This window comes from Triticum dicoccoides, chromosome 5B (genome assembly GCF_002162155.2).
Source record: "Triticum dicoccoides isolate Atlit2015 ecotype Zavitan chromosome 5B, WEW_v2.0, whole genome shotgun sequence".
Classification (NCBI taxonomy): Eukaryota; Viridiplantae; Streptophyta; class Magnoliopsida; order Poales; family Poaceae; genus Triticum; species Triticum dicoccoides.
The window spans coordinates 282,980,284-283,268,641 of NC_041389.1; positions in this window are offsets into that span (position 1 = coordinate 282,980,284).

The following is a 288,358-nucleotide window of genomic DNA, read 5'->3' on the forward strand; positions in this document are numbered from 1 at the left end:
CCGAGTGATACGTCTTCAACGTATCAACTTTTCCAAACACTTTTGCCCTTGTTTTGGACTCTAACTTGCATGATTTGAATGAAACTAACCCAGACTGACGCTGTTTTCAGCAGAACTGCCATGGTGTTGTTTATTGTGCAGAAAACGAAAGTTCTTGGGATGACCTAAAAATCCCCGGAGATAACTTTTGTAAAATATAAAAAATACTGGCGAAAGAATCAAGGCCAGGGGCCCCACACCCTATCCACGAGGGTGGGGGGCGCCCCCCCCCTCCCCCTGGGCGTGCCCCACTGTCTCGTAGCCCCCCTGATGTTCCACCGACCTCAACTCCAACTCTATATATTCCGTTTCATAGAGAAAAAATCAGAGAGAAAGTTTCATCACGTTTTACGATACGGAGCCGCCGCCAAACCCTAATCTCTCTCGAGAGGGCTGATCTGGAGTCCATTCGGGGCTCCGGAGAGGGGGATTCATCGCCTTCGTCATCATCAACCATCCTCCATCACCAATTTCATGATGCTCACCGCCGTGCGTGAGTAATTCCATCGTAGGCTTGCTAGAAGGTGATGGGTTGGATGAGATTTACCATGTAATCAAGTTAGTTTTGTTAGGGTTTGATCGCTATTATCCACTGTGTTCTGAGATTGATGTTGCTATGACTTTGCTATGCTTAATGCTTGTCATTAGGGCCCGAGTGCCATGATTTCAGATGTGAACCTATTATGTTTTCATGAATATATGTGAGTTCTTGATCCTATCTTGCAAGTCTATAGTCTCCTATTATGGGTTATGATCCGACAACCCCGAAGTGAGAATAATCGGGATACTTCTCGATGATGACCGAAGTTTGAGGAGTTCATGTATTCACTATGTGTTAATGCTTTGGTCCGGTACTAGTTTCCACTAGGACCCCGCTGCCACGGGAGGGTAGGACAAAAGATGTCATGCAAGTTCTTTTCCATAAGCACGTATGACTATATTCGGAATACATGCCTACATTACATTGATGAACTGGAGCTAGTTCTATGTCACCCTATGTTATAGCTATTACATGAGGAATCGCATCCGACATAATTATCCATCACTGATCCAATGCCTACGGGCTTTTCACATATTGTGCTTCGCTTATTTACTTTTCTATTGCTGCTGTTACAACTACTACAACTGCTATCTTTACTTTTGCCACTGTTACCATTACTATCATACTACTTTGCTACTAAATACTTTGCTGCAGATACTAAGTTATCCAGGTGTGGTTGAATTGACAACTCAACTGCTAGTACTTAAGAATATTCTTTGGCTCCCCTTGTGTCGAATCAATAAATTTGGGTTGAATACTCTACCCTCGAAAGCTGTTGCGATCCCCTACACTTGTGGGTTATCAAGACTAATTTCTGGCGCCATTGCCGGGGAGCATAGCTCTATTCTTTGAGTCACTTGGGATTTATATCTGCTGATCACTATGAGGAACTTGAAAGACGAAAGAACTAAGATTTTTCCCTCAACTACGAGGGGAGGTAAGGAGCTGCCATCTAGCTCTACACTAGATTCTCCTTCTGTTTTGAGCAAGCTTGCGACACCTAAACCTGCTACTGCTTTGAATTTTGATAAGTCGCATGTTATTGATGATGCCACTTCTGCTATGCATGATACTTATGATGAAACTACATTTGTGCGTGATACTACTTTGCTATTAGGTGAATTTCTTGATGAACAACTTGCTAGGGTTAGAGAGAATGAAATTATTAATGATGATAGTGATGATGAAAGTTCTCCTCCTGATTATGAATTACCTGTTGTTCCTGAGGGTTATGTTATGGATGAAGAAGCTGCTAGAGCTATTTTTCCTTGCAAAGATAGATATGATCTAAAGAAGTTATTAGCTAAATGGAAGCAGCAATCCCTTAATACTAGAATGAAACCTGACCCCGCTTTTTCTACTTCACCTATCTGTGTTACTGATAAGGATTATGAATTCTCTGTTGATCCTGAGATAATTACTTTGGTTGAATCTGATCCTTTTTATGGCTATGAACTAAAACTGTTGTGGCACATCTTACCAAGTTAAATGATATAGCCACCCTGTTTACAAATGTTGAGAAGTCTCGCTATTATTATATCCTTAAGATATTTCCGTTCTCATTAAAGGGTGATACTAAAACTTGGTTTAATTCTCTTGATCCTGGTTGTGTGCGTAGTCCCCAAGATATGATTTACTACTTCTCTGCTAAATATTTCCCTGCTCATAAGAAACAAGATGCCTTGCGGGAAATATATAATTTTGTGCAAATCAAAGAAGAGAGTCGCCCACAAGCTTGGGGGAGGCTTCTCCGATTCCTTAATGCTTTGCCTGATCATCCTGTCAAGAAAAATGAAATACTTGATATCTTTTATAATGGACTAACTGATGCTTCCAGGGACTACTTGGATAGTTGCGCTGGTCGTGTTTTCAGGGAAAGAACAGTCGACCAAGCTGAATTACTATTGAATAATATGTTGACTAATGAAAATATTTGGACTCTTCATGAGCCAATTCTTGAGCCAATTGAGCCAACTCCTGAGCCTATTCCTAAACCAACTCCGAAGAAGAGGGGTGTTCTATTTCTCAGTCCTGAAGATATGCAAGAGGTAAAGAAATCTATGAAAGAAAAAGGTATTAAAGCTGAAGATGTTAAGAATTTACCTCCTATTGAAGAAATACATGGTCTTAATTTACCGCCTGTCGAAGAAACACATTGTCTTGATAACCCGACACAGGTAGTAAAGGTAAATTCTCTCTATAGATATGATAAAGTTGAAATCCCGTCTACTAAATTTCATAGCCCATGCTTAGATGAATTCGATGACTTTATGGTTAGACAAGAAAGTTTTAATGCTTATGTTGGTAGAGAATTAAAGAATAATGCTTTCGAGATAGGATGCTTGAGTGATTATACGGCTAGCGTCTACTAGAACTGGTAGAATGACTCAGGAACCTTTGTATCCTAAAGGCCACCCTAAGAGAATTGAGCAGGATTCTCAGAGAAATAATTTAGAAGCACCTAGTTCTTCCAAAAAGAAGAAAAAGAAAAACGATAGGACTTTGCATCCTTCTAGTGAACCTGTTGTAGACACACCTGAGAATCCCAATGATATTTCTATTTCTGATGCTAAAACACAATCAGGTGATGAACATGAACCTAGTTATAATGCTAATGATAATGTTCATGTTGATGCTCAACCGAGCAAAAATAATGATGTAGAGATTGAACCTGCTGTTGATCTTGATAACCCACAATCAAAGAATCAATTTGATGATAAGAGAGATTTTGTTGCTAGGAAGCACGGTAGAGAAAGAGAACCATGGGTTAAGAAACCCATGCCCTTTCCTCCTAAACCATCGAAGACAAAGGATGATGAGGATTTTGAGCGCTTTGCTGAAATGATTAGACCTATCTTCATACGTATGCGCTTAACTGATATGCTTAAATTAAATCCTTATGCTAAATATATGAAGGATATCATTACAAATAAAAGAAAGATACTGGAAGCGGAAATTTCCACCATGCTTGCCAATTATACGTTTAAGGGTGGAATACTAAAGAAACTTGGAGACCCCGGGGTACCAACTATACCATGCTCCATTAAAAGAAACTATGTTAAAACTACTTTGTGTGATCTTGGAGCCGGTGTTAGTCTTATGCCTCTCTCTTTATATCGTAGACTTGAATTGAATAAGTTGACACCTACTGAAATATCTTTGCAAATGGATGATAAATCAACTGCTATACCTGTCGGTATTTGTGAGGATGTGCCTGTTGTGGTTGCAAATGTCACTATCTTAATGGACTTTGTTATTCTTGATATTCCCGAGGACGATAGTATATCGAGATCCTTGGTAGACCCTTTTTGAATACTGAAGGGGCTGTTATTGATTGCAATAAAGGCAATGTCACTTTTCATGTTAATGGTAATGAGCATACGGTACACTTTCCGAGGAAACAACCTCAAGTTCATAGCATCAATTCTATTGGAAAAGTTCCAACTATCATTATTGGAGGTTTTGAGTTTCTTCTTCCTACTGTCAAGAAAAAGTATGATATTCTTATTGTTGGGGATGTGCATATCCCCGTTGAGGAAACCTAGTGTTATTCGAAATTCCTCCGGTTCCATGTTATTCAGAATGAGTTTGTTAACAATACTTGATCAACCTTGTTAGTGGATTCATTTTGATGATCATGAGATGGATGAAACTAGAAGGCACAACCTTCTGTAACCTCTTTTTACTTTCTGTTATTTACAATAAATAAAGAAAAAATAGTATTATCTGTCTGTTTTCTGAATTATCCGTGCAATAAAAAAATATCCTGAAAATAAAATTGCTCCAAATGCCCTGCAAATTTAGTATGATTTTTTATGGAATATTTGAGGATTTTAGGCACTGAAAACACTTCAGGGGGGGCAAGCACCTGGCCATGAGGGTGGAGGGCACGCCTACACCCCCTGGGCGCGCCCCCTGTCTCGTGGGCCCATGGTGGCCCCCCTCCAGTTATTCCTGCACCCACACACTCCATCTTCCTCCCAAAAAAAATCCAAATCTAGCTCAAGCACGAGTTCTAGCTCATTTTGCTACGATTTTCGATCTCCTTGCTCAGAACTGCTTTGGGAGATTGTTGCTTGGTATGTGACTCCTCCATTGGTCCAATTAGTTTTTGTTCTAGTGCTTTATTCTTTGCAAATTTTTGCTGCATAGGTGACCCTGTTCTTGAGCTTGCATGTCAAATTTGTGAGGTCCCAAGTAATTCTAATGCATGATATAGGCTCTAGGAACTTGTAGGAGTAGTTCCCACCAATCTTGTTTAGTTTTATTCACTTTTATTTTGAAGTTACTAAAAATTTCAGAAATTTTCAGAAAACGATAAGGAGATTTTTGAGGGGCTCTTCTAGCCAAGGCTCTCAGGATAAACAAGCTAAAGAGAAGGAAAATGCCAAGTATAATCTTCCTCGTGTAGCGGAAGTACGGCCGTGTGAATGGCCTTGTGATAATTTCTTGAGAGAAGCCGGGATTTATGAAGACTTTTATTCTTTGATTGAAAATGCGGGCCTAACCGACTTCCTCCATGACCGAATCGATCAGTATCTCTTACTCACCAATACTTTCGTGCAAAACTTCTATTATCATCTCAAGAATTCACCTCCATCAGTATCATTTCATTTATATGATGAATTCAAGGAAATGTCTTTACGTGATTTTTGTGCGGTATGTAGAATACCCTTTGAGGGCAGATTAGATGAACCACATCGAAAAGATGTGGATGGTTTTGTTAACACCATTACTGTAGGGGATCCGAAGAAGGGTTCCGATGCGAGAATCACTAGCATACACTTTCCTATTTTACGCTACTTTGCCATATTTGCTAGTAGATGCTTGATTGGTTGTGGAAATAGTGGAAACTTCAGTGTTCCTGATACTATTATTCTGGTCCATGCCTTGTTTGGTGATAATAGTTTTAGTATGAGTGTCGTTATTGCTAAACGGCTAAGCCTGAACCATACAGAAGGCCCCATCTTTGGAGGTATCTATGCCGCACGCCTTGCTAAACATTTTGAGATACCTATTAGGCACCATGAGAAAGAGGAGACAAAGTTGCCTCTTTCCCTTTTAGATTACAGGAGCATGGTAGCACATGAGTTTATTGTTCACAATGATGATAAGATACTCCTATATAACCCGAGATTTAATAAGAAACACAATGAGATTATTACTCTGCCTGCGCCTCTGTTGTTTGATTTGACTGCATTTAATTATCTTGTCTCGCCGGAAGCGGTGTATGTTCATCGAGGCCAGGCATATGCTCCCGAGCCTGAGTCGGAACCTCCACTGGACCCTTAACGTCGATCATCTTACCAGTGGGATCCTGAGGAGATGGCTAGTCAATGGTATCCTGATGACACCCCTCAGTACACCGGGGAGAGTAGCCGCGGTCCTTGGCAATAGACCACCCTAGGACAAAAGCCTAAGCTTTGTGGAGTACGTATTTCTCACCGACTTTACATTCATGTTCACATACTATTCTAGTTGTCGGTGCTCATACTCTTTCATTGTATTATCCATGCTAGTTTAATTTTTTTTCTAGCTTTCTTCTTGTGTGTTTGATAAACCTTAAGAAAAACCAACAAAATTAGTTAGTTTAATTTCCATGCTTGTAGTAGTATTTAAAATGAAAAAACCCAAAAATATTTATTGTTCTTCTTTTGTTTGTTGGGAGCTTTCCTGTGTAAATAGTTTTATTTCTTTTCTTTCCTTTGGGGGTCGATAGTAGAAGACCATATTGAAAATGTTTAGTGGCTCTCATTTGCATGATTGTTGATTTAACTTAGAGCCCATATTACTTTGTCTTCTCTCTTGAGTTGAATGCTTGTAGATTCCTGCTTAGTCCAATGTATGTGCACTATTATTATTATACACACCGTTCGGTCGTGCAAGTGAAAGTCAATAATGATGATATATGATGGACTGATTGAGATGAGAGAAGCTGGTATGAACTCGACCTCTTTTGTATTTGTAAATATGATGAGTTCATCGTTCCTGATTCAGCCTATTATGAAGTAAACATATTTGCAATGACATTTAGAGATTATAGTTGCTTGTGCCATGCTTAATTAGCTATGAGTTTATAATGGTTTACCTTGCGCGCCAACATGCTATTCAAATGATTATGATGTGGTATGATGGGATGGTATCCTCCAATGAATTGAGTGACTCGACTTGGCACATGTTCACGCATGCAGTTGAAACAAATCAGCATAGCCTTCACGATATTTATGTTCATGGTGGATTATATCCTACTCATGCTTGTACTTGATGCAAATTAATTATAATGCATGTTCATGACTGTTGTCGCTCTCTTAGTTGGTCGCTTCCCAGTCTTTTGCTAGCCTTCAGCTGTACTAAGCGGGAATACTTCTTGTGCATCCAAACTCCATAAACCCCAAAGTCGTTCCATATGAGTCCACCATACCTTCCTCTATGCGGTATTTACCTGCCGTTCCAAGTAAATTTGTATGTGCCAAACTCCAAACCTTCAAATGAAATTCTGTTTTGTATGCTCGAACAGCTCATGTTTCAACTAGGGATGTCTGTATCTTCCATGCTAGGTGGGTTATTCTCAAGAGGAGTGGACTTCGCCCCTCATTCACGAGAAAATGGCTGGTAACCGGGATGCCCAGTCCCATGATCAAAAAGATCAAAGCAAATTGAAATAATTAAACAAAACTCCCCCAGGGCTATTGTTAGTTGGAGGCACTCGTTGTTTCGAGCAAGCCATGGATTGATGCTTGCTGGTGGTGGGGGAGTATAATCTTTTACCATTCTGTTTCGGAATCGCTTATAATGTATGTAGCATGGAATATATCACCATCTCATAGTTGTTGCATTGATAGTGAAAGTATGCCGCTCAAAATGATATTTATCTCTATTTTAAAATTGAGCTCTGGCACCTCTACAAATCCCTGCTTCCATCTGCGAAGGGCCTATCTATTTACTTTTATGTTGAGTCATCATCCCTCTTATTAAAATGCACCCGCTGGAGAGCACACTGTCATTTGCATTCATTACTATTAGTTTATATTGGGTATGACTTGACTGGATCTCTTTTATCATGAATTACAATGTTTAGTCAGTCCTTGGTCTTTAAAGGTACTCTGCATTTATGTTTTGCGGTCTCAGAAAGGGCTAGCGAGATACCATCTTGTTATATCATATTATGATTGTTTTGAGAAAGTGTTGTCATCCGAGTTTTATTATTATTGCTAGCTAGCTGATTATGCCATTGATATGAATAAATATGAGACCTCAGTGTTATTGTGAATATGGTTAGTTCATAATCTTTGCTGAAAACTTGAATGCTGGCTTTACATATTTACAACAACAAGAGCAAACAGAGTTTGTAAAAGTTTATCTTTGTCACTTTCAGTTTATCAACTAAATTGCTTGAGGACAAGCAAAGGTTTAAGCTTGGGGGAGTTGATACGTCTCCAACATATCTACTTTTCCAAACACTTTTGCCCTTGTTTTGGACTTTAACTTGCATGATTTGAATGAAACTAACCCGCACTGACGCTGTTTTCAGTAGAACTGCCATGGTGTTGTTTATTGTGCAGAAAACGAAAGTTCTCGGAATGACCTGAAAATCCACGGAGATAACTTTTGGAAAATATAAAAAATACTGGCGAAAGAATCAAAGCCAGGGGGCCCACACCCTGTTCACGAGGGTGGGGGTGCGCCCCCTCCCCCTGGGCGCGCCCCCTGTCTCGTGGGCCCCATGATGCTGCACCGACCTCAACTCCAACTCTATATATTCCGTTTCGCAGAGAAAAAATTAGAGAGAAAGTTTCATCGCGTTTTATGATAAGTAGCCGTCGCCAAGCCCTAATCTCTCTCGGGAGGGCTGATCTGGAGTCCATTCGGGGCTCCAGAGAGGGGGATTCGTCGCCATCGTCATCATCAACCATCCGCCATCACCAATTTCATGATGCTCACCGCCATGCGTGAGTAATTCGATCATAGACTTGGTGGACGGTGATGGGTTGGATGAGATTTACCATGTAATAAAGTTAGTTTTGTTAGGGTTTGATCCCTAGTATCCACTATGTTCTGAGATTGATGTTGCTATGACTTTGCTATGTTTAATTCTTGTCACTAGGGCCCGAGTGCCATGATTTCAGATCTGAACCTATTATGTTTTCATGAATATATGTGAGTTCTTGATCCTATCTTGCAAGTCTATAGTCACGTATTATGTGTTATGATCCGACAACCCCGAAGTGACAATAATCAGGATACTTCTCGGTGATGACCGTAGTTTGAGGAGTTCATGTATTCACTATGTGTTAATGCTTTGGTCCAGTACTCTATTAAAAGGAGGCCTTAATATCCCTTAGTTTCCACTAGGACCCCGCTGCCACGGGAGGGTAGGACAAAAGATGTCATGCAAGTTCTTTTTCAAAACCACGTATGACTATATTCGGAATACATGCCTACATTACATTGATGAACTGGAGCTAGTTCTGTGTCACCCTATGTTATAGCTATTACATGAGGAATCGCATCCGACATAATTATCCATCACTGATCCAATGCCTACGAGCTTTTCACATATTGTGCTTCGCTTATTTACTTTTCTATTGCTACTGTTACAACTACTACAACCGCTATCTTTACTTTTGCCACTGTTACCATTACTATCATACTACTTTGCTACTAAATACTTTGCTGCAGATAGTAAGTTATCCAGGTGTGGTTGAATTGACAACTCAACTGCTAATACTTAAGAATATTCTTTGGCTCCCCTTGTGTCGAATCAATAAATTTGGGTTGAATACTCTACCCTCGAAAGCTGTTGCGATCCCCTACACTTGTGGGTTAGACAGACTAATTTTTGGCGCTGTTGCAGGGGAGCTTAGCTCTATTCTTTGAGTCACTTGGGATTTATATCTGCTGATCACTATGAGGAACTTGAAAGACGAAAGAACTAAAGATTTTTCCCTCAACTACGGGGGGAGGTAAGGAACTACCATCTAGCTCTGCACTAGATTCTCCTTCTGTTTTGAGCAAGCTTGCAACACCTAAACCTGCTACTGCTTTGAATTCTGATATGCCGCATGTTATTGATGATGCCACTTCTGCTATGCATGATACTTATGATGAAACTACTTCTGTGCATGATACTAGTTTGCCATTAGGTGAATTTCTTGATGAACAACTTTCTAGGGTTAGAGAGAATGAAATTATTAATGATGATAGTGATGATGAAAGTTCTCCCCTTGATTATGAATTGCCTGTTGTTCCTGAGGGTTATGTTATGGATGAAGAAGCTGCTAGAGCTATTTTTGCTTGCAAAGATAGATATGATCTTAAGAAGTTATTAGCTAAATGGAAGCAGCAATCCCTTAATACTAGAATGAAACCTGACCCCACTTTTGCTACTTCACCTATCTGTGTTACTGATAAGGATTATGAATTCTCTGTTGATCCTGAGATAATTACTTTGGTTGAATCTGATCCTTTTTATGGCTATGAATCTGAAGTTGTTGTGGCACATCTTACCAAGTTAAATTATATAGCCACCCTGTTTACTAATGATGAGAAGTATTTCTATTATTATATCCTTAAGATATTTATGTTCTCATTAAAGGGTGATAATAAAACTTGGTTTAATTCTCTTGATCCTGGTTGTGTGTATAGTCCCCAGGATATGATTTATTACTTCTCTGCTAAATATTTCCCTGCTCATAAGAAACAAGCTGCCTTGCGGGAAATATATAATTTTATGCAAATCAAAGAAGAGAGTCTCCCACAAGATTGGGGGAGGCTTCTCCTATTACTTAATGCTTTGCCTGATCATCCTTTTAAGAAAAATGAAATACTTGGTATCTTTTATAATGGACTAACCGATGTTTCCTGGGACTACTTGGATAGTTGTGCTGGTTGTGTTTTCAGGGAAAGAATAGTCGACCAAGCCGAATTACTATTGAATAATATGTTGACTAATGAAAATAATTGGACTCTTCCTGAGCCAATTCCTGAGCCAATTGAGCCAACTCCTGAGCCTATTCCTAAACCAACTCCGAAGAAGAGGGGAGTTCTGTTTCTCACTCTTGAAGATATGCAAGAGGTAAAGAAATCTATGAAAGAAAAAGGTATTAAAGCTGAAGATGTTAAGAATTACCACCTATTGAAAAAATACATGGTCTTACTTTACCGCCTATCGAAGAAACACATTGTCTTGATAACCCGACACAGGTAGTAAAGCTAAATTATCTCTATAGATATGATAAAGTTGAAATCCCGCCTACTAAATTTCATAGCCCATGCTTAGATGAATTCAATAAACTGTGGGGGTGTAATTGATTTTTCGTCTTGATTTGAATTAAATAATGGGGTCACAGCGGCCATGGACGATGCTTGAATTGGTAGACCTTTTATCTATAGTGATCATAAAAGAATTGGAATTATTCAGGGCTCGTTTGGACATTTTTATGCATTAAGTGAGTTTTCAATGAATTTATGTGCATAAATCAAATTTGAACTACATGCACATGCTCTAGTGCATATAAATTGGTTGAAAAATCAAATTTTTGTCCTTGGGTGCATGCTTATGTCACATGCAAGAAACTGGAATGAATTTCAAACACTAGGGCACTATTGATTGCCGACAAAACATTGATATGCCTGGTTTTTAAATTCAAGTAAATCCAAAACTCATCTAAAATTCATGAAACTTGGCATGCTATCATGGAGCGGCTTCAACATGTTGTGGTACAAATTTTGTCCCATTTGGGAAGGTTTGCGCATATGCTTCTCACAAACCGGAGCTTCTCACAATAAGCATGATGGTTTTTGGTAGTGAACGTCCCACCTTTGGGGACGAAATGATATACATTGCCTCTTATTGCTTTCAAGTTTTTTTCTCGTGTCAACATAGAACAACAGGTGTTTTGTGTCAATTTTTGTGATTTTTTGGGGTTCATTCGGACATTTTTATGCTTTAACTGAGTTTTCAATGCATTTATGTGCATAATTCAAATTTGAACTACATGCGTATGCTCAAGTGCATATAAATTGGTTGAAAAATCAAATCTTTGTCCTTGGGTGCATGCTTAGGTATCATGCAAGAATTGGGAATGAATTTCAAACACCAGGGCACCGTTGATTGCCGACAAAACATTGAGATGCCTGGTTTTAAAATTCTAGTAAATCCAAAACTCGTTCCTCAGATCTCGACCGTCGTCAGATATCTGCCGAGATGATTCTGAACTCCCCGGAGCCATCATCTCCTCCCACGAGGGCTCCGTTCAATGCATCTGCATCCCGGCATGCTACTTGCTAGACATACCCTGCATGGTGGCCGACTGGCTCACATCCCCTCAATTCGATAAACTCCAGCAACTTGAGTTCTACCATGACTATGTATGTAACATACCACGAACCGATGTATCTATTCCCTCACCACTGATGTCCATCACGTGGTTTTCCTCCTATCTCCAAACCGCCACCTTTGCCCGATGCCATCTAGCAGACGATTTGTTACAAATGCTTCAACTCCCACTGCTAAAAAAACTTGCACTTGTGGTGGTTGATCTGTCGGAGGCCGCACTGCACAACATCATGCACTCCAGCTGCCCTGCCCTGGAGCGCTTGCTGCTTGTTTTTGCAATGGAAATTCATATCCATTGTCTCAAAATAAAGTCGCCCCACCTTGTAAGCATGGGAGTTTGTTTTTTTGTACATGATCTCATCATCGAAGATGCCCCTTCACTTCAACGGTTGCTCCTTGATTCTGGTATAGTACCTTCACAAATAACTATAGTCTCTGCGCCTAAACTGGAGACCTTGGGTGCAATTCGTGATCCTTTTAGATGGTTCAAAATGGTGTTTGGCTCCACACCTATTGAGGTACTGTATATTATTCACATAAACTTTTGTAATCTGCCTCTTTCATTTGTGCGCATAAGTTAAGTATCATCTTGGAGTACACTTTTGGTACTAATATTATGTTCTATGCTCAATGAAGAGCTTGTCAATCCTATCAGTGGTGGTGGATTCTCTCAAGACCTTACATATCAGTATGTGGTGTTTTGATCTGAACACGATTATTGGCTTGCTGCAATTCTTTCCATGTCTGGAGAATTTGTATATAAAGGTGATGATTTCACGCACATTGAAAGCCCATATATAATGTACTATAATTAATCATTCGGCTATCACTCTTTCAACATAATATTTTTTTAGACATTAAATGTTTTCAATCTTCATCTCTATTTAGGCACTAACACATGGAGAAAAAGGTATAACCAATCGATGATTCAAGAAGCACCGGGATTTTCTCAGATCTCATGACATTCGTTTAAAGACAGTAACACTAGAAGGATATGCATCCAACAATGCAAACACTAGCTTTGTCACATTCTTCATGTTGAATGCGAGAGCACTATTGTCCGTGAGGATTAAGTTTTTCGACAAGAAATTTCTTACAACTACAAGTGTTGAACAACATAAAAAGAAGTTTCAGGTGGACCTAAGAACTTCTGATCATGCTCGGCTTCTATTTACAACAGCTTGTCATCATGTACCAGTAGAATTTCTAGCCGGGGATCTAGATTTTATGGATGAGACCGATCCATTTGATTGTGACTGCCGAAAACTTTGGTTGAGTTAGATGTCATTGTCCTGTTCAATCTTGATTTTGTCTAAACCTGATGAGCAATTAATCCTCGTGCTTTTATACTATTTGTAAGCTGGAGTTAGATATTGTTTCCCTTTTCAACTCGGTTTTGACCGATATTTTCTTTCATACTGGTCCAATAGCTTGCCATTTCTTTCATTAAGACTTAAATATTATACACATTCACAACATAGGGAAAGAACATCACTGTTACTGTTAGTCCAATTTGTGACAAGTTTTGGTACAAACTTCTTACAAACTAGAGCTTCTCTCAAAAAGGCTCATGGTTTCGAGAGGGACCTTGTCACCTATGTGTGTGAAATGACATACGTTGTCTCTTCCCGCCTTGATTTATTTTACAGAGGCAACATGCAACTATATATAGTAGTGTCGTCCTAAAAATATGAAATTATTCATGGTTCATTTTGCCTTTTTATACATTATTTGAGTGTCCTAGGCATTTGGAAAATACTTTTGTGTGTACAAAGGTCATGTGTGTACTAGCCACATATGTAATTTGATGTTCAATCTGTTTACGGAATCTAGTCCTTATAAGGTATAAGTACATATGTTGTTGTTCTGTCTGCAATGACATCGCACACGGAGCCTCCTGGGGAACCCGTCGGTGATGATTTAATCAATCGCTGACAATTGTATACCACCAAGCGTTTGCCCACAACACACATGGCTTATTAGTAGCAATCGTCTGTGTTATTATGGATCTTCGCACACATTTCTGATTACAGACCTGTTTGCCGCGTAGTACACACATCTTGTTATATTGAACCGTTTATATTCTCTTGGCTCAAAGCAAAAAGTTCATCCGAGTGATCCGCATGATGTATATCGCACACACCTTCATATGGTCAACCGTTTCTTTTGCGTTGCCTAATCACAAACAGTTCATCCGAGTGAACCTTATGATGTATATCGCACACACCTTCATTTGGCTGCCCGCTTCTTTTGTTCCTCATCATCACAAACAGTTCATTGAACTGAACCGTATGCCATGCATCGCACATGCAACTAAAATCTAAACCGTGTTTGATGCATCCTCCATCGCAAACGTTTTGCACCTTTTTTGACGGTTTTTTACATCCCCGTTTGCGATTAGTGCATCACACATAGTTTCGTGAAAGGGTCTCTGGTCGTAGTGTCGCGTTAGTAGCATCCTGCAGTAGTGCATGTTTACGTGATCGTGTTTTCTCATTTCATGTCTCATGCAAAGAGGTTGGCTTTTTCAGCTTGCATCAATGCAATCATGTATGCCCCCAATATAAGTGTCATTTTCATCTCTGGGTCATGGAGGGCCTGATTGGTCTAAGGAGTTTAGATCATGGCAAAGTGAATGCAATGATGAATGGATCCTGGTTAGCCCGTCTAAGCGTAGGGCAGGTCTAGGTCTAGCTGCAATGATGCATGCCCGTGCAAAATCTTCTTTGCGTTCCAAGGGTGGTTATCATCCTTGCAAGAGTTTGCGTTTTGCTATTTTTCTTAATTATGATGCATGCAAAGGATATCTTTACAATGTGTCGAATTTCGGGGCCCGGCAACCCGTGAGAGGTTCGAACACTAGGGTGCGTGCGGAGATCTCAACCTGCCCAGCATGCCTACTCGCGATCCTCCCTAGCCTAGCGCAAAGAGCTCACAGAGACACAAAGACACAGAGATTTATACTGGTTCGGGCCACCGTTGTAGTGTAATACCCTACTACAGTGTGGTGTGGTGGATTGCCTCTAGGGGCTATGGATGAACTAGTTACAAGGATGAACATGCCTCAGGAGGTGAGGTGTTCTTGAGCTGGTGTGATGCTCGGGGTGGAATTGGTCTCTGTCCCTTTCTATGGTGGTGGCTAAGTCCTACATATAGTCGCCTTGGTCCTCTTCCCAAATATGAGCGGGAAGGGATTCCACAATGGCAGGACTTGGAAGGGGACAAGTAGTACAGTCTATCCTAACAAAAGTAGTATTCGCCTGTGAAAAGCCTCTGGTCGTGACGCTGCGGTGGGCTCGGTGATGACCTCCATATTTCCGTCCTTGCGGTCTTGGTCTTGTTGCACCAGAATGGAAGCCTTTGGCTGATTCCTCGAGACTCTGTGCCATTGGCTTGCGTCCCTTGCATCGAAGAGCAAAACTGCGCTCTGCACCCGCCTGGCGCCCACCTGGCCTTGGTTGTCATGGCTCACCTTAGCTGAGCCTCATGAGGAAGCCGCATAGAACTCTTCGCCCCTCAGGAGCCCTCCTGAGGAGGGCAACTCCTTCATTGGTCTTGGCGTCGCCGCCTCGCGAGGGTCTTGTGGTGTTGTAGTTGAAGTTGGGTCGTACCAGGCTGTCGATGGAGCCACGTGGTGGGTCGCAGGCAGGCAAGACTGGATACCCCCAAGTCCAGGACGCCGACACTAGCCCTCGGTCCCAAGGTGCACTCGGACTTGGCTTCCAGGCAAAGCCAAAGGGCAGGGACGGAACACCGCGGGCCCTAACAGCCTGTGGCCCTGGTGACACATGGCGGTTGATGGGACGTGGGCGTCTCCACTTCCCCATGCTGCCTTGATACCCGATAGACCCAGCAGCCGCTCGTTCTCAAAGCAACTCGCCATTCGTGGTGTACCGTGCCCACTCCTATTTCTTCTTCCCCAATCTCGCTGTTGCGCCTGTGGATCTGGTGTCGGCGCCTTGCTCTTCCTTGGTATCCGTCATGGCCCCCAAGCCAAGGAAGTAGAAGGTGAAGCCGCGCGCGCCGGCCTGTCCTCCACTGGACTTGCAGCCGGCCCTTTAGCAGTCGATGTTGATCAATAAGGAAGGGCTGGACAAGGTTCGCCATGCGCTCGCCGCCAGCTCCAATGAGGGGGGAGGGGGGCGACGGTTGCCCGCCCCGCGTCTTGGCGAACCAGAGAGATAAGCGCCACTGAGATTCCCATCCACCTCCATGCTCTTCTTGCTGGGTTGATTCCTCCCTTCTCCCCCTTCTTCAACGCTATGATGTCGCATTACCAGATCCATCTGCTGCATCTGGATCCCCGCTCCGTCATCCTCATTGCCGCCTTTGCCTTCCTCTGCGAGGCCATGGTGGGCATCACTCCCTCTGTGGCCTTGTTTCGGCATTTCTTCATGCTCCGGCTGGTGGATGCTCACTAGCGCTCTGGGTGTGTGACCTTCGAAGCCGTGACCGCGACCGCTGGCTCGGGGATCAACTTCGAGTTCTCGCCCATTCACTACTAGAAAAAGGGCTATAGATGGGATTGACACTAATGGTGCACAAGACAAGGGGTGCGCCATTAGTATATACTAATGGCGCACCACCTTCTGATACGCCATTAGAGTTGAAACTACTAATGGCGCACCTGGCCCAAGGTGCGCCATTAGTATCCAATTTTTTTTGAACTAGTGCGCCTGTCCAAACATACTAATGGCGCATCCAGACACAGTGCGTCATTACTAGTTGTAACTAGTAATGGCGCACCCGTCGGAAAGTGCGCCACTAATGTTGTTTTTTTATTATATTTTTTATTCCTTTTTTTGCAATACTACTAATGGCGCACTGTTCAACCGTGCGCCATTACTAGTTTAAACTAGTAATGGCGCACTGTAGAACAGTGCGCCATTAGTATGTTTTTTTTGCAAAACTACTAATGGCGCACCGCCAGAAGGTGCGCCATTAGTAACCTGGATTACTAATGGCGCATTTAGTGCTGGTGCGCCATTAGTAAGTGGGCAGCAACAAGATATTTTGGACAGCCTCTCCTACCCACACTCACTTTCTCCCCACTTCATTCTCTCCACCTCCTCCTTGTCTCGGGTGCCTCCTCTTTTTCACCTCATTTCCACCATAGATTCATTCAAATTAAGTGGTTAAATTACCTTGTTTTGATAGGTAAGTAAGGGGGGAAGCTATATTTATGTTGTTCTCCCTACAACAATGTGCACATGCACTTTTTATGGCCTAGCTAGATCTATGTATGTTCGTGGTGTTGCATATGTTTGTGGTGTTGCATATGTGTTTGTGTTTGGAGGTGTACCGGTATTTGAAATGCGATAGTTGCCAATATTTTGCCGGAATGTTGATTCATTTCTGTTTCGGCGAGAATTTTGGCATTAAGCATTCTTTTTTGGGCCTATTTTTAGGGAAAGTCATGCCAAATTTTTTCTTGGTTCTAAAATATCGTTTTGCTCTACCCCGCAGGTGACCATGGTCCGCACGATGACCGAAGGCATCGTGAATAGGTTTTTGAGGTCCGCAAAGGCCGAGATGCTTCAAAAGAACGAGACGGAGATAAGATGTCCGTGTCGAAGATGCAAGCTGAAGAGCCTTATTGCGGACCCGGATTCCGGGCAGGTGCGGGACCACCTGCTCTTGCGTGGTTTCATGGATGGCTATCAGTGGCAAGGTGATGAAGATGACTACGAAGTCATCCATGGGGGCCGGGCAAGAAATGAGGAAGGGCAGCAAGACAACCACTGCGGCTCGGGCGGGCGAGAAGACGAAGAATCCCCAGGAGATGATCACGACGGTGATGCTGTACACAGTCATCATGTAGAAGATGCAGGACATGATGATGAGGAAGATGCCGGAGCAGACGACGGGCATGATCATGAAGATGATGATGCCGGCGGAGCAGACGACGCTGTACCATCGATGGGCTGGGTGCAGGACCCTCATATTCAAGAGCTGCTTCTCAAGCAGATGGATAACGCAAGAGCTGCCGCCCGAGATAAAGCCAAGATGGATCAACTTGAGTTAGATGCGGTTACTCAATTGTATGAAGGATGCAGGCCCGAGGATACCCGCCTGAAAGTAACGCTCATGGCTCTGGAGATGAAGGTAAAACACAAAATGACCGACGCATGTTTCGACGAGAACATGTCATTCTGGCACGAACGTCTTCCCAAGGGGAACAAGTGCCCGACCAGTTTGGAGGAGGCGAAGAAAATCGTGTGTCCTCTGGATTTACCGCACGTGAAATACCATGTGTGCATGAACAATTGCATCATTTATCGGGACAAGCACGCGGAGTCTACCATATGTTCGGTGTGCGGCGTCACTCGATAAAAGAAGAGGAAGAAAGCTCCTCGAAAAGTGGTGTGGTACTTTCCGATCAATCCTCGTCTGCAGCGGTATTTCGCGGACCCTAAGGTAGCAAAGCTCCTGCGTTGGCACGCGGATAGGGAGGAGAAGAAGCGAGAAGATGACGCAAATGATCCGGAGATAGATAAAAAAGACAAGATGCTGAGTCACCCTAAGGATGCGAGCCAATGGCAAGCGTTGAACTTTAAAGACTCAGAATTTGGGAACGATCCAAGGAACATCGTGCTGGGCGCGAGCACCGATGGAGTCAATCCGTTTGGCAGCCAGAGAAGCACACATAGCACCTGGCCTGTGTTTGTGTGGATGTACAACCTTCCCCCCTGGTTGTGCATGAAGAGGAAGTACATTCACATGAGTATGCTAATTGAAGGGCAGAAACAACCAGGGAACGACATCAATCTGTATCTGGGGCTGCTGAAAGAGGAGCTTGACACGCTGTGGAAAACGCCAACCAATACGTGGGACGCCGCAGAGAAAGAATATTTCCCTATGAGAGCCGCACTGCTCACGACGGTGCACGACTATCTCGGTTATGGATATCTCGCGGGGCAGGTAGTCCATGGATTTTCTGGATGCGTAAGGTGCATGGATGACACAATGTATTGCCAGCTAGATAGAGATCCCGGGTCTTCGAAAACTGTGTTCATGGGACATCGAAGGTGGCTTCGCGATGATGACCCGTGGAGGAAACGCAAGGATCTGTTCGATGGTGAAACCGAACCCCGAAAACGCCCGTGTATGAGGAGCGGCGAGGAAATAGACAAGCTGTTGAAAAATTGGAAAGACTGCCCACTGTCGGGAAAGAAGCAAAAGGCGCCAGAGCCGGGAAAGAAGCGAAAGGCGCCAGAGCCGCTGCTGAAGGTATTGAAAACGAGGTCTGTTTTCTGGGACTTGCCGTACTGGAAGATCCACCGTGTGCCTCACAGCCTTGATGTCATGCATATCACGAAGAACGTGTGCGAGAGTCTGCTTGGTACCCTGCTCAACATGCAAGAGAGGACCAAAGATGGGCCGAAAGCAAGGGCAGACTTGAAATCAATGGGCATCAGGCAGGAGCTTCACGCTAATGATGATGATGATGATGATGATGATGATGAGGCGAAGCAGGACACAAAAAGTCGTCGCAAAGGCAAAAAGGCCAAGAAGACCGGAAATGACTACCCTCCCGCGTGCTTCACTCTAAGTCAGGAGGAGATCGAGCAGTTTTTCACCTGCCTCCTAGGAGTAAAACTTCCTTACGGTTACGCGGGGAAGATAAGCAGATACCTAGACCCAGCGAAGCAAAAGTTCAGCGGGATGAAGTCTCACGACTGTCACGTGCTGATGACGCAGATACTTCCAGTTGCAATCCGTGGGATCATGGACGCGCACGTCGGTGAAATGCTATTTGGCCTATGCAACTTTTTCGACGTCATCTCTCGGAAGTCGATTGGCGTGAGGCAACTCAGAAGGCTACAGGAAGAGATCGTGCTGATACTATGCGAGCTTGAAATGTACTTCCCGCCTGCATTCTTCGACGTTATGGTGCATCTGCTGGTCCATATCATGGAGGATATCATCCAACTCGGGCCGACGTTCCTGCACAGCATGATGCCGTTCGAAAGGATGAATGGTGTCATCAAAGGATACGTTCGGAACATGTCACGTCCAGAGGGAAGTATAGCCAGGGGCTTTCTGACCGAAGAGTGCATCTCCTACTGCACGAATTATCTAGGCATCGAGAACCCCATTGGTCTGCCCGTCAACAGGCACCTCGGCAGGCTCGCTGGATGGGGTCACCGTGAGGGTCGCCGCGAAATGCATGTCGACTTCGAGGGTTGACTCGCCGACTTTGAAAGAGCAAACCTAGTCGCGCTACAACACATAGACGTGGTCGATCCTTGGGTGGTAGAGCACAAAACCTTTATTGAGAAGACGTACAATGACCGAGGCCAACAGAGGACGGACGGAGATATACTCAAAGAGCACAACTCATGTTTCACGCGTTGGTTCAAGCAGAAGCCGTCCCTGTTCATCGGCCGCGCCTGCGCCGCCCGCTCGCCGGTCGTCGCCCGCCCTGGCCGGAGCTGTCCCATCCCCATATGGGCGCGCCCTGCTGTGCCTGACGCCGTCCGCGCCCGCCGCTGCCTGGCGCGACTGTCCCCGAGCTCGGCCATGTTGGCGCCGTGATGCGCGTGCGTTTGCTCGGCTGCTGCTTTGCGGTTGCTGATGCACTGCCGCTGCTCGTCCTGCTGCTTGTTGCTTAGCTGCTGCTCCGCTACTAACTGCTACTGCTGCTGCCGAGCCATGCTGTTGCATTCTTGCTACTACTGTTTCTTGCTACTACTGCCGCTGCATAGCTACTGCCGTCGCTGCTGTTTCCTTAACAGCTGCCGCTGCTGTTGCCGCTGCTATTTGCTGGTCGCTCTGGCTCGTAGCTGCAAGGTTGTTTGCTGAAGAAACAACTGACGAAACTGAACCATGAAGAAACCCACGAGACTACCAGAGAGCTTGCCCCGTCCAATCTTGGTTATCTGCTATGTGTGCGTTTGTGTGCACACCCGTGAGGCTGGCCGTGCAACCAGGACGGCCCTTGTTGATTAGAGCTAGGTGGTGCTAAATTAGTCTGGTAACAGATGACATTTGGTCCCCCATTAATTAGGTTTGTTTTATTTATATGTTTATAGGTATAGCATATGACATGTGGACCCACATGCACTGTTCACTTTTTGACCCATTCAACTTTGACTTGTTGAGTCACTGATAATCTGGTGTATTAGTTGGATGGATCCCTTGCAATGTAGTGTTTCTGTTTTCGGATTGATGTACGTAGGTGACAGATACATCAGTAGCAGCAATGTAGGGAGATGTAGGTGCATCACATTGACATGGGCTAAGAACATTAATCAGGATATGTAGTAGCTCATGTGCTTAATAACCTCCATCGTTAGAGGGTTAGTAGGGGTATATCATGAACATTTACCTATGCCAAGTTGGTTGATCAAAGTTATGATCTGACGAAAGCCAAGTAGTGCACTTGCACACAACTTGGTTGTAATTCCTATCGATGAGTTACTTGATTGTTTTGATATGGTCTAATTTTGCATGCATGGTTTTGGAAAAACCGTGTTGCCAAACTAGGCCTTAGCAGTTAAGTCTTAACGTGGTTTGCATTCATTTGCAATTACACTTGTTTTTGCCTCCACTTGATGGAGCCGACAGCTTCCGTTTACCTGAAACGAGTCTTCTTGTTTTGCGGTGCTCATTTTTTTCTAAGTGCACTGCAGTACTTGTTCCTTTGTGCACCATAAGTAAAACTAGCTAATTTTATGAAAATGTATCATGTCACTGTCCGTGACTTTCTCTTTTTAAGTCCACATTCTGTTGGTGGCTCGGTTAACCCCTAGGGTTTTAGCAGTTATGTATAAAAGCATTCCGATCCAGTATTGCTTGTAGTGGTTTGTCCAAAATGTTGAATGATACTGCTTGGAGATGCATATATTGTTTCACCTCTTCACATGCCAATGTATTTTCCATGTTGTGATGAAGGCCTTTTTTGCCTTGTCCACCCGAGAGGCCCTTGAGTTTGCTGGAATGTCGATTAACTTCCGTTCCAGCAAATTCGGGTACTCCATATGTCCTATTTTCAGCAAAGGTCATGCTGAAAATTTCTGTGAATTTTAGCATGACTTTGCTAAAAATAGGACATATGGGGTACTTGTGACTAATGCATGGGCCGGGGTACTTGTGACTAATGATGAAAGCTTAGGCTTTTAGGGTGCCTCGGCATCGAAAAACCCTCAATGATAAAAGCTTAGCTTTTAGGATGCCTCGGTGTCGACAAACCCTAAATGATGAGACCATGATCTTGTTCCTTGACAATAACCAACTTTTTGACCAAACTTTGTTCCTATTTAGTGAGAAACATGGCCAACAACGATGAGGCTGGGGGTTCGGGCGGCAAGGCATTCTGGGAGCTGTCCCAGGAGATGGAGGAACAACCTCACTTGTATGAGGACGCCGCCTTCCCCACCGATCCTGAGACCACTGATGGTACCGCCGAGGATGACCCCACTGATGCCACCACTGATGGTGCCGCCGAGGATGCCACCACTGATGATGGCGGCGCACGCACAGATGGCAGCCAACCGAAGAGGCAACGGAAGGATCGGCGCCCGACCGTGCTCCGCACCCTTAAGGGGAACACAAACTCGGTCCCGGCGGTTACAGAGTGGCGGAGCCTATATGGGACAAGGAGGACACGTAGCGTGCCGAGCAAGGCCTACCGCCCCGCTTCGAGAAATACAACGGTAACAAGTAGACCAGGAACTATGTCAGGGCCCGGTACAAGGAGGACCCGATAACAAAGGAGCTTACCACGGATCTGAAGACCAGGGCGCTTGAGCTTGTTCTGGTAAGGAATACACCCCCGCGTAATTAGCTCCATATGGTTGCATTCTAATTAATGAAGCCAAATTTCTAAATGGTTCACATTCCTTCCGCAGGCGACTAAAAGCAGTATCGCGGGGTCGACTAAGAGCAACCCTTGGGACACCACTCTAAATAGGGCGTTGAATGTAATGAAGAACAAGGATAAGCTCAGTAAGCCGACGTCAGCTGGTCGTGTGGCCGGCATAGGCTTGTCCACAAAATGGGGGTCATACTATACCGCTGGTGTGCGGAAGGAGAAAAAGACCAGCTCGGAAAGCCAGGCGCGCGAGGTTCAAGAACTCAAGGCACAGGTGGCGCGGATTCCGGAGATTGTCCAAGAGAAAGTGCAACAACAACTCGGAGCGACGATCACCGCCATTGTGCCTACCTTGATCCAGGGGTTGAGTGCGTGGATTGCGGGCGGCCAACAGGGGCCGCCCCCGATTCCTAGCTTCACGGCCAGTAACTCGCAGAATGCGATGGCGGGGCCATTGGTGTCTCCGGCGGAGGCGGCATTGGTGTCTCCGACGCTGGCACGGGAGCTTAATGCACCCGGGTGTATGCCGGCCGGCACCTCTGCAGCAAGAGGCCCCTCCGTCAACTGCACGCCCACCGTTGGCGGTGCCTCGACATTATCCGAGCTCGACCCATCATCAAGGTAACTAATTAAGCCTCTCTCGGTCGAGGACTTCATCTCCTTGCCTTTGACTGGGCATCCCTGACGCCCTACATGTTTTCGCAGGGCGCCGCCGACGTTCCGTGCACTCTCCTGCACTTCATGAGCAATGAGTTGGTCGATGTCGCCAAGGGCAAAATCATTCAACCGGGCAACCCCTTGTTCCACGGTACCCAGATGCCACCCAGCTTGTTTAGGGTTGAACTGGTTCGGGTGTTGCCAGGCTGCGACGAGTTGTTACCTCCGATTCGACCCGTCGAGGACGACGATGATGACGTGATGACCCTCAGCGCCTGCCTAAGCTGGCCCCTGCTTTGGCCGAAGAGCCAGATTCGTTTGGGGGCGGGGGACACCACCCCAAAGACAACACCGCCAGTCGTGCCGGCCCCATGGCAAGACCGCCGCAACGGTGCCGGACATCCCTATGCCACTGGATCCAAACATGCATATGGCACAGGATCAGAACGACGACGACGACGATACATTTGGCAACGTCGATCAGTACTTTGTCGAACATAGGTACGATGGCGACTTCATGGGGGCTCCTTCTCAAGAACCCAACCCAACAAAAGACGTGTGCGATCTAGCTGGTACCACGGAGAAGCCAAGTTGCAACAGGCGTCGTCTGCCGTTCAGCTCTCAGGAGACGCCTCCAGCTCCCGACTTCACCGAGCCTCAGATAGGCGAGGTGCAAAATATTATCAGCCCAAACACACTCAAGAAGGCGGTCTGTGAGCAGAACTCGGTCCCATTACAGGAGAAGAAGAAGGCACGCAAAAGAAAGACTAACAAGGGTGCGAGCCAGCTGGCACCGAGTACGATCCATGCTCAGGTTGGGCCACCTTCACCTGAGGATATCTCGAGGAGGGTGCATGTGGCGGGTAGGGCAATGCTACCGACAAATATGCTCAATGCTGCAACTGGTGCTATGCGGAGTCTGCATGACAGTGTTCTTTCTTTGGAGAAGCGGCGTCTCAGAGAGAAGGATGTGGCATACCCAGTTTTCACAGCCAAGGTGCCAGAGGGCAAGAGCTTTGTGGATAACTCCATCGGGCGTACGATCGTCCTGCGGTTTGATGACATCCACGCTATGATGAACCTTCATCCGCTGCACTACACCTTCGTTCGGCTATTTTCGCTGAGTATGGAGATGCGGATCATTCGCGACAAGACCCCGGACATCGTGATAGTCGAACCCTTCTACATGCGTGCCAAGATCTTGGGCAGCGCTGGGGACCGGCAAGTCACGAGTTCTTACCTCGAAGGCGTCATTCTGGCAAACCAAGATAAGGATAACTTCCTCGTGCCTTACTTTCCTGAGTAAGTCCTCCCCTCAACCGGCCCGTAACATATGAATTCTTAGATTTCGATCGTTTTTCTTTTAACATTCCGTGTTTTCTGCAGTGACACACATTGCACGCTCATCCTCCTAAGCCCCAAATATTCCATGGCCACGTATTTCGACCCGGACCGTCAGTCGAACGTAGACTACACAAATGTCAAGAAGGTTCTTGATGATGTTCTCCCCGGCGACGCCAAATCTGGAGGCACCTTCACCAGGCCTATTCATAAGTACGGCAAGCACGTGTTCTCCCACAATACGATGTTCTGCTGCGTCAAGCAGCCGCCTGGCGGTCAGAAGGGTGCCTACTACGCCATCCATCACATGCGGGCGATCGTACGGGACCATCATCAACTTCTGCTACCGAGTAAACTCAAAGATTGGGCCGCGAGCGTGTCAACAATCCAGGACGCGGACATCAGACAAGAATTCTTTCGCATCCAGTCGGAGTTTGCGGAAATCATCCATCAAGATGTCCTTCATACCTCGGGGCAGTTCTACCTCAGAAATCAACCGTCCAATAGTGACATCGACACAATGCTACAAATGCAGGCTGACAACGCCCGTTCTTTCATGACTCCCACGATAGATGGCGGCTTCATCCACACTCCGGTCCCTTGAGTCGAGTCGAAAGCAGTGATGCTGTGTCTAGTTCTGAAACATCGATTGGCTCATGTTGTAATTAAACTTTAATGAACTTGTAGTATGTCTCTTTGGTTTCGAGAGTCGTTCAACTTAGATGTAATCGATGCTATTAATGTCTTGCTTTTCTCTTCCGATCGTTCTGTTGCATACTTATATATTGCTTATGTATTGTCTGTGAATTGGTACTAACGTTTCGTTTGGCTAGTGCATAGCGATGCCGTCGTATGTCGTGTACAAGGGTAAGTTTCCCGGAGTCTACGACGACTGGGAGGAGTGTCAGAGACAGGTTCACCGATTCAGCGGTAACAGTTACAAAGGGTACACCACTAGGGCCGAGGCTGAATCTAGATACGCTGTTATCTAGCGGGAGAGAGGAGGGAGCGTTGGAGGAACCGGATGAAGACGAGTTTCATCGTGATGATGCTCATCGTGATGACCGCAGCTCTCTTCTATGTGATGGTAGTTTAGATGATCGATATCGACTTGTAATGTGAAGACAAACTCGCTACTCGCGGTCTCGAGACTTGTAATATAATGTTCTATCTTTGTTTGGTCTTTTCAATTCGGAGACTAATATGATGAATTGTATTCAAAGACTAATATGATGAATTGTATTCAGAGACTAATCTTCTATTGTATTCGATGAATCTGTTGTTGATGTGTGCTGTCTATATTTTGTCCAATTATACATTTTGTAACCTGTGCAAAAAACAGAAAATAAAAAAACAAAAAAACCTAATATTCATACTAATGGCGCATCACATCACAGTGCGCCATTAGTATGCCAAAGGATACTAATGGCACATCATTAAACAGTGCGCCATTAGTATGCCGAAGTTACTAATGGCGCATCTTGCTGTTGTGCGCCATTAGTATGCCAAAGCACCTGGGTATACATGGCCCCCCTGGGAGGCATACTAATGGCGCACTGTTGTATATACTAATGGCGCATCCAGTGGTGCGCCATTAGTATACCAGATACTAATGGCGTACCAGTGGTGCGCCATTAGTAAAATATACTAATGGCATGGCACTAATGGCGCACCACTAATGCGCCATTAATGGCCAAATTAGGTGCGCCATTAGTAGGCCTTTTCCTAGTAGTGATTGCGAAGGGATTCCGGAAGCAGTGGCTTCTGATAGACGCCCGCGCGTTCAGCCCCCTGCTCACGATTCCCGGGTTGCCGGCTTTGCCAAGCTCTGGCTGGTGCCATGTGAAGCTCACTGACTGGCGTCTTGCTTTTGTCTGGAAGAGGTTGGCGAGACTCCAGGAACTGGGGGTGACGGCGCCAATGGTGGTGAAGGAATTGGTGAAGCAGCGCCTTGCTCCCCTCCAGCGCCATTCCCGCCCGACGTGGGCCTTCACCGGCGCCGAGGATCCGATGAGGCTGCAGAAGCCGCCGCTTGCCGCCGATACCTTGAGCGTGCTGCTCAAGCTCCTGACCGGCGAGCCTGAGCCTGATGACCTCCCAGGGGGTGGCTGCCTCCTTTATCTATGCTCAAACAAGGAGGCCTTCGCGGGTCAGATGCCCCTGTTTGATGAGTGGGGTTGCTTCCCGAGGGCATTGAGGGGCCCCGTGAGAATCCAGTCTTCGTGGCTCCTCTCCTGCTCGGTCCTTCTGCACGCGCCCCAAGTGTGGAGGAAGGGGGACGTGCGCCTCCGTCAGCCGTCGAGAACTCCTCCGGAGGCTCAGCCTCGCTAGAGGCTTAGGAGCCTCAGGCTTTTGGGGTTCCGGCAGGGGCTGCTGCAGAGCCTGCGCTTCACCAAGCTCCGAAGGCAGAAGCCTCTGACATCCGCGACGGTGGCTCCAGAGCTGCTGCTGGCAACGAGGAGCCCACTAACGGCCCTAGAGCTATGAGCCAGGACGCCACGCCGGGCGCCCCTGCCCTCTGGACCCCTGCCCCAGGTATCACGTCGGACGCTCCCCCTCCTGAGGATCGCCCGTCGGGACCAGGTCGGCGCCGCCCGTGCCTTGAGTCGCTCCTAAAGAGGAAGAGGTCCCCGTGCCGCGACGATGGCACCCGCCGGCCGCTGAAGCCAAGGAGATATGTGGCCGCCGACGAGTAAGTATCTTCGCTCCTAATCTCGAAGCGCACTGCATTTTCTCATGGTTGGGGTTTTGCAGGATCCTCATGAAGGCAAAACCTCAGGAGGCGGGTGCCCCCAAGAGCTCCAGCACGGCGCAGGCGCGCAGTCCCGAGCGCTCTGAGCCTGCACAGGGCGTGAATCCAGCTCTCTCCATCACGGTGTCGCGCGGATGCACCGGAACCGAGCCCCATGTTCTCTCCCCCTCCGACTCTGTCCGTGAGGGGAAGGGTGCGCCGGTAATCCTTCCTCTTGTCCTTGCCGGCAGGGGGGCACCCTCTGGGCAGCCTTCGTCTTCAAGCTGCGGGGCCCCACCGGCCAGCCCCCATGTAATGCCCCAGATCCGATACGCGAGGTGTCTTCCAGTCATTCGTCGTTGTTGCCATGTCATTTGCTTGCGTGTTGCATTTTGCCATGTCATCATCTGCATTTCATCTGCATGTTTTTCAAAACTTGCATCCATTCGGGTTCCCCCGGTTCTATCCATTTTCCATTCTGAGCCCAACCACACTCGCACACGCCCGCGACACCTCTGAAATATTATTTTTATAAGTGGCATAAAAATGTTCTCGGAATGGGATGAAACTTGTCGAGCGGTTTTATTAGAGTGTAGATAGACCGCCGACCAAATTTTGTTGCGTTCGGAGTCCATTTGATAGCCCAAGCGTTAAACATACAACTGCAATATAGCCGGTGTAATCGTCGGATGTTTCGGTCTCCGAAATAGTTGCCGGGCTGCCCTTCACTTCTCTCTTCTCAGTCCAGCCCATCTAAACACACCCACCTAGCCCATAAAAAAACCTCCGACCGGAGCCATAGATCATCATCGAAGGGTCCGGAATGCCCCTAAACCCTCAAACCCTAGCCCTTTTGCTATATATGGACACCCCACGTCCATTTCAGGCAACCTAGCCTCCCCCTACCCTTAGCCGCCACCTCCCACCTCGTTCTCCGTGGCGGCTGCCCCTTCTCTGCTACTTGGCGCCTCACCACGGGTCAGCGCCTCTGCTTCAGCCAACTGCAAGGCACCACGCGTCATCCCGGCTCCTCCCCACCCGCACGGCCCGTTGCAGCCCGCAACTGGCCCGCTCTGGCCAGAACTCCGCCATCGCCGGGCCCGAGTGTGCCTAGGCCCCGCACCTCCCCGCTCTGGATCAGGGTAGGAGCCCGATCTCATAGCTCCTCCTCGTCTCCCACCCACCACCACCGACGCGCGGCCACAGGAGGTCGCCAGAGCAGCGTCTAGCTCGTCGGAGCCCCGATCTGCCACCCCTCTCCCTCTCTTTTCCTCCTTGCCCCACTGTCTCTTCTCACCGCGCCCTCTCCCCTTCCTCTGCAGGACCTTGCCGCCGCGGCTTGCGGATATTGTCGCCGGCACCGCCCAACACCGGGAATGGTCACCCCACACCCGGATTTGGTCTCCAACCCCGCGGATCCACCTCCACGGCCTCCCTGCGCGCAACCTCCTCGCCGGGATCGCGCCTCTGCCTGTGTCGCCGCCATGGCCCTGCTCGGGTCGAGCAGGGAGCTCACCCTCGCCAGCTTTGCGCGCCCGGGCCGGCCCAGCAGCCCCAGTGCCACCCAAGCCCAACCACTCCACCGATCGGGCCTCGGCCCAGCAAGGTGAGCCCTGGATCCAGTCCTAACCCTCGCCTTGGGCTCCTCGTAGCTGTTCGACGCTCACCCATTTTTTTCTGTAAAATTCGCCTAAGTCCCTGAAAATTGACATTATGTGTGCATGTTTGCATAGCCATAACTTGATACATGTTGCTCCGATTTGTGTGTATAATATGTCAAAATGTTCATCTGAGAGTGCTCTTCATGATGGAGTAGTTCGCCTACATGTTACTTTTAATATTGATGTCTTAATCTTTGTTACAAAACTGCTATGTGATATGAACTGCTGGAATCTGCTGATTGTTAACATCATTTGTGCATATTGTGAGTGCTACAACTTTGTTCCTGTTGATGCTATGATGACAATCGTGATATGCACATGTTCTGCTCTTGATGCTCTACACGTTGGTGTGCTTTTCATTCATGTTAGGGTGCATCTTGATATCTTAATCTCTGTTGCAAAAGTGCATGTTGCTGTTAACTGCTGAAAACTGTTGTAACTTGCTGATTTGTCATTTTTGTTGCATTTTTTTGTGCATCCTATGAGCATGATGTCTACATGTTTTAGGAGCCTAATAATGCCATATTTACAGGGGTGCAATTCATGTATTTTTATATTCCCTGTAGTGAGTGCATAAGGCTTGTGAAGTGGGTAACTTGCTGTTAATTTTCTATCAATGCTGAGACTGCTATATCATGTTGCCATGTTTGCTTGATGCTACCAGTTCATCCATGCATATTCTGGAGATGCTTTGTTGACATGTTTTGTTGTATATGTTATTATCTATCATGCCAAGTCTTTTGATGCCTTATATATGTCATGTAGCATATGTTTTCGTTGCCATGAACATGCTTACATAATCCAGATTTCTGTTAACTTCATGATGCTATGTTGTGAGCTTTATAGTAACTATTGTATGCCTCTTATGGAGATGCTCCAATTATATTTTTGGTAGTATCCTATGAGTATTTTGTTCACATGCCATGGTTTTTTATTTTGGATGTCATATGCCTCTGTTCCATGCTTGCAAACATGCTATCATAATGTTGTTGTTTTACACTTGCTGAAGATGTTTCAACGTTCAATCTTGTCATGTTGGTTCCTATTAATCCATGAGCCATATGTATATGATGCCATGATTTTATCTGCTATTTGTTATGTGTACTTTGATGCCATGCACTTGGTTGCTATGTTTACTTGCTGTAGCTTGTCTCTTTATTGCTCTCAAGGTGCCATCATATTAACTCTGCTCATGCATATGTTCCTGTGTTATAAAGTTGCTTTTTGCATTGATCATATTGGTTTAATCTTGATACGTATGAACCTAAAACTTAATTACATTTAAAGTATGTTATGTTTACATGAAGCACATGTCAAGTTTGTGCTCATATGATTCCTGTAGCATGTTGTTTTGATGTTTGCAAAGTGCCTACTTGCTGTTTTGGGCAGATTGTTTTTTTTTTGGACTGTATGTGTTGCACCGTTGCTCCGTTTTGAAAATGCTCTATATGAAACTTGCTTAGAATTGCATGTAGTTTCATATTATCATGTTGCATCCTTGTGTTGAGAGTGTTTCCTTGATGTTTGATTGCATTTTGCATCAATGCCATGTTTAACTTGTTTTGCTCATATCTTCTAGGCCGTAGCTCTGAACTAAATGAACTTTATATGGAACTTGACTAGAATTTCATGTAGATCATCTTGGTGCATCTTAACTTTCTGTTTAACAACTTGAACATAAGGGTTATTCAGTTCTGGACCAATTTCGAAATTTGCATATGAGGACTTACCGGATTTGTTATATGTTATTTCCGGCCTCATTTAAACATGCTTTGATGTGATATTCTTGTATGCATCATCCCTTGACATGAGTAGCATCATATATCCTTGTAATGCATCGTACCTTGGTTGAGCATCATGTCATGTCTATGTGTTGTGTGTTTACCTTGTTGTTTGCTTCTTTCCGGTTGTGCTTCTTCTCGATAGTTCCTGTTTTGTTGCAATCGTCAGGATTCGTTCGTCTACGCTTGGTTCGTCTTCGCCCGTTCGTCTTCTTCATGGACTCGTTCTTCTTCCTTGCGGGATTTCAGGCAAGATGACCGTTACCCTGGATCTCACTACTATCATTGCTATGCTAGTTGCTTCGTCCTATCGCTATGTTGCGCTACCTATCACTGTTTGTCAAGCCTCCCAAATTGCCATGTCAGCCTCTAACCTTTTCACCCTTCCTAGCAAACCGTTGTTTGGCTAAGTTACGGCTTTTGCTCAGCCCCTCTTATAGTGTTGTTAGTTGCAGGTGAAGTTGAAGATTGCTCCATGTTGGAACAGGATTATTTTGGGATATCACAATATCTCTTATTTAATTAATGCATCTATATACTTGGTGAAGGGTGGAAGGCTCGGCCTTATGCCTGGTGTTTTGTTCCACTCTTGCTTCCTTAGTTTCCAACATACCGGGGTTATGTTCCTTGATTCTGCCTTCCTTACGCGGCCAGGTGTATGGGAACCCCTTGACAGTTCGCTTTGAATAAAACTCCTCCAGCAAGGCCCAACTTTGGTTTACATTTGCCTAACAACCTATAACCTTTCCCTTGGGAGTAATTAACCTGAGGGTCATCTTTATTTTAAACCCCCCCGGGCCAGTGCTTCTCTAAGTGTTGGTCCGAACCGAGCAGCCCGCGGGGCCACCTCGGGGAAACTTGAGGGCTGGTTTTACTCGTAGCTTGACTCATCCAGTGTGCCCTGAGAACGAGATATGTGCAGCTCCTATCGGGATTTGTCGGCACATTCGGGCGGTCTTGCTGGTCTTGTTTTACCATTGTCGAAATGTCTTGTAACCAGGATTCCGAGACTGATTGGGTCTTCCCGGGAGAAGGAATATCCTTCGTTGGTCGTGAGAGATTATAATGGTCTAAGTCGGGACACCCTTGCAGGGTTTAAACTTTCGAAAGCCGTGCCCATGGTTATGTGGCAGATGGGAATTTGTTAATGTCCAGTTGTAGAGAACTTGACACTTGACTTCATTAAAATGCATCAACCGCGTGTGTAGCCGTGATGGTCTCTTTTCGTCGGAGTCCGGGAAGTGAACACGGTTTGGGTTATGTATGAACGTAAGTAGTTTCAGGATCACTTCTTGATCACTTATAGCTTCTCGACGGTTGCGTTACTTCTCTCCTCGCTCTTATTTGCGTATGTTAGCCACCATATATGCTTAGTCGCTGATGCAACCTCACCACTTATCCTTTCCATACCCATTAAGCTTTTGCTAGTCTTGATGCCCATTGTAATGGGATTGCTGAGTCCTCGTGGCTCATAGATTACTACAACAACAGTTGCAGGTACAGGCAATGCGAGGATCATGACGTGAGAGTGATGTTCACTTGTTTGGAGTTCTTCTTCTACTTCTTCTTCGATCAGGGGATAGGTTCCAGGTCGGCAGCTTAGGCTAGCAGGGTGGATGTCGTTTGAGCTTCTGTTTGTGTTTCATCCGTAGTCGGATGTTGCTCTTATGTATGGTGATGTTGTATTCGTGTGGCATTGTATGCCTCTTGTATGTATCCCCAACTATTATGTAATGGTATGATGTAATGATATCCACCTTCCAAAAGCATCGCCAATATGCACTTCTATCCTTGGTGGGACCTTCGAGTTCCTTTAGGATAGGGTCGCATATTGAGCATGACACCCTAGCACCTCCCGAGCGACCTCCGAAGCCGGTGAAGATTGGCGACGAGCTCGCGCTTGCTCGCGAGCGCAGTGCGGTGTGCTTCGGGTTCTTCGGTGAAGCGATGCATGCGATGGTCCATCTTGGTGGGGAGCTCGCCAACGTCAACACCAGGCTTGAAGCAGAGAACCGCCGCCTGGAAGGTGAGTGGCAGCGGCTGAAGATGGCCATCAACCTTAGGAAGCTTCAGCGAGACGAGGCTGAGGCGCGCGCGGAGGCCTTGCTCGCGCCATGGAAGAGGCTGAGGCAGCCAACCGCCATCGCGAGGTGGCTGAGGAGCGGGAGAGGGATCTTGTGTCTTCGAGTGCTGCCCTTCTACGTGAAATCGAGGAGCGTCATGCCCTGCTGGCCTCCTCGCCAGGTGAGGTGGCCCTTGCCGAGGCGGAGCTCCTGAGGCGCCATGAGGACTTGACACTATAGGCCGTGGATCATAGCTTGGCGCTGGAGAGACTGGAGCTGAGGGAGTGACAAGCCGTCATGGCTGAGGATGCTGTCGCCGCCCGAGAAGCTCAGGTTCAGGCGGAGGTGGAGGAGAAGGTGGTGAAGGCACGTGCTGAGCTAGCTGAGGGGCACCGCCTGGACCTGGAGCTGCTCAAGGCTGAGTTTGAGGGCCGGACCTCCGTCCTGAGGACCGAGCTGCAGGCGGTGAAGCAGCGCGAGGGCGCTGCCCGGGAGGCCCTGGCTTCTTCTCAATTCGCCCTGGATTCTGCTCGCGCCGAGATATCCTCTCTCCGGAAGCAGGCTGAGGACGCCGCCCCCCTCCTGGAGAAGGCTTTGGGTGAAAAGTGCCGCCGCCGGATGCTGGAGCGTGAACACGGCCCCATGCTCCAGGTTCTGCGCATCAGAGCCAACAACGCCTTGGGTGTCGTTTGCGATGAGAGCGCTCCTCACCCACACAAGAGCGATTATGCCAGCCATCTCCGCTTCTTCACTAATGTCGTGACCCGCCTGGAGGATCAGGCCGCAAAAGCCCGCCAGCTCATTGAGGAGAGGAGCCGGGGCCTCCTCGGGCGTGCGGTCTCGTGCATCTTCAGCAACCTCCTGAACCTCGACTCCCACTTCGACTTCAGCACCGTACTAGCCCCCGTGCCTGCGGCCACCCAAGACAAGCTTGCCAAGTGGGTGGATGGTTGCTACGTCTTGAGCTTGTGTTGGTTTTCCTTGAAGAGGAAAGGGTGATGCAGCAATAGTAGCATAAGTATTTCCCTCAGTTTTTGAGAACCAAGGTATCAATCCAGTAGGAGGCTCCTCAAAAGTCCCACGCACCTACACAAACAAACAAAGAACTCGCAACCAACACAATAAAGGGGTTGTCAATCCCTTCACGACCACTTGCGAAAGTGAGATCTGATAGAGATAGTATGATAAGATAAATATATTTTTGGTATTTTGTAATATAGATGCAAAAAGTAAAGATGCAAATAAAAGTAGATTGAACGCTTATATGATAAAAGATAGACCCGGGGGCCATAGGTTTCACTAGTGTCTTCTCTCAAGATAGCATAAGTATTACGGTGGGTGAACAAATTACTGTCGAGCAATTGATAGAAAAGCGAATAGTTATGAGATTATCTAGGCATGATCATGTATATAGGCATCACGTCTGTCACAAGTAGACCGACTCCTGCCTGCATCTACTACTATTACTCCACACATCAACCGCTATCCAGCATGCATCTAGAGTATTAAGTTCATAAGAACAGAGTAACACATTAAGAAAGATGACATGATGTAGAGGGATAAACTCAAGCAATATGATATAAACCCCATCTTTTTATCCTCGATGGCAACAATACAATACGTGCCTTGCAACCCCTGCTGTCACTGGGTAAGGACACCGCAAGATTGAACCCAAACTAAACACTTCTCCCATGGCAAGAAAGATCAATCTAGTAGGCCAAACCAAACTGCTAATTCGAAGAGACTTGCAAAGATAACTCAATCATACATAAAAGAATTCAGAGAAGATTCAAATATTTCTCATAGATAAACTTGATGATAAACCAACAATTCATCGGATCTCGACAAACACACCGCAAAAAGAGTTTACATCGAATAGATCTCCACAAGAGAGGGGGAGAACATTGTATTGAGATCCAAAAAGAGAGAAGAAGCCATCTAGCTAATAACTATGGACCCGAAGGTTTGTGGTAAACTACTCACAACTCATCGGAGGGGCTATGGTGTTGATGTAGAAGCCCTCCGTGGTCGATTCCCCCTTCGGTGGAGCGCCGACGAAGGCTCCGAGATGGGATCTCGCGGATACAGAAGGTTGCGGCGGTGGAAATTGTTTTTCATTGGCTCCCTGGATATTTTCAGGGTACGTGGGTATATATAGGAGGAAGAAGTATGTCGGTGGCCGCTCATGGGGCCCAGGAGACAGGGGGCGCGCCCAATAGGGGTGGGCGCGCCTTGCTATCTCCTGGTCGCCTCGTTCGCTTCTTGACTTGCACTCCAAGTTCTCCGGATCACGTTCATTCCAAAAATCACGCTCCCGAAGGTTTCATTCCGTTTGGATTCCGTTTGATATTCCTTTTCTTCAAAATACTTAAATAGGCAAAAAAATAGCAATACGGCTTGGGCCTCCGGTTAGTAGGTTAGTCCCAAAAATGATATAAATATGTAAAATAAAGCCCATAAAGATCCAAAAGGGGTAATATAATAGCATGGAACAATCAAAAATTGATACGTTGGAGACGTATCAAGCATCCCCAAGCTTAATTCCTGCTCGTCCTCGAGTAGGTAAATGATAAAAACAAATTTTTTGATGTGGAATGCTACCTAGCATAATTGTCTATGTAATTTTCTTCATTGTGGCATGAATGTTTAGATCCAAATGATTCAAAATAAAAGTTCATATTGATAAAAGAAATAGTGACACTTCAAGCATACTAATCAAAGTAATCATGTCTTCTCAAAATAACATGGCTAAAGAAAGTTCATCCCTACAAAATCATATAGTTAGGCTATTCTTCATTTTCGTCACACAAAGATGTTCCCAAATTCTACACCCCCGATGACAAGCCAAGCAATTGTTTCGTACTTAAATAATCTCAAACTTTTTCAACCTTCACGCAATACTTGAGCGTGAGCCATGGATATAGCACTCTGGGTGGAATAGAATATGATGATGGGGATTGTGTGGAGAAGACAAAAAGGAGAAGGTCTCATATTGACGAGGATAATCAACGGGCTATGGAGATGGCCATCAATTGATGTCAACATGAGGAGTAGGGATTGCCATGCAACGGATGCACTAGAGCTATAAATGAATGCTCAACAAAAGAAAACTAGTGGGTGTGCATCCAACTTGCTTGCTCATAAAGACCTATTGTATTTGAGGAAGCCCATTGTAGGAATATACAAGCCAAGTTCTATAATGAAAAATTCCCACTAGTATATGAAAGTGACAACATATGAGACTCACTATATGAAAAACATGGTGCTACTTTGAAGCACACTATATGAGACTCACTACATGAAGAATAAGGTGCTACTTTGAAGCACAAGTGTGGAAAAAGAGATAGTAACATTGCCCCTTTTATTTATTTTCTTTTTCCCCTTTTCTTTTATTTTTTTTCTTTGGCCTTTCTTTTTTTCTTCTTTTTTTGGGAAATGCTCTAATAATGATGATCATCATACTTTTATTGATTACAACACATGAATTACAACTCAAAACTAGAACAAGATATGACTCTATATGAATGCCTCCGGTGGTGTACCGGGATGGTGCAATGAATCAAGAGTGACATGTATAAAAAAATTATGCATGGTGGCTTTGCCACAAATACAATGTCAACTACATGATCATGCAATGGCAATATGACAAAAGTAATGTATGTCATGATGATGATGAATGGAACGGTGGAAAGTTGCATGGCAATATATCTCAGAATGGCTATGGAAATGCCATAATAGGTAGGTATGGTGGCTGTTTTGAGGAAGATATAAGGAGGTTTATGTGTGATAGAGCGTATCGTATCATGGGGTTTGGATGCACCGGTGAAGTTTGCACCAACTCTCAAGGTGAGAAAGGGCAATGCACGGTACCGAAGAGGCTAGCAATGATGGAAAGGTAAAAGTGCGTATAATCCATGGACTCAACATTAGTCAAAAGAACTCATATACTTATTGCAAAAATTTAGAAGTCATCAAAAATCAAGCACTACGCGCATGCTCCTAGAGCGATAGATTGGTAGGAAAAGACCATCGCTCGTCCCCGACCGCCACTCATAAGGATGCACAAGCCAGGTACACTTCATGTTTCAAATTTGTTACACAACTTTAACCATACGTGCATGCTACGGGACTTGCTAACTTCAATACAAGCATTCTTTAAATTCATAATCACCCAACTAGCATGAATTTAATACCACTACCTCCATATATCAAAACAATTATCAAGTATCAAAATGATCATAGCATCCAATTCACTTCCTATGATAGTTTTTATTATACCCAACTTGGATGCCTACCATTCTAGGACCAATTTTATAACCATAGAAAATACCATGCTGTTCTAAAAGACTCTCAAAATAATATAAGTGAAGCACGAGAGACTAGCAATTTCTACAAAATTAAGCCACCGCCGTGCTCTAAAAGATAAAGTGAAGCACTAGAGCAAAAACTATCAAGCTCAAAAGATATAAGTGAAGCACATAGCATATTCTAGCAAATTCTAATCAAGTAGGCTTCTCCCAAAAGGTGTGTACATCAAGTATGATTGTCGTAAACTAAAAATCAAAGACTAATATAATACACGATGCTCTAAGCAAAACACATATCATGTGGCGAATAAAAATATAGCTCCCAGTAAAGTTACCAATGAACGAAGACGAAAGAGGGGATGCCTTCCCGGGGCATCCCCAAGCTTAGGCTTTTGGCTATTCTTGAATATCTTGGGGTGCCTTGGGCATCCCCAAGCTTAGGCTCTTGCCACTCCTTATTCCATAGTCCATCAAAGCTTTACCCAAAACATGAAAACTTCACAACACAAAACTCAACAGGAAATCTTATAAGCTTCGTTAGTGAAAGAAAACAAAACCACAACATAAGGTACTGTAATGAACTCATTATTTATTTATTTTGGTGTTAAACCTACTGTATTCCGAGTTCTCTATGGTTCATACCACTTAATACTAGCCATAGATGCATCAAAATAAGCAAACAACACACGAAAAACAGAATCTGTCAAAAACAGAACAGTCTGTACCAATCTGTAACTAACGCAAACTTCTGTAACTCTAAAAATCCTAACAACATAGGAAGTCCTGGAAAATTTGTCTATTGATCATCAGCAAAAAGAATCAACGCAAAAGCACGTTTCTGTGATTTAACAAAACTAATTTCGTGCGCGCAAAGTTTCTGTTTTTCAGCAGAATCAAATCAACTATCATCATAGGTTACCCTATAGGTTCTACTTGGCACAAACACTAATTAAAACATAAAAACACATCTAAACATAAGGTAGAAGAATTTTTTTTACTAAACAGGACTAAAAACAAAAAACACAAATAAAATTGGGTTGCCTCCCAACTAGCGCTATCGTTTAACGCCCTAGCTAGGCATAACAGCGAAGATAGATCTAAGTAGTGCCATCTTTGGCACTCAATTCATAAGTATCTCGCATGATAGATTCATAAGGAAATTTGACTTTCTTTCTTGGAAAGTGTTCCATGCCTTTCTTTAATGGAAATTGGAATCTAATATTCCCTTCCTTCATAGCAATAATCGCACTAATCGTTCTAAGGAAAGGTCTACCAAGAATAATAGGGCAAGAAAGATTGCGATCTATATCAAGAACGATAAAATCTACGGGCACCAAATTTCTATTTGCAACAATGAGAACATAATTGATCCTTCCCATTGGCTTTTTAATGGTGGAATCCGCAATGTGCAAATTTAAAGAGCAATCATCAAGATCATGGAAACCTAGAATATCACATCAAGTTTTCGGAATCGTGGAAACACTAGCACCCAAATCACACAAAGCAAAACACTCATGATCTTTAATTTTAATCTTTATAGTAGGTTCCCACTCATCATTAAGTTTTCTAGGTATAGAAACTTCCAAATTAAGGTTTTCATCATAAGATTGCATCAAGGCATCAACGATATGTTTGGTAAAAGCTTTATTTTGACTATAAGCATGAGGAGAATTAACAACGGATTGCAACAAGGAAATAAACTTTCTAAAGAACAATTATCATAATCAAATTCCTTGAAATCCAAGATTGTGGGTTCAATACTATTTAAAGTCATGACCTCTCCAATACCACTTTTACCAAATTTAGCATAAATATCTAAAAACTCCGAATTCTTGGGACGCCTTCTAACTAAAGTTGACTCATCTCGAGTCCCATTATTATCAAGATTCATATTGTAAAACAAAGATCTAATAGGAGACACATCAATAACTTTAAGATCTTCATCATTATTTTCACCTAACTTTTCTAGTTTGGCAGCCATCATATTGACTAAGGTAGCTTGCTTATTAGAAATTTTGGCTATAGAATTTTCAAGCCGGGTAATTTGAGAGTTCACACCATAAAATTCTTTATTCATATCATCAAGCTCCTTATTCATAAACCCCCAAAAACGTTTTTGTTCTTTAAGCTCTTTTCTGAAGAAATTATTATGCCCAAATTGCAAATTCATCAAGCTTCTAATATTTGATTCAATCTCTTCCAACCTTCTAAGAAGGAGGTCGGTAATCTTAGGCAAAGCCATAAGGACAAACAGGCACACAAGCAAACAGAAAAAGGCAAGCGAAAAAGAATGGAGAAGATTGGGAAAGAGTGGGCAAATAAAACGGCAAGGGTGAAGTGGGGGAGAGGAAAACGAAAGGCAAATGGCAAATAATGTAAATGCGAGGGAGATGAGTTTGTGATGGGTACTTGGTATGTCTTGACTTGAGCGAAGACCTCCCCGGCAACGGCGCCAGAAATCCTTCTTGCTACGTCTTGAGCTTGCGTTGGTTTTCCTTGAAGAGGAAAGGGTGATGTAGCAATAGTAGCATAAGTATTTCCCTCAGTTTTTGAGAACCAAGGTATCAATCCAGTAGGAGGCTCCTCAAAAGTCCCACGCACCTACACAAACAAACAAAGAACTCGCAACCAACGCAATAAAGGCGTTGTCAATCCCTTCACGGCCACTTGCGAAAGTGAGATCTGATAGAGATAGTATGATAAGACAAATATATTTTTGGTATTTTATAATATAGATGCAAAAAGTAAAGATGCAAATAAAAGTAGATTGAAAGCTTTTATGATAAAAGATAGACCCGGGGGCCATAGGTTTCACTAGTGGCTTCTCTCAAGATAGCATAAGTATTATGGTGGGTGAACAAATTACTGTCGAGCAATTGATATAAAAGCGAATAATTATGAGATTATCTAGGCATGATCATGTATATAGGCATCACGTCCGTCACAAGTAGACCGACTCCTGCCTGCATCTACTACTATTACTCCATGCATCAACTGCTATCCAGCATGCATCTAGAGTATTATGTTCATAAGAACAGAGTAACGCATTAAGAAAGATGACATGATGTAGAGGGATAAACTCAAGCAATATGATATAAACCCCATCTTTTTATCCTCGATGGCAACAATACAATACGTGCCTTGCAACCTCTACTATCACTGGGTAAGGACACCGCAAGAATTAACCCAAAGCTAAGCACTTTTCCCATGGCAAGAAGGATCAATCTAGTAGGCCAAACCAAACTGATAATTCAAAGAGACTTGCAAAGATAACTCAATCATACATAAAAGAATTCAGAGAAGATTCAAATATTTCTCATAGATAAACTTGAAGATAAACCCACAATTCATCGGATCTCGACAAACACACCACAAATAGAGTTTACATCAAATAGATCTCCACAAGAGTGGGGGAGAACATTATATTGACATCCAAAAAGAGAGAAGAAGCCATCTAGCTAATAACTATGAACCCGAAGGTCTGTGGTAAACTACTCACAACTCATCGGAGGGGTTATGGTGTTGATGTAGAAGCCCTCCATGGTCGATTCCCCCTCCGGCGGAGAGCCAGCGAAGGCTCCAAGATGGGATCTCGCGGATATAGAAGGTTACGGTGGTGGAAATTGTTTTTCGTTGGCTCTTTGGATGTTTTCAGGGTACGTGGGTATATATAGGAGGAAGAAGTACATCGGTGGCCGCTCGTGGGGCCGAGGAGACAGGGGGCGCACCCTGCTATCTCCTGGCCGCCTCGTTCGCTTCATGACTTGCACTCCAAGTTCTCTGGATCACGTTCTTTCCAAAAATGACGCTCCCGAAGGTTTCATTCCGTTTGGACTCCATTTGATATTCCTTTTCCTCGAAATACTGAAATAGGCAAAAAAACAGCAATACGGGCTGGGCCTCCAGTTAGTTGGTTAGTCCAAAAAATGATATAAATATGTAAAATAAAGTCCATTAACATCCAAAAGGGGTAATATAATAGCATGGAACAATCAAAAATTATAGATACGTTGGAGACGTATCAATGGTCATGTGGATGCTCTGGTGAAGGAGCTGACTCCTGAGGATGACTCGGTCATGCTTGCAGCCAAAGGAGCTGGCGCGGGTGGAGATGACGAGGAGGGTGGCAGCTTCAGCACAAGCAGTATGGACGGGAGTGACGAAGAAGGCGCGTCCAGCTAGGCCCGTATTTCTTTTGCTTTAACATGTATAAGAGAACTCAAACATATCCTTGTGAGAGCATTTTGGGAAGGGGTGCCCCTTATGACATATGAGATTGCTAAATGATTTTGAAGTAGCACCCGGAGGGGGGCCCAGCAGCACAGCGGGCCGATGAACAGCATAGTTTTTTTTAATTATCTTGGGTTTCGTGGGTCCTGAGTGAGACCTGGCGCCGCAGCACCGCCCCTTCTTCAGAGGAGAGCCTGCTGCTGGCTCGCGAGGCCCTGTGCCTCTCGAGGGGCCTGCTGGCCCGCCGTGGAGTGCCTCGTGAGGATCCAACTACCAGATTATGGCAAGGTGGGCATGCGGAGCGGCCGCACCTTCGAGCCCCCGAGGGGAGCGATCAGCGCCAGCGCATACACCGTACTCAGTCCCCGCTCACGAGGTGCTAGAGGGCATGGTAACCGTCACGAGCTCCAAGAAAAGAACACAAGAACTGAAGGCAAGAAATCAACACGATAAAAAGAAAACTCCCCCCGTTTTATAAACGCACAGAAAACGAACTGCTCCAAAAATTCAGCAAGCGAGTATAAAAAAGAGAGGCAAAAAGTAGGCGCCGCGTCCAGCGCCTAACAGGTCTTCAATCTTCAATCTTCGGTCTTCTCACCAGCGCGGAGCTAAGTGCTTCCACAGGCTGGGCATAGTCATTGGGGACAGTGTCGACGACCAGCGCGGAGCATGGTGATTCCACTAAGACGTGGGTGGGAGCCCCTGTGAGGCCCCAGGGCGGCACTCAGGAGACTCCGGGGCGTGTACAGCCCCACTCCTTATTACGTGAGAGTGTCACGAGCAGAGATCTTCACAGGCCGGAGCGTTACTTCATGTCGCCCGACGAGGACCCCGCCGTGCACTGCCCCTGACCACCGTTGGGGAGACCGGAAACCAGGACAAGACCAAGGGGCCAAGGGGATGCTGGCGGCGTCCTCGGCGACCGTAGGCAACCTGCCGAGGGGAAGGCCTCGTCGGCGCCTTCCCCGGCAGGGAACCTACCTCCAGGCTGGATCCTGCTCCGCGCAGCGTGAGGAGGGCCCTGCCGCAGGGCTCCCCCCGCGCTGCTCCCAACGTCCTTCGTGCTCCTGAGGAGGGTCCACCGTCCTGAGGGTCCTGGTGGTCGCCGCGTCTTTGTTTACCTGCGATCCATGGTCAGTGTAAGCGTGCCCCTGTGGCGTTAACTATACCCAGAGGCTGCCGCTGTTGGGGATGTCGGCAGGCCTTGGTGGTGGTTTGAAGGAGAGCTCGGCCTCGTGTATGTCCAGCGCCCAGCCTGGCGTGGGGGATTGGCTAGGGCCCTCTCCTAGCGCGTGCCTTGGATCCATCGCTACGGGAACGTAGGCTTCCGGGACGTTTGCACCAGGGGCGCCGCTCGGCCGCCTAACGTTCCCGCCCTCTTCTGCCATCCTATGGTCCTGGTGGTCAGGGGCCGGCACTCAAACGTGGCCCTTGGTGGTGTCGTCTGAAGCAGCCCCGTGCCGAGGGGCGCATTTGGGTCGGCGCGGGCTGCTCCACGAGGTTGGTTGGCGTCGAGAGGCTCTCTGTGGCCCCTGGGAGATGGCGCGCGACTGTGTCGGGGATGAGCGCGTGCCTGATACGTCTCCAACGTATATATAATTTTTTATTGTTCCATGCTATTATATTACCCCTTTTGAATGTTTATGGGCTTTATTTTACACATTTATATAATTTTTGGGACTAACCTACTAACCGGAGGACCAGCCCATATTGCTATTTTCTTGCCTATTTCAGTATTTCGAAGAAAAGGAATATCAAACGGAGTCCAAACGGAATGAAACCTTCGGGAGCGTGATTTTTGGAACAAACATGATCCAGAGGACTTGGAGTGCAAACCAAGAAGCTGCCGAGGCTCCAACGAGATAGGAGGGCGTGCCCCCCTATAGGGCGGGCCCCCTATCTCGTGGGCCCCTCGGGCGGCCACCGACGTACTTCTTCCTCCTATATATACCTACGTACCCCGAAAACATCCAGGAGAAACACGAAACACAATTTCCACCACCGCAACCTTCTGTATCCGTGAGATCCCATCTTGGAGCCTTCGCCGGCGTTCTGCCGGAGGGGGAATCGACCACGGAGGACTTCTACATCAACATACTTGCCCCTCCGATGAGTTGTGAGTAGTTTACCACAGACCTATGGGTCCATAGTTATTAGCTAGATGGCTTCTTCTCTCTTTTTGGATCTCAATACAATGTTCTCCCCCTCTCTTGTGGAGATCTATTCGATGTAAACTCTTTTTGCGGTGTGTTTGTCGAGATCCGATGAATTGTGGGTTTATGATCAAGTTTATCTATGAATAATATTTGAATCTTCTGTGAATTCTTTTATGTATGATTGAGTTATCTTTGCAAGTCTCTTCGAATTAGCAGTTTGGTTTGGCCTACTAGATTGATCTTTCTTGCCATCGGAGAAGTGCTTAGCTTTGGGTTCAATCTTGCTGTGTCCTTACGCAGTGACAGAAAGGGTTGCAAGGCAAGTATTGTATTGTTGCCATCGAGGATAAAAAGATGGGGTTTATATCATATTGCTTGAGTTTATCCCTCTACATCATGTCATCTTGCTTAATGCGTTACTCTGTTCTTATGAACTTAATACTCTAGATGCAGGCAGGAGTCGGTCGATGTGTGGAGTAATAGTAGTAGATGCAGGTAGGAGTCGGTCTACTTGTTATGGACGTGATGCCTATATACATGATCATGCCTAGATAATCTCATAACTATGCGCTTTTCTATCAATTGCTCGACAGTAATTTGTTCACCCATCGTAATACTTATGCTATCTTGAGAGAAGCCTCTAGTGAAACCTCTGGTCCCCGGGTCTATCTCTTATCATATTTGCTTCCAATCTACTTTTATTTGCATCTTTACTTTTTGCATATATATTATAAAATACCAAAAAAATATTTATCTTATCTTGCTATCTTTATTAGATCTCACTTTTGCAAGTGGCCGTGAAGGGATTGACAACCCCTTTATTGCGTTGGTTGCGAGTTATTTGTTTGTTTGTCTAGGTGCGTGGGACTTTTGAGGAGCCTCCTACTGGATTGATACCTTGGTTCTCAAAAACTGAGGGAAATACTTACGCTACTATTGTTGCATCACCCTCTCCTCTACGAGGAAAACCAACGCAAGCTCAAGACGTAGCAAGAAAGATTTCTGGTGCCGTTGCCGGGGAGGTCTTCGCTCAAGTCAAGACATACCAAGTACCCATCACAAACCCATCTCCCTCGCATTTACATTATTTGCCATTTGCCTCTCGTTTTCCTCTCCCCCACTTCACCCTTACCGTTTTATTCGCCCTCTCTTTCCCAATCTCCTCCTCTCTTTTTCGCTTTCCTTTTTTCCGCTTGTCGTGTGTTAGTTCGTTTACCTTTTCGTTATGGCTAGTCCTCCTATCTTTATTCTCACCCCCGAACAAGAAATTCTCAATTTTAAGCAGAGGGAGAGAGAAAGTTTAAAAGATGCTTGGCATAGAATTTGCAATGCCCAATATAAAGCTACTAGGAAGCTTGCTACTTCCGTTCTTCTCTACAATTTTATGTAGGAATTACCCCTTGGAATAGATGTGTTCTTGATATTGCTACCGAGGTGACTTTATGAGTAGCCATACGTTTGATGCTTATAATGCTATGTTAGATTTGTTTGGCCCACCACCTCTTTTGGTTAATGGAATGGTTTTAACTTTAGAACATATCATGCAACGACTTGATATTATTGAAAATAAAATTGCCACTATTGAGTTGATTGAAAATTTGGATAAAAAGATTTATAATCACATTACCCAATTTGGATCTAGGGTTGGAGTTACTTTGAAAAATCTTAAAGAAAAAGAACCTATAGTCTTGAAAAAATAGATCTAGACTCTGCTAGAATCGGTAAGCTTGAGGATATCATTACAAACTTAGGATCCGCGTTTTCCCCCATGAAAAACACTCCAAAACCCCCTACTAAAACTGCCAAGTTTATTTATGTTCCTAAAAATAAGGGTGAATCTTCTAGTAAGGGAGACGCGGATCTCAAATCCATAAGTGTTCTTCCCAATTGTTTTTCTATCGTTAAGGAACCTTTTGCTGCCATTGAATTTCTTGATTTTTTGCCAAAAAATTTAGCCATTGCTAAAAGGGGAGAAATCCCTAGAGATCACAAGTGCTCTATTGATGAATTTAGTGCCAAAGATGGCACTCCTTAGATCTATCTTTGCTTTTATGCCTAGATAGGGCCGTTAAATGATAGCGCTAGTTGGGAGGCAACCCAATTTTCTTTATGTTTTCTGTTTTTGCTCCTGTTTAGTAATAAATATTGCATCTACCTTATGTTTAGATGTGTTTTTAACTTTTAATTAGTGTTTGCGCCAAGTAGGACCTATAGGATAACCTACGATGATAGTTGATTTGATTCTGCTGAAAAACAGAAACTTTGCGCGCATGAATATAATTTTGTTAAATCACAGGAAAGTGATTTTGGGTTGATTCTTTTTAATTCTGTTCAATAAAAAAATTGTCCAGGACTTCCTATTTTGGTAGGATTTTTCGAGTTCCAGAAGTTTGCGTTAGTTACAGATTGCTACAGACTGTTCTGTTATTGACAGATTCTGTTTTTCGTGTGTTGTTTGCTTATTTTGATGCATCTATGGCTAGTAAAATAGTTTATAAACCATAGAGAAGTTGGAATACAGTAGGTTTAACACCAAAATAAATAAAGAATGAGTTCATTACAGTACCTTATGTGCTGGTTTTTTTTTCTTTCAATAACGGAGCTTATAAGATTTCCTGTTGAGTTTTGTGTTGTGAAGTTTTCAAGTTTTGGGTAAAGCTTTTATGGACTATGGAATAAAGGGTGGCAAGAGCCTAAGCTTGGGGATGCCCATGGCACCCCAAGATATTCCAGGATAGCCAAAAGCCTAAGCTTGGAGATGCCCCGGGAAGGCATCCCCTCTTTCATCTTCGTTCATTGGTAACTTTACTTGGAGCTATATTTTTATTCGCTACAAGTATGTGTTTTGCTTGGAGCGTCGTGTATTATATTAGTCTTTGCTTTTTAGTCTACCACAATCCTCCTTGTTGTACACACCTTTTGGGAGAAGCCTACTTGATTAGAATTTGCTAGAATACTCTATGTGCTTCACTTATATCTTTTGAGCTCGATAGTTTTTGCTCTAGTGCTTCGCTTATATCTTTTAGAGCATGGCGGTGTCTTAATTTTGAAGAAATTTCAAGTCTCTCATGCTTCACTTATATTATTTTGAGAGCCTTTTAGAACAGCATGGTATTTGCTATGGTTACAAAGTTGGTCCTAGAATGATTAGCATCCAAGTTGGGTATAATAAAAACTATCATAGAAAGTGAATTGGATGCTATGATCAATTCGATGCTTGATAATTGTGTTGAGATATGGAGGTAGTGATATTAAAGTCATGCTAGTTGGGTGATTATGAATTTAAAGAATGCTTGTGTTGAAGTTTGTGATTCTGGTAGCATGCACGTATGGTGAACCGCTTTGTGATGAAGTTGGAGAACAATTGTATTTATTGAGTGTCTTCCTTATGAGTGGCGGTCGGGGACGAGCGATGGTTTTTTCCTACCAATCTATCCCCCTAGGAGCATGCGCGTAGTGCTTTGGTTTTTGATGACTTCTAATTTTTTGCAATAAGTATATGAGTTCTTTTGACTAATGTTGAGTCCATGAATTATATGCACCCTTTCACCCTTCCATCATTGCTAGCCTCTCTTGTACCGTGCAACTTTCGCCGGTACCATACACCCACCATATAACTTCTTCAAAACAGCCACCATACCTACCTATTATGGCATTTCGATGGCCATTCTGAGATATATTGACATGCAACTTTCCACCGTTCCGTTCATATGACACGCATTACTTTTGTCATATTGCTCTTTGCATGATCATGTAGTTGACATTGTATTTGTGGCAAGCCACCTTCATAACTTTTATACATGTCACTCTTGATTCATTGCATATCCCGGTACACCGCCTGAGGCATTCATATAGAGTCATATCTTGTTCTAGCTTTGAGTTGTAATTCTTGAGTTGTAAATCCATAAAAGTGTGATGATCTTCATTATTAGAGCATTGTCCTAGTGAGGAAAGGATGATGAAGACTATGATTCCCCCATAAGTCGGGATGAGACTTCGGACTTTACAAAAAGAAGAAAAGGGAAGAAAAAAATAATAGAAAGGCCAAAAAGGAAAAAAAGAAGGCCAAAGAAAAAAAAGAAAATGAGCGAAAAAGAGAGAAGGGACAATGCTACTATCACCTTTTCCACACTTGTGCTTCAAAGTAGCACCATGATCTTCACGATAGAGAGTCTCATATGTTGTCACTTTCATATTCTAGTGGGAATTTTTCATTATAGAACTTGGCTTGTATATTCCAATGATGGGCTTCCTCAAAAACGCCCTAGGTCTTCGTGAGCAAGCGAGTTGGATGCACACCCACTTAGTTTCTTTTGTTGAGCTTTCATATATTTATAGCTCTAGTGCATCCGTTGCATGGCAATCCCTACTCACTCACATTGATATCTATTAATGGGCATCTCCATAGCCCGTTTATACGCCTAGTTGATGTGAGACTATATTCTCCTTTTTTGTCTTCTCCACAACCACCATTCTATTCCACATATAGTGCTATGTCCATGGCTCACTCTCATGTATTGCGTGAAAGTTGAAAGAGTTTGAGATTATTAAAGTATGAAATAATTTCTTGGCTTGTCATCGGGGTTGTGCATGATTAAATACTTTGTGTGATGAAGATAGAGCAACAACCAGACTATATGATTTTGTAGGGATAACTTTCTTTGGCCATGTTATTTTGAGAAGACATGATTACTTTGCTTAGTATGCTTGAAGTATTACTATTTCTTATGTCAATATGAACTTTTATTTTGTATCATTTGGATCTGAACATTCATACCACAATAAAGAAAATTACATTATGAATTATGCTAGGTAGCATTCCACATCAAAAATTCTCTTTTTATCATTTACCTACTCGAGGACGAGCAGGAATTAATCTTGGGGATGCTTGATACATCTCCAACGTATCTGTAATTTTTGTTTGTTCCATGCTATTATATTACCCCTTTTGGATGTTTATGGGCTTTATTTTACACATTTATATCATTTTTGGGACTAACCAACTAACCGAAGGCCCAGCCCATATTGCTGCGATTTTTGGAACTAACCTACTAACCGAATGCCCAGACCATTTATATCATTTATGGACTATCATTTTTGGGACTAACATTTATATCATTTATATCAGTATTTCAAAGAAAAGTTATATCAAAAGGAGTCCAAACGGAATGAAACCTTCGGGAGCGTGATTTTTGGAACGAACGTGATCCAGAGGACTTGGAGTGCAAGCCAAGAAGCTGCCTAGGCTCCCATGAGATAGGAGGGTGCCCCCCCTATAGGGCGCGCCCCCTGTCTTGTGGGCCCCTCGGGCGGCCACCGACGTACTTCTTCCTCCTATATATACCTACGTACCCCGAAGACATCCAGGAGAAACACGAAGCACAATTTCCACCACCGTAACCTTCTGTATCCGCGAGATCCCATCTTGGAGCCTTCGCCGGCGTTCTACCGGAGGGGGAATCAACCACGGAGGGCTTATACATCAACATCGTTGCCCCTCCGATGAGTTGTGAGTAGTTTACCACAGACCTACTTCTCCATATTTATTATCTAGATGGCTTCTTATCTCTTTTTGGATCTCAATACAATGTTCTCCCCCTCTCTTGTGGAGATCTATTCGATGTAAACTCTTTTTTGCGGTGTGTTTGTCGAGATCCGATGAATTGTGGGTTTATGATCAAGTTTATCTATGAACAATATTTGAATCTTCTCTGAATTCTTTTATGTATGATTGAGTTATCTTTGCAAGTCTCTTAGAATTATCAGTTTGGTTTGGCCTACTAGATTGATCTTTCTTGCCATGGGAGAAGTGCTTAGCTTTGGGTTCAATCTTGCGGTGTCCTTACCCAGTCACAGAAAGGGTTGCAAGGCAAGTATTGTATTGTTGCCATCGAGGATAACAAGATGGGGTTTATATCATATTGGTTGAGTTTATCCCTCTACATCATTTCATCTTGCTTAATGCGTTACTCTGTTCTTATGAACTTAATACTGTAGATGCAGGCAGGAGTCGGTCGATGTGTGGAGTAATAGTAGTAGATGCAGGCAGGAGTCGGTCTACTTGTTATGGACGTGATGCCTATATACATGATCATGCCTAGATAATCTCATAACTATGCGCTTTTCTATCAATTGGTCGACAGTAATTTGTTCACCCACCATAATACTTATGCTATCTTGAGAGAAGCCTCTAGTGAAACCTATGGTCTCCGGGTCTATCTCTTATCATATTTGCTTCCAATCTACTTTTATTTGCATCTTTACTTTTTGCATCTATATTATAAAATGCCAAAAATATATTTATCTTATCTTACTATCTTTATTAGATCTCACTTTCGCAAGTGGCCGTGAAGGGATTGACAACCCCTTTATTGCGTTGGTTGCGAGTTCTTTGTTTGTTTGTATAGGTGTGTGGGACTTTTGAGGAGCCCCCTACTGGATTGATACCTTGGTTCTGAAAAACTGAGGGAAATACTTACGCTACTATCGCTGCATCACCCTCTCCTCTTCGAGGAAAACCAACGAAAGCTCAAGACGTAGCAGTGCCTCCACCATCGCATGCGACGTGGTGAGGGCGTAGAACGGCGCCGCCGCCCCTGCATGCTGCATCCAGCAGCTCAGCGACCCGTTCCCGCAAGGCTTCGCGGCCGCTCTCAAGCAGCCTGCACCGCAGAAGCTCACGGGCTACGATGACCGCCGCCCGCATGTTTGCTTGTTCCCTGCGCGAGTGCGGAGCAGGAGCTACAACGTAGTTCGCAGATCACGCAATTGCGCGGCTGCGTTGCGGCGCCAGAGGAGAAGGCTGCAGCGCGCACGCCTCGCGGCCAGTCGCCCCCGGCAGAATGCGCGCCGCGAGTAGGGCAGAGTGGAGGTCTTCTTCGCCGGTGGGTGCTGCCGAGGAGGTATGGACGACCCAATGCTCGACGTGGGCTCTCGGGCGTCGGCCATCGAGATGTCGACGTGTCAAACGACGGAAGAGAGGATCCGACGCACCACTACCTGGCGCGCCAACTATCGGATTTCGGGGTCCGGCAACCCGTTAGAGGTTCGAACACTAGGGTGCGTGCAGAGATCTCAACCTGCCCAGCCTGCCTACTCGCGATCCTCCCTAGCCTAGCATGAAGATCTCACAAAGACACGAAGACATAGAGATTTATACTGGTTCGGTCCACTGTTGTGGTGTAATACCCTACTCCAGTGTGGTGTGGTGGGTTGCCTCGAGGGGCTATGGATGAACTAGTTACAAGGATGAACAAGCCTCAGGAGGTGAGGTGTTCTTGAGCTGGTGTGATGCTCGGGGTGGAATTGGTCTCTGTCCCTTTCTATGGTGGTGGCTAAGTCCTATATATAGTCTCCTTGGTCCTCTTCCCAAATATGAGTGGGAAGGGATTCCACAACAGTGGGATTTGAAAGGGGACAAGTAGTATAGTCTTTCCTGACAAAAGTAGTCTTCGCTTGTGAAAAGCCTCTCGTCGTGACGCTGCGGTGGGTCGGTGATGACCTCCGTCTTGCCATCCTGGCTGTCTTGGTCTTGTTGCACCAGAATGGAAACCTTTGGCTGATTCCTTGGGACTCTGCGCCTGTGGCTTGCCTCCCTTGCACCAAAGAGGAAACCTGCACTCTGCACCCGCCTGGTGCCTGCCTGGCCTTGGTCGTCATGGCTCATGTCAGCTGAGCCTCATGAGGTAGCTGCATAGAACTCTCCGCCCCTCAGGAGCCCTCCTGAGGAGGCCAATCCTTCATGGGTCTTGATGTCGCCCGCCTCACAAGGCTTGGCCCCTCGCGAGGGTCTTGTGGTGTTGATGTTGAAGCTGGGCCATACCATGCCGTTGATGTAGCCACGTGGTGGGTCGCAGGCAGGCAGGACTGGATACCCCCAAGTACAGGATGCCGACACAATGCTTCTGCTGAGGACATCTCTATAGTTCAACAAGATGCGGGTTATACTCTGGATCCTCAAGAATTGATAGTTTCAAATGGCAGTTTATCATCCCAAGAGCATGTATCACAAGTTGATAGCTCACGTTGGAGGCCTCCTCATCGGATACGGTGTTGGGATTACAGTTTGGATCTGTTTTGCCACCTGTCCGTCTTTCTCGGGATATGGTTTCTAATAATAACCGTTGGTGTTCTACCCCTCCTAGTACATTATTGGGCCCTGGTACCTCAGTCATCCCGGTTCAATCGCCAAGCAAGTCACCTTCGGAAATTGTTCATGATTTGCAAGTTTAGATGAAGTTGTTGCACAAGTTTGGAACTATACACGTTGCCTGGGTATGGGGCCTACCTTGGATAGGTGCATAAACAAAATCCGTTGTCATCGTTATTACCAGCTGGGTCACGTTAAAAAGGGTTGCACACGGTCACCTCCTAATTTAAAGGTTTGGGTTCCCAAACGTAGCAGCCCAACTACCAACCTCGAGTCCCGTGCCTTCAAGTATACCCCGGACCCTTGGTGCTCCCAAATAGTGCAAAGATACCCTACCAAAAACCCTACCTCCCCTGCTCTGTAGCCTGGTTATTCCACACCTCCATCATCAAGCCGCATGTCACCCAATATCTATGGACCGCCTCCACCATAACCGTCCATGGTGAACTACAAGCTCGATCCGCGATGCTTTTTGCCGGCAGATCACGACATTGTGGATGCTGGTCCGCAACGGCTGCTGTCGATGTCAAAACTGGCAGTTATCGGGTAGGGGGTCCCGAACTGTGTGTCTGAGGATCAATGATAACAAGGGACGACGGGGACGGAATGTTTACCCAGGTTCGGTCCCTCTTAAAGGAGGTAAAACCCTACCTCCTGCTTGATTGTATTCAATGAGTATAGGGGTTACAAGAGTTGATCTACCTCGAGATCGTAATGGCTAAACCCTAGTTGTCTAGCCTATGAGAATTATGATAGCCACTACGGACTAAACCCTCCGGTTTATATACCCACCGGAGGGGCCTAAGGTTGTACAGAGTCGGTTTGGAGGGGAAGGAAATAACATATCCGGACATCAAACTTGCCATCCCCACATATAGGAGTCCTACCCGGACACGGGGAAAAAGTATTCTACTTTTATCTTCACGACCCATCAGTCTGGCCTATATCAAATAGTCCGAATGCTGGATGACCCCCAAATCCAGGACTCCCTCAGCTATCACGCACGTTCTACACTCCGGCCCGCTCCCCTCCCTGGCGCCATGAGTCCTACATGGTGAGGATTGTTGAGCCCATCCCGCAGCCTGAGGATGTGCCTCTCCTCCGCTAGAAGGTTAGAGATTTCATCACTGATGAACAATAGTTGCCAGTTTTATCCTCTGAGACTTGGTTCCAAGGTGTTGGGCTGTATCAGATGCAAGACCCAGTTATTTGTAGTGCTTTGGTTAATCATGCGCCCTGGCCGCTCGGTTAGATCAGCATGAAGAAGAGTTTTTTGTTAGATTCATTAACCATGATGATGGTGAGGGTTTTCGAGCTTTACAGGGACATAGAACTAGTTGGCTCATGCTTATTGGTGTTTCCCTTGATTACCGCAATGAAGAGATCTTTTCTGAGGTTGTGGATACTTCGGGCAATTTCACTATTGGAATCATGAGGATGATCGATTGGTCCGTTCTTTGGTCTGTGCTTCCTTCCCTGATAATCTGCTTGTGCCAAGAGATGTTGTTTTTCGTAAGTTTGCCAATGTTGGAGGCATTGTTGTTTCATGGACCGCCTCTTGTCACATCTTAACGGCTGCCTTTGCTGAACAATTACCTCAAGATGAGGATATGATGCCCATAGATGGTAATCCTCATCCAATGTCGGTTCAGCCTCAGCCTAATGAGATCTTCTGGGCAGTGCCACCCTACCCCGCGCTTGGCTAGAATGATATTCCGCAACCTTGGCACCATGATCAGCCACAACAACAATAGGATGAGCAACAAGATGGGTGGGGTCAGCCTTGGGATGCACCAGCTGAGGAGCCAGCTAAGGAGCAAGCACAGGTGCAATAGGATCAAGCTTCCATGATTTTAAATCTTTCAATGGGCTCCAATGACTCCTCCCAACAAGACAACCAGTTTGTGGTTGATGGGCCTCCAGTGGACCAGCCTCATATGCCTAAGCTAGTACAGGTGGGAGATGGTCCAGTTGGCCCAATTCTTCAGAACCTTGAGGAAGGGGTAGTTGCCGTGGATGACCCCTTTGCTCCAATACAACCACTCATTTTACTTGTTGCACATAATTTTGTTGAGAATCTTCAGAATGACCAAGTTGTTGAAGGCTATATGGATGAGAAACAGCTACTGGAAGACCCTATAGTGCCTGATCACAATAACAATCTTGTCATTGTTCCATACTGGCCACCCTTACAGCCACCTCTATTTGTTGGAGCTGCTAGGATTGTGCATGGCCCGGTCTTACCACGTGAGATGATATGGCAGAGAACTTTTGAGTCGTTGTTGCCTACTTTTTTGACTTCAACTTTACCTAGAGAGATGCCAATTATGGTTGATAGTTTCTCACTGAAGAGAACTTGGCTGAAAGCTTTTCCTGAAGAAATGCACTTTTCTTGGCCCCCTGTTCAGTTGTAGAGTCAGCATCAGTCCTTGCCTTTGTTGCCCTCCCCTTCTAGGTCGGTGGCACGCATGTTGACTTTTGGAGATGAGTCAAGCAACCTTCTTGTGCAATCTGTCTCTGTTGATAATGTGCAAGTTACACTCCCTTTTGTGAGTCTTCCTACTGCTGCAAAGAAGAGAGCCAAAAAGCCTAAAGCTCTGGTGGCTCCTCGACCTGACTTCTCTGATAGAAGAATGACTCGCACGCTACAAAATTGTAGGGTTACAAGACCACTTCTACAATTCTAGTTAACCCTTGACCACCAAGAAATGCACGTGCAAAGAAGCCCAAGATTCAAGAGGCAAATGATCAGCAGCCTAGTCCCAAGGTATCAGAAGCTGGCCCTGCTCCCATTCCTATCAATGTTATGCAGAACCTTGGTGCTTCCTTGGGCATCTCACCTGAAAAACTGACAGTGGAGCAGCTTATGGCTGAGCCCAAGAAGACTCAACATATTGATGTGCCCAATGACAAGTGAACTACGTTGCTTTAATTCAGGGAGGCATACCCTTTGCCCTATCATTTATTTTCTTTTGGGTTTATTCTGTGTCCTATCAGACTTGTGTGAGTGCTCAGTGGGTCCTGAGGATGATCTGAACTATCTTTTGCAGTGTTCTAGTTATGATCTGTGCTAGTATTATTATGTGATACTATGTTTGGCTCCTTATCTTTCAATATTTTATAATGTGTGCATCTGTTAATAAGGATTGGAAAGTACTCTGCTGGAATGCTAGAGGACTGAATTCTAAATTTAGACAGAGGGCTGTAAGAGCCAAAATTGAGGAAAGCCAATGTTCTGTTGTTTGCTTACAGGAAACAAAGTGTGATTTCTTTGATCAGAGATCTATCATGAAATTTTTCCCAAAAGATTTGATAAATTTCTATACTCTGCTTTTGTGGGTGCTTCTGGAGGAATTATTATGTTATGGTGTTTTTCTGCTTTAACTGGTACCCTGGTTGAAATCCAAAGTTTTGGCATTACCATAAATTTCACCTCAACTCATAATAACCAAAAATGGACTTTGGTCAATATTTATGGACCTTTCCAGGGAGAGCTAAGAGATTCTTTTGTGCACTAGATGTATCACATTCAAATCCCACAAGATAATCTCTGGTTATTTTTAGGAGATTTTAATTTTATCAGATATGTGGATAATAGAAATATGCCAGGAGGTGACATCAATGATATGTTCATTTTTAATGAAATTATTGGCCACTTGAGTCTTATTGAGTCGCCTCTAAAGGGAAGATCATGCACATGGTCAAATATGCAGGAAACACCTCTACTGGAATAGCTTGATTGCTTTTTTAGCACACCAACATGGACTGGGGAATACCCTAATACAATGGTGTAACCTCTAGCTAAGACTAGCTCTAATCATGTGCCCTGTGTGGTCTCCATCTCCACCTCCATACCCAAAGCAAGGATTTTTCATTTTGAAAATTACTGGGTGGACATGCCTGGGTTTATGGAATGTGTTCAGCTTTCTTGGTCTGCCCCCACAAAAAGGACAAATTTTGCTTCCATTCTCACTGAAAAATTCAAAAGGCTAAGGACGGATCTTAAGAAATGGCATACAGGTTTATCCAGATTAAAACTTCTGATGAATGCTTGTAATGCAGTTATCCTAGCTTTTGATAATTTGGAGGAACAAAGACCTCTATCTAGGCCAGAATTCAATTTCAAAAAGATTGTCAAGTTGCATCTTGAAGAGCTTTTACACCTTCAGTACATTTATTGGAAACAAAGATGCACTATCAAATGGATTAAAATGGGGGAAGAGAACTCCAAGTTCTTTCAAGTAATGGCAACTGAGAGATTTGGAAGGAATATTATCTCCGGTCAAATTAATGATGATGGTTTGTCTTTGTCCTCCCACAATGCTATGGTTGGACTTCTTTGGTCTTTGTATAAAGATAGAATGGGAGTTTCATGTGGGATTGACATGTTGTTTGATTTGGAGGATTTGATCCAGCCTGTCCCTGGGTTTGAGAGTTTGTCAGAGCCTTTCTCAGATGAAGAGATAAATGAGGTATTGAAGCACCTACCTCAAGCCAGAGGACCAGGACCAGATGGGTTTACTGGGTTGTTTGTAAAGAGATGTTCGCATATAATCAAGGATGATTTCCTCAAGTTAATTTCTGACTTCTATGAAGGAAGAATTTCTCTACAGAGTATAAATGGGTCCCTACTCACACTCATCCATAAAATTTTATCTCCTGAGGGACCAAATGATTATAGGCCAATCTCTCTAACAAACACTTGCCTCAAGTTCCTCACTAAACTCCTTGCAAATAGGCTGCAGAAAGTTATTCTCACATGCATCTATAAAAATCAATATGGTTTTCTTAAATCAAGGTCTATCCAAGACTGCATTGCATGGAGTTTGGAATATATTCAACAGTGCCATCAATCTAAGAGACCAATTCTCATCCTTAAGCCTGATTTTGCTAAAGCTTTTGACACTGTTTAGCATGAACTGATCTTGCTTATGTTAAAATACACGGGTTTTGATGCAAAATGGATTGGTTGGACTAAAAAACTCCTTTCTTCTGGATCTTCTTCCATCCTCCTCAATGGTGTACCAGGCAAGCCGTTTAATTGGAAAAAAGGTGTAAGGCAAGGAGATCCTTTGTCACCTCTTCTCTTTGTTATTGTTGTTGATCTGCTGCAATCTGTGGTTAATAAAATGCTCCAGCAAGGTCTACTTTCACTCCCAATACCATCTAATGACCCAGATTTCCCAATTGTTCAGCATGCAGATGATACCTTGTTAATTGTTCAAGCTGATGAGCCCCAATCTCTAGCTCTCAAGAACATGTTGACTGCTTTCTCTAAATCAACTGGATTAAAGGTCAACTTCCATAAGTCTTGCATTAGTTTGCCCATCAATGTTGCACATGATGAAGCAATCAAATTGGCTACATTTTTTGGCTGCCGAGTTGGAACTCTTCCTTTCACTTACCTGGGTTTGCCTGTGGGTACTACAAAGACCAGAGTACAAGATCTGGTACCTATTGTTGACGGAGTTGAAAGGAAACTCTCTACTAGTTCCTCACTGATTTCCCAAGGTGCCAGATTACAGCCTTTACAGTCAGTTCTCTCCTCTATGCCCATTTATTTCCTTTGTAGTCTTAGTCTAGCAGCTGCTATTGTTAAACAACTGTAAAGAATAATGAGGCAATGCTTATGGAGAGGAAATTCTGATACCCCAAAGCAGATTTTAGCAGCCTGGCCAATGGTCTGTAAACCAAAAGATAAAGGAGGCATGGGTATTATCAACCTTGATGTTCAGAATAAGGCCTTGCTCACTAACCATCTACACAAGTTTTACAACAAGGAAGATATACCTTGGGTCTCTTTGATTTGGGACACTTACTATAATGGAGTGGTTCCCCATGCAACAGTCCAGTGTGGCTCTTCATGGTGGAGGGACATCATGAAGTTAAATGAGGTTTATAGATCACATTTTTTTCATCACAATCAATGATGGAAATAGCTCTCTGTTCTGGCATGATACTTGGATCTTGGGTGGATGTCATCTTCCTATAAAGGAGAGATTCCCAAGACTTTTCTCTTTTACACTTGGTGACAGGATTTCAGTCAGGGATTTTATTGAAGATTTTGACATTGCCACATTTTTTTCAACTGCCTCTATCCCATGAAGCAATGGATGAGCTTGTATCTCTTAATATTGCCTTACATGGATTGCAGAGAAATCCCCATGAACCCGATTCCTGGTCATGGAAACCTGGTAAAGGTTCTTACTATGCTAAAAGTTATTATACAGTGGCACATGCACATCTACCAGATGATGACCCCTGTAAATGGATTTGGAAAAGTAAGTGCGCTATGAAAATTAAGGTTTTTGCATGGTTATTGTTGAATGATAGGCTCAACACGAGAGACATGCTTCTTAGAAGGCATTGGAGGTCTAAGGAGGATGACAATTTATGTCCCATGTGTTTGGCTCAATTGCATGAAGACATAGATCATCTCTTCTTCAAGTGCACTTTCAGTAACAGAGTCTGGAACTATCTGTAGATTAATTGGTATGCAGGGCTATCTCCTAGAGAATGTATTTTGGCTGCTAAGAGGATTTTTAGCACCCTTTTTTCTTTGAGGTAGTTTACCTTGCTTCTTGGAGCATCTGGATTATGAGAAATGATAAAATTTTCAGGCATATCAGACCTACTTTTGGGGGATGGAAGGCCAAGTTCATCCACGGCATCACCCTGCACTCCCAAAGGATGAAGGATTCAATCAAACCTCTGCTCCTTCAATGGATCAATGCCCTGCCAAGATCTAGGTGACATGGCCAATTCTTGCACATTTGTATATAACACTGATACAACGAGGTGCTATACAAACGGTTTTTAACCCCTTTCCGCGACGGCATTTGGAACCGTCACCTAGTGAGTGACTGCGATAGGGGGTCCTTCCTACACGACCCAGAAACTGTTAGGGATATGCCCTCCTGGCACACACGCTTGGCAAAATGAGGTCGTGTGCGACCGACGAGCAACCAAATAGGGTTATACGTGCAGTAGTGCTAAAAAATATAATTATACAGGAAAAACCGTTTCCGGTCGTAAGTACATCCCACACAGTCAGTCCCCGCTAAATGTTTCCATTCGTATATATATCCCACATAGTCGTTCCATGGAAAACATTTGTGCAAGGTGGCCTAACACAAACAATTTTCAAGAGAATGTCGTGTGTGGTTGTTCATTGATCCAACATGGTTTATTCGTAGAAACTGTGTGCATTGCCTGAGGTCATCGCCCATGTTGTTTTCTCAATAACCGTTTGCAATAGGAAAACCCAATTATCAGGCTAATTGCCCTATTATTAATAATACATTTATTAATCTAATTGACATTCATATTAAGCACATAATATATTTCATTTCCATATTAAGGAATCAGGATTTAATAATTGAAATACATTCGAGACAACATGATATAGCTTCAGCACTCAGCTACCCCCATTACATAGCTGCACTAGCACCAAGTTTCACATGCAACATCTAGAACCTTTCAGAATTAGCATCATAGACGGTGCATAGACATATGCATCTCATCTGGAAAATTGCTGAAGCGGTAGGCGAATATTGAGCCTTCATTCATGTTGAAGGTCTTTGCAACTTTAGGCCAGTGCCTGTGGATGATTGACCATCCATCATTCGTCCTCTTTAGCAACACTACAATATTAAACCATGGGTGTTGTATGAAAACTTTCCTCGCCTCGTGACCATAGAGGTGGTTTGAGAGGTAATCATTAGTGAACTGCTTTGGAAAGGCCTAAAAACAAGGATGTGCATAAATATCTTCCTATATTGTAAATGGGGCAAAGTAATAAAAAAGGCAAGGTATAATAGTTAGTACCATCTTGTAGTGAACTGATGTCTTCTTCATTGTGCAGACAAATATTTTGTCATTTTTTGCCGCTAATTTCTTTATCCTAACAATCTTTCTGAGTTTCTTGACTTGATTGATATTCATGGACAACTCATTTCCCCATATGCAAAAAGGGTCGAACAGTGGGTCAAAACCTCTAGCAGGGACCTACATGTGCAAGACCAAATTGTTAAAAACCTAAATATTAGAATGGTTCCTGCAATTGCACAATAATGTTCTATTAGACAACGGACCATGTACGTGCTAACCTCGACTGTAAACCTTAGTGCTTCCCATTATTTACCTGCAACACATATAAGGTAGTTAGTCATCAGGTTAAGTAAGGGTTCACATGCTATCAGTATAATATGTTAATGAAAAACACGCACATTGCAGATTCATCAGATTAATTCAAGCCACATGGAAAACCCATTTATCCAAAGCATGATTAAGAACTAGGAAATATAGCACTTGTATATGTTTCTCATGTCTTAAGTGCAGCCAAATTCGACTTATCCCTCACATGCACAACAATACAAAATTCTACCACAACAATTGGACATTGCATTGCAGAATTGAACCAAGCAGTTAACTAAACACCACAACAAATGAACCAAATGTTAACTGGGCACCACATTGCACAATATAACATACTCCTAATAGAAGATCAGACAGTTAACCAAACCAAGCATGCTTAACAACTTGAAAATATGGCATTTGTATTTGTTGCTCATATATTTAGTACAGCCAAGTTCAATTTATTTCTCACATGGTATACAATAACAGAATGCAGCCATAACAATTGAACATCACATTGCAAAATTTGAACCAAGCAGTTAACTAAACACCACAACAAATGAACCAAATGTTAACTGAGCACCACATTGCACAATATAACATACACCTAATAGAAGATCAGAGAGTTAAACAAACCGAGCATACTTAACAACTTGGAAATATAGCAATTGTATTTGTTTCTCATGTATTTAGTATAGCCAGATTTGATTTATTTCTCACATGGTATACAATAACAGAATGCACCCACAACAATTGAACATCGCATTGCAGAATTGAACCAAAACAGTTAACTAGACACCAGAACAAATGAACCAAATGTTAACTGAGCACCACATTGCACAATATAACATACTCCTAATAGAAGATCAAACAGTTAACCAAACTAAGAATGCTTAAAAACTTGGAAAATTGCACCCTGAAGAATTGAACAACACATTTGTTGTATTGAACCAAATAGTTAACTGGACACCACATTGCACGACATATAGAACATATACACTAGAGCAGAGATTGCATGGTAAAAGTAGATAGCACAATTCACTAGAATTTGTTAAGGAAAGGCAGTAGCTAGCAAACTGAACATGGGTCCTTATAGTGAGCTAATAAGACAAGCTACTCCTCATTGTTGGGGATATCGATGATGATTGGTCCTTGGACATTGGAGAGGGCGAGGCCTCCGCATCGTGGGTGCCCTCGTTGTAGTGGTGAGTTGCCTAAGTCACTCTGGGCACCAACCAGCTGGCTCTCGAGATGAGGTAAGCACGTGCACACGAGAAAACACCTTGTAGTCTTCGTCGAAGGCACCGAGGGTAGCCTCGAGAAAACGCCACGAACTATCGTTTAAAGCAGCCAACCGCATCGCGAGGTCAGCGCGCGAGGCATCGACAGTGGCCTCGACGGTGAGGTGCTCCTCCAAACCTGGGGGTCGGCACGAATGGCAGCCATCGCGACTCATCCGCGCGTGTGGCCGCGATTTGCTTCTCCGCTGCTAAACGCTCCTTGAGATCCTAGCTATACTGCATGCACCATGGCTTAGGGCGGCGCTTATTTGGTGGAGGGGTCGGTGATTTGGGTGGAAGGTGTCGCGTCAACGGTCGAGGCATGTGGGATGTGGAAGGAGGAGGAGGATGGGGGTCGGGTGTGGATTACTTGCCTGGATAGGCGAGGCCGAGCAGCGTGAAGGAGGGTCGCCGGTGACGAGGCGGCACTGCAAGTAAGGAGTGAAACTTTCAACTTGGAAAAGAAGGCGGAAACAGGGTAAATGTGGCATTTGGTAAGTGGGAGGGGGCGGGGAGGTAGATATTTCCACGGAAGCTGAAAATTTGGAATCGCTTCAGCGAAAAACAGGCGCGCAAAGTGTCATCAGACATGGTCCCTTATTCAGAGCGGGTTGTGGACTGTAGCCGTCGCACCTTCTCGCGTAAGCCGTATGCGTACTATACTCCGACGATGCTCCAAGATATTTTGTGTTGCATCTCACATGGTTGGTTATAATAAACTGTGTGGGATCTACTTGATTTTTCTTCTTGATTTGATTACATAATGGGGTCACAATGGAAATGGATGGTGTTTGAATTGCTAGACCTTTTATCTGCAGTGAACATGCAACTATATGTGTGTCGTAAAAAAATTGGAATTATTTAGGGTTCGTTTGGAAATTTTATACATAAAATTGGTTTTCTAGCCATTTTAGGTGCTCAATTCAAAATTAAAGCACAAGCACATGCTCCGGTGCACCAACATGGGTTGTCAAATCATATATGTGTCCATGGGTTTGTGCTTATGTCCCATGCAAGAAATGGGGATGAATTTCGAACATCGTCGCACTATGGCTCTCCGAAAACATGCACATGCTCTAATGCATATAAATTGGTTGAAAATTCAAATCTGCGTCCTTGGTTGCATGCTTAGGTCCCATGTAATAAATAGGAATGAATGTTAAACACCCTGCCACCGTCACTCGGCCGTAAACATTGAGATACCTGGTTTTAAATTCTAGTACATCCAAAACTCGTCTGAAATTCATGAAACTTGGTATGCTATCATGGAGCCGCATCAATGTGCCATGGTAACTTTTTTATCCCATTTGGGGCTGGTTTGGGTGTAAGTTTCTCACAAACCAGAGCTTCTCACAACAAGCCTGGTGGTTTTGGTAGGCAACGTCCCACCTTTGGGGATGAAATGATATCTGCTGCCTCTTATTGCTTCCAAAACTTTGTCAACATTGAGCAACATGATTGTTGTGTTAAATTATGGAAATTTTCGGGGTTCATTTGGACATTTTTATACATTAACTGGGTTTTTAGGCATTTTATGTGCATAATTCAAATTTGAACTACATGCACATGCTCCAGTGCATATAAATTGGTTGGAAAATCAAATATGTGTCCTTGGGTGCATGCTTAGGTCCCATGCAAGAAATGGGAATGAATTTCAAACACCAGGGCACCGTTGATTGTCGAAAAACATTGAGATGCAAGGTTTTTAAATTCTACTAAATTCAAAACTCATCTGAAATTGATGAAACTTGGCATGCTATCATGGAGTGGCATCAACTTGCCGTGGTACAAATTTTGTCCCATTTGGGGAAGGTTTGGGTATATGCTTCTCATAAACTGGAGCTTCTCACAACAAGCATGATGGTTTTCGGTAGGGAACATGACACCTTTGGGGACGAAACGATATCTCTTGCCTCTTATTGCTTTCAAAAAATTTCTAGTGTCAACATAGAACAACAGGAGTGTTGTGTTAAGTTTTGGAATTTTTTGGCGTTTGTTTGGACATTTTTATACATTAAATCAGTTTTCTAGGCATTTTATGTGCATAATTCAAATTTGAAATACATGCACATGCTCCAGTACATATAAATTGGTTGAAAACTCAAATCTGTGTCCTTGGGTGCATGCTTAGGTCCCATGCAAGAAATGAGAATGAATTTCAAACACCAGAACACTATTGATTGCCGGCAAAATGTTGAGATACTGTGTTTTTAAATTGTAGTAAATCCAAAACTCGTCCGAAATTCATGAAACTTCGCATGCTATCGTGGAATGGCACCCGACATGTTGTGGCATTTTTCGTGTCCATTTTGAGAGAAGGCGCACTAAATAATAGCCAACAAATGCATTTTGAAAAAATAGCTGCCACTTTAGTGTCTCAAACGTTTGTATAATTCAAACCATGTGAGTTCTGTTAACCATTTACATGACGCCACATATCTTGGTTTTAATGGCTATAGGAGGTGTCGTGCGGACAGCTGCTTGACTGAACGGGAGGCGTGCAAGCGCAGGCTCACTGGGAAGCGTGCGAGCTGTTCAATGCAGGATTTGTGCATCTCTTCAACGCAAACGGTTCAGATTGAATACGGTATGAGCTGTTTAACTGTGCCATGCTTCAGTTGAGCAGTAAAGCAGAAGAAAATAAACCAAAAACTATACGTGCTACCATACGCCCCGTGTGCCGTCCGAGCAGGCGTGAGTTTGCGGGACGCATGCGAGCAGTCGGTCGTGCAAGTATACCGGGAGGCATGCATGCAGGTGTGCGTATTGATGGGGAGGCATGCGAGTAGCTGTGTGAAATGATGGTAGGAATGGCAGAAGTCCGCCGCGCAAGCTCACTGGGAGGTGAGACAGCTTTTGACCGTAGCCTGCCTCGCTCCCACTGGTCTGTATTAATTGCGTGCCCGAGACGTCGGCCATAATAGGCGGCCGCACCCTAGGTCCACAGTGGTCACCAGCGTCTGGACTCTGGAGTGTGTGACGATGTCGCCGAAGTGCACCAATGGAGGGAGTGGCGACGCCGGGGCTGGTGAAGCACCCGCGCAACGTGTGAAGCTGGGCACAGAAGTTTCCGTCATCGCCGATGAGGTCTCGCGCGGGCAGCGGCATGACCTAGACTTCGTCGGCGCCGCGTACCCCTCCCCCCTGGCCGGAGCTGGAGGTCAACAGCAACTCCGGCAATGACTGCGACTCCGACGAAAAACCGGTTAGTCATCTATATACCCATCTGTGCGACAAACATATCATGTGTTTTCTCTGGTTAATCACCCCCACCCCGCCCCTCTATAATTTTTCTGGAATACAAATCCTATGGTTATTTTCTCTCAGTCCAATTAATCAGAGTAATTATGTGTCACAGCCCTAGAAGTTGATTGCAAATAGTTGCACAAGCACCCATGCATCATGTCTAAATTTCTTTGAAAGTTGAAATGGGGATTGTTCAATCCCTAACACCAAAAGAACTCAACTAGGTTCAACTTAAAAACATTTCAATGAACCCACAGTGCCTCAAGATAAGTTCATGATTGTTGGTTGAGGTAGAAACCTCTACCAAAAATGATGAATATATTTCTAGGACATTTTTGGAGTTTTGAATTAACTCATATTTTATCTGAGTTGGAGCAAACAAATCCTATAATTATGTTTATTGCTCCAATGATTCTGAAACATTTTGTGGAGCTTTGGAATAATCCATATTGCATCTACAATAAATCCCAGAAGCTACAAAAAACGTTTGGTTAGCAAACCAAATTCAAAACAGAGAAACAAAATAGAAAACAGAAATAAAAGGAGAGAGAGAGGTTACCTGTACAACTTACCTGGCAGCCCAGCTGGCCCAGCACTGTATCTGAGGCCCAGCCCACTAGGGCGAAGCGGGTGTCTTCAACCTCTACCAGTAGGCAGAGGCGTGTCGACGCTAGCGCGCTCGAGGCCTCCACCTCCCTGCCTGCCTGGTCTCCCTACGTCGTTCTCTCGCGCCTGGGAGATGGCCAGCACCCCCTCGCCCACTCCCCTGCCTCTCTGCTCTCTCCCTCGCCTCTGCACCGCCACAGCGGGATGCAGCCGTCGCTGCCGCTCGCAGTTGCCGCGACTAGAACCACCTCCTCGCCCTCCGTCTGTGTCCAGAAGCGCCACCTCGTCTGCCTCACCCTCTCCGTCGACGCACATGATGCCGAACGCCCCCAAGAGACGACCCCGAGCCCTTCTTCAACCTCGGGCCGCCGAGATCGCTCTCGTGGCCCCGCTCACTCCGACGCCTCCTCGGGCCTACTGGCCTGCTCTGCGAGTTCACTGTGAGGACCGGAATCTTCCCCCTCTCTTCTCCCTTCCGTTTGCGCGCCCTAACTAACTTTACAGCCGAGCTCATGAGCACATCACCACCAGCCATGTCGCCGTCGTCGTTTTGGTTCGCCTCCGCCGAAACCGAGCACACCACCGTGCTCCTGGTGACACAAGGAAGCCGTAGACCCCCTCAGTTGGGCTCCCCGTGCTTTGTAGCCACATCCCACTCGAGGCTGAACTCTGGCCGCCACTATTTTGGTTGCTGTCGTTGACTCCATCCACCTCCGCTCGAACCACGGCCACGCGCGGATGCGTCTCACTCCCCTCTTTCAAATGCGCCCTTCCGCCTGTCGAACTATGGCCCGTAGAGCAAACCCGACGCGGGCACCGCCGCGGTCTGTGGTCGCCGGCGGTTAAACACCGGCAGCTGACGTGGAACCATTAGCTTAGGTGCTAATCATGTTTAGTTAGTGCCCCGTGTTGGTGATATGTGGGTCCCTGAGCCTAATTAGGTTAGCCTAAATTTCCTGTTTAGATTAGTGCTAATCTTGCAGACCCCACGTGCCAGCTTTGACTTTGGCCATGTCAGCATTGACCGGTCCTACCTGTCATCCACCCAAACTAGCCCTGAGACACTGACGTGTGGGTCTCGGCCGTAAGGTTTGACCTGGACTGTCGTTGTTGACCTGATGATGTCATGCTGCCGTCATGCTGACGTGGTTAACAATTTTTAGATTTAAAACAATCCAGGAAATTTCAGAAAATAGCTAACACTTCAGAAAATCATAAAAAATAATTTGTAACTCCAAATGAAAAGATTTATATATGAAAAATAATCAGAAAAATCCAATCTTTCCATATGTACAATTTTCATGCATTTTGGAGCAACTTAAAGTTGCTGAATTGGACCAAACAAATAAATGGCATTTGAATTTCACATATGGAGTTCAAATTTAAACCTTGGGTTCAAACCAACTTCATTTAAATTGTTGCTAGTTGCATTAGCTCAAACACACTCATTTTGCCATGTCATGATCATGCATCATATTACGCATTGCATTGATTGTGTTCTTTCTGTGTTGCCAGTGGTTGTTCCCCCTCGGTAGACGTATGTTTCGACGATGAAATCGATGACACCGATGAAGAACTATACTATCTTCAGAAGTGCCAGGAAAGCAAAACCCCCTTGTTCATTCCGATATAAGCCCACTCTCTTGCTCCTGATCTCTTTTACTACATTAGGACAACAACGATTCATCTTTTACATGTTGCGGTAGTTGAACCCTTTTCCTCTGCATGACCTATCTTTGCCACAATAAATAGATGAAACCCACTAGCATGAGTAGGAGTTGTTTGAGCCCTGACGTGCCTACTCATTCATGCATGTTTGTCATGCCTGCTACTGCTTAGAGTTGTGTCAGGCCCGATTCATCGAGGATGAATTGGAATGGTGATGAACATGTCCTACTGTGTGTGAGCTAAGTTTGTTAACACGATTTGGTAAAGGTAGCAGTGAGAGGCCATGTAGGAGTACATGTTGGGTTGTCTCATTGAAATCGTCCTCAGGAACTGAGTTCTATGTTTGTGATCCATGAACAGCTACTACCATGCGTTGGGCCTGAAACCAATGGACCCTCTCGACCTATTAACCGCCCATGTCCTCTGTCCGGGAGTTGCAAGTAGTTTCTGGTGTTTGAAGTATGCTGGAGGCCGTGCGTAGTGCTGACTTGAGGGGTGGGCTATGATGAAGTAGGCACGTGGCACGGTGTACCGGGATGCCCATTTGGTGCCTCGGGAACCCTGCACACATCGTTCGGGGCCGTATGTGGAAACCTCGGCCGGACTCCCTGGGGATGGAACCTGAGTAGGCGATAAACCCGGACTAGGGACTTGTGTGGTTAGTTAGGTCGTGGCCGACACCCTCGCAAGGCTTCCGCTTGAAGGTTGTCGAGATGCATAACATGTACATGGCGATAAGTGGTGAGAGCGTGTGTGAAGAAGTACAACCCTACATGGTTAACATCATCTATTCGAATAGCCGCGTCCGCGGTAAAGGACCTTTGGGTTGCCTATACAGTTCATAGACAAGTGAAAGTGGATACTCTAAAATGCGCAAGATAAGCATGAGTGCTATGGATGGCGTTTTCGTAGGGAGACGGGAGCGGATCCATAGTGGTGTATTGATCGGTAAATATGTGGACTCGTGTGCGCCACCCCAAAAAGAATTACTTGCAGTCGTAGTTCAGGATAGCCACCAAGTCAAAGCTGGCTTCCTGTAGTTCAACTCCACCACCCCTTTGTTGATACTGATGCATATGTATCTAGTTCTGATGTAAGTCTTGCTGGGTACATTTGTACTCACGTTTGCTTAATTTATGTTTTTGCAGAGAGACTTCAGTCTCACTAGTAGTTCCGCATGGACTTCGACGTATAGCTTGTTACCTCAACTACGATCTTGTGCCCTCGGTAGGGTCTTGTAGATAGTCAGGCTTCCCAGCCTTTTTCATTTGCAGTTGTCTGTACGCAGACAAGTTAAGCTTCCGCATGTGCTTATTGCTTGTATGACTTGAATGCTGGGTCATCAGATCCATGTTTGTACTATCTGGCTCCTCGGAGTCTAATGAATAAATACTTTGAGTCGTAGAGTTTTGTTGTGATGCCATGTTGTATTGCACATATCGAGCATATTGTGTGTATGTTATTGAAATGCTTGGTATGTGTAGGATCCGACAACCTAGTTGTTTATTCTTGGTAGCCTCTCTTACCAGGAAATGTCTCCTAGTGCTTCCACTGAGGCATGGTAGCTTGCTACTGCTCCAGAACGCTTAGGCTGGCCAGCATGTGTCCTTCTTCGTTAATGTGTCTGTCTGTTCGGGGAAATGTCACGCGTTGTTCCTTTAAGTCCTTGTAGCTTGCTACGACTTGGGTTCATACGTTGATGACCGACACGTTTGTTGCTGGGTCATGTATGCATGTCCCTGTAAGTTAGTGCCAACTTGGGTTTACGACTAGTCATGTTGGCCGGGGTTCTCTGTCATATGGATGCTAGCGACACTATCATATACGTGAGCCAAAAGGCGCAAACGGTCCCGGACCAGGTAAGGTGGCACCCATGGGGATACTGTGCGTGAGGCCGCAAAGTGATATGATGTGTTACATGGTAGATCGGTGTGACTTAGGACCGGGGTCCTAACATTAAGATCCATTAGATGCACGTAGTGGATTAATTGTTTGAACGTTAACCGTATAGAGTTAGTGATTAATTGTTTGTTCTTTACAAATGATTTTTGTTAATAATCCGACTAGGGTTAGCTTGCGTGCTAATAATTCATGGCCAGATCTTGAGAATTGATTTTGAATGTCCTACATATATGTTTGTGCCTTTTTTCCACATGATCTTGAGAATTGATTTTGAATGTCCTACATGTTATGCCATTTTTTTCTTTGAGATTGGTATGTACACAGATGAGGCTCCGGCCAGCGCCACCGCCAGATGTAGATCTTGGACCAGGCTGTGCGGCCAGAAGCGCCCCTGGACCTGAGGAACCAGTAGAATCTCCGAAAGACCACATCAGGGATCTCCCGGACGACATCCTTGGGGAGATCATCTCCCTTCTCCCTACCAAGGATGGCTGCCGCACACAAGTCCTTGCATCTCAGTGGCGCACCGTGCCTCTTAATCTCGACTGTCATCAGCTATCTCTCGATGATGATTCTGAATTCCCCGGAGCCATTATCTCCTCCCACCAGGGCTCCATTCAATGCATCTACATCCCGGCATGCTACCTAATGGACATACCCTGCATGGTGGCCGCCTGGCTGACATCTCGTCAATTTGATAAACTCCAGTAGCTTGAGTTCTACCATGACTATGTATGTAACATACCATGAACTGATGTATCTGTGCCCTCACCATCGATGTCCATCACGTCGTTTTCCTCCTCTCTCTCCACACTGCCACCTTCGCCCGGTGCCATCTAGCAGACAATCTGGCACAAATGCTTCGACTCCCACTGCTAAAAAAACTTGCGCTTGTGTTGGTTGATCTGTCGGAGGCCGCACTGCATGGCATCATCCACTCTAGCTGCCCTGCCCTGGAGCGCTTGCTGCTTGTTTTTGCATTGGAAATCCATATCCGTTATCTCTAAACAAAGTCGCCCCACCTTGTAAGCATGGGGATTTGTTTTTTTGGACATGATCTCATCATCGAAGATGCCCCTTCACTTCAAAGGTTGCTCCTTGATTCTGGTATAGTACCTTCACAAATAAATGTAGTCTCTGCGCCTACACTGGAGACCTTGGGCGCAATTTGTGATTCCTTTAGATGGTTGAAGATGGTGTTTGGCTCCACACCTATTGAGGTACTGTATATTATTCATGTAAACTTTTGTAATCTGCCTCTTTCATTTGTGCGCATAAGTTAAGTATCATCTTGGAGTACACTTTTGGTACTAATATTATGTTCTATGCTCAATGAAGAGCTTGTCCATCCTATCAGTGGTGGTGGATTCTCTCAAGACGTTACATATCAGTATGTGGTGTTTTGATCTGAACACGATTATTGGCTTGCTGCAATGCTTTCCATGTCTGGAGAATTTGTATATAAAGGTGATGATTTCACGCACATTGAAAGCCCATATATAATGTACTATAATTAATCATTCAGCTAGCACTCTTTCAACATAATATTTTTTAGACATTAAATGTTTTCAATCTTCATCTCTATTTAGGCACTAACACATGGAGAAAAAGGTATAACCAATCAATGGTTCAAGGAGCACTAGGATTTTCTCAAATCTCATGACATTTGTTTGAAGACAGTAACACTAGAAGGATATGCATCCAACAATGCAAACACTAGCTTTGTCACATTCTTCATGTTGAATGCGAGGGTACTATTGTCTGTGAGGATTAAGTTTTTCGACAAGAAATTTCTTATGGCTGCAAGTGTTGAACAACATAAAAAGAAGTTTCAGGTGGACCTAAGGGCATCTGATCGTGCTCGGCTTCTATTTACAATAGCTTGTCATCATGTACCAGTAGAATTTCTGGCCAGGGATCTTGATTTTATGGATCAGACCGATCCATTTGATTGTGACTGCGGAAAACTTTGGTTGAGTTAGATGTCATTGTCCTGTTCAATCTGGATTTTGTCTAAACCTGATGAGCAATTAATCCTCGTGCTTTTGTACTGTTTGTAACCTGGAGTTAGATATTATTTCCCTTTTCAACTCAGTTTTGACCCATATTTTCTTTCATACTGGGCCAATGGCTTGCCATTTCTTTAATGAAGACATAAATATTATAAGCATTCACAACATAGGGAAAAACATCACTCTCGCGGGATCCTTGAGATCTTTGTTCATTACAGAACCCGCAAGTTCTTAGAGCCCACCAGCACCCACAAACTTATTTTTAGGTAGCAGACAAAATGGGTTGTAATTCTTAATAAGAAAAGTTGCATGGTAGTGACAGATTTGGATTTGTCATTTGGGACCCACGAACAAAAAGCCTATCCAGGGCGGTGCCGACTCGACAGTAAATATTGAGAAACCTGGTTTTAAAATTACTGTAGATCCAAAACTCACCTCAAAATCATGAAACTTGGCATGGCTGTGGTAAAAAATTAGTCCAATTTGGGACAAGTTTTGGTACAAACTTCTTACAAACCGGATCTTCTCTCAAAAAGGTTCATGGTTCCGAGAGGGACCTTGTCACCTATGTGTGCGAAACGACATATGCTGTCTCTTCCCTCCTTGATTTATTTTACGGAGGCAACATGCAACTATAGTAGAGTCGTCCTAAAAATATGAAATTATTCACGGTTCGTTTTGCCTTTTTATACATTATTTGAGTGTAGGCATTTTGGAACGTACTTTGGGGTGTGCAAAGGTCATGTGTGTACTAGCCACATATGTATTTGGATGTTCAATCTGTTTATGGAATCAAGTCCTTATAAGTTATGAGTACATATGTTATTGTTCTGTGTGCAATGACATTGCACACGGACCGTACTGGGGAACCCGTCGGTGATGATTTCATCAATCGCTGACAATTGTATACCACCAAGCATTTTCCCACAACACACATGGCTTATTAGCAGAAATCGCCTGTGTTATTATCTGTCTTCGCACACATTTCTGATTAAAAACATGTTTGCCACGTATCACACATATCTTGTTATATTGAACCATTTTTTTCTCTTGGCTCAAAGCAAACAGTTCATCCGAATGAACCACATGCCATATATCACACACACCTTGATCTGGCTGACCATTTCTTTTGTGTTGCCTAATCACAAACAGTTCATCTAAGTGAACTATATGCTGTATATTGCACACACATTCATCTGGCTGCCCATTTCTTTTGTTTCTCCTCATCGCAAACAGTTAATTGAACTGAACCGTATGCCCTGCATCACACACGCAAAGAATCTGAACCATGTTTGATGCATTTGCCATCGCATACGTTTTGAACCTTTTTTGACGGTTTTTTTACACCACCGTTTGCGATTGTTGCATCTCACACAGTTTCGTCGACGGGTCTCTGATCATAGTGTCGCGTTATGTCAGGGAAAATATGCTGGGGTATGTATTTTCCCCTGACTCGTGCACGGACAAGCCAAGATCGAGCCAAGATGTACAAGGAACCAAGAGATTCGAAGGATCAGCATGCAGATTAGAGAGACCAAGCTCGAGCCAGAGAAGCAGGATATCGCCAAGAGAAAGGCCTCCTTTGCCGTGCAGGCGAGCTCGACAAGGAACAAGGCCACCCCCAGAAGCAAGTAATCGAAGCACCCCGGCATGGCCTGCCAGGGCTCCTGGAGGCAAAACCACCTCATCAACAACTCCACCATGACCCACGTCGTCGATCAGTGTGGTGTCAAGCCGCAAAGTTACTGACTGGCAGTCATTCTCCACATGGCTGCCTCAGATGACACCCGTCCTGCGACGTGTCAGGAAAGCAGGTGCGGAGCTGGCAAGATTGCCCGACAAGCCTTGCCGGGCAACCAGTGATGTGACACTAAGTGGTGCATTTAATGCGCCCTATCAGCCTGTAGAGTTAGGTATGATAGCACTGTTTGCTATCATATCAGTGCATAATGAATACTTTGCCATTGTGGCAACCGTAGAAAGGGCTAGAAGGTTGGATAACTTACGCTTCCATACGCGCGTATCACTACTGCCCGAAGGCAACCCCTGCCGGGCAAGAGTACGACGCTCCACCACCACCTTTTCCACCATCAATCCATCAAAGCAGGAGTAGGGTTTTAAGCCTCGCGGCGGCCCGAACCTGTGTATATTGCTTGTCTGATCCCTGCTGTGCTACCCCACGCTCATCTGCTCTTTGCGCAATGTGTCGCCCCCCCTGCCGAACCAGCAAGGGGCCTCCTGGTCCCATAGGTGGCCGTGGTTTCCCGCGACATCTTTGGCATGCCAGGTAGGGGGCTCGCTTGTGCAAATTTGAAGGCCTTTGCAGCGCCTCGACTCCATCACCATCCTCGTCTTCGGCGACGCCGGCAACCGTGGCGCACATGAAGACACAGAGGCGAAGCGGGATCATCCCCGCACTACATCATTGGTCTCCACACTTCGCCGTAGCCACGGCTACGGCTAGGACCGCCCCTGGTGATGATACACCTGCCTCGACGACCCATATGGCGTACCCACCATTCACGCGCTGTTTGGAAAAAGGGCATAAGAGGTGCGGGCACGAATTCCCTCCTCCCCATCCTTTCCATTCGTCAGCATTCGAATCGCCTTGGTTCGGTGTCGTCAATGTCGATGATTACTGTGCGACGCTCTGTTCAGTATTCCCCCATTTTGGGCGATCCTAAGCAGAGCACCGGTATGAGTCCGTTAGTAGACATCCCGGCAAGCGCACTTCAGCAAGGCTGCTTGCATCGGCATGACCCGTGCGATGGCGGCCATCGGACTGACTCGAAAGGAAAGGAGAAAAAAGGGAGGGGGCAGAAGAGCCTGACACTATGCCCTGATACCCACCAGCCACAGGAAATGCTAATCGGTCCCTGCCAGGAAAAAAGAAACAATCTGACTGACTCCTGCTCCTCCAAGTGCCGCGGGCGTGCCCGACGCGCGCGACCCTGTAGACTAGGGAGAAGCTCCAAATGAAAGCTAACTTTACATTATCGCCTCTTGTTGATACATTCCAGGATTTTGCTATCATTTATCCCTTAACTCTAGTGAACATTCATATCTTGAAAGCCCTCGTGCGATGGAACCTTGGCTAGTTTCTTTGATTGCACCATCGTCCTGTCCAGAGCCATGCTCATAGGTCGAGAGGCTCCATCGAGAACTACCTAGGAAAAACCCGCTGAGACGCATCCACGCCAAGATGACTGTTAAGGGTCAGACCCTTACAACAATCGCGGCAATATGATATCGACAAACATCCATAGCATGTATGGGTGTTGATCATACGAACGCGAACATATAGGGCTCAAAGGGATGAACACACATTTAATGATCCAGCTAGAAATATCAGTTTCGCACAAATACTAGAGATAGAATAACTAAACGCAAAATAGATATCACATTCCATTACAGGGCCCAGTGGGAACGACAACGGCCCGATACTTGGTCTGGTAGCCAGGTGGAATAGCTTAAACGCAAAGAACCCTGTCGGCATGGGGAGCGGCTTTCTTCTCGACGGCTGCAACGTAGGCACCTGTTGGTCGCTTCTTGAATACATCATCAAGAATGAGCTCTGGGTGGCGGCAAGCGATATTGCTCAAGACCGTGAAGTGGGTGTTGCAGGCAAGCCTCCAGGACTTGATCGCAAAATGCTCGGCCCTCCCTTCTTCATGCGCTTCTAGCTTCTCGATCAATTCGTTGAAGAGGAGCCCCAATTTGACGCTTTGGACCTCCTGCTTGCTGGCCGAGAAAACTAGGTCGTCCATACCCATCACCATAGCCTGGGCGCCAAGACGCTCGGCAATGTCGACCAAGCTCTTGATCCTGAGGTTACTCATGTCGAGCTGATTCTTTAACTTCTCCTCTACACCTTGCCGGAGACGCTTAGCATTTTCCAAGTCCTTGGACAACAACTGCTGGCGGGACTCGAGGGACTCCGCCGACTGCTCCAGTGAGCCAATCCGCGCTTTTCATGTCCGTGATGTTGCCGTTGGCAGCGTCAAGGCTCTGGGTCTTGGAGGCAAGCTGCGAATGCACATCAGCCAAGTGGATCTCTTCCTGTCGTGCTTCTTCTTTGAGCGCCTCCACCTCTTTGGTGCTACCGGCAAGATCTTCATTCAGCTTAGCGACCTGTCGGTCGAGCTCAGTCTTGGCGGAGGACGCGGTCTCTAGATCTTCAATAAGCTTCTTCAACTGGGCAGCATGGTCAATGACAAGAGTGTCCAGGGCAGCTCCATGCTTGTCCTCGAGCTCCTTAGTACACTGCCACACAAGAGCCTCCAGATCCTCATCCTTGGCGCGAAGAGTAGCATCGAGTCTCTCCTCCCGCAGGGAGATCTCTCGCTCCCTGGCGTCCAGAGATGCCTTGTGGTCTGCCAGACGCGCCTCCCGAGCCATGACATCCTCCCTCGTCATTTGGAGGGTCTCTTGCTGCCTCATGAGCGCCTTGAACTGCTTGTCGTGCCATTCACGCAGCTCCAAACACTTGTCCTTCAGCTTCTGGCCCACATTGCCGGTGGATTCGCGCTGTTCCTTGAGCTCCTGCCACTTCAGACGGTGCCGGGCCTGCATTTCCTTCACGCCCACCACCATGGACTCCATGAAGGACAAATCCATCCTGATAGCAGCGAAGTCATCGGCCTCCCCGGTTCCTAGGTATAGCGGTGCCAGGAGGCGCTGAAGCTCTTCATCGAGCTCCACGTCTGTCGAGGACGGGCCTGGGGCTCCAATGTCAGGCAACGACAGCTCCATAGCCAGCGTGCTTGAGAAAGACGGCGGGGCCTCAGCGATGACGCCAAAGGAGGGGAGTGGGCCCATGGTTTGGAGGGGAATCTTTGCCTCGATAACCACTTGCTCTACCGGGGCCTCCTCTAGAGAGTGCTCCACCACTGCCAAGGAGCCATGTGCTTCGTTGGTAGCGATATCCCGTCCCTCTACGGCGTGAAGCTCTGCGGCTTCATCTGTGGCGGCCCTCCCTATATCAGCCACCAGATCCAGCAGGTATGGTTCCTCGGTTTGAGGGAATGTGTATGAAAGGACCAGTAAATGATGAAGAAACGGAAGCCTCGAGCAAGTGGAGAAGTCAGCAAAAACAATCAAAGCATGAAGAAAAGGAAGAATTAAATAAGGTACCTAGAAAGGCTGCCGGGCAGAAGTTTCTGTCTCCCCAGCAACAACTGTTGCCGGGTCATGGGCCTCGTTTTCTGCTAGGGTGGGCTCTACGGCCTTCTGAGTGGCCTCCGCCACGGAAGGTTCCACAGCGATTTCTTCGGCTCGAGCGATAGGGGAAGCATGCCCCTCGGGAAGGGGCTCGCCCTTAGTCGTCTCACCTCCTCCTTCGCCGGCGGAAACGAGGGGGCCATCCCCGTAACCTCTGACATATGGGGCCAAGTCTCCGCTCCCGTGCCGGGGGCTGACCTGGGGGCTCGGCACGGGGTCCTCTGCATCACCCCCCACCAAGACCGAGCTCTCTGCTCCCTTCAACGACCCAAGACGCCGGAGCCTCTTCCGGGAGTGGTGGACGAGGGTTTCCGTGTCCTCCTCCACTTCCATGACAATGACAACAAAAACAAGAGGTCAGTCAGCAAAAGTAATTAGACATGCACAAGCTATCCATGAAAGGAAAAACCTCCTTACTCTTCTACGAGGAGCATGGAGTTCAAGTTGAACTCCATGGGAGGTGGATACTCCCGTCTTCTCTTTTGGGGTGGAGGTACAGAACTCCCAGGCAGCTTTGGTGCCTCCCGTGACATCAGGAGCTCCGAGGAAGACGAGTTCTGTGAGGAGCTCGAGCCGGAGCAGGGGCTGGACTCCGCCTCCACGGCCGCCGGACATTTGGCGGAGGAAGCCATGGTCTGGGCGAGACAAGGGGATTGACGACACGCCACCTCTACCTTGGTAGACTTGGTGGAAGTCTTCTTCACCCTCTTGGCAACTGGCGTCGGTTGGAGGTCACCGCCCCTCGGGCTGCGGCGCGCCTACGGGTGCGCTGAGCTGGGTTCGGTGCGGGGGCTAGTGGTCTAGCTGCGAGCCACTCGTCGTCTGGGGCCGCCACCGTGTCCTCCTCCTCCTCCTCCCGAAGCTCCGTTGCCACCGTGGCCAGGGCATTTAGGCCGGCAAAGTTAACCCCGACAAGCTCTTCCCCGACAGATCCTTCCGTGGCTTGCGCCTCGCTACCGCCATGGGAAGAACTACCGTCCCCAGCTTTCCCTTTGCCTTTCCCAGCCTTTAGGTCCTTCTCCATCTCTGGAAGCCGGGTAGCCTTGTGCTCATCAACCCTCTTCAGAATATATGCCACCTCCATAGGAGAGGTGCGTTTATACATCCCATCTTCAGTCTTGGTGGCCTTCTCCACCAAGGTGCTCGACCATTGGAGCTCTTCATCCAGGTTGGGAAGCTGCCAAGTGCTCGATACCCCTTCAGCATTGCAGTCTAGCATTCACTTCAGTATCTGGTCCCTGGAAAAATTGATATTAAGGGTATGACGGTTGTCGGGAGCTTGAACAACTCAAAGCGACCAAACAATTGGTCGCACAACCAAGCATGACCATAAACTGATAATTTGTTGGCCAACCCTAGAAGCAGCCTCATCCTATCCGCAGCATCGCCATACAACCACGCAGGTCTGTCCCTTTCTTGCAGCGGCGAGATGCAGCAGAGAAGAAAATCTGCCCCCATAAGTTCAATGGTTAACCCAGCAACCACCAGATGGGTGATCCGGTTGATTGTCGGGGGCAGCCTATCCTCAGTGAGCCATCTTAAGCTCCAATCCTTGCCACGCTTGACAAACACCTTCTGTGCTTCGCAGAACTCGGGGGCTTCCTTGTCCTAAATCGAGCACCAATATCCTCTTCATTCATCCCACCTCCCACGCTTGTACCTAGGGAGGTAATCCCAGGTCTTCCTCGCCACGCGCGGCATCCAACTGATGATTCCGGAGCGGCTGACTTTGCTCTCCACCCACGAGACTGAGTAGTGCCAGAACAGATCCACATTGGGCCTGACTCCAACAAAATTCTCGCACAAATGCACGAAGATGGCCATGGTCGCCATTGCATTGGGCATGAAATCAAGAAGGTGGAATCCATAGATGTTCATGATGGCTTCGAAGAACTCGGAGAAAGGGGGACAGAGGCCACAAATGAAATAAGCACAGAAGAAGTTGTAAGAATTCAACGGATCTTCCTTCCCTGCCGCATAAACCACATGCAATCATGCCCTTTCTCGACGGGCCTCCCCCACAAGTATCCATACCTCACCTGGAGAACAGGACCACTCAAGGTGGACGGGAGGAAGAAAACGTCCTCGCACCGCTTCTTGTTCAGCTCCGCCAACCTCTTGCTCCCCTCGGCGGCGGCCTCCTTCGTCGCGGCCGTCGGCTTTCTCTTCTCCCTGGGTTTCTTCCCCATTCCTACGGTAGCAACACGGAAAGATAAAGGATTTGATGAGGAGGGCAATGATGGAAGGGAGAATGAGAGGAGTAACTGTCGCTTGGCTTGCAGAGGGAGAAGATGGGGGAGCGGGGCAAGAGACAGGTGAATCGTGTTGCTCTATTTTTCCCTGCTCTTAAGGGAGAAAAGCGGGGCAGAGGCATGATGCTTCAGAAAGTTACCATTTTACCCTAACTGCAACAGTCCCACGACCCCACGACACGCAGTAATTGCGCAAAGTGGACGTTGGATTGACTTGTCGTCATGGCAAACCGGCATGCACAACCCTCTCCTGCCACGTGTCCGTGCACTGCTTGGGGCCTAACCCAACGTGCCACACAACACGTGTGGCTCAGGCCCGGGGTATGCATTTTCCCCTGACTCGTGCACGGAAAAGCCAAGATCAAGCCAAGATGTACAAGGAACCAAGAGATTTGAAGGACCAACATGCAGATCAGAGAGACCAAGCTCGAGCCAGAGAAGCAGGATATCGCCAAAAGAAAGGCCTCCTTTGCCGAGCAGCCGAGCCCAGCAAGGGGCGAGGCCACCCCCAGAAGCAAGAAATCGAAGCACCCCGGCAGAGGCAAAACCACTTCACCAACCACTCCACCATGACCCACGTCGTCGATCAATGCGGTGTCAAGCCGCAAAGTTACTGAGTGGCAGTCATTTGCCACATGGCTACCTCTCCTTATAGGAAAACCCCATAGATGACACCCTTCCTGCGACGTGTCAAGCAAGCAGGTGCGGAGCTGGCAAGATTGCCCGGCAAGCCTTGTCGGGTAACCAGTGATGTGACACTAAGCGGTGCATTTAATGCGCCCTGTCAGCCCGGAGAGTTAGGTATGATAGGACTATTTGCTATCATATCAGTGCATAATGACTACTTTGTCATTGTGGTGACACCTTTATCTATAAAAGGAGGCCTGTGGCAACCATAGAAAGGGTTAGAAGGTTGGATAACTTACACCCCATACGCGCGTAGTCTTTGCTGCCCGAAGGCAACCCTTGCCGGGCAAGTCTACGATGCTCCACCAACACCTTTTCCACCATCAATCCACCAAAGTAGGAGTAGGGTTTTACGCCTCGCGGTGGCCCGAACCTAGGTAAATTTCTTGTGTGATCCCTGTCGCGCTGCCCCACGCTTGTCTGCTCTTTGCGCAACGCATCGCCCCCCTGCCGAATCAGCAAGGGGCCTCCTGGTTCCATAGGTGGCCGTGGTTTCCCACGACATGTTAGCAACATCCTGCAGTAGTGTAACTTGTTTTATTATGATAGGTAGGTCTTTTGAACTCCTAGTTAGCTTTTACTTTGTGTTTCCTTTTCTGTAAGACTTGGGGCCCTATTTTAATAAAAGGCTGTGGGGCTTTTGCCTCATAGTGTTCAGTCAAAAAACGAGAGGTAATTTAGTAACATGAAAATTTCTTCAACCATATTTTCCTCTGTCATCAGAAATTACATGTAGGATCATTTTTTCAAATTCAACAATATAGTTATCACATAAAAGTTTCTCTTCATGATCCACATGCATGCAAAGTTGACACTCTTCCAAGATAGTGGGAATAACATTAACTAAAGTCATGACCTCTCCAATCCCACTTTTATCAAAAAATTCATAAGACTTATCAATCTCCAAAGTAGTGGGATCTTTATTTCCTAAAGTTGACACTCTTCCAAACCCACTATCGTGGGAAAACTGGTGGTCCACGAACACCTATGGGACCGGCGGACCGAGCCCCTTTCGGTTCGGCGGGGGGCGGAGATCGCACGAAGAGCAGATCGAGGCGAAGCACACGAGCAGTTTTACCCATCTTCGGAGCTCTCCAGAGAGATAATACTCCTACTGCTGCTTGTCGGATTGTATTGTGTTCTTGCTCGGGAGCACAAAGTGCTGCAGTACACACTAGATGCTAACGAGACCGAGCATGAGTGTTTTCTGGTTTCGAACCCCCCTCTACGTTGCGCATGGGCCTCCTTTTATATGCTCAAGGGGTCACCGACAGGTGGTAATGTAGATAAGGGCAAAAATGGAAAACGAAAGAGGTAGGTGCAGCTACCTGCACAGTGCATCCTACCTAACCCTGACGGCAGGGGACAAAGGCATTAAATGCCCGCCTGTGTCGCCCAAACAGTGCAGAAAGGGACCGTCAGGGGCGCCATCGCTTGCCATGATGGCAATCTTGTCAGCGTCGCATGCCACTGCGCACCGCTGGCTGCATAGCCTCCCGCCACGCGCGCCTGAAAAAGCCCTCGGGGCGACACGTTGGTGGATGCGCTGGAGCGTGGGTGCAGAGTGGCCGCCTGCCGCGGCAATCGCTTTGCCGCGGTCGTTGTCTTGTCGCGTCCGGAAGCTTGTCGCTCACCGGGCCTTGCCGGGACGCGTGGCACGTCACGGCAAGTTCCTTGAGATGCCTTGGTTGGCCTTCCCGGCAAGCTCCTCTTGTCGGGGCCTCGTTTTCTTGACTTGAATACTTTGTTCTTGAATGGCTCCAAAGGAACAACGGAGGACCTTGGCGGTCGCCCGGCAAGCCTTGCCGCGGGGTGCTGCGACTGCCCGTGCACAAGTTTGGGATACTAGGGTACCCATATTCTAGTACACCGACAGGAGCCCCCGGGCCTGGGCCACACACGGTGCCGAGCGCTGTTGGGCCAGGCCTAAAACAGGGCATGGGCACACGCGGCCCGGGGCCACGCCCTACCCTACTCCGTATCCACCGCGCCCTCCCCCAACGGCACGCGTTGATTGTGGCATCATGGGAGAGATCGTGGGTGATTTCTTTATTCGGAAGGGCGAAACGTCCGCCCAATCCCTCTTTATAAGCAGGGGAAACAGGGGCAGTTCGTCCCCCCTCGCTGGTTGCTACTTCATCTTCACAAATCTCCGCCGCTCCCCCCTTCTTCTTGAAGCCGAGAGAGAGCAGCACTCCGCCCCCCATTACCACTAGCATCACCAACACCGTCGACCTCCCCCACCACCTCCGCCATGGCTCCAAAAGCCGACAAGGGGAAGGGTGTGAAGTCGGCCGAGGCGCAGCGGCTCGTGGCGCTGCGGAAGGAGCGGGCGATCTTCTCCCCCCAGCTCGGCGCGAAAGAGCTGAGGGAGTACTTCTACCTCTTCTGGTCGACAGAGACGCGAGCGCATCCGTGCACGAGGGTGCTCCCGGCTGCCTCTTCGGAATTAGCTCCAAACGGGTACCCCTTCTTCGCGCTGTTCTTCTACTGCGGGCTCTGCCCGCCCTTCTCGGAATTCTTCTGTGACATAATGAACACCTACGGGCTCCGCCTCCTTGACTTCACCCCCAACGATGTTCTGACAATGGCAGTTTTCGCACATCTCTGCGAAAACTTTGTCGGAGTCCAACCCAACGTAGCCCTTTTCCGCCACTTCTTCATGCCTCGGGTCGAGAGAGGAGAGCCGCTTGCCGGAGGGATCGCCTGGATCTCGAGAGTCGGCAAGAAGGAAGCGTATCTGGAGGGTGAGCTTCACAGCAAGTGGGAGGAGTGGAGAGCGGAGTGGTGCTGGATCGTCGAGGAGAACCCGCAGCCGTTCACTGCCCTACGCCAAACCCCAATAGTGCGTGGCAACGATTGGAGCAACTTGGCCCCGGAAGACGACAGGCTGAAGATCGCCGTCACCCGAATCCTTCGCCTTAGGCTTGCCGGGCTCACTGTAGGCGCCGTTGGCGCAGATTTCCTTCGCCGCCGCATCGCCCCCCTGCAGGAGAGGGGGAGGCCCGCCTGGGAATTCAAGAACTCGGCGGACATCATGAGGCTGTGGCCGGGCCTCAACTTCAACTTCACCGTCCTGGAGCTGGACGCGATGCTCCTGGAGCTGTTCAAACACGACCCCCAACACCCATATGTGCTGCCGAGGGGCGCGTTCCACTGTGCAACAATTCGTCGCTTGACCGGATCCGCGCGATGATGCTATTGTGCGACTCGCATGGAATCGCTCCAACTCGGCAAGAACCTGCGGACGACGTCGTGCGGGCGTTCTTCGACAACTTAGAAGAAGTGCTGGTCCGCGCCGACGAGCAAAGGAGCCTCACCCGTGACACCACTGACGCGGAGCTGCAGCGCATCGCCACCAGGACGGAAGAGGCTGCGGCAGCAGCTGCCGCGGGTGAGTTTGGGTTCACCGTGGAGGAGGCAGAGGCAGCAGAGGCGGCAAGCCTTGCCGAGCGCGAGGAGTTTGTCGGCGAGGAAGAGCTTGCCAGGCCTGACGATGAGCCGAACAAGCCCAGCGAGGGAGAGCCTGTCGGGCCCGAGCCTTCAGACAGCTTGCCGCAAGTGGAGCCCCCAGCTGCACCAAGAAGGCGTCTCCGCAGGTCCGGGGACGCAGCGGGGCGACAAACGGGCCAACAGCCGCCGAGCCGTGCGACACGCTCTACCGCGGCAAGTACTGTTGCCGCGGGAGCGCGTCACGCTGCTGCGGCAACTGGAGCGGGATCTTCCCGGTCCACCGCTACCGCCCCTGCCAAGCGGGCAAGGGAACCTACTCCTCCGCCTCGCCGCACAAGAGGGGAGCCGGACTTCGATCTTTCCGCACTCAGCTCCGATGAGGAAGAAGAAGAGTAAGCTTCTTGGTGTTCTGGTACTTCTTCAATTCTTGCTGTTTTTTGTCTTGTATCAGACTTGCTTCAATCTGAACCTGTTCCTTTTCAGGACGCTAGCCCAGAGAGCGGCAAAGAGAGCCAAGGCCCCGGTGATTGTCATCGAGGATGATATCACCATGTCAGCAGGAGGTGTGTCTGAGACCACCTTGACGAACCCGGCAACTACTCCCCAAAGCAGCCCCCAGCGCAGCCCCCAGCGTAAGTTCATAGTTTACTTCCTGCTATCCGGCGCGCGTGGGTGCTTTTTCCTTTGCTGATATCTTGTCTGTCAAATTTGTGTAGGAGCAGAGCAGCCTCACCAAGAGGGCCCGGAGGCCGCTCCCAAAGCGCCATCTGCTTCGACTACGCCGCCAAGGGAGGGCTCCCCAGCAAGGGAGCGCTCTCCGGCAAGGGAGAACTCTCCGGCAAGGGGCAGCTCTCCAGCAAGGGACGGCACCAGTGATCCTCCGGTGGGTGAGACCACGACCACAGATCCCAGCTCAGGTAATCCACTTGCTTAAAAAACTTCCCTTGAGTTCTTCTTCTTCTTCTGATTTTCTCTTTGAGTATTTGCTTGACTTTTCTCACTCTTCCATTCTTCAGATCCATCTGCCGCAGAGCCGATGGAAACCGAGGCCGCCGACGAGGGGAACGCGCGCAGCAACGCCGACGATGCCGTCGCCACCGAAAGAGAGGCTGGTGCTGACGATCCCGCCGGTGAGGAGGCCGCCAAGGCTGCCGCCGCAGAAGCAGGCGAGGGGTCTGGCGATCGTACTGATGGCCCCGAGGCCGCAGGAGCGCCAGGCGCTGCACCGACCGCCGACCCCTCCGCCGCTGCTGCAGCGCCAGGCTCCGAGGAGCCCTAGCCCAGCGCCTACTTGAAGGCCGGCGACGGTATCTTCATCAAACTTCCCTGGGCGTCAAGCTCCAGGGCGCCGGTCGAAGGAGAAACTTACGATGAGGAGCTGCTCGCCTCCGCTGGGCTGTCGTTGGTCGATGCGCCAAGCAGCAGTAGTGGCGAGCCTGAGGAGGAGCAGCTGCTGCGGAAGCTGATGCTGCTCCACCGCGCCCGACAAGCTAAGCTGGCTTCCCGGGAAGCACTTGTCGCGAAGGCGGGAGTGGATATGGAGAAACGCGCGGAGGAGCTCCGGGGCCTCAACCAGGAAGCTCTCCGGTCCCTGGCACAGGAGCGGGAGCGACTCGCCGAGGAGCGCACAGCCTTCCTTCTCGAGAAGGCTGAAGCTGAGGAGGAACAACGGCTTGCTGCCGAGAAGCAATCCGCGCAAGAAGGCGAGTTGGTGCAGCGGAAAGCCAATCTTGACAGCTACGAGGAGGAGCTTGTCGCGCGCGAGCAAACACTTGACGGGGCCCTCAAGGAAGCAAAGGATGCTGCCGCAGCTGCCGAGGCCGCCAAGAAGGAGCTGGAGACGAAGGTGGCGCGGCTGGAAGCTGACCTCAAGGCGAGCGGCGAGGAACTTGCCATGCTTAAGCGCGAGCGCGAGAAGGACGCTGTCGCTCATGGAGAGCTGCAGGGTCTTCTCGCTGAGAGGAGCGAGGAGCTCAGCGCCACCAAGGACTCCAATGCTGATCTTGAGCTGAAGCTGACCACGCTGACCCAGACGCTGGACGGTGCCAGGGAGCGTGAGGTGGCCTTGACGGAGAAGATCAAGGCCGACGAGGAGCTGCTGGCGAGCATTGCCGTCACCCAGAACGCATTCAAGGAGACCGTGGAGCACTGGACCGAGGGTCTGGTGAACATCGCCGCAATCATCAATGGGGAGCTGGCGCAGCTGGGGATGGAGGACTTTGGGTATCCTTCCGACGAGCATCTCCAGCCCAGCGCCAAGCTCAGTCTGTTCTTCAAGGGCATGGCGACGGCCCTCCAGCGACTCCAGGAGAAGATCCCAAAGCAGCTGGCCGATGAGTCACGCAAAATTTGTGCAGGAGCTCTTCAGAAGGTGCTGATGAGGGTGGCTTTCCGCAACCCGGGCCTCAACTTCACCAACGTCCTCAAGTCCCTGCCGGCAGATGCTGATTTGGAAGCGCTCAAGGCCCTTGTCGCACCCATTGTGGACAAGGTGAGCGATATCAAGAGGGTTGAGGGCGATCGCGTAGATTAGGCCGCCCGTTTTTTTATTTTTCTTGTCGCTGCTAGACATGTTATAAGAACAATCTATTAGAGCTGCGACAAGCTATCTTGTAATATAACTCTATTTCTGGTATCGATTGCTACGTTATTTGCTTTACTAGATTCCTTCCTTTGTATGTTTTTACGCTACGCTTTTAGGGAACTTGTTGGCGCAGGCACCCGAGCTGCGAGCGCTGAGTGCGGGACGTCAGCAGCCTGCTGGCGGTGCCGCTTCCGACAAGAAACCTTGTCGCGACTAGTTGCAGCACACTTAAGTTGTTGAGCGGACTCAAAACAAAGTAAGGGCGCAACTAGCTACGAGTTGATTCCTCCGCGCACAGGTTTTCCATACAAAGCACGGTCGTTTGAGGAAGATAACTTAAAAAAAATTAAAACTAATTGCTCAAGCTTTGGCAACTTAGCTTTTCTGTCGTTTGCTTCCCGGCAAGGCAAAACTTCCTTGAACGACACCCGGTCCACACCGTTATCTTCTCCTTCCCCCCTGGTTAACTTGTGCGCGAGGGAACATTCCTTTACTTTGTTGAGAAAAAGAAAGAAGAGAAAATAATGATATGGGGCCTTATGGCTCGTTATTTCTTACCGTGGGTAGGTGCTGCACAAAGTGTCAGATAATGCATGCAAGAAAAAGATATGATGCATGAAATTGACAAGACGTGCGAGGCACATGAGCTTTACTTATGCACGGGATCTGTGCTCGGCTTTGTACAAAGGATTACATGCAACATCGGCAAGACTTGTACAAAAGGTGGTTGCCGGAACAGGTTCCGGCAACCGCGCCCTACGGGTAAAACTTGCGAAGATGCTCAATGTTCCTGGAGTTGCTCACTGGAATGCCATCTTCGGTCTCAAGGCGGACAGCGCCAGGCCTAGTGACTCGTTTCACTCGATAAGGGCCTTCCCACTTCGGCGTCAACTTGTTGGAATTCTTGGCGGACTAAACGCGCCGAAGAACAAGGTCGCCTTCCTCGAAGCTTCTGGCATTAACTTTGCGGCTATGGTAGCGGCGCAAAGCTTGCTGGTATCGAGCAGCTCGTACAGCAGCCTGAAGACGGTCTTCCTCGAGGAGCAGCGCGTCATCTTGTCGCAGCCGCTCTTGCTCGAGCTCATCATAAGCGAGCACTCGAGGCGACCCGTATACGAGTTCCGTGGGGAGAACTGCCTCTGCTCCATAGAGTAGAGCGAAAGGTGTCTGGCCAGTGGCTCGATTTGGCGTCGTTCTGATCGACCAAAGAACCACTGGCAGCTCCTCAATCCAGTTTCTTCCGCACTTGCGCAGCCTGTCGAAAGTTCTGGTCTTGAGCCCACGCAGTACTTCAGCATTTGCCCTCTCCGCTTGACCGTTGCTTCTCGGGTGAGCAACAGAAGTGAAGCAGACCTTGGCGCCAAGGTCTTGGACGTACTGCATGAAGGTGCAGCTCGTGAATTGTGTGCCGTTGTCGGTGATGGTCCTGTTTGGGGTTTCGAAACGGCAAACAATTGACCTGAAGAACTTGACTGCTGACTGTGCGGTCACCTTCTTCACTGGTTCCACTTCCGGCCACTTTGTGAACTTGTCGATTGCAACGTACAAGTACTCAAAGCCCCCGACAGCTCGGGGGAAGGGGCCGAGGATGTCGAGCCCCCAGACCGAAAATGGCCAGGATAAAGGGATCGTCTGGAGAGCTTGAGCTGGCTGGTGTATCTGCTTGGAATGCAACTGGCACGCTTCACACTTGGTTACTTGTGCAGTTGCATCCTGGAGGGCTGTCGGCCAAAAGAAACCTTGCCGGAATGCTTTGCCGGCAAGTGCTCTTGCGCCAATGTGGTGACCACATATGCCTCCATGTATCTCCGCCAACAGCTTCTGTCCGTCTTCCCGGCAAATGCACTTCAATTTCACACCGTTGAGTCTTCTTCTGTACAGTGTGCTGTCGACAAACTGGTACATACTTGATTGCCGGGCTACTTTTTCCGCTTCTTCTTGCTCTTCGGGAAGTTCTCCTGTCTGAAGGAAATGGACAATCTGCTGTGCCCATGCTGGAGCTTGTGGCTCGACAACAAGGACTAAAGGCACATCTGCTGCTGCAGGAACTTCTACGGCAAGAACCTGCGGCTCAGCCGGAGCTTGATGTTCCCCGGCAAGCTTGCCGGAGCAAAACTTATCGGGAGCGTCTGCTTCAACGGAACAAATACTAAGGCTTGCCGGAGCAGACTGCTCCTCAGCACTCTTGGTGTTGATCTTGGGGACCTTCTTGGCGGCGGCTTCAGGGAGCTCTGCCGGAAAATAGTCACCAGAAATCAACTTCCTCTTCTTGCCCTGTCCAGTTGATGGTGTTACAGATGGTTGAGTTAGCTTGAGCACAAAAATCCCTGGTTCCACAGGTAACTTAAGTGCGGCGCACTTTGAAAGGCCATCTGCAACGTCATTCTGAGCTCTTGGAACATGTTCCATTTGCAGGCCGTCAAAGTGCTCTTCTAGCTTTCTCACTTCATCAACGTAGGCTTCGATCAATGGACTCTGATAATTCTTGTTCACTTGGCGGACGACAAGCTGTGAGTCACCCCTGACGATGAGCTTCTTGATCCCAAGGTCCGCTGCGATTCTGAGACCGGCAAGCAAACCTTCATACTCTGCAGTATTGTTCGTCGCTTGCTCCTTGGGAAAGTGCATGTGGACTACGTACTTGGGGTGCTCTCCGGTGGGTGCGACAAGTAGCACGCCCGCACCGGCGCCTTGCAGCGAGAAGGCTCCATCAAAGTACATCAGCCACTCTTTGCTCGCCTCCTTGACGGGGATGCTCGTCTCTGGGATTTCTTCATCTTGTGTTGGCGTCCACTCTTCTATGAACTCTGCCAATGCCCTGCTTTGGATAGTTGAAGTGCTCTCAAACTTGAGGCCAAAGCTTGACAGTTCCAGCGCCCACTCGACAATCCTGCCTGTTGCTTCTGGATTCTGCAGTATCCTCTTCAGCGGAAAGCGAGTGACGACTGTGATCTCATGTGCTTGGAAGTAATGGCGCAACTTTCTCGAGGCCATGAGAAGGCCGAAAAGCAATTTCTGCACACCAGAATACCTTGATCTAGCTCCCTGCAGGAGGGAACTGACAAAGTAAACTAGGCACTGCACCATCCTTTTCTGCATCTTCTCACACGCCTGCGCAGATCCATCCTTGTCGGGACCAGAGCTTGCCGGTGAAGCCCCCTGCTTGTCACTGGATGCATCTGCCATGGTTGCCGGCTCATCATCCGCCTCCCTCTCCGCCACTAACGCAGCACTAACCACTTGATTGGTTGCCTCTATATATAGCAGCAACTTCTCTTGTGGCTTAGGTGCGACAAGTGTTGGAGTGGAGGACAGGTATCTCTTTAAGTCCTGCAGCGCAGCCTCCGCTTCCGGAGTCCATTTCATTGGACCTGCCTTTTTCAATATCTTGAAAAACGGCAGGGCGCGCTCAGCAGATCTAGAGATAAACCTGCTGAGAGCAGCCACGCAACCGGCAAGCCTTCTTACATCCTTGACGCGCTTTGGTGCTTCAATCTGCTCAATGGCCTTGATCTTGTCGGGGTTGGCTTCAATCCCCCGCTGAGACACGAAGAACCCGAGAAGCTTGCCGGAAGGGACTCCAAACAGGCACTTCTCGGGGTTAAGCTTGAGGTTGATCTTGCACAGATTTGCAAATGTTTCATCTAGATCTTGAATCAGGGTTGCCCTGTCCTTGCTCTTGACCACTATGTCATCCATGTAGGCTTCCACATTTCTGTGTATTTGTGGCTCAAAAGCATGGTGGACTACCCTTGCAAATGTTGAACCAGCATTCTTTAACCCGAAGGGCATCCGTACAAAACAGTAGGTGCCACATGGTGTGATGAATGCGGTCTTCTCCTCATCCTCTTCTGCCATGAAGATCTGATGATATCCTGAATATGCATCAAGAAATGAAAGCAAGTCACATCCGGCCGTGGAGTCAACAATCTGGTCGATGCGCGGCAAGGGAAATGGGTCTTTGGGACAAGCTTTATTAACATCGGCAAAGTCAATACAAAGCCTCCATTTCCCATTAGCCTTGCGCACGACTACTGGATTGGCCAGCCACGTAGGATGGAGCACTCCTCTGACAAGGCCTGCTACTTCCAACTTCTTGATTTCTTCTGTTACGAATTCTTGGCGCTCCACTGCTTGCTTCCTGACTTTCTGCTTGACGGGCCGCGCATGAGGACAGATGGCAAGGTGGTGCTCGATTACTTCCCTGGGAACACCGGGGATGTCAGACGGTTGCCATGCGAACACGTCGACATTCGCCCGCAGGAAAGCAACGAGCGCGCTTTCCTATTTAGGGTCGAGCGTGGCACTGATGGTGAAGGTACCACCAGTGCCGTCCTCCTTGGCGGACACCTTCTTGGTCTCAGGTGGAGCTGCCATTGCTTTCTTACACTTGCCGGTGGAGCTCGATGGTGCGTCCTCGATGGTAGCGCAGCACTCCGAAGAGGTGCGCTTGCCGGAGTGGGCATCAAAGCTCTTGCCAGACTTGGTCTTCTTCTTCCCCCCGGGAGCTTCAGCGGCAAGTGACTTGCTATCTGTTGCGGCTGCTGCTTCCCTGTAAATCTTGTCGGCGCAGATAAGAGCATCTTTCTTGTCGCCAGGGACATAAATGGCACTTATCGGGCCTAGCATCTTCAGCACGTTGTAGGCATAGTGAGAGGCTGCCATGAACTTGGCGAGTGCTGGACGGCCGAGTATCCCATTGTAAGGCAATGGAAAATCAGCAACGTCAAAAGTGACCCTCTCAGTCCTGAAGTTCAACTCGCTGCCAAATGTTACCGGCAACGTGATCTTTCCCTTCGGCTTGCTCCTTCCCGGATTGATTCCTTGGAATGTACCGGTTTCTTCGAGCTCACTGTCAGGGATCTGGAGTTTCTGGAGCACCGCGGAGGAGATCAGGTTCAAGACGGCCCCGCCGTCAACTAGCATCTTGGTGACCTTGAGGTTGCGGATAGTTGGGGAAACCAACATCGGCAAGCACCCGACCGCAGTTATGCGATCAGGGTGGTCCTCAATATCAAAGATGATAGGCGTGCTGGACCATTTCAGAGGCCTGCGTGACTTGACGGGTGGTTCTGCAGCATTGACTTCTCGCACCCACTGCTTGAGCTGGCGGTGTGAAGTATGCAGAGAAGCACCGCCGTCAACGCACAGGACCTCAGTGGCTTTCTGGAACTCCTGCTCATCGGTCTCGTCATCATCCATATCTTCATCATCTTCGTCATCTTCATCCTTGTCGCGGCCGCGGGGAGGTCTATCTCCTTGCCGCTGCTTGGCCTTGCCGCGGCGTCCTCCCTGGCCGGGACGTTTCTTGCCAGCTCCTCCAGCACCTTCCTGGGCCTTCTCCTTGTCGCGCCGCTCGTATTCAGCCTTCTGCTGCTCAACAAGCTGCTCGACCTTCTTGCAGCTCTGGAGATCATGGCCCTTGGTGCGGTGGATCTTGCAATACTGCTTGTTGTTGCCGTCCTGCTTGTCGGCGACCGCCACAGCCTCGCCGGTGCTACTAGCTTTGGCTGTCTTGGCACCACCTCCGTTGCCGGACTGCTCGACAACTAACACATCTTTGCCTTTCTTCTTCCTGTTATTCCGCCGCCGGTTTTTCCTTGCCGGGGCGGCATCCTGACTGTCAGATCCTCCTGCTCCTGCGTTCTCTCCGGGGAGTTTCCTCCCTTCCTCAGCACGTGCACACTTGTCGGCCAGGGCATATAGCTCACTGACGTCTCTAATCTAGCACATCGCCATCTCCTCCCGCATCCTGCGGTTTCGCACGTTCTGATGGAACGCGCTGATCACCGCGGCAGGGTGGACATCTAGGATGTTGTGATGTACACGACTGAATCTTTGAATATACTTGCGCAGGGACTCTCCGTCCTTCTGGGCAAGCAAATGAAGGTCACTCTCTTGGCCATGAGGCTTGTGGCCGCCTGTAAAGGCGCCGACAAACTGATGGCACATATCTGCCCAAGAAGATATGGAGTTGTCCGGCAAGTGCATGAGCCAGGATCTGACGTTGGGCTTGAGTACCAGCGGGAAGTAGTTGGCAAGGATCTTGTCGTCCCGCCCCCCAGCAGCTTGCACCGCGATGGTGTAGATGCTGAGCAACTCCAACGGATGCGTCTTGCCGTCGTACTTCTCTGGTACATCTGGCTTGAAGTTTTTCTTGCTGGGCCACTGGACTTACCGCAGCTCACGAGTGAACGCAGGGCAACCTACCGCGTACGGCAAGTCGCTTGGTTCCCCTAGCGCATGCATATCGACAGAGGGCCCAGCACGCTGGTCAGATTGATGCCGCGCTTCTCTTTGGCGCTCGATGCGAGTTCGAGCGTCTTCTTGTTGTCGATCGTGAAGAACTTGGCGCTGATCACGACGAGCTCGTGGATCTGACGATGCAGTGGAGTCGCTGTCAAGATGGATCCGGCGAGTCGGCGATCTTGGCCTTCGGGGTGGAGAGTGCACGGTGGTTGCACCCCCATCGGTTTCATCGCCACCGGCTCGTGCCTGGCCGTCCCGCCGTGGCAACGATGCACTTGGTTGCCGCGGAGTGTCGCCGTTGGCGTAGCCGATGAGACTCTGAATGGTGGCCCTCCATTCGTCGATCTTGTCCAACATCGGAGGGTAATCCAGGAGCAGTTGAGCTCGCACCAGAGCTTCTGCTGGAGTGGTGGGCGGTAGTGGCGGACGGCGCGAGGAGCGGGATGTGCTCGGACTTCTAACTATGTTAGAAGGAGCAGTATCCCGTCCGGGCGACCGTGTCTTGCTCGTGCCGGCACGTTGGCATGCATGCTGGTCTTGAGCGCCCCAGGATCCACCAGCTTGATCTTGGTCCAACAAACGTATGGTACTACGAATACCATGACGCTGTCGGTCCTGCGCCTCCTGAGATGGGCGCAGAACGTCTACGGACGCCGAGGTTTGCGCAGCCTTGCCCTTGGACCTGGCAGCGTCGTGAGCTCCCTCGACGATGTCTGTCCCTCCGCCGGTGTCTACCCCACCACCCGTTTTCTCCAGTGGCGGTGGGATCGACGTGGACGGGGCAGCTGCCGCCGAAGTCTTCTTCTTCGGTGGCATGTCGATGATGAAGATGAAGATGTAGCTCGTGTGAACGCCGGATCAGGTTCACACAAACTCGACGCCCCCTACCTGGCGCGCCAAAGATGTCGTGGGAAAACTGGTGATCCACGAACACCTATGGGACCGGTGGACCGAGCCCCTTTCGGTTTGGCGGGGGGCGGAGATCGCACGAAGAGCAGATCGAGGCAAAGCACACGAGCAGTTTTACCCAGCTTTGGAGCTCTCTGGAGAGATAATACTCCTACTGCTGCTTGTCGGATTGTATTGTGTTCTTGCTCGGGAGCACAAAGTGCTGCAGTACACACTAGATGCTAACGAGACCGAGCGTGAGTGTTTTCTGGTTTCGAACCCCCCTCTACGTTGCACATGGGCCTCCTTTTATATGCTCAAGGGGTCACCGACAGGTGGCAACGTAGATAAGGGCAAAAATGGTAAAGGAAAGAGGTAGGTGCAACTACCTGCACAGTGCATCCTACCTAACCCTGATGGCAGGGGACAAAGGCATTAAATGCCCATCTGTGTCGCCCAAACAGTGCAGAAAGGGACCGTCAGGGGCGCCATCGCTTGCCACGATGGCAATCTTGTCAGCGTCGCATGCCACCGCGCACCGCTGGCTGCACAGCCTCCCGCCACACGCGCCTGAAAAAGCCCTCGGGGCGACACGTTGGTGGATGCGCTGGAGCGTGGGTGCAGAGTGGCCGCCTGCCGCGGCAAGTGCTTTGCCGCGGTCGTTGTCTTGTCGCGTCCGGAAGCTTGTCGCTCACCGGGCCTTGCCGGGACGCGTGGCGCGTCGCGGCAAGTTCCTTGAGATGCCTTGGTTGGCCTTCCCGGCAAGCTCCTCTTGCCGGGGCCTTGTTTTCTTGACTTGAATACTTTGTTCTTGAATGGCTCCAAAGGAACCACGGAGGACCTTGGTGGTCGCCTGGCAAGCCTTGCCGCGGGGTGCTGCGACTGCCCGTGCACAAGTTCGGGATACTAGGGTACCCCTATTCTAGTACACCGACACCCACTTTCAATATTACAACAAACATATTCGTCATGAGGCTTAAAACAAATTCTCAAGATCATAAGAAGCATTATCACCCCATCATGATCATTGCAATAAGTAGCGGACATAGCAAAACTAGCATCCCCAAGCTTGGGGTTTTGCACATTATTGGCATAATTGACATTAATAAAATCTATAATAACATCATTGCAATCATGCTTTTTATTCATGGAACTATCAAGTATGGGTGCAATAGTAACGATCTCATGTTTAACATAAGGAACTATAGAAAATTCATTGCCATAAATATTGGCATCATGGCCATAAGAATAGCAAGCATCATGTTCATCAAGGGATATTTCAATCAAATTGTCGAAATCTTAATTATCTATAGATTCATGCATATCATTATTGTCTTCCAAAGGAACGACCATTCTCTCAATAAATTCTTTGACATCGGCATTATGAGCATAGTTTTCATAGCAATATTTAGTTATGTCAAAAAAATTAGATTTGTAGAGAGTAATATCATACGTTTCAATCAAAGAAGCAACTTCATAAGCACCGTTAAAAGCAACAAATTCTTCAATTTGTTTGATATCATAGTAACTATAAATGCCCTTTTCGTAAGAAGATTAGATTTCATTGTCATTAAATTCACATAGGTAGGGAAGGTGTTTTTTTAGGGTTCTTAGAGCAACAAGTAAAATCACAAAGTTCACAAAGATTCCAAGCATAACATAGCAAAAAATTTATTTGATTCCATAAGAGTCACCCTTTTTCAGACAAACGGTGATGCACAAAATGAGCATGCTCATCTAAATATTTTCCCTCAACTAAACTAGTTGGCGTTTCAGCACGAGCACATATGGATCGAAGATCATCCAAGTAGAAAACTTTAAGTGGATCCATATCAATAGATTTTTAGCAAGCAAAGATGAAAGCAAAGAGAAGGCACATGGAAACACAAACAAAAAGACATACGGAAAGAAGGAAAATAAAAAGGCAAATCTTTTCTAAAATCATTTTCGAAGTGCGGGAGTGGAAAACGAGAGGTGAATGGCGAATAATGTAATGCAAGAGATGAGAAATTATGATGGGTACTTGGTATGTCTTGACTTGGCGTAGATCTCCCTGGGAACGGTGCCAGAAATTCTTCCTGCTACTTCTTGAGCTTGCATTGGTTTCTTTCTTGAAGAGGAAAGGGTGATGCAGCAAAGTAGAGATAAGTATTTCCCTCAGTTAGAGAACCAAGGTATCAATCCAGTAGGATACAACGCACAAATCACCTAATAACTGCACAAACAATCAAACAACTTGCACCAACGCGATAAAGGGGTTGTCAATCCCTTCACGGTTACTGGCAAAAGTGAGATGTGATAGAGATAGATGAAACTAAACAAACAATGAAGTAATTATTTTTGGTATTTTTGGTTTATAGATCAGAAAGTAAAAGATTGCAAAATAGTAGATCGGAAACTAATATGATGGAAAATAGTAGATGGGAAACTTATATGATAGAAAATAGACCCAGGGGCCATAGGTTTCACTAGAGGCTTCTCTCATGATAGCAAATAATATGACGGGTGAACAAATTACTGTCGAGGAATTGATAGAAAAGCGCAAAGTTATGAAGATATCTAAGGTAATGATTATGAAATATAGGCATCATGCCAGTGTCAAGTAGACCGAAACGATTCTGCATCTACTACTATTACTCCACACATCGACCGACTCCTCCCTGCGTGTAGATTATGAAGTTCATGAAGAATAGAGTAACACATTAAGTAAGATGACATGATGTAGCGGAATTAACTCAAGCAATATGATGAAAACCCTATCTCTTTATCCTCGATGGCAACAATACAATATGTGCCTTGCTGCCCCTACTGTCACTGGGAAAGGACACCACAAGATTGAACCCCAAGCTAAGCACTTCTCCCATTGCAAGAAAAACTGTTCTATTTTGCCAAACCAAATCGATAAGTCAAAGAGAATTATAAAGATATCAAATGATGCATATAAGAATCCAGAGAAGATTCAAATAATATTCATAGAGAAGCTGATCATAAATCCACAATTCATCAGATCTCGACAAACACACCGCAAAAGAATATTACATCAGATAGATCTCCAAGAACATCGAGGACAACATGGTGTTGAAAATCAACGAGAGAGAAGAATCCATCTAGCTACTAGCTATGGACCCGTAGGCCTGTGGTAAACTACTCACGCTTCATCGGAACGGCAATAGAGTTCATGTAGAAGCCCTCCATGATCGAATCCCCCTCCGGCAGGTGCCGGAAAAGACCCCTAGATGGGATCTCACGGGGCAGAAGGTTGCAACAGAGGAAAAGTCTTTTCGTGGATGCTTCTGGTGGTTTGGGAATATATGTGAATATATAGGCAAAAGAATTAGGTCAGGGGAGTCACGAGGGGCCCACATGGTGGGGGTGCATGACCTAACCCCCTCGGCGCGCCCTCCACCCTTGTGGCCGCCTCGTGGCTCCTCCGAATTCATATCTAAGTCTCCTGGGTGTCTTCTGGTCCAAGAAAAAATCATTTCGAAGGTTTTATTCCGTTCGGACTCCGTTTGGTATTCCTTTTCCACGAAGCTAAAAAACAAGGAAAAAACAGAAACTAGCACCGGGCTCTAGGTTAATAGGTTAGTCCCAAAAATAATATGAAATAGCATATTAATGCATATAAAACATCCAAAACAGATAATATAATAGCATGGAACAATCAAAAATTATAGATATGTTGTACACGTATCAATTAGCTCATGCGAGAGCAAGACACCAAGGACCATGGCACACAATGTGCACGGGAGCTAGCCCGCAAGACAGAGCTCAGCCACTTGGGTTTAGGATGCTGTAGGGACAAACTGATACGTCTCCAATGTATCTATAATTTTTGATTGTTCCATGCTATTATATTATCCATCTTGGATGTTTTATATGCTATTTTATATGATTTTTGGGACTAACCTATTAACCTAGACCCCAGTGCCAGTTTCTGTTTTTCCTTGTTTTTGAGTTTCGCACGAAAGGAATATCAAACGGAGTCCAAATGAGTTGAAAATTTACGGTGATCTTTTATGGACCAGAATAAGCCCCCAAAGCAAAAACGTTGGGCCAAAAGTGCCACGAGGCCTCCACAAGGGTGGAGGGCACCCCTACCCCCCTAGGAGCACCCTCCGGTCTTGTGGGCTCCTCATGGACCCCCCTGACTTGTTCTCGATGCCAGAAATTCCTAGAAATATAGAAACCCACAGAAATAAACCTAGATAGGGAGTTCCACCGTCGCAAGCCTCTGTAGCCATGAAAAACCAATCGGGGCCCATTCTGGCACCCTGCCGGAGGGGGAAACCATCACCGGTGGTCATCCTCTTCATCCCGGCGCTCTCCATGATGAGGAGGGAGTAGTTCACCCTCGGGGCTGAGGGTATGTACCAGTAGCTATGTGTTTGATCTCTCTCTCTCTCTCTCTCTCTCTCTCTCTCGTGTCTTGATTTGGCACGATCTTGATGTACCGCGAGCTTTGCTACTATAGTTGGATCTTACGGGGTCCCCCCTCTACCTTCTTGTAATGGATTGAGTTTTCCCTTTGAAGTTATCTTATCGGATTTAGTTAAGGATTTGAGAACACTTGATGTATGTCTTGCATGTGCTTACATGTGGTGACAATGTGATATTCACGTGATCCACTTGATGTATGTTTTGGTGATCAACTTACAAGTTCTGTGACCTTGTGAACTTATGCATAGGGGTTGGCACACGTTTTCGTCTTGACTCTCTGGTAGAAGCTTTGGGGCACTCTTTGAAGTTCTTTGTGTTGGTTTGAATAGATAAATCTGAGATTGTGTGATGCATATTGTATAATCAAACCCGTGGATACTTGTGGTGACATTGGAGTATCTAGGTGACATTAGGGTTTTGGTTGATGTGTGTCTTAAGGTGTTATTTTAGTACGAACTCTAGGGCTGTTTGTGACACTTATAGGAATAGCCCAATAGATCAATCAGAAAGAATAACTTTGAGGTGGTTTCGTACCCTACAATAATCTCTTCCTTTGTTCTCCGCTATTAGTGACTTTGGAGTGACTCTTTGTTGCACGTTGAGGGATTGTTATATGATCTAATTATGTTATCCTTGTTGAGAGAACTTGCACTAGTGAAAGTATGAACCCTAGGCCTTGTTTCTAAGCATTGCAATACCGTTTTTGCTCACTTTTACTATTTGCTACCTTGCTGTTTTTATATTTTCAGATTACAAAAACCTATATCTACCGTCCATATTGCACTTGCATCACCATCTCTTCGCTGAACTAGCGCACCTATACAATTTACCATTGTATTCTGTGTGTTGGTGACACAAGATACTCTTTGCTATTTGGTTGCAGGGTTGTTTGAGAGAGACCATCTCCCAGGGTTGTTTGAGAGAGAAGCATCATTGAAATCATCATGCCTAGCTAAAAAGGCATTAAAAACGCTTGTTGGGAGACAACCCAATATTTACCCCAACTATTTTTGCATGTTAACATGATTAAGCTACTATAATAATCATTATTTAGCTTTTGTTTCAATAAATTACCAAGTAAAGCCTTTGGGATAGTGTGGATGACAGCTAACTTGATTCTGTGCAAAAACTGAAACTATTGCTCCCAGTCCAGGAATTTGGAAAATTCACAGGAATGCAATTTAGATCTGAAATTTTACACAATATTGATATACAAATTGTCTCGATTTTCCTAATTTTTCAGAATTTTTGGAAATGCAAAAGTATGATTTCAATTCAGATCTTTACAGACTGTTCTGTTTTTGACAGATTTTGTTTTCGATGCATATTTTGCTTGTTTTCTAGTTTCTATGGCCTATATTGCTTAATATAAATTGTAGAAATGATAGGGTACGATAGGTATCATGTGAGAAAAAAATACGAATCTTGTCTTGACAGTAAGAAAATGAATGATTTGTTTTATAATACTAACAGAGCTTATGAGTTTTCTGTTGAGTTTTGTGTTGTAAAGTTTTCAAGTTTTGGGTAAAGTTTTGATGGACTACAGAATAAAGAGTGGCAAGAGCCTAAGCTTGGGGACGCGCAAGGCATCCCAAGGTAATATTGAAGGACAACCAAGAGCCTAAGCTTGGGGATGCCCCGGAAGGCATCCTCTCTTTCGTCTTCGTTCATCGGTAACCTTACTTGGAGCTATATTTTTATTCACCACATGATATGTGTTTTGCTTGGAGCGTCATTTTATTTTATTTTGTTTTGCTTGCTGTTTGAATAATATCCCAAGCTATGAAATTCTTAAATGTTAGAGAGTCTTCACATCGTACATAATTATTCGACTACTCATTGATCTTCACTTATATCTTTTGGAGTAGTTGTTCGTTTGCTCTAGTGCTTTAATTATATCTTTTTCGAGCACGGCGGTAGTTTTATTTTGAAAAAATTGTTGAACTCTCATGCTTCACTTATACCATTTTGAGAGTCTTTAAACATCATGGTAATTTTCTTTGGTTATGAATTTAGTCCTAATATGATAGGCATCCAAGAGGGATATAATAAAAACTTTCATATAAAGTGCATTGAATACTATGAGCAATTCTATTCCTTATGATTGTTTTTAGATATGAGGATAGTGATATTAGAGTCATGCTAGTGAGTAATTGCGGATTGTAGAAATACTTGTGTTGACATTTGTGATTCTTGTAGCATGCACGTATGGTGAACCGTTATGTAACGAAGTTGGAGCAAGATTTATTTATCGATTGTCTTCCGTATGAGTGGTGGTCGAGGACGAGCGATGGTCTTTTCCTACCAATCTATCCCCATAGGAGCATGTGCGTAGTACTTCGTTTCGATGACTAATAGATTTTTGCAATAAGTACATGAGTCCTTTATGACTAATGTTGAGTCCATGGATTATACACACTCTCACCCTTCCACCATTGCTAGCCTCTCTAGTACCGCGCAACTTTCGCCGGTACCATATACCTTCCTCAAAACAGCCACCATACCTACCTATTATGGCATTTCCATAGCCATTCCGAGATATATTGCCATGCAACTTTCCACCATTCCGTTTATTTTGACTGAGGGAGTCCTGGATTAGGGGGTCCCCGGGCATCCGGGCTATGTGATATGGGTCGGACTGGTGGGCCGTAAATATACAAGATGGAAGGCTTCCCCCTGTATCCGGATGGTACTCTCCTTTGCGTGGATGGGAAGCTTAGCATTTGGATATGAAGATTCCTTTCTCTGTAAACTGACTCTGTATAACCCTAGTCCCGTGTAGTGTCTATATAAACTGGAGGGTTAGTCAGTAGAGGCAATCAGAATTCATACAGGCTAGACATCTAGGGTTTAGTTATTACGATCTTGAGATAGATCGACTCTTGTAATCCATATATCCATCATAGTCAATCAAGCAGGAAGTAGGGTATTACCTCCATTAAGAGGTCCCGAACCTGGGTAAACATCGTGTCCCCCTCCTCCTGTTACCTTCGATCCTCAGGCGCATAGTTCAGGACCCCTACCCGATATCGGCCGGTTTTGACACGTACATTGGTGCTTTCTTTGAGAGTTCCTCTGTGTTGTCGACAGAAGGTTCGATGGCTCGTTCGATCATCTATAATGATGTTGTTTTGGAGGAGACATTCCTCCCTGGCCAAATCTTCATATTCGGTGGCTTCGCACTGCATGCCAACTCGATTGGCTACCTCGAGCAGATCGATAGCTACACCCCTGGTCACCAGATCAGTTTCGGGAACCTAAACTATGTCGCTAATATACGAGGAGACTTGATCTTCGAAGGATTTGCGACTACGACCGCCGCTCCGGCCTTAGATCCAGAGTGGACCACCGGGTCCAAAGACGGGAACTTAGAGCATGCCAAACTCTCTGCAGTTATGGCACTCGCTACCGGAGATTCGGTGGGGACAGCGTCATCAGCAAACAAAAACACGAATCGAACCCCCCTTGTCACTAAAGCGCCGGACTCTCCCTCGGACTCTGAATCTGAACTCTCGAGGTCCGCCATAAGTGGGGACACCCAAAGAAGGTAATGACGATGGCAAGAAGGATCCGGTAGAGGACAAGCCTGCCGAAGAACCTCCAAAGCATCGATGACAGCGGTGCCACTCAAAATCGCGTCACGAAAAAGACAGCAATACCGATACCAAAGGTAATAACACTCCGGAGAACACCAAAGACCCCGAAATTCCTATCGAGCCAACATCCTAGTAGGATGATTTGGAGGACGGGCAAGTTAACCCCGATGATCCAATCGGGAATGAGGACTCGAAGGATAGTAACTACCTATCGATCTCCAAGGCGACAAAGACTTTATCATGCCAGAGGAGCCCCTCGAGCAAGAGTGCTTTAAGCGCAGGCTAATCGCCACCGCGAGAAGCCTCAAAAAGAAGCGACATCAGCTTCAAGCTGAAGAGGATATACTCAATGGCATATGGACTAATGTCCTGGCAGCCAAGGAATATGGCCTCGAACGCCCAACCAAGAGTTACCCGAAGCATAAGCTACTACCTCAATTTTATGATGAGGCCCTTGAGACAATTCCGTCAAAGCGTTAAATTGCTGATGAACACCACCACGCAGACGTGACAGACTGGCTACCCACGCTGAACACCTGCCCGTACCAGCCCGCCATCGAGGAAGGGAGGCAGAGGCCCCCGGCTATACCTATGACCTACGCAAGGACCTGGACAGTAGAGCCGGTCAGACAAGATCAACATATGGGTCATGGGCGCATGCTCCGACACGAGAGCATGGCCATCATGCCTGGCGTGACAGGAACAACCTCACTCGAGATGAGAACCGCATCCGGCCTTCATCCGAACTATGGCACGACATCGCTCGATATAGAGGCGCCGCTCATCCCTTATGAGTCATCGATGAGGTTATGGAGCACCAATTCCCCGAAGGATTTAAACCCGTAAACATCGAATCATCTAATGGTACAACGGATCCCGTGGTATGGATCGAAGACTTTCTTCTCCATATTCACATGGCCCGCGGTGAAGACCTCCACGCCGCAAGTACATGCCCCTAAAAATTCAAGGGGCTAGCACAGCATTGGCTGTACAGCTTCCAAGAAAACTCTATTGGAAGCTGGGAAGACTTGGAGGGCGCCTTTAGAGACAACTTCCAAGGTAACTATGTTCTGCCTCCAGACTCCGACGACCTTAGTCACATAGTCCAGCAGCCCGGAGAATCAGCCCGGAAACTTTGAACTAGGTTCTTGATTGAAAAGTATCAAATTGTGGATTGTCCGGACACCGAAGCCCTCGCGGCCTTCAAACATAGAGTCAGAGATGAGTGGCTCGCCTGACACCTCGGCCAAGAAAAGCCGAAGTCCATGGCAGCCCTTACCGCACTCATGACCCGCTTTTGTGCCGGAGAAGATAGCTGGCAATGGGTATCATTTCGTCCGTAAAGGTGGAACGTCCCACCTTTGGGGACGAAACGATATCCAGTGAATCTTATTGCTTTCAAATTTTTTTCTCGTGTCAACATAGAACAACAGGAGTGTTGTGTGAATTTTTGTGATTTTTCGGGATTCATTTGGACATTTTTATGGATTAACTGAGTTTTCAATGCATTTATGTGCATAATTAGAATTTAAACTACATGCACATGCTCCAGTGCATATAAATTGGTCGAAAAATCAAATTTGTGTCCTTGGGTGCATCCTTAGGTCCCATGCAAGAAATGGGAATGAATTTCAAACACCAGGGCACCGTTGACTGCCGACAAAACATTGAGATGCCTAATTTTTAAATTCTAGTAAATCAAAAAGTCGTCTGAAATTCATGAAACTTGGCATGCTATCATGCAGCGGCATCAACATGCCGGGATAAATGTTTTGTCCCATTTGGGGCAGCTTTGGGTATATGCTTCTCACAAACCGGAGCTTCTAACAACAAGCATGATGGTTTTCGGTAGGGAACGTCGCACCTTTGGGGACGACTTGATATCCATTGCCTCTTATTGCTTTCAAATTTTTTTCTCGTGTCAACATAGAACAACAGGAATATTGTGTGAATGTTTGTGATTTTTAGGGGTTTGTTTGGACATTTTTAAGCATTAACTGAGTTTTCAATGCATTTATGTGCATATTTCAAATTTGAACTACATGCACATGCTCCAGTGCATATAAATTGGTCGAAAATTCAAACTTTTGTCCTTGGGTTCATGCTTAGCTCCCATGCAAGAAATGGAAATTAATGTCAAACACCAGGGCACCGTTGATTGCCGACAAAACATTGAGATGCTTGATATTTAAATTATAGTAAATCCAAAACTTGTTTGAAATTCATGAAACTTGGCATGCTATCATTGAGCAACATCAACATGCTGTGGTAAAATTTTAGTCACATATGGGGCAGGTTTGGGTATATGCTTCTCACAAACCGGAGCTTCTCACAACAAGCATGATGGTTTTCGGTAGGGAACATCCCACCTTTGCAGACGAAACGATATCCATTGCCTCTAATTGCTTTCAAATCTTTTCTCGTGTCAACATAGAACAACAGGAGTGTTGTGTGAATTTTTGTGACTTTTCGGGGTTCGTTTGGACAGTTTTATGCATTAACTAAGTTTTCAATGTATTTATGTGCATAATTCAAATTTGAACTACATGCACATGCTCCAGTGCATATAAAATGGTCCAAAAATCAGATTTGTGTCCTTGGGTGCATGCTTAGGTCCCATGCAAGAAATGGGAATGAATTTCAAACACGAGGGCACTGTTAATTGCCGGCAAAACATTGAGATGCGAGGTCTTTAAATTCTAGTAAATCCAAAACTCGTTTGAAATTCATGAAACTTGGGATGCTATCATGAAGCGGCATCAACTTGCCATGGTACAAATTTTGTCCCATTTGGGGAAGGTTTGGGTATATGCTTCTCACAAACCAGAGCTTCTCACAACAAGCATGATGGTTTTCGGTAGGGAACGTCCCACCTTTTGGGATGAAATGATATCCATTGCCTCTTATTGCTTTCAATTTTTTTTCTCGTGTCAACATAGAACAACAGGAGTGTTGTGTGAATTTTTGTGATTTTTCGGGGTTCGTTTGGATATTTTTAAGCATTAACTGAGTTTTCAATGCATTTATGTGCATAATTCAAATTGGAACTACATGCACATGCTCCAGTGCATATAAATTGGTCGAAAAATCAAATTTGTGTCCTTGGGTGCATGCTAAGGTCCCATGCAAGAAATGGGAATGAATTTCAAACACGAGGGCACCGTTGATTGCCGGCAAAACATTGAGATGCGAGGTTTTTAAATTCTAGTAAATCCAAAACTCGTCTGAAATTCATGAAACTTGGCATGCTATCATGGAGCGGCATCAACTTGCCGTGGTACAAATTTATTCCCATTTGGGGAAGGTTTGGGTATATGCTTCTCACAAACCGGAGCTTCTCACAACAAGCATGATAGTTTTTGGTAGGGAACGTCCCACCTTTGCGCACGAAACCATATCCATTGCCTCTTATTGCTTTCAATTTTTTTTCTCGTGTCAACATAGAACAACAGGAGTGTTGTGTGAATTTTTGTGACTTTTCGGGGTTCGTTTGGACAGTTTTATGCATTAACTGAGTTTTCAATGCATTTATGTGCTTAATTCAAATTTTAACTACATGCACATGCTCCAGTGCATATAAATTGGTCGAAAAATCAAATTTGTGTCCTTGGGTGCATGCTTAGGTCCCATGAAAGAAATGGGAATGAATTTCAAACACAAGGGCACCGTTAATTGCCGGCAAAACATTGAGATGCGAGGTTTTTAAATTCTAGTAAATCCGAAACTCGTCTGAAATTCATGAAACTTAGGATGCTATCATGGAGCGGCATCAACTTGCCATGGTACAAATTTTGTCCCATTTGGGGCAGGTTTGGGTACATGCTTCTCACAAACTAGAGCTTCTCACAACAAGCATGGTGGTTTTCGATAGGGAACGTCCCACCTTTGGGGAGGAAACGATATCCATTGCCTCTTATTGCTTTCAAATAAAATTCTCGTGTCAACATAGAGCAACAAGAGTGTTGTGTGAATTTTTGTGATTTTTCAGGGTTCATTTGGACATTTTTATGCATTAACTGAGTTTTCAATGTATTTATGTGCATATTTCAAATTTGAACTACATGCACATGCTCCAGTGCATATAAATTGGTCGAAAATTCGAATTTGTGTCCTTGGGTTCATGCTGAGCTCCCATGCAAGAAATGGAAATGAATTTCAAACACCAGGGCACCGTTGATTGCCGACAAAACATTGAGATGTCTAATTTTTAAATTATAGTAAATCCAAAACTCGTCTGAAATTCATGAAACTTGGCGTGCTATCATGGAGCGGCATCAACATGCTGTGGTAAAATTTTAGTCGCATATGGGCAGGTTTGGGTATATGCTTCTCACAAACCGGAGCTTCTCACAACAAGCATGATCGTTTTCGGTAGGGAACGTCCCACCTTTGCGGACAAAACGATATCCATTGCCTTTTATTGCTTTCAAATCTTTTCTCGTGTCAAGATAGAACAATAGGAGTGTTGTGTTAATTTTTGTGACTTTTCGGGGTTTGTTTGGACATTTTTATGCATTAACAGTGTTTTCAATGCATTTATGTGCATAATTCAAAATTGAACTACATGCACATGCTCCAGTGCATATAAATTGGTCCAAAAATAAAATTTGTGTCCTTGGGTGCATGCTTAGGTCCCATGCAAGAAATGGGAATGAATTTATAACACGAGGGCACTGTTAATTGCCGGCAAAACATTGACATGTGCGGTTTTTAAATTCTAGTAAATCCAAAACTCGTCTGAAATTCATGAAACTTGGGATGCTATCATGAAGCGGCATCAACTTGCCGTGGTACAAATTTTGTCCCATTTCGGGCAGGTTTGGGTATATGCTTCTCACAAACCAGAGCTTCTCACAACAAGCATGATGGTTTTCGGTAGGGAACGTCCCACCTTTGGGGACGAAACAATATCCATTACCTCTTATTGCTTTGAATTTTTTTCTCGTGTCAACATAGAACAATAGGAGTGTTGTGTGAATTTTTGTGATTTTTCGGGGTTCGTTTGGACATTTTTAAGCATTAACTGAGTTTTCAATGCATTTATGTGCATAATTCAAATTTTAAGTACATGCAGATGCTCCAGTGCATATAAATTGGTCAAAAAATCAAATTTGTGTCCTTGGGTGCATGCTTAGGTCCCATGCAAGAAATGGGAATGAATATCAAACACTCCAGGCACTGTTGATTGCCGGCAAAACATTGAGATGCGAGGTTTTTAAATTGTAGTAAATCCAAAACTTGTCTGAAATTCATGAAACTTGGCATGCTATCATGGAGCGGCATCAACTTGCCGTGGTACAAATTTTGTCCCATTTGGGGCAGGTTTGGGAATATGCTTCTCACAAACCGGAGCTTCTCACAACAAGCATGATGGTTTTTGGTTGGGAACGTCCCACCTTTGCGGATGTAACGATATCCATTGCCTCTTATTGCTTTCAATTTTTTTCTCGTGTCAACATAGAACAGCAGGAGTGTTGTGTCAAATTTTTTGTGACTTTTCGCGGTTCGTTTGAAAATTTTATGCATTAACTGAGTTTTCAATGCATTTATGTGCATAATTCAAATTTGAAATACATGCACATGCTCCAGTGCATATAAATTGGTCAAAAAATCAAATATGTGTCCTTGGGTGCAAGCTTAGGTCCCATGCAAGAAATGGGAATAAATTTCAAACACGAGGGCACCGTTAATTGCCGGCAAAACATTAAGATGCCTGATTTTTAAATTCTAGTAAATCCAAAACTCGTCTGAAATTCATGAAACTTGGGATGCTATCATGGAGCGGCATCAACATGCCGTGGTAAAATTTTTGTCCCATATGGGGCAGGTTTGGGTATATGCTCTCACAAACCTGAGCTTCTCACAACAAGCATCATGGTTTTCGGTAGGGATCGTCCCACCTTTACAAACGAAACGATATCCATTGCCTCTTATTGCTTTCAAATTTTTTCTCGTGTCAACATAGAACAACAAGAGTATTGTGTGAATTTTTGTGATTTTTCGAGGTTCGTTTGGACATTTTTATGCATTAACTGAGTTTTCTTTGCATTTATTTGCATAATTAAAATTTGAACTACATGCACGTGCTCCAATGCATATAAATTGGTCGAAACATCAAATTTGTGTCCTTGGGTGCATGCATAGGTCCCATGCAAGAAATGGGAATGAATTTCAAACACCAGGGCACCGTTGATTGCCGACAAAACATTGAGTGCGAGGTTTTTAAATTCTGGTAAATCCAAAACTCGTCTAAAATTCATGAAACTTGGCATGCTATCATGCAGCAACATCAACTTGTCGTGGTACAAATTTTGTCCCATTTGGGGCAGGTTTGGGTATATGCTTCTCACAAATCGGAACTTGTTTGGAAATTTTTAAGCATTAATTGAGTTTTCAATGCATTTATGTGCATAATTCAAATCTGAACTACATACACATGCACCAGTGCATATACATTGGTTGAAAAATCAAATTTGTGTCCTTGGGTGCATGCTTAGGTTCCACGCTAGAAATGGGAATGAATTTAAAACACCAAGGCACCGTTGATTTCCGGCAAAACATTGAGATGCCTGATTTTTAAATTCTAGTAAATCCAAAACTCGTCTGAAATTCATGAAACTTGCGATGCTATCATGGAGCGGCATCAACATGCCGTGCCTATATGGGGCAGGTTTGGGTATATGCTTCTCACAAACCGGAGCTTCTCACAACACGCATGATGGTTTTCGGTAGGGATCGTCCCACCTTTACGCACGAAACGATATACATTGCCTCTTATTGCTTTCAAATTTTTTCTCGTGTCAACATACAACAACACGAGTGTTGTGTGAATTTTTTTGATTTTTCGAGGTTCGTTTGGACATTTTTATGCATTAACTGAGTTTTCAATGCATTTATGTGCATAATTAAAATTTGAACTACATGCACATGCTCCAGTGCATATAAATTGGTCGAAAAATCAAATCTGTGTCCTTGGGGTGCATGCATAGTCCCATGAAAGAAATGGGAATGAATTTCAAACACCAGGGCGCCGTTGATTGCCGACAAAATATTGAGATGTGAGGTTTCTAAATTCTAGGAAATCCAGAACTCGTCTGAAATTCATGAAACTTGGCATGCTATCATGGAGCGGCATCAACTTGTCGTGGTACAAATTTTGTCCCATTTGGGGCAGATTTGGGAATATGCTTCTCACAAACTGGAGCTTCTCACAACAAGCTTGATGGTTTTCGGTAGGGAACGTCCCACCTTTGGGGACGAAACGATATCCAATGCCTCTTATTGCTTTCAAATTTTTCTCATGTCAACATAGAACAACAGGAGTGTTGTGTGATTTTTTGTGATTTTTTGGGGTTTGTTTGGACATTTTTACGCATTAACTGAGTTTTCAATGCATTTATGTGCATAATTAAAATTTGAACTACATGCACATGCTCCAATGCATATAAATTGGTCGAAACATCAAATTTGTGTCCTTGGGGTGCATGCATAGGTCCCATGCAAGAAATGGGAATGAATTTCAAACACCAGGGCACCGTTGATTGCCGACAAAACATTGAGTGTGAGGTTTTTAAATTCTGGTAAATCCAAAACTCGTCTAAAATTCATGAAACTTGGCATGCTATCATGCAGCAACGTCAACTTGTCGTGGTACAAATTTTGTCCCATTTGGGGCAGGTTTGGGTATATGCTTCTCACAAACCGGAGCTTCTCAGAACAAGCTTGATGGTTTTCTGTAGGGAACGTCCCACCTTTGGGGATGAAACGATATCCAATGCCTCTTATTGCTTTAAATTTTTTTCTTGTGTCAACATAGAACAACAAGAGTGTTGTGTGAATTTTTGTGATTTTTGGGGTTCGTTTGGACATTTTTATGCATTAACCGTGTTTTCAATGCATTTATGTGCATAATTCAAATTTGAACTACATGCACATGCTCCAGTGCATATAAATTGGTCTAAAAATCAAATTTGTGTCCTTGGGTGCATGCTTAGGTCCCATGCAAGAAATGGGAATGAATTTCAAACACCAGGGCACCGTTGATTGCCCGCAAAACATTGAGATGTCTGATTTTTAAATTATAGTAAATCCAAAACTCGTCTTAAATTCATGAAACTTGGCATGCTATCATGGAGGGGAATCACCATGCCGTGGTAAAAATTTTGTCCCATATGGGGCAGGTTTCGGTATATGCTTATCACAAATCGGAGCTTCTCACAACAAGCATGATGGTTTTCGTTAGGGAATGTCGCACCTTTGCAGACGAAACGATATCCATTGCCTCTTGTTGCTTTCAAAAATAATTCTCGTGTCAACATAGAACAACGGGAGTGTTCTGTGAATTTTTGTGATTTTTCGGGGTTTGTTTGGGCATTTTTAAGCATTAATTGAGTTTTCAATGCATTTATGTGCATAATTCAAATCTGAACTACATACACATGCACCAGTGCATATACATTGGTTGAAAAATCAAATTTGTGTCCTTGGGTGCATGCTTAGGTCCCACGCTGGAAATGGGAATGAATTTAAAACACCAAGGCACCATTGATTTCCGGCAAAACATTGAGATGCCTGATTTTTAAATTCTAGTAAATCCAAAACTCGTCTTAAATTCATGAAACTTGGGATGCTATCATGGAGCGGCATCAACATGCCGTGCCTATATGGGGCAGGTTTGGGTATATGCTTCTCACAAACCGGAGCTTCTCACAACACGCGTGATGGTTTTCGGTAGGGATCGTCCCACCTTTACGGACGAAACGATATACATTGCCTCTTATTGCTGTCAAATTTTTTCTCGTGTCAACATACAACAACAGGAGTGTTGTGTGATTTTTTTTGATTTTTCGAGGTTCGTTTGGACATTTTTATGCATTAACTGAGTTTTCAATGCATTTATGTGCATAATTAAAATTTGAACTACATGCACATGCTCCAGTGCATATAAATTGGTCGAAAAATCAAATATGTGTCCTTGGGGTGCATGCATAGTCCCATGAAAGAAATGGGAATGAATTTCAAACACCAGGGTGCCGTTGATTGCCGACAAAATATTGAGATGCGAGGTTTCTAAATTCTAGGAAATCCAGAACTCGTCTGAAATTCATGAAACTTGGCATGCTATCATGGAGCGGCATCAACTTGTCATGGTACAAATTTTGTCCCATTTGGGGCAGATTTGGGAATATGCTTCTCACAAACTAGAGATTCTCACAACAAGCTTGATGGTTTTTGGTAGGGAACGTCCCACCTTTGGGGACGAAACGCTATCCAATGCCTCTTATTGCTTTCAAATTTTTCTCGTGTCAACATAGAACAACAAGAGTGTTGTGTGAATTTTTGTGATTTTTCGGGGTTTGTTTGGACACTTTTATGCATTAACCGAGTTTTCAATGCATTTTTGTGCATAATTCAAATTTGAACTACATGCACATGCTCCAGTGCATATAAATTGGTCAAAAATTCATATTTGTGTCCTTGGGTGCATGCTTAGGTCCCATGCAAGAAATGGGAATGAATTTCAAACACCAGGGCACCGTTGATTGCCGGCAAAACATTGAGATGTCTGTTTTTTAAATTATAGTAAATCCAAAACTTGTCTGAAATTCATGAAACTTGGCATGCTATCATGGGGCGGCATCACCACGCCGTGGTAAAATTTTTGTCCCATATGGGGCTGGTTTGGATATATGCTTCTCAAAGACCAGAGCTTCTCACAACAAGCATGATGGTTTTTAGTAGGGAATGTCCCACCTTTGCAGACGAAATGATATCCATTGCCTCTTGTTGCTTCAAATTTTTTCTCGTGTCAACATAGAACAACGGGAGTGTTGTGTGAATTTTTGTGATTTTTCGAGGTTCGTTTGGACATTTTTATGCATTAACTGAGTTTTCAGTGCATTTATGTGCATAATTAAAATTTGAACTACATGCACGTGCTGCATTGCATATAAATTGGTCGAAAAATCAAATTTGTGTCCTTGGGTGCATTCTTAGGTCCCATGCAAGAAATGGGAATGAATTTCAAGCACTAGCACTACTAGGGAAAAGCCTATACACAGAATCTTACTAGCACAATAACCGCTACTGCTAAGTTTACTAAAAAATTTAGTCCCACAACGCTCCGTGAAGGGTTTGTACCACCTTAAATATGTTACTTCTCAAACATTCACAAGCACTTGGTCTTCATTGAACTCTATGTGTAGAATTTGTGGCCGCAATATGAGTCTTCACCAGTTCCTAATCTAGCGAGGAATTATATGGACAAATCAGATTGTACCCAAAAAGGTCATTGATGATCAATGTATTTTTTATGTCTATTTTAACATGCTGATACATAGTAGTAGCATGTTCTTCATGAAAGGCGCTTCTGCTAGGTCGTTTAGCAATATCGCCTTTTGCTATAGCGCGCTACTGCTAAGCCATTCCATCTCCCCCCTCCTCTAGATCTATCCGATCCACACTCACTTGATCTCCCCCTCACTCATGCCAGTCCTCCCCCATCGCCCCTCCTCTGATCTGTGCCACCGTCACCTCCTCCTCCTTGCTGGACTCAGTACCAGCATCCTCCTCCGTCCTCCCTCCAGTGTCTCCGATGGCCGTCCCTCCTTGCTCTGCGTTCCTCCTCCGTCCTCCCTCCACTCGCCGCCGGCCGGCCCCTCCTTGCTCCGTCTTCCTCCTTCGTCGTACTCTCTTCTCTCTCCTCGAGTCGCCCCTCCTTCTCCCTCCTCCCTCCTCCATCCGCAACCCCTCCTCCCTGCTACATTTTGATTTAGTAGGCTAGTTGATTTAGTAGGTTAGTTGATTTAGTTTATTTAGAACATTCTGATTTAGTTGATTTAGTATGCTAGTTGATTTAGAACATTTTGATTTAGTTGATTTAGTAGGATAGTTGATTTAGTAGGCTAGTTGATTTAGTTGATTTAGAACATTTTGATTTAGTTGATTTAGTATGCTAGTGGATTTAGTAGGCTAGTTGATTTAGTTGATTTAGTATGCACCATTTTATTGTTATTTTTTCTGTACATGGATAGGTAGATGCTTTTATTTTTTGTAATAAGTTATTTTTTGGCAAAATGTAGGTGCCAATTTAGTTAAATTTGCCACTTGTTTTTTCCGGAAAATGGCGCCACCACCACCACCACTATGTCGACTGTGCAAGTCAAGGTGCGCCAGCAGCCTTGCAACTGGCAAGCTGTTCGGCATCTACTTACAAATGCTTTGTGGAATCTAGTCGATGATATGCTTTAGTGTAGAGTCTGATCACATGCTTATTAGTGTAGAATCCAAGGAACTATTAATAGTGTAGATAATCCATATATACTTATTAGTAAAATTCATGATTAGTTAGTACAACTGCATAGTACTGTGTCTTTTGATAGTGTAGAAATCTAGACTTAATAGAAATATATTTGCAAGAGTATGTGCGAGGCTGTTTATTAATTGATATGTTTTTCTTATTTAGAAATTGCCAAAGAACCTATGTGTGAGTCGTGGTATCAAGCCTGATGATGTAGGCTCAGCTGGACTACGCCTTACCGCAAGGGGCTCCGTCACCACCTGCACTTACCGCATGGACACAGACGGTCGCACACACTTAAACTCGGTTGGGTGGAAGAGATTCCTCGTTGGCAAGAATCTTCGTGTTGGACAGGCCATCCTAATTACTATTATAACACCCACCGCCCAGGCTTGAGGATGATGATCGTCGTCGATATCATCTAGAACTACATATGTGCGTGTGGCTATATCATCTAGAACTGCATATGATGATCACCTTGTACTGCTTGAGGATGCATGTTCAGTATATATGAAATTGTTATCTAGTACTCCCTTCATTCCAAATTACTCGTCGTGGTTTTAGTTCAATTTTGAACTAAAACCACGACGAGTAATTTGGAACCAAGGGAGTACTACCTAGTACCTATAATGCTTTATGAAATTGATATCTAGTAGTACCTAGTATCTAGAAATTGCAGATTATTGAAGCTGAAATGGAGTAAATGATGGACGATATAGCAGTAGCGTGGGGCCAGGAAATCGCTACAGCTAATTAATAGTAGCACGCTAAGGAAACGCGCTGCTGATATAGTACATAGTAGTAGCGCGGGTACAGACCGCGCTACTACTAACAGTTAGTTGTAGCGCCTTATTGGTAGCGCGGCTGCCCGCGCTGCTGATAGCCTCAAAACCCATGCTACTACTAGGGTTTTCCATAGTAGTGTAGGGCACCGTTGATTGCCGGCAAAACATTGAGATGCGAGGTTATTAAATTCTAGTAAATCCAAAACTCATCTGAAATTCATGAAACATGGCATGCTATCATGGGGCAGCATCAACTTGCCGTGGTACAAATTTTGTCCCATTTGGGGCAGGTTTGGGTATATGCTTCTCACAAACCGGAGCTTCTCAAAACAAGCATGATGGTTTTCGGTAGGGAACGTCCCACCTTTGGGGACGAAACGATATCCATTGCCTCTTATTGCTTTCAAAACTTTTTCTCGTGTCAACATAGAACAGGAGTGTTGTGTGAATTTTTGTGATTTTTCGGTGTTCGTTTGGACATTTTTATGCATAACTGAGTTTTCAATGCATTTATGTTCATAATTCAAATTTGAACTACATGCACATGCTCCAGTGCATGTAAATTGGTCGAAAAATCAAATTTGTGTCCTTGGGTGCATGCTTAGGTCCAATACAAGAAAAGGGAATGAATTTCAAAGACCAGGGCACTGTTGATTGCCGGCAAAACATTGAGATGCGAGGTTTTTAAATTCTTGTAAATCCAAAACTTGTCTGAAATTCATGAAACTTGGCATGCTATCATGGAGCGGCATCAACTTGCCGTGGTACAAACATTGTCCCATTTGGGGCGGTTTGGGTATATGCTTCTCACAAACCGGAGCTTCTCACAACAAGCATGATGGTTTTCGGTAGGGAACGTCCCACCTTTGGGGACGAAATGATATCCATTGCCTCTTATTGCATTCAAATTTTTTTCTCGTGTTGACATAGAACAACAGGAGTGTTGTGTGAATTTTTGTGATTGTTCGGGGTTCGTTTGGACATTTTTATGCATTAACTGAGTTTTCAATGCATTTATGTGCATAATTCAAATTTGAACTACATGCACATGCTCCAGTGCATATAAATTTGTCGAAAAATCAATTTTGTGTCCCTGGGTGCATGCTTAGGTCCCATTCAAGAAATGGGAATGATTTTCAAACACGAGGGCACCATTGATTTCCGGCAAAACATTGAGATGCGAGGTTTTTAAATTCTAGTAAATCTAAAACTCGTCTAGAATTCACGAAACTTGGCATGCTATCATGGAGCGGCATCAACATGCCGTGGTAAAATTTTTGTCCCATATGGGGCAGGTTTGGGTATATGCTTCTCATAAACCGGAGCTTCTCACAACAAGCATGATGGTTTTCGGTAGGGTACGTCCCACCTTTGGGGACGAAACGATATCCATTGCCTCTTATTGCTTTCAAATTTTTTCTCGTGTCAACATAGAACAACAGGAATATTATGTGTATTTTTGTGATTTTTCGGGGTTCGTTTGGACATTTTTATGCAATAACTGAGTTTTCAATGCATTTATGTGCATAATTCAAATTTGAACTACATGCACATTCTCCACTGCATATAAATTTGTCAAAAAATCAAATTTGTGTCCTTGAGTGCATGCTTTGCTCCCATGCAAGAAATGGGAATGAATTTCAAACACCAAGGCACCTTTGATTGCCGGCAAAACATTGAGATGCGAGGTTTTTAAATTCTAGTAAATCCAAAACTCGTCTGAAATTCATGAAACTTGGCGTGCTATCATGGAGCGCATCAATTTGTCGTGGTACAAATTTTGTCCCATTTGGGGCAGGTTTGGTATATGCTTCTCACAACATGCATGACGAAACGATATCCATTGCCTCTTATTGCTTTCAAATTTTTTTCTTGTGTCAACATAGAACAACAGGAGTGTTGTGTGATTTTTTTCTGATTTTTTGGCATTCGTTTGGGCATTTTTATGCATTAACTAAGTTTTTGTGGCACCCCGGCTCAGAGCAACCGGTTTACCATGCATTGCCAGCCAGAGACCTTGTCTTCTGGCAACACACAACAACTTGGTACAGAAAACAACCGCTTTATTGATGCTAGCGGATCAGAGTTTATATTAGAACAGTTAGCGAGGCCAAGCGGCACACACGGTGCGGCTGAACAATATGTACATTATTTAGTGAACATAAAGGGTCCTCAACCATGACAACTACGCGGCAGCGGAACAACGTCGTAGCGGGACTCCATAGCACAGGGACACCGATGTGGACATGATCTAGACTCGGACAGCTCTCCTCTCCAACGGGACTTTCCTGAAATCTGGCATGACACGCCAGGTTAGTACATTGAATGTACTTGCAAGCTCACAACAAGCATAAACATAATGACAAACAATATCATGACAATTAACCAATTAATAACAATGCAACAGTATATCCAACATGATGTGACCATGATCTTGTGATAATTGTCCCCCGGACTGGCCTACCGAACGTGATCATTTCCGTATCACAAACATGTCAAACCCAGAGACAATCTCGTGATCCTTACGGCGATCACAACCACGACCAATAAATGGCCCGCGATCCTTACGGTGATCACAACCACGACCAATAAATGGCCCGTGATCCTTACGGCGATCACAACCATGACCTATAAATGGCCCATGATCTTTACGGCTATCACAACCACGACCAATAAATGGTCTGTGATCCTTACGGCAATCACAACCACGACCACACCTGGTCCAACTCAACACGATGGCCTTTCTGCCACCACCACAATGCAAACTTCATACTTAGTGTGCAAAATTCATTAAATGTTGACCCATGGTGTGACCTACTTTTGAGCGTGTCCTTAACCGTGGACTCGGCTATCGATAGATTAATACACTCTGCAGAGGTAGCGCACTGGACCCACAACACGGAACCCATGGCCTCGCACTCCCATTCGGGTGGACCAACGACATTCCGACGAAACCACTCCATTGCCATGACACTCTCCCAGCCACTCCGACTCAATCCCCACCGGACTAGTCCTGGGTGGCCCCATGTCTACCACAAGACACAACGACCACCGTCGTGGCCACGATCCACTCTGGGTCCCGGTACCAAAAACTTAACAACGGGCTCACAAGGTTATGCCTGCTTACCGGGCCAGGGTACAACATGCCCATAACCTTCCCTAGATGGAGGCACCGACCAGAGGCACGACAATGAAACGAATTAAGGTCGTCCCATACCGGCAAATGTGGTTGCACTGGGAAAGACTCGATTCAGTGGCACCATGACCAGGTCAACAACATATTCAAGTTGAGTTATTATCAGGTTCAACTTAAAGTGAAAGTAACCGGCGTCATAATACCGTGACATGCATCACCAACATATGCATCACATATCAACGAAAATAACAGAGTCAACTACGCTCTCGCTGACCAATCAACAACTCATGATACTCCTCTGGTTAAGGTCGAACCTCACTTTAACCAGAATCTTTTCTAGCAAATTTTTCATTTTTCATCATGCAAAAATAATCTCACTAATTATTTATCTCCATAAACATATTATCTTCTCATTACTCATAATTAAATCCTTGTTAGCTTACTAACTAGGTTCACTACAAACTTTGTGTAAATCAAGCATATTTACTATAACAAGCATCTAACAGAATATAATTAACATATTAATAATTTAAATGCATGAATAATCATTAGTTTAAGTAGAAAAATCACAAATATTGAAGTGGCACTATGAAAATGTTGTTGTGGCTTGCCTTAGTGCAGATGAGGTTCACAAGCCTCCTGGTGATCCTCAAGACAAGCCTACTCTTATGAAAATAAATAAATAAAAACACAAAATGAGAACATCAAGAAACATTCTGAAATTCACCAGAAAATCTAGAAAGCAAAGAAAAATCCCATCTTTTGGGAGCTGCTAGATTTTTGGACAAAGATCACAGTGCAAAAAGAATCATTGCATTTGGACTTATAGATAAAAAGTTATGGATGTTTGAAGTTCTCTAGATTTAAATGAAATTTGAATAAAAATAAAACAGACAGGGGGTGACGTCGAAGGCGTAAAAGCCCAGGGTGCCACCACTCGTACCGCTTCGCGCGTGTATAGAGTGGCTGACTAGCGGGCCCCGCTAGTTTGGTGAGGAGGAGGGGGAGAGGGAAACAGGGAGCGGCGGAGCTTCGTCGGAGCACACGCCGGCGGCGAGGGCTCTTGGGCCAAAACGAGAGGGGGGGATCGATAGAGGAGACCGAGGCGCACGTGCTCATACCCGTAGAGTGGCTAGCGGTGGTCGGACGGCGTCGGAAACAGCCTCTCTAGCGGAGGCAGAGGGCAGCGGTTGCCGAAGACGAAGACGATGGCGGCTAGGGGGGGCTCCAGGGGCTCCAACAGGGCGGAACGGCTCCATCGGAGAGTGGCGGAGGCCCTGGCAGTGTTGCCCTGGCCTGGGAGGGGCTGGAGTTGCGAGGACGACCCGAGGGGATCGCCAGCGAGCTCGAGCTCGGGGACGGCAGCCCGCGGCCTGCCCGGGCGGGCTGCGGCTTTCTACTAGCTTGTGGGGTGTGTGAGACTGGATGTGGGTGCTCGAGGAGGCTGGGGTTGGCCGTATTTATAGGCGAGCGGCGAGGGGGCTTCGGGCTCAGCCAGAGGACACCTATCCACGATGCTCGGCGACGAACGGCGCTAGTGAGAGAGGGGGAAGAGGACGGAGCTCACGCGGGAACTGTTGGCGAGCGCGGACGAGCACAGGGGAGAGAGGAAGATGACGAACACAGTGCGCCGCGCACTATGGCATTGGCCGGACCGTGCCCGTGCCCGCTGCAGCGAGCTCCAGCATCGGCGAGTGCCAGGGCAGAGTTAAGTGGGTGGAGACGGAGATTATGGCGCGGTTTGGCATGCTCGTGCAGGCTGGGCAGCGAGCACGCGCGCAACAGAGCGCTCAGCGGCACTCAGAGCGCGTGTTTTGCATGCCAGCACGCCTTGACGAACGTGGTCACCGCGTGAACTATGACATCAGGCCAACCAAAGCACAAACTTCATGTCTGGCGTGTAGTCCGTGGTAGTTCTGCCGTGTAGTCCGTGGTAGTCCGTGGTAGTCCGTGGTAGAAATGAGTTTACACTCTAGGTAAGTTTCTAGACAGTAACTTTGGTTTGGAGGTTTACTGAGGTTAAACCACTGGGAGTTGAGGGCTGGGCTTAGGAGGCTAGCCAACACTTACTAAGGTAAAGCTGCACAAGAAAAACTAGCTACAATGGAGCTAGTAAAATGGTAGTTGCTGTAGAAACTACCATTTCTGTCCAGAACTGAAAATATTTTCTGTAGCCAAAATATTCCAAAGAGTGATGAAATATTTTTGCTCAGAAAGGTGCCCTAGGGTTCAAAGAATAATTGGGATTTTTCTCAGGATTTTATGGTCAAGAAAAATTAGGGTTGCTTTGGAGCACAAAGGGCTAGCTGGGGTTTACGAGGGGAAATTGAATATTTTTCATTAAAGAAAAATATTCCAAATGATATTATGAGGTGAACCAGAGAGGGAGTGATGGTTTGGGAAGGAGTTGAAGCACTTGGGTGAAAGTCAAGGGGTACCCAAGTGGTTAAGTCCAAATGAAAGATTCAAAAACTCGAAACTCAAATTCAAACCAACTGAAAACCAGGCAAAGAAGAAAGGGCAAAAACCAGGCTGTCACAAACCTCCCCCACTTAGAATGAATCTCGTCCTCGAAATTCGGTTGCTTGGGAAAACCATTCTGGATAATTTTCCCTTAGAAATTCTTCTGATTCCCATGTTGATTCTGACTCTGTGTGATGCTTCCATTGGACTTTGTAAAACTTCCTTGCTTTACTGCGAGTGACTCTTTCCATTTGATCCAAGATTTTAACTGGCCTCTCTTCATAGGTTAAATCCTTTGCTAGCTCTATTTCTGTCATATCAGTGTTTTTCTCAGGCGGCGAGATGCATCCCCGTAATTGGGAAACATGGAACATGTTGTGCACGTCTAACAATTCAGGGGGTAGCTCCAACTGATATGCAACAGTTCCCACTCATGTCATAATAGGAAATGGACCAATAAATCTGGGTGCCAATCTTCCACGAGTCTAAAATCTCTTGACCCCTTTCTTAGGCGTGACTCAAAGGTATACATGCTCTCCGGATTCAAAACTGATCTGTCGGTGCTTTGCATCATAATAACTCTTCTATCGAGATTTGGCCAACTGCAATCTGTCCCTAATTTCCTTGACTTGTTTCTCGGCTTCCAGCATGAGATCCGTTCCGAAAATACGGCTATCTCCGGTTTGAGACCAATTTAACGGAGTGCGGCACTTACGGCCATACAAAGCTTCATATGGTGACATCTTTAAACTGGTCTGGAAGCTATTGTTATAAGAGAACTCGGAATACGGCAAACAGTCTTCCCATTTTGGGACTTGGGCCGAAGCACAGGCTTGCAGCATATCTTCGAGTATTTGATTTACCCGCTTTGTCTGTCCATTAGTCTGAGGATGATAAGCGGTGTTGTATTTCAATTCTGCCCCCAAGGCTTGGTGGAGACGGGACCAAAAAGCGGAGGTAAAAAGTGAACCTCGGTCAGAAGTGATGGTTCGAGGTACTCCATGCAGACTGACAATTTTTGATAAGTACAGTTGTGCAAGCTCATCTGCTCGATATGAGGTTCTGATCAGGATGAAGTGGGCTACCTTGGTTAATGTATCCACTATGACCCAGATTGCATCATTGCCCCGTCGGGTCTTAGGTAGTCCTATGATGAAATCCATGCAGATATCATCCCATTTCCATTGTGACACTGGCAGCGGTTGGAGAATTCCGGCTGGCTTCTGATGTTCTGCCTTCATTTTGTTGCATATGTCGCAACAGGCCACGAAATATGCAATGTCTTTCTTCATTCCATCCCACCAGAATATTTGTCGAAGGTCTTCGTACATTTTCGTACCTCCAGGGTGAATTGAATACGAGGATTCGTGGGCTTCTGACAAGATCTTCTGCTTCAAATCCGCTTGATTGGGCACACAAATCCTTCCCTGAAATCGGAGGGTACCGAACCAATCCTTCGAGAAATCGAAAGTCTGACTTGCCACCATATGCTTGGCACATTTCTACAGATCGGTATCGTCTGGCTGGGCCTTGCGGATCTCTTCCTCAAGTGTGGGGGTAACTTCCAAAATATTAGCAAGGCCAACCTCAACTATGACCAGGTTGAGTTGAGCAATCTCTTCTTGAAGTTCAGGAGGCAAAGATTCCAATATGACATTTAAACTGACGGGCTTTCGAGTGAGCGCATCGGCAACCACGTTGGCCTTACCTAGGTGGTAATTCATTCCAAGGTCATAATCCTTGACCAACTCAAGCCATCTTCGTTGATGGAGATTTAAATCTGGCTGAGTAAATATGTACTTGAGGCTTTTGTGATCGGTAAAAATTTGGCACCTTTTCCCGATGAGATATTGTCTCCAAATTTTTAAAGCATGAACCACCGCGGCCAACTCCAAATCATGAGTAGGATAATTCCCCTCATGGGGTCGTAGCTGTCGCAAGGCGTAAGCTACTACCTTGCATAAGTACGCAACCCAGTCCTTGCCTGGAAGCGTCGCAATATACATCAAAATTGTGGTAGATATCTGGAAGAGTCAATACCGGAGCAGTTGTCAGCCATTTCTTTAACTCATTGAAACTTTTCTCACAGTCCTCAGTCCATTCAAACTTCTTATCCTTCTTGAGCAGCTCTGTCATGGGCTTAGCAATCTTGGGGAACCCTTCATTGAAATGACGGTAATATCCGGATAACCCAAGAAAACTCCGGATCTGAGATACAGTTGTGGGTGGTAACCAATCGAGTACATCCTTTACTTTCCTCAGGTCCACGGCTATACCTTCGTCGGATAGCACATGTCCAAGGAATCCAACTTGCTTGAGCCAGAACTCACATTTACTGAATTTGGCATATAACTAATGTTCGCAGAGTCGTTGTAACACTGCTCGAAGGTGTTCTTTGTCTTCTTCTTCACTTCTTGAGTAAATGAGTATATCATTGATGAAGACTACCACGAACTTATCGAGGAAGTCCATGAATACTTTTTTCATCATATGCATGAAGAAGGCAGCGGCGTTGGTGAGACCAAAAGACATAACTGTATATTCGTAAAGATCGTATTGAGTGGTGAATGCGGTCTTAGGAATATCCTCCTTTTTAATCTTGAGCTGATAGTATCCAGTCCGTAAATCAATCTTGGAGAATACCTTGGCCCCACTGATCTGATCAAACATGTCATCAATTCTTGGTAGTGGATATTTGTTTTTGATTGTGACGTCATTCAGCTGACCGTAATCCACACACATGCGGAGGCTGCCATCTTTCTTGTCCACGAAGATAGCAGGTGATCCCCATGGTGAAGAGCTGGGACGGATATATCCCTTCTGGAGCATTTCATCAAGCTGTTTCTTTAGCTCCACTAACTCTGATGATGACATTCGGTAATACTTCTTGTGTATTGGTGTGGTCCCGGGCACAAGATCTATTGCAAACTCAAGCTCTCGATCAGGTGGCATGCCTGGCAGTTCTTCTTGAAATACATCAGGAAACTCACTGACCACAGGAATTAATTCCAACTCAGCCACTGCTGTGAAAACCATTTCCTTTGAGGGTATGCTTCTGCGAGCATAGAATTTTGTAGTCTTCCCTTCTTGGCTGGTCAAAGTGACTTCTCGGGTCACACAATTTATGCATACTTGGTACTGAGTCAGGCAATTCATACCAAGATAACATCCAACTTATCAGACTCTATAAGTATCAAGGAAGTTGGAAAACAGACTCCGTTGACATTGACTTCCATATTGCGGCAGACTAGATTGCTTCTGATTAGAGATCCCGGGGTTTGTACCAGCATATTCTTGCCCAAAAGTGAATAAGGAAATTTGTTTTGGGCAACAAAACTCCGAGAAATAAAAGAGTGGGAAGCCCCGGAGTCAAATAAAATCACCGCAGGTATGTTATTGACAGAGAACATACCAATGACGACTTCGGGGTTCTCTTGGGCTTCATCGACGGAGATGTGATGAACGTATGCCATGATGTTGTGCTGGTTCGGGCATGCCTCCATACAATGGAGTTGTGGCCTGAATATAGCATTCGTCCGGTTGTTCTTGGGACACTGTTTGGCATAATGTCTAGTTTGCCCACAACTGTAACAAGAATTGCTGCACAGATGCTTGTATTGCATTGGGTTGGGTATGGTATTCTTGACTTGGGTGGTGGTCTTGTTAACATTTTGTTGCCAATTGGGCTCGTATTCTACCTGAGTCTGTTGCCAGGTATGAGCCTTCTGCACTGGTTGTATTTCCTTCCTTGGCTCAAACTTGCGCTTGTGATCGTTGTTGGTAGACTTATTATCCAATACAAGCTTGTGCTCTCTTTCAGCAATGAAAGCCTTGTTCAGCAGGGTTTGGAAGTCTGTGAAATCAAACATACTGAGAGTACACCGGAATTGCGGGTTTAATCCACCAACAAATCTGTCAATCTTTCTTTCTTCAGTGGCCACGTCATATAGGGAGTAATATGACAGATGATTGAATTTCTGCAAATATTCTCCCACAGACTGACTTCCTTGGAGGAGTCGAGAAATTCACGCTGCTTAGCCTTCATAATTCTCACAGGGATATGATATTTCCGGAATCGTTCGTTGAATCTTGACCAGGTAATTTCTTCATCAGCAGACCACATGGCTCTTTCATTTTCCCAGCATATGGCAGCAACGCCTTCAAGATAGTGTGTTACAAATGGAACCTTATCTCCTTCTTCAGTACGAGCAACCACAAGCTTCTTCTTCATAGTTCTCAACCAATCATCTGCATCCAAGGGATCAATGGTCTGACTGAAACACGGAGGCTTGGTCCTTTGAAAATCTGATAGCTTGGAGTGATGACCTGGCTGATTCCCATTCTGTCCAACCATAGCTTGTAAACTTCTTAACATTTCAATCAGATCATTATTCCGTCTTTCCTCAAACATACGCAGAATTTGTTCGGTGGAGGGCGGATTTGGCGGTGGAGGCGGTGGTGGAACATGCGGCTCGGGTGAGTGTCCTGCCTGTCATGCGGAACGACAAACAAGAGAACCCTCGTGAACGTTGCTCCTGCTGCCTCCCCGCGTCATCCTAATATGATTTTTCCCAAGACAATGCAACCGAGATGAGAAGCATTCCAATAAATGGGGGAAAGCCAGCAACAAAAGCCCGAGGAAAAACCGAAATGGCGAAGAAAATACGGCGAATAAAATAAAGTTCCAACATAATTATACATAGACTCATACATGAAAGATAACAACATGCCGGGTCCAACTACTCTCATACATGAAACAAACATCATGACTCGTATGACTACATCCGTACTCCACCCTGACGACTGCGAATACTCGGAAGTTCTACTACTCTGCTGGTGCTGCGGGGTCCTCTCCCGAAGTGGACTCGGATCCTTAACTGACGGGGTTAACTAAGACCTCCAGGTTAAAGGTGACACGATGATGCTGGCTCGAGGGCTCTCCCTCCGGGGCAGGTGGAGGATGAATCATCGGGGTTACAGGAGTGGCGAGAAGTGAAATCTACTCGGCAGGAGCACTAAGTGGACTCACTGTCGCGGTGCCCAAGCTACTCGGAGGAGTAACCGGGGAAACAGGGGAACTAGAACTGGCATGATTATAGGGAGTAAATCCTACAGATGCTAGAGTAGTGACTGATCTAGCAGAGGCTAAAGCAGTACGGGCACGACTCAGCTCTCGAGCCACCTCATAGATCAGAAGATAGCTAGCAGTGATATAGCGAGAAAGGTCGCTAGCAACACTATCAGACTCTGGATCAATGACAGGGAAATGGACACGACCATTATCATGCAGAGAAGGATAGTATTAGAAACCTGGGTGGTTCTGCATCCGGACCTCGTTGTAGCGGAGCTCAACAAGTACCTCGAATGTAGCAAACTGGACGGCCTGAGAAGTGGTATAAGCGTAACCGCTCTGAGTACGAGTGTAAGTGCTGGAATCGGAACTGGTGTGCAGAGTAACCACGACGTGATACTCATACACTGAGTCAACTAGACGCTCTCGGTGCACACGATAGGCTGGGTCGTCACTGTGGGGGTACAGCCGACGCCAGACGTTACGAAGGAGATGCGGCGACGTGTACGGCATCAGCTGCACACACGGTGCGGCTGAACAATATGTACATTATTTAGTGAACATAAAGGGGCCTCGAAATTGACAACTACGCGGCAGCGGAACAACGTCGTAGCAGGACTCCATAGCACAGGAACACCGATGTGGACACGATCTAGACTCGGACAGCTCTCCTCTCCAACGAGACTTTCCTGAAACCTGGCATGACACGCCAGGTCAGTACATTGAATGTACTTGCAAGCTCACAACAAGCATAAACATGATGACAAACAATATTATGACAATTAACCAATTAAAAACAATGCAACAATATATCCAACATGTTGTGACCATGCTCTTGTGATAATCATCCCCCGGACTGGCTTACCGAACGTGATCATTTCCGGATCACAAACGTGTCAAACCCAGAGACAATCTCGTGATCCTTACGGCGATCACAACCACGACCAATAAATGGCCCGTGATCCTTACGGCGATCACAACCACGACCAATAAATGGCCCGTGATCCTTACGGCGATCACAACCACGACCAATAAATGGCACGTGATCCTTACGGAGATCACAACCACAACCAATAAATGGCCCGTGATCCTTATGGCGATCACAACCACGACCAATAAATGGCCCGTGATCCTTACGGCGATCAAAACCACGACCACACTTGGTCCAACTCAACACGATGGCCTTTCCACCACCACCACAATGCAAACTTCATACTTAGTGTGCAAAATTCATTAAATGTTGACCCATGGTGTGACCTACTTTCGAGCGTGTCCTTCACCGTGGACTCGGCTATCGATAGATTAATACACTCTGTAGAGGTAGCGCACTGGACCCACACCATGGAACCCATGGCCTCACACTCCCATTCGAGTGGACCAACGGCATTCGACGAAACCACTCCATTGCCATGACACTCTCCCGGCCACTCTGACTCAATACCCATTGGGCTAGTCCTGGGTGGCCCCGTGTCTACCACAAGACATAGCAACCACCATCGTGGCCACGATCCACTCTGGGAACCGGTAGCAAAAACTTAACAATGGTCTCACAACGTTATGCCTGCTTACCGGGCCAGGGTACAGCACGCCCATAACCTTCCCTAGATGGAGGCACCGACTAGAGGCACGACAATGAAACGAATTAAGGCCGTTCCATAACGGCAAATGTGGTTGCATTGGGAAAGACTCGATTCAGCGGCACCATGACCCGGTGAACAACATATTCAAGTTGAGTTATTATCAGGTTCAACTTAAAGTGAAAGTAACCGGCGTCATAATGCCATGACATGCATCACCAACATATGCATCACATATCAACGAAAATAACTGAGTCTACTATGCTCCCACTGAGAAATCAACAACGCATGATACTCCTCTGGTTAAGATCGAACCTCACTTTAACCAGAATATTTTCTAGCAAATTTATCATTTTTCATCATGCAAAAATAATCTTACTAATTATTTATCTCCATAACCATATTATCTTCTCATTACTCATAACTAAATCCTTGTTAGCTTACTAACTAGGTTTACCACAAACTTTTTGTAAATCAAGCATATGTACTATAACAAGCATCTAAGAGAATATAATTAACATATTAATAATTTAAATTAATGAATAATCTTTAGTTCAAGTAGGAAAATCCCAAATATTGAGGCGGCACTATGAAAATGTTGTTGTGGCTTGCCTTAGTGCAGATGAGGTTCACAAGCCTCCTGGTGATCCTCAAGACAAGCCTGCTCTTCTGAAAATAAATAAATAAAAACACAAAAAGAAAACATCAAGAAACCTTCTAAAATTCACCAGAAAATCTAGACAGCAAGGGAAAATCCCATCTTTTTGGAGCTGCTAGATTTTTGGACAAAGAACACAATGCAAAAAGAATCATTGCATTTGGACTGATACATAAAAAGTTGTGGCTGTTTGAAGTTCTCTGGATTTAAATGAAATTTGAATAAAAATGAAATAGACTGGGGTGGGGGGTGGGGGGGTACCGCTTCGCGCGCGCGGTCTTATCTTATCCTGATAAAAATGAAATTTGAATAAAGCCAAGGGCGCCACCACTCGTACCGCTTCACGCGCGTATAGAGTGGCTGACTAGCGGGCCCATTAGTCAGGTGAGGAGGAGGGGGAGAGGGAAATAGGGAGCGGCGGAGCTTCACCGGAGCACACGTCGGCGGCGAGGGCTCTTCGGCCAAAATGAGAGGGGGGTCGATAGAGGAGACGGAGGCGCACCTGCCTATACCCGTAGAGTGGCTAGGGTGGTCGGACGATGTCGGAAACAGCCTCTCCAGCGGAGGCAGAGGGCAGCGGTCGCCGGAGACGAAGACGACGACGGCTAGGGGCGGCTCCAGGGGCTCCAACAGGGCGGAACGGCTCCACCGAAGAGTGGCGGAGGCCCTGGCAGGGTTGCCCTGGCCTGGGAGGGGCTGGAGCTGCAGGGACGACCCGAGGGATCGCTGACGAGCTCAAGCTCGGGGATGGCAGCCTGCGGCCTGCCCGGCTTGTCCGCGGCTTTCTACTAGCTTATGGGGTGTGTGAGAGTGGATGTGGGTGCTCGAGGAGGCTGGGGGTGGCTGTATTTATAGGCGAGCGGTGTGGGGGTTTCGGGCTCCACCGAAGGACACCTGTCCACGGCGCCCGGTGACGAATGGCGCCAGTGAGAGAGGAGGAAGAGGATGGAGCTCACGCAGGAACTGGTGGCGAGCGCGGACGAGCACAGGGGCGCGAGGAAGATGACGAGCACAATGCGCCACGCACTGTGCGCCGCGCACTGTGGCGTTGGCCGGACCGTTCCTGTTCCCGCTACGGCGAGATCCGGCGTCGGCGAGTGCCAGGGCGGAGTTAAGTGGGTGGAGACGGAGATGGTGGTGCGGTTTGGCACGCTCGGGCAGGCTGGGCAGCGAGCACGCGCGCAACAGAGTGCTCGGCGGCACTCAGAGCGCGTGTTTTGCATGCCAACACGCCTGGACGAACGTGGTCACCGCGTGAACTATGACATCAGGCAAACCTAAGCGCAAACTTCATGTCTGGCGTGTAGTTTGTCGTAGTTTTGAGTATTCCCATGATTGGGTTGGGTTCCAGGTGCAATAGAAATGAGTTTACACTCCAGGTAAGTTTCTGGACAGTAACTTTGGAGGTTGTAACATCCCAAATTTTCAGTTTGGAATGTTAGACATTAGATCATCATTGCATATCATATTTTATTGCATTTTGGTTTGATCCTTGAAATTTCACGCAACTCAAGGACCCACGGAGAGAGTTGGGAATTTCGTTATTTTCTTATTTGAGTTTTTCACAAATTTAGAAAAAGGATCATTTGATTTTAATTATTTTATCTTCGGATATTTCAAATATAAAAATAAGAGAGAGGAAATAAAATGAATTTCCAAAATAAGTAAATATTGAAGATTTAATAATAAAATCAAATAAGATTTTATTTTGGAGTTTTATCGCTATTTTATTTGAATTAGGAAAATACGTGATTTTCAAAATTGTATTTTAGGCCCAAATAAATGTTCATCTGGTTCGTCTTATTTTTAGAGGACGGGGAAAATTTATTTCGGGATTTTTGGAGTCAGTTTAGTATTTATTTTCTTTGTTTTTCTGCACGTCCGAATTATTTAAAAAAAGTCAAACCGACCTCGGGCCGTAGTCGGCCAGGACTCCGCCCGGCCAGCCCCTTTAAATAGTGCGCCCCCGAGCCACCCCAGCCCAGCCCACCCTGCCGCCAAACCCTAGTCGCCAGCCGCCGCCGCCACCAATGATGACGACGACACCGCCGTCGCCCGCCGCCGCCAACGCGTCGTCCGCCGCTGCCGATCGCCGCCGCCTCGCCGGAGCCGACCGCCACCCCCATCCCTTGACTTGCGGCCGCCGCCATTGACCCGCCGGACGTAGTCACAGCCGGAGCCGCGGTTTTCGAGAGAAAACCGTCAGATTTTTTTAGGAACCCCGGTTTATTTTTTTATATATAGATCGGTTTTATTTTTTTCCCAGTTTAGTTATTTAGCGGAGGTTCGTCCGTACGTTCGTTTTAAGGAACAGTTTTCTTCATTTAGCCGCAGACAGCAAACGTTCGTTCGTTAGCCTGTTCGTCCGTTTTTCTTTTTTCGGATTTTCCACGATTATTTTCGATGGCGATTTCTGATCCAATTTTCGTTCTAGTATAACTTTTCGCTCATTTATCGGAATCAGGTGATTCAAGTGCCTAGAGTTTCGTTTCAAAACCCTCTTTTCGTTTAACCAACTCAAACAAGTTTTTGCTACTGTAAAATTTGACTTAGGTCCAGATTAGCAAATGAAGCTTGTTTCTTTCGCCGTTTGACTTTTGTTGCTTCGTTTGGTTTGATTCTTTTGCAAACCGGAGTTCTTAAGTTGAACTTTCTGGTTAGATCTCTTATTTGAGTTTTACCCATGCATTAGATGAGTGCTTATTGTATGCTTGTTTGTTTGCGATAGAGTACCCGGAGTGCGCCATGTGCTACTACGAGTCTCTAGGTTTCACGGATCGTCAGCAAGGCAAGTAACACTGTGATCATACCTCTTTCTACCCAGTTTTATTGCATTAGATCAGTCCTCATACAATTGCATGATTAGGATCTGATTAATATGTGGGTTTTGGGAAGTAGATGAGGTAGTACCTATTGCCTTGTTTATTATCAACCCTTTGGGAGTTACTTCTACGTCTACTTATAGTGCTATGCTAGTAGACGTGGATTGGGTGAGTGTATCCATGACAGATGTGAGATTGTTAATTAATGGTTTACTTAAGGTGGCAACTTTAATACACATCTGGGTGGATTGAGGCACCTGGGGAACCCAGTGCTGCCTGTATTTTTTGGAAATCCCGGGGTACCGTGTGATTCTCCTATGGACCGCCACCTAGGCTCAAAGGGATCATGAGATTATTCATGCTAGAAACTTCCGTGTGCAGCCGCAAGCTACTATGGGCTCTAGCATAGTTGAGTATGTTGTGTGACCTCTTTCAGTGGTAGACTAGCGGATGTAGGGGATGTAGGTTGGTACTGTCTACCCAGAGTAAAGAGTTAATGCTTCTGAAAGACTGTGTCTCGGTCATCCGTTTCTCAAACACCATGTAGTGCGAGAAATCCAACGGAGGAGATCGAGTCTTGTGGGGAAAAGTGCGCAAACCTCTGCAGAGTGTATAAACTAATCATGGTTGGCTGTGTCCCCGGTTATGGATGTTTTGAGTATCTAGTACCTGGATTATCATGTGAATCTCATCATGTTACTTAATTTAAATTGTTGGGTTTAACGTTGAAGCTTAATTGGGATTGAGTTGGGTGAACCTTCTCAATGTTAAACAACCACCATGATAGTTAAATAAAATTTATTCCTTTGTTGTAGGGAAAAATTGGCTTTATGCAAAACTCTAACCATAGAGCTTTCCACCAGCCATATATGCATGTAGTGATAGCATTATTCTGTTCATTACTCTCTATGTGTTACATTGCCAGCATATTCCATGTGCTGACCCATTTTCGGGCTGCAACGTTCATGTTGCAGACTTCTCAGACGACGAGTAAGGTGCCTTAGGTCGTGATCTTATACTCAGTGATGTCGTTGGAGTTGATGGACTTGCTTCATCTTCCAAGTCTTCCGCTGTTATCATTATTAGATGGCCTTAAGCCATATTTATTGTAATACGTTATCTTTTGAGACATTCAATGTAATAAGTGTGTGATTGCTACTCTGTTATAAATCCTTCAAGTAATGTGCGTGTCAGCATTACCGATCCAGGGATGACACTGATGCACAGAGATCAAACCGTTTGAGGTTTGGTCGCTACAGGATGGTATCAGAGCACACGCTGACTGTAGGACACGACCACTAAGCTAAAGCCCTATATCACTACTCTCTTCTCATTTCTGACTCCTCTCCCTTTTCTACTCTTTAGGATGGCGGATGCAAGGAATAAGTTCACGCAACCGGATGAAGATACACCCTTTGGACGCCACTTGATGGAAGTCACTAGATACCTGAACATCGGAGTACCAAGCTTCACCGGGACCTACATCGCCACTTTACCAGAAGAGGAGCATTGGATGATTCAAGTTCAAGTTCTAGGAAGGACGTTCATGCCAGTCACTGAGCCCATAGAGTTTTCCTTTGATGCACCAACCTGGAGTCCAGGAAAGAGCATGGCAGCCCACATCACCATGGGACGCATTGGAGAAGTTTACCACAAGGATTTCAAGGATACTATATACCAGATTTGTGGGTGCCGAGATGAGCAATGGGTGATGATCAGCACCAAGAAGGATAGATCAATTGCAGCTTTCATCCAGGAGCTAAACCAGCACATTCGTCGCCAAGAGAACCAGATATGCGCAGGCATGATAGATCTGAAGAAGGCTATGACCAAGATCATGGAACTGGAGGAAGAACTCAAGTCTACATGCGATAGATATGAGGAGGAAATAACAACACTTGTGGAGAAGAATGTTGATTTGAAGAAGAAGCTCGAAGTATTTATGGGATTCCACGCGCCAAGAGGAGATAACGATGATTGCACTTGCCCAGAGAACTACATCATCATCGACGACACCGACTCGGACCCCGAAGATAGCGATGATGACTTTGTTGATGAAGCTGGAGCAGATGTCATGGAGTCTTCGACCGATCAATTTTTCTAGTCGAGCACCATAACAGTAGTAGTATTCCCCCATGTATATAGTATAGTCCGAGCACTTTTGTAACGATAGCTAGATCGTTGCATGCCCTGGTTTGAATTGATTGAAGTGATATTGATTGTGTTTGTATCATGTGCATATGGTTAGTGTTTTCTCGCTAGATCTATTTTTATTCTGTATTCTCATCTTTTCTAAATGCTCAGATGCCTCCGAGAAGTGACAATGGATTTGCTTTTCCACCGGATCTCACTTAGTTGATCCAGCAGCAAAATGCATTAATGCAGATGCTAGTCCAGAATCAGAATCAGGGGAACAACAACAACAACAACAACAACCCACCACCACCACCACCCGTTGATCACTTAGCCCGTTTCTTGAGGCTGAATCCGCCGGTGTTCTCCAGTAGCACTGAGCCGATAATTGCATATGATTGGCTCCGCAAGATGGGAAGGGAGTTGACCACTGCAGGATGCATAGATGCGGAGAAGGTGCGTTTTGCCGCACATCAGCTTGATGGACCCGCAACATCATGGTGGGAGAATTTCACAGCCACTTATCCTATCAACACTGTCACATGGGACCAGTTTCAGCAGGCTTTCCGTACTGCTCATGTTTCGGCAGGAGCTATGGCCATGAAGAAGCATGAGTTTCACAACTTGCGCCAAGGAGGACGTACAGTTGGCCAGTGTGTGGATGACTTTAGTAAGTTATCACGTTATTCCCCAGATGACGTTGCTACGGATGCATCTAAGCAGGAGAAGTTTCTGGAAGGACTAAATGATTAGATGAGAATGCAGTTGATGGTGGCAACCTTCAACAACTACCAGGAGTTGGTAGACCGAGCTCTCATGATTGAAGGGAAGTAGCAGCAGATTGACAGCCGCAAGAGGAAGTATGGACAAGGGAAGTACAATTCAGGAGCTCAGCAGAAGCCTCGTTTTACCAAAAACTCGGGAAGACCTTTTCAGCATACCCATGGAGGAGGGAGTTCGCACAACCATAGTGGCCCCAAGAATGGTAATGGGAATGGAGGAAGCAATGGACAGAACCGTACCAACCCATCAACCCCAGCCAAGAAGGACTTGAGCCACATCACTTGCTACAAGTGCCACAAGACTGGACATTATGCCAATGAATGTCCTGAAGCTAAGAATGGAAATGGCAATGGAAGCTCTGGGAAGAAGCCTAACCCTTTCAACATGGGACAAGTGAACCATGTTAGCGTGGAGGAGGTTGAAGCCCAGCCAGATGCAGTAATAGGTAAGTTTTTGGTTAAGTCATTTACTGCAATCGTTCTTTTTATACTGGTGCATCACATTCATACATATCAAGGTGATTTGTGGATAAGTATAAACTGCCAACCCAAGCCCTTAGGTCACCCATGTTAGTAACCTTGCCAGGAGGAGAGTATATGGCTAGTCTATGGTGTGATCGGTTACCATTAAGGATTGGTAACTATGTGTTCCCCTCAGACCTAATAGTATTGGAGTCGCAAGGACTGGATGTGATATTAGGCATGTATTGGTTATCGAAGTATGGAGGGAACATTGAATGCGTCAATAAGTCGATTTTACTTACCACCCCCGAAGTAAGAAGGATCAAGTATGTATCCCGGTATGTGCCAAAGAGGACTCAAGTAAATTCCTTATCAGGAGTTGTACAGGAGGAAGTACCAATGGTGAAGGATTTCCCTGACGTATTTCCAGAAGAGTTGCCAGGCATTCCACCGGATAGAGACATTGAGTTTTTGATTGAGATTTTGCTAGGCACAGGGCCGATATCTAAGAGACCGTACAGGATGCCCGCAAAAGATTTGGAGGAAATAAAGAAGCAGATTAAGGAGTTACTGGATAAAGGCTATATTCGCCCAAGTTCGTCACCTTGGGGATCACCAGTGTTTCTAGTGGAGAAGAAGGACGGATCATTGAGAATGGTTGTTGATTATCGAGGGTTGAATGAAGTTACTATCAAGAACAAGTACCCACTACCGATGATCAATGATCTGTTTGACCAATTGCAAGGAGCTAAGGTATTTTCCAAGATCGATCTGTGATCCGGATACCACCAGCAGAAGATCCGAGAGCAGGATATACCTAAGACGGCTTTTACCACCAGGTACAGGCTGTATGAGTATACCGTTATGTCATTTGGTCTGACTAACGCACCTGCCTATTTCATGAACATGATGAACAAGGTGTTTATGGAGTTTCTGGATAAGTTCGTCAGGGTATTCATTGATGATATTTTGGTCTACTCGAAGAATGAAGAGGAGCATAAGGAGCATTTGCGTTTGGTACTTGGGAAGCTCAAAGAACATTCGCTATATGCCAAGTTTAGTAAGTGTGAGTTTTGGTTGAAGGAAGTTGGATTCCTCGAACATGTTATATCCGGAAAAGGAATAGATGTAGACCCCACCAAGGTTGTCACTGTGACAAATTGGGAAGCCCCCACATTAGTTGGAGAGATCCGGAGTTTTCTTGGACTCGCAGGATACTACCGGAGGTTCATTGAGAATTTCTCGAAGATTGCAAAACCCATGACGGAGTTGTTGAAGAAGGACACCAAGTTCAACTGGACTGAGGAATGTGAGGCCAGTTTTCAAGAGTTGAAGAAACGTTTGGTTACATCACTGGTGTTGATTCTGCCCGATCAGCACAAGGATTATGAAGTATATTGCAACGCTTCTCGTCGAGGACTTGGAGCAGTGCTTACGCAGGAGGGAAGAGTTGTTTCGTATGCCTCACGACAGATTAAGCCCCATGAGTTGAATTATGCTACACATGATTTGGAGTTAGCAGCCGTAGTGCATGCATTGAAGACATGGAGACATTTTCTCATTGGAAACCATTGTGAGGTGTACACAGATCACAAGAGTTTGAAGTACATCTGTCACATCCCTAGCTTCAGGCATTGCTCTAGGTTAGCTTCATGTGTGCATCATGTCTATATTTTTGAAACTTGAATTGAGGAATATTGGAAGCCTCAAAACCCTAAATAAAAGAGGGGCAAAAACCCTAGAAATCTTATTCATTGCTCCAAAAGGCTCTTCTTAAATGTTTGATAATTTTTGGTAAGGGTTCTGGTCCCAACCAAAATATTGAACATTTTTAAGGATTTATTTTTGGGACTTTGAATTTAAATCATAGCTATTTGAATTGGACTTATATCTACTGTTAAATAAATATAGGTCCAATAATTCTGAAATATTTTTGTGGAGCATTGTTTTAATTCTTTTAGCTCCTAAAAATATTGTCAGAAGCAAAATAAATTGAATTGGTTTCAAAACCAAATTCAAAACAAACCTGCAAAATAGAAAACAGAGTTAAAACAAAACAGAGAGAAAAAAATAAAAAGAGTAAAGCCTACCTGGCCTCACCCGTGCAGCCACCAGCCGGCCCAGCTCCCCCCCCTGGCCGGCCCAGCCCACCAGCGCCCTCCCTGTCGTCTTCCTCCTCGGGACAGTAGGGCAGAGGCGCGTGGCCGGAGCGCGCGCGCACGCGCCCGAGCCACCTCCTGCTTGCCGCCCCGCCCCGGATCGGCTAAGGATGCCACGCACCCCCTCAGGCCTCTCTCAACTCCCTCCCGTGCTCATCCCCTTCTCCTGCTCTCCCTCTCGCTCCGCACCTCAGACCCGAGCGGAGCCGCCGCCACCGACGCCGATTGCCGCAGCCACCGTGCTCCCCACGCCTCACCGACGCCCCAGGGAGCTCCGCCTCGACCCCCTCTTCCTCCCCACCGATCCACATCCCTCCGGAAGCCTGCATCGCCGCCATCGCCGTCGTCTTCCACCTCAGACCCGCCGGCCATCTTCGTCAAATTCGCCGGCTCCGGACCGTCCCCGACCTCGCCGAGCATCTCTTCGTGACCGTGGTGAGCCCCCGGTCCTCTTCCCCCTAATCCCGCCTTCGTTTGTTTGCCGTAGCCGCCGCCCCCTTGCTTACCGTAGCCGTCGCCGCGCGGGCTCGTCGCCGGCGAAGCCCCGGTGATCAAATGGCCCCGCGCGTGCATCCGTTGCACTCGCAACGACCCGTGGAGTAACGCTAGCGTGGCAACTAGCTCGTTTGCAAGCCGCAGCGCTAACCCCGCACCCACCCGAGCTCCGGCCGCTGCCTCGCTCGCCGCCGTTGCTGATTCCGACCACCTCAGCACCTCCCGCTGCTACCAAACGACGCGCCTCACCGCGATGCGTCCGTAGAGATCAACCGCGGCTCAAACCGCCGTCTGTACGCGAAACCCGAGCAACTCCGGCATGTTGCCGCCCCGGGTTTGGTCGCCGCCGGCTGGTCTCCGGTGACGCCGATGTGGCGCACTTACTTAGGGGCTAATGACCCTGTTAACTAACCCTGTGACACTGACAGTGGGCCCCGTAGCGGGTCAAAGCCCGGGTCAACGCGGGATTAGCCCCTGTGTCACTGACGTGTGGACCCCACACGTCAGGTTTGACCCTGACCGACCCCTGTTGACTTGCTGACGTCACAGTGACGCACTGCTGACGCAGTAAATGTTTCTGGAATTTAGATAATTCTTAAATGATTTATTAATTCCAGAAAATAGCTAAAACTTCAATAAATCATAGAAAATTAACCGTAACTCCAAATTAAATAAATTATATATGAAAAATTATCAGAAAAATTCAAGGAATCCATCTGTACCATTTTCATGCATGTTAGAACAACTTATCACTACTGTTTAGGACAAATGAAGTGAATGACATTTGAATAATCACATATGGAGTTTGAATTTGAATCTTGTATTCAAACCAACTTCATTTAATCTGTTGCTAGTTGCATTAGCTCAAAACACATTCATTTTGCCATGTCATGATCATGCATCATATTGTGCATTGCATTGATTGTGTTCCTTTTTGTGTTGCCGGTATTTGTCCCCTCTCGATAGACGTGATACCGATGACGTGATCGTTGACACTGATGAAGACTCAATGTTATCTTCAGAAGTGCCAGGCAAGCAAAACCCCCTTGTTCATTCCGATACAATCCCACTCTCTCGCTCCTGCTCTCTTTTACTGCATTAGGACAACACCGATTCATCTGTTACCTGCTGCGGTAGCTGAACCCCTTTATCCTTTGCATGACCTGTCATTCCACAGTAAATAGATGAAACCCACTAGCATGAGTAGGAGTTGTTTGAGCCCTGTTGTGCCTACTCATTCATGCTTGTTGTCATGCCTGCTACTGCTTAGAGTTGAGTCAGGTCTGATTCATCGGGGATGAATCAGAGGTGTGTGAACATGTCCTACTGTGTGTGAGCTAAGTGTGTGAACACGATTTGGTAAAGGTAGCGGTGAGAGGCCATGTAGGAGTACATGGTGGGTTGTCTCATTGAAGCCATCCTCAGGAACTGAGTTCTGTGTTTGTGATCCATGATTCAGTTACTACCATACAATTGGCCCTGAAATATGACCCCGTTCGACTTCTTATTCACCCTAGTCCTCTGTCCAGGAGTTGCAAGTAGTTTCTGGTGTTTGTAGCTTACTGGAGGCCGTGGACAGCGCTGACCGTAGGGGTGGGCTGTGATGCGGTAGGTACGTGGCACGGTGTACCGGATGCCCGTTTGGTATCTCGGGAACCCTGTTCACATCGTTTGGGGCTGTGAGCGAAACTCCGGCCGGATCTCCTCATGGATGGAACCCGAATAGGCGATAAACCTGGACTAGAGACTTGAGTGTTTAGGTAGGTCGTGGTCTACACCCATGTCGGCTTTCGCTTGAAGTCTGCCGAGCACATGTCGTGTGTAGACGCTAAGTGGTGGAAACATGTATGAAGAAGTACACCCCTGCAGGGTTAACATCATCTATTCGAATAGCCATGTCCGCGGAAAAGGACTTCTGGGTTGCTTATATCAGTTCATAGACAAGTGAAAGTGGATACTTTAAAATGCGCAAGATAAGCGTGAGTGCTATGGATGGCGTTCTCGTAGGGAGACGGGAGCGGATCCATAGTGGTGTATTGATATGGTGAATATGTGGACTCGTGTGCGCCACCTCAGAAGAGTCGCTTGCAGTCGTAGTTTAGGATAGCCACCGAGTCAAAGCTGGCTTGCTGCAGTTAAACCCCACCATCCCCTTTGTTGATAATGATGCATATGTAGATAGTTCTGATGTAAGTCTTGCTGGGTACATCTGTACTCACGTTTGCCTATTTTATGTTTTGCAGAGAGACTTCGGTCTCACTAGTAATTCCACGTGGTCTTCGACGTTTAGCTTGATACCTCAGCTACGATCTTGTGCCCTCGGCAGGATCTGATAGATAGTCAGGCTTCTCAGCCTTTTTCATTTATAGATGTCTGTACTCAGACATGATAGCTTCCGCTTGTGCTTTGATCTGTATGCTCTGATTGTTGGGTCATGAGATCCATGTTTTGTAATGTCTCGCTCCTCGGAGCCTATTGAATAAACTACTTGAGTCGTAGAGTCATTTTGTGATGCCATGTTGTATTGCACATATCGAGCATATTGTGTGTATGTTATTGAAATGCTTGGTATGTGTGGGATCTGACTACCTAGTTGTTTATCTTTAGTAGCCTCTCTTACCGGGAAATGTCTCCTAGTGTTACCGCTGAGCCATGGTAGCTTGCTACTGCTCTGGAACACTTAGGCTGGCCGGCATGTGTCCTTCTTCGTTCCTGTGTCTGTCCCTTCGAGGAAATATCACGCATTGAGTACCGGAGTCCTGTTAGCCCGCTACATCCCGGTTTACCGGAGTCCTGCTAGCCCAGTGCTACAGCCCGGACCCACTTGCTGATGACCGACACGTTCGAAGCTGGGTCATGGATGCCTGTCCCTGTAAGTCTGTGCCACTTTGGGTTTACGACTAGTCATGTCAGCCCGGGCTCTTTATCATATGGATGCTAGCGACACTATCATATACGTGAGCCAAAATGCGCAAACGGTCCCGGGCAAAGGTAAGGCGACACCCGTGGGGATACCGTGCGTGAGGCCGCAAAGTGATATGAGGTGTTACCGGCTAGATCGATGTGACATCGAGTCGGGGTCTTGACAGCGTTGGTATCAGAGCTTGACTGCCTGTAGGATTATCAAGCCAAACTGGTCGAAGTTGAGTCTAGAAATTCTTTAGTTATATAAGGGAATTGATTGTGGGATGGAACGTATGGCTCTTTTTACTCCTTATACCTTATGCCTTCTGATCTGAGTCATCATCTTCTCTTCTACGGGGATTAAGAACTAGGCTATATCTTCTTTCTATCAGGATCACGTGTTACTAATCCGTAGACTTATAGATTGTTGGATTAAGCTTGAGTTCAGTTCCTACTACTTCCGTATGTTAATTGTTGATCTCGAAACCTTGATACTGTGCTTCTGAGTGGTTATGCCACCATTTTTGTGAATGTCTTAAATCTTTTCTGAGCATTTACAGCCGTTATGCTGTCCGAGTCATCCCAGGTTTCTAAGTAGTCTGATGCATTTGCAAATCCTTTCTTCCCGGTTCAATGTTCCCATGGGCCAGATTAACCACACTAATCAGTGAGTTGAGGTACTCCGTTACCTTGACATATATGTTGGAGATATTATTATGACCCTAGGTGTCTTAGGGGATCATCTAGTAATTTAGCCATGATTTGTGTCCTAGTGTGATGATTCCGACCTTTATTCTCAAAAGCATCCTGTGATGCCATTTAGTTAGTAGGTATTCTACTCCTGGGTTCTGAACCCGAGATTCACTCTACCTACTTCATGTTGATAGTAATTGCTAGTGCCTTTAGGACATTAGTAACCTTTGCGATAGTCCTTGAAGTCCGTGGTATCTTCTTCTTCCAAATACCATGAACTACTTATGGCAGAAGTTCCTCGTTGAACTGAAATATCACAACAGGATTATTTTTGATGAGTTCTCCATTATATATTGTGGCTCTGCCAGTTCTACCTTTCCGCATGGGTTATCTGAAAGAAATATGTTGAACTTGGTTCGACATACTAATCTATGCATCCACAACTCAGAAAATTATATGTTCCTTTGAGTTGTTCTCTTTAGTTGCATTCTGACCCTCGTCTATCAATTGATAGTCAAGAGTATGCGTGCGTTCGTTTATCGATGCCTATTACTCTTGTGGTCCGTCAAGCCATTCTATCGCGGAATGACTAGGAGAAACAAACTCCAGTACCTCTTCCATATCTGGGATTGGGTCAAAACAATTGTACTCCGCAGATCAAAATGCCAATCCAGCTTTTGCTCTGTTCTACCTTGGAGTATTACCATCTTTTATATCGGGATTGCTATAGGAATTGCACACCATCCTACGAACTCTTGGTACAGTGATACTTTTGCCATCATTGTTCATTCCTCGGTTCCTGTGTTATTGTAACCGGAATGCCGACAAGTGTACCGTGATGTGCGAAATCAATACTCCTAGCAACTCCGTTGCTTGGTAGTTAATGGACAATATTCTCATTCTTAGCATGCTGGTTATTGAATTATCATTCTAAGACTGATCGTGCTACCTAGTCCTTATTTCCGGTGCACTCTTCGATCAATGAGCTAGGATTGTGTCAATCCCTCATTTTTTCTTTTTGATCATATCATCTTGCCCTGAAAAGCAAGATTGTTCTCGAGCTTAGAGACATATCGATGGTTCGTGATTTTCCGTATATCTTCTCGGAAGTATTACCAGGTTGTCACCTGACTGTTATGTTGAGCTCGTGATCAAGTTGGTTTATCTTGTGAACCACCTTCTCCCCAAGAATCGGTGTTAGATATCCCTGAGCTAGTTGGTTAAGCTAGACAACAACTTGGAGAGTTGGAAGATAAAAGCTTGCCTGACTTAGTTCATTCCAAAGGGATATCTTTGTGTAGTGTGTGTTGAAGAAAGATGATATCTTCATCGATTGGTCCCTGTGATCAGTTGTTGGACCTATTGTCTTATCAATCCTTTGATTTGAGTGTGGGCTATCGTCAAATCAAATCAGTACCAACGATGCTCGTAATGTTGTCTTATTCGTGGTCGATCCCTCGAGCATACACCATTACATCTTTGGTCTGACCAATGCTATCACCGTGTTCACTTAACTGTGGAATTCCACTTATATGGAAACCTGGATGAATTGTTGTTGAGTCCATGAGCAACATTTTTATCTCCTCCATGATGTTGTTGAACATTAAGCTAGTGTTGGAAACTTTTGAAAGCATTTCTTCATGCTAGTTCATGAAGCATATGTTCGGATGTAAGAAGTGACTTCCTCTTATACACGTGCATTTGGTGAAAGTTGCCGCCATGGATTTGAGAAAGTTAGTTTTGCTTCCTCTGGAATCATCCCAAGTCAGTCATGCATACGTGCGAAGTATTCTGTGGTCTGGAGACTTGCAACCTTCATTCCATATGTGTTCCGAGCACACCAAGCCACTGATTGAGTTGTTTAAAGATAAAGGAGTCTGTCCAAGGTGAACTCTTTGGACTTCCACGCGTGGAGACTTCGATGTCATTAATGATGGTTCCCCACCTGAACTCGGTAGTGTTTTATTATAAGACTACCACGTGGTCATGTTTGTCTGGGACAACATTTCACATGTTTGTAGCAGAACCAGCTCATGTTTTGGAGCTTGCTATCGTAGTTCATTCCCCGAGAATCTCGCAACGTCATCTCGTCGATTTGTGTTGCAAACTTTCATTCTTCTTCCTAGACTCGATGAGTCTGGAATATCCTGACACCAACCAGATCTGAATCTCAGGCAGATATGATGGTTGGAACATTTTCCAAGAATTATAATATTGGTCTCTCAATAACCGGCAAGGTGGATGTCGTGGCCAACACACCCATCCGGTAGACCTATTATTATAGTATCTTGTTTGAGGAAGTTGGCCACCTCCCCATAGGGATTTCGTAGGATTTACTCCCTAGTTGCCCCTATGGATTTTGAGATCCCGAAGTCCGACCTTTTTACTTGATGTTCTAGATATCAAACCATATCTATGAGTGGGTTACACTGGCACATCAAGGAGAACATTAGAAGCGGAGTGCTAAATGTCTCTCGGTCGATCATCCAGATTTTATTTCCTTGGCCCCGCCAAGGGTGAAATCTGAGAAGGTGTTATCTTCCTTTGCATCTCCATCATTCATCATGGTAGCAAATTGTGTTGCCAGGATCCTTGACACGGATATGGGTAGAATCTTGATGATTGTGGAAATGCTCAAGTTCTTGAGAGCACGCACAAGCGCTACGTGTTATCCTCGGCACTAGCTGGGTTTGCTCTCAGTCCCCTCGGCAATGCTATGACCTACTCAAACAGTGAATTCACTCCCTATTGTTGGGTTCTTCCCCAGTTACCAGAATCATTCCCAGCATTTGCATTTTGTTCCCAGCTTGCACCGCCAATGTTTCATTCTACCATGGGTCTCCTCCATTTCCGGTGATAAGCAAATTCATCCATTACGTTGTCTTCAACAAGGTAATCCACATCATCCAAGTCCGAGTATGCCATTCTACCGACCCCCGCCAATCGATTGCTGTGATTTGCCTTAGGTTGATATAGAGAGTCTAAATGATCTTTATATCAAAGGTAATTCTTTTTGCCACTTAAGGGGATAATCTACGAATCACCCTCCTCCAGGATGTTTCGTCGTGGTATCATGGCAACTCAACTCCTCGCTACGTTGACAATCGTTTACCACCTTCTTAGGTGTGGAATTGTTGTCTACCTAGTGAACCTTCTTCATCCGTTTCTTCCACCCCTCTTGATGTGTATCTCGTGTCTCAACCCGAGAGATATTTCCATGTCTCAAACCATGAGTTAATCCTGAGTTGTTCGACCTTCGAGAAGATCGATCCTTCTAGAGTTTTCCTTTCCTCTTCTTGTCATGATTAGTTGGAGTTCTCAGAACAAGACGACAAGACAAAGATGGTGATCGAATCAACGTTCCTATGAAGTGCAACCTGGATCGTGAAGATTATACTAGACTGCGTTACCCTTCACCTTACCCTACGCTTGAATCTCGAGACGAGATTCTTGTTTAGTGGGGGAGAGTTGTCACATCCCTAGCTTCAGGCATTGCTCTAGGTTAGCTTCATGTGTGCATCATGTCTATATTTTTGAAACTTGAATTGAGGAATATTGGAAGCCTCAAAACCCTAAATAAAAGAGGGGCAAAAACCCTAGAAATCTTATTCATTGCTCCAAAAGGCTCTTCTTAAATGTTTGATAATTTTTGGTAAGGGTTCTGGTCCCAACCAAAATATTGAACATTTTTAAGGATTTATTTTTGGGACTTTGAATTTAAATCATAGCTATTTGAATTGGACTTATATCTACTGTTAAATAAATATAGGTCCAATAATTCTGAAATATTTTTGTGGAGCATTGTTTTAATTCTTTTAGCTCCTAAAAATATTGTCAGAAGCAAAATAAATTGAATTGGTTTCAAAACCAAATTCAAAACAAACCTGCAAAATAGAAAACAGAGTTAAAACAAAACAGAGAGAAAAAAATAAAAAGAGTAAAGCCTACCTGGCCTCACCCGTGCAGCCACCAGCCGGCCCAGCTCCCCCCCTGGCCGGCCCAGCCCACCAGCGCCCTCCCTGTCGTCTTCCTCCTCGGGACAGTAGGACAGAGGCGCGTGGCCGGAGCGCGCGCGCACGCGCCCGAGCCACCTCCTGCTTGCCGCCCCGCCCCGGATCGGCTAAGGATGCCACGCACCCCCTCAGGCCTCTCTCAACTCCCTCCCGTGCTCATCCCCTTCTCCTGCTCTCCCTCTCACTCCGCACCTCGGACCCGAGCGGAGCCGCCGCCACCGACGCCGATTGCCGCAGCCACCGTGCTCCCCACGCCTCACCGATGCCCCAGGGAGCTCCGCCTCGACCCCCTCTTCCTCCCCACCGATCCACAGCCCTCCGGAAGCCTGCATCGCCGCCATCGCCGTCGTCTTCCACCTCGGACCCGCCGGCCATCTTCGTCAAATTCGCCGGCTCCGGACCGTCCCCGACCTCGCCGAGCATCTCTTCGTGACCGTGGTGAGCCCCCGGTCTTCTTCCCCCTAATCCCGCCTTCATTTGTTTGCCGTAGCCGCCGCCCCCTTGCTTACCGTAGCCGTCGCCGCGCGGGCTCGTCGCCGGCGAAGCCCCGGTGACCAAATGGCCCCGCGCGTGCGTCCGTTGCACTCGCAACGACCCGTGGAGTAACGCTAGCGTGGCAACTAGCTCGTTTGCAAGCCGCAGCGCTAACCCCGCACCCACCCAAGCTCCGGCCGCCGCCTCGCTCGCCGCCGTTGCTGATTCCGACCACCTCAGCACCTCCCGCTGCTACCAAACGACGCGCCTCACCGCGACGCGTCCGTAGAGATCAACCGCGGCTCAAACCGCCGTCTGTACGCGAAACCCGAGCAACTCCGGCGTGTTGCCGCCCTGGGTTTGGTCGCCGCCGGCTGGTCTCCGGTGACGCCGACTTGGCGCACTTACTTAGGGGCTAATGACCCTGTTAACTAACCCTGTGACACTGACAGTGGGCCCCGTAGCGGGTCAAAGCCCGGGTCAACGCGGGATTAGCCCCTGTGTCACTGACGTGTGGACCCCACACGTCAGGTTTGACCCTCACCGACCCCTGTTGACTTGCTGACGTCACGGTGACGCACTGCTGACGCAGTAAATGTTTCTGGAATTTAGATAATTCTTAAATGATTTATTAATTCCAGAAAATAGCTAAAACTTCAATAAATCATAGAAAATTAACCGTAACTCCAAATTAAATAAATTATATATGAAAAATTATCAGAAAAATTCAAGGAATCCATCTGTACCATTTTCATGCATGTTAGAACAACTTATCACTACTGTTTAGGACAAATGAAGTGAATGACATTTGAATAATCACATATGGAGTTTGAATTTGAATCTTGTATTCAAACCAACTTCATTTAATCTGTTGCTAGTTGCATTAGCTCAAAACACATTCATTTTGCCATGTCATGATCATGCATCATATTGTGCATTGCATTGATTGTGTTCCTTTTTGTGTTGCCGGTATTTGTCCCCTCTCGATAGACGTGATACCGATGACGTGATCGTTGACACTGATGAAGACTCAATGTTATCTTCAGAAGTGCCAGGCAAGCAAAACCCCCTTGTTCATTCCGATACAATCCCACTCTCTCGCTCCTGCTCTCTTTTACTGCATTAGGACAACACCGATTCATCTGTTACCTGCTGCGGTAGCTGAACCCCTTTATCCTTTGCATGACCTGTCATTCCACAGTAAATAGATGAAACCCACTAGCATGAGTAGGAGTTGTTTGAGCCCTGTTGTGCCTACTCATTCATGCTTGTTGTCATGCCTGCTACTGCTTAGAGTTGAGTCAGGTCTGATTCATCGGGGATGAATCAGAGGTGTGTGAACATGTCCTACTGTGTGTGAGCTAAGTGTGTGAACACGATTTGGTAAAGGTAGCGGTGAGAGGCCATGTAGGAGTACATGGTGGGTTGTCTCATTGAAGCCGTCCTCAGGAACTGAGTTCTGTGTTTGTGATCCATGATTCAGTTACTACCATACATTGGGCCCTGAAATATGACCCCGCTCGACTTCTTATTCACCCTAGTCCTCTGTCTAGGAGTTGCAAGTAGTTTCTGGTGTTTGTAGCTTACTGGAGGCCGTGGACAGCGCTGACCGTAGGGGTGGGCTGTGATGCGGTAGGTACGTGGCACGGTGTACCGGATGCCCGTTTGGTATCTCGGGAACCCTGTTCACATCGTTTGGGGCTGTGAGCGAAACTCCGGCCGGATCTCCTCATGGATGGAACCCGAATAGGCGATAAACCTGGACTAGAGACTTGAGTGTTTAGGTAGGTCGTGGTCTACACCCACGTCGGCTTTCGCTTGAAGTCTGCCGAGCACATGTCGTGTGCAGACGCTAAGTGGTGGAAACATGTATGAAGAAGTACACCCCTGCAGGGTTAACATCATCTATTCGAATAGCCGTGTCCGCGTAAAAGGACTTCTGGGTTGCTTATATCAGTTCATAGACAAGTGAAAGTGGATACTTTAAAATGCGCAAGATAAGCGTGAGTGCTATGGATGGCGTTCTCGTAGGGAGACGGGAGCGGATCCATAGTGGTGTATTGATATGGTGAATATGTGGACTCGTGTGCGCCACCTCAAAAGAGTCGCTTGCAGTCGTAGTTTAGGATAGCCACCGAGTCAAAGCTGGCTTGCTGCAGTTAAACCCCACCATCCCCTTTGTTGATAATGATGCATATGTAGATAGTTCTGATGTAAGTCTTGCTGGGTACATCTGTACTCACGTTTGCCTATTTTATGTTTTGCAGAGAGACTTCGGTCTCACTAGTAATTCCACGTGGTCTTCGACGTTTAGCTTGATACCTCAGCTACGATCTTGTGCCCTCGGCAGGATCTGATAGATAGTCAGGCTTCTCAGCCTTTTTCATTTATAGATGTCTGTACTCAGACATGATAGCTTCCGCTTGTGCTTTGATTTGTATGCTCTGATTGTTGGGTCATGAGATCCATGTTTTGTAATGTCTCGCTCCTCGGAGCCTATTGAATAAACTACTTGAGTCGTAGAGTCATTTTGTGATACCATGTTGTATTGCACATATCGAGCATATTGTGTGTATGTTATTGAAATGCTTGGTATGTGTGGGATCTGACTACCTAGTTGTTTATCTTTAGTAGCCTCTCTTACCGGGAAATGTCTCCTAGTGTTACCGCTGAGCCATGGTAGCTTGCTACTGCTCTGGAACACTTAGGCTGGCCGGCATGTGTCCTTCTTCGTTCCTGTGTCTGTCCCTTCGGGGAAATGTCACGCATTGAGTACCGGAGTCCTGTTAGCCCGCTACAGCCCGGTTTACCGGAGTCCTGCTAGCCCAGTGCTACAGCCCGGACCCACTTGCTGATGACCGACACGTTCGAAGCTGGGTCATGGATGCCTGTCCCTGTAAGTCTGTGCCACTTTGGGTTTATGACTAGTCATGTCAGCCCGGGCTCTTTATCATATGGATGCTAGCGACACTATCATATACGTGAGCCAAAATGCGCAAACGGTCCCGGGCAAAGGTAAGGCGACACCCGTGGGGATACCGTGCGTGAGGCCGCAAAGTGATATGAGGTGTTACCGGCTAGATCGATGTGACATCGAGTCGGGGTCTTGACAACATCTTCACACAGAAGGAGTTGAATCTCAGGCAAAGGAGATGGTTGGAGCTCATTATGGATTATGATATGAGATTGCATTATCATCCCGGAAAGGCTAACATAGTAGTCGATGCGTTGAGTCGCAAGAGCCATGTCAACACTCTCATGACAGGAGAGTTACCCAAGGAGTTAGCCAAGGATTATCGCGAGCTATGTTTGGAGATAGTTCCGAGAGGCTATGTAGCAGCATTGGAGATTCAGTCTACTTTGATGGATAAGATCGGAGAAGCTCAGAAGACAGACAAAAAGATTGCCGAGATAAAGGAGAATATGAGCAAAGGAAAGGCCAAAGGATTTCATGAGGATGAGCACGATACCTTATGGTTTGAGGACCGCGTTTATGTGCCTAATGACCCGAAGATCAGGAAGTTGATTTTACAAGAGGCCCATGATTCGCCTTATTCGATTCACCCAGGAAATACCAAGATGTATTTGGATTTTAAGGACACTTTCTGGTTGACCGGAATGAAGAAGGATATTGCGGAGTATATAGCAGTTTGTGATGTATGTCAGAGAGTGAAGGCAGAGCATCAGAAGCCAGCAGGATTGCTACAGCCATTGCCGATACCCGAATGGAACTGGGATAAGCTAGGCATTGATTTTATCATGGGATTATCCAGGACACGTTCAGGCTATGACTCAATATGGGTTGTAGTCGATCGTTTGACGAAGGAAGATCATTTCATCCCAATGAAGACCACTTATACAAGTGCTAAGTTGGCAAAGATATACATGACCAGGATCGTATGTCTGCATGGAGTTCTGAGGACCATTGTATCAAATAGAGGAACCCAGTTTACCTCAAAGTTCTGGAATCAGTTGCACGAAACTTTGGGTACCAGACTTGAGTTAAGTACATCCTTTCATCCACAGACCAATGGACAGACCGAGAGAGTCAATCGGATCTTGGAGGACACGCTGAGAGCTTGTGCGCTAGATTATGGATCAAGTTGGGATGACAATTTGCCATATGCAGAGTTCTCTTACAACAACAGTTATCAATCTAGTCTGAAGATGGCCCCTTTCAAAGCTTTGTACGGAAGGAGGTGCAGGACACCGTTGTTGTGCGATGAAGTTGGAGACCGTCAGTTGTTTGGACCAGATTTGATAAAAGAGTCTGGAGAGAAGGTTAAGCTAATTCGCGATAGGCTCAAGGTAGCCCAGTCCAGGCAGAAGAGCTATGCAGATTATAAACGCAAGGAGATAGTTTATGAAGTCGGAGACATAGTTTATCTTCATGTATCCACGCTTCGAGGAGTTAAGCGTTTTGGAGTTAAGGGAAAGTTAGCGCCACGTTTTGTGGGACCATACAAAGTTTTAGAGCGTATGGGAGAAGTTGCTTACAAGTTGGAATTGCCCGAAGGTTTGTCAGGAGTTCATGATGTGTTCCATGTTTTCCAGTTGAAGAAGTGCCACGCAGAGATGGCTGATATACCTCTGAGAGATACAGTGCACTGGAAGCGATTCAGTTGGATAGTGATTTGACCTATGAGGAGAAACCAGTCAAGATTCTTGAGTTTGCCACCCGAGTCACGCGAAGCAAGGTTATCAAGTTTTTCAAAGTTTAGTGGAGCCACCATACCGAAGATGAAGCAACCTGGGAGCGAGAGGAAGATCTACTGAAGGACCACCCTCACCTATTTTCTAGCCAACCCGAATCTCGAGGGCGAGATTCATCTTAAGGGGGGTAGGTTTGTGACATCCCAAATTTTCAATTTGGAATGTTATACATTAGATCATCATTGCATATCACATTTTATTGAATTTTGGTTTGATCCTAGAAATTTCACGCAACTCAAGGACCCGCGGAGAGAGTTGGGAATTTCGTTATTTTCTTATTTGAGTTTTTCTCAAATTTCGAAAAAGTATCATTTGATTTTAATTATTTTATCTTCGAATATTTCAAATATAAAAATAAGAGAGAGGGAATAAAATGACTTTCACAAAATAAAGAAATATTGAAGATTTAATAATAAAATCAAATAAGATTTTATTTCAGAGTTTTATCGCTATTTTATTTGAATTAGGAAAAATATGCGTTTTTCAAAATTCCTTTTTAGGCCCAAATAAATGTTCATCTTGTTTGGCTTATTTTTTGAGGACAGGGAAAATTTATTTCAGTATTTTTGGAGTCCGTTTAGTATTTCTTTTCTTTGTTTTTCTGCACGTCCGAATTATTTTAAAAAAAGTTAAACCGACATCGGGTCGTATTCGGCCAGGACTCCGCCCGGCCGGCCCCTTTAAATAGTGCGCCCCCGACCTGCCCCAGCCCAGCCCACCCCGCTGCCAAACCCTAGCCGCCAGACGCCGCCAGCCGCCAGCCGTCGCCCACCGCCGCCGATCGCCGTCGCTTCGCCGGAGCCGACCGACGCCGCCGTCCATTGACCCGCCGGAGGTAGTCATCGCTGCCGCCGTGGTTTTCGAGACAAAACCGTCGGTTTTTTTAGGAACCCCGATTTACTTTTTTATATATAGATTGCTTTTATTTTTTCCTGGTTTAGTTATTTAGCGGACGTTCGTTCGTACGTTCGTTTTAACGAATGGTATTCGTCGTTTAGCCACAGACAGCGAACGTTTGTTCGTTAGCCTGTTCGTCCATTTTTCTTTTTCTCGGATTTTCCGCAATTATTTTCGATCGCGATTTCTGATCCGATTTTCGTTCTAGAATAACTTTTCGCTCGTTTATCGGAATCAGGAGATTCAAGGGCCTAGAGTTTCGTCTCAAAACTATATTTCCATTTAACCAACTCAAACAAGTTTTTGCTACTGTAAAGTTTGACTTAGGTCCATATTAGTAAACGAAGCTTGTTTCTTTCGCCTTTGACTTTCGTTGCTTCGTTTGATTTGATTCGTTTTGCAAACCAGAGTTCTTAAGTTGAACTTTTTGGTTAGATCTCTTATTTGAGTTTTACCCGTGCATTAGATGAGTGCTTATGGTATGCTTGTTTGTTTGCGATAGAGTACCCGGAGTGCGCCGCCTGCTACTACGAGTCTCTAGGTTTCACGGATCATCAGCAAGGCAAGTAACACTTTGATCATACCTCTTTACTACCTAGTTTTATTGCATTAGATCAGTCCTCAAACAATTGCATGATTAGGATCTGATTAATATGTGGGTTTTGGGAAGTAGATGAGGTAGTACCTATTGCCCTGTTTATTATCAACCCTTTGGGAGTTACTTCTACGTCTGCTTCTATTGCTACGCTAGTAGATGTGGATTGGGTGAGTGTGTCCATGACAGACGTGGATTAGGTAAGGTGGAAACTTTAATACACATCTGGGTGGATTGAGGCACCTGGGGAACCCAGTTCTGCTTGTATTTCTGGGAAATCTCGGGGTACCGTGTGATTCTCCTATGGACCACCACCCAGGCTAAAAGGGATCATGAGATTATTCATGCTAGAAACTTTCGTGTGCAGCCGCAAGCTACTATGGGCTCTTGCATAGTTGAGTATGTTGTGTGACCTCTTTCAGTGGTAGACTAGCAGATGTAGGGGATGTAGGTTGGTACTGTCTACCCAGAGTAAAGAGTTAATGCTTCCGAAAGACTATGTCTTGGTCATCTGTTTCTCAAACACCATGTAGTGCGAGAAATCCAACGGAGGAGATCGAGTCTTGCGAGGAAAGTGTGCAAACCTCTGCAGAGTGTATAAACTAATCATGGTTAGCCGTGTCCCCGGTTATGGACGTTTTGAGTATCTAGTACCTGGATTATCATGTGAATCCCATCATGTTACTTAATTTAAATTGTTGGGTTTAACGTTGAAGCATAATTGGGATTGAGTTGGGTGAACCTTCTCAATGTTTAATAACCACCATGATAGTTAAATAAAATTTATTCCTTTGTTGTAGGGAAAAATTGGCTTTATGCAAAACTGTAACCATAGAGCTTTCCACCAGCCATATATGCATTTAGTGATAGCATTATTCTGTTCATTACTCTCTATGTGTTACATTGCCAGCATATTCCATGTGCTGACCCGTTTTCGGGCTGCAGCACTCATGTTGCGGACTTCTCAGACGACGAGTAAGGTGCCTTGGGTCGTGATCTTATACTCAGTGATGCCGTTGGAGTTGATGGACTCGCTTTATCTTCCAAGCCTTCCGTTGTTATCGTTATTAGATGGCCTTAAGCCATATTTATTGTAATAAGTTCTCTTTTGAGACATTCGATGTAATAAGTGTGTGATTGCTAATAAATCCTTCAAGTATTGTGTGTGTCAGCATTACCGATCCAGGGATGACACTGATGCACAGAGATCGGACTGTTTGAGGTTTGGTCGCTACAGAGGTTTACTGAGGTCAAACCACTAGGAGTTGAGGGCTGGGCTTAGCAGGCTAGCCAACACTTATTAAGGTAAAGGTGCACAAGAAAAACTAGCTACAATGGAGCTAGTAAAACGGTAGTTGCTGTAGAAACTACCATTTTTGTCCAGAAGTCAAAATATTTTCTGTAGCCAAAATATTCCAAAACGTGATGAAATATTTTTGCTCAGAAAGGTGCCCTAGGGTTCAAAGAATAATTTGGATTTTTCTCAGGATTTTATGGGCAAGAAAATTTAGGGTTGCTTTGGAGCACAAAGGGCTAGCTAGGGTTTAGGAGGGGAAATTGAATGTTTTTCATTAAAGAAAAATATTCCAAATGATATTATGAGGTGAACCAGAGAGGTAGTGATGGTTTGGGAAGGAGTTGAAGCACTTGGGTGAAAGTCCAGGGGTACCCAAGTGGTTAAGTCCAAATGAAAGATTCAAAAACTCCAAACTCAAATTCAAACAAACTGAAAACCTGGCAAAGAAGAGAGGGCAAAAACCAGGCTGTCACAGTTTTCAATGCATTTATGTGCATAATTCAAATTTGAACTACATGCACATGCTCCAGTGCATATAAATTGCTCGAAAAATTAAATTTGTGTCCTAGGGTGCATGCTTAGGTCCCGTGCAAGAAATGGGAATGAATTTCAAACACCAGGGCACTTTGATTGCCGGCAAAACATTGAGATGCGAGGTTTCTAAATTCTAGTAAACCCAAAACTCGTCTGAAATTCATGAAACTTGGCATGCTATCAAGGAGTGGTATCAACTTGCCGTGGTACAAATTTTGTCCCATTTGGGGCAGGTTAGGGTATATGCTTCTCACAAACCGGAGCTTCTCACAACAAGCATGATGGTTTTTGGTAGGAAACATCCCACCTTTGCGGACGAAATGATATCCATTTCCTCTTACTGCTTTTAAATTGTTTCTCGTGTCAACATAGAACAACAGGAGTGTTGTATGAATTTTTCTAATTTTTCGGGGTTCGTTTGGACATTTTTACGCATTAACTGAGTTTTGAATGCATTTATGTGCATAATCCAAATTTGAACTACATGCACATGCTCCAGTGCAAATAAATTGGTCGAAAAATGAAATTTGTGTCCTTGGGTGCATGCTTAGGTCCCATGCAAGAAATGGGAATGAATTTCAAACACTAGGGCATCATAGATTGCCGGCAAAACATTGAGATGCGAGGTTTTTAAATTCTATTAAATCCAAAACTCGTCTGAAATTCATGAAACTTGGCATGCTATCATGGAGCGGCATCAACTTGCCGTGGTACAAATTTTGTCCCATTTGGGGCAGGTTTGGGTATATGCTTCTCACAGACCAGAGCTTCTCACAACAAGCATGATGGTTTTTGGTAAGGAACGTCCCACCTTTTGGGACGAAACGATATCCATTGCCTCTTATTGCTTTCAAGTTTATTTCTCGTGTCAACATAGAACAGCAGGAGTGTTGTGTGAATTTTTGTGATTTTTAGGGGTTCGTTTGGACATTTTTATGCATTAACTGAGTTTTCAATGCATTTATGTGCATGATTCAAATTTGAACTACGTGCACATGCTCCAGTGCATATAAATTGGTCGGAAAATCAAGTCTGTGTCCTTGGGTGCATGCTTAGGACTCATGCAAGAAATGGGAATGAATTCCAAACACGAGGGCACCGTTGATTGCCGACAAAACATTGAGATGCCAGGTTCTTAAATTCTAGTAAATCCAAAACTTGTCTGAAATGCATGAAACTTGGCATGCTATCATGGAGCAGCATCAACTTGCAGTGGTACAAATTCTGTCCCATTTGGGGCAGGTTTGGGTATATGCTTCTCACAAACCGGAGCTTCTCACAACAAGCATGATGGTTTTGGGCATGGAACGTCCCACCTTTGGGGACGAAACGATATCCATTGCCTCTTATTGCTTTCAAATTTCTTTCTCGTGTCAACATAGAACAACATGAGTGTTGTGTGAATTTTTGTGATTTTTCAGGGTTCGTTTGGACATTTTTATGCATTAACTGAGTTTTCAATGCATTTATGTGCATAATTAAAATTTGAACTACACGCACATGCTCTAGTGCATATAAATTGGTCGAAAAATCAAATATGTGTCCTTGGGTGCATGCTTAGGTCTGATGCAAGAAATTGGAATGAATTTCAAACACCAGGGCACCGTTGATTGCCGGCAAAACATTGAGATGCCTGGTTTTTAGATGCTAGTAAATCAAAAACTCGTCTGAAATTCATGAATCTTGGCATGCTATCATGGAGGGCATCAACATGATGTGGTAAATTCTTTGTCCCATTTGGGCAGGTTTGGGTATATGCTTCTCACAAATCGAAGCTTCTCACACAAGCATGATGGTTTTCGATAGGGAACGTCCCACCTTTGGAGACGAAACAATATCCATTGCCACTTATTGCTTTAATTTTTTTTCTCGTTTCAACATAGAACAACAGGAGTGTTGTGTGATTTTTTGTGATTTTTCGGGGTTCGTTTGGACATTTTTATGCATTAACTGAGTTTTCAATGCATTTATGTGCATAATTCAAATTTGAACTACATGCACATGCTCCAGTGCATATAAATTGGTTGAAAAATCAAATTTGTGTCCTTGGGAGCATGTTTAGGTCCCATGCAAGAAAATGGAATGAATTTCAAACACCAGGGCACCGTTGATTGCCAGCAAAACATTGAGATGCCAGGTTTTTAAATTCTCCAAAACTCGTTCGAAATTCTTGAAACTTGGCATGCTATCATGGAGCGGCATCAACTTGCTGTGGTACATATTTTGTCCCATTTGGGGCAGGTTTGGGTATATGCTTCTCACAAACCAGAGCTTCTCAGAATAAGCAAGATGGTTTTCAGTAGGGAACGTCCCACCTTTGGGGACGAAATGATATCCATTGCCTCTTATTGCTTTCAACTTTTTTCTCGTGTCAACATAGAACAACAGGAGTGTTGTGTGAATTTTTGTGATCTTTTGGGGTTCGTTTGGACATTTTTATGCATTAACTGAGTTTTCAATGCATTTATGTGCATAATTCAACTTTGAACTACATGCAGATGGTTCAGTGCATATAAATTGGTCGAAAAAAATCCAATATTTGTCCTTGGGTGCATGCTTAGGTCCCATGCAAGAAATGGGAATGAATTTCAAACACCAGGGCACCATCGATTGCCGGTAAAACATTGAGAAGACAGGTATTTAAAATCTATTAAATCCAAAACTCGTCTGAAATTCATGAAACTTGGCATGCTATCATGGAGCGGCATCAACTTGCCGTGGTACAAATTTTGTCCAGTTTGGGGCAGGTTTTGGTATATGCTTCTCCCAAACCGGAGCTTCTCACAACAAGCTGATGGTTTTCGGTAGGGAACGTCCCACCTTTGGGGACGAAGCGATATCCATTGCCTCTTATTGGTTTCAATTTTGTTTTCTCGTATCAACATAGAACAACAGGAGTGTTGTGTGAATTTTTGTGATTATTTGGGGTTCGTTTGGACATTTTTATGCATTAACTGAGTTTTTAATGCATTTATGTGCATAATTCAAATTTGAACTACATGCACTTGCTCCAGTGCATATAAATTTGTAAAAAAATCAAATATGTGTCCTTGGGTGCATGCTTAGGTCCCATGCAAATTTGGGAATGAATTTCAAACACCAGGGCACCATTCATTGCCGGCAAAACATTGAGATGCCTGATTTTTAAATTATAGTAAATCCAAAACTCGTCATGAAACTTAGCATGCTATCATGGAGCGGCATCAACATGCCGTGGTGCAAATTTTGTCCCATTTGGGGCAGGTTTGTGTATATGCTTCTCACAAACCGGAGCTTCTCACAACAAGCATGCTGGTTTTCGGTAGGGAACGCCCCACCTTTGTGGACGAAACGATATCCATTGCATCTTATTGCTTTCAAAATTTTTTCTCATGTCAACATAGAACACCAGGAGTGTTGTGTGAATTTTTGTGATTTTTCGGGGTTCGTTTGGACATTTTTATGCATTAGCTGAGTTTTCAATGCATTTATCTGCATAATTCAAATTTGAACTACATGCACATGCTCCAGTGCTTATAAATTGGTTGAAAAGTCAAATATGTGTCCTTGGGGTGCATTCTTAGGTCCCATGCAAGAAATGGGAATGAATTTCAAACACCAGGGCACCATCGATTGCCGGTAAAACATTGAGATGCCTGGTTTTTAAATTCTAGTAAATCCAAAATTATGTTAACCATTCACGTGACGCCACGTGTCTTGGTTTTAATGGATGTAGGAGGTGTCGTGCGGACAGTTGCTTGACCTTGACTGAATGGGAGGTGTGCGAGCGCCGTCCGGTGCGCAGGGTGACTGAGAGGCGGCAAGCTGTCCTCGAGTGTGCAAGCTCATCGGGAAGCGTGCAAGCTGTACTCTATGCAGGCTCACTGGGAAGCAAGCCCTTTGACTTCCATGGCCGCCCGCGTTGCTCGCATCCTCTCCGCTAATGGTGCCCAAGCCGCAGTTTAATTCGCTTTTTAAATATAAAACACTCATCGCAAACGTTTTAGTTAGAACACCTCTATGCAAACTGACGGCTTCCCTAGGAAGCCAAGGGAAAATGTGCCGAGCAGGATTTCTGCAGCTCTTGATTGCAAATGTTTTAGATAGAACACCCATATGCAAAGTGAGAGCAGCGCAGGATTTGTGCATCTCTTCAATGCAAACGGTTGTTTTGGATGACCCGTGTGCAACCACGTAAAAACAATTTGGTTAGATTTGTCAATACTTGTAATACTGCGATTTGTCAAAATATGAAGCTAAAAATCACTAGCAGTATCTAATTTTTACAACTAAAATTTAGTAATTAAGCATAGATTTCATTCATAGATTAAGTAGTGGTTCTTAATTTATACAAACAGTTCAACTCGACAGCTGAACCGACCAAACTTTTACCTGATTGTTGCGAACCACGTACTATAATAGCTAGTTCAACTATATATACTAGCTAATTTTAAGTACGTTTTACAGTTCCAGCACATCTATAGTCAGATGAACTTAACAAAATGGCCCCTAAATACTACTACTACTACTACTACTACTACTACTACTACTACTACTACTACTACTACTACTACTACTACTACTACTACTACTATGGAGGGTCTTTGTACTACTTCTGGCTGCCTCTCCTCTGCCGAGTGCGCTCAGTAAGAGGCGGAGGAGGAGGAGCCTACCAATGAGCTGGGCAAGCCGCTAATGCAGCTTCAGAGATGCTCACCTCAAACACGCTTTGCCGCTCCAGACGACCCCTCTCAAAGAGGTGGTTCTCCTCGTAGACCTCCTGATTCCTCGCCTCTGAGACGGCGTGTGCCGCGGCCACAGTGGCTGTAAGGCTCTTTGCATGCTCGACGAGGCACTCCTCCTCCTCCCGCAGGAACTCGGTGTAGCGCGCAAGGTCGTTGACGGACGTGCGGGCATCCACCTCCGCCTCCCGCCTTCAGGCGGCGGTGGCGGAGCGGGTGATGACTCCCGGGGTCAATGGTGGGCTAGCGGTGACAGCTGCCGATGACGGGGTGGCAGCCACGACCACCACCTCCCGCCTTCGGGCGGTGGTGGCCGAGCGGGTGATGGCCACAGTGGCCGACAGTGGGGTGACGCCGATGACGGCCACCTCCCGCCTTCAGACCGTGGCGGCGGAGCGGGCAATGGCCCTGGCTTTCGATGGTGGTGTGGCGGCAACGGCGGCCGGCAATAGCTGCCGATGGGCACCGGCGGTGGAGCATGTGGTGGGTGTTCCACGCACACCCAACAGGGACACCACGCGCACTACACTACGCTGGGGACTGTGCTGCCGCCGCGGTGTAGCCTCCTAGCTAGAGCTGTCCTCTGATGACGGCAGAGTGGCTGAGCGACGAGGACGGACCGGTGCCATTGGTGATTGTTGGAGAAGCAGACGAGATAAGCTACAGGGATGGAGGGGAAAATGCGACGCAGGACTCGCCGGCCATGAGGGTTTTTATAGTAGGCCAGTAAGCATTGGGATTTTGGGGGATTTCACTGAGTCGGGCGGGAAGCTTGCGCGGGAACCTACAAGGTTGCACGGGAACAGTCTCACCGATGATTCATTGGCGCCACCGTTTGGCAAAAAGAACGCCCCCGAGCGCTGTGCAAGCTTGTGTGGTAAGCCGTCCGCGGCAGCGGGTTGACAAGACGTGCGAGAGGAGGACGAAAGGCCACATACACATATGGTTAATAAAAAAATGTTTGCAATCTAATTACCTACTATAACACCATCCTGGTTTATAAGATGATTTAACTAATAAAATATGGCTGCATGTCGCCTAAGATTATATAGTTGGATTTGTATTTGAACATAGTTTCCAATTATATAATTTTTAAAAAATGCATTAACATTTTGTTGGTTAAATTTGAGGGAAAAGTATGGCACGGAGTATAAAGGAGACTATAGACTAGATGGAGGTGGTACCACACGACCGCTCTCTACGCCGCGACGCAACTGTCGGCCGGCTTGTAGGTGACCATTTCCTGCGTGTTCAACTGCTCTATGCGTGTGGTTGCTTGTGGTTCGGCGGGCGCGGCGTGCTCTGCTCGCGTCCCGCCACGCGCGCTCTGCTCTCGCGTCCCGCCGGGTGCTCTGCCCTCGTCCCTCCACGTGCGCTGCCAGGTTTTGGGGCCGGCGCATGATCACGCACATTTGTGTGCAAGCGGTTGCACCGGGCGCGACGCGACGATGCAGCTACCCGCTGCAAAAATTGCCATGCGGACGCGCCGAGAATCCACGCCGCCCGACCCCCTTTTATTCCCGTGGCCATTTACCTTCATCTCTCGTCTCACACCACACAATAAGCACACCCACGAGGACACATACATAGAGGACATCTAGCGGTTCCAATGGCACTCCCAGCGTCCGACGACGACAACGGCGGGCAGTTCACCACGCATCATGTAGTGGACACCCACGTGAAGGGGAAGGACCTCTCGGTGGTTTACACAAACGATCCAGTCTTGGTGGAGAGCTCCATCCAAACTATGGAGCAGTTCCTTGCCGAGGACAAGTACCAAGTGGTCGGCCTCGACCTCGAGTACACCATCGTTCGTGCCGGGCATGATCAGAAGGTTGCCGTCGCCCAGTTGTACGTGCGACATGACGTCCTCGTCCACCACTTCCACCTTGCCACAAGGCCTTGCGAGTGTTTCTCCAGGTTTATCAACAGCTCCGAATACAGTTTCTTTACGATGGACACCACCAACGATCTAAAAGTGCTCAAGGTTTCGGACTTGAAATTCCCGAATCTTGTCAACATCCAGCACCACTACAATGTCTGGGGCGGCGACAAAAATAAACTGAACTCCCTGGTTGACCTCGCCTCGGCCATCATCGACCCCTACTACGCGAGGATGAAGGAAGAGAGCAATAAGGACAAGAATGCCTACCACAGTGTGTGGCATAAGAGACTGGATGAACAACATGTCAAGTACGCGGCCATGGACGCGTACACAAGCTACGAGATGTACAAGCAGATCGTTGACATGAGGAACTGTCTTCTTCCTGACAAAGACGAGGGATCGAGCCACATAGCAGTGGCGGGAGCGTCACAAGAAGTAGATGACTAGACGATCGTTTCTCCTACTTTAGAATGCATGCAATTGTTTATTGAGGTGTGTGCGAATGATCTCCATAGTCAGTTCAACCGTTTCCATTGTGTTGCCTAATCACACACAGTTCATCCCAGTGAACAGTATGTTATATATCGCACACGCCTTCATTTGGCTGCCCGTTTCTTTTGTGCCTCCTCATCCCAAACAGTTAATTGAACTGAACCGTATGCCCTTCATCGCACACGCAACTAAAACCTGAACCGTGTTTGATGCATCCTTCATCGCAAACGTTTTATACATTTCTGACACTTTCCATACAAGACCATTTGCGATTATTGCATCGCACATAGTTTCTCAAAGGGCCTCAGATCGTAGTGTCGCGTTTGGACCATCCTGCAGTAGTGGTATGTTTATAACCACATCATTGATATATGTTCCTCTCATTTCCTAGATTTTTATGACCACACATGTTATTGTTAGAGTTGATATGAGAACAATTGGCATGTAATGATGGTTAGAATAGATATTATGAGTGTAACATCATGATTGCTATATGTTACTCTCATTTCTAAGATTTTTATAACCACGCATGTTATTGTTAGAGTTGATATGAGAACAGTAGTAACTCCTATGGTAGAATATGAGTAGGCCCTGGCATAGCTATTTTCCTCTCATTTTTACATGATGTTTGAACCATGACACATTGCTAGAATATGAAAGCCATTGGCTTATTTTTTTAACTTGCAGTATGATTATGACTACCGCATTGCAATTCTCTGGCTATGATCTGTGTCACTGTTATAATAATCTTAATTCCACACATACTCTGAACATGATTTTATATTTTTGTCCTTTTCGTCTCCAATTTGATTTGTTGCAGCATGCGCCGGCCTTCATAATTCCACGACCTAGAAATATGCAAGTCAATGGATGGTGGTTTATCAATCGTTCAACAAATGATGGTCATTTGATGCTCATTCACACATACCAAATTGACCAAACCATTTCATCAAACCACAAGCAGTACAATGCCTGGGGTGTTCATGACTATGATGGCTATGGTTGCTTCATGTTCGAGAAAGATCCCAGCTCTTGGGCCAGGTGTATTCAACTAGAGGCGGGTTTACCACCTCGGCAACCACTCCATGTTCCCCGGCCTCAATTATCCGATCATCCAACCAATCATCAATCATGTCACCGGCGATTATTACCATGCTATGCAACTTCCATTCTCTAGGGAGAACTATGTTTACACATCATACCATGGGTTCCAAGAATCACCATATCTAGAGATTCGTCGACACAGCTTGTTGCCAGATGATCTTCATTGTGTGAAATGCATCAAGCTTCCAACTGATGAATGGCTTTTGCAAAGCTGACATGCAGCAATGTGGTTCATGCCAACAGCAAATATGCACAACTTGATTCGTAATGATATCTAGATTGAGTCATTATCCAGCTGCTATAGCATGACCCTCTTTTGTTTGATATTATGCATTTTAGTTAGTTTGAAGGATAGACACCTTCCTAGGATCAAGTGCATCCTAACTCATCTGCGTAGCATGTACTAATAATGATGATGGAGATGTTGTGGAGAAGCCATATATATCAATTAGGCTTCAAGTGCGTACTTGTTGGTGAAAGTGTTGTCCAATGGGAACTATATTTTGTATTACTCATGTAGCCTACAAAGTCTGTTGCACAACCTTGTAACTACGTACTCCATTTCTAAATTTGTACTAGTACTAGTAGTCCTCTATACCGTATATTGCTCTACTCATACTACTACCTCCCTCCTGGATTATTGGTCCCCTTCATAATTTGTGTCAAATTTTGACCATAAATTTAACTAACTAAATGTTAATGCATGTCACAAAAAATTATATCGTTGGATTCGTATTTCAACATAGTTTCCAATAGTATATTTTTTGGTGGCATGCATTGACATTTTGTTAGTTAAACCTATGGTTAAAATGTGACACTAAATAAGACTAGTAAGTAGTACAGTAGTACTAGTATACGTCGGTCCAATTATTCATCATGTCCTCACATTGAATTGACATGACCACATGCTGCGCGTGAGGTGACACAAGAGTCCCGGTGGCGTGTTCGGTTCACCAAAGTGAGCCTCACCGCTCTCGTAGTACAACAACGCTCTCCCATTCTCTACAAAATCACTCTCCCATTCTCTACAAAATCACTCTCCCATTCTCTACAAAATCACTCGCCCATTCTCTCCCGGTCTCCCCGCCTCCCATACGCCGCCTTGTTCCTATCCATTTGGTATGATGAGCGATGAACTACTGGAGCTGCTATACTTCATTGCAAGTAGTGAAAAGGAAGAAGTTGGAAAAATTGATCTCAACAAGGATGTTGTTCAAGCTAGCCAGATGAAGGAAGGAACCGATGAGGCCACTCCTGTGAGTATTCATCTCGTAGCCCTATATGATGATTTTGATCTTTATGGGTTTTTCAAGTCTTTAGAGTCTGCATGTAGTAATTAAGCCGATACCCCAGTTTGTTCGGGTATTGTGGACTTCAGATTTGGAGTACCACTTATGTGTCGAAATCTTTCATCATTGACTTAAAACAATTGATTGATCGTACATTGAGTACCATTTAATCGGAATTAACCGATGCATTCCAAGAAGGATTAGTCGATGCTGCCGGTTGGCGTCAAGTTCGATCCAACGAATCAGGAGCTGATCGAGCACCTTGATGCCAAAGTTTGTGCTGATAGAGAGAGATAGCTCATCGGCTTGTTCATACCAACCATCGACAACGAGCATGGCATATGCTACACCCATCCTGAGAAACTTCCAGGTGTGAGACCAATTGGCCGTCTACTTGCACAAACATATTCCTTTGTTTATACCTCTATTTTTCTTTTTAGACGCACACCTAGTGAAGTAATTTCAATTTGACAGTTAATAAAAGTGAAGCAAGTGACTGCAACATGCCAAAGATGTTATGAAAATGCCAACTACATACCCTAAACACTACAAAAAAAGACACTTCCGTGATGATACGTGTTTGTCATAGTAGGTCACATTTTCCGTCATGCGTGTACATCCATGACGATTTTATGACAGAATCAAGATAGTCATACATGTGCTGTCATAGAAGTGTTCCATGACATTACCAAAATTATCATCACGGAAGTGTCCACTTCCATGATGATAAATCACGTGTCACAGAAGTGCTTTCGTCAAGGGTGACCGACACGTGGCATCCACCGTAACGGGTCGCCGTTAAGCTATCGGGTCCGGTTTTGGATCCGATAACCCGTTAACAACCCGAACCAATGGGAAATTTCCATGTGTAAAATTTTGATTGGCCGGAGGAAACACGTGCCATCTCGTCAGTGGGTCAGATAGGCGCCTATGATATGTCGACACGTGCGACGGCCCACCACTGGCCCATTTAGCTTACAAAGGCCGGCCCGTTTGACTTGGTCAAAAGTTAGCGGGCTGGCCCATGAAAAGCCTGTTAACGGTCTTTCGCAAGTAGCCCATTTTACGGCCCGGTAACTCATGGCCCGTTAGGGCCTACCCAAAATCGGCCCAACAACGTCATGTGGGCCGTCGAATATAACACCAGCCCGTTTCACTTTTGGCCCATGTATGGCCCATGACGTATTTCGGCCCATATGAGGCCTTCATATCTTTAGGCCCTTTAGAGGCCCACGATGACTCTAGCCCATAATGAACAGTAAATTTGTTTGTACCCATTAATGGCCCATGATTCACATGGGCCGTTTCTAGCCAATGTTAGCTTTCGGCCTACTGATGTCCCAAACATTCTTGGGATCCTTTCCGGCCCTCGATTACTTCTGGCCCGTTACTGGCTTGTTCCCCTAATGGGCCAAATTCGGCCCGTGGCCAGAGTTGGCCCATTTCTGGCCTGTTTCCAGCCCGTCCTATATTCTGGCCCATTAACGACCCGTTATGCCTGTGACAGAATTAAGCCTTTGCTGTCCTCCGGCCTATTAACGGCCCATTACCGTGCTGGGCCGATGTTGACTCATTTATTCGACGGCCTGAGGCCCACCGATTCTACGACCCTGTTGGAGGCCCATTTATCGACGGCTCGTAGGAGGCCCATGGATCCTACGGCCCGTAGCAGGGTCAAGGTTACCACGGTCCGTATATGGCCCATGGTTGTTGCAGCCACTAGCAAACCAGGGAAAAAGAAGACTAGGAAATAAATAAGCCCGAAACTAACGCTAGGCTATTAAGGCGATTGCACAGATTACATCCACTGGGCATCATAGATCGCCACCAGTGCAAATATAGGGAACACCCTACACTATACAAAATGACTTGTTTTTTTCTTCAGCCGGTGGCTGCATGTTAAGAACAAATTTTGTTTCGCAACAAAACAAATTACAACTATAAAACAAAAGGAAGGTTGGCATAAAAGTTAACGGTCTGGCAGATAAATGCACCACCAGAAGTTCAGAAGCTCAGTTCATTTGCCCTGACTATTATGTTTTCATGTTGTATTGTCTGATGGAGCACCATAACCTTTGCCTTCATTTCTCCTAGGCTCCTGAACAACATAGCAAATATCTGATAGTCTGGTTTCAAAACCATGCATATCTTGACGACATCGAACAATGTCTGTCCTTGTTTCACAAAGGGTCTTTGTTAGGGAATGGACTTGTGTTTGGAGCGCAGATATAACATTGTTTTGAGCTTGCATATCCTGATCATGACGCAGTTTGGATGAGGCTGCCTTAACAGCCAACCCAGTATTACGCAGGAACGTGCTTTTGGCACTGTTTGTGGACAGGTACTAACCCACTACAGCAAGAGCTCACATTGCGGTTATAGTTGCCTCGCCACCTGGCGGTTCCACCATTTTTTCCATAGCTTGCTGAAAAGTTGAGTTTTTACATTAGTAGTACCAAAACAGAAGATATTAAGGAGGCAGCAAAACCAAACAAAATAGCTTTGTTCTATATACAGAACTTATTCTGGTGAACCCATGTAAAATGTTAGTTGTATTTTACTACAAAGTACATAATAAAACCAGGTTCCAAACATATGACCATGTACCATGGCGAATGTATTGTGTATTTCTTCACATTGTATTGACAGCTAAGGATAAAGAGACAAAGTTTATAATACGGTAAGCATAGTATGACATCATTCATATCACAAAACAACTGAGAACAGACAAACAGAAAAATGTAACGTTGTGTGGGAAAGTCCAGCATGGAACTAGATTATAGGTCAAGATCAAAGGAACATCACTCCTCTCTTTTAAACCTTGTAAGGTGCAATGATACGCTAAGACAGTTGTGTATAAAATTGAAAAGAGTAATAGACATTGGTTGCATACCATGCAGTTCAAGGCACAAGTCAGAGTAAGTAGTAGTTAAAAGGCATGAGGATTAAGGACTTACAACAACGGCTTTGACTGGTATAGTCATGCCCTTCATCTTCCTGGTGTGACAGTCCTTGAAGATTTCCACAACATTTGGTTCAGGTACTTTTTGGTCCTTACGGGCTTTCCTCTGCATTTGGAAAAAGTCAATATAGATCTGATAATATGGTACAGCGAAAAGAGTGAAACAACAACTAATTACAAGAGCCTCGCAGTGTGCAATATAGCTACGAGACCTGTCGTCTATTGGAATTTCACTTTCGTATGGTTGGCCTTGTTCTTTGAACAGTTCACCTACAAGAAGATAGATTTGTGTGGCACATGCGTAAATAGGACTTCAACATGTGATCTGATCACATATATATAATGTACATGATACTTTGGATCAGATGAGTATTTAATGAGGCCTCTCCAGTCTTCATCCGATATATTTTCCACTGGAGATGTTTGGGCAAGTACACTGTTAGCCTTGCCTTCAAAGTGAGTTTTCCTCAAGTTATACCGATATTGTCACAGAGAAGACTTGAAAACATGGGTGCAAGCTTGTCTGGTTGCATCATCTTGGCTATCCAACTTGAACCTCATCTGTTGAAAATTATGGGAGTCTCGTTATCAGCAACCTAGAAAGTATGGGACAGAGCAAGACGATATTACTAGTTTCCATACATAACCATACTTACAGATAAATGGTCGAGGATGGTGTTGAACTGGGTTTCGTCTTTGTCATTCCTGTACTAAATCCATGTTGGGAGGATACGTACATGACACCTAATGGCAATCGTTGCCTCTGATACTAACTTGGCCGACTCTGTAGCATCATGTGGCCTTTTTAAACCTGCCTCAAAACGGATCTCCATTCTTCCTCCTCTAGATTTAATTAACCTATTGAGCATTATCCCTGATGTTTGTTTCCTCTTGCACCTAGGTGCTAGTCCAACAACGAACATAGGAAGTGTTAGTGTACATCAAACTGTGAGACTACATCTAAAGAACCATGCAACTGTAACTTGACTCCAGCAACTACCTTCTTGCTGCTGAAGCTCACAAAGTTCATCTGATCTTGCCAACTCGTCTTGTGTCAAGAGTGCTTCGGAAGTAGTGTCAGGTGGCAAGGGAGTATGGGAACGTGCTGCTAGCTGAGTTGAGAAACGAGTAACTCGTGCAACTGGTGGTATTGTGGAAGGTGTTGCAACAACTAGGGCTGTCTCTGCTTGTTTGGTGGCAGCTATTGGTTTCTGTTTGGCTTGTTCTGCAGCTCGTGTAGCACGGGATACCCTGTTTGTACAATTTTCTGCTAGAGTTTGACCTTCTATTGCACCATTAGTACTAGCAGAATCTGCAGGATTCTTCCGCTTCCTATTCTGTGTGTCCTTAGTACTAACACCATCCCCGATCATTCCGTGCTCCTTCCTCTTTTTCTGTGACATGTTAAGTCAAGCCAACAAGAAAAAGGAATAACAATTTAGTTCTTCAGAACAAATTGATGCGTGATACAGACGACCTGAACTTTTATGTTAGACAACCAAATAATAGGTGGATGTAATGTGTACGAAAAACAGGACGACATGAGATAACCAGAACTATGACGTGTAAACTGAGCAGAAGACATTTCACTAACTTAGAAGCAATGCAATGGAAGGTAGACACCATATGAAAGATGCTACAAATATCGCTCTGCCAAGTTAACAGTGTCTCGTCATAACTGGCGTTTAAACAAATGTGAAGCAGTACAAGAAATAAATCATATGCAATATGCAAACAACATCACACTTATGATGTGTAAACTAAGGAGAAGGCATTTCAACAAATTAGAAGCAATGAGAGCTAGACACCATATGAAAGATGCAACGGATATCACTCTACCAAGTTAAAATTGTCTCATCATAAGTGCCATTTCAACAAATTAGAAGTAGTACAAGCTAGAAAAGAATGCAAGATGTAACCTATATGACACTCCCAAGTCAAACGTGTCTTATGATAAGTGATTGTTGCAGGTTACACAATGGTAGTACTTTGATGTAAGAACATGGTGTGATAGACAGATATTGTACGTTCTAGAAACAGGAACACGTGTCTTATTGACAAGTATAATGTGTAAAGTAAGCAGATGGAATTCAACAAAATTAGAATCAATACAAGCTAGACATCATACATCACATGCAACCAAATATAACAATGCCAAGTTAGAGGGAGCGCCTGTGCTGGTGCACTAGGGGAGACGTGCTCATCATCAACATAGCTATGTTGAGTGTCTATGCATGTGTTGTCTTGCAAATCATCTTGGGGGGTTGGAGGAGTAGAATATGTAGAGGCCCTCCGTTTGGAAAGGGCACCTTTATCTACTGCCTTGCTAACTTCCTTTTGCTTTATTGATTTTGAATTGTCAAGTAAAACCGACAAGAAAAAGCAATAAAATTCACTCTTCAGAACTCATTCGTGCATGATACTGACAATCACTACTTTGATGTAAGGCAAACACATGATACCAGGATGGAATATGTACGAAAAACAGGACAGCATGGCATATTTACAACTGTTTGTGTAAACTAAGTAGAATCCATTTCAACAAAAGCAATGCAAGCTAGACACCACATGAAAGATGCAACCAATATGACTCTGCCAAGTCAAAAGCATCCCATCATAAATGGCATTTCAACAAATTAGAAGCAACGCATGCTATAAATCATATGAAAGATGCAACTAATATCGCACTACATATACTAAAGGTGTCTCGCTATATTGATTGATGCGGGATACAAAAAAACAATAGTTTTATGTAAGGTGAAAGGGCTGGTTATCGACTAGAGGGCGGGTGAATAGGCGATTTTTATGAAAGTCTTCAAAACGTGGGAGTTTCGAAGACAAACAATAGAAATGACACTATTCGTATGCAGCGGAAGGTACACTACACTAGACAAGCCATAGTCAAGTATTCAATAAAGTGAAAGCACGAAGACTAATAGCAGCTAGGTAGTAAAGATTAGGATGAAAGATAGTATGAAGCCAATCAGAAAAGGTAGTCACATAGTGAAGTCAAACAGATAATGCAAGCAGGCAATGACTTCACGAAGACAAACTGTAAGTAGAGAGAAGGGAGAGATAGAACCAGTAGCTTCAGGAGGACAGGGATTTTTTTGACCAGTTCCAGTTGATGTGACAACTGTACGTCTGGTTAGGGAGGCTGAGATTCAACTCAGAAGACCACATCTTCACCTTATTCCCTTGAGCTAAGGACACCTAGTCCCTGCCCAATCACTCTAGTAAGTCTTCAAGGTAGACTTCCAAACCTTCACAGACTTCGTTCACCGGTAATCCACAATGACTCTTGGATGCTCAGAACGTGATGCCTAACCGGCTAGAGGATTCATAGTACTCAAGTGTAACAAGTCTTCAGATCACGTGGATAAAAAGTCTTCACTGATTCCAAACACTCTTTTGGGCTCTGGGTTGTTTGGGCTTAGTCCTCGCAAGGATTCTCTCTTGAAAGCTTCGGCGGTGGGTTGCTCTCAAACGACAAAAGCCGTGTACTAACTCTGAGCAGCCACCAATTTATGGTGTAGGGGGTGGCCTATTTATAGCCACTGGGCAACCCGACCTGATTTGTCCGAAATGACCCTCGGTCACTAAGGAACTGACACGTGTTGCAACGGTTAGATTTCAAACACACGCGGCAGCTTGACTTAGGCTACAAGTAAAGCTGACTCATCCGACTCTGGATAAGATTTGCTCTCATTGTCTTCGCTCGATGACACAGGATTTGGTTGAGCATCACTTCAGCCACTTTGACTTTGTTCACTTAGACCCCACTTAATAGTGGGGTGGTTCCTATGACTCAACAAAGAAGAAAAGGAAACAATGAAACAACTAAGTCTTCGCGCTCCATAGTCTTCACTCGATGCCTTCTCATATCATAGTCTTCACCGTGAATAGCTTCACAGACCACCATTGTCTTAAATGTCTTCACACATTTTTAGGGGTCATCTCCGGTAGGTAAACCGAATCAATGATGGACTACTACTTGTGTTATCCTGCAATTCTCACAAACGCATTAGTCCCTCAACCGGGTTTGTCGTTAATACTCCAAAACCAACTAGGGGTGGCACTAGATGCACTTACAATCTCCCCCTTTTTGGTGATTGATGAAAAACTGGTTGAAGTTTTCAACGGGGATAAAAGTATGTGAAATTGTAAAGGATTAAGATATTGTCTTCATAGGTGGCAAAAAGGCTCCCCCTGAAGATGTGCATATAAATGTTTTGCTTTGGAATGCAAATGCACATGGCATGTTGTACTTGTGGAGATCCTCTTCACCATATGAAGACAATACATCATGCATGAACAAATATACAGGAATAATGACATGCATAATGAAAAATGGACGTCTGCGAAATGACTTCATGCAGAATTTATCATTGCACATGCGGAATTTATCGTCGCATCATAGAATAGCAAAAAAAGTAGCAGACGACCATCAAGTTTAAGTGTTACAACTCAAAGAACCAAATGTATCAAAAGCGAGAGTTGAAAGCACTAGGCAAAAGTATATCAACCACTCATATGGACCCGCTTGAAGAGTATCAACATATGCTTCTCCCCCTTTTGTCAGTAAGGACCAAAAAGGTTTGAAGACGTAGTCTCTACTCGTTCCCATGAGGAGTAGGTGAAGCAGCAGGGTCGTCGTTGAAGTTTGGTGGTGCAGAAGAACTTGGTGCAGTGTCGATACGCGCTGAGGTTGGAGGTGGTGAGGTAGCATCATCTGCATCCTCCAAGACTCTGGCATTTACAGTTGCTGCGGAGGAGGAGTACTCTGAATCTTCAAGAGACGGGGTTCGATGCAAGACATCATTCCTAGGAGGAGTGGAGTCGAACTTGAATCTCTCGGTGAAGCCATCGTCTTGAAGATCAGCTTCAGCACTTAGCAATGTCAAACTCTTCCAGGACCTCCGACAGGTTTCATGAGTGACAAAGGCATTCTTGGTGGCAAGATTGCGAATGCGATTGACATCCACCAAGAGGCTTTGCATTTGACGCTTTATCAAGTAGTGATGCTTGTCGTGTTTCTGATGCAAGGCCACGAGAAGCTCTCGGTCATTGAGCACACGAGATCTCTTCCGAGGCCTTGGAGCAATAGTGTTTTCTGTGGCTTCAGTGCGTGCACGGCGAGTGTTGTCGGCCAGCGGATAAACACCAGAAGCAACCTGAACACCTTCAACATGCTGGGATAAACTCTGAGGATCTGCATTGTGAACATATAGTGCTTCCTTGGCAGGCTCTGGTTAGATTGCTTCGACGGACATATCAACCTCTGGCAGAAATATGAGATGATTGCATGCAGAGGGCTGATAGTCAACAACAGAGTGAAGCTTTATCAGTCGCATAATCCAAGGAGCATAGAATTTCAGACCAAATATGTCTGAGCCAGATGCAGCAAATTGGCAAATGAAGAAGTCCTGAGCATTGAAGCTAATGCCATTGAAAATATAGAAGACCAATGTCTTCATTGCCCCTTCTAGCTTTGCTGAGGAAGAATGTCCTTTGATTGGCCATAGAGTTCGCCTGATAATGTGATAGATGGTGCGGGGCAGATACTCTAGGTCTTCAACAAAGAAATCTTTGGGATATTCAGCATCCTGTGGCAGTGGCTTCATCATGCTCAGCATTTTGCTCATGGTGGGCTCTGGCTTCTGAAAGATGCTCTCCAATGCATTGCGGTGAAGCTAACAACCAGGTTCATAGAGATCACCTGGAGTGGACAGGCCAGTGAGCTCAATGAGGTCAAGAGCTTTAGCTTCATGATGGACATTTCCTGTCATCCACTCAAGGACCCATGTCTTCGGATCCCTGTTGTAGCTGCGAATGTGGAGGGTTGCATAGAATTGCAGCAGAAGCTCTTCATTCCAATGTTCCTTGTCGGTAACAAACTGCAGAAGGCCACCATCTCAAAAACAGTCATGGGCTTCTTCTAAGCAGGGCAGACCAGCAATGGCTTCGGAGTCCAGACGCATATGAGGAAATATGCGCTCTTGATTGTATAGAATACAGGAGTAGTAGTTGCGCTGCTGATAACTCCAGAACCGATCAGATAATATTCTTGGCTTGGAATATGAGTTATTGGCGTTATCGAAGAAGGTGTTGTGTGCAATGAAGCCGTTGACATTGAACGATCCTGGTGTAGATGTAGTACCTGGAAACCTTGGCAGCCTTGGTTTTGGCTTTTGAACCTGAGGCATGTGCTCCACATGATAGTCAAACTGAGGTCCGGGAGTAGGCGGAGGAACTAGAACTGGCCATCTGATAGTGAAAGCTCGCCTTGGTAGAATGCTTGCTCAATGGTGTGGGGCCTTGGAGGCGGAACAGGAGCAGTGGCATTAGCAGAGGCGTCAGGCTGCACATTTGTTGTAGGTGAATCATTGGCTTCATGCACAGTGTTCATTGCAGGCGCCACATTGTCTTCAGCCATGACAACGTCATTGGCTTCAGTATTGCTATTGGTGGTCGCCTCAGGATTCTCAACCTTCACTTCAGTAGCTGGAGGGTCGGGCACAGACACGTTCTCCTCGAGAACAACTTCTTGGTTGGTAGGGGGAGTAGCAACACGCTCTTCTTCTTGTCTTTCATCGGCTGATGCAACCGGATTGTCTTCAGAAACATTGGCTTCAGACGAGGGAACCGTCACAGAGGGATTTTCTTCAGTGAACACTTGATGTGCCACTGAGCTGGATTGGTTTGAATCTTCCTCTGTGATGGTTGTCATGGAGACTGATGGCCTTAGTCCTTTGTGAAGCCGTTGGAACACAGGCGACGCTTTTGGTGACGGTGTAGTCTCCATGTAGTTGTCATCATTCACAACTGGGCTGGTGACTTGCGCTGGTGAAGGATGGGGTGTACTTGGTGAGTCTTGGTTTGGTGGTTGGGGGCGATCAACCCATGAGGCATCCTGGGAGATTAGCGTCAAAGGACGACCAATACTGATGAGCTCGCTATTCGTGAGAATAGGCGATGATACTGTTGGGCGCTTAATCTGAGGAAGGACTTCATCATCATCTACATTGTCGTGGGGACCAATGTCTTCAGCCGTGATGGGTTAACGGCTGGATCTTCTTCAGCTTCAGGAGCCTATGTGGAAGCAGACTCATGAACTATCAACTGACGCTCTTGATTTGCACGTGCAGGATGAGCAAAAGCAATGGGCTCGACAACAAGGGGATCTTTGGGGAGAAGCCCGATCTCTCTTCTTAGTCTTTCTCTTCTTGGTGGGTGGTGCATCATTAGTGGTGTTCTTGAGCTTGCGCTTTCTGGCTTCGGCTTCAGCTGCTTGGTTTTCTTCTGTTCTGAAGCCACTGTGGGGACCTTAGGCTTCGAGTCTGTCATGCTGGCAAGGAAAACAATGTGAGGTTCTTCCCTCCTTGGAGCTTCAATTTGGGCCATAGTAGGCTTCTTCGTCTTCTTGGCAGCCAGCTTGGGGTCGATGTCGGGACGCCCAAGCGCCTTGCGCTTCTCAGCTTCATTGTAAGCTTGAACACACTTGGCAGCAAGATTCTTCATGCGCTCTCGTGAACCTTTGGCTTCTTCGCGCTTCTTGCGAAATGCCTCCTTGAGGTCATGCAACATCACCTTGAAGTTTTGAACATCAGCCACGCTGAGCTTGGCCACATGCTTCTTGAACTGCTCTTTCTCATAGTCAATCTTGTTCTTCAATTCAACAATTCAATGAGCCAGAGCCAGCTCAGGAGCAATTGTGCCTTGGAAGGTGATGCTGATGCCAATCGGGAGCTGAAGATCATCAAAGCTAAGATTTGGGTTGTCAAACCACTCATCAATGAAGTTGTCCAGAATGTTCCCATCAAAGAGGGGCAGATCATTGAAGATCTCCGCCTCTTGCTTGCTCTTAATCAGCTGCTCAAGAGCATCATCACCGCACTCACAACGGCATCAGGTGTCAGGGCTTGACCAGAACTTTGAACATCTTTCTTCTGAGTCTTCTCCTTCTTCTTGGAGATGCGAGAGAGATCTTCAGAAGTGTTACTTGGAGCAGGAGGGACAGTTGTCAATGGCTTCACTCGAGAAGCTTTTGGAGCAGCAGTTGGTTTTGAAGCCTTAGCTTTCTTTTTCTTTTGTGGCTTAGGAGGAGGAGCTGGAGCATCATCAGTGTCAGCATCATCACCAGAATGATCCACTTTTGCACCTTGGATGGCAATGTGCGTAATGAGGCCTGCAAGGTTGTAGAAGGGGCCGATCCTGTTTTCATTGGCTTCACGGGTCCCATCTTCCCGAGGAGCAGACGGACCAGGGTTGAAGTCAAGGCCGAATTCCTTGTTGTTGTTTACAGCAGAGTCTTTGGCGAACTAGTAGTTGTGCTTGAACAGATTGTCTTCACGGCACCACAGCAGAGAAGAGGGGTCAGCGTTCTCTGGCTGTGGTCCGCACACCATGCATGGATAGAAACCTTGCTCAATAGCTTCAGCCTGGGTCCTGGGAGGAATATTTTTGTACAGTATATCACCCCAGGGTCCCTTGATGGCATTCTTCTCTGCATACTCTTCTGTGACGAAACGGTACTTGAACCATTCCTCTGCCCAATATCTTCGAATCCATTGGATTCGATTCTTGCGTCCTGTATAGGTTTCCTCTGGGTCTATTTTGTATAGCTCGTGCAAATCTGGAGGCAAATCCTTGGAAGTGTTCCCATGGCGCTGTCTGCCACCCTTTCTTGTTGATTTCTTAGTAGCCATGAATCTTATCCTGAAAGGCCTCAGTACTTGCAAAGGCTTCTGTCGGCTGGTCAGACAAGAACTGGCTTTAGGAGAATTTATGTGACTCTGTAAGAATTCTGCAAACGAATGCAGACTATGAGAACCAAGGGATTCTCCCATGGACATGTACCTGTGACAGCATTAGAGGTGCGAGGGAAGGGGAAGAGGTCATATGCATTCTCAGAAGATTTTGAAGATAAATCAGTTTGAAGACATTGACCTCATAACGCGAAGACATTCGCTTATTTGATGTGAGTTGGTTCCAGATTTGTACGAATCGAAGAATAAGTACAAGTGAGGAATCTAACTTGTAAAGAAGCATAAGTGAATAGACTAGGCATTGTATGAGATGCAGAAGGAGATAGATTCAATTTTGGAGATCTAGAAACCACTTTTGGTAAAGAAGGATGAATCTATCAGATCGGAAAAACGGTAAAAAGTGAATTTTAATTACCACACAAAGAACTGCTAGACGGAGCGAAGCTGGAGGCCGAGTAGTTCGATCTTCCGTGCCCTAACTTGGTGACGGAGGACACTTACAGCGACGATGGAGAGGACGAGGTCCACGGCCGGCGTGAGGACGGCGTCGGAAAAGTCGCGGCAGCTAAGCGCTTCATCGCCAGCGTCATCGAGCGCTAGCAGAGGCACTAGGGTTTGCGAGAGGTGGCGAGGTGGAAGAAGAATTTTTGACCGAGATGTGACGGGTATTTATAAGGAAAGGGACAGCACATCGCAATTACACAGGTGCCCTGGCGGTTCACATCTGAAGGGCACGTGGCAAGCATGCAACACCTTGGAAGTTGTTCCATGTTCCCACGCACGCCTGGATTGCCAGGGTGGTCGTTCCAAATTCTTCGGCTTTCAGGCAAAAAGGATATAGCATTAAAAATAGATATAAATGTTTGTCAGATTGACTTCAACTGACAAGGTCTCAGTGAAGACAATCGACAGTTTTCAATAGAATGCCTATGATTTGGACAAACAGAGTTGAGGTAGAAGCATAGATAGGTTAGTTTCCGATCACATTCACTTAGTTCAAAAGATTCAAAATGAAGTCATAGCTATAAGTGAATGTTGTAGAGGATAGAACACAAATATGTATATAACTAGTATAAGGCCAAATCAACCAAATGAAGATAAACTTGAATGTAAGCCAGGTATGAAGATAAATCAGATATGAAGACTTTGCAAATATGACACCAAGATAAACACGTCAAAGAAAAGTTTGGTGGTGGCGTTACCCACCGCATAGGAAGTATTAGACCGAGACACGGCGCACAATTATCGTGGCGCTCTGAAGTCAAATTCAGCATTAATGTATTCACACTTAGAGTGTATGTCTTCATTGATTGAAGATATACATTACTTCGTGTGTTGCACATCTAAGTCATCAAAATGCATAAGTGTTAGGATGTGTGCCTAATCACAGGACATTTGAGGATTCCAAGATATTTAGCTCACACTGCAACTTGCAAAAACTTTTCTCATCCAAGGGCTTTGGGAAGATATCAGCCAACTGCTCTTCTGTCTTGACATGAATGATATCAATATCTTCCTTCATAACATGATCTCTGAGAAAGTGACGATGAATTTCAATGTGCTTTGTCTTCGAGTGTTGAACTGGGTTGTTGGCAATCTTGATGGCACTATCATTGTCGCAGTAGAGAGGCACATTCTTCAGATGGATACCATAGTCCTTGTGAGTTTGCTTCATCCAGAAAAGCTGAGAACAGCAAGATCCAGCATCAATGTATTCAGATTTAGCAGTGGAGAGAGATACACAGTTCTGCTTCTTTGAAGACCAACAGACAAGAGATCATCCCAGAAAGTGACATGTGCCTAATGTGGACTTGTGATCAACCTTGTCACCAGCATAATTAGCATCTGAGAATCCAACTAGATCAAACTCTGAGCCCTTTGGATACCATAATCCTAATGTTGGGGTGTAAGCCAAATATCGAAGAATTCGCTTCACTGCTAAGTGATGCAATTCCTTTGGTGCTGCTTGGAATCGGGCACACATGCAAACACTAAGCATTATATCTGTCTTAGATGCACATAAATAAAGCAAAGAACCAATCATGGAGCGGTATACCTTTTGATCGAACTCTTTACCATTGTCGTTGGGACCCAGATGACTTTAGGTTGGCATTGGCGTCGTGTATCCTTTGCAGTCTTGCATTCCAAACTTCTTCAGGCAATCTTTGAGGTATTTTTCTTGAGATATGAAGATGTTGTTGCGTTGCTGATGAATTTGGAGACCCAGAAAGAACTTCAGCTCGCCCATCATGGACATCTGATATTGCTCTTGCATCATGTGATCAAACTCATCACTATATTTCTTGTTGGTGCAGCCAAAGATAATGTCATCCACATAGATTTGGCACACAAACAGTTCACCATCATATGTCTTCGTGAAGAGTGTAGGATCTAGTGAACCAGGTTTGAAGCCTTTGCTCTTCAGAAAGTCTTTGAGCGTATCATACCAAGCACGAGGGGCTTGTTTGAGGCCATATAGTGCCTTGTTGAGCTTGTATACAATATCATGATGCTTTGGATCTTCAAAGCCTGGAGGTTGTGCGACATATACTTCTTCCTCTATCTTTCCATTGAGAAAAGCACTCTTCACATCCATTTGACACAGAAGGATGTTGTGATGATTTACATAGGCTAGCAGTATGCGAATGGATTCAAGCCTTGCCACGGAGCAAATGTTTCATCGAAGTCAATTCCTTCCACTTGAGTGTAACCTTGTGCAACGAGACGAGCCTTGTTTCTGACCACTTGACCATGCTCATCTTGCTTGTTGCAATATATCCATTTGGTGCCAATAATATTGTGCTTCTGAGGATCAGGACGCTTGACCAATTCCCACACATAATTCAGCTTGAACTGTTGAAGCTCTTCTTGCATAGCTTGAATCCATTCAGGTTCCATGAAGGCTTCATCGACTTTCTTGGGTTCAGAGATTGAGACGAATGCAAAGTGCCCATAGAAATTAGTTAGCTGTGTTGCTCTTTGAGTTGCTTTTGAACAAGTGAGTGGACCAGGTGCATTCAAGATGTCAATTATCTTCTCAATCTGTACTTCATTTGCAACACAAGGATGAATAGGACAAAGATTTGGCTCTTGCTGATCAATGTCATCATTTGGGGGATTGTCTTTAGGCTGATCATTGTCTTCAGGTTGATTAGGTGTAGAAATGATAAGCTCTTCTTCAGTCTGATTCTCAAAAGGCATGATCTCTCCAATTCCCATCTGCTTGATTGATTCACTTGGAGGTACTTCATCTAGCACATTTGGCAGGTGCTCTCTTTGCGAGCCGTCAGTCCATCGAACCGCACATCCACAGTTTCAACCACTTTATAGTGAAAGAGGTTTAAGACTCTGTAGGAGTGCAAATCCTTTCTATAACCAAGCATAAAACCTTCATGTGCTTTCGGTGCAAATTTTGACGTGTGATGTGGATCCTTGATCCAGCACCTAGCACCAAATACTCTGAAGTAGCTTACATTTGGCTTCTTACCAGTTAGAAGTTCATAGGATGTTTTCTTCAGAAGCTTGTGAAGATAAACATGGTTGATGATGTGGCAAGCAGTGTCAATGGCTTCAGGCCAGAACTTCCGTGGAGTCTTGTACTCATCAAGTATCGTTCGGGCCATCTCAATGAGAGTTCTGTTCTTGCGCTCTGCGATGCCATTCTGCTGAGGTGTATAAGGAGCAGAGAACTCACGAGTGATACCCAGAGTATCCAGATAGAGGTCGATGCCGGTGTTCTTGAACCCAGTGCCATTGTCGCTTCTGATGTGCTTGATCTTGATGCCATAGTTCGTCATGGCACGGTTGGCAAAGCGTCTGAAGACATCCTGCACTTCAGTCTTGTAGAGGATTATATGCAACAAAGTATATCTAGAGTAATCATCAACAATGACAAAGCCATAGAGGCAAGCAATAGCAGTGAGAGTAGAGTAGTGAGTAGGGCTGAATAAGTCCATGTGGAGCAGCTCGAAGGGTTGAGATGTAGTCATGATTGTCTTCGAGGGATGCTTGGCCCTGGTCATCTTTCCAGCTTCACAGTCGCCACACACATGGTCCTTCTTGAACTTGACGCCTTCGATGCCGACGAAATGCTTCTTCTTCGCGGGAGTGTGCAAGTTCTTCATGCCAACATGTCCTAGCCTTCGATGCCAAAGCCAGCATTCTAAAGCCTTTGCTAGAAGACATACGGCCATCTGAGGTCCTGCTGAGAAATCTACCATATATATAGATCATCTCTCTGATACCCTTCAAAGACTAGAGACTTGTCAGATTCCATTAGTACAAGGCATCGATATTTTCCAAATAGCACAATCATGTTCAAGTCACAAAGCATTGAGACAGACATTAAGTTGAAACCAAGGGATTCAACAAGCATCACTTTATCCATGTGCTGATCCTTTGATATTGCAACTCTGCCTAGACCCAATACCTTGCTTTTACCAGTGTCAGCAAATGTGATGTGACTCTTGTCTGATGGACGTAGCGTTGAATCCATCAGAAGACTTCGATCGCCAGTCATGTGGTTAGTGCATCCACTGTCCATAATCCATTCTGAAGTACGAGGTGTCATAGCCTACAGTGCAGTTTGGGGATAGGCTTCACCAAGCGAGTTGTGAAGCATAAGCATTTGACGAACAAGTGGAACATGAAATTTTATCTTGCGCCCCACAAGATGTTTAAGGTCCCCAGCATTAGTTTTGGACGTCTTTGATTTCCTGCTGGAGACCTTTCCCTGCAAAAGAGAGTTAAGTTTTCTTAACCACCCACATTTTCAGGGGTGTCTTAGAAGCAATGAGTCTAAGTGCAGCATCTGAGAATTTCGGCTTTGGAGCCCTACTAAATAGCCTTGCAGGAGGTGAATAATACTCATAGGAATAAGCAGAAAAGTTCTTTGTTCTATGAACATAGCGGTTTGAGGAAACACGCTCATATTCATGGGTCTGAGTATGATTTCCCTGCAAAACATTGGCGTTAGGGTGACTCAGATGAGTCCTCGGTCCGTATGAAGCTTCTGGACCATATGAAGCCTTTGGTATGGGATTTGTCTTCTTCACAGGTGGTGTCATGATGAAATTCACTGGAAGATTCTCAAGACAACTTTTGGGAACCCATATCTTCTTCATAGGTGGCCCATTCCTGCAGTTAGTACCAATATACCTGGCAAACACTTCACCATTCTGATTCTTAAATAGTTTATAGTTTGCATCAAAGGATTCATCAATGATAATGGGGTTAGCACAAGTGAAACCAGACAAGGTGGATGGATCTACTGAAGGTTCCTTTGCAGCAACCCATGTGGTATCGGGGTACTGCTGAGGCTTCCAGTACGACCCATCAACATTCATTTTCCTCTCGAACCCAACACCCTCTTTCCTAGGGTTTCGGTTCAGAATCTGCTTTTTGAGGACATCACATAATGTCTGATGCCCTTTGAGACTTTTGTACATCCCTGTCTCAAGCAGTGTCTTCAACCTAGCATTCTCATCAGCAATAGCAGTGGTATCCTCAACAGAGGGGTTAGTTACCACATCAGCAGTTGAAGATATTGCAACAGTAGCAGCAGTAGAACATTCAGCAATAGAAGCAGCGTTATCATGCTCAATGCATTTTAGGCATGGTGGTTCAAATCCTTCCTGAGCGGGACTGATCTATTGAGCGCGAAGTGACTCATTCTCCTTTTGAAGATCTTCAAGATACAATCTCAATTTCTCAAGTTCCTACTTCCTTTGAATATAATCATAGGAAAGCTTTTCATGAGAAGTTGAGAGTGATTCATGTCGACCTTCAAGTTCCTAGTACTTAACATGAAGATTTTTTATGTCTTCAATTAAGGACTGAGACTTGGTCATTTCCGCGTTCAATAGGTCATCGCTTTTGTAACAGTTTTTGAGTATGTTCCATAGCTTTCTGTTGTTCAGCTGCAATTTTAGCAAGTGTTTTGTAACTAGGTTTGGATTCACCATCAGAGTCATCTTCACTTGATGTTTGAAAGTAAGCATCACGTGATTTTACCTTGGCACCACATGCCATGAAGCAGTAGGTGGGAGGCGAGTCGTCCTTGTCATTATCATCAGTGTTGGTGACGGAGCCATTGTCTTCGGTGTTGAAGATGGACTTGGCGACATAGGCTGTAGCTAGAGCCAGACTCGCGGCACCAGAGTCAGACTCCTCCTCAGACTCCACCTCCGCCTACTCAGAAGTTGACTCCTCCTCTGAATCCATTTCCTTGCCAACAAAAGCACGAGCCTTGCCAGATGAGCTCTTCTTGTGTGATGAAGACTTGGAAGAAGACTTGGAAGAAGACTTGGAAGAATACTTTGAGGATTTCTTCTTCTTGTTGTCATCAGAATCATATTCTTTGCTCTTCTTCTTCTTCTTCTCATTGTCCCACTGTGGACACTCAGAGATGTAGTGACCAGGTTTCTTGCACTTGTGACAGGTTCTCTTCTTGTGGTCATAGGCAGAAGCTTCATCATTCCTTGAGCTGGATCGTGAAGACTTTTTGAAGCCTTTCTTCTTGGTGAATTTCTAGAACTTCTTCACAAGCATAACAAGCTCCTTTCCAGTGTCTTCAGGATCACCAGAACTGCAGTCAGATTCTTCTTCAGATGAGGAAGCAGCAGCCTTTGCCTTCAAAGCGCGAGTTCGGCCATAGTTGGGGCCATAGATATCTCGTTTCTCAGATAGCTGGTACTCATGTGTGTTGAGCCTCTCAAGTATGTCAGACGGATCGAGAGACTTGAAATCAGGGCATTCTTGTATCATTAGGGCTAAGGTGTCAAATGAGCTATCAAGAGATCTCAGTAGTGTCTTCAGTATCTCATGCTTCATGATCTCAGTGGCACCGAGTTCTTGGAGCTCATTTGTGATATTAGTGAGGCGATCAAACGTGATCTGGACATTCTCGTTGTCGTGTCTCTTGAAGCGGTTGAAGAGGTTGCAGAGAGTACTGATCCGTTGATCTCGCTGAGTTGAGACACCTTCATTGACCTTGGAGAGCCAGTCCCAGACTAGCTTCGACATTTACAAAGCACTCACACAGCCATACTGTCCTTTGGTAAGGTGACCACAGATGATGTTCTTGGCGGTAGAGTCCAGTTGAATAAACTTCTTGACATTAGTAGGGGTGACACCTTCACCAGTCTTGGGAACGCCGTTCTTGACAACATACCATAGATCGACATCAATGGCTTCAAGATGCATGTGCATCCTATTCTTCCAGTAGGGATATTCAGTGCCATCGAAGATGGGGCACGCAGCGGAGACTTTGATTATCCCTGCAGTCGACATAGCTGAAACTCCAGGTGGTTAAACCGAATCACACAGAACAAGGGAGTACCTTGCTCTAATACCAATTGAAAGGGATAGTTATCGACTAGAGGGGGGTGAATAGGCGATTTTTATGAAAGTCTTCAAAACGTGGGAGTTCCAAAGACAAACAATAGAAATGACACTATTCGTATGCAATGGAAGGTTGACTACACTAGACAAGCCATAGTCAAGTATTCAATGAAGTGAAAGCACGAAGACTAATAGCAGCTAGGTAGTAAAGATCAGGATGAAAGATAGTATGAAGCCAATCAGAATAGGTAGTCACACAGTGAAGTCAAACAGATAATGCAAGCAGGCAATGACTTCACGAAGACAAACTGTAAGTAGAGAGAAGGGAGAGATAGAACCAGTAGCTTCAGGAGGACAGGGATTTGTTTAACCAGTTCCAGTTGCTGTGACAATTGTACGTCTGGTTAGGGAGGCTGAGATTCAACTTAGAAGACCGCATCTTCACCTTATTCCCCTTGATCTAAGGACACCTAGTCCCCACCCAATCACTCTGGTAAGCCTTCAAGGTAGACTTCCGAACCTTCACAGACTTCGTTCACCGGCAATCCACAATGACTCTTGGATGCTCAGAACATGACGCCTAACTGGCTGGAGGATTCACAGTCCTCAAGTGTAACAAGTCTTCAGATCACGCGGACAGAAAGACTTCAGTGATGCCAAACACTCTTTTGGGCTCTGGGTGGTTTGGGCTTAGTCCTCGCAAGGATTCTCTCTCGGGCTGCTTCACCAGCATCGTGGCTTTTTAGTTGGCTTCCAGGTGATGCCTATCTGTGATAGGCTTGTCACTAGCTCGGCCAGTGCCCTGAGTAGCTATTTGTCTTCTGGTGCTCACGGGATGGTGGTTCATGTAAAAAATATCTTTCCTTATCTTAATAAAGACCGACTTTGGCCTTTCGAATACAAGCTAGACACCATATGCAACATGCAACCACATATGACACCACGAAGTTAAAGCAAGTACCTAGGATGGTGGTTCATTGCGAGCGAGGTCATCAACTCCAGAGCTACGTTTACCGTCTCCATCTGCTCACACTGCACCCTTTATAAGGCTGAAATGTGTCTGGCCTATCCGCGTATGATGCTGGAGCGACTTCTCTCTTTTCTTTTCTGCTTCTCTCAAGGCAGCAGAACCTGAAATACCCTTGCATAAAAAAACTATAGTGAGAGTATGGGTGAAGTGTGTGCAGAACTAGTGCACTGTAAAAGTAGCAGATAGCAGGTGGCTGAAAAATAAATGACAAAGACATATGATAGCTCTACAACATTGCATGGCAAACAAAATTAGATTCTACTCCATATGATTTTGTAATATATGAGCACAGGAAATGCAGGTACTCCTCCAGCACACCACCACTTGTGGTCCTATCAAGATAACAAATGACTAAAAATAAATAGGTTAGTCGATTTTTTATGAACCATCCGATCTATAAGGAACGGGCAGATGGCCTTCGTCTACCTCCCGCCAGTCACTGTTGACGATCTTTCTCGAACCGCCAGCGACCACTGGCCCAGCCCCTGCCTCCGCCTCCCCGCCCTCCCCTCGACCTCACACCATCGCCGTGCTTGGCAGCGCCCCAGGCCATCCCTTTAATCCCGGCCTACCTCCAAATCGGGCGCCAGTAGCTCTAGGCCCCACACCCCCATAACATAAACACCGAGGCACTGCTTCCCCGACGTAATAGGCAGACTAGCACCTGTTACGTCGGGGAATGCTTCCGTTAATTGGAAATCAACTGACCAGGAATTGAAATCCAGGGGGGACGGACCTCTAGCTAAGGTGAAATAGTATATGAGGAGAAACCTTGTGCATCATGAGTTACTAGGAACATCTAGTATCAAGAAGAAGCGGTCAACTAGTGTCTTATGTGGGATGAATATCATGCAAGCAGACATGTATGATTTGCACGAATAAGGGAAGAGAAGTACCATTTCTGGTTGCCAGTGTGGCCTCCTCCATATGTCGCACTAATCATCTTCTTTTTGCCGGGGGAACCAATGTTTTGGAGGAGGGTGCAGGCTTGGACAAACCCATGGCCAAATTGTTGACTGTGTTGCCGTGGCCGTATGTCGGCAGAGGGGAAGCAGATCCGAGGCGGCGAACGACGGCGTAGCAGAAACAGCTCCCGTGCGGTGGACGGTGGCGAAGTTGGAGCGGTGGCGGTGAGGCGCAGGACGGCGTGGTTGAACTGGCTCGGGTACGGATGGCTCGGCCTCGGCTTAAACTACTAGCCGTGGAGGGCGTTGCGGTTGAGGTTGCGGTGGACGACGATGTCGGGGTATCGGCTCCGGCGTGATGGAGGAGGGCGGCGGTTGATGGGTGGGATGGGGTGGCGGACGGAGGATGCCAGGGTTTCGTGGTTGGTGGAGAGGTAGTTTTGGCGCCCATAGAGTACGAATGGGGAATCGGACAGGGGGCGGGGGTGGGGGGAGCTAAGGGAGAACCATGTTTCGGTCTGGGAAGAGCTTGTTTTTGGCTTTTTTGAACAGATGGGACGCGCTTGTTTGAAATTTGGGGAAAGTACAAACTTTGCCCCCCTCTTAAATTTTGGACAAACTATGGGTCGGGGTAGGATGGTAATCCCAGGTGTCCCAAATAGTGGGCGGGAGCGATTTCGGTCGCGCGCATGTGTGCTTAGGTGGCCATGGTGTATGAATGTTTTTCGGAGGCGGTAGTGTGGCATTTAGATGAAGCTACAAACCTACCCCGGTTTAGACCTTTGGACGTCGGGCTGGTAGGTTTCACGAGTCGGAGCTAGAAAAGTAATTTCCTTCTACTACTAAACATTGGTCTCACACGGTTTCGGGCGAGTAGAGGCTCTTTTGGCGCTTCGTTCGAAATTTTGAAATAGAAGCATTCATGTTTAGAGTACTCTTGAACTTTGAGGATTGACCTAAATAGACAACGTTAAATTTGACCTTGTATGTTTGAAAACCTCATTAAATTATCCACTTCTTTTTAAAATTTTGACACTTGAAAATCCTATAACTACGATTATTTTGGAACGGAGGAGCTAAATTTGAATCTATTTTGTACACGACTATATATGCTATTATGTACAAAATAGGAGCAAAGATTGGTGCCCTCATAATTTAGGTATGATTTACAAAGGCCATGATATTGAATTCAAATAATTGAATGGAATTCATGTTGAATTTGATTTTTTTAAAACCACCTTAAGTTGATTTCAAATGTATGCTAGTTCATAGCTAGCTATTATAATGTTCATTGTGTAACTTTCATATGTATAATGTGCTTTACACACACAACTTGAACTATACTCGCGTTTATATTCGATTTCTAAAGCGATGCATTGTCTGGAGTTCAAAATACTAACTATGTGGATCAATTATGTCGAATAATAACATAGACATGCTCAAATTCAATAGAATCTAGATGTCTGATGGATCAATCACCGTTCCTGATGCGAATTGCAAATATCATGATCCCATCCTAATAGTTGGATATAATTTATATCTTTAATCAATGTGTACATCAGTCTTTTACGTGTAGTTTCACTCTCCATCGGTGGTCTCTCACACATTCTCACACACTCTCTCCCGAGGTGTCTTTCTCGCAGACATGCTCTCGATATAATGCTCCCTCCCTCTCGTAACCATTTATGACTATTTTCACTAACCTTTATCACAAGCTCTCTTCCTCACACAAGCATACACACAATCCCATCGACCCTTTCTATATACATAGACCTGCCTACGTGTCTCCTGTATGCACATTATCTTTAGGCCTGTCTCTCACGCATTGTCTCACACCTCTCTTCCTAATCGACGAGTATGGTTCTAGTAGAGTATTCCGTAGGATGCCCCTTAAAGTTTGGTTGGATGAATAGTAATATCAGAGATAAGGGGTTACCTTAGTCCGAGGACCTAGGGTTACAAGTACTAGCCGACTTTGTCAATGGACACAAAGTCCTTCACGATTCTGCTATCTTTGTCTTGTACGACTAGTCATCCATGGGTCTCCCTAAATGCGTCACGGGCCGACCAATATGGCGCAGGACAGACCTCACCTCGACCCACCGGACCTCATGCGGTGACACATCCTCTACCCCCAGGTCTCGTTATCTTCTCACACCCACACATACCAACACAGACACCACACAAAAGAAAATTCTCCTCGTGCCGCTATCCCCTCCCCCCTTGCATATACACACTCAAGGGAATCTCTTGTCGTGACATCATATTCGTCTCTCTCTCTAGACCTCTCATTTCTCATGCTATCTCTCCCACACACCCCTCCCCCCGCCGGCCCCTCTATCCATGCCTCTCTTGAATACTTAATGCACACACATGCATCTCTAGGCCCTGCCAAATACATCAACTACACATTCACACATGTTACATCACATACCCCATTGATCTAAAAATCCCTCTCTTCACGTTTCTTTCGCATACAACATTCCTTTTAAATAAAAGTGTGGCCAAAAAAAATTAGAATTTCTACATATATAAAACATTACAAAGTTATATGGAGGAGTATGAAGGTTAATTTGCATTGCATGGTGCCCACAATGATATTTATTCCGCACTGTGAATTTTCATATCTTTATACTATATATAAAGTTAGTCATAATAAAGAGAAACGAAAAGCATCTCTCTCTCCATCGCATACACCCCCTCTACGCCCCTTTCATGTATGCACACAAACTATATCCAGGTCCTCTAAAAGTAAGCCCCCAGCACATTCACGCATGTTTCATCTTTCTCTCATGATATATAAAGTGACAGTCATTGTATTTGAAGCAAAAGCAGGATACATACATTGGACTTCAGAATCCACTCATTACGGCCACCATTTACATTTTGTGGTTATTATACAGTCATGGGCTCACCATACAACTCTGTATTTGCTCAAGACACGACTAGTTGACCAGTTAAACGCTCCACGTGGCACCTCTAGTGTTGCATCACATTATCTCACTACCATTGGGCCCACCTGTCGGCTTGTATCTACTCTACACTCTTACAAAAAAACCGAGTTGGTGATGATGGTGTGCCTGCCATCCTGCAATATAGGCCGTCCGATTTATATCCGACGGATAGGAAGGAAACTATGGAAATTTTGCAAAAAGGTACCCACACACCTCTCCACATTTGCAAATAAGGCCTTCCCTCGTTCATCCTTTTCTCTCACAAGATAAACTAGTCATACAAATGCATCTTGATGTTACGTGCAACGCACGGGCATCTTGCTAGTAAGAATGAAAACAAACGACAAACAAATATTGGACGGTGGTCTGAAGTCATGACCGCGGGCACAGCGGACAAGGTGGCCTTGTATTGGTATGCTGAGCCGTCTGTTTTAACACAGGAGCTGGTGTGGTGATTATACACACACACGCATGCATGCACATGAACTTCATGCACGTAACACTCACACGATCAAATGCAGCCACGCACGCACGCAACACTCACACGTACACACGTAGCCACGCACACATGCAACACTCACACGCGCACACGCATGCATGCATGCATGCATGCACACACCACATGACCAACACACACTCTCACGCTCAAGTGCTCAACCTACACATGCATGCTCACACATTAGACCCTGACAGACACATACACAACCAGGTGATTTCCGCGCACGTGTTGGAGTCTTGTCGCGCCTACGTAAATTTATGTTTATCTGACCTTTTTCCTATGCAAACTGACAGGTGTGACCCACAAGGAACGTGGTCAATTTAACTACTCAACATGGTGCCATGCAGACTATTTGGCCGGTCAACAGAGTGCAATCCGATGCTGAACGGTGAGCAAGTGACCATATAATCACTGCAAAATGTATATAGTGACCATAATGAGCGTATTCTGAAGTTCGTTGACCGTATTATGCTTTTCTCTCTGTAGGCCCTCCAAAACTACATCTCTACACGTTCTCGCATGTTACATCTAACACCTATGCAATACAACACTACTACTACACTCTAACTCAATAAATCATATGTGTTTTTAGTTATACTAGATATCATATTGTTACTTAATTATTCAGTTTGCATACATTAAAATTGCCTGTGAAATGTATGGCCAGAATCATATACCGCGCGGGAAAAATCCCGCCCTTTCCTGTTTAATCGGGTTTGTATCGATGGATCGTGCGAACAAACAAAATTATAGTACTATAGTACTATATATATCCTCCGTCGTAAGAGTGGAGCACTCGCTTTCATAAGGGTTCTAGTCCCTTTCACCGACATGTGGGACATCAAGCTACCGGGTCCACGTGCCATACCGAAATACAGTGCAGAGCGGCAGGGGTGAAGCACCAAGTCATGGCGCCGACATAGTAATGAGCAATGAGGCGTAAAATCACAAGGTTGAACCTTTCCTGCAGTTAAGTTGGAGGTACAAAGTAATAATGCTCAAAAATAAGTTGGAGGGATGAAACAACCATCATTTCACTCGTTGCTGAATCTGCTTCTCCCTCATCTTCTACAAGTTAACCACATGTTGCTTCTGCCGTTGTTCTGCCTCATGTGGGACGCGAATCAGCTTGGTAAAGCACTAAGACGTGGGATTGCATGTCAGCAAACCACCAGGCCAATGTCCTCTAAAAATAAGAAACATCCCCCGCCATCCGCGCGGCGAAATCACCTCCTTTTTACTAATCTTGATTATATAATTTTTTAGATCAATATAATTGAGATTTGTATAGATAGCACACAAGAGCAAAACCAAGTGGTACGGTTAAGGGCATCCACAATGTGTAGCCAAATGTGAAAAGAGCTTTTGGCATCAATGGGAACCATTTTGGACGGTGCTGCCAAAGCCAAAAAGATGGAACCGAAGCTCCCTGATTGATTGATTGAAGGCATAGAAAAATGCAACGTCTGTGCTCTTTCTCCCGTGCTTGGACGCATGTACAGCATAGAGCATAGAGTCTACTCCCCTATCCCTTCTATCACAAATCACAAAGCAGTGAGGCGTCAAATCACAAAGCACGGATGAAGCAACCATCATTTCACTCTTCGCTGACTCCGCTTCTCCATTGTCTTCTTCAAGAAACCACCTCACCACACTAAGCTGGACGGACGATGCTATTGTGTATACTAGTAGTACTAATACATTTATGGGTCCTTCCTGGATGCAAATAAGGTGGTTGTCTCGGCTTGCACGCAGCACTTGCGAACGACTTACCGTGGTCTCCCTCAATGGTGTTCTCCATCGAACGCACTTCGCCAAACCACAACGTTCGAGATATCGTCGACGTCACTGCAATATGAAGGAAGTCAAATAGTTACTGCCTCCATTTTTTGTACAGGAGGCCAGTATATCAAAATTACAATTTGCAAAAGGCCACTAACACTGATCGAGGCAAAATTGATGGGGTTTGCCTCGTACTAGCAACCAAGGACATTAATATACCCTTGCATGCATGCGGAAGAGATAAGGTTGGTTTGCATGGCGCTGCATAAATCAAGCGATGAGGAGTGAGATGGTTAGCTCTTTGGGCTTTGGAGAAAAAATACGGATTAATTGACACGTCAAACGAGGATTTGTATCGATTAATCCCGTGAAGGAAAACCCCGCCTTTCTTTTTTAACACTAGTACTCCTAGTAAGTACGTACTTGTATCTTGTTTGGGTCTAAGCCTTGCATTGCCAAACTTCGCCACACAGTTTTGCCAAGCTTGCCTAAATTTTCAAAATGAAAAGGAGGTAAACTTGCACACGGCTGCCGCGGTTGCACCGCACCCTCACAGAGTCGCTCCTGCACGCCGCGGTCGCACCGCACCCTCACACAGTCCATCCTGCACGCCGCAAACCCAACCAAGGGAACGCACGCTCACTGACAATGCTACTGCTGACAGATAATTTTCGTGCATACATTATGTTTATCCAACCGCATGTTGGGGAGGATCCGTATGGCCCGTGCGGTGGTCTGTTGGAAGAGGTGAGGAAGAAGGGTTAGGATACGTAGGATATTCATCCAACCGCCTGAAATGGTAGACTAACCCAAATGGTGAAAGTCAGGCGACTTGCATAACAATATATGTTTTTACACAGCAAAAGATCCCTAAAAACAACAACATAAAGAAAAACTACCACTGCTTGCGGAACAAGACGGCTTCGTCGTCTTTGGCTGTTGGCGCGAACCAGCCGTACCTGCCGACGTGTGTCTGCACACCGTGGTTGTCCTTGGCCTCCAGCTACTCGTTCACGCGGAGCATGCGGGCGCTTTGCACGGACGAGAGCACCGCCCGGTTCAAGTCGAGGACGTCTGGTTCTGCCTGCAGGAGGGCCTCGATGGCAGCGGCATCCGTGCGCTCCGTGCCAAGTTGAGCCTCCGCCGCCCGGTTCATGTCCAGGACATCCGGTTCCTCCTGCAGGAGGGCCTCGATGGCAGTGGCATCCGCGCGCTCCGCGTCGAGTTGAGCCTCCGCCGCCCGGTTCAAGTCCAGGACATTCCGTTCCGCCTGCAGGAGGGCCTCAATGGCAGTGGCATCCGTGCGGTCCGCATCGAGTTGGGCCTCCGCCGCCTGGTTCACATCCACGACATCCAGTTCCGCCTGTAGGAGAGCCTCGATGGCAGCGGCATGCGCGCGCTCCGCGTCGAGTTGAGCCTATGCCTCCCAGTCCTCCTTTAGTATTGCTAGGTTGAACCGCTGGTCCGCCTGCACCATGGGGGACCCGGACGTCGGCACGAAGTTGACGTTCATCGTCTCATACCCATCGGGGGCCTTCTGCATTGTGACCTCCGCCATGAACATTTGATCGGCTTCCTCCTCCTCGTAGCTTGGCTCCAGAGAAATCGCGGATTGGCCTGCCGCAAAGCGAGCTTGGGAATAGAGGTCTTGCGGCGCTCCGGCGTCAGCATCTTGTAGTACGTGATCTTGCGGCGCACCATGGCTTTCCGGCGAACTAGGGAACGCTTGATGCGGGCTAGGGGATTCAAAGGTGGGGGAATGGGCTGGAGAGGAGGTGTGGTTTTGGGGCAGTGGCTAGCGTAGGCCGAGCAGCGAAGGTTCTGGTGTGAATAGTGATTCCGGTGACGACCAGTCAATCGGTTTTGATTATACATTGCTCTTGTCGCGTACGCGTTTGAGCCCGGCACGCTGGACCCTCGACGTCGTTCACCGAATGGAACGCGCTTCGTCTTGCATTTTCGCCCGCTTGTGGGACCGCAATTGAGAGCAAACCGACGTCCCTCCCCCTCCCCCACCCATGTCATTTATAATACCACCCCCTCCGTTTTATGCGGAGTAAATAAAATCAGAGGGAGTATACTACGGATTAGGATCCCCTGACGTGGCCGAACCCATTGTGTAACCGACATGCGGGGCCTAGCAAGCATGGGGTCCGCCAGTAAGTAACCAAAAGGGAGGGTAAGGTAGGGATACCTACGTCAGAGGATCCACTTCCACTACTACTCCCTCCTTCCATTTACTATACAGGGCCTAATGTGTTTTTCGAGGCTAACTTTGACCAAATGTTAGAGTAATACTATATGACATGCAACTTACACAGCATACAGTCAAATTCATACGTGAAAGGAGCTTCCAATGATATAATTTTCACATTATACATCTCATGTACTATTAATCTTGTCAATATTCAAAGGCGGTTTTGAAAAACGCATTAGAGCATGGTTAATAATATAGCCAGCCGATGGCTATAAGGAACTGCCATGTCATCTATAGCCATCATCTATATGCACTCGTACAATAGTGTGGGCTATAAGGTTGGCTATTTCCCGCAAAAAATATATAAGGTTGGCTATTGTATTAGTACTTTTTTCCATCTCCTCTCTATCTCTTTCTTCATATTTATTGTATTTACCTAGGAATTCGTATATAGCTAGGCTCTTGCATGAGAGCTCACTCCCCTTACTTTTTCACATCTCTCTCCTCCACATAGGTAAAAGTTCCATGTAAGTTGGCTCTTAGAATGGCTATTAGATTGGCTCTAAGCATTTAATATTTGCATGAGCAAGGTATATGATTGGAAGAGAGTTGCATGCATACTATTTTTTCTTGATCTATGTGTTATAGTCAGGCTGTAGAATAAGAGCCCGCTTCACTCTCTCTCCTCTCTTCTCACTCCTCTAAGTGGGATTTTAATGACATGACAAGTCTTATAGCTTGCTGATAGACCTTATTAGACTTGCTCTTAGGCCCTATATGAATGGAAGGAGGGAGTACTATGACCACTGCATACTCTACTACAGATGTTGTCAGTACTCCACTAGTACTATTGGACAGGGAGCTTAAAAAAGTTACTATTGGACTGGCTATACATGGCGAAATCCTAGTAGGAAGAGCATGTGCGAGAACAAGCACATTCACATGGTTGAAAACAAATTGGAAACCAACTTTGTTTGAATATAAATCTAGGAGTACGTACGAATCTAACAATATTGATTGGGCGTTGTTGAATGTTGATACTTTTTTATGCAAGTTTGATCAATGTAGAGATACTTTGACTACACATAAAACTTATATGTAAACTAGAAAGGATCGGAGGGAGTATATTGTACGTTCAAAAGCAAAACGAACATTGAATACATTTACATATGATTTGCGGATGCTATGATCACCGGTTCCAAATTTTGAATCCGCCTTAGATATCACACATGCACCCATTCATTTTCTCTCGATTTCATCCCGGGATCCGGAGATCGATTGAAAGAGGACTAGGGTAGGTACAATATGTTCATTTCGCTTATGAACGTACAATATACTCCCTCTGATCCCAACAGACCCCCCCCCCCCCGCGCGGGTCATTTCTATCATAGAAACAGACCAAACCTTTATCTCCTTGCACGACACGCAGTTGATATCTCAACATTAATCGATCTTGTCAAGATATGTCGGGGCATGAACCGAATGGGATGTCAAAACTAAGACGGGAAGCAACACGTAGTGGAGGTAAAGTGAAACTTTTAATGAACCGTTTGTTTGTATGCATGTCAGACGAATTACAACATTGGAAATACAAGCATGGTCTAGGCCCACATGCAAATGATACTCGGCGGAATGTTCAAATGAGGCATGCGGGAGGATGGACTCGACTGGAGGGCGGCATGTTCGATGGAGAAGAGGGTTGGAGAGGAATGAGAAATAAGCAACGCCGCATGATTATACTTGAACAGCTCAAATAAATAATAAGTTGTCTCGTTTTCCCTTCTATCTTGGTCATGGAGTAAGATACTCCCTCTATTTTTTATTTACTCTGCATATTAGGTTTTTCTGAAGTCAAACTTCATAAAATTTGACCAAGTTTATAGAAAACTAGCAAGATGCCATGCCTTGCACGAAACATCAAGATCTTGTGGGAGAAAAGGATGAACGATAGAAGGCCTTATCTGCAAATGTGGAGAGGAGTGCGGGTAAATTGTCATAGTTTCCTTCCTATCCGTTAGATATAGATCGGACGGCCTATATTGCAGGATGGCAGGCACACCATCATCACCAACTCTATTTTTTATGTACATTGCAAGATGCATGTGCGTTGCACGGAACATCAAGATGCATTCGTATGAGTAGTTTATCTTGTGGGAGAAAAGGATGAATGAGGGAAGGCCTTATTTGCAAATGTGGAGAGGGGTGTGATTATCATTTTGCAAAATTGCATTAGTTTCCTTCCTATCCGTCAAATATAAATCGGGCAGACTCTTACAAAAAACAGAGTTGGTGATAATGGTGTGCCTGCCATCCTGCAATATAGGCCGTCCAATTAATATCTTACGGATAGGAAGGAAACTATGGCAATTTTTCAAAAAGGTACCCACACACCTCTCCACAATTGCAACTAAGGCCTTCCCTATTTCATCCTTTTCTCTCATGAAATAAACTAGTCATACAAATGCATCTTGATGTTACATGCAACGCACGAGCATCTTGCTAGTAAGAGTAGAAATATGAGCGTTTACAATAGCAAATATATATGATGTGAAAGTATATTCAATAATGAATCTAATGGTATTGATTTGTTATTGTATATGTTATTATTTCTGTCTATGAACTTTGTCAAAGTTTGCAAAGTTTGACTTTGAGCAAAGCTAAAATGCAGAGTAAATAAAAACAAAGGGAGTACGCAGGGACTAGTATAGTTACTACTGCTAGAACATGGTAAGTTGGACCCCTAAATGCGGGTACGGAACGGGCACACTTCAATTATGCTTTCAAACAGTCAGACACCTACATTTCACACATCATCTAGCTACTTAATCAAGTGTTACGCTTCACTACTGTAAAAGTAAAAGGGTGGTACCGTACCCAAAACCACCACACTTGGGGCTAGGGTAACAACTTGCTACTGTACCACATTTGAACCAGGGAACAAAAACCGCATGTTCTGTGCCTAATGCGCAATGCGGGGTACTAACACTCAAATATGGCCAGGAAAACAGGGAAAACGACATGTGGGGCACACCTGTCGGGACGACGTGGCGCATTCTAGTCCAATGGAGGAGCCGGCCCACGACCTCCTCGCCACCGGCAACCGTTCATGTGGGTCGTGGAGGCCAACAACATGGCGCAGCTCTAGCACCGCCTCTGGACAGGGCGACTGCGGTGAGCGACACGCTCATCGTTGCTGGACACGGTCGGTTTCAGTGTGCCGAGGGTGGTGTTAGCGCTATGGCACGACCAGCAGATCAACACCCGGCTTGTCGAGGATGCACGGGGCGCTGAAGTGCGCATGCGCCGCGCCACGTCCGCGGAGTGGTGTAGCACGACCAACTGCATCCCCAGGACCTGAGACCATGCCGGGTCGTCTTGCTTTTTCAATGACACATGGGGTCGCATGTGAGCAAAGGGCATCTCCAACGTTGCCACGACCGCAGCAGACTACCCTGGCACACACAAAACCCTCATCCCTCACGCCGTCGCGCAGTGTGTTTCCAGCCAGCGCCAGCTGTCGGATTCATGTCGTTCGTCCGTACGCCATCGTTAAGAGGCTCGGTGCCCGAGGAACCAACTCCGGTGACTTAATGATGCGCCTGGATGCTTGGGCCTCACCGGAATGGCTACTTAAAGCGGCAATGCCCGGCTAACCTCCACACCATAGCGCATCGTCCTGCTACCTGGCACCACATCCACCATGATCGCGGGTGCGAACGCTCTGCGAGAGAGCTTTATCTTCGGGGATGAAGCTCGAGGTCGCTGGGGGAGTCCTGTAATAAGGGGTCCTCGGGCGTTCGGCCTATGTGACATGGGCCGGACTGATGGGCCGTGAAAATACAAGACAGAAGACTCTCTCCCGTGTCCGGATGGGACTCCCCTCGGCGTGGATGTCAAGCCTGGTGTTGGTATATGAAGACTCCTTTCTCTGTAACCGTGTTTGTACAACCCTAGTCCCCTCCGGTGTCTATATAAACCGGAGGGTTTAGTCCGTAGAGGCAATCACAATCATATAGGCTAGACTTCTAGGGTTTTAGCCAATACAATCTCGTGGTAGATCAACTCTTGTAATACTCATATTCATCAAGATCAATCAAGCAGGAAGTAGGGTATTACCTCCATAGAGAGGGCCCGAACCTGGGTAAACATTGTGTCCCCTGTCTCCTATTACCATCGACCTTAGACGCACAGTTCGGGACCCCCTACCCGAGATCCACCGGTTTTGACACTGACATTGATGCTTTCATTGAGAGTTCCGATGTGTCGTCACCAAAAGGTTCGATGGCTCCATCAATCATCTACAACAACGTTGCCTTGGGGGAGGTTTTCCTCCCCGGCCAGTTCTTTGTGTTCGGTGGCTTCGCACTACGAGCCAACTCGCTTGGCCATCTAGAGCAGATCGATAGCTATGCCCCAGGTCACCAGATTAGTTTTGGAAATCTGGACTATGTCGCTGATATCCGAGGAGACTTGATCTTCCAAGGATTCACGCCCTCAACCTCCGCTCTGGCCTTAGATCTGGAGCGTATCGCCAGGTCCGAAGACGGGCTCCCTGAGCTCGCCGGACTATCTGCGGCCATTAGGCCCATTGTGGGAGAGCCGGGGGAAGTAGTATCACTGACAGCCATCACAGAGCCGGACCCTTCTCCGGACACTGGCTCCGAATCCTCGGAGTCAGCATCGTGTGAGTTTGGCCAAGGAGTTCCCCTCTCGCCGTACTCCACGGGCTCTCTTCTCTCGGGCCAAACCTCGCCTTTAGGCAAGGCTTTGGACTTAATGTGATCCCTTGATATTATAAAGGAGCAACGTTCGAACTATGCCCAGCCCGGACTAGGGGCTGAGAGCAGGGAATTTTACGTCCCACCCACCACCCACTTTATAGCCACTGTCGAGGATTTAACCGACATGCTCGATTACGGCTCCGAAGACATTGACGGTATGGACGACAATGCCGGAGAAGAGCAGGCCCAAAACCCGCCGTTTGCTGGACGCTGGACGGCCACCTCTTCATATGACATGTACATGGTGGATACACCCAAAGAGAATAGCGGCGATGACAAGGAAGATCCAGTCGAGGATAAACCCCCTGAGATACAACCAAAGTGCCGACGTCAGCGGCGCCACTCTAAACCACGCCGTGGAAAAGACAGCAATACCAGCACAGGAGAAAACAATACTCTCGACTATGCCGAGGACAATGAAGGCCCCACTAAGCAAACCTCCGAACAGGATGAACGGGAAGATGGGCAAACCAGCCCTGATGAACAGGCCGTAAACGAAGACTCGGAGGACAGTAACTACCTTCTGCTCTCCGAGGATGAGGCGAGCCTCGGCAATGAGGATTTTATCGTGCTTGAGGAACCTCTTGAGCAGGAGCGCTTTAAGCGCCGGCTAATAGCCACTGCTAGCAGCCTGAAAAAGAAGCAGCAGCAGCTTCAAGCTGACCAAGATCTACTCAATGATAGATGGACTAATGTCCTAGCAACCGAGGTATACAGCCTGGAGCGCACAACCAAAAGATACCTAAAGCGCAAATTGCTATCTCAATTCGATGATGAGGCACTTGAGCCTGTACAATCAGCGCGTAATGCTGCTGATCGACCACCACGTGGCCAGGACAAAGCGACAACTCAAGCCGAACACCAGCCCGTACTACCTCGCTGCAAAGGCACAGATAAAATAGCTCGGGGATATAGATATGACCTGCGACAGGACCTGGACAGTAGAGCAGGACAGACCAGATCGATCTATGGATTGCGGGGGCGTGCCCCGACACACGACGACGGCTACCTAGCCAGACAAGACAAGCATAATCATGCCCGGGCCGAAAACCACAGACAAACTCCATCTGAGCTATGTCGCGACGTGGCCCGATACAGAGGCGTCGCACACCACCTTTGCTTCACTGATGAAGTAATGGAGTGATAACCCACAAGTGTAGGGGATCAATTGTAGCCTCTTTCGATAAGTAAGACCGCTGAACCCAACGAGGAGCTAAAGGTAGAACAAATATTCCCTCAAGTTCTATCGACCACCGATACAACTCTACGCACGCTTAACATTCGCTTTACCTAGAACAAGTATGAAACAAGAAGTGCTTTGTAGGTGTTGTTGGATAGCTTTGCCAGATAATAAAGAGCACATAAATATAAACTAGGGGCTGTTTAGATAAAGAAGCAATAAAGTAAATATAAAGAGTGTGGAAAAGTGGTGGTAGGAGTTGTGAAATTGTCCCTAAGCAATTGACAACTTCACTAGACCGATAGGAAGGTTTATGTGGGAGAGGCATAAGCTAACATACTTTCTCTTCTTGGATCATATGCACTTATGATTGGAACTCTAGCAAGCATCCGCAAGTACTAAAGATCATTAATGTAAAACCCAACCATAGCATTAAAGCATCAAGTCCCCTTTATCCCATACGCCACAACCCCCTTACTCGGGTTTATGCTTTTGTCACTCAAGCAACCCACTATAAGCAAATGATGAACGTATTGCAACACCCTATAGTAGGAATCCCTCACACTTGCATGACACGGAGGGCACAATAGGACAGCAACATAACCACAAGCAAATTAAACCAATCATAGTAATTCATCAATCACCGATAGGACAATGAAAATCTACTCAGACATCATAGGATGGCAACACATCATTGGATAATAATATGAAGCATAAAGCACCATGTTCAAGTAGAGGGTACAGCGAGTTGCAGGAGAGTGGACCGCTGAATATAGATGGGGGAAGGTGATGGAGATGTTGGTGAAGATGGCGGAGGTGTTTGTGTAGATCGCGGTGATGATGATGGCCCCCGGCGGTGTTCCGGCGCCATTGGAAGCAAGGGGGAGAGAGCCCCCCTTCTTCTTATTCTTCTTCCTTAACCTTCTCCCTAGATGGGAGAAGGATTTCCCCTCTGTTCCATGGTCTCCATGGTGTGGGAGGGGCGAGAGCCCCTCCGAGATTGGATTTGTCTCTCTGTCTCTCTCTGCTTCTGCGTTCTCCGATTCTGCCCTTTCACCGTTTCTTATATATCCGGAGATCCATAACTCCGATTGGATTGAAACCTTCGCCAAGATTTTTTTTCCAAAAATTAGCTTTCTTGTGGCCAAAGAAGAGCAGTAGCTGTCTCACGGGGTTCCCACGAGGGTCAGGGGCGCACCCCCTGCCTCGTGGCCCCCTCGGGCACCGTCTCGCGTTGATTCTTCTTCCTAGATGTCACAAATATTCCAAAAATATTCTTCGTCCATTTTTATCCCGTTTGGACTCCATTTGGTATGGGGTTTCTGCGAAACATAAAACATGCAACAAACAGGAACTGGCACTGGGCACCGGATCAATATGTTAGTCCCAAAAATAATATAAAAAGTTGCCAAAAGTATATGAAAGTTGTACAATATGGGCATGGAACAATAAAAAATTATAGATACAACGGAGAAGTATCAACATCCCCAATCTTAATTCCTGCTCGTCCTCGAGTAGGTAAATGATAAAAAAGATAATTTTTTATGTGGAATGCTACCTAGCATAATCTTGATCATGTAATCTAATCATGGCATGAATATTAAGACACGAGTGATTCAAAGCAATAGTCTATCATTTGACATAAAAACGATAATACTTCGAGCATACTAATAAAGCAATCATGTCTTTTCAAAACAACATGGCCAAACAAAGTTATCCCTACAAAATCATATAGTCTGGCTATTCTCCATCTTCATCACACAAAATATTCAAATCATGCACAACCCCAGTTTTAGCCAAGCAATTGTTTCATACTTTAGTATTCTCAAACTTTTTCAACTCTCACGCAATAGATGAGCGTGAGCCATGGATATAGCACTATGGGTGGAATAGAATATGATGGTGGGGGTTATGTGGAGAAGACAGAAAAAGAGAAAGTCCCACATTGACGCGGCTAATCAACAGGCTATGGAGATGCCCATCAATTGATGTCAATGGGAGGAGTAGGGATTTCCATGCAATGGATGCACTAGAGCTATAATTGTATGAAAGCTCATACTGAAACTAAGTGGGTGTGCATCCAACTTGCTTGCTCATGAAGACCTAGGGCACTTGAGGAAGTTCATCATTGGAATATACAAGCCAAGTTCTATAACAAAAATTCCCACTAGTATATGAAAGTGATAACATAAGAGACTCTCTATATGAAGAACATGGTGCTACTCTGAAGGACAAGTGTGGTAAAAGGATAGTAACATTGCCCCTTTTCTTTTTCTTGTCTTTTTTTATTTTTTATTTTTTTGGATGGGCTTCTTTGGCCCCTTTTTTTATTTAGGCTTCTTTGGCCTCTCCCCTTTTTTGGGGGGCAATGCTCTATAATTATGATCATCACACTTCTATTTACTTACAACTCAATATTACAACTCAATACTAGAACAAAGATATGACTCTATATGAATGCTTCCGGCGGTGTACCGGGATGTGCAATGATCTAGCATAGCAATGATATCAAAAAATGGACAAGCCATGAAAACATCATGCTAGCTATCTTACGATCATGCAAAGCAATATGACAATGAATGCTCAAGTCATGTATATGATGATGATGGAAGTTGCATGGCAATATATCTCAGAATGGCTATGGAAATGCCATGATAGGTAGGTATGGTGGCTATTTTGAGGAAGATATAAGGAGGATTATGTGTGATAGAGTGTATCGTATCATGGGGTTTGGATGCACCGGCGAAGTTTGCACCAACTCTCGAGGTGAGAAAGGGCAATGCACGGTACCGAAGAGGCTAGCAATGATGGAAGGGTGAGAGTGCGTATAATCCATGGACTCAACATTAGTCATAAAGAACGCACATACTTATTGAAAAAAAATTATTAGCCATTGAAATAAAGTACTACACGCATGCTCCTTGGGGGGAGGTTGGTAGGAGTTAACCATCGCGCGCCCCCGACCTCCACACAAAGGATGACAATCAAAAAATATATCATGCTCCAACTTTGTTACATAACGGTTCACCATACGTGCATGCTACGGGAATCACAAACCTCAAAGCAAGTATTTCTACTAATTCACAGTCACCCACTAGCATGACTCTAATGTCACCACCTTTATATCGCAAAACTATTGCAAGGAATCAAACATATCATATTCAACGATCTACAAGTTTATGTAGGATTTTATGACTAACCATGTGAATGACCAATTCCTCTCATCTCATTAAATAGATATAAGTGAAGCAAGGGAGTTTAATTCTTTCTACAAAAGATATGCCCACGCTCTAACAAATATAAGTGAAGCAAAAGAGCATTCTACAAATGGTGGTTTTCTATGTGAAGAGAAACAGGCAATCCAAACTTCAAAAGATATAAGTGAAGCACATGAAGCATTCTATAAAGCCATACTCAAAAGATTTAAGTGAAGTGCAATGAGCATTCTATAAATCAACCAAGGACTATCTCATACCAGCATGGTGCATAAAAGAAAAGTGAAAACTAAATACAAAATATGCTCCCAGATTTGCACATATTGCATGAACGAAACGAATCCAAAAACATACCGATACTTGTTGAAGAAAGAGGGGATGCCTTCCGGGGCATCCCCAAGCTTAGACTCTTGAGTCTCCTTGAATATTTACTTGGGGTGCCTTGGGCATCCCCAATCTTAAGCTCTTGCCTCTCCTCCTTTTCCTCATATCGAGACCTTCTCGATCAAACACTTCATCCACACAAAACTTCAACAGAAAACTCGGTAAGATCCGTTAGTATAATAAAGCAATTTACTACTCTAATTACTGTTGCAAACTAATTCATATTTTGTTTTTGCATTGTGTCTACTATAATATAGCTTTTCCATGGCTTAATCCACTGACAGAAATTGATAGTTTCACCAAAACAAGCAAACTATGCATCAAAAACAGAATCTGTCAAAAACAGAATAGTCTGTAATAATATGAACATTCACCATACTTATGGTACCCCAAAAACTCTACAAAAATTAGGAAAAATAAAAAATTTATATAGAAAGACAGTGCAAAAGAATCAGAACCGTTTGGCATTCCAATAAAAAATGTAAAATCGCGCACTACAGCCAAAGTTCTGTCCTGCATCGCACAAACCAACAAGCATTGTAAACATCCTAAAGGCAAACCTTAGCACATTATTTTTATAATACAATGGAATTTTACAAGGGGATAATTATTTTTATGAAAACTTTCTATAATTAAGATTCGCAAAGTTTCCGTGAGCATGAACAAAGTTCAAGGCGCTCTCCCACTTCAACAATGCTTGTCTTTCTCACTTTCACTTTCCTTTTTGAAAAAGTTTTGGGTTCCCCTCTTTATTTTTTTTGTTTTTAAACTATATAAAAGCACTCAAAGGAAATAAATGACTCTCCAAAACTTCCGGGTTGTCTCCCTGGCAGCGCTTTCTTTAAAGCCATTAATCTAGGCATATAGCGCTCAAGTAATGGATCCACCCGGATCCCAAGGTATATCAAAGCCAATTTTAATTAACAATGATTTGTAATTTAGTAGTGAGCACAAAGTACATATATCATGCAATAACGAAGTCTAACTCTCTTCCTATGAATCGACATGTCATAAAAGAACAATTCATGCACACATAGTAAAGGCCAATGCATAGTATAAACAGTTTCTTGCAATTCTATCGTGTTGGAGATGTAGTTCCTCTCTCATAATAATTGCAAGTAGGAGCAACAAGCATATGCATATTATATCTATCAAAATCATCATGTGCAACGGTAAAATGCAACCCATCAACATAATCCTTAATAAGAGCAAACTTCTCCGATATAGTGTAGTTTAGAGAATTCAAACAGATAATAGGACTATCATGCGTGGGTGCAATAGCAACAATTTCATGTTTAACATAAGGAACTATAACAAGTTCATCTCCATAAGCATAATTCATATTGGCATCTTGGCCACAAGCATCAACAAAAAGAGATATTTCTAGAGAATCAACGAGATCATAACAATCATCATAGCAATCATCCTTCGGTAAGCATGAAGGGAAATTAAACAATGTATGAGTTGAAGAGTTATTCTCATTAGAAGGTGGGAACGGGTAGCTAATCTACTCTTCCTCCTTTTGTTCATCGCTCTCCTCATCATCTTTTTCATCCAATGAGCTCACAGTTTCTTCAATTTCTTCTTCCATAGACTCCTACAAAATATTAGTCTCTTCTTGGACAGCGGAGGAGTCCTCAATATATAGTTTAACATAGGCATTAGAAGCATAATTTTCATAGCAATATTTAAGTATAGCAAAATGTTCAGATTTGTAAAGAGTAGCATCATACGTTTCAATCAAAGAAGCAACTTCATAAGCACCCATAAAAGCAACAAATTCTTCAATTTGTTGTACATCATAGTAATTGTAAACACCCTTGGTGTATGAAGATACGATTCCATTATCACTAAACTCACATTGATAGGTAAGGTGTTTCTTAGGGTTTTCAGAACAACAAGTAATATCATATATTTCACATAAATTCCAAGCATAGCATTGCAAACAATGAATTTGATCCAGTAAATTTTTTCCTTTTTTAGATATGCGGTGTCGCACATAATAAGCATGCTCATCTAAAGATTTGCCCTCAACTAAGCTAGTTGGGGTTTCAGCACAAGCACAAAGGGATCAAAGATGATCCATGTAAAAAGCTTCAGGAGTGTGATAGATTTTGAGTGGTTCTTCAACCATTGGTTCAGTAGGCACAACTAATTTTTTTGGTATTTGAAATTTCCTACCCATAACTAAAGACAGAAAACAACTAAGAACATCAAATAAAAATTACTTAGTGATAAAGCAAACAAGCACACACGAGAATATTCACCCCACGCTATGACTCCCGGCAACGGCGCCAAAAAAAGGTATTGATAACCAACAAGTGTAGGGGATCAATTGTAGCCTCTTTCGATAAGTAAGAGTGTCGAACCCAACAAAGAGCTAAAGGTAGAACAAATATTACCTCAGGTTCTATCGACCACCGATACAACTCTACGCACGCTTTACCTATAACAAGTATGAAACTAGAAGTCCTTTGTAGGTGTTGTTGGATAGCTTTGCCAGATAATAAAGAGCACATAAATATAAACTAGGGGATGTTTAGATAAAGAAGCAATAAAGTAAATATAGCGAGTGTGGAAAAGTGTTGGTAGGAGTTGTGAAATTGTCCCTAAGAAATTGACTACTTTACTAGACCGATAGCAAGTTTTATGTGGGAGAGGCATAAGCTAACATACTTTCTCTTCTTGGATCATATGCATTTATGATTGGAACTATAGGAAGCATCCGGAACTACTAAAGATCATTAAGGTAAAACCCAACCATAGCATTAAAGCATCAAGTCCCCTTTATCCCATACGCCACAACCCCCTTACTCGGAATTATGCTTCTGTCACTCAAGCAACCTACTATAAGCGAATCATGAATGTATTGCAACACCCGACAGCGGGAATCCCTCACGCTTGTGCGACACGGATGGCACAATAGGAAAACAACATAACCACAAGCAAATTAAACCAATCATAGCAATTAATCAATCATCGATAGGACAACGAAAATATAATCAGACATCATAGGATGGCAACACATCATTGGATAATAATATGAAGCATAAAGCACCATGTTCAACTAGAGGGTACAGCGGGTTGCGGGAGAGTTGACTGCTGAATATAGATGGGGGAAGGTGATGGAGATGTTGGTGAAGATGGTGGAGGTGTTGGTGTAGATCGCGGTGATTATGATGGCCCCTGGCGGCGTTCCGGCGCCACCAGAAGCAATGGGGAGAGAGCCCCCTTATTCTTCTTCTTCTTACTTGACCTTCTCCCTAGATGGGAGAAGGGTTTCCCCTATGTTCCATGGTCTCCATGGCATGGGAGGGGCGAGAGCCCCTCCGAGATTGGATCTGTCTCTCTGTCTCTCTCTGTTTCTGCGTTCTCCGACTCTGCCCTTTCACCGTTTCTTATATATTCGGAGATCCGTAACTCCGATTAGATTGAAACCTTCGCCAAGATTTTTTTCCGAAAATTAGCTTTCTTGCGGCCAAAGAAGAGCAGTAACCGCCTCACGAGGTGCCCATGAGGATCAGGGGCGTGGCTGCCCCCCTGGGGTGCGCCCCCTGCCTTGTGGCCCCCTCGGGCACCGTCTCGTGTTGATTCTCACTACAAAAAAAAGACATGTCCGTGACATTTTGGGCCGAACAAAATTTTTTCTTTCATACTTATGACACTTCTATGACGATAATTGTGAGAAAACCCAGTATCATCATAGATGTGGTGGGCTCCTACTTCTATGACAAAAAATCATGAAAAAAATGGGCTTTTCGTCCTGGGCGAGCTGGAGACGTAGCTGCATGACATTCTTTGGGTTGTCCTTGACGGAAAAAACCGTGGTAGAAGCGAGGGCGAGGAAAATTTCGGCGAGTTCCCGATTACGGTGGGTGGTCGGGGGCCAAACAATGCGCGTTTCTCTCGTACACGTATGCGCGCATGTGCGAGGCGTTGGGCTGTAACTGAACCTGAGTGATTGCACTGCAGGCTACACGTTACTCAACCCGAGCGATCGATCGATGGCTGTTAACTGAACCCGATCGAGCGATTCCTTCGCTACTGCTGCTAACTAAAGCCGATCGATGCTGCCTCTGGATGAACAGTGAGCGTTGCAGGGGGGTTGGATGAACAGTGAGCGGTGGGGGTGGATGAACAGGACCCCGTGGTGTCGCCTCTGGATGAACAGGACCCCCGATTGATTGAGCCGGTTGGGGCTGGATGAACAGGATCCCGGGGAGGGCTGGATGAACAGGACGACCCCGTGGAGGGCTGGATGAACAGTAAATAGTGGAGGGGTGGATGAACAGTAGCCCGTGGAGGGGTGGTTGAACAGGAGCCCATGGAGAGGGGTGGCTGAACAGTAACCGGTGGAGTAGCGCGCGGTGGAGGCTGGGTGAACAGGAGCCTGTGGATGAACAGTCCCAGGTGGAGGCTGGAGGAGGTCGACGATGGATGAATAGTAGCCTGTGGAGGCTGGAGGAGGTCGACGGTGAAGATTAACAGTATCTCGTGGAGTCCCGTTTTGCGGTACACCACACCCCTCCCTATGAACAGGACCCCCGTTTCGGCGGTAGCTCTCCAACACAAGTCCGGTTCATCCGTTTTGCGGTATGCCACACCCCTCCCGATCAACAGGACCCCGTTTCGACCGTAAGAGGTCCAACACAAGTCCGTTTCCTCCGTTTTGCAGTACGCCAGACCCCTACCGATGAACATGATCCCGTTTCGAACATGGGCGGTCGAACACAAGGTCGTTTCCTCCGTTCTGCGGTACGCTAGGCCTTGTTTCCGTCGCCTATTCCGTCCAAGCCCTCCCGATGAACACGACGACGCATTCCGTTCCGACCTAGCCGGTTGGCTCCCCATGAACACAACGACGACGCTGTTTCTCCATTCCGACCCAGCCATGTACACGAGCCCTGGCCATACGTATGCGCGAGTAGGCGTTCGAGACCCCGCCTGTATGTACGTACATGGCCATATTTTCTTTCTTGCACACTGGCCGTTGTACGTACGTGTACATGCTACGTGCGCGCCTCTACTACGACACGTGCGCGCCTCTACATCCACCAGTATGTACGTACATGTTCGCGACCAGAATGACAATGCTACATATGCTTTGACCAGGTGGGTCCCAACTGTCAGACACTTCTTTGCGTGCGAAGATGTAGATGGTGGGTCCCAGCAGTCAGGGGGGAAACATTTTTTCATGAAATACAATGGCCCGTCCGGTGGGTCCCTGCTGTCAGGTGGAGGAATAATTATTTTGCGCGTAATAAGGAGGCAGTTCCTTGTGGCCACCGTGGACCTAGCTGTCAGACTCTCCACGTACAGTACTCTTCCGATGGAAGTCATTCCTTGACCACGTTGACCACGCCGCGCGGAGAGCACCAGGGTGGTGGACGATGGTGAGGCCTAGGAAGGAGACGACACAGAGCCGGGGAAGACACGACAGAGGAAGCCTGTGCGGAGAGGAGTACGAGGGTTCACTGGTTCGGCTGCGGTGTGCGGCTGCCGTCGCCGCAGGGCCTGGCCAGCGGTGGGAATAGTAGGGGGAGGTGAGGCCTCCGCGGCAGCATAGCCGGCCACGGGAGGCAGGAGCATGCGGAACGACCGGCGCTGCTTTGGGCGGCTGGAGCAAGAAGACCAGTGGTTGAGGAAGCACTACAGCCGTTGGATGGACATTGTATGGTCACTGGAGCTAGAATCGTTCATATTGACTAAGTTGACAAAGCCCTCCACCCTGTTCAACTTAGTAGGCCCACAAGTCAGCCTCCCACCCGGGTGGGTCCTAGCTAGCAGGGGGGTATTCATTTTTTTGTGCGTAATAAGGAGGCACTTCTAGTGGGTCCGAGCTGACAGCGGGGGGAACATTTTTTTCACGAAATACGATGGCCCGTCCGGTGGGTCCCAGCAATCAGGGGGGAAATGTTTTTTTCACGAAATACTGGTGGCCCGTCCGGTGGGTCCCTGCTGTCTGGTGGAGGAATAATTATTTTCCACGTAATAAGGAGGCACTTCCTTGCGACTGCCGTGGACCCAGCTGTCAGCCTCTCCACATACAGTACTCTTCCGATGGAAGTCGATCGTTGACCACATTGACCACGCCGCGCTGAGAGCACCATGGTGGTGGACGACGGCGAGGCCTAGGAAGGGGATGATGTGGAGCCGGGGAAGACGCGGCAGTGGATGCCCACGCGGAGAGGAGTACAAGGGTTCACTGGTTCGGCTGCGATGTGAGGCTGTCGTCGCCGCAGAATAACAGGGGGTGTGGGTGAGTGGAGGGATGGCCTGGCCAGTGGTGGGAGTAGTATGGGGGCGGTGAGGCCTCCGTGACAGCACAGCCAGCCACGAGAGGCAGGAGCAGGTGGCACGACCGGCGCTGCTTTGGGCGGCTGGAGCAAGAAGACCAGTGGTTGAAGAAGCACTATGGCCGTTGGATGGACATCATACGGTCACAGGAGTATTGACTAAGTTGACAAAGCCCTCCGTCCCCGTCAACTTAGTAGGCCCACAAGTCAGCCACACAATATGGTGGGTCCCAGCTAGCAGGGGTATTCATTTTTTTGGGCGTAATAAGGAGGCACTTCCTTGCGTGCGAAGGTATAGCTGGTGGGTCCGACCTGTCGGCGGGGGGAACATTTTTTTCATGAAATATAGAGGCCCTTCCTGTGGGTCCTAGCTATCAGGTGGAGGAATCATTATTTTGCGCGTAATAAGGAGGCATTTCCTTGCGTGCGGCCGTGGACCCAGCAGTCAGCCTCTCCACGTACAGTCCACTTCCGATGGATGTCGTTCATTGACCACGTTGACCAGGCCGCCCAAGAGCACCAGGGTCGTGGACGACGGCGAGGCCTAGGAAGGGAACGACACGGAGCCAGGGAATACTCGATAGTTGTTTCCCACGCGGAGGAGTACGAGGGTTTACTGGTTCGTCTGCCGTCCCCGAAGAATAACAACAGGTGTGGGTGAGTAGAGGGATGGCTAGGCCAGCGATGGGAGTACGGCGGGGCCGTGAGGCCTGCGCGGCATCATAGCCGGCCGCGGGAGGAGGGAGCAGGCAGTCCCGCCGGCGCTTGTTTGAGCGGCTGGAGCATAAAGAGCAGAGATTGAAGAAGCACGACAGCCGTTGGATGGACATCCAACAGTCGCTGCTCTCGTGTATTGGCAGGGCATTGCGTGCGTGTCAACCTTTTTTTTATGAAAGCATACGCGTTAACCTGTAGTAGGCAGACAAGTCAGCCTTAAATCTGTGGAAAATAGCATACAACCCATCTGCCATTATTTCTAATAACGTACAACCCATTTGCTAATTCTTAGGAATTTTTTTGGAGCCCATCTTCATTTTGTTAGCATTACACCCCATATTGTGGCCACGGTTAAAAAGTATACAAAATTTTGCATATTTCGGTGCGGTCAATTGTTTTTAATCCAGAAAAATCAATTCACATTCAAACTATTTTGAAAAATAATTTATATAAATACAAAATCCAAATAATTGTCCACGCATAAAAATCAATGGAATTTAAAATCTTCTAATGAAAAACAATTGAAACTAATTCCCGGTTTGATGTGTCTTAAAAATGTACAGCCTATTTCTGGGCAAACCGAATGAAACTCTCCTTGTCTTGAAAGGTTTGCAGCCCAGCAGGGCCGATAAAGCAAGTAGGCCATGTTTGGGTATTTCTTTAAAAAATAGAACTGGGCTAGCCATTTTCAGCAAGAAAAAAACACAACTGGGCTCATGATGTGGTAAACATAAATAAAACCCTGGCTAGACGGGCCACAGCCCCCACACAGCCCTGTTGTTAGCCTTCGCTAAAACTAGTATAAATAACAACTGCTTGTTCCTCCAAAAAAACTGCGCGACCTGTTGGGTCCCTGGTGTCAGTCGCTCGTAGTGTAATTCTCTCGTGTATTGACTACGTTGACAATGGCGTGAGCCCCAGATGTCCAACCATTAGGAGGAACCATAATTATGGGCTTGTAATATAGAGGCACTTGCTTGCGTACTCTCATGACGCTGGTGGGTCTCTACTGCCATCCTCTCCATGTACAGTCATCTCCTTGTTCCTCTCGGTTGTTGACGACGTTGACAACGCAAGAGGGCGGCGCACCGCACAGGGCGAGTGAACCAAGGCCGCAAGGCGGAGGACGACGGCTAGGCCTCGGACGGAACGAATAGGAGCTGTGGAAGATGCGTCGGTCCAGTCGCAGGCGGAGGGGAGTACGTGGGTTGACTGGTTCGGGTGCGGGTGCGTGTTGGGGCTGACGTCGCTGAAGAATAACAGGACGTGTGGGGGAATGAGGGAGGGACTGGCCAACATTGGAGGGTACGTATGGTAGGGCGGCGGTGGCGCAGCCAGCCATGGGAGGCGGGAGCAGGCGGAGCCGACGGGGTGGTTTGGTTTGGGTGGCTGGAGGAAGAAGAAGACAAGAGATAGAAGATACACGACAGATGTTGGATGTCAATCCAACGGCTGGTAGGCAGAATCGTTTGTTGACTGGCTAGTAAGTCGACACAACCTTGGATAGGCTATTTCCTCGCGGGTCCCAAATGTCAGAATCCAAATCCATCACAGTCATGCAGCCTTTCCTATGAAAATTTACAGCCCATTTGATGTGCTAGTTCGAAATAAGTTTGTGGGTGCTGGTGGGGGCTAATCACTTAGCTTCTGTAATGCACAGTGAGATCAAGCAGCCGGCAAGAGTGATGTTATTTCCCTTGGTTGGGATTTGTTACAATATCTCACTCTAAATTAAACGAATGGCAAGCCATTTGCCTTGTTTCAAAGAAAATATGACAGTCACAGCCGAGTTGAAAAGGGCAGGAACATCTAACTCCAGGTTACAAACTGTAGAAAAGCACGAGGGTTAATTGTTCATCAGGTTTACAAAAAAACCCAGGTTGAAAAGGGCAACAACATCTAACTCCAACACTGTTTTCGGCAGTCATAGTCAAATGGATCGGTCAGGTCCATAGAATGAACATCCTGGGTCGTAAAATTTACTGGATTATGACCACAATATGTTGTAAATAGAAGCCCGACACGTTCAGAAGCTCTTTTGCCCACCTAAAACTCCTTTTTTTGCTCTTCGACATACCCATCCATCAAAGCCATGCTGCTGATAAACTTAAGCCTGATGGACAATAGTAACCTCGCATTCAGCAGGAAGAATGTGACAAATCTAGTGTTTGCACGGTTGGCTACATATCGTTCTAGCATTATTGTCTTCAATCGAATCTCATGAGAAGTGAGAAAATCCCGATGCTTACAAATCCACTCATTGGTTATAACTTTCTTACCCCGTCATGTTGCCTAAATAGACATGCAGATTGAAAACAATTAAGGTCTAAAAAAATAGTGTCGAAAGAGCAACAGCTGAACGGTTAATTCTAGTACACTATATGCGGGCTTCCAATGAGCGTGAAATTATCACCTTTATATACAACTTCTCCAGACATGGAAAGCATTGCAGCATGCCAATAATCTTGTTCAGATCATAACTATTCATTTGGATATATAAGATCTTGACAGAATCCAGCACCATTGATACGCCATCCATGGAGAAACTCTTCATTGAGCATAGAACATAATATTAGTACAAAATGTGTACTCCAAGATGATATATAACTTATGCGCAGAAATTTAAAATGCAGCTTATGGTTACAAGTGTAGATGATAATATAAAGTACCTGAAGAACTGTGGAGCCAAACACCATATTGAAATGAGCACAGAGATGCCTATCACACCATGTTCTTACATCAAACTACTGTTCTTGTGTATCCTGCATCTATCGCTTATGATGAGACATCCACATCCGTGGGTTAATATGAGACGCAATACTCTTATAAAGAATGCAATTTCATCCTCTCCACATGATTCTCAAGAAACAGTAAGCCTAAATGAAGATATTGAACGTAGATCTATACTTGAAGACCGCACTTCACCTACACCACCATCACAGGTGCTTTCTCTAACTTCGCAGTGTGATATGTGGTTGCATGTTGCATACGGCGTCTAGCTTGTAATGCTTCTAATTAGGGTAAATTGCATCTGCTTAGTTTACACACTATACCTGTGAATATGACATGCCTTCCTATTTTTTGTACACACTACATCTATGTGTTAACCTTGTTCTTACATGAAACCACCTCTCTTCTGTATCCTGCATCAATCACTTATGATGAGTCACCTTTATTCGTTGCATATTGCATATTATTTCTAGCATGTTGCCATGTATTGCTTCTAATTTGCTCAAATACATTTGTTAGGGCACCCTTTTAATTTGGCAGAGTGATATTGGTTTCATCTTTCATATGGTTTCTAGCTTGCATTGATTCTAACAAGTTCAAGAACCTTGTGCTTAGTTTACACTTTATACATCATACATGTCAATATGTCACGTTGTCCTGTTTTTCATACATATTCCATCCTCCTATCATGCGGCTGCCTTAGATGAAAGTTGTGTTCGTCAGTATCATGCATCAATGAGTTCTGAAGAGCAAATTTTATTCCTTTTTCTTGTGGGTTTGACTTGACAAGGCAAAATTAAGAAAGAGGAAGGAAAAGAGTAAGGAAGGCGATGATGGTGGTCCTCTACAGCAACGTAAACGGGGCATCTGTATCGATTCTCCTTGTACTGATAGTGCATTACAAGGTCCAAGTCTCCGATCCCCTACTCCACCATCCAAGGTGCTTGCTCTAACTTGGCAGTGTGATATCTGGTTGCATGTTGCATATGTTGTCTAGATCGTATTGCTCCTAATTAGTGTAAACTGCATCTGCTTAGCTTACACATGATACATGTGAATATGACACGCTTTCCTGTTTTTGGTACATACTATATCTGTCTATCACACCATGTTCTTACATGAAACTACTCTTCTTGTGTATCCTGCATCAGTCACTTATGATGGGACACCTTTAAGTTGGCAGTGTGATATTGGTTTGCATCTTGAATATGATTTCTAGCATGTATTGCTTCTAGTTTGATGAACGACACCTATGACGAGACAGTTTTAACTTGGCAGAGTGATATTGATTGCACCTTCCATATGGTGTCTAGTTTGCAATGCTTCTAATTTGTTGAAGTGCCTTCTGCTTAGTTACCACATCATAGGTGTGAACATGTCGAGCCGTACATTTTTTCGTACATATTCCATCCTCGTATCATGACTTTGCCTTTCATCAGAGTAGTGTTCATCGGTATCATCCATAAATGAGTTCTGAAGAGCGAATTATATTCCTTTTTCTTGTCGGTATGACCTCACAATGCAAAATCAATAAAGCTGAAGGAAATTGGCAAGGCATTGGATGATGGTGGTCCTTCCGAGCAAGTGAAACGGAGGTTCTCTACAGATTCTACTCCGCCATCCTCCCAACAAGATTCGCAAGACAACGCAAGGCTAGACAGTCAACGTAGCTGTGTAGATGATGAGCACATCTCCCCTACTCCACCATCACACGTGCTTGCTCTAACTTGGCACTATTATATGTGGTTGCATGTTGCGTATGATGTCTAGCTTGTATTGCTTCTAACTTTATTGAATTGCATTTGCTTACTTTACACATAATGCCTGTGAATATGACATGTGTTCCTGTTTCTACATCAGACTACTGTTCTTGCATATCCTGCATCAGTCACTTATGATAAGGCACCTTTAAGTCACCATTGTGATATTGCTTGTGTCTCGCATATGATTTCTAGCATGTACTGCTTCTAATTTGTTGAAACGCCATACTGTTTGAACTTGGCAGAGTGATATTGGTTGCATCTTTCATATGGTGTCTAGCTTGTAGTGCTTCTAATTTGTTGAAATGCCTTCTGCTTAGTTACCACATCATAGGTGTGAATATGTCACGCCATCCTGTTTTTCATACATATTCTATCCTCGCATCATGTGTTTGCCTTTCATCCGAGTAGTGTTCGTCAGTATCATGCATGAATGAGTTCTGAAGAGCGAATTTTATTCCTTTTTTCTTATCGGTTTGACTTCACAATGCAAAATCATTATAGCTGAAGGAAATTAGTCCGGCAGTGGATGATGGTGGTCCTTCGGAGCAACTCAAACAGGGGGTCTCTATAGATTCTACTCCGCCATCCTCCCAACAAGATTCGCAAGACAACACAAGGCTAGATAGTCAACGTAGTTGTGTAGATGATGAGCACATCTCCCCTACTCCACCATCACAGGTGCTTGCTCTAACTTGGCACTATTATATGTGGTTGCATGTTGCATATGATGTCTAGCTTGTATTGCTTCTAACTTAAGTTGCATCTGCTTACTTTACACATAATGCCTGTGAATATGACATGTGTTCCTGTTTCTAGAACATACGTGTACATGATGAGCACATCTCCCCTACTCCACCATCACAGGTGCTTGCTCTTACTTGGAACTGCTATATGTGGTTGCATTTTCCGTATGATGTCTAGTTTAAATTGCTTCTGATTATGTTGAATTGCATCTGCGTAGCTTACAACTTATACCTGCAACGATCACTTACCCATAAGACACATTTAACTTGGGACTGTGATGTAGGTTGCATCTTGCATTGTCTTCTAGCTTGTACTGCTTCTAATTTCTTGAAATGGCACTTACGACGAGACACTTTTTACCTGATAGAGTGATATTGGTTGCATGTTCATATGATGCCTAGCTTTCATTTCTTCTATTTTTGTTGAAATGCCTTCCGCTTACTGTTTTTTCATACATATTCGATCCTCCTATCGTACGTGTGAATATGAAATGCTGTCTTTTTTTGTATATATTCCGTCCTCCTATCCCGTGCTTGCCTTACATCAAAGTAGTGTTCGTCTATATCATGCATCAACCAGTTATGCAGAGCTAATTTTATTCATCTTGTTGTTGTTTTGACTTCATAAGGCAATATCAGAAAATAGGAAGGAAAAGAGTAAGTTAGGGGATATTGGTGGTCCTCCGCATCGACGCAAATAGAGACTCTCTAGATTTGCCACTGCTACTGCTAATGAAGTTGAAGTCCCAAGTCTACATGATGAGTTCATCTCTCGTACTCCAGCATCGTAGGTGCTTGCTCTAAGTTGACGGTGTGATAATTGGTTTCATGTTGCATATGTTGTCTAGCCTGTATTTCTTCTATTTTGATTAAATTGCACCTGCTGAGTTTATATGTTATACATGTGCATATGACATGGCTTTCTGTGTCAAGAATACATTGCATCTATCTAGCATACCATGTTCTTACATCAAAGTACTGTTGTTGTGTATCCCGCATCAGTCACTCATGATTGGACGCTTTTAACATGGTAGTTTGATAGTGGTTGCATCTTGCATTGATTTCTATGTTGTACTGCTTCTAATTTTTCGAATTGCCACTTATGACAAGACACTTTTAACTTCGCAGAGTAATATTGGTTGCATCTTTCATATGGTGTCTAGCTTGCATTACTTCTACTTTCTTAAAAATCCTTCTGCTTAGTTTGCACATCGTACCTATAAATATGTCATGCCGTCCTGTTTTCCTTACAAATTCCATCCTCATACGGTTGTCTTACATCAAAGTATTGCTTGTCTGTATCATGCATCAATGAGCTCTGAAGAGCGATTTTATTCTTTTGTGTTGTGGGTACGGCTTGACATGGCAAAGTCAAAAAAGAGCAAGGAAAATAATATAGTAGGGAGTGTTGTTACTCGTCGGGTGAAACGAAAAAGGATCTGCCGTCGAGATTCTGCTGGTACTTATAGTGCAGTAGAAGGTCCAAGTCCACCGTCTAAATCTACAAACACAGTATCACCTGCTCCACCAGCTGCAGCATCTGCTTCAACTGTACCAGAATCTCAACGAGTTAGTCGTTTGTTTGCTCCGGAACTGGCCAGTTCCCAAGCTGCCTTCACACCTAACACTACTTCCGAAATACTTCTGACACAACAGGACTTGGCAAGATCAAATGAACCTCATGAGCATCAACACCAAGACGGTACCTGACCGAGTCAGGTTGCAGTTGCATGCTCCTTTATATATACTCTCACAGTTTGATGTACACTAACACTTTCCATATTCGTTGTTGAACTAGCACCACGGCGCAAGCGGAAACAGACATCAGGGATAATGCTTGACAGATTAACAAAATCTAAAGGAGGAATAATGGAGATCCATTTTGAGGCAGGTTTAAAAAGGCCACGTGATGCTACAGAGTCAGCCAAGTTAGTATCAGAGGCAGCCGTTGCCGTTAGGTGTCATGCACGTATCCTCCCAACGTGGATCCAGTACAGGAATGAGAAAGACAATACCGAGTTTAACACCTTCCTTGACCATTTATCCGTAAGTAATGTTATTCATCGCAATTAGTAATACTGTCTTGCTCTGTCCCATACTTTCTAGCTTCCTCCTATTAAGACTCGCATTCTTTTTTCAACAGATGAGGTTCAAGTTGGATCCGAAAGATGATGCAACTAAACAAGCATGTACTCATGTTTTTCAGTCTGCTCTGCGACAGTATCGGTACCACCTTAGAAAATCTCACTTTGAAGGCAAGGCTAACAATGAATCGCCCAAACATCTCCAGTGGAATATATTACAGATGAAGACTGGACAACCCTCGTTAAACACTGGTCTGATCCAAAGTATTAGGTAGGCTATATATATTTTATCAGACCACATATTGAACTTCTATTTATGTATGTGCCTTACAAGTGTATCTTCTTCTAGGCTAACTATTTGAAGAACAAAACCAACCGTTCTAAAGTGAAATTCCAACAGACAACAAGATCTCATTGAGGGAGTCCTGGATTAGGGGGTATCCGGACAGCTGGACTGTATACTTCGTCCGCACTGTTGTAGTGTGAAGATACAAGACTCAAGACTACGTCTCATGTCCGGATTGGACTCTCCTTTGCGTGGAAGACAAGCTTGACGATCCGGATATTATATTTCCTTCCTTGTAACCGACTCCGTGTAAACCCTAGCCCTCTTCAGTGTCTATATAAACCGGAGAGTTTGGTCCTTAGGGGGATGATCACAATCATAATCATCATAGGCTAGCTTCTAGGGTTTAGCCTCTACGATCTCGTGGTAGATCAACTCTTGCACTACACATATCATCAATATCAATCAAGCAGGAAGTAGGGTTTTACCTCCATCGAGAGGGCCCGAACCTGGGTAAACATTGTGTGCCTTGCCTCCTATTACCATTAGCCCAAGACACACAGATCGGGACCCCCTACCCGAGATCCACCGGCTTTGACACCGACATTGGTGCTTTCATTTAGAGTTCCTCTGTGTCATCGCTGCAAGACTCGATGGCTCCTTCAATCATCATCAACAACACGGTCCAGGGTGAGACTTTTCTCCCCGGACAGATCTTCGTGTTCGGCGGCTTCACACTGCGGGCCAATTCTCTTGGCCAACTGGAGCAGATCGACAGCTACGCCCCTGGCCACCAGGTCAGGTTCGGAAACCTGAACTACACAACCGATATCCGCGAAGACTTGATCTTCAACGGGTTCGGGCCTGCGCCAAGAGCGCCGGACAATCTCGATGAGCATGGCTTAGACCTGCTGTCGGACAACGCTCGGGATATCACCCCTGCAGTAGCCCCGGACCTAAATCCAGAGAAGATTGCGTTGCCCAAGGACGGGTGGATGGACCCCGTCCCGCAGGCCGCACACTCATTGGCGGTAGAGCCGAAGACAGGCCTCACCTCTAAAGAAGCCTGTAACGCCGGACCCCCGGACTCGTACCCGGCTGTAGGTTCCAGTCCGCGCGCTCCCGAGCCCACCGAGCCTGGTTGGGTTCCGGTAATGAAGTTCACCCCTGCGGATATCTTCCAGCACTTGCCCCTTGGCGACGTGCTAAACTCGTTAAATTCTCTCTCTTTGTCAGGAAACTCATGGCCGAACTATGACCGGCTCGAGTGGGAAGCAGGCGACGAAGGAATTCGTTGCCCACCCACCACCCACTTCATTGCCACGGTCGATGATTTAACCGACGCACTTGACTTCGACTCCGAAGACATCGACGGTATGGACGATGATGCAGGAGAAGAAAAGGAACCACCACTCACGGGGCGGTGGACAGCCACCTCCTCATATGATATATATATGGTGGACACTCCGAAGGAAACCAATGGAAATGAGGCAATGGAGGATAACCCCTCAGGGAAGAAAGCAAAGCATGGGCGTCGCCGGCGCCGCCCCAATCCCCGCCACAGCAATACCGGCACAGGAGACGAAAACAATCCGGATGGTGTCGAAGAGGAATACAACCCTGATCAGCCCGTCTTCGAGCAGGCCGAGCAGGAAGACGGGCAGGTCAGCCCAGAGGAACAGGAAACGGACGGATATTCGGAGGAGGACAACTACATTACCCCCTTCGAAGACGAGGTTAGCCTCGGCAACGACGAGTTCGGCGTGCCTGAGGACCCTGTGGAGCAGGAGCGCTTTAAGCGCTGGCTCATGGCCACTGCGCGAAGCCTGAAAAAGATCAGCGGCAGCTCCAAGCTGATCAAGACCTGCTCACAGACAGATGGACTGAAGTCCTGGCAGCCGAGGAATATGGACTCGAGCACCATACGGCTGACCGGCCACCACATGGCCAGGATAAAACGGCATATCAGCCCGAATACCAGCCCGCACCCTCACGCCAATACACTACGGCCCGGGGCAATAGGCAAGACCTGCAAGATATACTGGAAAACAAAGCAGGACAGCCAAGATCGATCTAGGATCGTGGGGGCGCGCCCCAACACGCGACGATGACTGAGGGAGTCCCGGATTAGGGGGTGTCCGGATGACCGAACTATGACCTTTGGCCGGACTCCTGGACTATGAAGATACAAGATTGAAGACTTCGTCCCGTGTCTGGATGGGACATTCCTTGGCGTGGAAGGCAAGCTTGGCGATACGATATGTAGATCTCCTCCCATTGTAACCGACTCTGTGTAACCCTATCCCTCTCTAGTGTCTATATAAACCGGAGAGTTTTAGTCCGTAGGACGAACAACAATCATACCATAGGCTAGCTTCTAGGGTTTAGTCTCTCTGATCTCGTGGTAGATCTACTCTTGTACTACCCATATCATCAATATTAATCAAGCAGGAGTAGGGTTTTACCTCCATCGAGAGGGCCCGAACCTGGGTAAAAACATCGTGTCCCTTGTCTCCTGTTACCATCCGCCTAGACGCATAGTTCGGGACCCCCTACCCGAGATCCGCCGGTTTTGACACCGACATTGGTGCTTTCATTGAGAGCCCGGCATTGGCTTAAAAGCCTTTCCGAAAACACCATAGGAAGTTGGGAAGAGCCCGAGGACGCTTTTCGGGCAAATTTTCAAGGGACTTATGTCCGACCTCCGGATGCAGACTATCTAAGTCATATAACTCAACAAACCAGAGAGTCAGCCCAGAAACTCTGGAACAGATTTCTTACTAAAAAGAACCACATAGTCGACTGTCCGGACGCCGAAGCCTTAGCAGCTTTCAAGCACAGCGTCCGGGACGAATGGCTCGCCAGAGACCTCGGCCAAGAAAAGCCAAGAACAATGGCCGCATTAACAAGCCTCATGACCCGCTTTTGCGCGGGAGAAGATAGCTGGTTGGCAAGGAGTAGCACCAGCGATCCAAGTACATCCGGATCTAGGGATGGAAACGGGAAACCGCGATGTAGCAAGGACCAGCGCCGGACCAAGGGAAGCAGCCCGAAGAGCACGGCAGTCAACGCCGGATTCAAAAGCTCTCGGCAGAATCAGAAAAAGCCGCCCCCCAAGGATAATAGGGATGAGCTATCCAACCTCAACAAAATCTTGGACAAAATATGCCAAATCCACAGTACTCCCGGGAGGCCTGCAAACTACACCCACAGAGATTGTTGGGTCTTCAAGCAATCCGGCAAACTTAACACCGAACACAAGGGGCTCGACATACCAAGCGAGGACGACGACGAACCCCACAAGCAGAGCACCAGAGAACAAAAGAAGTTCCCGCAAGAAGTCAAAACAGTAAATTCACTTCACGTGACAAAATGGAAAAACAGAGTGGCGCCTATGGAGATACGCGCCATACGGCCTGTCCCAGAGGAGTCCCGCCACTGGTTGTTGCAACCAATCACCTTCGATCATCAGGATTACTCTAGAAGTATCCGGAACGCAGGCTGGACTGCCTTGGTATTAGATCCGATAATTGACGGACTCCACTTTACACAAGTCCTAATGGATGGCGGCAGCGATCTAAACCTGCTATACCAGGACACAATCCGCAAAATGGGGATAAGCCCAACAATAATTCGCCATGGCAACACTTCCTTTCAAGGGGTAACGCCAGGCCCAGATACCCGTTGTACGGGTTCCCTCTTGTTAGAAGTTGTGTTTGGCTCCCCCGACAACTTCCGAAGCGAAAAGCTAACCTTCCACGTCGCCCCAATCATAAGTAGCTATCAAGCACTACTGCGACGTGAAGCTTTCGTCTTCTTTAACGCAATACCGCATTATGCATTCCTTACACTTAAAATGACCGGTCCGCGAGGCATCATCTCATTAAAGGGAAATATCGAGTGTTCCTCGAGCGCGGGAGACGGTGCGGCCACCTTGATAGCCACACACTAGACCAGCTTTACTAGTTAAAGCACCTAAACAGGTCGTTCAAGACCCCGAACATGGTTAGACGACTCCGGCGTAAACATACAAAGGCTTACTAGCCGCATACCCCTGTACAAGGGGCTCGACGCGTTTACACCAAGAAACAATAAAGCTCAATTCTACCCATTTTCTGAATTATACTTTGTTTATTTAATATAACATAGATTTTTCGCACGATTGTTTTCAACTAAGTTCCTCTCTTTTACAGATGAGCACCGTGCTACACCCGTCCAGGATACGGCACAACGGAGACACAGGCGCAGACGTGCAGTAGGGACCCATTCAAAGGATTCTTTTCAGATTAAGACCCTGCGTAAACCTTTTTCACTGTCTCTTGTTGATACACATCCCCCAGTTTCTTGTTATAACCAAGGAGGAGGCTGGCGTCTTGGCATGTGGCCACGTCAGAAATTTGCGCGTACCTGGACACCAGGGGCTTCTTACCAAGGGCTTTTGTTCAGCCTGTTTTCATAAAGACTGAATACCTTAGGGAGTGTTCGGCGTCGCGAGTTTGGCCTTATATGCATCAGCTCCTAATCATGTATTTGGTCAAATGTTGGGTTTGCCTGGCTCCTATGTTTTGTTGTCTTATGTTCCGCTCCATCGGCTAAGGCGGCACCAGGAGAACTACTGCGATTGTGCCCCGGTTCGGCCAGGCGAGCACCTCAGTAGAGAAAGCCGAAAACTAACTGTCATGATATAGCGCGAGGCTGGTTAACCACTCGATGACTTGCTAGAATCTTTAGGATTCCTCCACATTAACGAAGGGCCGTTTTACGGTCAGGCACACACGCGCCCCAAATTCGGGTGAGCGCGGTGCCCTAGGGGCTATATAGTAGCCCCACTGTCAAACTCCTATGGCTAAGTGAAAGTGATAAAGCATTATAATCCGGTTGCCTAGTTCGCTGCGCTATCAGCTCCTTTATAGGACCAAGACGTTGGATCAAGTGTGAAAATGCGCCTTCTACGAACACCCCCCGCATTATATGTGTGGGGGCTGAAGCCAACGACTGCCATCTTTCAGGTTATATACACATATACATTAACGGCCGCACAGAGGTATTCTAATTCTTGAAAGCACAAGTATAAAAAGCTTTTATATTCCATCAAAACATTGTTTTACAATAATACACGTTATTCGAACATAACATCCTTCGAGCACTGCGTCTCTATTAAACGATCGCCCTGCAGAACTTCCTCAAAATAGTGCTCGGGAGGCACTCGGCTTTCGTCCGAATCTTGGGATGCAACAACACTGGCCTTCATCTCTGCCCAGTATGTCTTGACACGGGCAAGAGCCATCTGTGCACCCTCTATGCATGCTGACCTCTTCATTCCATCAATATGCGGCACCGCACCAAGGAACTGTTGCACCAAGCTAAAATAACTCTTCGGCTCGGGCCCTTTCGGCCACAGATGACTCACGACATGCTTCATGGCGAGTCCGGATAACCTGTTCAGCTCCGCCCATGCGGCCAAACGATCGGATACTGAAAGTGGGCGCTCTAGGATTGTGGACCTGCGACCAAAAAAGTTCTTCCAATTCATGGTCATTTAGACCCCAGAAGTGTTCGGTCGTGTCCGCGCCACTCGCCGCCAAATCCAGATAAGTGTTCACCGTACTCCAATTCCGGTCCAACGAAGCATACTTAGGATCCCCGAACTTCATCCGCAGCATATAGGGCTTTCCAGACGTGATATCTCCGGCCTGACGTAGCTCCTCCTTCATAGCTCTCATTGCAGAGCGAGTATCCTTGGCCTCGGCAGTGACCTTTTCTAGGTCCTTCTGTGCCACCCTATCTTCTTTTTCAAGAAGCTTGCAACGGTCGGCAGCATTCTTCAATTTTACAGCCAGCTCGGTCATTTCCTTCTTGCTCTGGCAGTGAGCAGTCTGTTCGGCTTTTAGCTCTTCATCCGCCTTTAAGGCAGCCGCATCACTTTTTCTGGCTTGCTCCTTGGCTCGGGCAAGTTTCGCCCGAAGGTTCTCCATGGCAGCGGCACCATCTGCATTAAGCACACATGTTATAAGGTACGAGCATCAAGCTCCTCTTACCAAATGTCTTTGGAGACATTACATACCTTATGCCTCGTCCAGCCGCTCGTTGACAAGCGCGATGTCGGCATCTGCCACGTCAAGTTGCCGCTTTAGCTCGGCAAATTCATCAGTCTGGCTAGCCACCGAACACTTCGCCACCTACATAGGAAAGGCGCCATATTATACCTGGGATTATGATCCTCTACGCGCCGTCATTTTTGACAACGCACAGAGTCTCAGGGGCTACTATCTATACAGGGCGCATTTTATATATGTGGATCTGTCAAAAGGTACATCATTTCGCGTACCTCAAAACCTATCAGTAAACTCCTGGCAGCCTCATACAATCCGCTTTCCGCGGATGAAATCCTTCTAATCACCGTATTCATCAAGACACGGTGTTCTTCTGAGATAGACGCTCGCCCGAGCAGATCCTTCAGCTCCTCCGACCGTGCACCGGACGGTGCCGGACTTGTCCGAAGACCTTTTTCGAAGGCCGGATTCGGAGAAACCCTCCGAGACGACACCCTGGGGTCGCCCGCCTCGCAAGACGGTACAACTGGGGGAGGCGTTCCGCTCTCCATCATCTCCGGATGAAGATCCCCTGAAGATGAGCTCTGCTGAGAAGGGTTGAGATCCGAACTACAAGGTAAACATTCGGTTATCTTCAACAGGGATGTCTCTCATTTTAAAACCCCTCTCTTTACTTACGGCTCGGTGGAGAGCTGATCCCCTTGGGGGCGCAATGCGGCCGGGGAACCCTCCGGCGCCGGACCCTTTGACGAAGATTTCTTCCCCCGCTTTGAGGCCATCGCCTCCGGGTCTTCAGAGGCGGTCCTCTTCTTTCCCTGGATAGAGGAATTCGCAATTCCTCCTTTCCTGACAGCCTCCTTCGCGGAGGCGGTAGCTTCTTTGTTCCCCTCTTCACCTTCTTCCAAAGGCGCAATCTCCAGCATCCTGGTCAACACGGGATCCGGCGTGGTCTCAGGGAGGGGGCCGGACACCTGATAAGCTTTGCTTTCGCTATCCACTCATGTTTAAAGGATAGCTCTTTTAAGGGCAATTTTATGATAAATGTACGGATAGCATGTCTGGGTACAGGGCTACTTACTTGAGTATCCGGGCGATTGCAGCTCAGACCTGCGTCCTCGGACAAGTCTGGACACATTGCTTGTGATCCGAAGAACAATTTGTACATCTCCACGGGTGTCATGCCCATAAAATGTTGGAGAGCTCGTGGTCCTTCCGGATTAAACTCCCACGGACGAAGGGGACGGCGTTTGCAGGGCAGGACGCGATGAATCAACATAACCTGCGTCACTACGGCCAGATTGATATCTCTTTCTAGGAGATCTCGAATGCGGCCCTGCAATAAGGGCACGTCCTTGGACGGCCCCCAGTTAAGCCCTTTATTGACCCATGACACCAGCTATGGTGGGGGACCTGAGCGAAAGGCAGGAGGCGCCACCCATTTGGTGCCCCTGGGAGCTGTGATATAAAACCACTCTTGTTGCCTCAAGCTGAACTCCTCTTGAAAAGAGCCCTCAGGCCATGGAGCATCGGCAATCTTGCTTATAACAGCACCTCCACACTCCGCGTGCTGCCCCTCGATCATCTTTGGCTCTACTTTGAAGGTTTTGAGACACAATCCGAAGTGAGGAGTAATATGGAGGAAGGCCTCGCACACGACAATGAACGATGCGATATGGAGGATGGACTCCGGAGCTAAGTCGTGAAATTCCAGCCCATAGTAAAACATGAGCCCCCTCACGAAGGGGTCAATCGGGAAGCCTAGCCACCGAAGGAAGTGAGACGCGAACACCACGCTCTCACCGGGCTTGGGAGTGGGAATGACCTGCCCGTAAGCAGGCAACCTATGCAAGATTTCACCGGTTAGATACCTGGTGTCTCTTAGCTTTAACACGTCTTCTTCCGTAACGGAGGAAGGCATCCACTGGCCTTGAAGGTCGGAGCCGGACCTCGTCGAAGGTCCGAAGCGCCTGAATCTGGAGCTTTGGGTGTTGGAACTCAAGGCGAGAGGCGGATTTGATTGGGATTGAAACAAAGGAGTCGAGCCTTGGTCTCTTTATAAAGAGGTTGAATACCAAGAGCCCTCCCCGTGACTGTTTGGGACTCGCTTTCGATTAAAGAGGTATACTAATGGCACGGTTGGGTTACCCATGCCCGTATTGATGAGAATCCCGGAATAAGGAGACACGATCTCTGCTTTGACAAGACGTGCCAAGGAAACTGCCTCGCTAAACGCGCTGAGGTGGGACAGTGAAACGATTCGAATAAAGGCTTGGCCATGGCATGATCTCACGCTGCAGAATACGTCAACAGATTAGATTTGTACAAATATTATTCTCTCTACGGTGGTATGTGGAACTTATTTCGCAGAGTCGTACACTATCCTTGTGTTCAATATCTTCTATGAAGTATTCGAAGGAGGAACCCGCCTTGCAATGCCGAAGATAATTTACGCGCAGGACTCGTCGTCATTGAAGCCTGGTTCAGGGGCTACTGAGGGAGTCCCGGATTAAGGGGTGTCCGGATGACCGGACTATGACCTTTGGCCAGACTCCTGGACTATGAAGATACAAGATTGAAGACTTCGTCCCGTGTCCGGATGGGACATTCCTTGGCATGGAAGGCAAGCTTGACGATACGATATGTAGATCTCCTCCCATTGTAACCGACTCTGTGTAACCCTAGCCCTCTCCGGTGTCTATATAAACCGGAGAGTTTTAGTCCGTAGGACGAACAACAATCATACCATAGGCTAGCTTCTAGGGTTTAGCCTCTCTAATCTCGTGGTAGATCTACTCTTGTACTACCCATATCATCAATATTAATCAAGCAGGAGTAGGGTTTTACCTCCATCGAGAGGTCCCGAACCTGGGTAAAAACATCGTGTCCCTTGTCTCCTGTTACCATCCGCCTAGACGCACAATTCGGGGCCCCCTACCCGAGATCCGCCAGTTTTGACACCGACAATGACCATCACGCCGGATACACCATCAACAAGTCCGACCGGGCCGAATACAGCCACCCAGACCCATTCGAACTGCGCAGCCACATAGCCCGGCACAGAGGCGCCGCACACCCCCTCTGCTTCACTGACGAAGTGATGGATCATGAATTCCATAAGGGTTCAAACCCATAAACATCGAATCATACGATGGCACAACAGACCCCGAGTATGGATCGAAGATTTCCTTCTCCACATTCACATGGCCCGCGGAGACGATCTACACGCCATCAAGTATCTCCCCCTTAAGCTCAGATGACCCGCCCGATACTGGCGAAACAGCCTGCCCGCAAATTCCATTGGCAGTTGGGAAACCCTGGAAGACGCGTTCCTCGACAACTTCCAGGGCACATACGTGCGACCACCGGATACCGATGATTTGAGCCACATTACTCAACAGACCAGAGAGTCAGCTAGGAAATTTTGGACTCGGTTCCTAACTAAAAAGAACCAAATAGTCGACTGTCCGGACGCCGAAGCCCTGGTGGCCTTTAAGCATAATATCCATGATGAGTGGCTCGCTCGACACCTCGGCCAGGAAAAACCCAAGTCCATGGCAGCACTCACGACACTAATGACCCGCTTTAGCGCGGGCGAGGACAGCTGGTTGGCTCGCAGTAGCACCACGCCACATTCCGGCACCTCGGATGTCCGCGACAATAACGACAAGCCACGACGCAACAGACATAGGCGATAGAACAATGGTGACAACGCTGAAGACACGGCAGTCAACGCCGGATTCAGCGGATCCAAATCCGGTCAGCGGAAAAAGCCGTTCAAAAGAAACAATCAGGGACCGTCCAGTATGGACCGCATACTGGAATGCTCGTGCCAAATTCATGGCACCCCGTACAAGCCAGCAAATCACACTAATAGAGACTGTTGGGTGTTCAAACAGACCGGTAAAATAAACGCCGAAAACAAGGACAAGGGGCTGCACAGCGACGATGACGAGGAGCCCCAACATCCAAACACGGGGGGACAGAAGAAATTTCCTCCCCAGGTGAAAACGGTCAACATGATCTACACCACCCACATTCCCAAACGGGAATGGAAGAGAGCACTACGGGACGTCTATGCGATGGAGCCAGTCGCCCCAAAATTCAACCCATGGTCAGCCTGTCCGATCACCTTTGATTGTAGGGATCACCCTACCAGCATTCGTCACGGCGGTTCAGCCGCATTGGTCCTAGACCCAATCATCGACGGATTCCACCTCACGCGAGTCCTTATGGACGGCGGCAGCATCCTGAACCTTCTTTATTAGGACATAGTGTGCAAAATGGGCATCGACCCTTCAAGGATCAAGCCCACCAAAACCACCTTCAAAGGTGTAATTCCAGGAGTAGAGGCCCGTTGCACTGGCTCTATAACATTGGAAGTGGTCTTTGGATCTCCGGATAACTTCCGAAACAAAGAGTTAATCTTCAATATCGTCCCTTTCCGTAGTGGTTACCATGCACTGCTTGGACGGACCGCATTCGCTAGATTCAATGCGATACCACGCTATGCATACCTCAAGCTCAAGATGCCAGGACCGTGCGGGGTCATAATAGTCAACGGAAACATGGACCGCTCTCTTCGTACAGAAGAACATACTCCAGCCCTCACGGCAGAAGTACAATGCGGCCTCCTTCGACAAACCACCAATCCGGCGATGACAACCTCGGACACCGTCAAGCGAGTCCGGAGCACCCTGCAACAGGATCACCAGGCACGCCAAGAGCGCGACTAGCAGTCCGGCCTCCGCTCAAGCCCCATCAAAGCAGCATTCGTGCCACGCGTACACAATTACGCACTCAAAATACCATGGGCATAGGCGGAGGCGCAACAGTGACTCAGTCAATAGTGCGGTATAACCGCAACATACCTTCATAACCCTCCCTTTTTATCTTTTAGGACACTGCTTTAGGGCAGCCTCTTCAGAAGAGCCAGATTGTCGGACTTACACAGGAGAGAAAACCAAGGAGGCAACAGGCTTTGCGCACAAAGGAAATACCCAGGTGGAATCTGTTCATGATCGTTATACCTGTTTTATATACCTACATGCAGCCTGCCCTTCGATAGGACATGTTAAATAGTCCTATTCACTTCTGCTTAAACGCACTCAATGTAAACATACGCTTAAACGTATTATTCATCAATGGGAGATAATATATAGCGTCAGCTTATTAATCCTATTTTGCGCATTTTTCTTATAAATGTTCATTTAATATCGCGTCTGTACACCTCGGTACGTTCAGTTTGCCAGGGGCTTCTTATGGCGCCCCATAGTACGGCAAGACAAGTCCGAACACTTTCAACAGTGCGTCACCCCGAACTTATAGCACTATATGCATCAGCTCCGAATCACGTCTTGGGTCAACAGTTGGGTTTGCCCGGCTCCCTTGTTTTGGTACCTTACGTTCCGTTATATCGGCTAAGGTAGCGCAGGGAGAACTACTGCGATTGTGTCCCGGTTGTTCCGGACGAGCACCTCAGTAGAGAAAGCCGAAAACTGACCGGCATGATGCGGCGAGAGCTGGTCGCTGTTCGAGAGGTCTTAAAATCCTTAAAGATTTTTTCCGCTTCAGGCGAGGAATTGGCTTCGTCCGATTTAGGCGTATATAGCGCCCCAATTCGGCTTTCCGAATTCTAGGGGCTTCGTCGAAATTCAAAATTGTAGACTTCTATGGCTAAGTGAAAGTTATAAAGTCGCATAGTCCGATTGCCTTGTTCGCTGCGCCACACACCTCCTTAAGGGACCAAACATTTGGATAAAGAGTGTCCGGGTTTTTCCAGGAACACCCCGGTAATAGTTACGTGGGGGCGGAAGCCGACAACTGGCCTACTTTCAGAATTCTACAAACAGCCACTACTACGTCTTGAGCTTGCGTTGGTTTTCCTCGAAGAGGAGAGGGTGATGCAGCAATAGTAGCGTAAGTATTTCCCTCGGTTTTTGAGAACCAAGGTATCAATCCAGTAGGAGGCTCCTCAAAAGTCCCACACACCTACACAAACAAACAAAGAACTCACAACCAACGCAATAAAGGGGTTTTCAATCCCTTCACGGCTACTTGCGAAAGTGAGATCTAATAGAGATAGTAAGATAAGATAAATATATTTTTGGTATTTTATAATATAGATGCAAAAAGTAACGATGCAAATAAAAGTAGATTGGAAGCAAATATGATAAGAGATAGACCCGGGGGCCATAGGTTTCACTAGTGGCTTCTCTCAAGATAGCATAAGTATTACGGTGGGTGAACAAATTACTGTCGAGCAATTGATAGAAAAGCGAATAATTATGAGATTGTCTAGGCATGATCATGTATATAGGCATCACGTCCGCAACAAGTAGACCGACTCCTGCCTGCATCTACTACTATTACTCCACACATCGACCGACTCATGCCTGCATCTGAGAGTATTAAGTTCATAAGAACAGAGTAACGCATTAAACAAGATGACATGATGTAGAGGGATAAACTCAAGCAATATGGTATAAAACCCATCTTGTTATCCTCGATGGCAACAATACAATACGTGCCTTGCAACCTTTTCTGTAACTGGGTAAGGACACCGCAAGATTGAACCCAAAGCTAAGCACTTCTCCCATGGCAAGAAAGATCAATCTAGTAGGCCAAACCAAACTGATAATTCGAAGAGACTTGCAAAGATAACTCAATCATACATAAAAGAATTCAGAGAAGATTCAAATATTATTCATAGATAAACTTGATCATAAACCCACAATTCATCGGATCTCGACAAACACACCGCAAAAAGAGTTTACATCGAATAGATCTCCACAAGAGAGGGGGAGAACATTGTATTGAGATCCAAAAAGAGAGAAGAAGCCATCTAGCTAATAACTATGGACCCGTAGGTTTGTGGTAAACTACTCACAACTCATCGGAGGGGCAAGGATGTTGATGTAGAAGCCCTCCATAGTCGATTCCCCTCTGGGGGAGCGCCGGTGAAGGCTCCAAGTTGGGATCTCACGGATACAGAAGGTTATGGTGGTGGAAATTGTGTTTCGTCTACTCCGTGGAGGTTTTCAGGGTACGTAGGCTTATATAGGAGGAAGAAGTACGTCGGTGGACGCCCGAGGGGCCCACGAGATAGGGGCGCGCCCTATAGGGGGCCCTCCTATCTCGTGGAGTCCTCGGCTGCTTCTTGACGTGCACTCCAAGTCCTCTGGATGACGTTCGTTCCAAAAATCATGCTCCCGAAGGTTTCATTCCGTTTGGACTCCGTTTGATATTCCTTTTCTTCGAAATACTGAAATAGGCAAAAAAACAGCAATACGGGCTGGGCCTCCAGTTAGTAGGTTAGTCCCAAAAATGATATAAATATGTATAATAAAGCCCATAAACATCCAAAAGGGGTGATATAATAACATGGAACAATCAAAAATTATAGATACGTTGGAGACATATCAAGCATCCCCAAGCTTAATTCCTGCTCGTCCTCGAGTAGGTAAATCATAAAAAGTGAATTTTTGATGTGGAATGCTACCTAGCATAGTTCTCAATGTAATTTTCTTTATTATGGCATGAATGTTCAGATCCAAATGATACAAAATAAAAGTTCATATTAACATGAAAATGGTGATACTTCAAGCATACTAATCAAAGTAATCATGTTCAAAATACTATGGCTAAAGAAAGTTATCCCTACAAAATCATATAGTCTGGTTGTTGCTCTATCTTCATCACACAAAGTATTTAATCATGCACAACCCCGATGACAAGCCAAGCAATTGTTTCATACCTTAATAATCTCAAACTCTTTCAACTTTCACGCAATACATGAGCGTGAGCCATGGACATAGCACTATATGTGGAATAGAATGGTGGTTGTGGAGAAGACAAAAAAGGAGAAGATAGTCTCACATCAACTAGGCGTATCAACGGGCTATGGAGATGCCCATTAATAGATATTAATGTGAGTGAGTAGGGATTGCCATGCAACGGATACACTAGAACTATAAATATATGAAAGCTCAACAAAAGAAACTAAGTGGGTGTGCATCCAACTTGCTTGCTCACGAAGACCTAGGGCACTTTTGAGGAAGCCCATCATTGGAATATACAAGCCAAGTTCTATAATGAAAAATGCCCCACTAGTATATGAAAGTGACAACATATAAGACTCTCTATCATGAAGATCATGGTGCTATTTTGAAGCACAAGTGTGGAAAAAGAGATAGTAGCATTGTCCCTTCTCTCTTTTTCTCTCATTTTTTTCTTTTTTCTTTTTTTTCTTTGGCCTTTCATTTTATTTTATTTCTTTTTGGCCTTTCTCTTTTTTTTCATAGTTTTCATCATCCTTTTCTCACTAGGACAATGCTCTAATAATGAAGATCATCACACATTTATGGATTTACAACTCAAGAATTACAACTCAAAGCTAGAATAAGATATGACTCTATATGAATGCCTCCGGCGGTGTACCGGGATATGCAATGAATAAGAGCGACATGTATGAAAATTATGAAGGTGGCCTTGCCACAAATACGATGTCAACTACATGATCATGCAAAGAGCAATATGACAAAAGTAATGCATGTCATATGAACGGAACGGTGGAAAGTTACATGGCAATATATCTCGGAATGGCTATGGAAGTGCCATAATAGGTAGGTATGGTGGCTGTTTTGAGGAAGGTAAATGGTGGGTGTATGGTACCGGCGAAAGTTGCGTGGCACAAGAAAGGCTAGCAATGATGGAAGGGTGAAAGGGTGCGTATAATCCATGGACTCAACATTAGTCAAAAGAACTCATGTACTTGTTGCAAAAATCTAGAAGTCATCAAAAACCAAAGCACTAGGCGCATGCTCCTAGGGGGATAGATTGGTAGGAAAAGACCATCGCTCGTCCCCGACCGCCACTCATAAGGAAGACAATCAATAAATAAAATTGTGCTCCAACTTCATCACAAAGCGGTTCACCATACGTGCATGCTACGGGAATCACAAACTTCAACACAAGCATTCTTTAAATTCATAATCAGCCAACTAGCATGACTTTAATATCACTACCTCCATATCTCAAAACAATTATCAAGCATCATATTGATCATATCATCCAATTCTTTTTCTATGATAGTTTTTATTATACCCAACTTGGATACTCATTATTCTAGGACCAACTTTAAAACCATATCAAATACCATGCTACTCTAAAATACTCTCAAAAAGATATAAGTGAAACATGAGAGAGTAGAAATTTCTTCAAAATTAAGACACCACCGTGCTCTAAAAGATATAAGTGAAGCACTAGAGCAAAAACTATCAAGCTCAAAAGTTATAAGTGAAACACATAGAGTATTCTAGCAAATTCTAATCAAGTAGGCTTATCCCAAAAGGTGTGTATAGCAAGGATGATTGTGTTAAACTAAAAAACAAAGACTAATATAATACACGACGCTCCAAGCAAAACACATATCATGTGGCGAATAAAAATATAGCTCCAAGTAAAGTTACCAATGAACGAAGACAAAAGAGGGGATGCCTTCCCGGGGCATCCCCAAGCTTAGGCTTTTGGCTATCCTTGCATATCTTGGGGTGCCTTTGGCATCCCCAAGCTTAGGCTCTTGCCACCCTTTATTCCATAGTCCATAAAAGCTTTACCCAAAACTTGAAAACTTCACAACACAAAACTCAACAGGAAATCTTATAAGCTCTGTTAGTGAAAGAAACAAAAACCATCACATAAGGTACTGTAATGAACTCATTCTTTATTTATTTTGGTGTTAAACCTACTGTATTCCAACTTCCCTATGGTTTATAAACTATTTTACTAGCCATAGATGCATTGAAATAAGCAAACAACACAAGAAAAACAGAATCTGTCAAAAACAGAACAGTCTGTAGAAATCTGTAGCTAACGCAAACTTCTGGAACTCCAAAAATCCTACCAAAATAGGAAGTCCTGGACAACTTGTTTCTCGAACATCAACAAAAAGAATCAACGCCAAAGCACGTTTCTGTGATTTAACAAAATTATATTCGTTCGTGCAACGTTTCTGTTTTTCAGCAGAATCAAATCAACTATCATCATAGGTTATCCTATAGGTTCTACTTGGCACAAACACTAATTAAAAGATAAAACACATCTAAACAGAAGGTAGATGCAAGATCTATTACTAAACAGGAGCAAAAACAAAAAACATAAAGAAAATTGGGTTGCCTCCCAACTAGCGCTATCGTTTAATGCCCCTAGCTAGGCATAAAAGCAAAGATAGATCTAATGGGTGCCATCCTTGGCACTAAATTCATCAATAGAGCGCTTGTGATCTCTAGGGATTTCTCCCTTTTTAGCAATAGCTAATCCTTTAGGAAAAAATTCAAGAGATTCATTGGTAGCAAGAGGTTCCTTAACGATAGAGAGACAATTGGGACGAACACTTATGGATTTGGGATCCGCGTCTCCCTTACTAGAAGATTCACCCTTATTTTTAGGAACATAAATAAACTTGGCAATTTTAGTAGAGGGTTTGTGAGTGTTTTCCATGGAGGAAAACGCAGAACCTAAGTTTGTAATGATATCCTCAAGTTTACCGATTCTAGCAGAGTCTAGATCTATTTTCTCATTAACTATAGGTTATTTTTTTTAAGATTTTTCAAAGTAACTCCAACCCTAGATCCAAATTGGGTAATGTGATTACGAATCTTTTTATCCAAATTTTAATCAACTCAACAGTGGCAATTTTATTTTCAATAATCTCAAACCGTTGCATAACGTGTTCCAAAGTTAAAACAGTTCCATTGACCAAAAGAGGTGGTGGGCCAAACAAATCTAACATAGCATTATAAGCATCAAATGTATGGCTACTCATGAAATCACCTCCGGTAGCAATATCAAGAACACATCTATTCCAAGGAGTAATGCTACATAAAAATTGCGGAGAAGAACGGAAGTGGAAAGCTTCCTAGAAGCTTTACATTGGGCATTGCAAATTCTATGCCAAGCATCTTTTAAATTTTCTCCCTCCCTTTGCTTAAAATTGAGAATTTCTTGTTCGGGAGTGATAATAAGGATAGCAGGACTAGCCATGGTGACAAGGTAAACGAACTAACACACGGCAAACAGAAAAAGGCAAGCGAAAAGAGAGGAGGAGATTGGGAAAGAGAGGGCGAATAAAACGGCAAGGGTGAAGTGGGGGAGAGGAAAACGAGAGGCAAATGGCAAATAATGTAAATGCGAGGGAGATGGGTTTGTGATGGGTACTTGGTATGTCTTGACTTGAGCGAAGACCTCCCCGGCAACGGCGCCAGAAATCCTTCTTGCTACGTCTTGAGCTTGCTTTGGTTTTCCTCAAAGAGGAGAGGGTGATGCAGCAACAGAAGCATAAGTATTTCCCTCAGTTTTTGAGAACCAAGGTATCAATCCCGTAGGAGGCTCCTCAAAAGTCCCACGCACCTACACAAACAAAAAAAACCCGCAACCAACGCAATAAAGGGTTGTCTATCCCTTCACGGCCACTTGCGAAAGTGAGATCTAATAGAGATAGTAACATAAGATAAATATATTTTTGGTATTTTATAATATAGATGCAAAAAGTAAAGATGCAAATCAAAGTAGATTGGAAGCAAATATGATAAGAGATAGACCCGAGGGCCATAGGTTTCACTAGTGGCTTCTCCCAAGATAGCATAAGTATTATGGTGGTTGAACAAATTACTGTCGAGCAATTGATAGAAAAGCGAATAATCATGAGATTATCTAGGCATGATCATGTAAATAGGCATCACGTCCGCAACAAGTAGACCGACTCCTGCCTGCATCTACTACTATTACTCCACACATCGGCCGACTCCTGCCTGCATCTAGAGTATTAAGTTCATAAGAACAGAGTAACGCATTAAGCAAGATGACATGATGTAGAGGGATAAACTCAAGCAATATGATATAAAACCCATCTGGTTATCCTCGATGGCAACAATACAATACGTGCCTTGCAACCCTTTCTATCACTGGGTAAGGACACCGCAAGATTGAACCCAAAGCTAAGCACTTCTCCCATGGCAAGAAAGATCAATCTAGTAGGCCAAACCAAACTGATAATTCGAAGAGACTTGCAAAGATAACTCAATCATACATAAAAGAATTCAGAGAAGATTCAAATATTATTCATAGATAAACTTGATCATAAACCCACAATTCATCGGATCTCGACAAACACACCACAAAAAGAGTTTACATCGAATAGATCTCCACAAGAGAGGGGGAGAACATTGTATTGAGATCCAAAAAGAGAGAAGAAGCCATCTAGCTAATAACTATGGACCCGTAGGTCTGTGGTAAACTACTCACAACTCATCGGAGGGGCAAGGATGTTGATGTAGAAGCCCTCCGTGGTCGATTCCCCCTCCGGCGGAGCGCCGGCGAAGGCTCCAAGATGGGATCTCGCAGATACAAAAGGTTACGGTGGTGGAAATTGTGTTTCGTCTACTCCCTGGATGTTTTCGGGCTACGTAGGCTTATATAGGAGGAAGAAGTACGTTGGTGGACGCCCGAGGGGCCCACGAGACAGGGGGCGCGCCCTATAGGGGGGGCTCCTATCTCGTGGAGTCCTCGGCTGCTTCTTGACTTGCACTCCAAGTCCTCTGGATCACGTTCGTTCCAAAAATCACGCTCCCAAAGGTTTTATTCCGTTTGGACTCCGTTTGATATTCCTTTTCTTCGAAATACTGAAATAGGCAAAAAAAACAGCAATACAGCCTGGGCCTCCGGTTAGTAGGTTAGTCCCAAAAATGATATAAATATGTAAAATAAAGCCCATAAACATCCACAAGGGGTAATATAATAGCATGGAACAATCAAAAATTATAGATACGTTGGAGATGTATCAGCCGCACAGAAGGTAATATTTTAAATCAAAAAGCGCCTACATAGTGCAAGTAACTTCGTCTTTATATTACAACAACGACAGAAGTACATTTACTCAAGTATCATGTCCTTGGTACATTCATCGGCCACGAGACGAGCACGTTTCATCACGCTATCATAATATTTTTCGGGACAACGATGCGTCGTGCCCTCCGGCGGCCCGTCCTTCACCAGCTTCTCCGCATCCAGCTTGCCCTAGTGCACCTTCGCACGGGCAAAGGCCCGGCAGGAACCCTCAATGCAAACGGATCGCTTGATCACCTCAAGCCTTGGACAGGCATTTACCATCCGCTTGATCGGGCCGAAGTAGCTAGTGGGCAGGGGCTCACCAGGCCACATCCGGACTATGAAATCTTTCATAGCCACTTCGGCCGCCCTGTGGAGTTCAACCAACTGCTTTAGTTGGTCACTCAGAGGCATTGGGTATTCGGCTCCAGCATACTGGGACCAGAACAGGTTCTCCGTTGAACTCCCCTCCTCGGCACGGTAGAACTCCGCGGCATCTGATACGCTCCGTGGCAGATCTGCGAATGCCCCTGTGGAGCTCCGAATTCGGGTAAGTAAAAGAAACGCCTCCTCCACATGCTTGCTTTGCATAAAGATTGTCTTACCCGCTGCTATCTTCTTGGCCACCTGGATTTCCTGCTGTGCCTTTTCGGCTTTGGCCTTGGCGTCTTTCACACTCGCAAGGGCCTTCGCAAGCTCAGTCTCTTTCATCTTAAGATCATGCTCCAAGGACTCGAACTTCTTGCCGAGCTCCTGGAGCTCTTGCTGTACCTTGCCCACTCTAGCATCTTGCTTTTCGCGCTCCTTGCGCTCCAAGGCCGCCTTATCTTCGGCCTCGGACAGCGCTTTCTTCAGAGACGCCACTTCGATGGTGGCCCCTATTACAAAGTCACGACGCTTTGCCGTTAGAATAACCAATTTTTTCTATCCTTTATTATATGAGAACGGGGAATCACAAACCTTTGTTCTCTTTGAGCTGCCTTTTCGTGAGGCCGAGCTCTCCCTGCGCCTGCTCCAGGTCCCGTTTGATTCCGGTGACCTCGGCCGTGTGTACAGCAGCGGCAAGCAGCACTGCCTGCTTATCCATGGGCACACCTACTATTAGACTCCTGCGGATTTTAATTGACCTTCCGTTTGGCTCTTCTTTCCGAACACCAAACAGAGTATCAGGGGCTACTACCTATCGGGTGATAATTTTACATTTTTATTACTTACCTCAAAGCCCGTCAGGAGGCTGGTGCAGGCTTCGGTTAGTCCTCTCTTGGCAAACAGAACCTTCTAAATCACCGCCCTCATAAGAGTACGGTTCTCTTCATCCATGGAAGTGCCGCGAAGCGCTTCCAGCAGACTATCCGACGCCTCTGGCGTAACGGAAGTCATTGGCACGGACGGCTCGCCCTCCCTAGCGAGGGACCGCCAGCCCGAATCCGGAACCATCGAAGGTTCTGGCACAGTATCCGGCTGAGAGCCCGGCTTGTTGCGGCTCTCATCAGCATGGTCCATGGGGATCCTATACCCCGTGTTCCCGGCGTCTGGAATTCTGCCTTGGGGCGTCTCCAGAGTCACCTCCCCCTGCTCCGGGAGCCTTTGGGACAACACCTCCGTGTTATCTGCAGGCCTAGGAGTCGTGGCCGTCGGGAGCGAGTTCATTGCTGAATCACTCAAGGACCCGTCCGAAGACGATACCTCGGGATGGACCCTGGCCGGACTGCATATATGTTCGGCATTATGAACAAGACTATGAAGCAAAGTCGCACTAAAGTACAATAGAGTGCGGATACTTACGATCTTGCTAGGGGCTTCCCCATGGGCAGCCACCCCTCCTCGCTATAGGCGGCAGTGGTGGAGTAATCCGAAAGGGACGCCTTTCCCTTCTTGGACGTCCTAGCCTCCCCTCCGGGGCGGCCTTCCTCTTCTTCTCCTCCCCAGTGCGGGGAGGCAGAGTTTCTTCGTGTTTCCCCCCGCATCCGCGGGACGAATCTGCCTCGTCGTCTTCGGACGACAAGGGTATAACGGCCTTGCGCCGGGGACCCTTATCGGTCCCCTGGCCCGCCTTCTCAGGCCCCCCATCCTCTCTGGATGGGGCGTCCTCTTCCTCTTCTTCCACCCCTTCGGGGGAGGAGTGTGCCTCGTCGTCTTCAGACAAAGCTTCCGGTACAACCTTACGCCGGAGACCCTCCCTGGTCCCCGGGGCCTTCTTTTCGGCCTTCTTCTCTGGCGCCTTGTAGGGCGCCGGGACTAGCATCTCCGTTAGGAGAGCATCCGCTGGGCCTTCTGGCAGTGGAGCCGGATAGTCAATCCGCTCCGTCGTCTCCACATACTCCTGGCCAAATACACACAATGACTTAAGATTCCCCCATGAGTACATTGGGAAGAACTGAATCCAGTGGTAGTCTGAAAACTCACCGGACGGGGGGGGCATGGCGTGAAGTCCGCGATCCTCAGATGTGGGAGGAGGTACTTCGGAGACCTTGAACAGCGCCTTCTAGGCGCCTTTGTGTGTCATGCCATAGAGCTTTTGAAGCGTCTGGTGTTCGGCCGGGACGAACTCCCACAGATTAAAGGCCCGTCTTTGCCACGGAAGAACCCGGCGGACAAGCATGACCTGGACCACGTTCACAAGCTTGATTTTCTTGTCCTTCATATTCTTGATGCAATTCTGGAGTCCGGTCAGCTCTGCAGGTTCGCCCCAGGCCAGGCCCTTCCTTTCCGAGGAGGTGAGCCGCATGGGGGTTCCAAATCGGAATTCAGGGACCCCAGCCAGTTGGCGTCGTGCGGCTCGGTGATGTAGAACCACCCCGATTGCCACCCTGTCACGGTCTCCGTGAAGGAGCCGTCAAACCAGGTGACGTGGGGCATCTTGCCAACCATGGCGCCTCCGCACTCCGCTTGCTGGCTGCTCACGATCTTCGGCTTCATGCAGAAGATTCGTAGCCACAGGCCGAAGTGAGGCCTGATGCGGAGGAAGGCCTCGCACACGATGATAAACGCCGAGATGTTGAGGACGAAATTTGGGGCTAGATCAAGGAAATCTAGCCCGTAGTAGAACATGAGCCCGCGGACGAAGGGATGAAGTGGAAATCCCAGTCCACGCATAAAGTGGGCGAGAAATATGACCCTCTCATGGGGTTCCAGAGTTGGAGTGACCTGCCCTTTGTCCGGCAGCCGGTGCCGATGTCTGCGGCCAAGTACCCGGCCACTCGAAGCTTCGCAATATGCTCCTCCTTCATGGTGGAGGCCACCCACTTGCCTCCTGCTCCGGACATGTTTGGCTGTGCGGCGAAAGCGTGAAACAGAGCGCTGGAGCTCGAGGGTGTGGGAATGGATAAGCAGAGGAGGAAGAAGGCGTGGGTGAAAACGGGGAATCCTTATCCCTTTATAGAGGCGACGAACGATGCGCCTCCCCACCTTCCCGTTGACAATCGCTTATTTCCCAAATGCCATGATTGATTGCGCGGTTGGGTTACCCATACCCGTATTGATGGAAATCCCGTGATAAGGGCACATGATCTCTGCTATAACAAGACGTGCCAAGGAAACCGCCTCGCAATATGCGCTATGGCTGGTTGTGGGAAAATGGTTTGAATAATACCCGACCGTAGTGTCATGTCACTTTGTCTAAAGATGTCAACAGATTATATTTGTGAAATATCATTCTCTCTATGGTGGTGTATGAAGATCATCTTGCAGATCCGGACACGGTCTAAGTGTTCGATAATTATTTTGGAGTATTCGGAGATGGAACCCGCCTTGCAATGCCGAAGATAAAACTGCGCGCCGGACTCATCATCATTGAAGCCTAGTTCAGGGGCTACTGAGGGAGTCCTGGATTAGGGGGTATCCGGACAGCCGGACTGTATACTTCGTCCGGACTATTGGAGCGTGAAGATACAAGACTCAAGACTACGTTCCGTGTCCGGATGGGACTCTCCTTTGCTTGGAAGACAAGCTTGGTGATCCGGATATTATATTTCCTTCCTTGTAACCGACTCCGTGTAAACCCTAGCCCTCTCTGGTGTCTATATAAACCGAAGAGTTTGGTCCTTAGGGGGACGATCACAATCATAATCATCATATGCTAGCTTCTAGGGTTTAGCCTCTACGATCTCGTGGTAGATCAACTCTTGTACTACTCATATCATCAATATCAATCAAGCAGGAAGTAGGGTTTTACCTCCATCGAGAGGACCCGAACCTTGGTAAACATTGTGTCCCTTGCCTCCTGTTACCATTAGCCCAAGACGCAAAGATCGGGACCCCCTACCCGAGATCCGCCAGTTTTGACACCGACACTCGTAGCTATATTGCACACTGTGAGGCTCTTGTAAATAGCTGCTACTTCCTTGTTTTTTTGGTGCCATATTATCGTATCTATATTGACTTGTTCCAAATACAAAGGAAAGCCCGTGCGGACCAAAAAGAACCTGAACCGAATGCAGTGCAAATCTTCAAGGATTGCCACACCAGCAAGAGGAAGGGCATGAGCACACCAGTTCAAGCTGCTGTTGTAAGTCCTTACTCCTCTTGCCTTGAACTGATTGGTACTATGATGTGTTCATTTAACTACTTGGTTTGCAGCCAATGTCAGTTACTCTGTTCACTTTTATACATAGTTGTCTTAAGTCTTAACATATCATTTCACCTTACATGGTTTAAAAGATATGAAGGATATTCTTTTGGTCTTGATCTGTAATCTAGTTGTTATGTTCATGTGCGCACACAATGATAAAATAGCCTGTTTGTTTTATATCTGTTTTCCCATGATATGAATGATGTCATACTATGTTCATCCTACTTTAAACCATGTCTCTTTATCCTTAGATGTCAACGAATGTGAGTAAATAGACAATACAATAGGCATGCTACATGGACATATGTTCCGAAAGTGATTTTATTATGTAGTTGGCACTACAATACATGCTAATGTATTACAGTAGTTCACCAAAATAAGTTATGTATAAACATTTAACCTACTTTGTTTGTTTTTATCTCATTAGTAACTTATCTGGTACACTAATCTACAAGTTCAAACTTTTAGGAAGCTATGGAACAAATGATTGAACAACCACAACCACCTGAAAGTGACGAGGCTACCGCAGGCACAATGTCACCTCTTGCTGCAGTGCGTTAGTATCTCTCCACTAACAGTGCAAAAAGCACCTTCCTGTATAATTCTGGGTTGGTTGTCAAGGTAACCTCGTCCAAATCGCCTACTGAACAAAATCTTCATGCTATACAGAGTGATATATCTGTGCTCCAGACACAAGTCCAATCCCTAATGGACGTCGTTTCGGAAACAAGAATAGTGATTGACAAATGTCGTCAAGATATGAATGGTTTTGAAACCAGACTATCCGACATTCGCTTCATTGTTCAAGAGCAATGGCGGAAAAAAGGTGAAGATCGTGCTACTCCATCAGACTCTATAGCCTGAAACATTAGCACTCAGGTCAACTGATCTGTGCTTCTATACATCTGATGGTGCTTTTATTTGGAAGGAATGTAAAATTTATGCCAACATGCCTTTTGTTGTATGGTTGGAATTTATTTTGTTGTGATACAACATTTATGATGCTGCCACAGGCTGCAGTAATTATGACGCTATTTTTGTATAGTGTAGGTTTATCTTAGTAATGTATTCGGCCAAAAGCTTCGTAGGAGCCCAACATGCCAACATTCGCCAGGCCCATTCTAATTGGGCTAAAAACAATTACGGGCCGAAATTGGCATGTAGCCCACTAAAAATATCTGGGCCTAAATCAGCATAAGCTTTCATATTTTTCTGGTAGGCATGTGCCCATAGTGGGCCTTTAACAGGCCTAAACATAATTTGGGCCCTCAGTAAAAATAGGCCGTTTACAGGTGTAAATATCTTGAGCCCATAAAAAACATGGGCCTTTAATATACCGAAAGTGAGATTGGGCCCTGATTGTACCAAATAACCCACTGGTCTTAGCAGGCCGAAATGGTGTCCCATTTACGATGGGGATCTTTGACAGGCCGAAATTTGGACGAGCCGTAAATGCGCCGACCTAATACACAAGCCTTTAACAGGCCGGAACTTCGGTCAGGCTAGTTTATCGTCATTTTTATATGGGCCGTTAATGGGCCCGATATGATGTTGGGCCACATATGGCCCATGGTTTTTGTGTGGCGTTAACAGGCCGAAAATGACAACAGCCCGAAAGTGGCCCAAATCTATAGTGGGCCTCTAACAGGCTGAATGTCGGACATGGCCGAATATGACCCAAATCCTTCATGGTCGTTTATGGGCTGAAAGTTTTGATGTCCTGTAAATGGGCCCAAATGAAGCAGGACCTTTAACAGGCCAGAAATACACCGGGCTGTAATTCGGCCCAATTACTTAGCGGACTGTTAACGGGCCAGAAGTGACCATGGGCCTTTAGCTGGGCCGGCCCATTATGGTCCCTAAATCTTATGGGCCTTCGGTTGGGCCAGCCCATTTAAACTTTATGGCCACTTTTGGTCCGGTCCATGTATCAACATATCATAGACCCATCTCGACCGTTGGATGAGTGACACCTGTGCCAACGCGGAGCTGACGCATGGATCTGTCAGCCAATGAGAATTTTACACATGGAAAATCGGCATTGGTCGTGGCTATTAGCGAGTTATCGGATCCAAAAACCAGACCCGATAGGTTAACGGCGGTTAACGGCGTCCCGTTATGGTGGATGCCACATGTCGGTCACCCTTGACAAAAGAACTTCTATGACGCGTGATTTATCGTCATGGAAGTGGACACTTCCGTGATGATAATTTTGGTAATATCATGGAACACTTCTACGACAGCACATGTATGACTATCTTGATTCTGTCATAAAATCGTCATGGATGTACATGCATGACAGAAAACGCGACCTACTGTGACAAACACGTATCATCATGGAAGTGTATTTTTTTGTAGTGTTTGGTGGAAGATCATATGTTCAGATCCTTAATGCATATTAATACCCCTCTGATTATGAACATGAATATGCTTTGTGAGTAGTTACGTTTGTTCCTGAGGACATGGGTGAAGTCTTGCTATTAGTAGTCATGTGAATTTGGTATTCGTTCGATATTTTGATGAGATGTATGTTGTCTCTCCTCTAGTGGTGTTATGTGAACGTCGACTACATGACACTTCACCATTATTTGGGCCTAGAGGAAGCCATTGGGAAGTAATAAGTAGATGATGGGTTGCTAGAGTGACAGAAGCTTAAACCCTAGTTTATAAGTTGCTTCGTAAGGGGCTGATTTGGATCCACTTGTTTCATGCTATGGTTAGGTTTACCTTAATACTTCTTTTGTAGTTGTGGATGCTTGCAATAGGGGTTAATAATAAGTGGGATGCTTGTCCAAGAAAGGGCAGTACCCAAGCACTGGTCCACCCACATATGAAATTATCAAAGTAACGAACGTGAATCATATGAACGTGATGAAAACTAGCTTAATGATAATTCCCATCTGTTCTCGGGAGCGCTTTTCTCATTATAAGAACTTGTCCAGGCTTGTCCTTTGCTACAAAAAGTATTGGGCCACCTTGCTGCACCTTATTTACTTTTATTGCTTGTTACTCGTTACAAATTATCTTATCACAAAACTATCTATTACCTACAATTTCAGTGCTTGCAGAGAATACCTTACTGAAAACTGCTTGTCATTTCCTTCTGCTCCTCGTTGGGTTCAACACTCTTACTTATCGAAAGGACTACGATAGATCCCCTATACTTGTCGGTCATCATGCCACGTGTTATTTATCACACAAGTGTTAACATAAGGAAACGTATGTGTAGCTTACTAATCATCGCATGCAAGTACTCGCAGACGCATCATGTGCGATACTCCTAGCCACCGCAAGCAACTAGTTTGCATTTTCAAAGTTTTTTGTACACACAGAATCGCACATGAACTAACTGTATTAACCGTCTGTGTTGTAATTTCTCATCGCAAACAGTTCATCAGAGTCGGTTGCACGTATCACACACATCTTGTTAAGTTGAACCATTTCTATTGCATTCTCTAATCAAAAACAGTTCGTTCGAGTGAACCGTATGCCCTATATCACACACACCTTAATCTGGCTAACCGTTTATGTTGCACTCCCTGATAGCAAACGGTTCATCGGAGCAAACTGTATGTCGTATATCGCACACACCTTGATCTGGCTGCCCATTTCTGTTGTTTTGTCTCATCGCAAACAGTTCATCTGAGTCGGTTGTTTGCCACGTATCACACACATCTTGTTAAGTTGAACCATTTCTATTGCGTTCTCTAATCGAAAATAGTTCGTTCGAGTGAACTGTATGCCCTATATGACACACACCTTGATCTGTCTAACCGTTTATGTTGCACTCCCTGATAGCAAATGGTTCATCGGAGTGAACTGTATGCCGTATATCGCACACACCTTGATCTGGCTGCCCATTTCTGTTGTTCTGTCTCATCGCAAATAGTTCATACAGATCAACTGTATGCCCCTCATCGCACACGCAACTATAATCCAAACCGTGTTTGATGTATCATTCATCGCAAATGTTTTGCATCATTTTTGATGGTTTTCATATAGCAGCGTTTGCGATTATTGCATCACACACAGTTTCTCGAAGGGTCTCTAATCGTAGTGTTGCGTTAGCAGCATCCTCCAGTAGTGACCTATACTTGAAAAAAATTATAACCAAGGGGGAGATGACCATGTTGATGATTACGAGCATGAGGATGAGCAGGACCCATATACTCAATGGTGCCTGGCAACTTATTCAGATGGATCACCTCTTCTTGTCTATATACAGGGCACTACTGATGTTACTAAGGAAGCAGGTGTTGTCTCGCATGGTCGCACTCTCCGGACCTATTCCAACATCCATTAAACGGTATTCGGGATGGATACTAGTGTACTAGCGCCAACACCTTCTCCCTGGTTCAGTATTGAAAGTCTTGGAGGAAACTCGCTCTTCCTTGGAGAAAACTATCCAATGATGGTGGAAGGCGATCCAGCTGCTGTTGACACAATGTTACTACCATTTATGAGAAGCAACTGTATCTATACCCCGGACATTACTATGCTTCCCTACCGTCCCAATGTGGGTCCTGACATAGGCCGCTTCAGCCTGGATGATCAGTCCTGCATTGGTCTGGAGATTGACAGTAGCTGGCCCTTCTTGGAGAATCACTTCTGGTTCAAAGCAAGTTTTTCCAACACCGACGAGTGGTTGAGCTGAAGTTCATTTCATCGCTTTGTTATTTGTTGTGTGAGAAAAACTTTACTAGAATGTTTTGTTGGAAATGATCTATAATCCAATGCGTATCTGTCGGGTTTCGGGTTCCGGCAGACCCTTAAGGTTCGAACTCTGGGGTGTGCACGAAGATCTTTCCCCTGCCAACTCGCGTCTCGAAGGCTCGCAAGGAATCTAGGCTAGAAGGAAGAACACACAAGAGACACGAGGATTATACTGGTTCAGGCCACCATTGTGGTGTAATACCCTACTCCAGTGTGTGGTGTGGTGGATTGCCTCAGGGGCTGATGATGAACAATACAAAGGGAGAATAGCCTTGCGAGGGGCTGTTCTTGAGCTGGTGCGATGAACTGCTTGGGTGAGTTCAGTCTCTCATCTCTCTCTCTCTCTCTCTCTCTCTGATCGATCTGTTCCCTTGCCTTGTGGTGGCTAGCTCTATTTATAGAGGGAGACCCTGGGCATCTTCCCAAAATAATGATCGGGAAGCGCGCCAACAATTGGCCATTTTGAAGGGGAACATCTAGTACACTTATCCCGACTAAACTTTGTCTTCTACTGCCAAAGACTCTGGCGGTGACGCCATCCTGGGCTCCACGATGACTTCCATCCTGCCGTTCTGCTGGTCTTGGTCTTGTTGCACCGAAACGGTAATCTTTGCCTGATGCCTTGGCCTGTGCTTGCCCCCTTTGCACCAAAGGGGAAACAAGGACACTGTGCAGGCCGGCGCCTGCCTGGTCTCGATCGTCATGGCTTGCGTCACGGGCTCCTCGCGAGGTACCCTGCCTTGATCTCTCCGCCTCCTCGCGAGCCTGCCTGATGAGGCTGCTCCTGGGGAAGCTTCATGTCGTCTGCCCCGCGAGGCTTGGCCCCTCGCGAGGGTCTTGAGCTTGAGCTGATGAAGCTAGGTTGCACTAGGCCCCCACTTGAGCCACGCCGCAGGTTGCAGGCAGGCAAATCTGGGGATCCCCGTTCCCAGAATGCCGACAGTAGCCCCCGGGCCCAAGGTGCGCCTGGATTTGGCTTAGCAAAGAAGCGAAGGGGCAAGTGCGAAGCGCCGCGGGCCCCAATACCCTGTGGCCTTGGGCGCCGCGTGGCGATTGATTGGACGTGGGCGTCTCTGCTTCCCCACGACGCCTTGCAACCACACGACTTGACAAGTCCCTGCATGCAAAAATGGATCATGATTACCTACGATCGTGGTGGCCGGCGGTTGGCCTTCTCTGGCTATAAGTACGGAACGGCGCGTGCCCTTCCAGTCCATCCCTTCCCGCAACTCCTTTTCTTCTTCTTCTTCTTCGCCCTAGCTCCACATTATGCCAATGGCACCAATCCGCCGGTTTTTTGCAGAGGAGAAGGGAAAGCCCCCCCGAGAGGGTCCCGACCCGCTTCTGCCGAAGAAGCCGCTAGTCCTCTGCCGCTGAGATGAAGGTACTCGGCAGGAGGCGTCAAGGCCCTGGTACGAGAAGCCGCCGCCTGGGTTTTCGCTGCCCTTGTACACCCAAATCGAGGGCCCTGGAGAATAAGGCGTTGAGCGACACCAACGGTGCTGCCGCCAATGCCGGCGAGTTACGGCGGTGCGCGTCGTTCCCCCTGGAGTCCATGTCGAGGGCTCCTCTCGCGAGCTTGTGCTTCACGCCGCCATGCCTCCTCAATCCTGGATTCACCTTCCTCCCTCCTTCGCCTTGGAGATCCCACCGAGGGGGCCTCGGGAGCTCTGGCTGCAGCACGCCGACTGCAGCACCCCTGCGACCGGGGCGGAGGTCGAGGTTGTCGCCCCAGGCAAGGTCTTCCTGACCCGCGGCTGGGGCGAGATCGCCCGGGTCTGCCGGACAGGGGGTGCCCTCGTAATCCATCTCGAATACGATGGCGCCTCCTTGCTGTTGTTAAAGGTCTTCGACGCGGAAGGGCGCCGGCTGGAATGCTGCCCCAAGGAAGGCGGCCGGGGCATCGGAGTGGCGAGGACCAGGCCTTCCAACCGCTTCCCCAGTAGCTCCTCAGGCAGCAGTGGAGGTGCCGGAGGGTCTAGTGACTCCGCCGAGCTTCACGCGACTCCGGAGACGAGCGATGACAGCTACGAGCCCCCGAGCTCGCGTCGCGCCAGGAGCAGGGCAGCTGCATCAGGCCGCCGACGCCACTGATCTGGATGGGGTTGGCGTCGGCGCCTGACGGCCCACTGTTGATGATGGCGTCTCCTGCGGAGGCGCGCGTAGTTAGCGTTCCTTAGGATTAGCACCTTTTGTTCCCTGTGAGTAATCAAAGTACCACCCCGCGGGGGTATGTAAGGTGCTGGCCATGTCTTTTGTGAATATTATTATCCTCATTATGAATCGATGCGAGATGCTCATCCTGTCCCGGATCGGCTCCCCCTTTCTTTCCTCACAAGGGCTTGGTGCTCTACACCGGCAGGTCCCGATCCCCAGGCAAGCTTCAGCCGTCGCTGGTATACCAGGTCGCGATGCCGTGGTCAAGGCCAGGAGGTGAGCGGCCCAAGGTCCAGTGAGAGCCCCTGCGTCGCTATGCTCAGGAGGTCCCCTTTAGCGCTCAAGGAGCCTTCGTTGGGCAAGAAAGGCAGGCAATGCTGCCATGACAAAGCTGCAATAGGCGAGGGTTTAGCGCTGAGTCGATTCAGTCTTGCGTGACTTATCTTGTAGGTTTGGAGTAGTTTTTGGCGAAGTGTCGGGCCTGCATGGCGGTAGCTGAGGCATTGCTGGGTTAGGGCCTCGTGAGCTTCTTCCCTCTTCCCTGCACTTTCCTTAATGCTCTACGTCCTCAGGTCCCAGCCCTCGAGCGAACTCAGCCGCCGCTGGTATGACAGGTCGCGATGCCGTGGGTCAAGGCCAGGGGGTGAGGGCTGGGGAACAGTAAGAACCCATGAGTCACGATGCTCACGCGCCCCCCATTTAACGTGCAAGCGGATCGCGCCGGAGAGAAGGAGAGAAAGCTCGTGACGCCCCCAGCGCTACTCCTGGAGCGGGTCCTGCATACCAATCACGAGGGGAAACAAGGTCTGTCGTTACGGTTGCCAACCAACCATTGGTCGCTCCGAGGTAGTAAATGTGGCACTGAGGACCTGGTGAGGTGGTGCCTTGTGGGGCTGCCGCGGCCAGAGCTCGGCCACTCAGATTTTTCGGCGTTGCAGGGACGGACCCGTACACAAGTGCCATGCCAGAGCGAGCGGCTCCAAAGTTAGGCGTCAAACGAGCAGGCGATTAGGTCAAGCATGTTAAGCATGAAGGCGCAAATCCATTTAGATAGATGTAGAAAAAGCAACCGCCACTGGGTCAGGCCCGAGCAGCTTGGGGATAATTAAGCCCGAGGGGCGCCCCCAATCAAGGTAAGCAAAGAACATGAGCAAAACGGATACATGCCGCAGGGATGGACCCATGCGACCTGGGAATGATGCAGCCCTGTGGGCGCTCCCAGCTGATAATGGAACTTTGAAAGATGTCACCTGATATTGTTGAAGATGAAGGGATGCTGAAGTAGTGGACGACGCGCGGTGAGGAAGTCGACCCTCACGAGCTCTCGAGACCTGGAGCCTCGAGAGGCTCCGGGGGCACAGGTGGATCTTCGAGGGCCATCTCCATCTCCGCCAGTACCGCGCGATGCCTGACCTCCTGAGCCTCCAGAATGCTCCTCAGCAGGCGCGGATGGGCTGCGGCCGCGTTCGGCAGGCCGAAAGGCATGCGAACGTAGCTGTGAGGGGGACCCTCACAACGCCCCACGCGTGAAGGCCAGAGGCGCTCCTGAGACGCAACTCGGTTGAGCCCTGGTACATCAATGCAGACATGCAGCCTGCCATCCTCGCCTAGATGGGGGGCTGCGGCGGGTAGGCGGCGGCTGCCGCGCATGACTCTTAACACCTGTAGCTCCTGAGTGTTTCTCGCAATGAACTCCTGAGGGTTTGGCCCTCCTTGCCTGATACCTTCCTGAGGGAAACATGCTTTGAAGCATGCCTCCAAGTGGTGCCCGAGCGCCTCCCTCGTGACCTTGGCAAATTCGGTGGCTCTCCAAGAAAGAGCCCCCGAGCCCTGCCCGAGGAGGGCACCGGGCGCGCCTTCCTATGCGACAGAGGGTGGCACCCCCTAAACGGACGCGAATCCTGACGCAACGCCTCCGGAGGTACCTGCTTCCTGATGGTTCGGGCCAGGTGAAGCCTTCTTCTTCTTTGGGACCGCCTCGGGAAGTCTCCCGCTCCTGTGCTCTGGGTTTTTGATTGCCGCGGCCTGGAAGGCACGCTCAAGAGAACAAACTTCATCCCTTTCCTCACAGGGTACTGTGATGACTCCACCACTTCCTGGCATCTTGAGGATGTTTTAGCCATCGTGAGTCACTGCCATGAACTTGGCTAGGGCTGGGTACCCGAGGATGCCATTGTATGGCAGGCGAATGTGGGCGACGTCGAAAACAACGAGCTCGGTGAGGTAGTTGTTGCGCTACCCAAAGATGACAAGAAGGCGAACTTGCCCTATCGGGACGGTGGAACCATCAGTGACTCCTGAGAAAGGCTTGGTCGGCCGAAGCTTATCATATGGCACTTGGAGATTGTTGAATGTCTCGACGGACAGGACGTTGAGTCCTGCTCCGCCATCAATGAGGGTCCTGGTGACTTGCACATTGCTGATGACTGGGGAGCAAAGCATTGGGAGGACTCCGGCCGTTGCCGCGCACTTGAGCTGATCCGCTGAGCTGAACGTGATGGCGCATGCTGACCACCTGAGAGGGCGCATGGCCTCAAGCTTGGGGAGGACTGCATTCACCTCGCGAGCAAACTGCTTGAAGATGCGCTGTGAGGCCGGGGCCTGAGCGCCGCCCAGGATGCAAGCAATTGCGCGAGGCTCTTGGAAGCCCCCAGCCCCCTCGTCCTGATGCTGGTCTTCATTCCTCCTTGGCAGTGGTGGCAAAGGAGGGAGGCCTGCGTTGCCGTGCGGGCGGTCCTCACGAGGCTGATCCCTCCAACCTCCCTCGCGAGGCTGGTCCTGCCAACGGTCCCCGCGAGGTCGGTCATGCCACCCTTGGCGAGGGCCACGGTCTTCCCATCGTCCTCCACTTCTTCCTACTCCTCGGCCATAGCCCCGATCGTTGTGCTTGGGGCGTCGGCCGATACGCCCATCTCGCACGGCCCTGAGCTCTTGGCATTCGTTGGTGTTGTGGGTGTGGAGGTCGTGGTACACGCAGTACCGGCTACCCTTGGATGACTCAGGCTGATCCCTGCCTCGCTTGGTGTCTGGCTCTGCTACGAGCACGGCAGCTCCCTTACGATTCACGTCCTTGACCTTGGGCTTCTTCTCTTCTAGATCGGCAGCCCGAAGCTCGAGGAGGGAGAGGCGCCCTTCCTCAGCCCTGGCGCACTTGGTTGCCAAGTTGAACAGTTCCAGGGATGTGCACAGGTCTTCATGAATTGCTAGCTCCTCTTTCATCTTGATGTCACGCACGCCATCAGAGAAGGCTAAGATGATGGCTTCCTCGGTCACCCTGGGGATCTTGAGGCGAGCGTTGCTGAAGTGCTGGATGTACTTCTGCAGGGTCTCTCCTGGCTGTTGCTTGATGCGGCGCAGGTCACTCATGGTCGGGGGCCGGTCGTGAGTGCCTTGGAAGTTGGCGATGAAGCGAGTGCGCATCTCGTCCCAGGAGGAGATCGTGCCAGGAGCCAGGTGCGGGCACCGTCCTTGAGTGCCATGGGAAACCAATTCGCCATGACCTTTTCGTCCCCGTTGGCGGCTTCGTTGCCCAGCTCCTAGAGCTGTAGGAACTTCATGGGGTCTGCAGTGCCGTCGTAGCGAGGAGGGAGGTCCGGCTTGAACTTGCCTGGCCATGCAACACTCCGTAGCTCGGGGTGAAGGCGCGGCAGCCTGTGATGGCCATCGGACCCCTTTCCTGACGCGGGGCTTGCTCCTGGAAATTTCCACACGCCGCCGCTCCATCGGCTAAGGCGGCACCAGGAGAACTACTGCGATTGTGCCCCGGTTTGGCTAGGCGAGCACCTCAGTAGAGAAAGCCGAAAACTGACTGTCATGATATAGCGCGAGACTGGTTAACCACTCGATGACTTGCTGGAATCTTTAGGATTCCTCCACATTAACGAAGGGTCGTTTCCCGGTCAGGCACACACGCGCCCCAAATTCGGGTGAGCGCGGTGCCCTAGGGGCTATATAGTAGCCCCACTGTCAAACTCCTATGGCTAAGTGAAAGTGATAAAGCATTATAGTCTGGTTGCCTAGTTCGCTGGGCTATCAGCTCCTTTATAGGACCAAGACGTTGGATCAAGTGTGAAAATGCGCCTTCTGCGAACACCCCCGCATTATATGCGTGGGGCTGAAGCCAACGACTGCCATCTTTCAGGTTATATACACATATACATTAACGGCCGCACAAGAGGTATTCTAATTCTTGAAAGCACAAGTATAAAAAGCTTTTATATTCCATCAAAACATTGTTTTACAATAATACACGTTATTCGAACATAACATCCTTCGAGCACTGCGTCTCTATTAAACGATCGCCCTGCAGAACTTCCTCAAAATAGTGCTCGGGAGGCACTCGGCTTTCGTCCGAATCTTGGGATGCAACAACACTGGCCTTCATCTCCGCCCAGTATGTCTTGACACGGGCAAGAGCCATCTGTGCACCCTCTATGCATGCTGACCTCTTCATTCCATCAATATGCGGCACCGCACCAAGGAACTGTTGCACCAAGCTAAAATAACTCTTCGGCTCGGGCCCTTTCGGCCACAGATGACTCACGACATGCTTCATGGCGAGTCCGGATAACCTGTTCAGCTCCGCCCATGCGGCCAAACGATCGGATACTGAAAGTGGGCGCTCTGGGATTGTGGACCTGCGACCAAAAAAGTTCTTCCAATTCATGGTCATTTAGACCCCATAAGTGTTCGGTCGCGTCCGCGCCACTCGCCGCCAAATCCAGATAAGTGTTCACCGCACTCCAATTCCGGTCCAACGAAGCATACTTAGGATCCCCGAACTTCATCCGCAGCATATAGAGCTTTCCAGACGTGATATCTCCGGCCTGACGTAGCTCCTCCTTCATAGCTCTCATTGCAGAGCGAGTATCCTTGGCCTCGGCAGTGACCTTTTCTAGGTCCTTCTGTGCCACCCTATCTTCTTTTTCAAGAAGCTTGCAACGGTCGGCAGCATTCTTCAATTTTACAGCCAGCTCGGTCATTTCCTTCTTGCTCTGGCAGTGAGCAGTCTGTTCGGCTTTTAGCTCTTCATCCGCCTTTAAGGCAGCCGCATCACTTTTTCTGGCTTGCTCCTTGGCTCGGGCAAGTTTCGCCCGAAGGTTCTCCATGGCAGCGGCACCATCTGCATTAAGCACACATGTTATAAGGTACGAGCATCAAGCTCCTCTTACCAAATGTCTTTGGAGACATTACATACGTTGTGCCTCATCCAGCCGCTCGTTGACAAGCGCGATGTCGGCATCTGCCACGTCAAGTTGCCGCTTTAGCTCGGCAAATTCATCAGTCTGGCTAGCCACCGAACACTTCGCCACCTACATAGGAAAGGCGACATATTATACCTGGGATTATGATCCTCTGCGCGCCGTCATTTTTGACAAAGCACAGAGTCTCAGGGGCTACTATCTATACAGGGCGCATTTTATATATGTGGATCTGTCAAAAGGTACATCATTTCGCGTACCTCAAAACCTATCAGTAAACTCCTGGCAGCCTCATACAATCCGCTTTCCGCGGATGAAATCCTTCTAATCACCGTATTCATCAACACACGGTGTTCTTCTGAGATAGACGCTCGCCCGAGCAGATCCTTCAGCTCCTCCGACCGTGCACCGGACGGTGCCGGACTCGTCCGAAGACCTTTTTCGAAGGCCGGATTCGGAGAAACCCTCCGAGACGACACCCTGGGGTCGCCCGCCTCGCAAGACGGTACAACTAGGGGAGGCGTTCCGCTCTCCATCATCTCCGGATGAAGATCCCCTGAAGATGAGCTCTGCTGAGAAGGGTTGAGATCCGAACTACAAGGTAAAAATTCGGTTATCTTCCTCAGAAATAAAACAGGGATGTCTCTCATTTTAAAACCCCTCTCTTTACTTACGGCTCGGTGGAGAGATGATCCCCTTGGGGGCGCAATGCGGCCGGGGAACCCTCCGGCGCCGGACCCTTTGACGAAGATTTCTTCCCCCGCTTTGAGGCCATCGCCTCCGGGTCTTCAGAGGCGGTCCTCTTCTTTCCCTGGATAGAGGAATTCGCAATTCCTCCTTTCCTGACAGCCTCCTTCGCGGAGGCGGTAGCTTCTTTGTTCCCCTCTTCGCCTTCTTCCAAAGGCGCAATCTCCAGCATCATGGTCAACACGGGATCCGGCGTGGTCTCAGGGAGGGGGCCGGACACCTGATAAGCTTTGCTTTCGCTATCCACTCATGTTTAAAGGATAGCTCTTTTAAGGGCAATTTTATGATAAATGTACGGATAGCATGTCTGGGTACAGGGCTACTTACTTGAGTATCCGGGCGATTGCAGCTCAGACCTGCGTCCTCGGACAAGTCTGGACACATTGCTTGTGATCCGAAGAACAATTTGTACATCTCCACGGGTGTCATGCCCATAAAATGTTGGAGAGCTCGTGGTCCTTCCGGATTAAACTCCCACGGACGGAGGGGACGGCGTTTGCAGGGTAGGACGCGACGAATCAACATAACTTGCATCACAACGGCCAGATTGATATCTCTTTCTAGGAGATCTCGAATGCGGCCCTGCAACAAGGGCACGTCCTTGGACGGCCCCCAGTTAAGCCCTTTATTGACCCATGACACCAGCTATGGTGGGGGACCTGAGCGAAAGGTAGGAGGCACCACCCATTTGGTGCCCCTGGGAGCTGTGATATAAAACCACTCTTGTTGCCTCAAGCCGAACTCCTCTTGAAAAGAGCCCTCGGGCCATGGAGCATCGGCAATGTTGCTTATAACAGCACCTCCGCACTCCGCGTGCTGCCCCTCGATCATCTTCGGCTCTACTTTGAAGGTTTTGAGACACAATCTGAAGTGAGGAGTAATATGGAGGAAGGCCTCGCACACGACAATGAACGATGCGATATGGAGGATGGACTCCGGAGCTAATTCGTGAAATTCTAGCCCATAGTAAAACATGAGCCCCCTCAGGAAGGGGTCAATCGGGAAGCCTAGCCACCGAAGGAAGTGAGACGCGAACACCACGCTCTCACCGGGCTTGGGAGTGGGAATGACCTGCCCGTAAGCAGGCAACCTATGCAAGATTTCACCGGTTAGATACCTGGTGTCTCTTAGCTTTAACACGTCTTCTTTCGTAACGGAGGAAGGCATCCACTGGCCTTGAAGGTCGAAGCCGGACCTCGTCGAAGGTCCGAAGCGCCTGAATCTGGAGCTTTGGGTGTTGGAACTCAAGGCGAGAGGCGGATTTGATTGGGATTGAAACAAAGGAGTCGAGCCTTGGTCTCTTTATAAAGAGGTTGAATACCAAGAGCCCTCCCCGTGACTGTTTGGGACTCGCTTTCGATTAAAGAGGTATACCAATGGCACGGTTGGGTTACCCACGCCCGTATTGATGAGAATCCCGGAATAAGGAGACACGATCTCTGCTTTGACAAGACGTGCCAAGGAAACTGCCTCGCTAAACGCGCTGAGGTGGGACAGTGAAACGATTCAAATAAAGGCTTGGCCATGGCATGATGTCACGCTGCAGAATACGTCAACAGATTAGATTTGTACAAATATTATTCTCTCTATGGTGGTATGTGGAACTTATTTCGCAGAGTCGTACACTATCCTTGTGTTCAATATCTTCTATGAAGTATTCGAAGGAGGAACCCGCCTTGCAATGCCGAAGATAATTTGCGCGCAGGACTCATCGTCATTGAAGCCTGGTTCAGGGGCTACTGAGGGAGTCCCGGATTAAGGGGTTTCCGGATGACTGGACTATGACCTTTGGCCAGACTCCTGGACTATGAAGATACAAGATTGAAGACTTCGTCCCGTGTCCGGATGGGACATTCCTTGGTGTGGAAGGCAAGCTTGGCGATACGATATGTAGATCTCCTCCCATTGTAACCGACTCTGTGTAACCCTAGCCCTCTCCGGTGTCTATATAAACCGGAGAGTTTTAGTCCGTAGGACGAACAACAATCATACCATAGGCTAGCTTCTAGGGTTTAGCCTCTCTAATCTCATGGTAGATCTACTCTTGTACTACCCATATCATCAATATTAATCAAGCAGGAGTAGGGTTTTACCTCCATCGAGAGGGCCCGAACCTGGGTAAAAACATCGTGTCCCTTGTCTCCTGTTACCATCCGCCTAGACGCACAATTCGGGGCCCCCTACTCGAGATCCGCCAGTTTTGACACCGACAATGACCATCACGCCGGATACACCATCAACAAGTCCGACCGGGCTGAATACAGCCACCCAGACCCATTCGAACTACGCAGCCACATAGCCCGGCACAGAGGCGCCGCACACCCCCTCTGCTTCACTGACGAAGTGATGGATCATGAATTCCATAAGGGTTCAAACCCATAAACATCGAATCATACGATGGCACAACAGACCCCGCAGTATGGATCGAAGATTTCCTTCTCCACATTCACATGGCCCGCGGAGACGATCTACACGCCATCAAGTATCTCCCCCTTAAGCTCAGATGACCCGCCCGGTACTGGCTAAACAGCCTGCCCGCAAATTCCATTGGCAGTTGGGAAAACCTGGAAGACGCGTTCCTCGACAACTTCTAGGGCACATACGTGCGACCACCGGACGCCGATGATTTGAGCCACATTACTCAACAGACCAGAGAGTCAGCTAGGAAATTTTGGACTCGGTTCCTAACTAAAAAGAACCAAATAGTCGACTGTCCGGACGCCGAAGCCCTGGCGGCCTTTAAGCATAATATCCGTGATGAGTGGCTCGCCCGACACCTCGGCCAGGAAAAACCCAAGTCCATGGCAGCACTCAAGACACTAATGACCCGCTTTAGCGTGGGCGAGGACAGCTGGTTGGCTCGCAGTAGCACCACGCCACATTCCGGCACCTCGGATGTCCGCGACAATAACGACAAGCCACGGCGCAACAGACATAAGCGATAGAACAATGGTGACAACGCTGAAGACACGGCAGTCAACGCCGGATTCAGCGGATCCAAATCCGGTCAGCGGAAAAAGCCGTTCAAAAGAAACAATCAGGGACCGTCGAGTATGGACCGCATACTGGAACGCTCGTGCCAAATTCATGGCACCCCGTACAAGCCAGCAAATCACACTAATAGAGACTGTTGGGTGTTCAAACAGGCCGGTAAAATAAACGCCGAAAACAAGGACAAGGGGTTGCACAGCGACGATGACGAGGAGCCCCGACATCCAAACACGGGGGGACAGAAGAAATTTCCTCCCCAGGTGAAAACGGTCAACATGATCTACACCACCCACATTCCCAAACGGGAATGGAAGAGAGCACTACGGGACGTCTATGCGATGGATCCAGTCGCCCCAAAATTCAACCCATGGTCAGCCTGTCCGATCACCTTTGATCGTAGGGATCACCCTACCAGCATTCGTCACGGCGGTTCAGCCGCATTGGTCCTAGACCCAATCATCGACGGATTGCACCTCACGCGAGTCCTTATGGACGGCGGCAGCAGCCTGAACCTTCTTTATTAGGACATAGTGTGCAAAATGGGCATCGACCCTTCAAGGATCAAGCCCACCAAAACCACCTTCAAAGGTGTAATTCCAGGAGTAGAGGCCCGTTGCACGGGCTCTATAACATTGGAAGTGGTCTTTGGATCTCCGGATAACTTCCGAAACGAAGAGTTAATCTTCAATATCGTCCCTTTCCGTAGTGGTTACCACCCACTGCTTGGACGGACCGCATTCGCTAGATTCAATGCGATACCACACTATGCATACCTCAAGCTCAAGATGCCAGGACCGTGCGGGGTCATAATAGTCAACGGAAACATGGACCGCTCTCTTCGTATAGAAGAACATACTCCAGCCCTCACGGCAGAAGTACAATGCGGCCTCCTTCGACAAACCACCAATCCGGTGATGACAACCTCGGACACCGTCAAGCGAGTCCGGAGCACCCTGCAACAGGATCACCAGGCATGCCAAGAGCGCGACTAGCAGTCCGGCCTCCGCTCAAGCCCCATCAAAGCAGCATTCGTGCCACGCGTACACAATTACGCACTCAAAATACCATGGGCATAGGCGGAGGCGCAACAGTGACTCAGTCAATAGTGCGGTATAACCGCAACATACCTTCATAACCCTCCCTTTTTATCTTTCAGGACACTGCTTTAGGGCAGCCTCTTCAGAAGAGCCAGATTGTCGGACTTACACAGGAGAGAAAACCAAGGAGGCAACAGGCTTTGCGCACAAAGGAAATACCCAGGTGGAATCTGTTCATGATCGTTATACCTGTTTTATATACCTACATGCAGCCTGCCCTTCGATAGGACATGTTAAATAGTCCTATTCACTTCTGCTTAAACGCACTCAATGTAAACATATGCTTAAACGTATTATTCATCAATGGGAGATAATATATAGCGTCAGCTTATTAATCCTATTTTGCGCATTTTTCTTATAAATGTTCATTTAATATCGCGTCTGTACACCTCGGTACGTTCAGTTTGCCAGGGGCTTCTTATGGCGCCCCATAGTACGGCAAGACAAGTCCGAACACTTTCAACAGTGCGTCACCCCGAACTTATAGCACTATATGCATCAGCTCCGAATCACGTCTTGGGTCAACAGTTGGGTTTGCCCGGCTCCCTTGTTTTGGTACCTTACATTCCGTTATATCGGCTAAGGTAGCGCAGGGAGAACTACTGCGATTGTGTCCCGGTTCTTCCGGACGAGCACCTCAGTAGAGAAAGCCGAAAACTGACCGGCATGATGCGGCGAGAGCTGGTCGCTGTTCGAGAGGTCTTAAAATCCTTAAAGATTTTTTCCGCTTCAGGCGAGGAATTGGCTTCGTCCGATTTAGGCGTATATAGCGCCCCAATTCGGCTTTCCGAATTCTAGGGGCTTCGTCGAAATTCAAAATTGTAGACTTCTATGGCTAAGTGAAAGTTATAAAGTCGCATAGTCCGATTGCCTTGTTCGCTGCGCCACACACCTCTTTAAGGGACCAAACATTTGGATAAAGAGTGTCCGGGTTTTTCCAGGAACACCCCGGTAATAGTTACGTGGGGGCGGAAGCCGACAACTGGCCTACTTTCAGAGTTCTATAAACAGCCACTACTACGTCTTGAGCTTGCGTTGGTTTTCCTCGAAGAGGAGAGGGTGATGCAGCAATAGTAGCGTAAGTATTTCCCTCGGTTTTTGAGAACCAAGGTATCAATCCAGTAGGAGGCTCCTCAAAAGTCCCACACACCTACACAAACAAACAAAGAACTCACAACCAACGCAATAAAGGGGTTTTCAATCCCTTCACGGCTACTTGCGAAAGTGAGATCTAATAGAGATAGTAAGATAAGATAAATATATTTTTGGTATTTTATAATATAGATGCAAAAAGTAAAGATGCAAATAAAAGTAGATTGGAAGCAAATATGATAAGAGATAGACCCGGGGGCCATAGGTTTCACTAGTGGCTTCTCCCAAGATAGCATAAGTATTACGGTGGGTGAACAAATTACTGTCGAGCAATTGATAGAAAAGCGAATAATTATGAGATTGTCTAGGCATGATCATGTATATAGGCATCACCCCTGCATCTACTACTATTACTCCACACATCGACCGACTCATGCCTGCATCTAGAGTATTAAGTTCATAAGAACAGAGTAACGCATTAAACAAGATGACATGATGTAGAGGGATAAACTCAAGCAATATGGTATAAAACCCATCTTGTTATCCTCGATGGCAACAATACAATACGTGCCTTGCAACCCTTTCTGTAACTGGGTAAGGACACCGCAAGATTGAACCCAAAGCTAAGCACTTCTCCCATGGCAAGAAAGATCAATCTAGTAGGCCAAACCAAACTGATAATTCGAAGAGACTTGCAAAGATAACTCAATCATACATAAAAGAATTCAGAGAAGATTCAAATATTATTCATAGATAAACTTGATCATAAACCCACAATTCATCGGATCTCGACAAACACACCGCAAAAAGAGTTTACATCGAATAGATCTCCACAAGAGAGGGGGAGAACATTGTATTGAGATCCAAAAAGAGAGAAGAAGCCATCTAGCTAATAACTATGGACCCGTAGGTTTGTGGTAAACTACTCACAACTCATCGGAGGGGCAAGGATGTTGATGTAGAAGCCCTCCGTAGTCGATTCCCCTCTGGGCGAGCGCCGGTGAAGGATCCAAGTTGGGATCTCACGGATACAGAAGGTTATGGTGGTGGAAATTGTGTTTCGTCTACTCCGTGGAGGTTTTCAGGGTACGTAGGCTTATATAGGAGGAAGAAGTACGTCGGTGGACGCCCGAGGGGCCCACGAGATAGGGGCGCGCCCTATAGGGGGGGCCCTCCTATCTCGTGGAGTCCTCGGCTGCTTCTTGACGTGCACTCCAAGTCCTCTGGATCACGTTCGTTCCAAAAATCATGCTCCCGAAGGTTTCATTCCGTTTGGACTCCGTTTGATATTCCTTTTCTTCGAAATACTGAAATAGGCAAAAAAAAACAGCAATACGGGCTGGGCCTCCAGTTAGTAGGTTAGTCCCAAAAGTGATATAAATATGTAAAATAGAGCCCATAAACATCCAAAAGGGGTGATATAATAGCATGGAACAATCAAAAATTATAGATACGTTGGAGACATATCAAGCATCCCCAAGCTTAATTCCTGCTCGTCCTCGAGTAGGTAAATCATAAAAAGTGAATTTTTGATGTGGAATGCTACCTAGCATAGTTCTCAATGTAATTTTCTTTATTATGGCATGAATGTTCAGATCCAAATGATACAAAATAAAAGTTCATATTAACATGAAAATGGTGATACTTCAAGCATACTAATCAAAGTAATCATGTTCAAAATACTATGGCTAAAGAAACTTATCCCTACAAAATCATATAGTCTGGTTGTTGCTCTATCTTCATCACACAAAGTATTTAATCATGCACAACCCCGATGACAAGCCAAGGAATTGTTTCATACCTTAATAATCTCAAACTCTTTCAACTTTCACGCAATACATGAGCGTGAGCCATGGACATAGCACTATATGTGGAATAGAATGGTGGTTGTGGAGAAGACAAAAAAGGAGAAGATAGTCTCACATCAACTAGGCGTATCAACGGGCTATGGAGATGCCCATTAATAGATATTAATGTGAGTGAGTAGGGATTGCCATGCAACGGATGCACTAGAGCTATAAACATATGAAAGCTCAACAAAAGAAACTAAGTGGGTGTGCATCCAACTTGCTTGCTCACGAAGACCTAGGGCACTTTTGAGGAAGCCCATCATTGGAGTATACAAGCCAAGTTCTATAATGAAAAATGCCCCACTAGTATATGAAAGTGACAACATATAAGACTCTCTATCATGAAGATCATGGTGCTATTTTGAAGCACAAGTGTGGAAAAGGAGATAGTAGCATTGTCCCTTCTCTCTTTTTCTCTCATTTTTTTTCTTTGGCCTTTCCTTTTCTTTTTTTTTCTTTTTGGCCTTTCTCTTTTTTTTCATAGTATTCAGCATCCTTTTCTCACTAGGACAATGCTCTAATAATGAAGATCATCACACATTTATGGATTTACAACTCAAGAATTACAACTCAAAGCTAGAACAAGATATGACTCTATATGAATGCCTCCGGCGGTGTACCGGGATATGCAATGAATAAGAGCGACATGTATGAAAATTATGAAGGTGGCCTTGCCACAAATACGATGTCAACTACATGATCATGCAAAGAGCAATATGACAAAAGTAATGCGTGTCATATGAACGGAACGGTGGAAAGTTACATGGCAATATATCTCGGAATGGCTATGGAAGTGCCATAATAGGTAGGTATGGTGGCTGTTTTGAGGAAGGTAAATGGTGGGTGTATGGTACCGGCGAAAGTTGCGTGGCACAAGAAAGGCTAGGAATGATGGAAGGGTGAAAGGGTGTGTATAATCCATGGACTCAACATTAGTCAAAAGAACTCATGTACTTGTTGCAAAAATCTAGAAGTCATCAAAAACCAAAGCACTAGGCGCATGCTCCTAGGGGGATAGATTGGTAGGAAAAGACCATCGCTTGTCCCCGACCGCCACTCATAAGGAAGACAATAAATAAAGAAAATTGTGCTCCAACTTCATCACAAAGCGGTTCACCATACGTGCATGCTACGGGAATCACAAACTTCAACACAAGCATTCTTTAAATTCATAATCAGCCAACTAGCATGACTTTAATATCACTACCTCCATATCTCAAAACAATTATCAAGCATCATATTGATCATAGCATCCAATTCTTTTTCTATGATAGTTTTTATTATACCCAACTTGGATACTCATTATTCTAGGACCAACTTTAAAACCATAGCAAATACCATGCTACTCTAAAATACTCTCAAAAAGATATAAGTGAAACATGAGAGAGTAGAAATTTCTTCAAAATTAAGACACCACCGTGCTCTAAAAGATATAAGTGAAGCACTAGAGCAAAAACTATCAAGCTCAAAAGTTATAAGTGAAACACATAGAGTATTCTAGCAAATTCTAATCAAGTAGGCTTATCCCAAAAGGTGTGTATAGCAAGGATGATTGTGGTAAACTAAAAAACAAAGACTAATATAATACACGACGCTCCAAGCAAAACACATATCATGTGGCGAATAAAAATATAGCTCCAAGTAAAGTTACCAATGAACAAAGACGAAAGAGGGGATGCCTTCCCGGGGCATCCCCAAGCTCAGGCTTTTTGCTATCCTTGCATATCTTGGGGTGCCTTTGGCATCCCCAAGCTTAGGCTCTCGCCACCCTTTATTCCATAGTCCATAAAAGCTTTACCCAAAACTTGAAAACTTCACAACACAAAACTCAACAGGAAATCTTGTAAGCTCTGTTAGTGAAAGAAACAAAAACCATCACATAAGGTACTGTAATGAACTCATTCTTTATTTATTTTGGTGTTGAACCTACTGTATTCCAACTTCCCTATGGTTTATAAACTATTTTACTAGCCATAGATGCATTGAAATAAGCAAACAACACACGAAAAACAGAATCTGTCAAAAACAGAACAGTCTGTAGAAATCTGTAGCTAACACAAACTTCTGGAACTCCAAAAATCCTACCAAAATAGGAAGTCCTGGACAACTTGTTTATCGAACATCAACAAAAAGAATCAACGCCAAAGCACGTTTCTGTGATTTAACAAAATTATATTCGTTCGTGCAATGTTTCTGTTTTTCAGCAGAATCAAATCAACTATCATCATAGGTTATCCTATAGGTTCTACTTGGCACAAACACTAATTAAAAGATAAAAACACATCTAAACAGAAGGTAGATGCAAGATTTATTACTAAACAGGAGCAAAAACAAAAAACATAAAGAAAATTGGGTTGCCTCCCAACTAGCGCTATCGTTTAACGCCCCTAGCTAGGCATAAAAGCAAAGATAGATCTAATGGGTGCCATCCTTGGCACTAAATTCATCAATAGAGCGCTTGTGATCTCTAGGGATTTCTCCCTTTTTAGCAATAGCTAATCCTTTAGGCAAAAATTCAAGAGATTCATTGGTAGCAAGAGGTTCCTTAACGATAGAGAGACAATTGGGACGAACACTTATGGATTTGGGATCCGCGTCTCCCTTACTAGAAGATTCACCCTTATTTTTAGGAACATAAATAAACTTGGCAATTTTAGTAGAGGGTTTGTGAGTGTTTTCCATGGAGGAAAACGCGGAACCTAAGTTTGTAATGATATCCTCAAGTTTACCGATTCTAGCAGAGTCTAGATCTATTTTCTCATTAACTATAGGTTATTTTTTTAAAGATTTTTCAAAGTAACTCCAACCCTAGATCCAAATTGGGTAATGTGATTACGAATCTTTTTATCCAAATTTTAATCAACTCAACAGTGGCAATTTTATTTTCAATAATCTCAAACCGTTGCATAACGTGTTCCAAAGTTAAAACAGTTCCATTGACCAAAAGAGGTGGTGGGCCAAACAAATCTAACATAGCATTATAAGCATCAAATGTATGTCTACTCATGAAATCACCTCCGGTAGCAATATCAAGAACACATCTATTCCAAGGAGTAATGCTACATAAAAATTGCGGAGAAGAACGGAAGTGGAAAGCTTCCTAGAAGCTTTACATTGGGCATTGCAAATTCTATGCCAAGCATCTTTTAAATTTTCTCCCTCCCTTTGCTTAAAATTGAGAATTTCTTGTTTGGGAGTGATAATAAGGATAGCAGGACTAGCCATGGTGACAAGGTAAACGAACTAACACACGGCAAACAGAAAAAAGGCAAGCGAAAAGAGAGGAGGAGATTGGGAAAGAGAGGGCGAATAAAACGGCAAGGGTGAAGTGGGGGAGAGGAAAACGAGAGGCAAATGGCAAATAATGTAAATGCGAGGGAGATGGGTTTGTGATGGGTACTTGGTATGTCTTGACTTGAGCGAAGACCTCCCCGGCAACGGCGCCAGAAATCCTTCTTGCTACGTCTTGAGCTTGCTTTGGTTTTCCTCAAAGAGGAGAGGGTGATGCAGCAATAGAAGCGTAAGTATTTCCCTCAGTTTTTGAGAACCAAGGTATCAATCCCGTAGGAGGCTCCTCAAAAATCCCACGCACCTACACAAACAAAAAAAACCCGCAACCAACGAAATAAAGGGTTGTCTATCCCTTCACGGCCACTTGCGAAAGTGAGATCTAATAGAGATAGTAACATAAGATAAATATATTTTTGGTATTTTATAATATAGATGCAAAAAGTAAAGATGCAAATCAAAGTAGATTGGAAGCAAATATGATAAGAGATAGACCCGAGGGCCATAGGTTTCACTAGTGGCTTCTCCCAAGATAGCATAAGTATTATGGTGGGTGAACAAATTACTGTCGAGCAATTGATAGATAAGAGAATAATCATGAGATTATGTAGGCATGATCATGTAAATAGGCATCACGTCCGCAACAAGTAGACCGACTCCTGCCTGCATCTACTACTATTACTCCACACATCGACCGACTCCTGCCTGCATCTAGAGTATTAAGTTCATAAGAACAGAGTAACGCATTAAGCAAGATGACATGATGTAGAGGGATAAACTCAAGCAATATGATATAAAACCCATCTTGTTATCCTTGATGGCAACAATACAATACGTGCCTTGCAACCCTTTCTGTCACTGGGTAAGGACACCGCAAGATTGAACCCAAAGCTAAGCACTTCTCCCATGGCAAGAAAGATCAATCTAGTAGGCCAAACCAAACTGATAATTCGAAGAGACTTGCAAAGATAACTCAATCATACATAAAAGAATTCAGAGAAGATTCAAATATTATTCATAGATAAAGTTGATCATAAACCCACAATTCATCGGATCTCGACAAACACACCGCAAAAAGAGTTTACATCGAATAGATCTCCACAAGAGAGGGGGAGAACATTGTATTGACATCCAAAAAGAGAGAAGAAGCCATCTAGCTAATAACTATGGACCCGTAGGTCTGTGGTAAACTACTCACAACTCATCGGAGGGGCAAGGATGTTGATGTAGAAGCCCTCCGTGGTCGATTCCCCCTCCGGCGGAGCGCCGGCGAAGGCTCCAAGATGGGATCTCGCGGATACAAAAGGTTATGGTGGTGGAAATTGTGTTTCGTCTGCTCCCTGGATGTTTTTGGGCTACGTAGGCTTATATAGGAGGAAGAAGTACGTCGGTGGACGCCCGAGGGGCCCACGAGACAGGGGGCGCGCCCTATAGGGGGGGGGGCTCCTATCTCGTGGAGTCCTCGGCTGCTTCTTGACATGCACTCCAAGTCCTCTGGATCACGTTCGTTCCAAAAATCACGCTCCCAAAGGTTTTATTCCGTTTGGACTCCGTTTGATATTCCTTTTCTTCGAAATACTGAAATAGGCAAAAAAAACAGCAATACAGCCTGGGCCTCCGGTTAGTAGGTTAGTCCCAAAAATGATATAAATATGTAAAATAAAGCCCATAAACATCCACAAGGGGTAATATAATAGCATGGAACAATCAAAAATTATAGATACGTTGGAGATGTATCAGCCGCACAGAAGGTAATATTTTAAATCAAAAAGCGCCTACATAGCGCAAGTAACTTCGTCTTTATATTACAACAACGACAGAAGTACATTTACTCAAGTATCATGTCCTTGGTACATTCATCGGCCACGAGACGAGCACCTTTCATCATGCTATCATAATATTTTTCGGGACAACGATGCGCCGTGCCCTCCGGCGGCCCGTCCTTCACCAGCTTCTCCGCATCCAGCTTGCCCTAGTGCACCTTCGCACGGGCAAAGGCCCGGCAGGCACCCTCAATGCAAACAGATCGCTTGATCACCTCAAGCCTTGGACAGGCATTTACCATCCGCTTGATCGGGCCGAAGTAGCTAGTGGGCAGGGGCTCACCAGGCCACATCCGGACTATGAAATCTTTCATAGCCACTTCGGCCGCCCTGTGGAGTTCAACCAACTGCTTCAGTTGGTCACTCAGAGGCATTGGGTATTCGGCTCCAACATACTGGGACCAGAACAGGTTCTCCGCTGAACTCCCCTCCTCGGCACGGTAGAACTCCGCGGCATCTGATACGCTGCGTGGTAGATCTGCGAATGCCCCTGTGGAGCTCCGAATTCGGGTAAGTAAAAGAAACGCCTCCTCCACATGCTTGCTTTGCATAAAGATTGTCTTACCCGCTGCTATCTTCTTGGCCACCTGGATTTCCTGCTGTGCCTTTTCGGCTTTGGCCTTGGCGTCTTTCACACTCGCAAGGGCCTTCCAAGCTCAGTCTCTTTCATCTTAAGATCATGCTCCAAGGACTCGAACTTCTTGCCGAGCTCCTGGAGCTCTTGCTGTACCTTGCCCACTCTAGCATCTTGCTTTTCGCGCTCCTTGCGCTCCAAGGCCGCCTTATCTTCGGCCTCGGACAGCGCTTTCTTCAGAGACGCCACTTCGATGGTGGCCCCTATTACAAAGTCACGACGCTTTGCCGTTAGAATAACCAATTTTGTCTATCCTTTATTATATGAGAACGGGGAATCACAAACCTTTGTTCTCTTCGAGCTGCCTTTTCGTGAGGCCGAGCTCTCCCTGCGCCTGCTCCAGGTCCCGTTTGAGTCCGGTGACCTCGGCCGTGTGTACAGCAGCGGCAAGCAGCACTGCCTGCTTATCCATGGGCACACCTACTATTAGACTCCTGCGGATTTTAATTGACCCTCCGTTTGGCTCTTCTTTCCGAACACCAAACAGAGTATCAGGGGCTACTACCTATCGGGTGATAATTTTACATTTTTATTACTTACCTCAAAGCCCGTCAGGAGGCTGGTGCAGGCTTCGATTAGTCCTCTCTTGGCAAACAGAACCTTCTAAATCACCGCCCTCATAAGAGTACGGTGCTCTTCATCCATGGAAGTTCCGCGAAGCGCTTCCAGCAGACTATCCGACGCCTCTAGCGTAACGGAAGTCATTGGCACGGACGGCTCGCCCTCCCTAGCGAGGGACCGCCAGCCCGAATCCGGAACCATCGAAGGTTCAGGCACAGTATCCGGCTGAGAGCCCGGCTTGTGGCGGCTCTCATCAACATGGTCCATGGGGATCCTGTACCCCGTGTTCCCGGCGTCTGGAATTCTGCCTTGGGGCGTCTCCAGAGTCACCTCCCCCTGCGCCGGGAGCCTTTGGGACAACACCTCCGTGTTATCTGCAGGCCTAGGAGTAGTGGCCGTCGGGAGCGAGTTCATTGCTAATCACTCAAGGACCCATCCGAAGACGATACCTCGGGATGGACCCTGGCCGGACTGCATATATGTTCGGCATTATGAACAAGACTATGAAGCAAAGTCGCACTAAAGTACAATAGAGTGCGGATACTTACGATCTTGCTAGGGGCTTCCCCATGCGCAGCCACCCCTCCTCGCTATAGGCGGCAGTGGTGGAGTAATCCGAAAGGGACGCCTTTCCCTTCTTGGACGTCCTAGCCTCCCCCTCCGGGGCGGCCTTCCTCTTATTCTCCTCCCCAGCGCGGGGAGGCAGAGTTTCTTCGTGTTTCCCCCCGCATCCGCGGGACGAATCTGCCTCGTCGTCTTCGGACGACAAGGGTATAACGGCCTTGCGCCGGGGACCCTTATCGGTCCCCTGGCCCGCCTTCTCAGGCCCCCCATCCTCTCCGGATGGGGCGTCCTCTTCCTCTTCTTCCACCCCTTCGGGGGAGGAGTGTGCCTCGTCGTCTTCAGACAAGGCTTCCGGTACAACCTTACGCCGGAGACCCTCCCTGGTCCCCGGGGCCTTCTTTTCGGCCTTCTTCTCCGGCGCCTTGGAGGGCGCCGGGACTAGCATCTCCGTTAGGAGAGCATCCGCTGGGCCTTCTGGCAGTGGAGCCGGATAGTCAATCCGCTCTGCCGTCTCCACATACTCCTGGCCAAATACACACAATGACTTAAGATTCCCCCATGAGTACATTGGGAAGAACTGAATCCAGTGGTAGTCTAAAAACTCACCGGACGGGGGGGGGGGGCGTGGCGTGAAGTCCGCGATCCTCAGATGTGGGAGGAGGTACTTCGGAGACGTTGAACAACGCCTTCTAGGCGCCTTTGTGTGTCATGCCGTAGAGCTTTTGAAGCGTCTGGTGTTCGGCCGGGACGAACTCCCACAGATTAAAGGCCCGTCTTTGCCACGGAAGAACCCGGCGGACAAGCATGACCTGGACCACGTTCACAAGCTTGATTTTCTTGTCCTTCATATTCTTGATGCAATTCTGGAGTTCGGTCAGCTCTGCAGGTTCGCCCCAGGCCAGGCCCTTCCTTTCCGAGGAGGTAAGCCGCATGGGGGTTCCAGATCGGAATTCAGGGACCGCAGCCAGTTGGCGTCGTGCGGCTCGGTGATGTAGAACCACCCCGATTGCCACCCTTTCACGGTCTCCGTGAAGGAGCCGTCAAACCAGGTGACGTGGGGCATCTTGCCCACCATGGCGCCTCCGCACTCCGCTTGCTGGCTGCTCACGATCTTCGGCTTCATGCAGAAGATTCGTAGCCACAGGCCGAAGTGAGGCCTGATGCGGAGGAAGGCCTCGCACACGATGATAAACGCCGAGATGTTGAGGACGAAATTTGGGGCTAGATCATGGAAATCTAGCCCGTAGTAGAACATGAGCCCGCGGACGAAGGGATGAAGTGGAAATCCCAGTCCACGCATAAAGTGGGCGAGAAATATGACCCTCTCATGGGGTTCCAGAGTTGGAGTGACCTTCCCTTTGTCCGGCAGCCGGTGCCGATGTCTGCGGCCAAGTACCCGGCCACTCGAAGCTTCGCAATATGCTCCTCCTTCATGGTGGAGGCCACCCACTTGCCTCCTGCTCCGGACATGTTTGGCTGTGCGGCGAAAGCGTGAACCAGAGCGCTGGAGCTCGAGGGTGTGGGAATGGATAAGCAGAGGAGGAAGAAGGCGTGGGTGAAAACGGGGAATCCTTATCCCTTTATAGAGGCGACGAACGATGCGCCTCCCCACCTTCCCGTTGACAATCGCTTATTTCCCAAATGCCATGATTGATTGCGCAGTTGGGTTACCCATACCCGTATTGATGGAAATCCCGTGATAAGGGGACATGATCTCTGCTATAACAAGACGTGCCAAGGAAACCACCTCGCAATATGCGCTATGGCTGGTTGTGGGAAAATGGTTTGAATAATACCCGACCGTAGTGTCATGTCACTTTGTCTAAAGATGTCAACAGATTATATTTGTGAAATATCATTCTCTCTATGGTGGTGTATGAAGATCATCTTGCAGATCCGGACACGGTCTAAGTGTTCGATAATTATTTTGGAGTATTCGGAGATGGAACCCGCCTTGCAATGCCGAAGATAAAACTGCGTGCCGGACTCATCGTCATTGAAGCCTAGTTCAGGGGCTACTGAGGGAGTCCTGGATTAGGGGGTATCCGGACAGCTGGACTGTATACTTCGTCCACACTATTGGAGCGTGAAGATACAAGACTCAAGACTACGTTCCGTGTTCGGATGGGACTCTCCTTTGCTTGGAAGACAAGCTTGGTGATCCGGATATTATATTTCCTTCCTTGTAACCGACTCCGTGTAAACCCTAGCCCTCTTTGGTGTCTATATAAACCAAAGAGTTTGGTCCTTAGGGGGACGATCACAATCATAATCATCATATGCTAGCTTCTAGGGTTTAGCCTCTATGATCTCGTGGTAGATCAACTCTTGTACTACTCATATCATCAATATCAATCAAGAAGGAAGTAGGGTTTTACCTCCATCGAGAGGACCCGAACCTGGGTAAACATTGTGTCCCTTGCCTCCTGTTACCATTAGCCCAAGATGCACAGATCGGGACCCCCTACCCGAGATCCGCCGGTTTTGACACCGACACTCGTAGCTATATTGCACACTGTGAGGCTCTTGTAAATAGCTGCTACTTCCTTCTTTTTTTGGTGCCATATTATCGTATCTATATTGACTTGTTCCAAATACAGAGGAAAGCCCGTGCGGACCAAAAAGAACCTGAACCGAATGCAGTGCAAATCTTCAAGGATTGCCACTCCAGCAAGATGAAGGGCATGAGCACACCAGTTCAAGCTGCTGTTGTAAGTCCTTACTCCTCTTGCCTTGAACTGATTGGTACTATGATGTGTTCATTTAACTACTTGGTTTGCAGCCAATGTCAGTTACTCTGTTCACTTTTATACATAGTTGTCTTAAGTCTTAACGTATCATTTCACCTTACATGGTTTAAAAGATATGAAGGATATTCTTTTGGTCTTGATCTATAATCTAGTTGTTATGTTCATGTGCGCACACAATGATAAAATAGCATGTTTGTTTTATATCTGTTTTCCCATGATATGAATGATGTCATACTATGTTCATCCTACTTTAAACCATGTCTCTTTATCCTTAGATGTCAACGAATGTGAGTAAATAGACAATACAATATGCATGCTACATGGACATATGTTCCGAAAGTGATTTTATTATGTAGTTGGCACTACAATACATGCTAATGTATTACAGTAGTTCACCAAAATAAGTTATGTATAAACATTTAACCTACTTTGTTTGTTTTTATCTCATTAGTAACTTATTTGGTACACTAATCTACAAGTTCAAACTTTCAGGAAGCTATGGAAGAAATGATTGAACAGCCACAACCACCTGAAAGTGACGAGGCTACCACAGGCACAATGTCACCTCTTGTTGCAGTGCGTTAGTATCTCTCCACTAACAGTGCAAAAAGCACCTTCCTGTATAATTCTGGGTTGGTTGTCAAGGTAACCTCGTCCAAATCGCCTACTGAACAAAATCTTCCTGCTATACAGAGTGATATATCTGTGCTCCAGACACAAGACTAATCCCTAATGGACGTCGTTTCGGAAACAAGAATAGTGGTTGACAAATGTCGTCAAGATATGAATGGTTTTGAAACCAGACTATCCGACATTCGCTTCATTGTTCAAGAGCAATGGCGGAAAAAAGGTGAAGATCGTGCTACTCCATCAGACTCTATAGCCTGAAACATTAGCACTCAGGTCAACTGATCTGTGCTTCTATACATCTGATGGTGCTTTTATTTGGAAGGAATGTAAAATTTATGCCAACATGCCTTTTGTTGTATGGTTGGAATTTATTTTGTTGTGATACAACATTTATGATGCTGCCACAGGCTGCAGTAATTATGACGCTATTTTTGTATAGTGTAGGTTTATCTTAGTAATGTATTCGGCCAAAAGCTTCGTAGGAGCCCAACATGCCAACATTCGCCAGGCCCATTCTAATTGGGCTAAAAACAATTACGGGCCGAAATTGGCATGTAGCCCACTAAAAATATCTGGGCCTAAATCAGCATAAGCTTTCATATTTTTCTGGTAGGCATGTGCCCATAGTGGGCCTTTAACAGGCCTAAACATAATTTGGGCCCTCAGTAAAAATAGGCCGTTTACAGGTGTAAATATCTTGAGCCCATAAAAAACATGGGCCTTTAATAGACCGAAAGTGAGATTGGGCCCTGATTGTGCCAAATAACCCACTGGTCTTAGCAGGCCGAAATGGTGTCCCATTTACGATGCGGATCTTTGACAGGCCGAAATTCGGACGAGCCGTAAATGCGCCGACCTAATACACAAGCCTTTAACAGGCCGGAACTTCGGTCAGGCTAGTTTATCGTCATTTTTATATGGGCCGTTAATGGGCCCGATATGATGTTGGGCCACATATGGCCCATGGTTTTTGTGTGGCGTTAACAGGCCGAAAATGACAACAGCCCGAAAGTGGCCCAAATCTATAGTGGGCCTCTAACAGGCTGAATGTCGGACATGGCCGACTATGACCCAAATCCTTCATGGTCGTTTATGGGCTGAAAGTTTTGATGTCCTGTAAATGGGCCCAAATGAAGCAGGACCTTTAACAGGCCAGAAATTCACCGGGCTGTAATTCGGCCCAATTACTTAGCGGACTGTTAACGGGCCAGAAGTGACCATGGGCCTTTAGCTGGGCCAGCCCATTATGGTCCCTAAATCTTATGGGCCTTCGGTTGAGCCGGCCCATTTAAACTTTATGGGCCACTTTTGGTCCGGTCCACGTATGAACATATCATAGACCCATCTCGACCGTTGGATGAGTGACACCTGTGCCAACGCGGAGCTGACGCATGGATCTGTCAGCCAATGAGAATTTTACACGTGGAAAATCGGCATTGGTCGTGGCTATTAGCGAGTTATCGGATCCAAAAACCAGACCCGATAGGTTAACGGCGGTTAACAGCGTCCCGTTACGGTGGATGCCACATGTCGGTCACCCTTGACAAAAGCACTTCTATGACGCGTGATTTATCGTCATGGAAGTGGACACTTCTGTGATGATAATTTTGGTAATATCATGGAACACTTCTACGAAAGCACATGTATGACTATCTTGATTCTGTCATAAAATCGTCATGGATGTACATGCATGACAGAAAACGTGACCTACTGTGACAAACACGTATCATCACGGAAGTGTATTTTTTTGTAGTGTTTGGTGGAAGATCATATGTTCAGATCCTTAATGCATATTAATACCCCTCTGATTATGAACATGAATATGCATTGTGAGTAGTTACGTTTGTTCCTGAGGAGATGGGTGAAGTCTTGCTATTAGTAGTCATGTGAATTTGGTATTCATTCGATATTTTCATGAGATCTATGTTGTCTCTCCTCTAGTGGTGTTATGTGAACGTCGACTACATGACACTTCACCATTATTTGGGCCTAGAGGAAGCCATTGGGAAGTAATAAGTAGATGATGGGTTGCTAGAGTGACAGAAGCTTAAACCCTAGTTTATAAGTTGCTTCGTAAGGGGCTGATTTGGATCCACTTGTTTCATGCTATAGTTTGGTTTACCTTAATACTTCTTTCGTAGTTGCGGATGCTTGCAATAGGGGTTAATAATAAGTGGGATGCTTGTCCAAGAAAGGGCAGTACCCAAGCACTGGTCCACCCACATATCAAATTATCAAAGTAACGAACGTGAATCATATGAACGTGATGAAAACTAGCTTAATGATAATTCCCATCTGTTCTCGGGAGCACTTTTCTCATTATAAGAACTTGTCCAGGCTTGTCCGTTTCTACAAAAAGTATTGGGCCACCTTGCTGCACCTTATTTACTTTTATTGCTTGTTACTCGTTACAAATTATCTTATCACAAAACTATCTATTACCTACAATTTCAGTGCTTGCAGAGAATACCTTACTGAAAACTGCTTGTCATTTCCTTCTGCTCCTCGTTGGGTTCAACACTCTTACTTATCGAAAGGACTACGATAGATCCCCTATACTTGTCGGTCATCATGCCACGTGTTATTTATCACACAAGTGTTAACATAAGGAAACGTATGTGTAGCTTACTAATCATCGCATGCAAGTACTCGCAGACGCATCATGTGCGATACTCCTAGCCACCGCAAGCAACTAGTTTGCATTTTCAAAGTTTTTTGTACACACAGAATCACACACAAACTAACTGTATTAACCGTCTGTGTTGTAATTTCTCATCGCAAACAGTTCATCTGAGTCGGTTGCACGTATCACACACATCTTGTTAAGTTGAACCATTTCTATTGCGTTCTCTAATCAAAAGCAGTTCGTTCGAGTGAACCGTATGCCCTATATCACACACACCTTAATCTGGCTAACCGTTTATGTTGCACACCCTGATAGCAAACGGTTCATCAGAGCGAACTTTATGTCGTATATCGCACACACCTTGATCTGGCTGCCCATTTCTGTTGTTCTGTCTCATCGCAAACAGTTCATCTGAGTCGGTTGTTTGCCACGTATCACACACATCCTGTTAAGTTGAACCATTTCTATTGCGTTCTCTAATCGAAAAAAGTTCGTTCGAGTGAACTGTATGCCCTATATGACACACACCTTAATCTGGCTAACCGTTTATGTTGCACTCCCTGATAGCAAATGGTTCATCAGAGCGAACTGTATGCCGTATATCGCACACACCTTGATCTGGCTGCCCATTTCTGTTGTTCTGTCTCATCGCAAATAGTTCATACAGATCAACTGTATGCCCCTCATCGCACACGCAACTATAATCCAAACCGTGTTTGATGTATCATTCATCGCAAATGTTTTGCATCATTTTTGACGGTTTTCATATAGCAGCGTTTGCGATTATTGCATCACACACAGTTTCTCGAAGGGTCTCTAATCGTAGTGTCGCGTTAGCAGCATCCTCCAGTAGTGACCTATACTTGAAAAAATTTATAACCAAGGGGGAGATGACCATGTTGATGATTACGAGCATGAGGATGAGCAGGACCCATATACTCAATGGTGCCTGGCAACTTATTCAGATGGATCACCTCTTCTTGTCTATATACAGGGAACTACTGATGTTACTAAGGAAGCAGGTGTTGTCTCGCATGGTCGCACTCTCCGGACCTATTCCAACATCCATTAAAGGGTATTCGGGATGGATACTAGTGTACTAGCGCCAACACCTTCTCCCTGGTTTAGTATTGAAAGTCTTGGAGGAAACTCGCTCTTCCTTGGAGAAAACTATCCAATGATGGTGGAAGGCGATCCAGCTGCTGTTGACACAATGTTACTACCATTTATGAGAAGCAATTGTATCTATACCCCGGACATTACTATGCTTCCCTACCGTCCCAATGTGGGTCCTGACATAGGCCGCTTCAGCCTGGATGATCAGTCCTGCATTGGTCTGGAGATTGACAGTAGCTGGCCCTTCTCGGAGAATCACTTCTGGTTCAAAGCAAGTTTTTCCAACGCCGACGAGTGGTTGAGCTGAAGTTCATTTCATCGCTTTGTTATTTGTTGTGTGAGAAAAATTTACTAGAATGTATTGTTGGAAATGATCTATAATCCAACGCGTATCTGTCGGGTTTCGGGTTCCGGCAGACCCTTAAGGTTCGAACTCTGGGGTGTGCACGAAGATCTTTCCCCTGCCAACTCGCGTCTCGAAGGCTCGCAAGGAATCTAGGCTAGAAGGAAGAACACACAAGAGACATGAGGATTATACTGGTTCAGGCCACCATTGTGGTGTAATACCCTACTCCAGTGTGTGGTGTGGTGGATTGCCTCAGGGGCTGATGATGAACAATACAAAGGGAGAATAGCCTTGCGAGGGGCTGTTCTTGAGCTGGTGCGATGAACTGCTTGGGTGAGTTCAGTCTCTCATCTCTCTCTCTCTCTCTCTCTCTCTCTCTCTCTCTCTCTCTCTCTGATCGATCTGTTCCCTTGCCTTGTGGTGGCTAGCTCTATTTATAGAGGGAGACCCTGGGCATCTTCCCAAAATAATGAGCGGGAAGGGCGCCAACAATTGGCCATTTTGAAGGGGAACATCTAGTACACTTATCCCGACTAAAGTTTGTCTTCTACTGCCAAAGACTCTGGCGGTGACGCCATCCTGGGCTCCACGATGACTTCCATCCTGCCGTTATGCTGGTCTTGGTCTTGTTGCACCGAAACGGTAACCTTTGCCTGATGCCTTGGCCTGTGCTTGCCCCCTTTGCACCAAAGGGGAAACAAGGACACTGCGCAGGCCGGCGCCTGCCTGGTCTCGATCGTCATGGCTTGCGTCACGGGATCCTCGCGAGGTACCCTGCCTTGATCTCTCCGCCTCCTCGCGAGCCTGCCTGATGAGGCTGCTCCTGGGGAAGCTTCATGTCGTCTGCCCCGCGAGGCTTGGCCCCTCGCGAGGGTCTTGAGCTTGAGCTGATGAAGCTAGGTTGCACTAGGCCCCCACTTGAGCCACGCTGCAGGTTGCAGGCAGGCAAATCTGGGGATCCCCGTTCCCAGAATGCCGACAGTAGCCCCCGGGCCCAAGGTGCGCCTGGATTTGGCTTAGCAAAGAAGCGAAGGGGCAAGTGCGAAGCGCCGCGGGCCCCAATACCCTGTGGCCTTGGGCGCCGCATGGCGATTGATTGGACGTGGGCGTCTCTGCTTCCCCACGACGCCTTGCAACTACACGACTTGACAAGTCCCTGCATGCAAAAATGGATCATGATTACCTACGATCGTGGTGGCCGGCGGTTGGCCTTCTCCGGCTATAAGTACGGAACAGCGCGTGCCCTTCCAGTCCATCCCTTCCCGCAACTCCTTTTCTTCTTCTTCTTCTTTGCCCTAGCTCCACATTATGCCAATGGCACCAATCCGCCGGTTTTTTGCAGAGGAGAAGGGAAAGCCCCCCCGAGAGGGTCCCGACCCGCTTCTGCCAAAGAAGCCGCTAGTCCTCTGCCGCTGAGATGAGGGTACTCGGCAGGAGGCGTCAAGGCCCTGGTACGAGAAGCCGCCGCCTGGGTTTTCGCTGCCCTTGTACACCCAAATCGAGGGCCCTGGAGAAGAAGGCGTTGAGCGACACCAACGGTACCGCCGCCGATGCCGGCGAGTTACGGCGGTGCGCGTCGTTCCCCCTGGAGTCCATGTCGAGGGCTCCTCTCGCGAGCTTGTGCTTCACGCCGCCATGCCTCCTCAATCCTGGATTCACCTTCCTCCCTCCTTCGCCTTGGAGATCCCACCGAGGGGGCCTCGGGAGCTCTGGCTGCAGCACGCCGACTGCAGCACCCCCGCGACCGGGGCGGAGGTCGAGGTTGTCACCCCGGGCAAGGTCTTCTTGACCCGCGGCTGGGGCGAGATCGCCCGGGTCTGCCGGACAGGGGGTTCCCTCGTAATCCATCTCGAATACGATGGCGCCTCCTTGCTGTTGTTCAAGGTCTTCGACGCGGAAGGGCGCCGGCTGGAATGCTGCCCCAAGGAAGGCGGCCGGGGCATCGGAGTGGCGAGGACAAGGCCTTCCAACCGCTTCCCCAGCAGCTCCTCAGGCAGCAGTGGAGGTGCCGGAGGGTCTAGTGACTCCGCCGAGCTTCACGCGACTCCGGAGACGAGCGATGACAGCTACGAGCCCCCGAGCTCGCGTCGCGCCAGGAGCAGGGCAGCTGCATCAGGCCGCCGACGCCACTGATCTGGATGGGGTTGGCGTCGGCGCCTGACGGCCCACTGTTGATGATGGCGTCTCCTGCGGAGGCGCGCGTAGTTAGCGTTCCTTAGGATTAGCACCTTTTGTTCCCTGTGAGTAATCAAAGTACCACCCTGCGGGGGTATGTAAGGTGCTGGCCATGTCTTTTGTGAATATTATTATCCTCATTATGAATCGATGCGAGATGCTCATCCTGTCCCGGATCGGCTCCCCCTTTCTTTCCTCACAAGGGCTTGGTGCTCTACACCGGCAGGTCCCGATCCCCAGGCAAGCTTCAGCCGTCGCTGGTATACCAGGTCGCGATGCCGTGGTCAAGGCCAGGAGGTGAGCGGCCCAAGGTCCAGTGAGAGCCCCTGAGTCGCGATGCTCAGGAGGTCCCCTTTAGCGCTCAAGGAGCCTCCGTTAGGCAAGAAAGGCAGGCAATGCTGCCGTGACAAAGCTGCAATAGGCGAGGGTTTAGCGCTGAGTCGATTCAGTCTTGCGTGACTTATCTTGTAGGTTTGGAGTAGTTTTTGGCGAAGTGTCGGGCCTGCATGGCGGTAGCTGAGGCATTGCTGGGTTAGGGCCTCGTGAGCTTCTTCCCTCTTCCCTGCACTTTCCTTAATGCTCTACGTCCTCAGGTCCCGGCCCTCGAGCGAACTCAGCCGCCGCTGGTATGACAGGTCGCGATGCCGCGGGTTAAGGCCAGGGGGTGAGGGCTGGGGAACAGTAAGAACCCATGAGTCACGATGCTCACGCGCCCCCCATTTAACGTGCAAGCGGATCGCGTCGGAGAGAAGGAGAGAAAGCTCGCGACGCCCCCAGCGCTACTCCTGGAGCGGGTCCTGCATACCAATCACGAGGGGAAACAAGGTCTGTCCTTACGGTTTCCAACCAACCATTGGTCGCTCCGAGGTAGTAATTGTGGCACTGAGGACCTGGTGAGGTGGCGCCTTGTGGGGCTGCCGCGGCCAAAGCTCGGCCACTCAGATTTTTCGGCGTTGCAGGGACGGACCTGTACACAAGTGCCGTGCTAGAGCGAGCGGCTCCAAAGTTAGGCGTCAAACGAGCAGGCGATTAGGTCAAGCATGTTAAGAATGAAGGCGCAAATCCATTTAGATAGATGCAGAAAAAGCAACCGCCACTGGGTCAGGCCCGAGCAGCTTGGGGATAATCAAGCCCGAGGGGCGCCCCCAATCAAGGTAAGCAAAGAACATGAGCAAAACGGATACATGGCGCAGGGACGGACCCATGCGACCTGGGAATGATGCAGCCCTGTGGGCGCTCCCAGCTGATAATGGAACTTTGAAAGATGTCACCTGATATTGTTGAAGATGAAGGGATGCTGAAGTAGCGGACGACGCGCGGTGAGGAAGTCGACCCTCACGAGCTCTCGAGACCTGGAGCCTCGAGAGGCTCCGGGGGCACAGGTGGATCTTCGAGGGCCATCTCCATCTCCGCCAGTACCGCGTGATGCCTGACCTCCTGAGCCTCCAGAATGCTCCTCAGCAGGCGCGGATGGGCTGCGGCCGCGTTCGGCAGGCCGAAAGGCATGCGAACGTAGCTATGAGGGGGACCCTCACAACGCCCCACGCGTGAAGGCCAGAGGCGCTCCTGAGACACAACTCGGTTGAGCCCTGGTACATCAATGCAGACATGCAGCCCGCCATCCTCGCCTGGATGGGGGGCTGCGGCGGGTAGGCGGCGGCTGCCGCGCATGACTCTTAACACCTGAAGCTCCTGAGTGTTTCTCGCGATGAACTCCTGAGGGTTTGGCCCTCCTTGCCTCATACCTTCCTAAGGGAAACATGCTTTGAAGCATGCCTCCAAGTGGTGCCCGAGCGCCTCCCTCGTGACCTTGGCAAATTCGGTGGCTCTCCAAGAAAGAGCCCCCGAGCCCTGCCCGAGGAGGGCACCAGGCGCGCCTTCCTATGCGACAGAGGGTGGCGCCCCCTAAACGGACGCGAATCCTGACGCAACGCCTCCGGAGGTACCTGCTTCCTGATGGTTCGGGCCAGGTGAAGCCTTCTTCTTCTTTGGGACCGCCTCGGGAAGTCTCCCGCTCCTGTGCTCTGGGTTTTTGATTGTCGCGGCCTGGAAGGCACGCTCAAGAGAACAAACTTCATCCCTTTCCTCACAGGGTACTGTGATGACTCCACCACTTCCTGGCATCTTGAGGATGTTTTAGCCATGGTGAGTCACTGCCATGAACTTGGCTAGGGCTGGGTACCCGAGGATGGCATTGTATGGCAGGCGAATGTGGGCGACGTCGAAAACAACGAGCTCGGTGAGGTAGTTGTTGCGCTACCCAAAGATGACAAGAAGGCGAACTTGCCCTATCGGGACGGTGGAACCATCAGTGACTCCTGAGAAAGGCTTGGTCGGCCGAAGCTTATCATATGGCACTTGGAGATTGTTGAATGTCTCGACAGACAGGACGTTGAGTCCTGCTCCGCCATCGATGAGGGTCCTGGTGACTTGCACATTGCTGATGACTGGGGAGCAAAGCATTGGGAGGACTCCGGCCGTTGCCGCACACTTGAGCTGATCCGCTGAGCTGAACGTGATGGCGCACGCTGACCACCTGAGAGGGCGCGTGGCCTCAAGCTTGGGGAGGACTGCATTCACCTCGCGAGCAAACTGCTTGAAGATGCGCTGTGAGGCCGGGGCCTGAGCGCCGCCCAGGATGCAAGCAATTGCGCGAGGCTCCTAGAAGCCCCCAGCCCCCTTGTCCTGATGCTGGTCTTCATTCCTCCTTGGCAGTGGTGGCAAAGGAGGGAGGCCTGCGTTGCCGTGCGGGCGGTCCTCACGAGGCTGATCCCTCCAACCTCCCTCGCAAGGCTGGTCCTGCCAACGGTCCTCGCGAGGTCGGTCATGCCACCCTTGGCGAGGGCCACGGTCTTCCCATCGTCCTCCACTTCTTCCTACTCCTCGGCCATAGCCTCGATCGTTGTGCTTGGGGCGTCGGCCGATACGCCCATCTCGCACGGCCCTGAGCTCTTGGCATTCGTTGGTGTTGTGGGTGTGGAGGTCGTGGTACACGCAGTACCGGCTACCCTTGGATGACTCAGGCTGATCCCTGCCTCGCTTGGTGTCTGGCTCTGCTACGAGCACGGCAGCTCCCTTACGCTTCACGTCCTTGACCTTGGGCTTCTTCTCTTCTGGATCGGCAGCCGGAAGCTCGAGGAGGGAGAGGCGCCCTTCCTCAGCCCTGGCGCACTTGGTTGCCAAGTTGAACAGTTCCAGGGATGTGCACAGGTCTTCATGAATTGCTAGCTCCTCTTTCATCTTGATGTCACGCACGCCATCAGAGAAGGCTGAGATGATGGCTTCCTCAGTCACCCTGGGGATCTTGAGGCGAGCGTTGCTGAAGTGCTGGATGTACTTCTGCAGGGTCTCTCCTGGCTGTTTCTTGATGCGGCGTAGGTCACTCATGGTCGGGGGCCGGTCGTGAGTGCCTTGGAAGTTGGCGATGAAGCGAGTGTGCATCTCGTCCCAGGAGGAGATCGTGTCAGGAGCCAGGTGCGGGCACCGTCCTTGAGCGCCATGGGAAACCAATTCGCCATGACCTTTTCATCCCCGTTGGCGGCTTCGTTTCCCAGCTCCTAGAGCTGTAGGAACTTCACGGGGTCTGCAGTGCCGTCGTAGCGAGGAGGGAGGTCCGGCTTGAACTTGCCTGGCCATGCAACACTCCGTAGCTCGGGGTGAAGGCGCGGCAGCCTGTGGTGGCCATCGGACCCCTTTGCTGATGCGGGGCTTGCTCCTGGAAATTCCCACACGCCGCCGCTTGGAGCAGCGCGGGGTCTTGACGTGGTGGTGCAGGGATGCGGTCATGGCGCACCGGTGCTGGGAGCACGCGGGCACCTTCTTGGGGACGAGGGATTTCTTGGCAACTCATTTCTTGTCGCGCAGGTGCCGGACGCGGAGGGTCTCGTCCTGGGGCCACGCACCTTGGAGCCAGGGTGCCTTCTTGGGGAGGAGGTGGCGGAGGCACCTCCTGATCCTCGCCTCCTGCGCAGGATGGAGGGCGAGGCAGCGAGAGAAATGGCAAAGGAGAGCCCCCTGTGGTGCTGACAAGCTCGGTGATGGGGGCGAGCCAGTCCTCGTAGAGGTCGTCGACGGGACGATAGTGCAGGAGCTCACGCGCCAGGAGCAGCGCAGCGTGCGCGTCCATGGGGGCGCGACGGGCGTCGGACGACGAACCGGCTGGAGTCAGCGACGGGGTGGCGGTGCGGCCTTCCGGCCGAACCGAAGGATGCAGGGACGAGGCCTGCTGCTCGTTCCCCGCCGGGCCGGTGGCGGCGTTGGCGGCAGGCGACGGGGAACGACGAGGGCATCCGCCAACGGGCGCCTTCTGGGCGACGCGGGTGGCGAGAGCAGACCGATGCTCGGTGCGAGCCCGGCGAGCGTCAGCCATGGATACGACAGAAGATCAGACGCAACCAGCGGAAGAAAGATTCCGGCGCACCCCTACCTGGCGTGCCAAATGTCGGATTTCGGGTTCCGACAGACCCTTGATGTTCGAACTCTAGGGTGCGCACGAAGATCTTTCCCCTGCCAACTCGCATCTCGAACGCTCACAAGGAATCTAGGCTAGAAAGAAGAACACACAATAGACACGAGGTTTATACTGGTTCAGGCCACCATTGTGGTGTAATACCCTACTCCAGTGTGTGGTGTGGTGGATTGCCTCAGGGGCTGATGACGAACAATACAAAGGGAGAACAGCCTCGCGAGGGGCTGTTCTTGAGCTGGTGCGATGAACTGCTTGGGTGAGTTCAGTCGCTTCTCTCTCTCTCTCTCTCTCTCTCTCTCTCTCTCTCTCTCTCTGATCGATCCATTCCCTTGCCCTGTGGTAGCTAGCTCTATTTATAGAGGGAGGCCCTGGGCCTCTTCCCAAAATAATGAGCAGGAAGGGCGCCAACAATTGGCCATTTTGAAGGGGAACATCTAGTACACTTATCCCGATAAAAGTTGGTCTTCGACTGCCAAAGACTCTCGCGGTGACGCCGTCCTGGGCTCCATGATGACTTCCATCCTGCCATTCTGCTGGTCTTGGTCTTGTTGCACCGAAATAGTAACCTTTGCCTGATGCCTTGGCTTGTGCTTTCCCCCTTTGCACCAAAGGGGAAACAAGGACACTGCGTAGGCTGGCGCCCGCCTGGCGCCCTCCTGGTCTCGATCGTCATGGCTTGCGTCACAGGCTCCTCGCGAGGTACCCTGCCTTGATCTCTCCGCCTCCTCGCGAGCCTGCATGATGAGGCTGCTCCTGGGGAAGCTTCCTGTCGTCTGCCCCACGAGGCTTGGCCCCTCACGAGGGTCCTGAGCTTGAGCTGATGAAGCTGGGCTGCACTAGGCCCCCACTTGAGCCACGCCACAGGCTGCAGGCAGGCAAGTCTAGGGACCCCTGTTCCCAGAATGCCGATAGTATCCTCGTTGTCATTGTGGGCTGATGACGTGTTGTATGTAATCAATGGTACATTTGCATATGCGTCCATCAACTCACGCCTACTAGTGGTGTCCATATGAACAGTGCTAGTGATTTTAGTTGCAAAAATTAGATGGTGCTAGTGATTTTTAGCTGCATCTTTTGACAAATCGCAGTGTTACAAGGTTGACAAATGGCAATGTTACTAGACAAACAAATGTCAATCTTTCCAGTTTGACAAATGGCAACATACCCAAAATGACAGATATGCAAATCTTACCCAATTGTTTGTACGTGGTTGCACACGGGTCATGCAAAACAACCGTTTGCGTTGAAGGTATGCAGAAATTCTGCTCGACACATTTTACCTTGGCTTCCTAGGGAAGCTGTCGGTTTGCATCTAGGTGTTCTAACTAAAACGTTTGCGATGAGTGTTTTATATTTAAAAACCATTGACGTTTTTTTCAAAAGAAAATCGTTTCATAAGTCTGTACATTAAGAGAGAAAACGCAAGTTTGTTCAAACCATATCTTTCATTCAGTCACACTGCGAATTTATATTCATATGGTCAAGAATTCGAGATACAATATTAAACCCTAAAAAACTATTTTCGGTGGCGGAGGAGGTGGCGTGCCGACCCGTCGTTGTCGTTGTCATCCTCCGGGACGCTGTTGTTGAAGTCTTCAAGGCAGCACAAAATGTTCTTCACTTGTAAATCAAACATCATGTCGTTGCGCGATCGACGGGAACTGGTGTCGCTGAGAGGTAGCGGTCGACGGCAGCGTCCCATGCTGCTGAGGGGGCGTGCGCACGGCACGGGCACGGGCACGGCCGGTGCAGCAATATGCACGGGGGCCGGTGCCACGGTGGGTGGAGGGGCGCGCATGGGCACGGGCACGGGCGCTGGCGCTGGCATGTACACGAGCTCGCGCGGGTCCGCGGAGACCTCGTTGACGCCCGCGGCTTCCAGCTCTGCGATAGTGCTCGGCGACCAACCCGTCAATGCTACGGGGATGGTCGCTGGCGCGGGCGCAGGGATGGGAGCTGGTACGGGATCGGGGGCAGCAACCGCCGTGGCCAGCTCGTTCTGGGCCATGTCCATGAGGCCCCTTTCCTCCATATTTTCTATCTCCTCTGGCTCGGAGTCGACTTCACCAAACTTGAAGACTAGTGGAAGATGATCGTTCTGCGCCATGGCGTTGGTGGAGGTCTGCGGGAGGGAGGGGAATGGGAGGCGAACAGTAAGGCCGCCTGTATTAAACAGCGGCTCGGGCACCATTAATGGAGAGGAAGGCGAGCGGCCATGGAAGTCAAAGGGACATGTGGCGTCACTCCTATTCTGTCAAGGTCAAGCAGCTATCCGCGCAGCACTTCCTACAGCCATTAAAACCAAGACACATGGCGTCATGTGAATGGTTAACAGAACGCACACGGTTTGAATTCTATAAACATTTGAGATATTAAAGTGGTAGCTATTTTTTCAAAATGCCTTTGTTGGCTGGCATTATTCGAGTGTTCCTTCTCTCAAAATGGACACGAAAAATGCCACAGCATGTCGGGTGCCATTCCATGATAGCATGCCAAGTTTCATGAATTTCAGACGAGCTTTGGATTTACTAGAATTTAAAAACCAGGCATCTCAATGTTTTGCCGGCAATCAACGGTGCCCTGGTGTTTGAAATTCATTCCCATTTCTTGCATGGGACCTAAACATGCACCCAAGGACACATATTTGATTTTTCAACCAACTTATATGCACTGGAGGATGTGCATGTAGTTCAAATTTGAATTATGCACATAAATGCATTGAAAACTGAGTTAATGCATAAAAATGACCAAACGAACCCCGAAAAATCCCAAAAATTGACACAACACTCCTGTTGTTCTATCTTGACATGAGAAATGTTTTGAAAGCAATAAGAGGCAATGGATATTGTTTCGTCCCCAAAGGTGGGATGTTCCCTACTGAAACCATCATCCTTATTGTGAGAAGCGTATACGCGAACCTGCCCCGAATGGGACAATTTTTTTACCATGGCATCTTGATGCCGCCCCATGATAGCATGCCAATTTTCATGAATTTCAGACGAGTTTTGGATTTACTAGAATTTAAAAACCAGGCATCTCAACATTTTGTCGGCAATCAACAGTGCCCTGGTGTTTGAATTTCATTCCTATCTCTTGCATGGGACCTAGAAATTCACCCAGGGACACACATGTGATTTTTCAACCAACTTTGGTGCATTGGAGCATGTGCTTGTAGTTCAAATTTGAAATATGCAGATAAAATGCCTAGAAAACCAAGTTAATGTATAAAAAAGGCCAAACGAACCCCGAAAAATTCCAAGATTAAACATAACACTCCTGTTGTTCTATGTTGACACTAGAATTTTTTTTGAAAGCAATAAGACGCAACGGATATAGTCCCGTCCCCAAAGGTGGTACGTTCCCTATCCAAATCATCATGCTTGTTGTGAGAAGCTCTGGTTTGTGAGAAGCTTATACCCAAAATTATCCCAAAGGGGACAAAATTTTCACCATGGCATGTTGATGCCGCTCCATGATAGCATGCCAAGGTTCATGAATTTCAGACGAGTTTTGGATTTACCAGAATTCAAGAACTAGGTATCTCAATGTTTTGCCGGCAATCGACAGTGCCCTGGTGTTTGAAATTCATTCCCGTCTCTTGCATGGGACCTAAGCATGCACCCAAGACACACATGTGATTTTTCAACCAATTTATATGCACTGAAGCATGTGCATGTAGTTCAAATTTGAATTATGCACATAAAATGCCTAGAAAACTCAGTTAATGCATAAAAATGTCCAAACGAACCCTGAAAGATCCCAAAAATTGACACAACACTCCTGTTGTTCTATGTTGACACGAGAAAATTTTTGAAAGCAATAAGAGGCCATAGATATCATTTCATCCCCAAAGGTGGGATGTACGTTCCCTACTGAAACCATCAGGCTTGTTGTGAGAAGCTCTGGTTTGTGAGAAGCATATACCCAAACCGGCCCAAATGGGACCATTTTTTTACCACGACATGTTTATGCCTCTCCATGATAGCATGCCAAGTTTCATGAATTTCAGACGAGTTTTGGATTTACTAGAATTTAAAAACCAGGCATCTCAATGTTTTGCCGGCAATCAATGGTGCCCTAGTGTTTGAAATTCACTCCCATTTCTTGCATGGGACCTAAACATGCACCCAAGGACACATTTAATTTTTCAACCAATTTATATGCACTAGAGCATGTGCATGTAGTTCAAATTTGAATTATGCACATAAATGCATTGAAAACTCGATTAATGCATCAAAATGTCCAAATGAACCCCGAAAAATCACAACACTCCTGTTGTTCTGTGTTGACATGAGAAAAAATTTGAAAGCAATAAGAGGCAATGGATATTGTTTTGTCCCCAAAGGTGGGACGTTCCCTATCGAAACCATCATGCTTGTTGTGAGAAGCTCTAGTTTGTGAGAAGCTTATACCTGAACCTGCCTCACATGGGACAATTTTTTTACCACGGCATGTTGATGTCGCTCCATGATAGCATGCCAAGTTTCATGAATTTCAGACGATTTTTGGATTTACTAGAATTTTAAAACCAGGCATCTCAACATTTTGTCAGCAATCAACAGTGCCCTGGTGTTTGAATTTCATTCTCATCTCTTGCATGGGACCTAGAAATTCACCCAAGGACACACCTGTGATTTTTGAACCAACTTTAGTGCATTGGAGCATGTGCTTGTAGTTCAAATTTGAATTATGCACATAAAATGCCTAGAAAACCCAGTTAATGTGTAAAAAGGCCAAACGAACCCCGAAAAATTCCAAGATTAAACACAACACTCCTTTGTTCTATGTTGACACTAGAAATTTTTTGAAAGCAATAAGAGGGAATGGATATCGTCCCGTCCCAAAAGCTGGTACGTTCCCTATCGAAACCATCATGCTTGTTGTAAGAAGCTCTGTTTTGTGAGAAGCTTATACCCAAACCTGCCCCAAATGGGACAAAATTTTCACCACGACTTGTTGATGCCGCTCCATGATAGCATGCCAAGTTTCATGCATTTCAGACGAGTTTTGGATTTACTAGAATATAAAAACCAGGTATCTCAACATTTTCGCCGGCAATCAACAGTGCCCTAGTGTTTGAAATTCTTTCCCATCTCTTGCATGGGACCTAGAAATTCACGCAAGGACACACATGTGATTTTTCAACCAACTTTGGTGCATTGGAACATGTGCTTGTAGTTCAAATTTGAATTATGCACATAAAATGCCTAGAAAACCCAGTTCATGTATAAAAAAGGCCAGACGAACCCCGAAAAATTCATTCCCATTTCTTGGACGGGACCTAAGCATGCACTGAAGGACAAAGATTTGATTTTCCAACCAATTTTTATGCACCGGAGCATGTGCATGTAGTTTAATTTTGAATTGTGCACATGAAATGGCTAGAAAACTAGTTTATTGTATAAAATGTCTAAACGAACCCTGAATAATTCCAATTCTTTTACGACACACATATAGTTGCATGTTCGCTGCAGATAAAAGGTCTAGAATTTCAAACAACATCCATTGCCACTGTGACCCCATTTTGTAATTCAAATCAAGTAGATCCCACACAGTTTATCATCTCAAACCAGGTGAGATGTAGTACAAAATATCTTGGAGCATCGTCGGTGTATAGTACGCCTATGGCTTGCGCGAGAAGGTGCGCCGGCTATAGTCCACAGCCGGCGTGTCAAGCGCACTAGCTCACTCCCGAAAAACTCCCGCCTCTGCATCCCTCACAATATCGAAAATATCTACTGCCTGGAAGGTTCTAATGTTTGATAGCACACAATTAGTATGTGCGGACTGTGTGCGATGTATGTTACTCCCGCTCTGCTTCAGTCCCTTGATTCAAATTTTCAGTAGCCCCGGCATTTTACTCCCGCCTCTGCATCCCTCGCAATCTCAAAAACATCTGCTCGCCCTTGATCCAAATTTTCAGTAGCCCCGCCTTGATACTCCGGCCTAGTAAACATTTTAGTTGCCGTAGTATTTCCTCAAACACAACCTTGCCCCCCCTCCACACACACCCCAATACCTCTGCTCACACAGACACACACAACCCTAGAAACCACTGGTAGGTCGCTGCCATCACCGGCGCCTCCATCATCAACCTCTCCCCGTGTGCCGGGGAGCTCGAGGAGCCAATGGCCAAAAACATGTTTATCGTGGCCTTTTCGCCCGACGCCGGTGAGGTGGCCGCCGAGGTGTCCCCGTCGTCCTCCGCGGGCCCGATCCACCGTCGTCGGACCCCCGATACGCCCACCGCCGTGCCCCTACGCCGGGTCGGGGACTTCCCCGTCCTCCCTCGGACCCGACAGCCGACGAAGTCCTACCTCGGGATCCGGCAGCGGTGGTGGGGGACGTGGGTTGCCGAGATTACAGATCGAGAGACCCACACCCGCCGGTGGCTCAGTGGCTTCCACACGGCCGGGCTCGCGGCCATGGAGTGCGACCGCTGGCAGGTCCGCTACCACGGCGCGGCAGCTAGGCTCAATTTCCCCTTCGGCATACGTCCAGTCCACCTCGTTCTGCCGGAGCCAGGGTGGTGAGTTGGGCTATGGCGCGGGAGGACCGTGAGGCGTGGGAGCGCCTCAAGGCTGAGGCCACCGCCGAGGCCTACATGCAAGAGCTCTGCCGGCAGCACCCGGAGCTCGTGGAGGCGGAGCGGGCGATGCCGGTGTGGAGGGCGGCGAGGTTATCGCGCTCTCCTGTGATGACGAGGTCGAAGGCAGTTAGGACGGCGGCGCGGAGGGCGGCGAGGTAATCGCGCTCTCCTCTGATGACGAGGTCGAAGGCGGCGGCAACGGAGGCGCAGAGGGCGTCGAGGTGGGACCCGAAGATGAGGAGATCGACGTCGACGAGTGGAGGAGTGCCTTCCCGAATGACCCCGACGATGGTACTGGCCCAGACCCGGCTCGCGGCACACCGTACATGACGAGGAAGGATTGGCTTGACCTCTACTTCGACCAAAAGTAGTTTAGCTTAGTTTAAATTTATGTTTTATGTTCGGTTATGCAAAACTATCTATGTTTATGTTTGAATGCATGCTACTTTTAGTTGAACCTGCTTTGAACTTGATCAAATTGAAATTTACAACCTTAAGTTTAGGGGATCAACTAGAAAAGGCCAAAAATTGTTGGAGTATATATATATCCACTAAGGGTTTTAGTGCTTTAACTTTTTAAGGATCGCCTAGAGATGTCCTTATGACTTGTTTATTTCTATTCTTCACAATGTGATGCTCTATATGTGCAACTATTTTCCGTGCAGATCAATTTCATCAATAACAGTTTCAACAATACCACTATGAATTACGATATTTGGTTGTTGTTAAGGATATTGCAGTTAACATGCCTTTCCATTTTTCAATTGTTGTTTAGCAACATGCATTGTACTGAATGACTAAATATGCAATAATAGGCTACATAGCAACAAGGAAGTGTGTTACCTTAATGTTCTGATGATGTCTAGATATACATGTAATAAAATCTTATATAATGGGATGGATGGAGTGTTGTACTACATCATTTTTCAATTGTTGTTTAGCTTCTAATATTAACTTGGTGCTTTTAGGTACATATATCATTGCCAAAGATCCACACTTCGACCCTTTTTGTGTATGGGCCAATGAGATATTCATGAACCAACATCAAGTGAGGAAACTGATAAAGATTATTATTAAAATGGGTCAAAAGATGTCAATCTTACTATTTGTTTACACTTTATGCAAGACAACAGTGAACTGCAGGATGGTAAGTAAGAACCCTGTAGCCTTGTTTGTACTGCCCGTAATGAGTTGTGTTAGATGACAATATCTGAATCTTTTTTCTTTTGCAGTGGATCCTGAAGCAACTTACGCAAGATTACCTCTCAAACTACATGATTGGCGGCCGGCCATCACAAGGGGTTGGATAGAGTCATGCATGCCTTCTGCATCCAGGAGAGCACAATAGGGACATTCCGCTTCACCTTGTTCAGCAATTGGAATGTTTGTCGCCTCTTTCTTTACCATCTGTAATAGTACAAGTATAGAACCCTGGTACATCATTCTTTATTTGGTGCTTATGTAATTCTTAAACATATGTACCTGTGAATCGAATAATGCATTGGTTGTTTGAACCTGATGGATATGAATAAAGCTATAGCCTACTTTCAAGTTTAAATTAGGTACAATTTTAAATAGCAGCAATTAAATTAGGGCGAAATTACATTGTGCAGGTCATTACGGCAGACACGGTTGGTAAAACACAAACGTTTGCGATATACACCATAATCCGAGACGGTTCATAGAGAGGAAACGTGTGCAAGCATGCACACAATTGTCGTTTGCAAAGTATGTGTGATGTCAGACACTATAACATACGGTGCGGGAAAACTAAATGTGTGTGATTGTCTACCCATCATACACGGTTTATAATCATGAACTGTTTGTGATGTGCCAGGCATCGTAAAATTCCCGTGCCTAGAATCTGCATGGAAAACTCCCGTGCCTGGAATCTTCCTGGTTTTAGGCAGAACCACAAAACTCCGACTGTGATGGCAATGCAAGCACAAACGAGTAGCAAGGATGAAGCGTTTTGGATATTCGAGATATTGGAAAAGGTTATATAGGGACAACTGTATGCATCAAGGCTCCCTATCCCCGACGGTTTTTTGGTCGTGTGGGAAGGACCCCCTATCGGCCACACTTACTTGGCGACGGTTCCAAATGCCGTCGTGGAAAGGGGTTAAAAACCATTTGTTTAGGACCGACGTGCACCAGTGCCACCTGGTCGAAGCATACGTAGCATTGTCATTCTGGTCGCAAACGTGTACGTACATACGATCGGGCTGTCTGCAGGCTGCAGCGATGAACCGTGGCCGTGTAAGGAAGGGCACGTGTCGTAGTAGAGGCGTGCACATGTCCTAGTAGAGGCGCGCACATAGCATGTACACATATGTACAGCGGCTAGGGTGCAAGAAAGTAAATACGGTCACGTGCATACATACGGGCGGGGTCTTGAACGCCTACTCGCGCATACATACGGCCAGGGCTCGTGTACACGGCTGGGTCAGAACGGAGAAACTGCGTCATTGTCGTGTTCATGGGGAGGTAACGGAATGCGTCATGTTCATCGGGAGACAACAGAACGCGTGTTGTTCATCGGGGCCAACCGGCTTGGACGGCACAGCCGATGGAAACAAGGCCTGGCGTACTGCAGAATGGAGGAAACGGCCTTGGGTTTGACCGGCCACGGTCGAAACGGGATCCTGTTCATCGGGAGGGGTCTAGCGTACCGCAAAACGGAGGAAACGGGCCTCCTACGGTGGAAATGGGGTCCTATAGATCGGGAGGGGTGTGGCGTACCGCAAAACGGATGAAACAGACTTGTGTTGGAGCGTTTCATGACCCACAAGTATAGGGGATCTATCGTAGTCCTTTCGATAAGTAAGAGTGTCGAACCCAACGAGGAGCAGAAGGAAATGATAAGCGGTTTTCAGCAAGGTATTCTCTGCAAGTACTGAAATAAGTGGTAACAGATAGTTTTGTGATAAGATAAATTGTAACGAGCAACAAGTAACAAAAGTAAATAAGGTGCAGCAAGGTGTCCCAATCCTTTTTGTAGCAAAGGACAAGCCGGAACAAACTCTTATAATAAGAAAAGCGCTCCCAAGGACACATGGGAATATCTTCAAGCTAGTTTTCATCACGCTCATATGATTCGCGTTCGGTACTTTGATAATTTGATATGTGGGTGGACCGGTGCTTGGGTGCTGTTCTTACTTGAACAAACATCCCACTTATGATTAACCTCTATTGCAAGCATCCGCAACTACAACAAAAGTATTAAGGTAAACCTAACCATAGCATGAAACATATGGATCCAAATCAGCCCCTTACGAAGCAACGCATAAACTAGGGTTCAAGCTTCTGTCACTCTAGCAATCCATCATCTACTTATTACTTCCCAATGCCTTCCTCTAGGCCCAAATAATGGTGAAGTGTTATGTAGTCGACGTTCACATAACACCACTAGAGGTTAGACAACATACATCTCATCAAAATATCGAACGAATACCAAATTCACATGACTACTAATAGCAAGACTTCTCCCTTGTCCTCAGGAACAAACGTAACTACTCACAAAGCATATTCATGTTCATAATCAGAGGGGTAATAATATGCATAAAGGATCTGAACATATGATCTTCCACCAAGTAAACCAACTAGCATCAACTACAAGGAGTAATCAACACTACTCAACCTACTAGCACCAATCCCGGACTTAGGACAGGAATTGGATACAAGAGATGAACTAGGGTTTGGAGATGAGATGGTGCTGGTGAAGATGTTGATGGAGATTGCCCTCTCCCGATGAGAGGAGCGTTGGTGATGATGATGGCAATGATTTCCCCCTCCCGGAGGGAAGTGTCCCCGGCACCACAGCTCTGCCGGAGCCCTAAATTGGTTCCGCCAAGGTTCCGCCTCATGGCGGCGGAGTCTCGTCCCGAAAGGTTGCTTATGATTTTTTTCTCATCGAAAGACTTCATATAGGAGAAGATGGGCATCGGAGAGCCACCAGGGGGCCCACGAGGTACGGGGTGCGCCCAGGGGGGAGGGGCGCGCCCCCCACCCTCGTGAGCAGGGTGTGGGCCCCCTGGCCTTCATCTTTGGCGATGATTTTTCTTTATTTATTTTAAGGTATTCCGTGGAGTTTCAGGACTTTTGGAGTTGCGCAGAATAGTCCTTCAATATTTGCTCCTTTTCCAGCCCAGAATTCCAGCTGCCGGCATTCTCCCTATTCATGTAAACCTTGTAAAATAAGAAAGAATAGCCATAAGTATTGTGACATAACGTGAAATAACATCCCATAATGCGATAAATATCAATATAAAAGCATGATACAAAATGGACGTATTAACTCCCCCAAGCTTAGACCTTGCTTGTCCTCAAGCGAAAAGCCGATAACAATAAATATGTCCTCATGTTTAGAGGTAGAGGCATAGATAAAAAATAAAATATGGACATGAAGGCATCATGATTATTCTCATAACAACAACATATATAAATTTTGTCATATGATTACTCATGTTCAAGTGATGATCTTTTCACAAAGCCAAAGTATGAATCAGAAACCTTATTGAGAATCAACAAATTATAACCTCAGTCATTGAAGCAATTGCAATTTATCATAACATTGGAAAGAGTCTATGTCAGAGCTTAAAAGCAAGTCCACATACTCAACTATCACTTAGTCCTTCATAATTGCTAACACTCACGCAATACTTGTGGTTAAGGAGTTTTAATTGGACACAGAGAAAGATAGGGGCTTATAGTTTTGCCCCACAACCTTTTACCTCAAGGGTAATGTCAACAATAATAATTCGCAGAGGGAAGCATAGGTATATATATCATGTTCTTTCCAACATGCTGGGCTTGCCAAAGGATAAAATGAAAAAGGAAAGGTGAAGATCACCGTGACTCTTGCATAAGGTAGAGGATAATAATAAAAGATAGGCCCTTCGTAGAGGGAAGCATAGGTTGCCATGCGCTTTTATGGTTGGATGCACAAAATCTTAATGCAAAAGAATGTCACTTTATATTGCCCCTTGTATGTGGAACTTTATTATGTAGTCTGTCGCTTTTATTACTTCCACAACAAGTTCATACAAAGCTTATTTCTATGCACTAATAAGTCATGCATATTTAGAGAGCAATTTTTATTGCTTGCACCGATGACAACTTACTTGAAGGATCTTACTCAATCCATAGGTAGATATGATGGACTCTCATGGCTAAACTGGTTTAAAGGTATTTGGAAGCACAAGTAGTATCTCTACTTGGTGCTGAGAATTTGGCTAGCATGAGGGGGAAAGGCAAGCTCAACATGTTAGAGGAACCATGACAACATACTTTATCTCAGATATAAGAAAACATAACTCATTATGTTGTCTTCCTTG